The sequence below is a fragment of the Carex rostrata genome, chromosome 7, assembly GCF_964058835.1.
Source record: "Carex rostrata chromosome 7, lpCarRost1.2, whole genome shotgun sequence".
Taxonomy (NCBI): Eukaryota; Viridiplantae; Streptophyta; class Magnoliopsida; order Poales; family Cyperaceae; genus Carex; species Carex rostrata.
Genome location: NC_135924.1, coordinates 4835053 through 5123410, shown reverse-complemented (window position 1 = coordinate 5123410; position 288358 = coordinate 4835053). Strand labels below are relative to the sequence as shown.

The 288358-nt window shown below is 32.5% G+C and overlaps 15 protein-coding genes, 3 long non-coding RNA genes, 1 other non-coding gene and 4 pseudogenes across 33 annotated transcripts; 13 read left to right on the top strand and 10 right to left on the bottom strand.

Moving 5' to 3' along the window:
* Positions 1 to 5224: 5224 nt before the first annotated feature.
* TTN1 (ARM repeat superfamily protein) lies at positions 5225 to 16508 on the bottom strand. 2 transcript variants are annotated; one of them, XM_078304898.1, is made up of 17 exons: positions 16206 to 16508; positions 15060 to 15604; positions 14788 to 14890; positions 14019 to 14195; positions 13437 to 13634; positions 12667 to 12783; positions 12005 to 12280; positions 11329 to 11544; positions 10736 to 10934; positions 9844 to 10049; positions 9381 to 9605; positions 8332 to 8811; positions 7520 to 7783; positions 6972 to 7016; positions 6574 to 6759; positions 5985 to 6008; positions 5225 to 5613 (listed from the first exon to the last, which is right to left on the bottom strand). In XM_078304898.1, the coding sequence occupies exons 1-17, from the start codon at positions 16425 to 16427 to the stop codon at positions 5344 to 5346; spliced, it is 3753 nt and encodes a 1250-aa protein (XP_078161024.1). In that variant the 5' UTR covers positions 16428 to 16508; the 3' UTR covers positions 5225 to 5343. The 2 variants fall into 2 exon arrangements, with proteins under 2 accessions (XP_078161024.1, XP_078161025.1); XM_078304899.1 differs by lacking the exon at positions 5985 to 6008 and having other exon boundaries at positions 5225 to 5637.
* Positions 16509 to 39251: 22743 nt separating this feature from the next.
* LOC144556398 (thioredoxin-like protein CITRX, chloroplastic) lies at positions 39252 to 42538 on the bottom strand. The gene is made up of 4 exons (XM_078304744.1): positions 42254 to 42538; positions 41593 to 41715; positions 40087 to 40167; positions 39252 to 39554 (listed from the first exon to the last, which is right to left on the bottom strand). The coding sequence occupies exons 1-4, from the start codon at positions 42491 to 42493 to the stop codon at positions 39438 to 39440; spliced, it is 561 nt and encodes a 186-aa protein (XP_078160870.1). The 5' UTR covers positions 42494 to 42538; the 3' UTR covers positions 39252 to 39437.
* Positions 42539 to 49210: 6672 nt separating this feature from the next.
* On the top strand, positions 49211 to 50519 carry LOC144556397 (protein HAIKU1-like). The gene has a single exon (XM_078304743.1). It carries the CDS (start codon positions 49321 to 49323, stop codon positions 50176 to 50178), a length of 858 nt encoding a protein of 285 aa, XP_078160869.1. The 5' UTR covers positions 49211 to 49320; the 3' UTR covers positions 50179 to 50519.
* A 4732-nt stretch (positions 50520 to 55251) lies between these two features.
* Positions 55252 to 58456, top strand: LOC144557054 (jagunal-like protein). Its single transcript, XM_078305605.1, has 6 exons — positions 55252 to 55416; positions 55493 to 55548; positions 55644 to 55767; positions 56134 to 56240; positions 57331 to 57400; positions 58165 to 58456. Exons 1-6 carry the CDS (start codon positions 55326 to 55328, stop codon positions 58239 to 58241), a joined length of 525 nt encoding a protein of 174 aa, XP_078161731.1. The 5' UTR covers positions 55252 to 55325; the 3' UTR covers positions 58242 to 58456.
* Positions 58457 to 59046: 590 nt separating this feature from the next.
* LOC144557089 (21 kDa protein pseudogene) lies at positions 59047 to 59424 on the bottom strand (annotated as a pseudogene).
* A 6893-nt stretch (positions 59425 to 66317) lies between these two features.
* On the bottom strand, positions 66318 to 72796 carry LOC144557088 (AP-2 complex subunit alpha-2-like; annotated as a pseudogene). Its single transcript, XR_013512546.1, has 18 exons — positions 72493 to 72796; positions 72329 to 72410; positions 71919 to 72030; positions 71568 to 71694; positions 71029 to 71091; positions 70863 to 70938; positions 70502 to 70508; positions 70198 to 70405; positions 69401 to 69472; positions 69211 to 69301; positions 68678 to 68842; positions 68418 to 68499; positions 68231 to 68319; positions 68036 to 68141; positions 67874 to 67939; positions 67560 to 67666; positions 67178 to 67282; positions 66318 to 67118 (listed from the first exon to the last, which is right to left on the bottom strand). The product of XR_013512546.1 is annotated as an AP-2 complex subunit alpha-2-like (transcript).
* Positions 72797 to 88640: 15844 nt separating this feature from the next.
* Positions 88641 to 89848, top strand: LOC144557086 (uncharacterized). The gene is made up of 2 exons (XM_078305627.1): positions 88641 to 89210; positions 89342 to 89848. Exons 1-2 carry the CDS (start codon positions 88641 to 88643, stop codon positions 89846 to 89848), a joined length of 1077 nt encoding a protein of 358 aa, XP_078161753.1.
* Positions 89849 to 109487: 19639 nt separating this feature from the next.
* On the top strand, positions 109488 to 120228 carry LOC144556396 (AP-2 complex subunit alpha-1-like). Its single transcript, XM_078304742.1, has 27 exons — positions 109488 to 109907; positions 110536 to 110667; positions 110926 to 111051; positions 111509 to 111571; positions 111662 to 111759; positions 112370 to 112577; positions 112940 to 113011; positions 113104 to 113196; positions 113568 to 113669; positions 113750 to 113847; positions 114026 to 114107; positions 114215 to 114303; positions 114392 to 114497; positions 114593 to 114658; positions 114866 to 114972; positions 115355 to 115459; positions 115548 to 115668; positions 115805 to 115987; positions 116092 to 116466; positions 117492 to 117572; positions 117666 to 117830; positions 118008 to 118094; positions 118185 to 118310; positions 118997 to 119077; positions 119155 to 119226; positions 119327 to 119406; positions 119487 to 120228. The coding sequence occupies exons 1-27, from the start codon at positions 109776 to 109778 to the stop codon at positions 119647 to 119649; spliced, it is 3213 nt and encodes a 1070-aa protein (XP_078160868.1). The 5' UTR covers positions 109488 to 109775; the 3' UTR covers positions 119650 to 120228.
* Positions 120229 to 128760: 8532 nt separating this feature from the next.
* Positions 128761 to 130320, top strand: LOC144556394 (cyclic AMP-responsive element-binding protein). The gene is made up of 2 exons (XM_078304740.1): positions 128761 to 128917; positions 129607 to 130320. The coding sequence occupies exon 2, from the start codon at positions 129613 to 129615 to the stop codon at positions 130048 to 130050; it is 438 nt and encodes a 145-aa protein (XP_078160866.1). The 5' UTR covers positions 128761 to 128917; positions 129607 to 129612; the 3' UTR covers positions 130051 to 130320.
* Positions 130321 to 131253: 933 nt separating this feature from the next.
* Positions 131254 to 189390, bottom strand: LOC144556395 (uncharacterized). Its single transcript, XR_013512368.1, has 2 exons — positions 189352 to 189390; positions 131254 to 131384 (listed from the first exon to the last, which is right to left on the bottom strand). It is a non-coding gene; the product is annotated as an uncharacterized LOC144556395 (long non-coding RNA).
* On the top strand, positions 132352 to 135290 carry LOC144556393 (Plastid-lipid associated protein PAP / fibrillin family protein). Of its 3 annotated transcripts, none has more exons than XM_078304738.1 (9): positions 132352 to 132513; positions 132599 to 132706; positions 132780 to 132914; positions 133017 to 133112; positions 134084 to 134164; positions 134258 to 134344; positions 134427 to 134482; positions 134595 to 134710; positions 135166 to 135290. In XM_078304738.1, the coding sequence occupies exons 1-8, from the start codon at positions 132391 to 132393 to the stop codon at positions 134707 to 134709; spliced, it is 801 nt and encodes a 266-aa protein (XP_078160864.1). In that variant the 5' UTR covers positions 132352 to 132390; the 3' UTR covers position 134710; positions 135166 to 135290. The 3 variants fall into 3 exon arrangements, with proteins under 3 accessions (XP_078160864.1, XP_078160865.1, XP_078160863.1); XM_078304739.1 differs by having other exon boundaries at positions 135169 to 135276; XM_078304737.1 differs by lacking the exon at positions 135166 to 135290 and having other exon boundaries at positions 134595 to 134914.
* LOC144556583 (stress-related protein pseudogene) lies at positions 167404 to 168594 on the bottom strand (annotated as a pseudogene). Its single transcript, XR_013512480.1, has 2 exons — positions 168370 to 168594; positions 167404 to 168072 (listed from the first exon to the last, which is right to left on the bottom strand). The product of XR_013512480.1 is annotated as a stress-related protein pseudogene (transcript).
* On the top strand, positions 171168 to 171299 carry LOC144557683 (small nucleolar RNA snoR77). Its single transcript, XR_013512761.1, has one exon. It is a non-coding gene; the product is annotated as a small nucleolar RNA snoR77 (small nucleolar RNA).
* Positions 174467 to 179246, bottom strand: LOC144556390 (oligomeric golgi complex subunit). Its single transcript, XM_078304736.1, has 11 exons — positions 178714 to 179246; positions 178577 to 178629; positions 178347 to 178494; positions 178152 to 178259; positions 177669 to 177736; positions 177367 to 177490; positions 177007 to 177153; positions 176636 to 176902; positions 175931 to 176215; positions 175698 to 175841; positions 174467 to 175119 (listed from the first exon to the last, which is right to left on the bottom strand). The coding sequence occupies exons 1-11, from the start codon at positions 178936 to 178938 to the stop codon at positions 174622 to 174624; spliced, it is 2067 nt and encodes a 688-aa protein (XP_078160862.1). The 5' UTR covers positions 178939 to 179246; the 3' UTR covers positions 174467 to 174621.
* Positions 182465 to 185155, bottom strand: LOC144556391 (scarecrow-like protein 9 pseudogene; annotated as a pseudogene). Of its 2 annotated transcripts, none has more exons than XR_013512366.1 (2): positions 185043 to 185155; positions 182465 to 184443 (listed from the first exon to the last, which is right to left on the bottom strand). The product of XR_013512366.1 is annotated as a scarecrow-like protein 9 pseudogene, transcript variant X1 (transcript). The 2 variants fall into 2 exon arrangements; XR_013512367.1 differs by having other exon boundaries at positions 182816 to 184443.
* Positions 189391 to 190528: 1138 nt separating the features above from the next.
* LOC144557085 (proline-rich receptor-like protein kinase PERK3) lies at positions 190529 to 191151 on the top strand. The gene is made up of 2 exons (XM_078305626.1): positions 190529 to 190753; positions 190853 to 191151. Exons 1-2 carry the CDS (start codon positions 190540 to 190542, stop codon positions 191149 to 191151), a joined length of 513 nt encoding a protein of 170 aa, XP_078161752.1. The 5' UTR covers positions 190529 to 190539.
* Positions 191152 to 198457: 7306 nt separating this feature from the next.
* LOC144556389 (actin-7-like) lies at positions 198458 to 202026 on the top strand. 2 transcript variants are annotated; one of them, XM_078304734.1, is made up of 5 exons: positions 198458 to 198684; positions 199502 to 199969; positions 200079 to 200368; positions 200627 to 200950; positions 201661 to 202026. In XM_078304734.1, exons 2-5 carry the CDS (start codon positions 199516 to 199518, stop codon positions 201724 to 201726), a joined length of 1134 nt encoding a protein of 377 aa, XP_078160860.1. In that variant the 5' UTR covers positions 198458 to 198684; positions 199502 to 199515; the 3' UTR covers positions 201727 to 202026. The 2 variants fall into 2 exon arrangements, with proteins under 2 accessions (XP_078160860.1, XP_078160861.1); XM_078304735.1 differs by having other exon boundaries at positions 198481 to 198599.
* Positions 202027 to 207219: 5193 nt separating this feature from the next.
* On the top strand, positions 207220 to 210222 carry LOC144557084 (protein neprosin-like). Its single transcript, XM_078305625.1, has 5 exons — positions 207220 to 207333; positions 207432 to 207524; positions 208026 to 208187; positions 209140 to 209286; positions 209848 to 210222. The coding sequence occupies exons 1-5, from the start codon at positions 207220 to 207222 to the stop codon at positions 210220 to 210222; spliced, it is 891 nt and encodes a 296-aa protein (XP_078161751.1).
* Positions 210223 to 213924: 3702 nt separating this feature from the next.
* On the top strand, positions 213925 to 219109 carry LOC144556605 (putative methyltransferase PMT17). 2 transcript variants are annotated; one of them, XM_078304986.1, is made up of 6 exons: positions 213925 to 213989; positions 214696 to 215396; positions 215910 to 216120; positions 217400 to 217697; positions 218067 to 218534; positions 218621 to 219109. In XM_078304986.1, the coding sequence occupies exons 2-6, from the start codon at positions 214701 to 214703 to the stop codon at positions 218844 to 218846; spliced, it is 1899 nt and encodes a 632-aa protein (XP_078161112.1). In that variant the 5' UTR covers positions 213925 to 213989; positions 214696 to 214700; the 3' UTR covers positions 218847 to 219109. The 2 variants fall into 2 exon arrangements, with proteins under 2 accessions (XP_078161112.1, XP_078161111.1); XM_078304985.1 differs by lacking the exon at positions 213925 to 213989 and adding an exon at positions 214118 to 214299.
* Positions 219110 to 249357: 30248 nt separating this feature from the next.
* LOC144556557 (uncharacterized) lies at positions 249358 to 257781 on the bottom strand. 5 transcript variants are annotated; one of them, XM_078304942.1, is made up of 8 exons: positions 257752 to 257781; positions 256759 to 256842; positions 256520 to 256581; positions 253625 to 256314; positions 251575 to 251671; positions 250822 to 250929; positions 250415 to 250598; positions 249358 to 249544 (listed from the first exon to the last, which is right to left on the bottom strand). In XM_078304942.1, exons 4-5 carry the CDS (start codon positions 256247 to 256249, stop codon positions 251657 to 251659), a joined length of 2640 nt encoding a protein of 879 aa, XP_078161068.1. In that variant the 5' UTR covers positions 256250 to 256314; positions 256520 to 256581; positions 256759 to 256842; positions 257752 to 257781; the 3' UTR covers positions 249358 to 249544; positions 250415 to 250598; positions 250822 to 250929; positions 251575 to 251656. The 5 variants fall into 5 exon arrangements, with proteins under 5 accessions (XP_078161068.1, XP_078161069.1, XP_078161070.1 ...); XM_078304943.1 differs by lacking the exon at positions 257752 to 257781 and adding an exon at positions 256952 to 257045; XM_078304944.1 differs by lacking the exon at positions 256520 to 256581.
* On the top strand, positions 252262 to 263833 carry LOC144556559 (uncharacterized). The gene is made up of 3 exons (XR_013512477.1): positions 252262 to 252507; positions 252549 to 252576; positions 262971 to 263833. It is a non-coding gene; the product is annotated as an uncharacterized LOC144556559 (long non-coding RNA).
* Positions 259346 to 267017, bottom strand: LOC144556558 (CDPK-related kinase 3-like). 2 transcript variants are annotated; one of them, XM_078304948.1, is made up of 11 exons: positions 266357 to 267017; positions 265584 to 265714; positions 265156 to 265197; positions 264952 to 265060; positions 264755 to 264833; positions 263840 to 264136; positions 261644 to 261753; positions 260774 to 260881; positions 260611 to 260673; positions 259823 to 259990; positions 259346 to 259678 (listed from the first exon to the last, which is right to left on the bottom strand). In XM_078304948.1, exons 1-11 carry the CDS (start codon positions 266939 to 266941, stop codon positions 259538 to 259540), a joined length of 1833 nt encoding a protein of 610 aa, XP_078161074.1. In that variant the 5' UTR covers positions 266942 to 267017; the 3' UTR covers positions 259346 to 259537. The 2 variants fall into 2 exon arrangements, 1 of the variants encoding a protein (XP_078161074.1); XR_013512476.1 differs by lacking the exon at positions 259346 to 259678 and adding an exon at positions 260077 to 260168 and having other exon boundaries at positions 259865 to 259990; positions 260559 to 260673; positions 266357 to 266987.
* A 9973-nt stretch (positions 267018 to 276990) lies between these two features.
* On the top strand, positions 276991 to 278456 carry LOC144557650 (uncharacterized). The gene is made up of 3 exons (XR_013512734.1): positions 276991 to 277109; positions 277557 to 277636; positions 278413 to 278456. It is a non-coding gene; the product is annotated as an uncharacterized LOC144557650 (long non-coding RNA).
* Positions 278457 to 288358: the final 9902 nt, after the last annotated feature.

Here is a 288358-nt window from a genome sequence, read left to right as displayed (position 1 = left end):
GTATGATTCTATTAGTTCCATGTAGATGGTCATGGAACCAATTGTATTCACACAAGTCTATATCATCTAAAGGCGTTGCAACAAGATCTGTTCTTGTATGGATTTTATCAAGGGAAAGAACAACTAAATTTTGGAAGGTAATGTGATTGGTACAACAGCTGGGGTAGGTAGACTTTGGATTCCATAAGCATTTTATAAAACCAAACAAAAATCATAGTACCATTTGTTATTTGAAAGTCGCCGTCTCAATTACCTGTTTTTGTGTAAATGATGTAGATACGAAAAAGAAATGTAGCTCTTTGAGGAACAGGAATATATACTAGATTGATTACAAAGGGTAGATTTAATAACATATGATATACATATACAGTACCAGAGTACCGACTTTTGAGTTTTGATGATCAAATTCATTTTATTTTCTGGGTTCAAGTAACATAATAATAAAAGCAAAACAATAAAAGAGTAAGGCTTAGGTGCTATGGATAGCGTAATGCCTTTCGTGCTATTGTCTCAAAATCTATCGTATAAACTTCAAACTTCGATGTAAGTAGTAAAATAAATTGATTATATAATGAACTTGTAGAATAATAATTTTTATTATTTAAAAAAAATTACTATTTTTTATGATTTATGAAAAGTGGTAAAAAATAGTTTAAAAATAAAAGAAAATTGACAATATTTTAGACTCAAAACATTCACACAATTCGTAAATATTGAAGAGAGAGAGAGCGCTCTACTTTAAGTCTGATGGATTTCATAACCGTCCGATCTACTTTAAAATTTGTATACACAAAAATTGATACAGATACACAGAAATATTAAAGTGGAGCGCTTCAAGCACATCAGACGGTCTTAGAGCTAGGGGTGTTCATTGGGTCCGATTTATTCAGTTTTGAACTGAACCAAATTAGTTCGGTTCAAACGGCTCGGTTCGGTTTTCTTTTTAAAACCGAATTATAACTTCGGTTCGGTTTGAAAATTTTCAAAACCGAAATAACCGAACCAACCAAACTTTTATATAATATGAATTTGATCCGAACTGCCCCGGTTTATTTCTTAATACTCCGGTTTATTTTTTAATCAATTGCTTTAAATACTTGGTTTATTTCTTAATATACTTCGGTTTATTATAAATCAATTGTTTTAAATAAAAAAATTAATATATTCCGGTTTGAACCGAACAAACCGAAATAAAACTTCGGTTCGGTTGCAATGCTAATTCGGTTCAGTTCGGTTCTATTTTTAAAACTAAATTATAACTTTGGTTTGCCAAGTTCAGTTCGGTTTCAACCGAACAGAACCAATGAACACCTACTCTGCAGTCGGTTCTTAGATGGAATCTGTAGCTTTTGATAGGCTCATGGTCCGGGCTGGCTCTTGATATCTCGGATTAGGGCCCAAAGCCCAAAAGTATTAGATGATAAAGCCCAGCTCATAACGTGACACTTTACATAAAATCGGGCTTACCGTATTTCCAAGTAATTTTGATATTTCAACGATGCAGCAATTAAGTAAATTTTGCATAAACCCCGAATACAGCATTGGTAATTTTGTATATATCTAAAATTCTAAAAACATCACAGAATATAAATTCATAGATATTAGATAAAGCATAAATTAACTTACAAATTCATAGAATATAATATATTAAGATCACAAACAAAATTCATGCAAACCACACAAAAATTCATACAAATTAAGTTTGCAAACTACATTAAGTGCAATTCCATACAAATCAAAATACATCACAATGTTTCAAGATCAAATTGACGGTTGAGTTTACTCATTGGAACTAGGCTATAAATGAGCCTAGTTTGAGCGAGTTATCTCCAACTCGAACTCGGCTCGTTTAATAAACGAGCGAGCCAACTCGAGTTGAGATGATAATAACGAGTTGTAGAGCCAACTCGAACTCAGCTCGTTATCAACTCAAGTTGGCTCACAACTCGTTTAACCAGTGATAGTATTACAACACAAGTTCAAATTCAGCTCGTTATCAACTCGAGTTGGCTCACAACTCGTTTAACCAATGATAGTATTACAACACAAGTTCAAACATATTTTACATGAATCTCAAAGCACAAATAACAATCTAGAGATTCGTATTTGATTATTTTGAGATTTATTGTGACCAATACTATGTAACTTTATGTAACTCGAGTTATAAATGAGCGAGTTGGAGTCAACTCGAACTCAGCTCATTTATTAAACGAGTTGGCCAACTCGAGTTGTAAATGAGCCGAGTTAAACGAACTGTAAATGAGCGAGTTATGAGCGAGTTACGAGTTCAAGCTTTTTTTGCCCAGTCCTAATTGGAACATATATATCTAAGCTGTGAAGATAGACTGATAGAGTAGTGACTTCAATTTGCCATTACTCAAGGTCGGCTAAATTAGCTGTACCTAGTTTCAGTGAAATATCAGTTTTGAAATATTTGGTTGCCAAATGACTAAAATTTGAAGCATTTTAGATAGAAGGTAAAGGAAAAAAGAAAATACAATTACACACACTTACAGAAACTAGAGATGCGTGCCCTCGCGCGCTTTGCTTTGACGGTGAACTGTTTGCGATATTACAAGTTGTAAACAGTTAAACAGAGAAAAAAATGTGTAGAAAGTTGAAACGATGATACAGAGATATAATAAAAGATATATGAGGAGTTGGAAGTATAAATTTACATAACAAAATTGTACATAGGCCTAAAATTCATCAGCTGTGTTTGGATATAGCACGTTATCCCTATGTCGTGGTACTGTCATGCAAAGTTTTTCTATTTACCAATTTTAACAAATTGATTCCAAGTGTTCTTTGCATGAAGACACCGAACAAATTGTTATTTGCAATTAACAAAATATGTCCAACTCTTCTCTCTGTTTTTTTCACCGTGCATAAATGATAAAAATTTGAAATAGATAGTTTGTTTTGTTTGGAGTGTGCGTCATGTTCAGACATCTAACTTGATAATCATTCATATAAAATATGAGCTATATATGCAAAGATATAATTCCCAAAACATTACCACTTTTTCTTTTGTGCTGCAATGTTTAACTTTCAGTTTGTAGTACAATGAAACCAAAACAATAAAAGAAACATATCCATGGCATATTTGAAAGATAGAATTGTACAGATACCTAATTCAATTCACATCTGCCAGTAAATGACATGGTGTTTGAGTCAATGTCATGATGTTCCTATAAAACAATCAGGCAAAATATTGTATGGTAAAGCTCTGATGCCAGTTTGCTGGTTGCGAGATATTGTTCATTTGGTTCTAAACAAATATAAAAAACAGGTTGTGTTACATAGTAAAACAAAATGATGCTACATCAATTAGCGATAGGTGTGGCAACGAGCTGGCTCATCACGAGTTGGGTCTAATTTGAACTCGTTACTAGCTGGCTCGTCCGAGTCACAAGTGAGTTAATTTTAGAGGTCCGAGCTAAAATCTCAGCTAGAAATCGTCACATGCTGGACTGAGCTGGCAAGCTAGGTCTGACTAGATCTTGATTTAAGAAGAAAATAAATTTTACGAACTTTTTGGACCGAACTGGACAGTATAAAATGCACACAAATTCATACAAATTTACAAATTAATGCCTAGCCGAGTTGGCGAGCAAGGTAGACTCCAGTTTGAACTTGTTAATTTTGAACCGAGCTAGTAGCAAGCTGGCTCGTTAACAACTCGGTCCAGCAACAAACAAACTGTTAGCAAACAAGTCAAGTGCGAGTTACAAGCTTTTTTGCCACCGTTAATCAGTGACAAAGAATTCTTAAGCTATTTGAATATCTTGTTTTGGACCTCAAGTCTTTGCCAACTTGTACCAAGCAACCTTTTTATATAAAAATGTCATTTTATCAATTTTCTGGTACCACAATCAAGCATGCATGGAACCTTTATGAAGATCTCTGTATATTAATCCTTACCAAAATCTCCTCCTCTCCTTCGGGTTGATGGAAGTTTCTGATCTCTTCGTGGAGGCATTGTGCCAATATTTCATCAGACTCATCAACCCGTGCAATTTGATCCATTAGTTCCTGATTTTTCAATTCAGATCAATTATGGATAATTGCACCAGTTGAGTGTGATGAAAAATTTGCACGTGCCAAAATTTATGAAGATTGGGTGTGTGTGCGTGTGTGTATTAAATCTTCTCTTCTCTCCTTCAGGTTGATGGAAGTCTCTGTTGATATCTTACTGGAAACGTGCCAATATTTCATCAGACTCAACTGTGCAATTTGATCCATTAGTTCATGACTTTTCAATTCAGATCAAAATTGACACGTGCCAATATTACACCTGTAAGTGAGTACTGTTCCAGAGTGGCCAGTGTGGCTAGAGTGTGAGAGAGAGGCGGAGAGCGTATAACCCTAAGTGCATAAATCAACGGTTCAGATTGTATTAATATTAGCTCGTTACAGGGCTGAGTTGGGCCGAATCGAGCTGAGGCGCTGAGCATATAACTTTAAAAGGCTGTTGGCAATAGGAAATTTTTTTGAAGCTTAATCTGTTTTTTTTAGCTTTCTTAGCCGTTTAATTATGTTGAATACCAGTTTTTTAGTACGGATCAAAATCAACTCTTTTAGCTTTTTTTTGTCCGAATCATAATCCTCTACTAAGGTCTTGAAGCACCTCTACCTCTTCCTTTAGCCTTTAGCTTTCTTAGCTTTTATTCATGGATTAAGACAACCGAACATCGGTTCCTTAGCACTCTTTAAGCTCTTAATTCTTTGTTGCCGAACAGCCTCTAAGTGCATAAATCAACAGTTCAGATTGTATTAAAATTAGCTTGTTATAGGACCGAGCTGGACCGAATCGAGCTGAGACAAACTCAAAATTGGTCTAAACTGGACCGAGCCACCGGCTCGTTGTCAGCTCGTCCAAGGTTCACATGGGGCAAGTTTTTTCGGCCAGCACTAGCGGCAAACTAAAGTAAATGCATTTTTTATTATCCTCGTTCTGAACTAGTTACAAAGAAATTTTGACTGTTAACGATGGTAAAGCATATTTATTATAGTGGGGCAAACTAAAGAATATTTGTAGAATAATGCACAACTGATTTTGAGTGGGGCTAAACCGAAAAAAAAAAATGCATTCTTAATCATATCCATTGTATATTATAAAGTTGCATGAAAACTATGATTTTTCATTAGGGCCAAGCACAAATTTACAAATACACGCAGCTTTTTTTTTTCCTAAATAATTCATGAACTATTCATGTTTTCCTTCACAAAACAATGGTTGCTTGATGTTTTGGCAACAATGCGACATTGCATTTATAGTCCAAAGCACAAAAAAAAACACCAAGATATAAAAACCAGTTAACTAAACAATGTTACATATTTTTAGAATCCTGAATAATTGACTAATGAAGAATACGACCTGTTCTCATCATTTGCATTACTCTTTCTCACCTCAACTTTTTTTCTAACTGAATTATTAGAACTTTTACAAATGGATGCATCCATTCCGACGATCGTGTAAAATTCTAACCTCTTATCCTTTGCCATCTCCAAATCTCCATCCCAAGAAGTCTCTATTATGAGTTGAATCGCTCTTTCCTTGCTGCCATCTTTGCACATTGTTTCACCTATCTCTTCTAGCACAACATAGACCTTATCTGCAGCAATCTTTCGGATCTGTATATATATATATTGGACAAAACAGAATGATTTAAAAACATATTTATATTATATTTGAAACATTTTTTTTTATTTTCTTGTCTTCATTTTCATTGTTTCATAATTCTAATATTTAATTTATGCTCTACATTTTATTTTAGTGAATACATCGTCCATAAAAATGTATTATTATCATATTTTATTTTTTTCATTTTTATAGACTATTTTAATTTTATTTTTGTTTACTATCGTAGTTTACAATTAATTTTATCAGGTTTTCTTATTAGTTTTGCATGATGCATTTTATTATATTAGTGGATTATATTAGTGAAATCTTTAATTTAATCATAATTATAAACATAGACCTTATCTGCTGCAATCTTTCGGATCTGTATATTGGAGGAAACAGAATGATTTAAAAATAAATAAGAACTTGGCGGATACTTTGTGGTTAAATGGTATACTACCATGAAGATTTTATCTATAACACAAAAAAATGAACCACTCATACCATCTTTTTCAGCAATTTTGATTTATACCAAGACTGCTAAATTATTCGGCGGTAGAAATCTGTGTTATTATTTAAAAAAAAAAAAAATCGCTTTCTCATAACTCAGGTTTCAACCACTGAAAAATTCAGCGGTCCTGGTATAAAAATCGAAATTTGCTGAAAAAGATGGTATGGGTGAAATTTTCTTTTTTTGTGTGTTACCGATAAAAAAATAAGCTTGGAAATAGCACACATACAGTACTATTTTCCTGGGGAGGGTAGGTTCTCCAACAGGGTAGCCTTAGGTTAATCTATGGCCAGGAAAGAGTACTTGCACCAGAAAAATATATATATATATATATCAACCTCAGTTAAACCCTAAAAATCACAAATAAGGGGGCCAAAAGGGCGATATGCATTTTGTACACATACTATGCCATCAGTTGATATTCCGTGAATTTTACCTTGGGGTAACGATGGCCAAGAAAGAAGACAAGGGAAGAGAATGCACGCAAGTTAGTTTCTGCTGTATGAGATGAAATGCACTCGAGAATTGAAAGCCCAGTACTCAACTTAGTGAAGTCCTTTGATGCCTTCAACTCAACCGAAAGAGAATCCAAAAGAGTGGTGAATAAGTCCACGGTGTTTCCCTGTTCATGTGTCAACTTTCATTGTAAATAAAAGCTGAAATGTATACTAATTGGAGATTGATTAAGTTTATGTAGGCTTGCTCAAACTCAAGTTCGAAATTCAAAACTTAATTTAGTAGTAATCTATTATAGATCAGGTTATAGTAGATATTATTTCGAACGGTCATTTAGAGTGCATTTCTAAAAGCAATCTAATTTATGAGTAAACTGACCTCCATATTTAAGAAGAACCTTTTACTGAGTAGTACGTCAATAGTCTGCAAGGGGTAAAAAAAAAGGTTAGAAAATGAAGCTCCATAGAAGTGTTCAGAAAATAATAAGCATAAAACTAAAAAGGGCAAAAACGCAACCGTGCTAAAGATTAAACCAAAAATTAGTATCCAATGCAAACTCAAGTTGTGCTATGACACCAGAAACTTGACAGAGGTGTCAGATAAGATGCTTAGGACACATTGACCAAAAATTTCAGAAGGAAGACTGTAGATTATCACATTTATATGTATGATAATTTATCAAAATTATGATATTTCGAATTAAATTGATTTGAAATCATAAGCACAGAAGAAAAATGTATAAAAGGGTAATACCATGCAATCCATTTTATAAGCAAGTGAACGGAACTCTTACAGAAAAGTTTCAGGTGTGGACAGACATCAGAAGAAAGTATACAATATGGAGAATCTTTTGTTTTTTATTGGGTATACTATAGTATACAATATACATCATAACTTTCTTTCACCAGTTTAAAAAGGATACACACCTTGTATGCCGGTACAATAACTCTGTCGCACTTCTTATACTGTTGGAGAAGCCAGACAAAATCATTACTCAAATTATATTCTTTATTCTTTCCTGCATCACCTTCACTAGAGGCTCTTAGATACTCTATCAATGCCTCTAGTGACACCTTTCTTAAAGATTCTTGCAATCCTCCAGTTGAGATCACAAGCCCAGAAAGTACATAGTGGCTGTAGGCGGTAATCAAGAGAAGTTTAACTAACCTTGGATAAGAAACCGTTGATACCTGATAAGAGGTAGTTCACAATAACAATAATTTGCAATCAAAACTTTAAATAATAATACAGTATCATTCCAGGTAACTGATACAAGTCCCTAAATAGAACAAGGACAGATTAGGCTTAAGATGTACCAAATCATAATCCATTAGTAGTTTCTAACTTAAAATTATGAGTGAGGCTATGGTACTATGCATAGCGCAGATTGGTCCATACTATGGATCAATATCTTCATTTTTAAAGTTCAGATAGTCAATCTTAACAGTTCAACACATCCCATATGAAAATGTACTTGCAGACTAAATTTTACATTTTTTTTATTTTTTATTTTTTACTGCTTTTATAGATAAATAGAAAATCACTACTTTTGAATGGTCTAGAATTTTTAGATCAAGTGATTTTCTACCTATCTACAAGTACATTTATCATGTTGAACGGTTCAGATCAAGTGTTTGGACTTTGAAAACGGAGATATTGATCCATAGTACGGACCAATCCGCGCTATGCATAGTACCATAGCCTCACTCCTTAAAATTATTACAGAAAAGAATCTTACACTCCACTCCAGCTCTTGATCATTAGGAAAAATTTCCTCCAAGATGTCCCTATGGGGAATAAAATTGACATGAAGATTTCGGCTGTATAGAATCCTTTTTAAAGTTTTTGCAGCTATATCCCTCATCTTGTCTATTTTCTCAACAGCTTGTTTCAAAATTCCTCCAACAAGTTTATTGGCAATGTCAGAATCAAATAGAGTTTCATCAGAGTCTCTCTTGCAGAGGATGTATGTGCACCTCTCTAAGGCATCCATGGCTGCTTCCCGGACCCACGAGCCGACGTCTCCTCTATTGTCAACTGCATAGTCGTCAAGTGCTTTGAAAAGCGTGACCATGACTTTATCCTTTATAAGCAAGTAAAGAGCGTTGCTGTCAACTTTCCATTCCTCTGTGGAGATGGTTGTTAATGTTTCGCAAACTGAGATTAATCCCTTCACAGCCTGGACACGTGCTTCAGCATCTGGATCATCCGGTTTGTTCTACATTCACAAAAAATGGAAATAATCATATATAATTAAATGAGATAAGATATAAAATTGTCTTTCAGTTCAAACCTAAAAATTTAGAGTGAGGCTATGGTACTATGCATAGCGCATATTGGCCCGTACTATGGATCAATAATTTCATTTTTAAAGTCCAAACAGTTGATCTGAACCACTTAACATGATCTCCATATGAAAATATACTTTTAGATCAAAATTTACATTTTTTTTAGAATTTTTTTACTATTTTTTTAGATAGGTAGAAAATTACTTGATCTAAAGATTCTAGACCATTTAAAAGTACTGACTTTCTACCTATTAAAAAAATTCTAAAAAATATAAAAGTTAGTTTGCTAGTACATTTTCATATAGAGATCACGTTGAATGGTTCAAATCAACTGTTTGGACTTTAAAAATGCAGATATTGATCCTAGTACAGACAAATCTGCTATGCATAGTACCATAGCCTCACTCGGAAATTTATTCTAGTTCAAAGCTAAAGGAAGACAATTCTGTACAAAAAATTTGAAAACCAAGAAAAAGTAAAGTTGTCACTGCATACTTACCTCACCAGTGCAGGAGGTAGATAGCTTTGTAATTACAATATTCCAGGAAACAGCCAAGAATTTGTAGGGTAGTATACCGAGAGCAAGAGCGGCACCTCTTCTTGCTGCTACATTTAAGTCATCTAAGAGCTTAACATAATTTGCAATAATGTCTTGGATGGACTTGTCACTAGAAGAAGCTAGATAGGTCGGGATGAAATGCTTCAATGCATCCACAGCTGCACACTGAGAAGAAATCAGTTAATAATGCTCGTTAGGTTTAGCAACCTGTCCAGAAATATTTTGTATTGGCAACTATGAATGTTGTTCGTCATAGCTATTATAGAGTTTGCATGGCTATTCAAAAAATATTGCACACCCCTGCTCTATTTTATTTAATTACTGAAAGTGAATAATCTATCTGAAGGACTTTGGGGAAAGATGAGTATTCAACTATCAAGTAAATATCCTGGGTTCTACATACCTGAATTTGGGCATTAGGATGCTTGAGATTCTCATTTAATGTGTCTAGTAAACTCTTCTTTATCTTCTCATTTAATGGTATCTTAGAAAGTGACATGCACTCAATGAATCTAGAAACAGCTGCACGCATGATTTCTCCTCCCTTTCCACGATAGAGGCGAGCTTTCTCTATTGCAGGGACAAAGCCTGATAATGCCTTTTGAATATCTGTTAAAAAGTGTACACTATATCAACAAAAACAATATAATGTCCAAGGCATAGCTTATATTGACAACAAACATATTTGACAATAATTACAAAACACACAACATTTCTAAAAATCAAAATATTAAAATTTTGATATGTCCTCTGACATTTAGATAGGCCCATGTATTAGATTTTTTTGTGCAATTTTAATAAAAAATTGATCATCCATATAACAGTTTGAAAAATTAACGCTTCAGTTTTATTGGCATTTGATTCTCAAATTGCAGCAAAGTTGATACATGATCTATCTATATAATAAATAATGCTTCTATAATTTTTTTAGCATTTATTTTGGAAAATTGCAACATCATTGTCATGTTTGTGAAATAACAGTAGTTGTCCGTGTATCCTTTCCAATGTCCAAATCTGTTTCCCTCGCAGTTTGTGGTTTTCTCTATGATTTGTGTTTCTGTATTTTCCAATTAAACTCACCATATTCAATAAATCAACTATGCATTCTGTTCAAGGGGTCAAATCAGAATTAATTAAATTTGATTACCAAAAAAATCTGTAAATTTCCAGTAGGTTGTACTTGTACAGGTCTGGTAATGTTCGAGTCATATTGAAAATCCAATTCCCATTACCTGGTATACAATCAAAGAAAAAGAAGGAAAAAGGAAAACAAACATCTCAGAAATTTTACGAACCGGAAGGAAAAACAAAGCCAAGGTGATGCAAGGTCATAGTAAGTTCTCCAGCTGCTAGAGTGGCACCATGACGAGTGCAAAGGTCTGATGACAGTGTTAAGGGAATAATTTTCTCAAGTACATATCCTGGAAAATAGTCAGGTTCATATTTTGCAAGAGCTGAAATAGCCTCTGCCGCCAGCTCTCTCAGGCCTTTTTCCTGAAAAGGGAAATAACAACTTGAGTAGCTCATATAGAAATGTCATTAGCAAGTGCATGCATAAACTAACTATCTGAAGTCTGGACCAGTTGGTGCCAATAGAGTCTCATTATGCATTTTTCTGCTTCTCTTGTTGTGTTTCATTCAGGTGTTAGGGTTTTGTGCTCACATATTGCACTGCTGCTTTTGTTTTGTTTTATTCAAATTTGTAGATGAGCAGCCTTACTAACCTCTCTGTACACTATATTGCCATTGCTTTGGTAGAAACCAGAAGGTAAGCATTTAAAAATGGAACAGTAACCCTCGGACAGTACAGATTTCAAGAAAGCTGGATACCAAAAGTACCCAGTAGTTTAATCAAACAAGCATGCATATGGGAGAGAGAGAAAAGTACCCAGTGGTTTATCTTACTGCTCAAAAGTTCCTCCACAAAAGGATAGAGGTACACTCTATACTCGGCAATAGAAACCGCCACATTCAGGTAAGAGTTTGACCGTGAAGAAAGTGCAAAGTAATCAGCCAAATTAACAATGTCGATTCCATTAGGAAATTCTCCCTGCCTCCCTACATTCTCTTGAAATGCAGCTGAGGCGGCTCTTCTGCAATTTACCTAAATCACCAGCACCAAACACAAACAGTATAATATTCTTTAGTTGATGTTCACGAGATCCAATTTATTTTTTAAACTCACTCTTGTTTTCCTTGTGATGTCAAGGAGATGGAACCAGTTTTAGGTACAATGCAAACAGAGGGAGATTTGACTATCACAATTGGGTCTGGACAAGAAATAGAAGATGAAGTTTTAGAAGACTTATGAAGTTTAGTCGAGATATTATTTTACTTCATGTTTTAGACTTTACTGTGGAACTTTATGTAGTATATATGATTTTTGGTTATTTAAAAAGTAGTGAACTCTAGGAGTATTATCTTTTTTTTTTGATGTAGAGGCTTTTATATTTCATCAATAGAAATTACTGAGGGATGACCTCACTTTCATCAAAAAAAAAAAAAATGTTGGCGAGATCCAAATAAGAAGAAGTCACCGGAGATAAACTTGTAAAAATAATCACCTCTCGGTCATAACAAGCGACTCTTAGAAGGTGAGGAGCTAGCTGCTCTAAAACTCCTTTCATATCTTTGTTGGAATAAGCTCGACCAAATGCCCAGCACACATATGCAGCTGCATCCCTTACGTGGGACCCAATACTGTGTGGGCCCCTCCTTACATCATAGTGCAATGCCTGAGAAATAACAGGAACTACTTGTGGAAAACTGACAGGAAGTAGCACACCTCTTCGAGCCAGTTCAGCCAATGCCAAGCAGCCTCCATGCCACGACCCATCTCCCTTTTGAATACAGCACATTACATAAGTTTAATGATTAAACTTATCCTCTACATTTATTATAAAAATCTGTACCACCAGGTACCAGTGAATTGCTGGTCATTGATAGTTCCTGGTACAGGGTAATTCTCAGATTACAGGGAGCATCATATCATCAGGTTTGTACTGATATGGAACTGTACTTTTTGCTCATAACCTCATTTAAGGGCCAATATTTCTGAACTGAACACAAAGGAACAAAAAAGGAACTTAACAAATTTACTATTACATCAAGTCAAGTTTTAAAATGACAATACAATACCAAATCCCTCGTAGAACTTGTTATAATTTCTAATACCAAATTATGTATTAATTTTTACAGAAAAAGGAACAAAATCAGAAGTACTGACCTCACCAGTGGAAAAGAGATGCAAAACGGAGGAGAGAACTTCCTCCGAGAGAGATGATGTTAGACGTGCAGTTATCCGGCCAACACCTTTTGCAGCAGACCATCTCACAATTGTATCCTGTAAAAGAATTGTATTGAGGTTTCATATTAAATAAAATTAAAGAGTCTGTTGTTTACCATCAAAGAACAAACTTTGTTATTATATTTGATCTGTGACATAGTGCAAACTATCCTATGCAAAACCACTATTAACTCGATCAAAATATAAGAGCATTCACTTAAGAAACCATTTAGAATAAGAAAACTGCATGAGAAATGTGTTAAATTTCAATTTTATTTGTATCGCTGTATCACTGGTGGCTGCAATATTCTTTGGAAAAAACAATGATGCAAACACTAATATCATACATACAAGCATTTTTTTTGCAACTCTCATGCAATAAGAGTTTTCAGGTAAATTAATAATTGACTCTCTCGCTCCACCTTTTTCCAAATATTAATAATAGATGGAACCATAGGCCTAGCACGGATGGTAATAGGCATTGCTTCTCTATGGAGAGACACAGGTTCAATTACCGCAAAATACATCCAAAAGGAAAAGGATGCTTGGGTCAACATGACTCTTATTTCAAAAAAAAAATGGTTGTTCCAATGAACTAACCAATTATTAGAGAAAGGAAGATAAAGAAATTATGATGGCCTTTTCAAATCAAAGCATGCATATCATGCCTTTCTAGATCTTCAGCACAAAAATATTTTAGCAATACGCACCGAGTCTCTCAGACCAGTTAAAAGCAAGTCAATTATCTCCTCTACTGTTTCTGGTATATTCATATCCTCCTCTTCTTCTTGGAAAGAATTAGCACTCGTAGTTCCATAAATCGGATTATATTGTTGCTCGATATTACAAGAATTCACTTCTCCGGCACCATTTAGTGAAAGATTGGTTTGCAAAGAGCTGCTTTTTGACTGCACAAGAAAAGCTGTTTAGATCACCAGATTGAAGAAAAGAAGAAGTGCACAAATGCCAGATACAAGGAAGTACCTAATCCATATAATAGAGTAATAGCCTTGACTAGGTTCATTTTGATCCAAAGTAACATGGTATCAGATCTATTTTTTAAGTCGAAACTATACTTGCAACAAAGAGCTTAGCATTATGGTAATATAAATCAAGTTCCGCATATTTCCAATCTCCAACTACAATAGATAAAGAAACTCAGTTGCATTAACTAATGTCGGTAGTACCAGACTGGTACATAAAATGAAAAAAGGTTCTTAATAATGTTCCCGGCTTAAAGAACTTGATGTTGATTCCAGTAATTAGTAGAAGAGTTGAGAAAATAAGTGAACCTTGTATTGCCAAGAAGGAGCACGAGGAGGCAAGCAAAGTAGACCGAGACGCTGTGACAGTTTGACCGAAAGTTTTCTAAGCAACGGGCTTTGGTTTGCAATGCTGGACTTCATTAGAAAAGAAATATCACTCCAAATGGTAGAAACCGCATCAAACAGATCTTTTCGAACCCCAACCTGCACCAAAAATGTAAATTATTAACTAACAAAATTTAACCATTCACTCTTAGTGCTGGACATGATATTTCAGTTATGTTGGTAAAAGTATTCTAATGAAAGACACAAAGAAACACAATCTGAAGATGAAATTATAAACAAGAAAGAAAAAAAATGCAAAAAAATGTTAAACATAGCATTTTTGGTGAGAGCTGGAAGAGAAATGCAATAGATTATTATGGTGACTGATACTAATAGACACTGTTGCTGAACACAAATGGCAAAGCATCTTGCCACTGTACCAATGTCAGTACTCTTTCACTATATTTTTTGCACAGTGAAATTTTTAAGCATCACAGCATAAAACAGTACAATTAAAGAGAGATCATTTTTGGCAAGATCCTGTGCAAAATATTATTATAGTGGCCGGTACTAACTACTAACAGACAGTGATGCAAAACCTAAGCAGTAAAGCATCTAGCAACTGCAATACCACTGTTAGTACCTTTTCATTGTATATTTTGCACAGTAAAACTTTTATGCATCGCAAGCCCAAACTATACAATTAAACAATATAACACAGACACAATCACATCAAATTTGATCAATATACCTTGAAAATAGATGCTAAAGCTTCTAACAAACCAATTGACCTGAAGTGGTACTGAAAGTCATCTTTCACAGCTATGAGGACTTCATGCGCCCACTCCATAAAACTGTATCCATATAATGTTAATAACCAAATGCAGATATTAGCAGCAAAACTAGTAAATCATATTGCCAATATACAAGTTTGCTCAAATTGTTGTTTTTCATAAGCCCGTTATGACTTGAAAAAGAAACTATCATGCTAATGATATATGAGAAAAAGTGATTAAGTGGAACCTTTTAAATGCCTTTGCCATATCAGGACGGGTCAACAGCTTAGCAAGAAGCAACCCAGAAAACCTCCTCATGGGACCCGAACTTGCAAGATAATCCTTTGATATCTCCACTATTTTTTCCACCAGAGGAACTACCTCAACAGCCCCCTCCTCATCACCTCCAATACTACTGTCCACTGTTGATATATCAAACGGGATGAGAACAAGTATATACAGCCATAAAAGCACCACACACTTGGTCTCCATTTCTCCAGTACTCTCCTGCCTTAGAGATGTACCTGAAATGGTTTTGTGGCCCTTTTGTAACAGAGAAACTGCCAACTCTAGGTCTGACACCTGGTGTGGGAAGAAACGAACCACGCTTTTGTATCCGCAAACATTGACCAAGGTATAGATTATAATGCATAGGGGCTGGATTATGGCAAGGAGTTGGTCAGTTTGGTCGAGGAGTTCAATGGATCGAGATCGAACTATAGACATTATAGGGGAGATTATAGCCTCTAAGTAAGGCTCGAGTAGTTGACCTTCCTGTTGGTACTTGTCCATCTACAATAGAGAGAAAATCCCTGAAAGTTGCGCTTACCAATAACTTCTAATGAGTTAAAATGTGTTGTCACAGAAGACAAAAGGGGGGATTCATATTGTCTGCAGTAACTCAAAACTGCACAACAAATCCGGACCGTCCGATCCGTATTGGCACGAGTATTAAAGGGGATCCGTGCATTACAGGCATGGATCAGATTGGCCCGGATACTGATTGGACGGTTGAGATTCTAAACCCTAAATCTGAGTTACTGCAGAGGATATGAAAAAAAAAAAAAACTTCTTATACTTTTTTTTTTCTTTTAATTTGGGATTTCATTTCCCTTTTCCATCGTTTTTCTCAACTAGAGTGCATTAGAGAAGAACATAATGTAAATTTCTCTTTGATTCGTGACTGACAGCTGATATGCATTCAGATAGATTCAACACTTGGAAAGTAGATACTGGTAAAAAATATATATTCTGGTTCAAACTCATACATACAGTTATAAACTTATAATATTTTCATAAAGATAGTGAGAAGGCTTGACATTTATTGATTATAGTACCGCTACTTTTCAACCACAGTTACTATTTGGTTAGAAAGGGGAGAGAGAGAGCATACAATCGATCGGATCCTGTTGACATCAGAGAGGTTGGTTACGCCATTTTGAGAGACAATGTCTCCGAGAATTCTCTTCACATCCTCCCATTCCTGCAAGAAGTACCGACGAAGCACGCTCTCCTTCGACTCCTCCAATTCCTCCTCTAGCTTCGGATCCGGCGGTTGGTGATTGCCGGAAGAACCAACGTCGTCGGATCCGACGGCTGTAGATTGGTTCTTCATTGCTGCTGTGGATGGGTTCCAAATCTTTTGCTGAGGCTTACTGTGTTGGAACTTGGAAGAGCACGGCGGAGTGGTGGGATTTGAAGAATTCGGACCCCCCAGGTACCTGAGGTGCAATAAGTAAATCAAGACGGTTATTTTAACTTTACACGAATCTCAAAGAAAACACCCATGGTTTCTGTAGGCACCGGATTGAGTTTTACCCGGATGGAATTAATTTAGACTGTTCATTTATTTAGGGCCTGTTCGGCTCCCTACTGTTCACCGTGGGAAAAAAAATTTGCTCAGAGCTAAGTTTTTATTCCCACGGTGAACAGTAAAATTCAGTTCAAAATTTTTGATTCCCACGCCCATTCCTATTCCCTACTGGGCTGCCGAACGGGCCCTTATATTGCATCTCAGGTATGTGGGGGATACGGACTCGGTTTTTGAAAGGACTCCTAACGACAGTGCGAACTGCGAACGGATCTAAATTTTGTCGGGTACGGATCCCCTAAAGTAACTAAATTTTGAAATTGGATCTGGACTGTTTGATCATAATCGGGACCAACCTGGTCCAATTTAGAAGTCACGGACCCCCTTAATATGCGTGCGTATTCTACTCGGACAGTCCGGATCTAAAGGCAAAGTTTGAGTTACTTTAGAGGATTTAAATTCAATTTTGTTACCTGATCACTTTTAAAAGATTTTGGAGTCCGAAATTTATTTATCATTTTTTTTAAAAGAAAGCTAAAATATCATCAAAACCAGTGTTCTAAATAGCGCGCGTTTTTGGACCCTAAACGCTAAGCTATGCATAATAACGCGCTATTTGAGCTACGGACGCTATAGCGGTAATAGCGGTCCGCTATAGCGCATAGTGTATAGCGCAAATAGCGCCCGCTATGCAACATTTACTGTTTTTTTTTTTCAATTTATATGAGCTTTAAAATAAATAAATGGTGAAGATATTGTTTAATTTTGATGAATATTATATTATATCAAATTCAGGTTCGCTATAATATTTTGTTCATTTTGCTCTTGGTTTTTTTTTAACTGATGATAAATCAAATAAATAATTGCTAAATTATGGAAATTTTAGGGACTAACAAGAATTTCTTCAAGGATCATCTGTTTATTTTACTAGAAGTATGATTTTTTTTTCTTTTCAATTTCTAGGTTATTTTGAAATTTAAATAGAAAAAAAGATAAATTATGTTATGATGTTGAAGATATTTTAAATAGAAAAAGATCGATAGTTTATGATATTAGTATTACTATAGATATTTTGAGTCGCAATTTGGACTTGTATTGATTCAATATGAATATTATAATTTTTTAATCAATTTGATATTATTTATTGTTCTATGAGACTAAATAATGTTGATATTTAGTACAAATATATAATATAATTTTTATAAAAATAAAAAAACGCTATTTGGGATAGCTTTCGCTATAGCGTCGCTATTCGCTATAGCTTTTTTTGGAGGCTCTCCGTTATGACGCGATAAACGCTATTTAGAACCTTGATCAAAACTGAACACAAAATATAGAAAACATCCGGCCGATCAAAGTATGATCCACGAATGGTAATTGAGTTGCTAATCTAAATAGTGTCTTTCTTAAATAAAAGGGAGAATTTTTATTGGGCCACGTAAACTTTTAAAATAATCAGTTTTTTTTTTATTAAAATCATCGGGATACTTAATGTTCTCATAAAAACTTAATTTTCTTTTTGTTTATCCCTTTTTATTAATTTAATAGCTAATTTTTCAATCTCGATTTTAAAAATCTTTAACAAAAATATTTCTATTTTGAAAATTTGACAGTTTTTTTTTATTATTATTATTACCTTCTACATTCACAAGTTATTTCGAACTCGTGCGTTTAAAAGATACTAATTTTTTTATAACCAGGGAGGGACAAGAATATAACGTATCAAATTTGAATAATTAATCAGATTCAAATTCATTAGCTAATTTGATACTAGATAAAAAAAAATGATGTTCTAATTTCTAATTTTCAATTATCTGACTTCTAAGTTCTAATATTCTGACTTCTAATCCTAATTACCAATTAGGATTAAAAAAAATATCATAATTTTAACTCAAATTTAATATTAGTTACAAGCAAAAAGTCTAGAGGGCAAATAAAAGTCCAGAAAAAGACAATGTCGATATGAACCTATAAATTTATATAAAATTTTAAAATTTAGAGAGAAGCAGTTGACCTCCGGCCCTTAACTGAGCTGGATCCGCTCCTCAACCAGGGTCAGAGCCACTCAGCCACATGTGGTTAGAGGTGGCATTTCCACATTATGTTTATATTTTAATAATTTTCTCAGAAAATTTATTAAAAAGTACGGCAGGATCATATTTATTTTTTGTAATGAAGAATGCTTGAAATCTATAAACTAGTGAAAAAAGAGCTAACCGACTGTGTAATTAAAGTCAAGAGCAAAGTCACGGATTCTCTTAGGTTTATGTCTCTTTCTCCTGAAATTTTTATTTATATCATATTTAAAAAAAATTCAAAAAATCACATTTTTTTTAGAAATTTCAAAAATACTAGGATTGCTAATTCAATCTGTAGCTCCATTTTTAGAGGGTCACATATTGAATTGGAGGCCCCTAAAAATCTAAAAATGCATTGTAATATATATATATATATATAGAGTTAGGCTGGGGTGCTATGGATAGCATAGTGGCCTCTATGCTACGGCTCAATATTCGAGTTTTTAAAATCCAAACGGTCGATCCGAACCGTTCATCTTATTCTCCATATTAATATCTGCTTGGAGACCAAATTTTACATTTTTCTGAATTTTTTTACTATTTATTAAGTATTTTACAAAATTGTTGATCCAACGGTGGCTGCACAAAACAGTAAAACCGTTGGATTAGCGATTTTCAAAGTGGCTTAATAAATAGTAAAAAAATTCAGAAAATTATAAAATTTGGTCTCCAAGCAGATCTTAATATGGAGAATAAGATGAACGGTTCGGATCGACCGTTTGGATTTTGAAAACTCGAATATTGAGCCGTAGCATAGAGGCCACTATGCTATCCATAGCACCCCAGCCTAACTCTCTCTCTCTCTCTATATATATATATATAGGAGGGATCAGATGACACTCTTTTTTTGTGACATTGGATGACACCGCGCATTTTCAAAGTCCAAATAGTCGATCCAAACCGTTCAAATTGATGGATATGTTAAAATGTGCTTGCATATCAAATTTTAAATTTTTCTGAATTTTTGTACTATTTATTAAGATGGGTACAAAAATTCAACGGTCTGAATATAGCGATTTTGTTAAATACTTAATAAATAGTAAAAAAAATTCAAAAAAATGTAAAATTTGATCTGCAAGCACATTTTAACATATTCATCAAGTTGAACGGTTTGGATCGACTGTTTGGACTTTGAAAACTTTGAAAATGAACGATGTTATTCGATGTCACCAAAAAAGAGTGTCATCCGATCCCTCCTCATATATATATATATTATTATTTTTTTGAGAGAATCAACCGAGGTCAAGCCTCTGTTTTGCATTAACCAAAGCTGATTACATTTTTTTGGGTTTCTGAGTAGAAACCCGATTTACAAAAATGAAAGACAGATAAGCAAATAAAACATAAAACATAAAATTTGAATCATAAAAGTAATGATAACTATCAAAATTTTTAAACCTAAATTATACTGAGTTTACTTGAATTGTATTTCTCCCTAACTATTATTTCTATCTTGATCTTTCGCTGTAGATGCCGGTTGAATATATGGGCTTTGGTTCAGGGCCCAGTATTCACTGAAATTAAAGGCCAGGTTCGTGCATATTTTAATTATTGGAGTAAAGTCGACATGTCTAATTTTTGTACCTCTATTTTTAAAACTTTAATATATAACTTAAAATTAAAACTTAAATATCAAACCAAAAATATTAGATAAGATTGACATCATTTTTCTATGTATATATAAATGATTATGAGATTTAACTTTATTTCAATTGTTATCAAGAGTTTGCAAAAATATATTGATCTGAATAAATTCTGGCTATTGATTTATATAAAACTAAAATTGAAATGTGATAATTTTTTATATGCATGTAAAGAAAACAAAACATATCACATTTAACGGTTTTATTTTGATATACAAATTTTAAAAATTTTGTCCTTAAAAAAAAAAAACAGAGACATGTTGAATACAAAATAATAAAGATATTTGAACTCTCTCCTCTTTATTTATTGATAATATTATAACAATGAGTCAAGCATACAAGCACATTGCCAATAAAAAAAATTATTCAATAAATGCTCAATGATAACCTCTTAACAATTCATAAATGCTCATAATCGCTAGAAGAAGAGAGCCATACGTATCGGTTTGTTAGAAAACATGTCTAGATGTCTTTGTATCCATGAAAAAGCCAAGCGTGAGAAGAAGAGAGCCATACGTAGCCAAAGACAACTTGCCGGAAATTTTGCAAAATCACCAACTATAGTTGGGTTTATTCGGTTTCCGGCAAATCATCCTTGGCTACATTCGACTCGCTACTCTTCACGCATGGCAATCTATAGCTTTTGTTTTCTTCTTCTTCGTTCTTCTTATTTTTGCATAAGTTGATGATATATCTGTGGTAAGGTGGTGTGATCTAGTAGGTAGTGGAAGAAAGAATAGTATAGAGATCCTCTAATATATATATATGGTTACGTTCTTTCTTATATAATAATTTCTTTATATATATATATATATATAGGTTTGTTAGGTCAGATGGAATTTCTCTTTCTTTTTTAAATTTATTTTAACCTTTAGTTCCATGCAGGCCATTAAATGCTTAGCCTAACATAATTAATTATTTTTTGGAACATTTGATAGACAAGTACAGATATGATGATCATTTTATCCTTGGCCAACATATGATAGACAACACACACACACACATATATCATCATGTAGGGAAGGACAGTGACTACTCAGTGAGCTGTGAGGTGAGTGTATATATATATATGAAATAATGGAAGCTGGTTAGTCAACAATTGCAACCGTTACATGCATTTAAGCCGCATTAATTAATTATTTGCTAATAAATCCAAAGGAAATAGCGGCGGTGCGCTACTAATTAATTAACTTCACTATACCTGGCTACTTTACAACGACCCTAAAATAATCTAAATATTCTCGTGCTGCAAATTTGCTTAGGGATATGCATTTAGGTTTTTGCGGAGCCTCCAATTTAATGCAAAATATATATGTGCCATAGAGAGATACTTCTTTACACAAATTTTGCATCATGCAAAATGAAAAGGTTGAGGCGCCAACTACATGTACATTGTTTTCTTTCATCATAGTTTATCCATGATCAAACTCTATTTAGAAAATGGAAGGTAAGGCATGCAGTGATCAACAATTGCAGTTGTTAAAGTTAAATGCATTTAGGCCGCATTATTTGCTAATAAATAAAAATGAAATAGCGGCGTAACCAATTGAAATGTGGAATTATTGGTGTTCATGGGCTCATGCAAAATATTTAAAATTGGTGAACGCCAACCTTTTTTAAATGAAAAAAACCGGTTGAATATATGGGCTTTGGTTCAGGGCCCAGTATTCACTGAAATTAAAGGCCAGGTTCGTGCATATTTTAATTATTGGAGTAAAGTTGATATGTCTAATTTTTGTACCTCTATTTTTAAAACTTTAATATATAACTTAAAATTAAAACTCAAATATCAAACCAAAAATATTAGATAAGATTGACATCATTTTTCTATGTATATATAAATGATTATGAGATTTAACTTTATTTCAATTGTTATCGAGAGCTTGCAAAAATATATTGATCTGAATAAATTCTGGCTATTGATTTTTCAGTTATTGATTTATATAAAACTAAAATTGAAATGTGATAATTTTTTATATGCATGTAAAGAAAACAAAACATATCACATTTAACGGTTTTATTTTGATATACAAATTTTAAAAATTTTGTCCTTAAAAAATTAAAAAAACAGAGACATGTTGAATACAAAATAATAAAGATATTTGAACTCTCTCCTCTTTATTTATTGATAATATTATAACAATGAGTCAAACATACAAACACATTGCCAATCAAAAAATAATTATTCGATAAATGCTCAATGATAACCTCATAACAATTCATTATAAATGCTCATAATCGCTAGGGTACGTTTGGATGCACTAGAGAATAGCTAGAATAGCTACTGTTGAGAATAGTAAGTTAAGAATAGCTAGAATAGTTACTATTTAAGAATAGCGCTAACTCAAATCTATTCAGAATGTTGTTTGGATTGAACATTTAGAATAGCGAGAACATCGATTGAACATTTGAAAGAATACGTTTGTTATTCCAACTTTTTGTAGGAATAGAGAGAACAACGAGAACAGTGTTATTCTCAATGTTCCTGAGTATGTTTGAATGGATCGGAACAATACTATTCTCGCTGTTCTCGCTACATCCAAGAAGAGAGCCATAGGTATCGATTTGTTAGAAAACATGTCTAGATGTCTTTGTATCCATGAAAAAGCCAAGCATGAGAAGAAGAGAGCTATACGTAGCCAAAGACAACTTGCCGGCAATTTCGCAAAATCACCAACTATAGTTGGGTTTATTCGGTTTCCGGCAAGTCATCCTTGGCTACATTCGACTCGCTACCTCTTCACGCATGGCAATCTATAGCTTTTGTTTTCTTCTTCTTCGATCTTCTTATTTGCATAAGTTTGTGTGATCTAGTAGGTACTACTGCATGTAGGCTATAGTGGAAGAAAAAATAATATAAAGATCTTCTAATATATATATGGTTCTTTCTTATATAATAATTTATTTATATATAGCTAGGTAGGTTTGTTAGGTCAGATGGAATTTCTCTTTCTTTTTTAAATTTATTTTAAGCTTTAGTTCCATGCAGGCCATTAAATGCTTAGCCTAACATAATTAATTATTTTTTGGAACATATGATAGACAAGTACAGATATGATGATCATTTTATCCTTGGCCAACGTAAGATTGACAACACACACATATATATTTATATATATGATCATGTAGGGAAGGACAGTAACTCAGTGAGCTGTGAGGTGAGTGTATATATAATTATATATATATGAAATAATGGAAGCTGGTTAGTCAACAATTGCAACCGTTACATGCATTTAAGCTGAATTAATTAATTATTTGCTAATAAATCCAAAGGAAATAGCGGTGCTGCGCTACTAACTTCACTATACCTGGCTACTTTATTACAATAACGTACGACGACCCTAAAATAATCTAAATATTCTCGTGCTGCAAATTTGCTTAGGGATATGTATTTTTAGTTATATTATTACTCCAACACTTGTATTATTACAAATTTAGTAGAAAAACAAATGCATGGTTACACATTCATTCTCTCAACCATCATGAATTTACAACAAATTTAACTAGTTATTTAATTAAAACTTAAAAGTTCGAACTTTGTACTGATTCAATATAAATATTCTAATTAATGCCTTAATCAATTGTGTGTTATTTATTATTTTATGAGACTTTAGATAATGTTAACAATTAGTAGAAATAAAACATATATTTTTTAAAATAAAAAACGCTATTAAGGATAGCTTTCGCTATAGCTATGCTATTCGTTGTAGCCTTTCCGCTATGATGCGATAATCACTACTTAAAACCTTGATAAATTCAAATATATTGGGACCGAGACTATATCGACTAGTCAAATATATTAAAATAATCTGATACGCCATGTGTCAAATATATTAAAATAATTTGATACGCCGTGTACATGACATGTCAGATGCATATCGGAAGCGTATCAGTATCCAATACATATCTGATACGGAACCATGTATAAAGTATAGAGATAACATAGATTAGAAGTAAGAGAAGAAAAAAAAAGTAAAGTGATCGAAATATGGATGTAAGTTGGGGGTTATTAGACTTCAAGAAATTATTTTTATAGCGATATTTCTTTTTCAAATAACATTTTTTTTTCAAAACATCAATCAAGGAATGTAATTTGTCAAATTACCAATCTAATAATTAAGAACGCTCACCTAAAAAAAACTTTTTTTTTCTTTTTTTTTAGAGAGAAATAGGAGTCAATAAGCTTCTTCTTTTTGCATAAAATTCATTTTTAATATGTAATATTGTAGAACATTGCCTTGGTCACTCTATTAGAATATAGTGATTAGCATAATTAACTATACTAAACCCTAAACCTTAAACCCTTAACGTGGGGAAAGGTCAAAATTTCTCAAATAATTTGCGAGAAGTGGTCCAAACATTTATGACATATCGCCAAATTTAGAATATTGTCTTGGACCTGCACAATTATTGAACGGTCTAAATTAAAAATATTGTCGAATCATGCTTATACTAATTAATCTAGCATCAGAGGAATCGAAGAAAATTAGTCATGCATGTCGTTATTAGTTCTGTCACGAAATGTTATAGATGTGTTTCGAATGTCTTGATGGGACTCGCGTATTGTGTGACGTGTCTTCATTCGATTGAAAATGAAACGTCGCAGCATATCAATTGTCTTTGTCACGTCACGTGAAAATTTCTCAATATTACTTTTTTATTATAATTTATTTTTATAGTATTTTTAATTATTTATAAAAAAAACTTGAATAAATAATTAAACGTGAGCGATCACGTCATGCAACATCATAACGCAACTGGCGACTATTTGTGATGTGATTATTTGTCTAGCATAATTGTCCTCTATAATTTTAAACACGTTAAGATCCTATTCGGCCGCATTACTATTTCCATGAGAAAAAAAATTTCCACAGAAACAGTAAAATACAGTTTAAATTTTCATTTTTTCTATGCCCACATTCATTCTCATTGACGCGCCGAACAGGACCTAAAAGTGTCACATATGTCTTCCCTTTTGTTGGGTTTTTTGGATCCATCCGTACATCTAACCATGCCTTTTGTTTTTCTAATGATAAAGCTGTTTTGAATTGCAAGGATGGTCCAAACATTTATGACATATTGCCAAATTTATAATATTGTCTTGGACCACAATTATTAAACGGCCCAAATTAAAAATATTGTCGAATTAAAAGTATTGTCGAATAAAAAATATTGTGGAATCATTTTTCTACTTATTAATCTAGCATTAGAGGTAGCGAAGAAAATTAGTCACGTTATTACTAGTTATGTCACAGTACGTTACGGATACATTTCAGAATATCTTAATCTAATTTGCATGTTATGTAACGTGTCTTTATTCGATCGAAAATAACGCCACATAAACTCTCTTTCATACCATGTGATAATTTCTCAACATTATTTCTTTACTATTTCTTTATTTTTTTAGTATTTTCTGTTATTATTTATTATGAACTAACTTGAAATTTGAATAAATAATTAAACATAGACAATCATATCATGCTTCATCATAACTACTTGTGACATGATCATTTATAATTTTATATGACATGATTGTTTCCTACAATTTAATTCTCAAGAATATCACAGATGACAGTTGTCTCCACTTTTGTCGGTTTTTTTGTGGATCCGGCGGTGCATCTAACCGTATTTCCGTTTGTTTTTTCTAATGATAAAGCTGTTTTGAATCACTACAAGGATGACTTCAGAGTAGTGAATACAGATTGAATTTGACATATTTATATTTAAGGAAAATAGAAAACTGGACACTATAAACAGTAACAAGCGTCTTGAAAAAATTTAAATGCTATGAACAATTAATAATTATTGTCTCTGCCTGCTTGTTTTATGTAATTCTGTGAAGACTCAAAGGGTGTAATTAGTTAAGATATTCCAATAATTATTGTGATGCCTTAATCAGCAAATTGACTTCTTTAATTAAATTATTAATCTGTCCAATTTTCAAGTAATGTATATCGCAAATTATTGTCAAAGATGCATAGGTAGATAGAATAGAATAGTATGCATGGTTGAAAGATCTCGCAAAAAGTAGCATGGATGTTATTCCTTTCTCTTTTTAGTAATTAAATAAATTAAGAACAACAATTTTTAAGGCGGCCGGAAAATATGGATTTGAAAAGTCAAGACATATTCACTTAGGTTCTTTTATATAAGCTGAGCAATCTACGAGAAAAGTTTTTTTTTTTTTTTTTTTTTTTTTGGGGGGGGGGGGGCGGGGGGAACCTATCAAATGCCATCCTCAACCAAATTATTTTTTTTTGTCGTAGCACAATTATTAAAATATTTAAATGATTATGTATATAGTGGAAATGCCCTAAAGCATCAATTCTCTTTTTTCATTATTATATCAATACAAGTACTTCTATTTTTTCAGAGTAGATATATTTTTTTTTTTCTAAATAAGTATTTTTAGAGTAGATATATTATTTTCTAAATAAGTATTTTTAGAGGGGCAATATTGAGCAATTGAATATCTAAAATATTTTCGTGAAATTTGTTGGAGTTATTAATTGGTTAGAAGAGTATATTAGAGTCCAGCTAATGACATAACGTTATAATTTCAATCTAAGTTATAACAAGTCAGTTTTTATAATTTCAAAGTTCAAATAGTCGATCCGAACCACTCAATATGATATCCATATTAAAATGCGCTTGGAGACCAAATTTTATATTATTTATATTATTTTTATTAGTTTTTTAAATATGTACAAAATTACTGATTTAGATAATTCAGAATTATAAAAGAATAGTGATTTTGTACCTATCTTAAAATTATTGTTTTCAACATGATATTTATATTGTTGGATTGGATCAAATAGAGTAAATAATTAAATATTGACAAAACTGCAAACCAACCCAATAATAATTTTTATTAGACCAAAATCTCTCAAATTCTGTAGGCGTCGCCACAACTTTCTGAGAGAGCAGTCGTTCATTATTATTTAAATGCTCAAAGTAAATTCGTTGTTATTGGACTAAACTTTAATTATACGATCGAACTCAGCCGCAATTCTATACATGTTTAATATATTAGTCTTATAAGTCTACATTAATTAATCAAATATGTTAATTCGATGCATGGTTTAGAGCTATCTAGCTATAGATGGAATATTATTCTGGCTACATATGGATAATAAAACAATAAAAGTATAATTCCTTATATTTGTAATAAAATTACTGTATACATAATAATGTCGACACTTTGATCTCATCTTTGAAATTAAGCTCATGCTCATCAAAATTGTAAGTTAGATTATTTGTTCCAACACACACATATATGCATGCATGCACTTGATGAAGATATACATGTCGACCTAACTCTTCACACTAGTGGAAAAACTGGAATTAGGATCAATTATTTACGGACATTAGGATCATAATTTAATTGATCTTGATCTGGGTGATACTAATACTAAACTAATTTGGATCGGTTAAACAACCGATCCTAAAAGTTTGAATTAGAATCATTTGTTTCAAAAAACCGATCCTAATAGTACTAATTAGGATCAGTTATTTAAAACAACTGATCCTAATTCGAGTTTCTGCCGAAAAAAAAGAACTAGGATCAGTTATTTGAAACAACCGATCCTAATTCTTTTTTTTTTTTTTTTTTTTTGTAGAACCAACATTAAAAAAAAGAATTAAGATCGGTTGTTTCAAAAAACCGAACCTAATAGTACTATTAGGATCGGTTATTTGAAACAATCAATCTTAATTTTTTTTTTCAGAACCAACATTTTGTGAATCTAGATTATAATGCATTACATATTATAACAAGAAATTTAAATCTAAAAAATTCAATTAACAAACATACAAGTGACTGATTGAGCTATGTCTTCAATTAACACACATTTATGCAATATACACATTTATGCAATTAACGTAAAGCACAACAATAAAAAAAACAATAATTACCTCTTTTGCAATCACATCACTTGAGATTAGAAAAGACCCGAAAAAGAAAAACAAAAACAAAGGAAACAATTAGATGGAAAAACATTTTTCAATGAAAAATACAAAAAAAAATGTGTTTTAAAGTACAATAATGAGAAAATTAGATAAAGCTAATACCGTGATAGTTGATCGGCCAGATGATTAAGTAACTTGAGCGAGATGTCCTCAAGACTAGGATCAGTTATTATAAAGAACCGATCCTAATTCCTTCTTTTTTGCAGAACTAACATTTTTTTTTGCAAAATTAGGATCAGTTAATTTGAAAAATCCGATCCTAATAGTATTAGGACTGGTTATTATCAAAGGTTTAAAAAGCGTTTATCACATCATAGCGGCATGGTTAAAAAAATGGCGCTATTGCCATATAGTGCGGCTATAGCGCGAAATAGCGCGCTATAGCGCTGATAGCGCCATAGCTTTTATGGTCTGAAATCGCTATAGCGTCGCTATCGCGCGCTATTTAGAACCTTGGTTATTATAAAGAACCGATCCTAATTCCCTTTTTTTGTTGCAGAACTAATATTTTTTTTGCAGAATTAGGATCGGTTCTTTGTAAAAACCGATCCTAATAGTATTAGGATCGGTTATTATAAAGAACCAATCCTAATAGTGCATACATTAGGATCGATTCTTTATATAACCGATTCTAATAGTATTAGGATCGGTTTTTTCGAAGAACCGAACCTAATGTATGCATTATTAGGATCGGTTCTTTATAATAACCGATCCTAACTATTAGGATCGGTTTTTACATCCTAATTAGCATAGTATTAAAATCGGTTCACTTAAAAAGCCGATCTGAATAGTTTTTAGGATCGATTTTTTTGAAAAAACCGATCTAGATAGATATTAGTATCGGTTGTTTCATATAGCTGATCCAGATAGACCGATACTAGTTCCAGTTTTTCCACTAGTGTCATGGCACAAAATTCAGAACATGATTTCCCATTATTTTGTCGGCATCTAATTATTCTCCACTATTGACTAATTATATTCCTTTTTTTCTTCTTTTATTTTGACCAAAAAATCTTGATTATATTCTTACAACAAGTTGTCTGTTGTCCGGTGTACGTAGGGCTGCAACCGAATTGAACCGAATCGAATCGAACTTACTCCAGTTTGAATTTGGTTTGAATTAATTTCGAACTAAGTTTGATTTGAATTAACTTCGAATCAAATTTTTTACGAACTCAATTTCGAATCTTTTACGAACTTTTTTACGACAAGGAAGAGTGGACATAGTTGCCGATCGAAAGCGAGAGGTGAAAGTCATTTACAGTTTTAGAACTGCGAGCGAGGATTACGACTTACGAGTTATGACTTATGGATGGGCGACCTTATGTTTTAACTTTTAAGTCATCAGCGAACATAAATCATCAGTGAAAATCAACAGTTCACGTTACTTTGAGATTCGAACCAGAATAGTTCGCGAACCTATTTCGAACGAACCAGGTCCAGTTTGAATGTGGTTTCAATTAATTTCGAACTATTTCGAATCAAAAATTTTACAAACTTTTTTGAATTAAACTCGAATCGAATCACGAACTACAAATTTTTTGTGCAACCCTAGTCCGGTGTTAACCCAAAAAAAAAAAAATCAGTGGCTAATTAATGTTTTAATGCATGCATGCACAAGTAAAGGCACCTGTACATGTCTGAGACAATAGTATCTTAATTCCATAAATAGAATGTTCTTCCAAATGGTGTATGCATGCATGAATGGTGGCCTTATTATCAAGATATTCCTGCATCAAATTAAAAAAAGTTAATAATAATAAAAGAAATTAAGGAAATTAAAAAGGAACCTAAACTCCTGAAGTAAACCTTATATATAGAGAGGTTTAACAGAGAGTATGAAAGAGAGAAAGGAGAAGAAAGATATCATATAAAGGGATGAAAATCTGCTGTTACTCTCTCCTTCTCTCTTTTCTCTCTGTAACTCTAACATAGAAATGCAGCGGATTTGAACTCCATATATATATAGTCAAGATGCCTTGCTTGAAGTGAGGAGAGGGAAACACAGCCAAGAATGACTTGCCGACAAGCTAACGAAAGATCGCCATGTAGATAGTCATCTTATTTGTGGCTAAGTTGGCGGGTTGTTCTTGGCTACGTTTCCCTCTCCTCTTCTCATGTAAGGCATGGTTTGATTTTCATAACTATATATGTAAACACTTGCATGTATATATAGATTCGATCATATTATTTGAGGCTTGCTCTCGATCGATCTCTGGCTTTCATTTTCGAGTTCAAAAGATGGGGCCATAAAAAGTTATCCAGTTTTAGACCATTTAGATGTAATACTTGGCCGGATTCTGTTTAGAAATAGATCAGAAATCTGTCTGGTGCAATATAAATTATTGATTTAATTATACGGACTGGTGAAATTTACCAGCTGCCAGTTTAATTTATATAAGTACAGAAGTTGCATTATGTTTAATTAAACTTGGTTGCCAATCCAAAGCCTAAACCCAGCTTAGAAATTTGTATTTTATGGATCTGATATTCATATTATTGAAGAATAAAGATCTTTGCCTCAGATATTACTCATCATTGGCAACTTAGGCAACAAATAATATAACATCCAAATGTATATATAGCTGTCACACTGATTAGGTATCTAGCTGAATATTAGCAACAGTTAGTAAATATTGTAATTAAGACATAATTAAGATACAGATTACAATCTTTGTAGATTAGAAAACAGCCTAATGGCTAGTAGAATTTTAACCTATAAATAATCACATAAAGACATTGTAAAAGACACACAAGCAATCAGCAATAAAACATTATTTTCATCATTCTCCTTTCCACTCTAAATTCAATACGTATGTTAACTGGAAAGAATGAAAATGCTAGATTCTGTGATGGGTGAACTTGTACATATATAATTATATATCATGCATCCTAGATCTAAACTGAAGGAACAAAACTTGCATATTCTATGATTGAACTGACCATATCATATAATTAAGATCGATGGTGAACTGGTACATTACATGATTAGTACTTTGTCAAAACAACAAATAGCTATTTCTTGCTAAGTTTCTATATTTATATATTATGTATCTATCATCGAATTTACAAGTTTAATTACACGCTCATATATATATACCATTAAAGAATTTTGATAATAAGTCGTGGTTAATATATATCTCAGCTATTGTAAACTTGTAGTTAAATAAAGCCTTAATTAATTAATTTCAGTCACTATGGATATGCACTTGTCAATGCATTTAACAAATTAATTAAGTTCACATGTATAATTTCTCTTTAAATTTAGAAGCAAATCAGACCAAATATTTTTATAATTTCTGTTTAACTGAGAAGTAAAGACATAATAGTTTATTTCATTGTTGAATAAAGAGAAATTATAAAAATACAAATATTGTTGGATGAAAATATTTGGTCTGATTTGCTTTTATTTTTGAACCCTAGGAAAGCACGGGCAATATACTAGTTGGATCTTTATACATGTGAACACAAACTATGCTTTGTAACAATACTATACAAAATAAGAAAGTAAATTAACATGTTTGCTCACTAAATATTGATTACCTTCTTATTTAACGAAAAAGTAAAGACAAAATAGTTCATTTCATTGTTGAATAAAGAGAAATTATAAAAAATACAAATATTGTTAAAGAAGAAAATATTTAGTCTGATTTGCTTCTATTTTTTGTATTTTATATTTGAATTTTGAACCCGTAGGCGAAGCATGGACAAAATACTAGTTGGATCTTTATACATGTCAACACAAATTATGCTTGCAACAATACCTACAATTACTATGTTAAAAAGGGAAAAAATCTTGATTAAGTATTTTATCCTTAATTTATAATCTAATTATTTTAACAAATAAGAATAGAGTATAAATAAAATCCTTCATGAATATAAGGATAATGTATAGTTAAGGGTATATATATCGACCTAACTCTTCATGACACAAAACTCAGAATATTTTCCATGACTTGTCGGCATCATATTCTCCACTATTGACTAATTATATTCTAGTTTTTATTTTGACCAAAACTCTTTAGTGTTGTTCAAATTTGAGTGGTGTTAACCCAAAAAATAAATATAAAGCTTGACCAACGCGTTTTTCAGACAATCGGATCTTCCATAAATGGAAATTTTCTTGCAAATGGTTGCCTGGCCGGTGGCCTTATCATCATATCATCAACAGGATATATACCATAAAATTATAAAAATAATACAAGAAGGAAAAGAGGAACACCTGAGGTAACCTTATATATAGAGAGAGGGGTAATAGAGGTTGTATGAACTCGTGCATTTGTGTGTGTTTGTAAGGAAGAGAGAAAGAAGGCGAAAGAGAGAATCACGGTGTCGTGCTTGAAGCGAGGAGAGGGGAACACAGCCAAGAATGACTTGCCGATATGCTAACGAAAGATCGTCGTATAGGTATCTTATTTGGGGCTTAGTTGGCGGGTTGTTCTTGGCTATGTTTCGTTCTCCTCCTCTCATGCAAGGCATGGTTTGATTTTGATATATATGTTAACATTTGTATATATAGTCGCATTTTATTTGTTGTGTTCATTATTGAAGGATGATTTACGATTTTAATGTGCAAATATGTTTTTTTATTAAAGGATTTTGTACACTGCAGCATCTTTTTTTGTCCTATTTTTTTAGAATTGTACAAATGTGTGTCTCTGTATAAATAGAGAGCCGAGACTTACACCATTGCACTAAGTCTGTACTTCTAATTAATGTGCAAATATGTTATTTGTTAATTTGTCGTCCCACTTCAATGGAAGATTTATTCACAAAATGGCTCGAGATTTTTGGTAAAAAGAAAAGCAGATTTGATCATGCCACATTAATTAGAAATAATTTTTTTTTTATTTTCTTAATCAGCAAGAAGAAATAGTTTTGTTTGGCAAAATTTGGAGGGAGAGATTTGGCCTTGTGATAATTACTGTGAAAATTGAAGGCATTTTGATGGGAGTTTAATTCAGGTGAAGAAATCCTATTTTATTGGTATATATATAACCATAAAACATATAAAAAAAACACGAGGTTGTTTTTGAAACTCATTTTACAAATTCTCTCTATATACTTTTTAATTGATGCTATTAGTTTCTTCTTTTTTTTCCTTATAATGTGAAGTATATATATGTTCTTTAAATGTTGCTTAACTCTCTAGAGGTGATGATTCTTTTTTTAAATTAAATCTTATAATGCATTTTGATGTTAAGGATCTCCCAGATCTCATTCTGTTGGAAGAAGCAAGATGTCCAGAACCGACTCCAGCTTTGGACCTTCTGGTGCAGGGTTCTGGGGATGGCAACCCCCCATCTCCAATGTCTGGCGACGAGGAGGATGAGGACTTATTAGATTTGTAGCACTTAGTTTTATGCCTATTATGTTGTTTTTGTGTTTTCTTATGATATTGCCTACTTTTGTTTTAAACAGCTGTACAGACTTGCCTTATTTGATTTTGGTATCAATTTTAGGTACTGGATCAGATATGCAATAATTTCTGATTTCAAATGAAATCGGTGATAAATACCACTATTTTTCAAAAAAAATGTTGCTCAACTCTTATTTTTAATTCTAGGCACAAGAAAAAATGAAGCGTATTCGAGAGGAAAAAAAGAAACAATATCTGGCGCCTGATTTATTCTATAATTGATGCCTTCATGAGATACTAGAGATTTAATTTTCTTAACATTATATTATCATTTTGTGTACTAGAAATGGACCTCAAATAAGATTTTCTATTTATTGATGGATTTTAGTTATCACAATATATAGCTAGCATTGTAATATACAAATTGATGTAAAAATAATGGAATGTACCGGAGCTCTTTAATAAAAAAAATTAATTGTATATGTATTTAAAATATTGATGTTGAAGTTGAACCATATGTCATTGATAAAATTCTTATTGATATTAATAAATAGATGATGGTTCGTAAAAGGTCAAATTAAAATACTTAATTATCTAGTTATGTCCCAAAGTATGCACTCTCATATACACAAAGTACCACAAAAAATTATGTTAACTGAGATGTATTTTTCATAAATCCTTTAATGTTTCATTTCTTATATACATATTATCAGACAATAAAATTTAGAAAAGCACATATTTTGTATACCTTATGTATTCTTATATGTTTAAAGAAAAAAAGAGTACATATAATTTTTAAATCAAATACATTATTTTTCTAATAAAAAAATAAAATACGAAATAAAGTTATATTAAAATAATATTTATCAAAGATGATCATAGAAATATATAACCTATTTTTTATTTAGGAAAAATTGACACATTTTAAATTTTGCATGCAAGTCATTTGTTTGCTCAAAATATCCATACCCTATTTCGATAAAAATATCAGACAATTTGTCACGTGGCAGTCAGTCATTTGTTTGCTCCACCTCGTGTCTGTTTTGGATTATGCATCTCATAATTGGTCGGGTTCGGAAGGGCATTTATTTCTAGACCCGGTCTACCACGATGAAGTGTACCAATTGGCTTAATATTTGTTGATATAATGGCCAAGTTATCACATTTATTTTATTTTATCTATTTTTTAAAATTGCACAGTCAAATAAGCTCAATGATATAACATAAAAAGAGTGAGGCTATGTTACTTTGCAATATGCGGGATCGTTTTGTGTATTGGATTTATATTTTGATTTTCAAAGTTTATATAGTCAATTCGAACCGCTCAACATTATTATCATATGAAAATATACTTGAAGACCAAATTTTATATTTTAAAAAAAAATTTACTATTTTTTAAGACAATTAGAAAATCACTTGATCTAAAAATTATGGACCAAGAAAGTAGTGATTTTCTACCTACCAAAAAAAATAGTAAACAAAAAAGTTAAAAATTGCTGGATTATTTAAATTAAATTGTATGGGATGGACAAAAAGTTAAAAATTGTTGGATTATTTAAATTTAAATAATCACTTCATTTTTTATTTTTTATCTGGTAGTTTTTTTTTTTTTGGTTAGTTGTTGGACTTAATTTGTTTCTCAATATATAATAGATATACTATCTAAACCGCTCAATATGATTTCTATATTAAAATGTGTTTTGAGATCAAATTTTATATTTTTAGAAATGTTTTACTATTTTCTAGATAGGTATAAAATCATTGTTTTTGAAAGGTCCATAATTTATGAAAAAACAATGATTTTGTGTCTATCTGAAAAAATAGTGAAAAATATTTCATAAAATATAAAATTGTATCTCCAAGCACATTTTAGTATGGAGATTATGTTGAGCGGTTCGAATTAGTTGTTTAGATTTTAAAAACAAGTATAAAAATATGAAATACAAATGAGACGTGAAATATACGAGATATTTAATTCTTTTTTGTATATGATACAATAATAATTCTATGTAAGTTTTACCATTCATCATGCAACTTCAATGTCCAATGGTCTATGTGTGGGGTCCGGAGCCCCTAAAGTAATCCAATATTTGAGTTTTGGATCGGGATCGTCCGATTCGAATCTATTGCTCGAGATTGTTTCGCGATTTACATTCATCTTTTGAAATGTGTGCGCTCCACTTCGGATAGATTATCATGGATTCAAATCGGATGGTCCCGATTTAAACCCTAAAGTTTGGGTTACTTCACTGGATTTGAATTCCTGTGGGATGGTATTCACTGACATACCAAATTCATGAGTTAGCTCATTTTACAATTGAAGTAGGTTTATTTTATGAGGAGGGTTCAAATGCTTTCATTTTTTGTGTCTCTACTATGTCTCTATTTTTTAAAACTTTAATAACTCAAAATTTAAAGCTTAAAAGTCAAAATAAAACCGTTAGATGTGATCTATATTATTTTCTCTATGTGCTCATAAAAAATTATCACATTTCAATTTTGTTTTTATGTGAATCAATAAGTTCAAAAATCAACGTCTAGAAATCATCCACATTAGTGCATTTTTTATAAGCTCTTGATGACAATCAAAATAAAATTTAAATGCCATAATTTTTTGCACGTGCATAAATAAAATGATGTAGATCATATCCAACGATTTTATTTTAACTTTTAAGTTTTAAATTTTGAATTATTAAAGTTTTAAAAAATATAAGCATGGTGGAGACACAAAAAAATGAAGGCATTTGAATCCTCCTCTTATTTTATATAGAAACATGAGAAGATGCTACCCTGCTTATATAAGCAAATTATAACTTTAACTGGAATGCAATTGCAACTGATATAATCTCATCAGATTGACAGTACTGTGAATTTAATAAAGATAATGGAATGCAAGAAGACTAACCTCACTTCAGATTCAGAAGAGGTCACAGTCGCAATGGCCTTCTAAGAGAGCAAAAACGCCAGCCCAATTTAGTAGTTCTTTTAAAACATAGGCCCAACTGTGGACTTTAGTCTAAGTTACAGATAAAAATAAAATGGGTAAGCAGAACATAACATAATAACATTGCTAAAAAAATTATATCGTCAGAATGTTGAGAGGAGAGTTAAAATGTCTTTATTTTTTGTGTTTTCACTATATTTTTATTTTTAAAATATTAATAATTTAAAATTTAAATCATAAATGTTAAAATAAACCGTTAAATATGGTATATATTATTTTCTCTCTGTTCATAAAAAAATATCAAATTTTAGTTTTGTTTTTATGTGAATCAATAAGTTGAAAGTTCAATATTTATAAATCATCCACATTAGTACGTTTCTACAAGCTCTTGATGACAACCAAAACAAAATTAAAATGTCATAATTTTTTACAAATGCATAGATAAAATTACGTAGATCATATCCAATAGTTTTATTTTGACATTTAAATTTTAAATGTTGAGTTATTAAAGATTTTAAAAATAAAAGCATAGTGAAAGCACAAAAAATGGAGGCATTTGAACACTCCTCCAAAAAAATTATAAAATATTGAAGCTTCACCATAGTGTATTAATAATACCTGGGTCGGGTATACCCTACCCTGCCCGCCCGTGCCCGCTGCCCGGGGTACCCGTGCCCGAGCCCAGGTATGGGTCGGGTACGCGGGTACGCAGGTAGGGGCAAAAACCGGACCGGACGGGGTTTTTTGGACCCATACCCGACTATACCCTACCCGACCATACCCGTACCCGACCTTATCCGTACCCGACTTTACCCTACCCGGGTACCCGTCTACCCTTACCCGTACCCGTACCCGTACCCTTATACCCGACCCAAATTCAAACCCCAAATTCAAATTTCCTCCCAAACCCTTAATTTCTATTTTTAAAAATCTGTTTTTTATTTTCTGTTTTGAAAATTCTGTTTTTATTTCTGTTTTTTAATTTCTGTTTTTAAATTTCTGTTTTTATTTCTGTTTTTTCATTTCTGTTTTTAAATTTATGTTATTAAAATTCTATTTTTATTTCTGTTTTTTAATTTCTGTTTTTAAAATTCTGTTTTTATTTCTGTTTTTTATTTCTGTTTTTTAATTTCTGTTTTTATTTCTGTTTTTAAATTTCTGTTTTTTAATTTCTGTGTTTTAATTTCTTGTTTTTTAATTTCTGTTTTTAAAATTCAGTTTTTAATTTCTGTTTATTAATTTCTGTTTTTAAAATTCTGTTTTAATTTATGTTTTTTATTTATATTTTATTGTTTTAAAGTAAAAAAAAACACATAACAAAAACAGAAAAAAAAAATATCAGGAAAGAAAATGGAAAAAAATGAAAAAAAAACGAAAAAAAAAACCAGAAAAAAAAACAGCAAAAAAAAAAAATACCCGTACCCGCCCTACCCGTCAAAGGTACACGGGTACGGGTATAGGACGGGTAGGGTATGGTTTTTGAAAAAAATACCCGACATACCCGTACCCGTATACCCTAGTACCCATCATACCCGTACCCGAGACATACCCGTACCCGTGCCCGGGTATACCCGGGGTACCCGTACCCGCCCGACCATTAATACACTACTTCACCATGTGCACACTACAGAAATAAGTTCTAGTCTTATAACCCCTTCTTTCATAACTAAGGGGAGTAGATTGGGTGACTGGGAGCTTCGATCCCCAGTGTCAGTTAGAGCAACAATTAGGATATGGCTGATGCTGCCTTCAATCTTCATAGTTTTGCTAGAGAAGATGCTTGGTTTACATGCTCCGTTTTGTTGGGTTTTTTGTTTGGTATAGCTTGGTTGATGGTGGGTTTGAGTTTTTGCAAAAGAACAGGGACTGGAATGGAAAAAAAACGCAAGGAGCATTGCAGCAACCAGAGCTCTAATGGTTTTATGTTGGTGAGAAATTTAGATTATTATTGGGTATAACAAGAACCTAAACCGTTGATCTTTATTGAGATTCGCGCATGAAAAAATATTTCATTGAGATTCGTGCATTGAAAAATTTGTTCCAGCTGGTTTATTTCTGTATATTAAGGAAAAACTTGTGATATGGATTTATACTTTTACTTTTAAAGTTCAAATAGTTTATCTGAATTATTTTTTACATGATTTATTTTTATATGAAAATGTATTTAAAAACCAAATTTTATATTGTTTTAGATTATTTTAGTAAAAATAAGTAGAAAATCAAAATCTAAAATTTTTGGACTGTATCTAAAGTGATAGTAAAAAGATCGACTATTTAAAATTTAAAAACATAACATAGATATTATCTCATATCACGGATCAAACTTAGTTTTCATTTTTTTTAAAACCCAACATTTAATCTAGTGGTTAAAATTGATGTCTTTCACTTTAAAAATTGCATGTTTAAAACTCAGGATGAATAATTTGATATAAACATTTTAAGATAAGAAACTTGTCTCATATCTTAATTTTAAAAAAATAATTAGATAACTATGCATTAATTCATGATTCATGCTTTCATTCATTATTGGCCATATACTAGTTCAATTTTTTTTTTCTATTTTAATTTAAAAAATTATCATGAATTAATCACTTGTTATGGGATGCTTAATTCAAATTTTCATCTTCCCCCACAATATAATAGATAAATAAATAACATAAAGAAGGGAAACTTTTAACCTCTATAACAGTACAAGAACAAACCTCATGGTTCTAAAATCTTAATATATGATCAAAATTTGAAATTAATTAATCTACAAAATTAAAACTAACACTTTCCTACATCAAAAACATAATAATACAAAACTCAGAATTCTCTTCGTTTTTACATCTCATTGTCAATTATATCGTGGATCAAGACTGAAGGAATAAGCCCTTCTGTTCTAATCGCATTTTTCTTCGGGTTTGGGCTAATAAAATACAATGTCGGCAAGCCCCGAACCTGGAATTTAAACAAAAATATCCAATTTATATATACTACTAATTCACATATCATACTTTGGTACCTTATACAATCACCATTGCCATGTTCTAAAATCGATCATACAAATAAATTAAGGCTATGGTAAAATGCATATTATGATTGATCTATACTATGAATCCATATTTTAATTTTCAAAGTTCAAACCGTCGATCCAAACCGTTGAACATGATCTCCATATGAAAATGTACTTGGAGACCAAATTTTACAATTTAAAAAAAAAAAATACCATTTTTTCAGATAGTAAAAAATCACTAGTTTCGAATGGTCAAATTTGTTTAGAACAAAAGATTTTCTACATATCTAAATAAATAGTAAAAAGACTAAAAAATATAAAATTTAATCAGCAAGTACATGTTTATATGGATAATTAGGACTTCAAAATCGGAGATATGAGTCCATAGCACAAAAAAGCTATGTAATATGCATATTACCGTAGCCTCACTTGAATTAATATTAATATAATTTTACTATTTTAGTAATAAAATATTACCTGCATATCTCTTGCAAATTCATACTCTTCGTCAGTATCAACCTTTACAACTATAGCACGATCCTCATATTCTACCGCAAGCTGAAATTATAAGTAGTACCCAACTTATACAAGTAATGTACCGGTATATAGAAAAATGTACCAGTAAATCGTGAATTTTACTGGTATATAGTAAAAGTACCAAATACCAGATTTTGCATTGGTATTTTGCCCATTGTTGCTCATAATTACCTTCTTTACTTAATGTGCACAATATTGTATACTAAGTAAATTTATCCGAAAAACAGTCGCAACAATTTTTTTAAGAAAAGTACTCAAATAAATATACCTACAGTTTCTTACATGACCCTAAAAATGGTCATAATATAAACAAGAAATACGTCACATGACCCTCCAAAAACAGCAAATAACAAAAAAAGTAGACCAACTGTGCTGCTTTAAGTGAACTCAAAACACTCTTTTCTTCTTCTCTTACGTAAATACAGACAGTGTGGAAGAAGGGTAATTTGGTCATAGTTGTGAGTAAATACGGAAGACAAAAAAGAAGGGTAGTTTGGTCAGTGTGAAACTTTTTTATTGTTTTTTTAGATATGTGGAAAATCACTAGATATAAAGATTCTAGACCATCCAAAAAAGTAGTTATTACTACCGATCTAAAAAAATAGTAAAAAAAATCTAAAAAATGTAAAATTTGGCCTCCAAGTTCACTATGCATTTCTTATGTAAAATGTACCACCGCAAGCTAAAGTTATACAAATACCCAAAATATATAAGTAATGTACCCACAATTTGCTTCTATTTAGCACAAAGTCATGTATGTACCAGAAAACAGTCACATCAAAATGCACAATATTGTATACCAGAAAACAGTCATATCATGAATGTACCAGAAAATAAAATATTTCCCATTGTGCCTTATAATCACCTTCTTTACTTTATGTGCACAATATTGTATACTAAGTAAATTTATCCAGAGAAGAGTGGCATCAAAATTGGGGATAGATTCTGGTAGTTTCTAATTAGCACCTTTGTTAAAATAGGATTTTTTTTTTTTTTTTAAGAAAAGCACTCGAAAAAATGCACATAGATTTCTTATATGACCCTAAAAACGGCCATAATATATACAAGAAATGCCTCACATGACTCTCCAAAAACAGCAAATAACAAAATTAGACTAACTGTGATACTTAGAAGGGTAATTTGGGCATAGTTGTGACTTGTGAGTAAATACGGAAATCAAGTACTTGGAGGCCAAATTATATTTTTTAGAATTTTTTTACTATTTATTTTAGATAGGTAGAAAACCACTGGATCGAAAGATTCTAGACCATACAAAAGTAGTTACTACTACCGATCTAAACAAATAGTAAAATAAATCTAAAACATGTAATATTTGGAGACACAAATTCATATAATAGACAATAATTCATATATTTTTTACCATACATTTTATCAACTATGATTTGTAAGCTTATGTAAGTTGAGAAGATATATATATATATATACCATTTCAAGCTCTTGTGCCATATGCACGCAGGGACCACACCACGTGGCATAGAAACCAATAATCAAAGGCAGCTTTCTGTCCGCTTTTACCAATTTATGTACTTGTTTTGCCGTCACCTTTTTCTACTCAAAATTATAAAAAAATGAAAGGAAAGAAAAACAATTCTTAATTTCTGTACACATTTGCTAAATTCTACAATTTTAATTGATCATTAACACTATTTTATCCATGAAATAAAATATGGTAAGGAGATATGAAGGAATTTCATGTATACCCCTAAACTTCAAAATTAAGTATTATCCCCTCTAACTTTGAAATTACATACTTCCCCCTCTAAACTTCAAAAAGTCTCATATTTACCCATTTTATTGTCTTCTATATTATAACTCATTTTAAATCTATAAAATACCCATTTACCATTGATTAAAAGCATAAAAAATATGTAGCATGCTTAAGATGTAGGTCTTAGAGGGGAAAATACCTAATTTTGAAATTTAGAAGAGCAGATGCTCAATTTCTATGTTTTTGAGGGGTATACATGAAATTTCTCCTTCCTTTAATAAATGGGTACTTTGAAATTAATATAAAAACAGGGACTAAAATGCAAACCAAAATGTCCCAAAAGAGGAGAGAAATGGTTTTGTTTCAAGGTCTACTCACCACAACATAATCATCTCCCAAGTACCTACGAGGAATGGGTCCTTTGATCTGACCGGAGACGACTCTCGCTCTGCTCAAGTTGGGGATTGAAATGGAGAGGAAGGGGCTATTCACGCTGCTCAAGTTGCGAGCTTCCGAGAGAGGGAGAGAGGAGGAGAGAGAAGAAGAAGGCAACTTTCTTCTGGGGTTAGAGAGAGAGAAAGAGAGAGGGAGAGAGGTTTGGATAGAAGCAGCAGCCATCGCCTGTGACAAGACAAGGTTTTGTATTTGTGATAAAGAGAACGAGAGAGAGAGGGTTAACGGAGGATAAGGATTTTAACAGCGGAATTTTGACTAAAGCAGCGAAGATGTGAGAGTAATCTTTTATTTGGACCGTTATGCCCGTGATTAGGGGTGGCAACGAATTGAACCGAACCGAACTTATCCTAGGTTTGAGTTTGGTTTGAATTAATTTCGAACCGAACCTGGATTGATTCGTTTCGAACCAAATCCATTTCAAATCGAATTAATTGCGAACTACACATTTTTCGAATCGAACCCGAATCGAATCACGAACTAAATTATTTTTTAGCAGCCCTAGTTATACCGATAGTTTATACATTAATTTTTTCTCGCGGGACAAAATTCACATGGCTTATTTTTACCGGTATGAAATATGAAATGAGTGTTTTTAAGTTGAAAAATTGTTCATGAAAAAAAACATCAGAGACGGCTTTCCTGGTATGAACTATGAGAGACGACCGAAGAGAGAGGAGAGACAGTCATCTAGGCCGGAGAGAGGAGTGACAGTCGGAGAGACAACCAGTTGCCGAGAGCGTCGGCTAGATTTTAGAGCTAGAGGGAGAGTGAGTTAGGGAGAGGTGGAGAGAGAACTAGGTTATTGAGATTTGAGAGCGAGAGAGTGTCGGCTAAGTTAAATTATGACTCTCTATCTTGGATTTTAATTTCATCAAGTAAATGGACGGCCGATGTTATTATGAGATTTGAACCATAAAAGTAACCGAATCCATTTCGATCGAACCAGGCTAGGTTTGAGTTTGGTTTGAATTAATTTCGAACCGAACCTGGTTTGGTTCGTTTCAATTCGAACCTATTTCAAATCGAATTAAACTCGAATCAAACTTGAATCAAACCCGAATCGAATCACGAACTACGAATTTTTTTGCCAGCCCTACCTGTGATTCAAAAGGAAAATCAAATAAAACAGCACTGCATTAATGGACTATCACACAGACGTATCGAAACGAATCGAATTTACTCGAGTTTGAATTTGCCTTGAATTAATTTCGAACTAAGTTTAGTTTGAATTAATTTCGAACCGATTTTTTTATATTCTCTCAAGAATCAGTTCTATCAAACGTGTTAGCATTTCTATTTTTTATATTTTATTTCAAAAATCAGTTTAATAATAGTTTCACCAATATACCATGTATATTTTTGAACCGTTACAATCTATACATATTACATATAATGTAGTAGCATAAAAATAACAATCAATTGTTCTTAAAAAAATATTTTAACAACAAAAATTTGAATAGAGTTACATTATTATTATACTAACAATAGAACTAAAAACTTAAAAAATAGAAAATTCATTTAAATTAAGCATAGTAATAATATTATTCTCATATCATATTAAGATCTTCATTTTCATTCACCGCTTTATTAGCTTGAGGGGCTTGTGTTTTTTCGATTCTTTAAATTTTAAAATGACAATTGATCCAACAAGTCATGTTGTCTTTTCTCTTTCATCAAAAGACACACCCTGTGTGTCATAATATTTATCACCTCTATTACATTATAAAATCGCGTATTTTTCTAACTTTGAACCACAAATAGATAATACGTATCTGTCAACCGAGAAAAATGCTCTAACACTATTGAGTAGATCTTCTCGAGTTTTATACTTAAAACTGCCTATGTTTTTCAGCCTCTTGTTCGAATGTAATTGCCGACTAATCAATATCCATCTACTAAACAAAATAATACGTAAATAAATAAAGTAAAATATCAGATGGCCTCTTAAAATATTGTAGATTTTTTTTTCTTATTCTTTAAATCTTTAAAAATAGAAATTCCCTCCACACTGAGAAGGTTATGTACCCTTTAAAATAAAATTGATAAGTATATTAAATTATCTTTGATTTGAGAATTGAACAGCAATTGCATAATTGAAGAAGAGAAAAAAATATCACACAACTCAAAGCACTAAAATTGCCGTTATTGTTCTAAAAAGGAACGCCCACCAAAATGAGCATTTAATAAAAAAGTTACCGTTACTGTTTTCAGATTTGACTGCGAATATTCACTCATTAATCATTATCAATTCCTGTTACCAATTATATATATGGTGATAGTGTGAAACTGGATCGCTGTTATTTGACGCGATCAGATTAGATCCGAGCTGTTCATTATATTTAGTACAAATTTAAAAACGGTGCCGTAAATCTAATTGTCAGAATTCTTAACTGGTTCAGCTGAGATTTAATATGACCGCCAAAAGAAAAAACAAAGAAGGAAAATTTAGTCAATCATTCTAGAATTTGTGCGTTTGTCCTTACAGAAAAGGTGCACCACAGCACCAGTATACACGGTAATTAAAATACTTATATAATCTGATTTGGATGATATGATTGCCCTCAATTATATTTTTTAAACAGATTTACTCAGAAGTGATTTGAATTGAAATAAATAACTCAGATTCAAAGAAAAATTCAGTAACGCACAAAAAATTTTTTTAATTTTTCTTACAATTGTAAAAAATCCAGCTTAAGAGATATTAATCCAGATTATTTGTCGCAGTCTATCTAATAAATTCAATTATATAGCATCTCATCTATATTAAAAAAATAACAATATTTCTAATTTTTCAATAAAATAAAATAAAAATTCAAACCAGAGAATTATTTTCCTCCGGTTTAGATAGATCTGAAAATAAGTTGAAAATGGATGCAAATTTTGAAATTTTTTTGGATATTAATAAAAATTTCGGAAATTTGTGGCATTTGGATAGTTGTACATCTTTGAAGGATAAAATGTATTGAGAATTGGTATTGTGGATTCTTCATTTTTTAAACTTAAATTTTGGAATTAAGCTAAAGAATCAGAGGCGTACTTCTATTAAACTTCTATTGATTTTGTCTTTTGCAGGTTTGAATTCAGATACCAGTCCAAGTTAGATTTGAACCGTTCAGTGTGAGTTTGGACGAACATTAGCAAAATTTTCTAAATTACAAATAGATCCGAATTCTTTTTAGGAGCATCATTGTTTTTTTTGTTTTTTTTTTCTCTTTTTGAGGGAAAAGCCCTAGGTGCATATACGACATTATTTTAAAGAAGAGAATATGTTGTTTTAAGGTGTTCATCGGTTCAGCTAGTTTTCAACCGAACTGAACTAGATAAACCATTCGGTTTTAAAAATGAAATTGAATCGAATCGATTTAGTATTGCAACTGAACCGAATTAAAGTTTTATTTCGATTTATTCGGTTTGTTCGATTCAAACTGAAATATATTAATTTTTTTTATTTAAAGCAATTGATTTATAAAAACCAGTATATTAAAAAATAAACTGGCATATTAAGAAATAAAGTTGGATATTAAGAAATGACCGAAGTATTTAAAACAATTGATTAAGAAATAAACCGGGGTATTAAGAAATAAATCAGAGAGGTTCGGACCAAATTCATAATATATAAAAGTTCGGTCAGTTCGGTTATTTCGGTTTTGAAAATTTTCAAACCAAACCGAAACCGGATCCAATGAACACCCCTAGTTTTAACATATTTTTTCTCATCTAACCATTCAAATTTTTTTATGTGCAAATTTCGACGAATATTAAGGGTTGGATGACAAATGACAGCAAATTTTAATCTTTGTTTTAATTATATAGTTTGTGTGTTGCATGAGGCAAAAAATGCTACGTCGAAATCTTTATCCGTAGTTGCAAAATGTTGTAAAGTTTTTAAAAAGCGCAGGTTTGGAGTTTTACAGCGCACTAACCATATATATTACTGTTTTAATTACATATTTACATAGTTCGTGCGCTGCATGAAGTCAAAACTTTTCTGTTAATATCATTACCCCATGCCTCAGGCCCTCAGTAATCAGCTATATAACACAAGATAAATATCATATTTAAAATACTTCTATATAAATCCAAAATTATATAACACAAGATAGTATTGTTTCTTCACTATTTGCTTTTCTTTACCTTACAATAAGAGTCTGATATCTTTCTTTTAAACATAATTTTACTTAGATTTAAATTATATAAAAAAAATTCAATAATTTCTTCTATAATTCCATGCACAAATAATTTTTATCATAATTTATTTAATCTTACAAAAAAATAAAAATCTATAGAAAATCTCGTATGAAAATAAAATATTATAATTAATCTTTATCTAAAAGTTACAATGAACAACAATATAAAAAATTTGTAAATAGGTGATAGATAAAAAACAAACTCCAATTTCAAAGGAAAAATATATTACTTTCTTCACATCAATTTAAATTTGACCTCTATGATTTTGATTTTTTTTTCTCTTCAGAAAACCTCTTAATCATTTTTTTTTTGTCTCTCCAATAATTTTCTTTTTTTTTCCAGTAACAATCAATAATACCTTCTAAAATGGTTAAGGTGATCTCTCCAAAATGCTTAATGAAGACAATATTGTAATAGGCAAGGTTTCTTTCCCTTTTTTTTTAGTTTCTTTTTTCTGTTTTACTATTGAAAAAATTAGCAAATGAAAAAAATATACCATCCTATACTTGTAAAATAAAAGTTTTAGTTTAATTTTTCTATACTTGATAAAAAAAAATGAAAATGTTGGGGTGGCTAAGCCACGCCTTGATAAGCTTACCATCCGGCCTCTGCCCCTGGTAATCAGTATTCAGTGGTTATCATGTGTTCCAGCAAAAAAAATAGTAGTTATCATGTAGTAACTAAATTCTTCTAGCTGGACCCCACAAACCTCTAACTCCGGATTAGCCAATGATATTTCACAGCCTCATCTCGTGGGCCTCCGTTCGTCTCTCTCATATACTATGTATCTAAATATGTAACAGGTCTCTGCTTGACTGAAATTTAACTCGCAACATATAAATCTATATAATCTTTACGTGAAGTACACGAATTCAATCCCTCTTGCACTCAAATCGTGGCTCCACCTCCACTCTACCAGTCTACCGACACATTGGATATATCGGTGTTCTACGGGGCTTCGGATCCGCTGCGGCACCTACCGTGTAAAATGAGGTATGTATTGTACTGTTCGTTTTAATCTAACATGAATTTCAAAGCGAGCTTCTCTATAATTCAAATAGGCAATCAAATGATTTTTGTTTGTCGAGTTATTATATCTCTTGCGAGGGGTATGTATCATCTCACATACAACATAAGTGGAGTCCACAATTTTACGGTCCAGATTTACTTTCAGTCAGATCAAACTCAATATGGTGCCTACTTAGAAATAAGGGTTAAAAGATTTTAGAAATAAGTTTTAAGATTGGTGCTAGGTTAAAAGAACGATATGGATTTAGTAATTGAACGTGCAGTACTGGAGGTGATTCGAATTTTCTTGCTGGTTGTGGTACTTACCCATTCTATAACAGGCGGCAGAGTAGTTAGACACTTGTCGAATTAAATTTGAATCATTTTATCATATGATATGATCGCTAATTTTGATTGATGAAATAACTCCATTAATAAAATTGTTTTATCACTTTTTATACTCAAAATCATCAATTGAACCCAATCAGATTCAATTCTTACTTTATTTGTCTCTTCACTTTTATATCTTTGCTCAAATATTCTCTCAAATTACAATTGAATTATTTGTTCATTTTCACAACCCCTATAACTCCTCTCACTATTAGATGAGGCTCTTCTTTTCATACAACCCTTGCTAGGACTTTTGATTGTCTTGATTGAGGGTACATTAGTATGTTTTCATGGTAAGTATTATGGTAGTCAATTCATGTTAATGTTTTAATTTAATTTAGATTTGTGCATATTATTGGTTGGAAATTTCAATTAATAGTGAGTTTTGAAAAGAAATTGCCAACATATTAGGTTGAAGATCAAATGGTAGTTTTGAATCTGATATCAAGAAGATACTAGTATTTAGTTTGTTTCATGACGAAAAAACAAGATGAGAGAAGACTTCGAAGGTGAGATCATTAGATGAAGAAACAAAAACATAAAGAAAAATTAAATTGGATATATTTGATCCCATCAATTATAGCTCTGTCAATTAAATAATAGTGCTTCATACAATAAATTTGGATGCTCATCTGCTGCTCTCTGTTCTATAAATACGACAAAAAAAATATGAACTTAAAAACTATGAATACTAAGGCTGTGCTCCATAAAAGAGGAGAACCTCTCTTTATTAAAGGAAATGAATGAGAACAAAGTTGAATTCCGCACAATTATGGTTTGTTCATACCATTTGCGTGCTTTAGAAGAAGGTAATCAGAGAGGGACAAAAAAAAATGCGCTACTGTAGCAAGGAAAATACACTATACAAAATTTTCTAAATTCGTACCTCCAAATCAGAATATAGATTTCAATGTAATAAGGAGAATCAGCGGTGTTGTCTTCCTTTCTCTTCCTCTCTGCACTGACGTTGTAGAGGACAACATAAGTGATAAAAATTTCAAAATTAGAGAAAAAGATGTGAAAAAATGTGAAATAATTTTTTATTCTTACTTTTTTTTTTAAAGTTCGTACCAACATATTAAACATGCAGACCGTTGAATCAGCATCAGAATCGAAGTCAATTCGGTCTCTTTTTTTTTTTAATTCGTACCAAGTACCAACATGTAACGAACGGATGAGATCTAAATTCAAACGATGCGTTAATGCAGTTCCATATTGGTTGTAGAGCAACCCGTACATGCTTAGTCACATGGCAATTTCACAGAGAATTAGATCTGATCTGCCGTGTCTCCCTTTTCATCTTTCCTCACCTCTTGAGTCCACGCCATGATTCCTTTCTCCCTCTTTCCCTCCGATCTCTCTTCACTACTGCTCCTCTTCCCTGCTTGAGACCACTTTTCTCCATGGACCCTTCTAGAAATCCTCCCAACCACTACCCCAATTCGAACCACAACCCGCATCTAGGCGTTAATAAGCTCAGCAAACCGATCCGCAAATCCCCACTGCCTCCGCCTTCCTTCCAACCCGCAACCCGACCCGCTCAGCCTCAGCCTCAGGTTTACAACATCAGCAAAAACGATTTTCGTGACATCGTGCAACAGCTTACCGGTACTCCCTCTCGTGACCCGATCCCGTCATACCCACCTCCTCCTCCCACCAATCCGCATCCGCCACCTCTGCCGCCTCACCAAAGACCACAGAGCCAGCCTAGCCAACGGTTACAGAAGATCCGTCCTCCACCTCTCACCCCAATAGCGCGTCCACCACCTCCTCCTCCTTACCAAAACCCTAACCCTAACCCTAATCTGACCTTTCCCTCTCCAGTCACGGCTTACATGCGGTATCTAGAAAGTTCACTACTTGACACGTCACGGCATCCATCTCAACAAGGAGGATTGCTTCCGTATCCAGTTGGCCCACCACCGCACGGTCCAGTGATGGGTGCACTGCCTATGCCGCAATTCCCTTCTCCCCGAATGCCTCCTTCTCCTGCTTTCATACAATCTCCAAGTGCATTTCTTAATTTGGTTTCCCCTAAATCTCCTTATCCTCTACTATCACCTCCTGGGTCTCAGTACCCGACTCCATTATCTCCAAACTTTGCACTTTCACCTGGTATTTTGGGGCCTGCTCCTGGCCATTCGCAGTTTCCATCACCTGGTTCACTGTCGCCGGGCTTTTTCTTCCCAAGTTCACCCTCAGGTCTTCTTTCTCCTTCGGCTTTCTTTCCAATTCAGAGCCCAAGATGGAGAAATGGTTGAATTATGCCAGAATTTTAAATTTCTTTTGGTTGGGGTGCTTGGAATTTGCTGAAGATAGCAAAAAGATTGGATTTTTGAAGAATAAAGGAGGGCTGTTCTTCAAAAAAAAAAAAAAACAAGGAAAAGAGGTTGTGAGGTGGAGGGAACAATCAGGTAGGTTTTAGTCTGCAATTTGTTACTTCATTTTGTGAATTCTAGTGTACTTGACTTTGATTAGTGCAAATCTTTCGGTAGATAGCCATGATTTGTATGTAAACTATATAAGTGGAAATCTGGAAAAGACAAACCTTGTAATTCATTCAGTTCTAATGATCCAAAAATGGAAACACTAATTCTAGTTAGTTTCTTTTTCGGGTCTTTACCTTGTCATGTTAGTTAAATTTGCATGAGATTGTGTGAATTAGTGAGGAATGGAAATTCAGAAATTGCCATTTTGTCTAAACAATCAGTTTAAAATCTTTTAGGAATTGTTTTTTATTTCTTGTGTGCTTGACAATTTGACATCATTACCACTATATTGCTTTTTGTTGACATCTTACAGGAAAAGCAGGGGACTTACCATAAAAATAGAATAATGCTTTTTGTTGAACTCTTATGTTGATGAGGAAATAAATTATTGTTATTGAATTTTTTTTTCTTCATTCAAAATAAATATAGTACAGCATAAATTAGAATATCAGGTGGGGTGGTGAACTTTTTAATGGCCTACTTGTTAATTTGCATGGTTGTCAGTTATTCTGATTTATGATAATTGATAGATAATGTATTTAGATTCTTTGAAATTTGTTGTTTGGTCTGCAGTTAGTCAAGTTGGGTTGGGATGTGGAAATGAGGTTAAAGTTGAAATTTTCAACACTACTACTACTTCCTTCACTTTTTTCAATTGTCTACTGAGAGTTTAAGCTTAGGAATGTAAAATTGTGGTTTTGAACAGTGAAATATGTTGCAAAAAATTAAAATGAATTTTGTCCAAATTGACAGAATATAATGCTTTAGATCTCTGATAGATTGATTAGTAGTAGTACTCTGTGTAGTGCTATGAGATGTTGTCTGGTCTCTTTGGCAAAAATGCTTTTCTAAGGAGTTTGTTTTTATGGAGCAGGTTTTATTTCTATTGTAAGTAATTCTCCTGCTGAAATAAAATAAGCAACTGTACAAGTTTTCCGTATCCTCTTTAGTATTAGATCTGGACCGTTCGATCAAAACCCAGGCCAATCCAGTCTGAGTTGGAACACAGTGCCACTTTAATATTCGTGCGGATTCTGATCTTATGTTAGCTTAGGGGGTATGAATTCAAATATTGGTGAATGTACTTTGTTGTTATTATAAGTTGTATAGAATATTTTCTTTGGAATAATCTAGCCAATAAAATTGTTGTAATTTTTCATGATAAATGTTATATTTTTCATGTAGTCATAAGAGGCGTCTATGAATTTCCAGCACATCATATTGATGAGACCACAAGTATTTGATTTGTAAATGTCCTGTGAAATGAAATTTCTTAGAATTAGGCACTGAATTTATTCAATGTTAAAACGTGTTGAAACAGTCCAATTGAAAAGGCTGAAGTGTCTTTTGTTTAGTTTTTTAATTGCCAGCTTATGGATAGTAATGAAGAATTTCTAAGCTAATGATCAATTATTCGCCAGGAATATGTTACATCAAATTAAATTTAAAAAAAATGTTGCAGTTCAAAATTATAAGCCTTGTTGGTCTTCATTAGGTATATAAAATAATACAATCAATGAATTTCGGCTAAAGGTTTTATACAGAGTACTAATATTGGATATGAATTTCGTAACCGGCTCGTTTATTTACCGAGCGAGTTGGACCGAGCTGACTTTAGGGCTCCAAGTTGAAATTTCAGCTTGTAATTGTCACGAGCCAGCTGGACCTTGTTTTAAGAAGAAAATAAATTATATAAATTATTTTGGACCGAGTTGGATGGAGTTAGATATCATAAAATACACACAAATTCATATAAATTCATACAAATTCACAATTTCACATCTAGCCAAGCTAAACCCTATCTTGAACTAGTTTAATTTGAACCGACCCACTAATGAGCTGGCTTGTTAACAGCTCAGTCTAGTAAGATGCAAGTCACGATTGAATCACGAGTTACAAGTTTTTTTGCCACTCCTGATCCATATGTCAAAACTGTTTTGATTCTATAATTTGTGGGCTGTATGAAGCCAAAACTATTCTGTTGAAATCTTTACCAATGAATTTCCAATCAGAACCAACAACTTTGCCCTTTTTAACAAAAACCAAGAAATTAGTATCACTGATAGGCACCTGAAAAGGATAGAGGAATGGATGACGCAAACAGCTTGTGACTAAAATACTATAATGCTGTCAAAGAGTTTGTTTGATTTGATTATTTTTTTGCTAGCCGTTTGAAAAGGATTTAAAAAAGTCGATTAGCACTAGCTTGAGATCTTCCTTCCACGATCTTCAATCTATTTATTTAATTATTTTATGCCTATATTTTATTATGATGATGTAATAATATGAGTAGAATTAAAGTTTTCAAGCTCATCAAACTCTTTTATAAACTTAATTTCAAAAAGTATCCGAATAACTCCACGCAACAAATTCAAATATTAAAACCGATTTACTTCATAAGTATTGTGTTTACATTTAAAATTTATAAATTAATTTATTATAAAGTCAAACAGTCAAAATGAAAATTCAAATCAATTCAATCCAATCATAATTTGAATTTGGTATATCGAATTCAGTCCAATCATAATTCCAGACATATAATAATAGTAATATTATTAAAATAACAATAATAATTATTATTATCATTATAATAATAATTTTAATAGAAATTGTAATACTGTATCGAAATATGAGTTATTCACAAGGTTCTAAATAGCGTTTATCGCGTCATAGCGGGGAGTCTCCAAAAAAAACTATAGCGAATAGCGACGCTATAGCGAAAGCTATTCCAAATAGCGTTTTTTATTTTTATAAAAATTATATTATATATTTGTACTAAATATCAACATTATTTAGTCTCATAGAACAATAAATAATATCAAATTGATTAAAAAATTATAATATTCATATTGAACCAATACAAAGTCCAAATTGCGACTCAAAATATTAATATCATAAACTATCGATCTTTTTCTATTTAAAATATCTTCAACATCATAACATAATTTATCTTTTTTCTATTTAAATTTCAAAATAACCTAGAAATTGAAAAGAAAAGAAAAATTCACATTTCTAGTAAAATAAACAGATGATCCTTGAAGAAATTCTTGTTAGTCCCTAAAATTTCCATAATTTAGCAATTATTTATTTGATTTATTATCAGTTAAAAAAAAATCAAGAGCAAAATGAAAAAATTATTATAGCGGACCTGAATTTGATATAATGTAATATTCATCAAAATTAAACAATATCTTCACCATTTATTTATTTTAAATCTCATATAAATTGAAAAAAAAAAAACAGCAAATGTTGCATATCGCGCGCTATTTGCGCTACACGCTATATGCTATAGCGGACCGCTATTACCGCTATAGCGTCTGTAGCGCAAATAGCGTGTTTTAATGCCATAGCATAGCGTTTGGTCTCCAAAAACGCTATAGCGGCGCTATAGCGCACTATTTAGAACACTGGTTATTCATATTGAAAATAAATGAGTGAAAATAAATTCCACATTCATACAATATAAAACTGCGGTCATAAAATGACCAGATCACTATAAAAATCACTAATTGTAAACTAATTATTCGAATGGACAGGTTGGTGAATTAATTTGCACGCTGTGCAACAATATCTTATCTTAATGATCCAAGATGATTTTAGAGTTTAGAATTAGACCGTTCATTATCCGAGAAGATTTTGTTTCTTAATCTAAGAAGAAATTAGTTAACGAGAAAAGTCTACTTATATTATACCAGCTGAAAGGCAACTTCGAGAAAGAATTCTATGATCCAACACATATTTAGAATTTAGACCGTTCATGATCTAAATTAATTGGTCTAGAATGAATTTGATATATATTAAATGGTCGTTTTCTTTTTCTTTATATGTAGGCAACTAGGCACTCAAGTACTCAACCCTTTACTTTAAAGTTTAGTTGAAAATTTTAGAATTAATATTTGTAGAAATTTAATTCTAAAACTTTACAGTAAAGAATAATGTTATTACCATTGGTCCCTTGTAAAAATTAGTGGTCAAAGTAAATACGAGAAAACTATTTAATTAGTAAATCAGGTGATAATTAGTCTTTGATTTAATGGTAAAGAAAATGTTCGATGTTTATGGTTGAAACTCTCTCCCTCCCACACACCTCTCTCTCTTCCGAACTTTCTCAAATCATATCTTTGCTTGCGTTTTCGGACGCAGTCTCTCTCAATCTGTGCATCACCTCCATTTAGAGTTGGATACAATAAGTAAGAACCCATTAATTTACAATTTTGTTTTTTGTTTGTGCATAATTTTCTAAATAGTAAAATGTTATAGGTATTATAAAAAATAATTTCTATTCACAGTAAGAAAATGTTATATAATTGATTTCCCATCCTATAGCGGAAAAGTCTGGTTCCGTCACTGCCTCCATTGGTGTGTGGCTACGTGCTTTATCTCTCTTCGTCATGTCGGGTTCCTCTAGATCATCTTTCTCATTTACTCTTAACATTTATGTGCTGCAAGATGCTGTGATTTGCTGGTTTCGTTCAAGATGATTTCTCGTTTCATTCAAAATTCACTTTTGGGGAAGATAGGCTCAATAATTCAAGTTTGATTGCTAAGGATCAAATGTTAAAAACTAGGTCAGTAGGTATTTGCTTGATTATTTGCTAAATTTGGTGGGCTAATCTCGGTGCAGAAAAGAAGCTGAGGCCCGGTTATAGATTTGACCTTTTCCAAAGTTGGGCCTTTTCTCATCAGTACGGGCCGAATTGGAGTTGATTATATTCTATTGGACTAAACGGGCTTCGAAGTAAAGCACCCTGTCGCTAAATCGTATTCGGCCTAAATTTGCACTGGATCCGACCCAATTACGACTTCTTCTCGCCTTCAAGCACAGAATTCAACTTAAACAAAAAAAAAAAAAAAAATCCGATCTACTCTTCCCTCTTCCTCACGGGACCAATAGAGAATTCCAAAAGATCTATCTACCTATGGCTTCATTGCAGCAAAGAAGACCCGCCTCAGGCCGTCCCTCAGGAACCGATGGTTCCGATTTCTCCTATCGTATGGTCGTTGATTCAAGTAAGTAACCGATTTAATTTAAAATTCTTAAACTTTTTGTGTATTTATGATTTGATTCTAACTTGTATAATTTTAGGATACCAGAAGGTTGCCAAGGGAAAACGACGTCTTGGGTTTCTTATTTTTGGCCAGGCAAGCTAAATTTTTTATTTTTTTATTTATGTGTGAAATTCTTATTGATAGAATCATTGAACCATGAATTGATCAATACTTAATTATAAATGCAGGTTGTTAGCCAAATAATTGCTTTAGCAATTTTGTTCATAACATCTTCAGAAGAGAAGGAATTTGACAGATTTGCAATGTTATCAATTAGCACTGGGTTCTTATCTATCTTACTTGGAGAAATAGGTAAAATTTCTTAATGTGATACAACTTTGTTTTAATTAGCACTTCAGCTTAAGACTTGATCCTTGATATCAGTGGCTGATTGAAGTTAAGTGAATAGGGGTCAACTGACCTCCCATTTATTTTCAATTTTTTTTATTATTATACTTGATTTTTTTATATAGTTTGGAGTAAAATACTAAGAGTAGCGTAAAATTGACCCCCATACACAACATGAAAATTTTATATGATTGACCCCCATTCACGTCTGACCTCCACAGTTTGAAAGTCTGGCTCCGTCCCTGCTTGATATGGTAGAGCAATGAATTGCATAATTATGTAAAGCTGCTACTATGGATTTAAAGATTTTTTTTTTTTTAATAATCATAGGTCGGAGACGCAGTAAATCGGCCTTGCTGAGATTATACACGTCCATATCAACTATTTCTGTGCTGTGGTCCGTTGCACGCATCATGAATAGTCCTATATATTTCAAGGTTTGTAAGTCAATACCCAATTGTCGCATTTATACATTACAACTCTCATAAATTTGCTTTGCCTCCTCACTGCTCCAAAAAAATTTCACATACAAGAGAACTGAGATGGTTACTAAAAACTATAAGATCATTTTTGAGCTTTCTTCGGTGATTATAGGGAATGAAGGATGAGTGTTTTTAGATCAGATTTTTGTTGAACCTTTTCAAATTACAAATAAGATTTAAGGTTTTGAACATAAATTTTGGGTCTTTTCATATTTGAGTTGGGTACAGTACTGGCCGCCATCGGGTTACTGACACCTGTATTTAGTCTGCATAGTGTATTTTTATGTCCTTTTCAAAACTACAATATAAAATAATTGAGGGTTACTGTTGACCTGCTAATGCAAGGCAACTGGCCAGTAATTGCTTAAGGTGCAATATCATATGTACCCTACAATTTTTCAATTTCACCTTTATGCTATACAGTTTATGGGAGGGAGGAGATGATATAGCTTTGTTAGATAAGTTTTTATGCTTTTGATAAGTCCTTCAAAACCAGAATTTTTGTGGATAATCTTGCAAAACCTCCAAAATACTGGAGATGTTTTAGCACTATTCCATAAATAAGATATTAACTCTTTTGTGGTGTACAAGCACTGTATTTACCTTATATATTATAATGTATAAATAATACTGATATGAGTTACCTAATAGTAGGGGTACTGATATAGGGGCCTTTATGATAGATTATTTGGTGGCTTTTCAGGGGTATCCATGATATTATATTCTGCATGAATATACAATATAATTTGTAGTTTACAGGGGTACACATTTTTCTCAATGATGATTTGTCAACATCCCCTCGCTTCCTTTTAACAAAGCTAACTATTGCTGTTGTTTCCAGGGGTACACATTTTTCTCAATGATGATTTATATTTGATTGTTGGTATCAGTAAAGCATGGCTGCTAGGATCCATTGACAATTGACACTGGTTTTAGTTAGAGGGGGTGGCTTTTTTATGAGTGCATGTAATGCTGTTCTGATAGAAGGCAGTAAATAAAATATGTGCGCGTGCTTGTGTTCTGAAATATGGTTTATTAAATATAGGTTATGCAACAACAAAGCTTGAATGGGCTAACAACATTTGAACTTGCAGAGGGTGGGCGTGTTATATTGAGTAAGTTCCCTGTATATTATCCTTATCAAATTCATTTATTCTATTTGAGTGTTGCTAGGGTACTATGCATAGTGCGGATTGGTTTGTACTATGAATCGATATCTCTGTTTTCAAAGTTTAAACGGTCGATTTGAACCGTTAAACATCCTCTCCATATGAAAATCTACTTGTAGATCAAATTTTACATTTTCTACAATTTTTTTAGACAGGTAGAAAATATCACTTAATCTAAAGCTTCAAGACCATTCAAAAGTATAGATTTTCTACCTATCTAAAAAAATAGTAAAAGTATTCTGAAAAATGTAAAATTTAGTCTATAAGTACATTTTCATACGGAGATTATGTTGAACGGTTCATATCTACTATTTGGACTTTGAAATCAAAGATATTGATCCATAGTACGGACCAATCCGTGCTATGTGTAGTACCATAGCCTCACTCATTCTATATAGATGTCAGTGTTCGGTCTCAGGATGCTAGTGAGACACTTACCAGGTATTGTACCAGTAGAAATTTAAGCCAAAATAAAACAATTCTGTCAACTTCTTTTGATTATTAGTTCTGTTGGTTATTATATTTGGTACTTTCCAAAGTTTACTTTAACTAGATATCTAAGTTCACTGGGAATTTCAATTGCTGAAATCCTTCTGGGGAAAATATCAGTTTTGTACCAAACCAGTACAATTACAGACTTGAATCAACCGATATAATTAATTTATACATTAATGTTAGCTATTTGATTTTATTTTTCATTGGTTTAACAGGTGTTATCTTGCAAGTTTTTGTTGTTGTAACAAGCCTCGGTCTTGTACAGAATATGTCTCCTAAGAGAGACTCTTGAGGGGTTTAAGCTTCTTAGTTTCTCTTCAGTACTAGCCTTTCGGAGAATGTTTAAATGAGACCTTTTGTAGGTTTTTTAAGGATGGAGTGTCGTGTTCTTGCTTTTGTGTATCAGATTTGTGTTACTTATGTATTTTTACATTAAGAAGACTAAAAACTTGAAAGAAAAAAAACCAATTTGAAAATGGGCAAATTTATATATTTTCTTAGACATAATGTTTAATTTTTGTTTTGTTTTGTTTGTTTTTATCCTCAATTCTATTGAAAATAACAACAATATCTCTTATTTCAATAGAATAGTGAAATTATTGTTGAAATCTATATTCTTGCACTTAGAAGTATTAGTCGAATGCATGCATTTAAAACTGTTGGTTGAATGCATGTTTCTTTAGATTAGTATCCAAACAAGCTGCGTTCAGATTCCAGGAATAGAATTTTTATTCTTTATAAAATTCAGGATAGATATTACAAAAACTCTGCATCTGAAGCATTTTAATTACCCGCGAAAATCAATTACAAAATAAAAAAAATGCATCGGTTGTAGCTGATACTGTTCATAGGAAAGAATAATAATTGCAAGCTATACAACCGATACTGTTCATAGAAAACAATAATAATTGCAAGCTATGTATCATTGCACGTAGAACAAAAATCATATAAATGCATACAACAATAGGAACTTGTTTGGTTCCTTAAAATTGATTGCACAAAGCACAGCAAGAAAATGGTTTGTCATTTCCTTGATAACAACATAAACAATGTATTAACAAAACAAACACCATTATGGCAGTTTGTGGATATATAATCTAGGAAGAAAGACCATTTATTAGATCCAATGCATTGCAAGTAAGCTGTGCCACATTCAACACATGGCTTCTCACTTCCATCCTGACATCTACTCCACTTGCTGTAAACCCATCCATGCATGTGTTATCGTCGGTTATTGCGGCGCTAACCCATGTCTGAACACTATTAATTTGGTATCCTCTTGATTTACCTCCTAAATGACTCATGGTCTCAGTAGACTGTCTCAATTCATCTATGGCATCTCCTAGAGTGTCCATGCAATTGTGCAGTGCTTCTCTGTCATGTGGGTCCATGCCGCGAGTTGTAGACATCTGAGTCATGGCAGTTGTGGTTGATCGAGCACTAGCAAGACTTACTGATAAAGCGGTGCTTGCCATATTCAAGGAGCTTGTTTGGATTGTGCCGGCGTAAGCTGAGAGAGATTTGACGCAAAGAGCGGGGTAAGGGGTGGTGTTACATGATGTTTTGATGAATTCGGTGTTTGTTTCGGTTTGCGGGAGCATTCGTGCTCCATGACATGTTGTAAAGAGAAGGAGAATGAAGAATAGTATTATTAGAGTATTTGGCATGGTCATATATATAATTTCTTTATATATTTTTTGTGTTGTTTTGAAGTGATGGAGAGCATCTTATATAGATGGAGAAGAGAGGAGGATAAATAATTAGAAGCATGATTTGCTTGGTTGTTGTGGTTATCCAAAAAGGGATGCTGTACTGGTGCATTGTATTGAAAGCGATCATCATTTGGTCTTTTAGAATTGTACAGTGTCATGTCTTTTTCGCCCTTTTGGTTTTTCAGCCTTTATTTGCTTTTAATTTTAAAAGTGAACGGCATATAATGTGTCCAATCCTTTCATCCATTATTTATTTGTTTGTCTAGCTTATTTGAAGAAAATGTGTTCAGTGAACATTATTAATTAGCTCACATGTTTAGTTTCTTATACATAACAAATGAGCCTGATTGTATAAATGGCGTATTTAATTAAGAGGTATATATATCCAATGCTCATCGAAAGCAGAGGTTTGATTAGCATTGGAGCCATCCTATCAGCTTTAAAATTCGTGCGCACAAATATAGCACAGGACCGGTACAATTTTAAAGCATATCAGACGGCTCTTATGTTCATCGGTCCCAAATTTACTTTTGCTGGACAACGGACACAAACTTTTCTCTAAAGTGTCCTTAAATCCGAATTCATATCCCTGAGATATCTTAAATTTGAGCTGATCTGTGAAAAATTCGAACCGTTCAGTCTCCTAGCATGGAATTTGAAGCAATCAGAATGCACATGACGATTAAAGCAACATCATGCGTTCCACCTCGAGCTCGTATTAGTTCGGATTCTGATCAGACAACCGTGATACAAACATTGTTACCTCTGAGGAATATGGAAACCCCCCCCCCCCCCCCCCCCCCCCCAACTTCATAAAATTTTTTGGTCCGGTATAGAGATAAACTGAATAGTGTTGTGTGATTGGGACTAATTTATGAGTTTTTTCATTTTATCAATTGAACTTGCCATTTATGAGTATATATATGACTTTGTGGAGTTCAAATTTATAAAAGCTGTTAAGATGTCATTAACATGCATTCATCCGAATATCTGTATATTTGTTCTGATTACTATTATTGAATAAATCTAAGGGAATCTCTGATGTCAGTGCATGTGTTTGTTAATTCCATGATTATATAATGGGACCAGATAAGGCGACGCTATTGCTTCCCATGCAAAATCTGAAATAGAGAGCGCAACCACTTTGCCTGTACAAACTTCTATTTATTTATTTTGTTAGAATATTAATATGATATATTATTTGCAAAACATATTCATACTATTTACAAATTACCAATGTTAACCATTGCAAATATAAATATTCTTAAACGGTGAACTTTTACCTGTTGGTTGCTACACCTAGTGTTGTAAAAAACATGCATTTAAACTGATTAATTGGCCAATTAATTGTTGGCGGTGATCAAACCGTTATAAATTTTTCTTACTAATCGACTAATTATTTTCGAATAATCGTCTGAAAATATCTTATCTGTCCAACGAACGCATACCGTCATTTACCACACTGGCTCCACCAGCTCTGCAGTTTTTAATTTGTGCTAACAAAAAAATCCTATATAATTAAGGGGCATGGCGGCTGAAATTCGCATCCTCTGAGATATCTCTGTTTTTTTTTGGAAAATCTCAACCGTTCAAATACATTTTGCACGAAGCTCAAAGCACAAATAAGAGGCATGAATGGCGGCTGGGGCAGTGCCAACTTGCCGTAGTGTCACCGTCTAATCCAGCACAAGTGGGAAGCCACTGGCGGGGTAAAGATTTTAACAGAGCAGTTTTGACTTCGCAGTGCACAGGCTATAGAATCAAAACAGCACTGCATATGATTTGTTCGCTGCATGAAGTCAAAACTAATCTGTTAAAATCTTTACCCCCACTGGCGTTCTGTCCCTCTCCGATTACGTGTTATATTAACAACACACACATTGTTCAAATTTTGGAAATGCATTTTAATTAGCCGAATTCATTCTCTCCAGTAGCAAATTAAATGCACATCATTTATTAGATGCTACAGCTAGATATTTTGGAGATATGATTTGAAGCCCTGGACCCCATGCATATATATACATGCACAGCAAAATATCATAAATTCTCAAGCCAAAGCAGGTTTCAGGTTTTGCATGAATCAGGTAAATTTGAGTCATACACTTAGAGGTACAAACGGGTTGGATATTATCCATCCGTATTTGAAAATTTGATATGGATATCTGATATCTGAATATCTGTAATATAGATATAATTTTAAATTTTAGTTATTCATATCCGAATGGCAGATATATAATATAGTTTAATATATATTATAAACAAATTTATATTATTTACAATTATAAAAAACAAATATCCATATTTATTTAATATCCAATTTTTGTCCATCTAATATCCGATCTATATCCGAAAAATAAAAGTGGATACATACGTATATGGTTTTACCACTTATCCAATCAGTTTGCACCCCTACATATACTTATTTAATTTTTTTTTGTGTTAAATTCAGTACATATATACATTAACAATTACAAACAAAATTCAGCAAAAATACATTTAAAGTGTGTTTGAGATTGTTTGTTCTTGTTTTTAATTAGTCAATTTAGATTTCATTATGATTATAAGTTTGTAACATCATCAAAAGTTGCAGATAAATTCTTGCTTATGTCTTTTGCATGCATGCATATAATTTTTTTAGTGATAAATTAAACAAGTACAATGGTTATCACGTACAAATTTAGCTAAAATGTATTTGAAGTTCGTTTTAATTAGTGTGTATGTTCACGTTTTTAATCAATTTTTCATTAATTATTTGTGATCATAAAATATGACAAATTAACTTTGAATTATGTTTTTATATATATAATGTGCATAATTTTCTCGATGCTAAATGAAACAAATATAACAAATAATACACGTAAACTTTAGCTATAATGTATTTTTAGTGCATTTGGGTGTGTAAGTTCATGGTTATAATAAATTTAGGCTTTATTATTTATTCTAAGATCATAGAAACTGACAATTAAATTAATAAACCCCCTATATGTAATTTTTTATTAACAGGAATGAACTCGCGCACTCAGAGGCTAAAGGCTGTTGTACTCAAGTGATTCAAAGAACAAGTTACAGGTTGAAACTTTTTTTTATAATAAATTATACTATCAGTCTCGACTCTCTCATAAAATAAAATTACAAAACAACTTGTTGATAGGGAATATTCTCTAAGGTTAGAATCTGCCCGTAGTCATTAATTAGAACGGTTGGAATTCTAGCATTTAATATACTGATAAGAGAATAGAGAATTAAAGATGCTATATAAGGCTTAATTAAACCTGAGAACAATATACCAAACAAATTAAATAAATAGAGATGCAAGAGTGCGGCTGTCAATTGTCAAATATCTATCTTTTTCATCATGATGGAGCTATCTATTAGATATCATTATTTTGCCATCTTAATTGAGATCATTGATAGAAAAGTAGATATCATACTAATACATCAAGCTGGTCATGTATTAGTGATTTATAATTAAGTATATTACAGTACCTAACTATGTCTAGTGAGTTTCAACTGATATTAATACCTGAGTTTTAGCATTCTCGGTCTCTTCCTCTGCCAACAATCAACATGAAAACCTCTTTACTTGACTCTTGAAACTGAGTTTCCATCCGAACAGCAACAAACCGTTCAACAAAGGTTATTGGCAGATCTGCACTGCAGCCAAAAAAAAAAAAAAAAAAACCAAAAGTACAAAAAAGAAAGAAAGAAAGAAAAAAAAAATCACTGCCATTTAGCTTCTCTGTCTTAGATATTATGAAACCTATGATCCCAACACCAATTTCATACCTGCCAGACCGAGATTCTTAGTTTTGGTATTTATCTGCATAATTCAAGGGTTGACTGTACCTTTGTAAGGTTTAATCGTAGAAATTGGGCCCCAAGGTTATGATTGTCGGGTGAGAGAGAGGCAAAGGCTTAGTTTAACTTGCAACTGATGGGTACATATTAAAAATTCAGATTTACCTTTTCATTTTTGAACCGAGTTCTGATATTGCCAAGCCCCTTATCAACCCGAAGCCTTTCCTGCTCTTTGTTCTGACAATTCCTTAGATCACTGATGAACACTGATGGCCCTCGCATACCTGAGAGAGCCATTTTCACTGTCGGATCAAATCCAACGGGTCAGATCCGTGTCTTGCCACAATAGATCTAGCGCTGAGAAACTCCCCTTCCGACCCAGCTGGAAAATTGCAACCTCCACGAATCGAAGCTGATATATATGTAGGTGCTTCTGAAAACACAGCGCTGTTTAGAACAATAAAATGACAAGTGGAGTCAGGTATATGTGACCCATATGTCAGTGAGATTGGTGTGTAGTGTGTACATTAAATACGGTGCCAGGATTGTTTGGTATTTGTGAGAAAGAGAATTAGTGAAACACAGCGTTGTTTGAGTTAATAACTGACAAGTGGGGTCGGATATGAATGTACAAACTAAATCTAAGCATCGATCCTTACTGATGTTCAGACTAGATCCGAATGTGGGGCCTAAGGTGGCGCATGTCGTTTGGATCTCGCCAAACTAATTTAAAAAAGAAAAATTAATCCTGAATTTTGGTGTTTGGAACGCAAAATAACAAGGTCCGATAAATCTGAACCAAATCTGATATTTTTAGAAACCTAAATTTTTGTTTTTAGAACACAATATACCGAGGTTCGATAAATCTGAACCAATTTTGATATTTCTAGAAGCTAAATTTTAGTGTTTGAAACACAAATAACTAGGTCCGATAAATCTTAACCAAGACTGGTATTTTTAAAACCTAAACTTTGGTGTTCAGAGCGCAATATACCGAGGTCCAGTAAATTTGAACCAAGTCTGACATTTTTAAAACTTAAAATTTGGTATTTGGAAATCAAAATAAATAGTTCCGATAAACCCGAACTAATTAAGTCTGATATTTTCAAAAAAGAATTTTTTTTTTTGGAATACCTAGGTCCATTAAATCGAACGAAGTCAGTATTTTTAAAACTTAAATTTTGGTGTTTTGAACGCCAATTAACCAGGTCCAGTAAATTTGCATCAAGTATGATATCTTTAGAACCTAAATTTTAGTGTCTAGAACGCAATATACTGAGGTCGGTAAATTTAAACCAAGTCTAATATTTTTAAGACCTAAATTTTAGTGTTTGAGAAGCAATATATAGAGGTTAGATAAATTTGAACTAAGTCTGAAAAATTGAAAATCGAAATTGAGGTTTAGAACGCAAAATAACTAGGTTCGATAAATCTGTACAAAGTTTGGTATTTTTAAAACCCCAATTTACAGTTCTAATAATTTGTAATATTAATTTTTTTTTAAGATTTACGGCAAAGTGCCATAAACAATTGTATTAAGAAGAAAAATAATTACAACCGGTAGTATTAAATTATTAATATAAAATAAATAAATAAATAAAGTAAGGACTTACTATAGAATAGTTGCTCCAGGAGGGATATTGGGATTTGGGAGAGAGAGGAGTTGAAAACCAAAATTTTAAATGAGATTAAACCGACCAACCGAGCTCACACCTTTATTTATAGATTTTTTTTTTTTTTTAAAGCTTGACTGATGCAGTTAAGGAATTTATAGAAATTCTTACCGCTAGCATTGTCAGCGATAGAGATTATAAAAATATTACCGCTGATATTGTTAGCAGTAAGCATAATTCGAATTTTTAAATACTGGGATGTTATGTTTGAATTTTCGTATTTATTTTATGTTAGGGATAAAAGTTTGATTCATATTGTTGAAGACTTGCTTGCCACACTAAATCGCATGCACACAACATAAATTTATCATTCAATCAATCCACTTGGCATTTAGTCGTACATGTAAATCAAACGGGATCCGGGTCCCCTAAAGTAGCTCAAATTTTGAGTTTAATCAACCATCTGATAAATTCGGCTTAAGTGGAATGCACATGTCATGATCATGTCAAAGCACATCTGACGGTCTAGATCTAAACCCAAAATTTGATCGACCACATACACAGTGAATTAAACCAATTAATCCACTGAAATATGAGTCCGCATTCAGTAACACTTGTCAGTTTCATTACATAATAAAATTTTGAGAAGATAGAGTTCAATAAATTTTGTATTTCATTTATAGTTCAAATTTGTGTTTACATTTCTATGTCTATTTCAACTTAAACTAATAATATAGGCCACGGTATTATTAAGCGTAGATAAGAGGATCAGTTAACTGGGCTTGGCCCAATAGTATATTTTAATAATTAAAACACATGTCTGGATGTCCGGTTGTCTTTAGTCCCACAATTCGCAATATTTGGAGGAGAAATAGTATATAACCTAAAGTCTTGTGCTCTGTAGCACGTGGTAAAGCGTCGAAGAGAGGAAATAGTAGGGGATATACCTTCCGTTTGTAGGGTGACGAAATTATATCGGATCGGATAATATTTTTCAGTCCAAAATATAGAAGAAAAAATATATTTTTTTAAATACCACTTTAATGTACATATAAAAAATCAGAACATGTGCAATTAATTCGCAAACGATGACCATCTATTTTAGTTCGTGCACAGTGCAGACGATGACCATCTCAAATTCACAAACAAACAAAAAAGAGCATCACTAAGAAACAAGAACAATATATATGTCAAAATTCTAAATATATAGTTAAAATTTCTCAGCAATATTGACAACCGGCTGTATAATTAGAAGTTAGAAAATTTAATCATGCAATAATATAGATATCCATCAACTAGAAACTTAAAAATATGATAATGCACTCGAGCAGTGTTTTGTCAGATTAAAAAAAGCATAAAAAAATGAAACAACTATTAATCTGACTTCATCATGATTACAAAATTCTTTTTGGAAAAGCAAAAAAAAAAAAATGGCGAAAGGCAGACAGTATAGGGCACCATAGAATTCCATTACAAGTGAAAACTCTACACTGAGCTGAACTGTCTCTAGTTGTGTGTGTCAAGATGTGAATTAGGATTTGTGCTATCTTTGAGATTCTGATATGCATCTCAGTTTGGAATGTTTCTCTCGGGGATATCTTTCTCTAGCTAGCACATCTCTACTTTCTCTCTCTGGAGCATCTATTTTGGAAAATCGGTATTTGGTATTACACAAAATATATAAATTGTATTTGGTAGTAGATATCTTCTATAAGAATATGTTGTAATTCATATATATAAAGTCAGGGTATTGTCTAACTCCGGGTATTGTCTTTGTGGGATAAAAGAAAACTTTGATAATAAACAGTTGACTTGTGATAACATATAAGAATCATTTCACATCATTTATATTTTTTACGGTAATGGAGAACTTCCATAAATAATCTAACTCTCATTGTTTTCTATTGAATTTTAATCATGATACCTGACGTTCAAGGGAATTTCGGCGTCTCAGCCAAAACATCTGCTAAGGCAGAGCCCTTACTGCTGAGTTCAAAGTATTCAAAAGCTCTTTGCGGAATTTCCACATCAATATAACTCTCGTATCTAATAAAAAAAGAATAACACCGTCTAAGTAACACATACCCAAGAGAAATATTACTCACTTTCTGAATATAATCAAGATTTGCTCCTGGAGTTCAGGATCTGGCAGCTGAGTGTGCATCAATATCTTGCCATAGCTTGAAAGCAGAATGGCAATAGTATTGGTTCTGAATGAGATGAAAAAGACACATTATGACAATGCACCATCTGGGTTGTTACAGATTAAACTAAAGATATTAAGCATAAAAAATTATCAATCAAACTTAAAAAATCTTCTTTAGGATTTTCCCAAATCCTTTGCTCCAATCTCATTTTCAAATGAGAATACAAGGATTTCTAATTCCATACAATATCTTAATTATATTCTGTAAAATGATCAATCAAATTTTTTATTCTATAAATTAGTAACTTAACGCGATATGCGAAACTGAATGACAAACTTACGATAGAGTAGGGATCTTGTCATTGAGAAGAAGAAACAACTCTTTCGGACTGCAACCTGGTCTATGAGCCAAAAGATGGCCGTACTCTCCAAGAAGGTACACACTAATCTGTATATTATTTCACCAGTTTGATCAAACAGATTGAAAGGATTTCATATGTAAATATAATACAGAACCACGAACAAGTTAAAACAGAAACTCACAAAATAAACAAGACCTTGCACCAATGCACAGTTGACTACCCATAAGACTGGTATAAAGATAATAGCTTCCAATTTGAGTGGCACAGGTCATACATGAGAAAATACTAAGTACCTTAACCATTGTTTCATGAGGGGCAGGTTTATCCATATATTCTCTAGCTTTTGATGCCGCATATGACTGTTAAGGCAATTGTAAGAGACACAATTTAGCAAGGATATTAAAAGAGCTTGGAATTACATTAATAAGAAAAAAAAAAAGGTTAAACATAAGGACCTGCAAATCCCCGTTGTTAGTAACAAACTGGACTACACGGTACCAAATATCATCGCTGACAAAATCACCGACTTTGTCTATAAGCTGAAGGATGACATCAACATACCTGCATATGTATAAATAATAGTAGCACATTTGGTTTATATCATATGGATCAACAGTTTTAAGTATAATTGTGTGCAACATTTTTCCTACCATGAAAGATCTGGGGCAAATTACTCCGCCAAGATTGCAGCTTTAAGTGACAGTTCTTCACGCATGGTAAACTCTGCTGTGTTGAGATACTGAGGAGCCCAAAGGAAATATAGACAACAACCAAAAAGTTTTAGTGAACTCAGAACAAAAAGAAAAAGAAAAAGAAAAAGAGTTGCATTAGTTTTACCTGCAACAACTCCTCAACAATATCCTTCGCATTAGTGACATCACACATTCCATATAAAAGTTCAAGAGCATGCCTTCTAATACTGTAATTGCATTTATAATTAACATACAGAATGGCAAATGTATAAATTGGACAAGATGACTATCTCTTAACCAAACAAAAATGTGTTGGTAATCTGCATATGCAATCAAAAATTTTCAATTTTCCATATACAAATTTCGAAGATGCTAACCTCGTAAGGATTAAGTTTACATAAGTACCTGATATCTGAATCTTTGAAGGACATGATGATTTGAGCTTGATGATTTTTACTAATATCTTGCACATCTGTAACCAATAGCATCCTTGTCATGTTTTCCTGCATATCATACATCAAATTAGACTAGATAATTCATCATCTCCTTCTCAGCATCAAGATGCATAACCTATATGAAACCAAGATATGACGGGATAATTCATATTCTCAATACCATATAAAATAAATTGTGAATTATAAAGTGCAGGAAAGTGGAAGATAAGAAACTGAAAAAAAAAAAAAAAAAGAGCAAAGGAATTTGAAGTGGATAGTAACATACTTGTAATTATACAAGTATGTTACTCTACCGTTGTGATAATTAAGTTTATCAAACTAACAACTACAAGGGGACCATCTTAGAAAACAATAAAAAATGCACACGCAAAACTAAATAGTCAGAAAAATATATGAACTCATATGAGTGCAAAAAAAAAAAAATGCAAATACCCACAGTAAGCTAATTGTATTAGTAAAACTTGATGTGCATTTAGCACTCACCAAAGCAAGGGCTTCGAAAAGAACAATGTGAGGCATTATTTTTGTTAACATTCTTGACAATGCCGGTGCCCATCAATATGCGTTGCAAAACCTGTAATACAACAGAAGGAAAAAAGATAAAAAAAAAAAAAGGCATTCACTAATAATGGTCAACTTAAGTTCTATAACTTATTTCAAGTAAAATAGGTACCTCAAACAGAGCTCTCCTTGCACTAGGGTCCTCAATTGTTGAAAAATACTGAAGAGCCCTCATTGTCTTAACCTGTATACATTTTTAAACGGAAACTTATCTGAGAGACTTTAAAGCTTATGTAATAGTTATATTGTCAAGGATTTGTCTGTCACAAGACCAATGTAAAGCAATAATGCACTGTTAATGAAAATCCATCTTTTTTGTAATTTCTCTATTCAATTTTAGCTATCTTGATGTTTATTCAGGATTTTTCAATACCGCCTATATTTATGTTATTTTCTTTTCTTTCTGTTAGTTTTTTTTTTTAACGAATAAAGCCTATGGAAGAGGGCAAGAACTAGCACGAACATATAAACACTGGCAGTACACCCTGACTAGTATTATAATTTATACCTAATTATTTCTAAATTTCCATAAGGCACGTTCGGCAAGGGGGAAAAGGGAATAGATTGGAATAGAGGTTCTATTCTAGCCAAACAAGGAATGAACTGAGTGGAAAAGTGGAATTGTGTTTGAACATTGGCAGTCAAATCTCTATTTTTTACAAGTAGGTCCCTCATCTGTTTCTATGTGAGCTAATTTTCTATCCCATGGGGGTGGTGGAATAGAGGAATTGGCATTTTCCAAGAGATGGAATTGGTTCATTTACCCATGCTTTTCCACTCTTCCACCATCAACAGAATACGACTAGCACAAAATAGAAGCATATTCCAAATTCTGCTTTTCCTCTATTATTTCACTATTCCACATATTGCCAAACAGACCAATAGAAAAAAACTTAAAGAATGAATAACCTGGAGCCAAGGAGATGGGATTCCATAGTCAGTGTACTCGGGTGGGACATCTTGGTTTCTCACAAGCCGCTCTAGTATTCTTACACATTTTGGCAAGCAATTCCAGTACACATCAGAGTTATTCGAGACCAAGGAGATAAATAGGCTCATTACAGCTGTCAACACCCCGAGGTCACGTTTGTCAAGAAGCTGTGCCATCCTGTCAGCCCTGATAAATATAAAAGCAAATAAGTCCTTGGTTGGACACTCACTCTCTCTCTATAACTACAAAGCAGCACTTTACTTTGAACAACTAACATATAACCATGGATCTTAGATCAGAATGAGGTTCTTCCAAAGCTTAGTCCTGCTTTCAATCTACTCCTCTCCTAGGGGTGGATCTATGTATAGCCCAGGGGGTGCTTAGCGACCTCCATAATTTTAAATTTTTTAATCATTTAGACTGAAATTTAATTTAATTTTTAAGTTTTTATATAGTTCAACCCCCTCATGAATTGCAAAATGTGTGCTTGTAGCCTAGTGGTTACAATTTCATTTACCGTTTCAGCCCCCCTATCTAAATTTTCTAGTTCCGCCCCCTACTCTCTTCCTCTAAGGTATACCTGGTTATTACATAAGAAAACAAGCTTCTCTTTTGTGAACAAGGAGCAGAAGAAGACAAAGACCAGGGTTCTTTCGGTAAAGTCGAAGAAGACAAAAAACAGCTTTCTTTCTGACAACCGCCCTACAGCTACTTGAGATCTGTCATAAACAAAGAAGGCAATAAATTACTTCGGCAAAATAAGGATATAATATATGAAAGTCTGACTTCAAAAGGCTTTTTTTTCTTACAAGAAGTCTTTGGACATCATGGGCTAGTGGTTCAGAGAACTCTTTTCCACCAATATTTACTACCTACAGACAACAACATTATAAAAAGAAAAGAAAAATAATAATACTTGTTTGTAAGTTCAAGCCCACTTATGCTAATGTACATTTAATAACCGAAGTAGTCACTTGCTTTGTTCTTTTTCATATCGAAAGCAGCCATTTGCATAACATTCGCATCACACATGCAGTGAATACATTATTATTTATAACTTGAAATCACATATAGTAAATTACTTTTTTATTAAAACTGAAGTAGTCACTCGTTGTTCTTTCTTACATCAGAAGCAGCGACCAACAATAAGTCAATAACTAATATTAGATTCACTAAATGCATTCCAACACCAACATAACTTAAGGAAAATTGAAAGCTTAGAACAGATCAATTTCTAATATGGTTATCAAATAGTGGAAACTGGAAATAACAAATTCCCCTGAAAATTTATTACTGCGTTTTAGCTTCATTTAGTATTCTCAGATAATTAAATGGAGCAGGTAATAACCATTGTCAGACTCAAAGCACTGGAAAGTCTCATTGCGTCCAATAATGTCATTCCTGGCAGTATTTATTACCATCCTCAGGAAGTCATGGTTCTCGTTTAATAGGCATGAAATTACTATATATCCAACCTATGCAACACATATAAAAATAACTATTACTTCATGTACAACATTCCATTATGTACTAACAAAAAAGACATCAAAAGTGGAACCAAAAATAAAAGGAAGCAGTAGTGTGCCAGAACAGTTAACGGCATGTGTTAACATTCAAATAACATTTTCTGAGTGGTAAATACTTTCCTATTCCATTTTTTATTGCTTTAATTTCTAACAGCACAAGGAAATATATGTACCTGCTTCTCTGGATATTTTGGTGCAGATATGAATGAAACGGCCTCTGCATGACCAAAATTGACATCATAACCTAGCATGTATATCTTTGGAAATGAATCCCTATTCAACACACTGCATGAAAAGAAGAAGAATAGCCAAAAATTATTATCCTTGAAATTACTACCATTGACGGAATAATACTGAATGTATTACTTTTGCATTTCCACAGTTATCCTTGTAGAATATGGAACGAGCAAAATCAATTTCATATTTCAATCAACAGTTGCAAGAGCTACACCGATATCATATCAGTCAATTGGTCAACCCACTATGCGAAATTCAGCTAATTAACCTAAAAATCCTCAAAAAGACGATCAAAGCAGTAATTAACCTAAAAATCCTCAAAAGGACGATCAAAGCAGTAATTAACCTTTTTATTTTTTGAAGCGGGTCTAATATTGCCAAGCCCCATATCAACCCGAAGCCTCTCCTGGTCTTTGTTCTGACAATTCCTTACAGCCCTCGCATGGCTGAGAGAGCCATTTTCACTGTCGGATCCGATCCAACGGGTCAGATCCGTGTCTTCCTTCCGACCCAACTGTAAGCAAATTCTCCTCTTGAGGGATATAAACGCATCTGTAAGTAACTGGAGAGGGGAGAGAAGCTTGGAGGAGTGGGGAGTGGGGAGCGGGGTTTTAGGGAAACAGGTTGTCTTGCCTTGGCTAGTTGGCTGGCTGACACAGAGAACCAGAGAGAGAATGAGAGAAAGAGAAGAGACCTCTGACCGTGGGACCAAATCATCAGTGATTCTGTCTAACGAGTACTGTACAGTGCCGGTTGCCCGGTTCAATATAGATGTGTCCGGATGCCGATTTTTTAGTCCCACTATTACTATCATTTTAGACAGAGAGGGTGTATAAGCTAAAGATTTATATGTCGCCCCATGCAACAAAACAGAGAGTGATATAGGAGATGTAGGAAATAGGCATATTTAGATTTGGATTCGGATTTGGATCTATGGTTAGTTTAATGTGTTACTAAATATATCCTAGCACGGGTCGGATATCCTTTTTCAGCGCTATATAACCCACACCATATGTTAATAACCCAATCAAGTTAAAATTCAAGAAAATATATTTTTTTAAAAATCCTGATAAATGTGTTGAGACTCGCTACTATCACAAAAGGTTCTTTGTATTTTTCCCATACTTTTAAATTATAGAAACCATCAAGAGAACAATAATGTTTTTGCAAAATACAAATTATGGCCTTCCGATGGAGATCAAACGAATAGAAGCATGAGAGCAATACATTAAGGTTCTCTTCAACAAATTATTGTTCACGTGAGAAAAAAAAGTTCACTCAGATCAAATTTTTTTTTTCCACGGTGAACAGTAAAAATTAGTTCAAATTTTTTTATTTCTATTCTCATTCTTATTCTTTAGCAAACTGCCGAACAAGGCCTAATTTCATGAACTTTTTTTTTACCTATTTTATTCTGCTTGAACTTAATTGGCCCGAACTTTTTATAGTTAGCATTTTTTAAAATAAAAATTTAAAGTCCGTAACACAACACACTTAAAAAAATTGAGTGTCCCTCAGGTTTACTAAATTTCAAATTTTCAAATTTTGATTTTTCTGAAATAATAACAATAAAAATATAAGTGCAATTGGCTTAACAATTTCCATAGCTAAAATATATTAAAAATATATATATATATCTAGCCCAAAATTAAGGTACTCCTCAGAATACTTAATCCATTATATCAAAATAAAAATATATGTATGCATAAGCAGCATAACTATAATAAAACCAAATTAATATACTATACTCTACATAAAAAAATGTTCATCTTATGTATAATAAACAATGTTTTAATAGAACTAATTTAATTACCTGCCGAATAAATTAATTAATTATACGTAAACAACTTTAGCTGGAAGTTAATATATATTTTAAATTATCACACAGTCTTCATGAAATATTCAAATTATATACGCTATTGGTGCCATACTATAGATTTTTACATTTATAGAACAATTAATAAATGGTATGGTCTTTACTCTTTACAAACGTAGGAAATATATAAGCTTTTGTCACTATATGGTAATAGAAAATAATGCTAATTTAAGTTGTCAGGTCATATAATAATAATAGTATATGATTCAATTACACTACTCCAACAAAAAAAAATTATTTGATTTTTTGTGGTTTATGCAAATTTCTTTAAATAAATTTATTAATTTACTTACTCTGTCCTTAAGATACATATTATCCTACCTGGAGTGAAAATGACACAGCACAACTGGCTCTATCACAAGAACGGGACAATTATGGTACAGAATGACAAGTCACGTGTGTTAATTACGTGCCGTGATCATTTGTGTACCGTAACCATCTTTTAAAACTTTGGCACGGCACGTCACGTCATGTGGAAAATTTAATCACGGTATGTCACGTGGTCACGTGAATTATGTATAATTAAGGTCATTAAATATTGATCAAATGGTGAATCTTGAATAAACTAATTTAAATTAGGATCAAATAGTTATGCAAGTCACGCGAGGCATGTTTGATCACGGTACGTTTGAAAATATAAACGAGCAATTACATAATTAGTAGGAATATCGATATTATCTCTCCCTTGTGGAGATACTGTGGAAATATTTTGTGTTTGAAAATAAAAATTATTAAGTTCAAAACTAAGAAAACGGATTTATATTGGGGATAAAGTAATAAAGGATGGATTTTGAAAATCTAGTCATGAATAAATATACTGTTGGCATTTTGAAAAAAATGGATTGTGAAATTATTGTAGGACTTTTAGGTTTGATCAATCCATGGTATTCTTTCAAACTTTAATCAGAGTTTTTATCTCCAATATTTCTATTTTAAAATATTTTAAACTTCAACTATTATCCCTTAGTTCAATGAGTTTTATTTCGAAACGTAAAATTTTATCAAACATTCTATCTTAAATAATAAGAATAAAAAAAATGTTAATATATAGAGTCCGTTGTTCAATTGTAAGCTCAATACAATTAAAATTTTTCAAGCTATTAAAGAAACACAATTTGTCTAAAAATTATCTCAGATTCACAAAAAGATAATAAATAATTAATTAAACCGTTTGGAAACTTAAATATAAACGGCACATGTAATACAAAATAGCTCGTAGCTCAGACCTCAGGATGATTGCAAGTGGACCCCATCTATCAGTTTTACTTCTAATGTGCATACACCTGGACTAGACCAGAGTTTGAGAATAAAATATTAAATATGACCTTTTCATATAAAATCGGAAAAATGCTCACAAAACATCTTTTTAAATAAATAGCAGTATCACATATGACTGAATTTAATTTTAAAATTCTAATATTACCACTACTTTTAGAAAGATTCAAAATTTGACACAAACCCAGACTGAGTTTGCGCATCAAAATTGGTGTATATTTTTTTCCATTCTGTTATGTTTCTGTGTGTTTGGTACTCTCTATTTTCCCGCGCATACTTGGTTTGCACACGTGCCAAGAATGATGCGCATACTTGATCTGCGTTGGTGTCAAGTTTTGAAATTTCTGAAAAGTGATGATAATGTCAGAAGAGTGAGTCTATGGTACTATGCATATCACGGGTTGTTATCGTGCTATGGCTCTATATTTAAGTTTTCAAATCCTAACGGTCAATCCGAACCGTTCATCTTGTTCTCCATATTAATATGTATTTGGAGACCAAATTTTACATTTTTTGAAAATTTTTTTACTATTTTTTAAGATATTTAGAAAATCACTTGATCTGAAAATTCTGGACCATCCAAAAACAGTGATTTTCAATAAATCTAAAAAAATAGTAAAAAAATTCAAAAAATGTAAAATTTGGTCTCCAAACACATATTAATATGGAGAACAAGATGAACGGTTCGGATCGACTGTTAGGATTTGAAAACTCGAATATAGAGCCGTAGCACGGTGCCAAATCGTAATATGCATAGTACCATAGACTCACTCATGTCAGAATCTTAAAATTTCATAGTAACTAAAAAGATTTCAGCACAGATAATTTTTATTTGCATTTGTATTCCTGAAAAAAAAATAAGATCAACAATACATTCTCCATAATTAAATATTTCACATAGTATCTTACACTATATTAATTTCGTTATTTTACTAATTGATTTGCTAATCAATTGGTAAAACTGCAAAGAAGCTGCAAGGGTAAAATAGTCATTTTGTAGTCTGCTTTATGATTCTATCCGTACCTGAGCTCATTCGGGTGCTGCCATCATAAACTGCTCGTCTGCACCTGACATTTTTATATAATTTACGGATTTACCACTTACGATGGTGGCGCCAGGAATTCGTATCCTCTGCATTAACTCAAAAAGGAATTTTTGAGTTAATAAATCTCAATCGTCCAATATGCTTTGAGATTCGTGCGAACTAGATCTTCACTAGCTGAAGCCGAATTAGCTCCGTTTAAAATCAGACGGTTGGTATTCATTAACTCGAAAGGTATGTTAATGCAGAGGATATGCATTCGTGGCCCAGTTGGTCTGTTAATGAAGGGCTATTTGATAGATAACATCTAAGCAACCTGTTTACTAATATATCAATTATGTACTAAATGCAAGTCCCTTTTTATGATATTTGCTTTAAAATACCAATTTTTTAAGGAAAAAAATATTAAATTAATTTCGTCGGTAAATTATTTAATGACGATATACAAATTTTAAAATATTTAGTTTTGAATATTTGATAACGAAGAATACTGCAAGTGAAATATTATTTGATCCGTTTGCAGCTCTAATATACCGAGGTCCAATAAATCTGAACCAAGTCTCGTACTTTTAAAACCTAAATTTTGATGTTTGAAACACAAATAACTTGGTCCGGTAAATCTAAACTAAGGTTGGTATTTTTAAAACCTAAATTTTTGTGTTTAGAACGCAATATATATACCGAGGTTCGGTAAATTTTAATCAAGTATATATGGTATTTTTATAACTTAAATTACATATTTGAAACACAAAATAACTAGTTCAGATAAATCTGAACCATATAAGTATGGTATTTTTAAAACCTAAATTTTTGTGTTAGGAATACCAAGGTCCGGTAAATCTGAACCAAGTATGGTATTTTTAAAACCTAAATTTTGGTGTTTGGAACACCAAATAACTTTGAACCAAGTATGATATTTTTTAAATCTAAAATTTTTAGTTTGTAACGCAATATACCGAGGTTTGGTAAATATGAATCAAGTCTGGTATTTTAAAACCTTAATTTTGGTGTTTGGGACACAATATACCGAGGTCTGATAATGTTGAGCCAAGTCTGGAAATTTTAAAACTTAAATTTTGATGTTTAGAACGCAAAATAATTAGGTCCGATAATTAAATACCATACTTGGTATTTTTAAAACCTAATTTTAATTTCTAAATCCTTAATCTACAAGATTTCTAATAATTTATAGAACAATTTAGAAATCAAAGGCCATCTAATAATTAAGTTCGATGACCACTTGCGCCAGCTGGCCCGATTGCAGTTAATTATATAATCCCAGCAACATTTTTGCTAATATATTTATGCACCGAATGGCAAATGCAAGTCCGTTCTTTACTTCTTTATGATATTTGCTTTAATATACCAATTTTTTAAAGAAAAAAATTTAAATTAATTTCTCCGTGCAATTATTTAATGACGATATAGAAATTTTAATAATATTTAGTTTTGTATTTTTGGTCATTAATATTAGTAGTCTAATAAATCATACGATGATAATTTTTACGACATAACTGGAATTATTAGGGATGCATGTAAATGGATTGGATATTATCCGATTTCGTCCGGATCCGAATCCAAAAAATTACTTAAATTGTAAAATCTGTATCCGTATCCATATTTGTGTCCAGAAAAATATAATGGATAAGGATACGTTAAGATTTTTAACTATTCATAATTATCTATATCCGACCGTTTAAACTATTAAACCACAAGAAATGTACTCTATGTTCTTAAATTAATTTATTAAATTACATATTCATACTAATAATTTATTAAAATGTATATACATATATCAAAAATATTTTGATGAATAATATAACACTATGATGTAATTAGTGATTAATATTTTGATAATATGATATATGCTCTGTAACCAACAAACTTATTACGAAAAATATTAGATCTAACTTATGAATGAAAAAAAAAATATTTATATGTTATTTTTTATTAGAATGTACATTAGTAATTTATTTTTAATTATTTGAATTAAATCCATATCTTATTCGTATCCATCCGATATTCGATCCCTATACGTAGCGTTTAATCCGTATTCGTATCTGTATCCAAATTTTTTTGACGGATAAGAATATAGTTTGCCCACTATCCAATCCGTATCCTACCGTTTACACCCCTAGGAATTATATAAACCGTCTGATTTAATATGTTGAACACTTTGACGATGAGATCAAATCCGTACTCTAATTCTTTAACAGCTATTGCACGTACGGACCTGGTTCGTCCTTCTATACTGTAATTCTTTAACAGCTTTTGTATATGACCGTACTCTACCCTCCGCTGCGAATTCAGATCCTCCCCAGTACCATAATAGGGAATCTTTTACAATTTGTAGATCCGAACCGTTCATTTTATCCTGGCACTAACCTCGAAGCCAAATAATATTGACCCCAAAGTTAGTCCGAATCTCAAAGCGGATAGAAATTAATCTCAAACCGTAAAGTGAGGAGAATCTTTTACAGTACTCGGAGGATTCCGCTGCATGGTTGCATAAACTTTTTGAATACAGGAAATTAATACAAAGAATTCTACCTGCGTGCCACACTGGATCAAATACACAAACATTTTGTCATATAGCTCCATTATACCTACATAACTTTAGGTCTCCCGGTTTGAAATTCATTATTGTTCATGTAAAATCTTGCAAAGAATGGTTTCTCTTCGTCGACTTTTATCTGGATTTGGTACGTAGCCGTCACGTCATTTTTATTATACGGTTTTGCATTTCTTCCATTTTACAAATTATCACTTCGATTAATTGCTACGCTTTTCAGTCTCTCTTTTTTTTTCTTTTTTTTTTTCAAATTCTGTAAATTTTAATTATCTTGTTTTTCCAGGAAATGGTGTTTCCCTTCTCTTACTTGTTACTCCACTGTAAGTATATGATTTCAATTAAATGTGCTTGCATGTTGCATGTGTGTTGCTTCTTATATCGCTAGCTGATCAGTATTTAGCTTGTTCTTTTGTGTTGTTGCTATTTGAAAACCGAAATCCCATAAAGATTGAGATTTGAGGAGAAATTGTATTCAATTAGATTAATAGATATTGTTCTTTGTTGTGTTGTTGCTATTTGTAAACCGAAATTCAATAAAGGTTGAGATTTGAGGTGAAAATGTATTCAGTTAGATTGTATTCTTGTAGATCTAATCATGTATGCTTCTATTATTTACTACCCTTTTATTACAGTTTTTAATCACCTTTTTGTTACAACTGATCAATTCACTTATTTATAAAACAGTTGGAAATTTTGGAGAATTTTCAAGAGAGGAGCTCTTGAGGAGAACTTCTCCCCACTTCCTTATTTGGCAACTTTGCTGAATTGCACCGCCTGGGTAGTCTATGAGTTACCGACCATAAAAGGCAACACCTTGATTTTGATATTCAACAGCATTGGAATTTTGCTGGAGTTACTATACGTCTCTATTGCTTTTTCATTTTCCATCGGGCGTCAGAAGGTATATATGCTTTCTATTAATTGTTTAAAAAATTGTAGATTAATTCCATTTTTTTTTAGAAAATGAAAAAAAATAATTTAGTTCATTTAGGTACAATTTAATTTATGTCTTAGGGTTTAGTACTGTAATTATATTTAATTTAGTTACATTAAGTTAATTTTCATTTATATATTTAGTCACATTTAAATTAGATTAATTTAGCAATATTAAGTTTAAGCTTAGTTAATTTTAGTAAATATTAAGGTTTTTTTTTGTTAATTTAATTAAGATTGCTTTAATTTAAGGGTTTAGTTATTTAATTTCTATTTAATTAGTTACATTTAGTTGATTAGTTATAAGTTGTATTCAAAATCAAGGAAAGTAAGCATCAATAGGCCAGTATGAGGGAGTAGTATTTGAAGACCCTCTCTCTCTGTTTTTTTTTTTCAAAGCTAGACAGTGGCTGCCTAGTTCTTGCATGAATGCAAGTTTTACAGCTATGTTACATCAGGTTATACACCAATTCAATACATCTGTTACATCAAGTGCATCTAACCCTATATGCTAGCAGTATTTACACCACAACAAAGCCTCATGTTTTATCCTTTCTGCCAAATGGTCTGGTTGTATTCTTTTGTCTTCGAATATTACGGCATTCCTTGCCATGCCATATAGACCAGCAGGCACACATTATCAGTGATGGCCCTCTCTGTTTCCACCAGTCTGGACTTCCTGAAGAGCCCTTAATCGATCAATATGTACCGAACATCCTCCAGAGTTGGCTCCTGTCTGAGCACTCTATAGCTAGCCCAGTCTATCTGTCAAGGTGTTCCAAACCCTGACTGCATTTTGGCATCTGAAAATTAAGTGTAGTTTCCATTGTACAGTCTCGGCACATCACACACTCCATTTGGCAGTGGAAGTTTCTCGTAGCCATTTGGTCATGTGTGAGTATTCTCTCTTTCAACAGTAGGAATACTAATTGCACTACTGTGATACAAGATTGCTATTAAGTACGAATACCCTCACTGTAGGCGGAGACTTGTATTTCCATACCTTTACGTGTCCGCTTTTGATCATCCCCCTCCTAATATCGTCTGTATATATGGACTTAGCCGCGTACCTTCCAGTTGTGTCCCACCGTGCCATTCTATTTGGTCATGGCCTCGTGTGAAGGTTATGCTTCGACGTGTCTCCTCATGATATGGGGCAATTATGTTAGCTATAACTGCCGCATTCCTGAGTGAAATTATCGGGTTTGGAGGCCTCCGAGCCTGGCCCAGTATCATCGCCCCAAGCATCATGCCAGAAGGACACCTCGTGACCGTCTCCTATTTCCCAGCACGTGGACTAGTTGAAGAACTGCCTCATCTGTTGTAATTTCCTCCAGAAGAAGGACCCCGATACCAGCCAGACTTTGGGTCCCACTTGCGTTTCATGTATGGCTTTGAGATCTGTGATGACCAGTGTCCAAAGGCTGGATGGCTGTGAGTAAACCGCCACCACCAGCTCAATATCAGTGCCCTGTTATGCGTGAATAGCTCCGGTACACCCATGCCACCCCATTCCGTTGACAAACACAATTCCCTCCAATTTAATTAGTAATGAAATACCTCTAATATCTGAGCCATTTTTCCCCTATAAGAACTGACGTCGGATCTTGTTCAGCCTATCAATGACCCATTTGGGCAAGATGAAGCAAGTCATATAGTATATGGGAATGGAAGATAATTCCGACTTTATGAGTTGCAACAGGCCTCCCCTGGACAGTAGCCTTCTCTTCCAGCCTTGCAACCTCTTGTCCAGCTTTTCAATGAGCGGAATGAACAAAAGTTTTTCCGGGGCCCTTCATCGTGAGGGGCATTCCCAAGTACATGACTGGTAGCTGAGTCTGCCAACAGCTTAGTATCTGGCCGGTCAACACCTGTTGGTCCTGGTTTATGTTGAAGCTTACTAAGCAGCAGTTGGCTTACCCATTTAATTAATCCATTGCTTGGCGAAACCCCTACTGTCATAATCCGCATTAGAAATGTCCAATGTACCGAGTCAAAAGCTTTGGTGAAATCTATTTTTGCAAATATTGCCGGTTTGGATGTTGTTGAAATATGGTGCAGCACCTCTCAAGTCGCAATGAAGCTTTCAGCTATATGCCGATCTTTAAAAAAAGCTGTTTGCTTTGTTGAGGTTAGCATTGGTAGCCAGCTCCTTAGGCGGTTTGCCAAGACCTTTGACAGGAGTTTTGGAATTAGATTTATGATAGAGATCGGCCTATAATCCGAAACGCCCCATGCCGCCTCTGATTTTGGTAGCATCACTATATTGCCATGTTTAGAACCTGAAGATTAAGATCAGGTTTTGGATCTCCTGTTTGATTTTTTGGTCACAACGAATTAGTGGTTTTAGACAACTATCTCTATTAGTCTGTTATGCTGACCTGTTGTGGTTTCCAGCTTATATGCTGATGTTTTGTGTTTTAGCAGGGCTTTTAGCTTAAGTGCAGTAGAAACCTGAACTATGGTTGTAAATTAACTGTTTTTTCTTAAATTAAAATGGTCTTAGGCCTTTTAAATCAAAAAAAAAAAGAAAATGAATTTTTTACTTCAAATTTTTAGATTTATGATGTGGCATATTTATATTTATTATGCCACATATTATGCAAATAAAATAAAATATATAATTAATATTTGGAAGGTTTATTTTATGATGAAAAGATTTTTCCGTTGTTTGAATTCTAACCAAAAAAAACTTCTTGAATTATCTACATAACATAATCAAATAAAATCTTTTTTTTATTTTATTGAACTTAAATGAAACAAAAACCTATTGATTAGTGGAATATTAAATTGGAATAAAAAGTCAACTATTTCATATTCATATCTTTCCTTGTCTTTTTTTTTACGTAATTTTTGACTTTATATTTACTTTGTTGTTAAGATCATTTTCTCGAGGGGTAATGAAAAGAATTATATGACGGATTAGTAATTATGCCTAGATCGTGTATAAATGGGAATTTTATAGATAAGACCTTTTCAATTGTAGCCAATATATTGTTGGGAATAATTCCAACAACTTCAGGAGAAAAAAAGGCATTTACCTATTACAGAGATGGTGTGATTTGATTCTTTTTTCTTGTTTTTTTAGCCTGTAGTTAAGTCTTACAAGAAATTAAGTCTTACAAGAAAAACGTATTGCGGGATAGAAAAAACCTAATAATGAAAAAAAAACTTACGCTTGGTGAAGGTAAAGTTTGTGAGGGTAAAACAATAAATCCCTTCTGTCGTGTATCCTCGATTGATGCAATCTCAGATGCTTTAATTATCCATTTGAGCATTGAGCAAAAGATTAAACCCATAGGTTTCTTCGTATTGCGGGTCAACCCTACTCTACTTAATACCCTATTAAGTATAGGGAAAAAGCACTACACTTAGAAATCAACAAAACAAAAACTTTGTTCGAAATAACCCTTTTCCTTATAAGTATCGGGACTAAAAAGAATGGTCGGGACAACAAACATCCATTTCGTTCGTACTTTGGATACCCATAAAACCATAAAAGATCGTTGAAGTAACTAATTCCCAGAAACAGAAAGCGTTAATAACAAAGAAATTATTGGAGTTACCTCTTTCATTTCATCGACTATTAATATGTATTCATTTCATCTACTACTAAATATGCAGTAGTAATATGAAGAGTTGGTGTTAAGAAAAAACCTCTGATGAGAAGGTTGACTAGAGATTTCTAGTAAAAATACTAGCTTCTTTCAGTTCATAATAAGATGAGAATAGTTAGATTTTAATTCTAAAGATTTTTTCTTCAGTATTATGTACAGAAGGTAGGAGCCGTATGAAATGAAAATATCATGTACGGTTCTGGAACGGAGACCTTTTCAATAGAATGAACGACCGTAACGAATGTTGGCTCAATCCGAGGGAAATTATGCAGAAGCTTTACAGAATTATTATGAAGCTACGCGACCAGAAATGGATCCTTATGACCGAAGTTATATACTCTATAACATAGGCCTTATACATCCAAGCAATTCCTCTCAAGTCTGATGGAAAGAGCGAGAGAGGCGGCAGCGGCAACATTCTCTTCCGTACAAAGAGAGACACCCGATTCAAGTTCTGAACTAAAAATCCTCTCTTAACCACTCTATATCAATCTCTGTTCTTTCTATTTTTCTGTAGAGAGAGAGAGAGTAGAGAGAGAGACAGAGAGGCGTGACAATTAATTAAAAGGATACAGATCCCTTTTAATGAGCCGTATGTATATATAGAGGATACAGACCCAATCACGATTTATCCAAAAGAATAGGCGCCTCTTAACAGAAATTATTTATATAATTAATTAATTTGGATATGTAGTCTATTTTCTTATTGAATTCTTAGTGGGTCTGAATTCAGAACTTGCCTTATTGAGTATTTTCTTATTTACATGATATTGCCATATTTGATTGTGTTCCCAAGAGATCAATATAGGGGTGCAAACGGATCGGATAGTGCTCAACCCATATCCGTATCCGTATTTTTTTTTCGGATACGGATAAGGATACGGATCGGATAGTAATCAGATACGGATACAGATCGGATATTAAACGGATACAGATACGGATCGGATATTTTCGGATATGAATATAGATACGGATATAATTTGGATTTCTAATTCAAAATATATATCTAATTAACTTGTTACACCATTACAAAATATATATCTGATTAACTAAAATTCACCAACATAAATATAACTTTAATTAAAAATATCAACACAAAAGATCATAAGAGAAAAACAAACTTCACACGCACAAAAACGCAACAAAAGTAATTTCAATTACCTTACAATGAAAACATGTTGTACATTGCATCTGCCAATTAACTCAGGTTGTCGAGACTGAATTTCATTTTTTTCTGAAACCAAATAGGCAACTACAAGCCTCTTCCCAGCCGTCAGTATCACCATATGGAGTAGAATGTAGTTTAGCACCTTTACGTACAATAAATGCATACCACATAAACCCATACAGCAAACAAAGCCACAACGTGCCAATACAGATAATGCCCCAAAACTTTAATTCCTCCAGTAACTCTCCCCAAAATACCTCCTCTATCCAGTACTCCCCTTGTGACTTCACCAATACAAATGTTGTACTTTGTCGCATTGCTACTGCAACAACTGTTTTTCCATGCTTCAACTTGATTGTGATTGTATTAGTCGCTCGTTTCCATGTGTTTCTACTCTTAAATAAGAGAAGTCTATGGTTGATAGCAACTACTATCGATGAATTGGTTCGCAATGCAATGGCGTGTGTTGCTGGTGTCAACATATTTGTACTAATTTCAGACAAAACGACCTCTTTTATCATTCTGTTTACTGAATCCAGCTTGAATATTTTCTTTGTTGTTGGCTGTAAAGGATAGAAAATTTGTTCTTTGAAAATAGCAAATAACATCTCTAGTTATATATCAAAACAATTGGCACAATTATATTTTGACTAGTACTTATTTTTGTTAGCAAATTCAAAAATCAAGACCTTACCTGCATAGTAATGATGTAGCCTTCACTAGTATGCACGATCCCACCGAGTCCTTGATCACCTGGAATTTTGAATTCTGAAATTACTCTCCATCTGCCTTCTTCGGGTCCGACCTTCAACACGACTCCTCTCCGGGCACTGCTAACAAACACCTCCCCGCTCTCCAAATCCACTGCAACCCCACTAGGGTCACCATTCAACTCCGGCATAAGTACTTCAAATATTTTCGTGTATGATTTCAAATCATAAACCACGACAGATGAACGATTTGAGAAGGCGACAATCAATCTTTGACGTATGTGATCAACAGCAACCGCAGTGACCGAGACTCCACTTCTGTTGGAAGAAGGTTCAGAGAGGAGGCACTTCACCGTGCCAGTAGCTTCAGGGATGGCATAAACAGAAGGATCCAAGGTGGATCCAACAACAAAGTGTTGTGAAATTGGGTCCCACGCTAGACTGGAGAATTGAAGCAATGTCGAAGAATTGATGCTGATGCTGATGCTATGGCGTGCGAAGCATGGAGTAGGGTTCAAGAGGACAAAGAGAGAAATAAACAATAAAAAAGACATTGTGCAGTTTTGGTTTAGGGTCATGGAAGAAGACATGGAAAATTTCAAAGTTTAATGGTGTATTTATACAATTTTCGTTGGACTTAATTTTGGAAGTTCAAAATAAAGAATTTTAATGCTATTTCGGAGATTTGTTAAAATAAGATTTCCTTTACTTTAAATTGGGTTTAATTTTGAACGAATGCTAATCATGTTGTATATGTTACTTTTTTTAGAAACGGCTGAATTTAAATTTGTATTTTTGTTTGTAAAGAGGATGGAAAGAGCAGCCTTGAAGAGAGATTTTTTTTTTCCCTTTTATTTAGATAATACTTCTAAATATATTTGCTTTAAAAAGGGAGCTATTAAAATAATACAGAGACTATTCTGAATTTTCCAAATTAGCAAACGCAATTATATCACCGAACATTAATTACTTGGGACCATTAGTGCATGTTTGATTGTATGTCAAAGTTATTATTAATTAAAACATTAAAACAAGAAGTTAATAGAATAAATGGAGGTATTCTTGGAAACCGAAATGTAGAGGATTGAGCATACTCATTTAATAATGGAAGTTAAAAAAGAAAATAATAACCCACATTTCCGATGAACAATGACATAAATTAATAAGCCCAAAATTGGAAGTAAGTGGTTGCTGCACGGGCGGAGCTAACAATTGAGCAGCACAGTACTTCTTTCTTGTCTGAGCTTTTAATGGTTGATCTTTTGTTCACTAAATAACCATACTCTATGTGCAAAATGTCAGTTTCTAACCCCTTGTGCCGATTTTATATATATATATATACACAGAGAGAGATAGGCTAATGTGCTTTCGGTAGCATATGGACCGAAATACACACGGTCCAAATTTGAAATTTCAAAATCAAAACGGTTGATCCGAACCGTTCATCTTATTCTCCATATTAATATGTGCTTGGAGACCAAATTTTACAATTTTCTCAATTTTTTTTCTATTTATTAAGTCACTTTGAAAATCGCTAATCAAACGGTTTTACTGTTTTGTGCAGCCACCGTTGGATCAACAATTTTGTAAAATACTTAATAAATAGTAAAAAATTCAGAAAAATGTAAAATTTGGTCTCCAGGCAGATATTAATATGGAGAAGAAGATGAACGGTTCGGATTAACCGTTTAGATTTTGAAATTTCAAATTTGGACCGTGTGTATTTCGGCCCATATGCTACCGAAAGCATATTAGCCTATCTCTCTCTCTCTCTCTCTCTCTATATATATATATATATAGAGTTAGGCTGGGGTGCTATGGATAGCATAGTGGCCTCCCGTGCTACGGCTCAATATTGAAGTTTTCAAAATCCAAATGGTCGATCCGAACCGTTCATCTTATTCTCCATATTAATATCTGCTTGGAGACCAAATTTTATAATTTTTTGAATTTTTTTACTATTTATTAAGCCACTTTGAAAATCGCTAATCCAACGGTTTTACTGTTTTGTGCAGCCACCGTTGGATCAACAATTTTGTAAAATACTTAATAAATAGTAAAAAAATTCAAAAAATTATAAAATTTGGTCTCCATGCAGATATTAATATGGAGAATAAGATGAACGGTTCGGATCGACCGTTTGGATTTTGAAAACTTCAATATTGAGCCGTAGCACGGGAGGCCACTATGCTATCCATAGCACCCCAGCCTAACTCTATATATATATATATATAGAGAGAGAGAGAGAGAGAGAGAGATAGGCTAATATGCTTTCGGTAGCATATGGGCCGAAATACACACGGTCCAAATTTGAAATTTCAAAATCTAAACGGTTAATCCGAACCGTTCATCTTCTTCTCCATATTAATATCTGCCTGGAGACCAAATTTTACATTTTTCTGAATTTTTTTACTATTTATTAAGTATTTTACAAAATTGTTGATCCAACGGTGGCTGCACAAAACAGTAAAACCGTTTGATTAGCGATTTTCAAAGTGACTTAATAAATAGAAAAAAAATTGAGAAAATTGTAAAATTTGGTCTCCAAGCACATATTAATATGGAGAATAAGATGAACGGTTCGGATCAACCGTTTGGATTTTGAAATTTCAAATTTGGACCGTGTGTATTTCGGTCCATATGCTACCGAAAGCACATTAGCCTATCTCTCTCTGTGTATATATATATATATAAAATCGGCACAAGGGGTTAGAAACTGACATTTTGCACATAGAGTATGGTTATTTAGTGAACAAAAGATCAACCATTAAAAGCTCAGACAAGAAAGAAGTACTGTGCTGCTCAATTGTTAGCTCCGCCCGTGCAGCAACCACTTACTTCCAATTTTGGGCTTATTAATTTATGTCATTGTTCATCGGAAATGTGGGTTATTATTTTCTTTTTTAACTTCCATTATTAAATGAGTATGCTCAATCCTCTACATTTCGGTTTCCAAGAATACCTCCATTTATTCTATTAACTTCTTGTTTTAATGTTTTAATTAATAATAACTTTGACATACAATCAAACATGCACTAATGGTCCCAAGTAATTAATGTTCGGTGATATAATTGCGTTTGCTAATTTGGAAAATTCAGAATAGTCTCTGTATTATTTTAATAGCTCCCTTTTTAAAGCAAATATATTTAGAAGTATTATCTAAATAAAAGGGAAAAAAAAAATCTCTCTTCAAGGCTGCTCTTTCCATCCTCTTTACAAACAAAAATACAAATTTAAATTCAGCCGTTTCTAAAAAAAGTAACATATACAACATGATTAGCATTCGTTCAAAATTAAACCCAATTTAAAGTAAAGGAAATCTTATTTTAACAAATCTCCGAAATAGCATTAAAATTCTTTATTTTGAACTTCCAAAATTAAGTCCAACGAAAATTGTATAAATACACCATTAAACTTTGAAATTTTCCATGTCTTCTTCCATGACCCTAAACCAAAACTGCACAATGTCTTTTTTATTGTTTATTTCTCTCTTTGTCCTCTTGAACCCTACTCCATGCTTCGCACGCCATAGCATCAGCATCAGCATCAATTCTTCGACATTGCTTCAATTCTCCAGTCTAGCGTGGGACCCAATTTCACAACACTTTGTTGTTGGATCCACCTTGGATCCTTCTGTTTATGCCATCCCTGAAGCTACTGGCACGGTGAAGTGCCTCCTCTCTGAACCTTCTTCCAACAGAAGTGGAGTCTCGGTCACTGCGGTTGCTGTTGATCACATACGTCAAAGATTGATTGTCGCCTTCTCAAATCGTTCATCTGTCGTGGTTTATGATTTGAAATCATACACGAAAATATTTGAAGTACTTATGCCGGAGTTGAATGGTGACCCTAGTGGGGTTGCAGTGGATTTGGAGAGCGGGGAGGTGTTTGTTAGCAGTGCCCGGAGAGGAGTCGTGTTGAAGGTCGGACCCGAAGAAGGCAGATGGAGAGTAATTTCAGAATTCAAAATTCCAGGTGATCAAGGACTCGGTGGGATCGTGCATACTAGTGAAGGCTACATCATTACTATGCAGGTAAGGTCTTGATTTTTGAATTTGCTAACAAAAATAAGTACTAGTCAAAATATAATTGTGCCAATTGTTTTGATATATAACTAGAGATGTTATTTGCTATTTTCAAAGAACAAATTTTCTATCCTTTACAGCCAACAACAAAGAAAATATTCAAGCTGGATTCAGTAAACAGAATGATAAAAGAGGTCGTTTTGTCTGAAATTAGTACAAATATGTTGACACCAGCAACACACGCCATTGCATTGCGAACCAATTCATCGATAGTAGTTGCTATCAACCATAGACTTCTCTTATTTAAGAGTAGAAACACATGGAAACGAGCGACTAATACAATCACAATCAAGTTGAAGCATGGAAAAACAGTTGTTGCAGTAGCAATGCGACAAAGTACAACATTTGTATTGGTGAAGTCACAAGGGGAGTACTGGATAGAGGAGGTATTTTGGGGAGAGTTACTGGAGGAATTAAAGTTTTGGGGCATTATCTGTATTGGCACGTTGTGGCTTTGTTTGCTGTATGGGTTTATGTGGTATGCATTTATTGTACGTAAAGGTGCTAAACTACATTCTACTCCATATGGTGATACTGACGGCTGGGAAGAGGCTTGTAGTTGCCTATTTGGTTTCAGAAAAAAATGAAATTCAGTCTCGACAACCTGAGTTAATTGGCAGATGCAATGTACAACATGTTTTCATTGTAAGGTAATTGAAATTACTTTTGTTGCGTTTTTGTGCGTGTGAAGTTTGTTTTTCTCTTATGATCTTTTGTGTTGATATTTTTAATTAAAGTTATATTTATGTTGGTGAATTTTAGTTAATCAGATATATATTTTGTAATGGTGTAACAAGTTAATTAGATATATATTTTGAATTAGAAATCCAAATTATATCCGTATCTGTATTCATATCCGAAAATATCCGATCCGTATCTGTATCCGTTTAATATCCGATCTGTATCCGTATCTGATTACTATCCGATCCGTATCCTTATCCGTATCCGAAAAAAAAATACGGATACGGATATGGGTTGAGCACTATCCGATCCGTTTGCACCCCTATATTGATCTCTTGGGAACACAATCAAATATGGCAATATCATGTAAATAAGAAAATACTCAATAAGGCAAGTTCTGAATTCAGACCCACTAAGAATTCAATAAGAAAATAGACTACATATCCAAATTAATTAATTATATAAATAATTTCTGTTAAGAGGCGCCTATTCTTTTGGATAAATCGTGATTGGGTCTGTATCCTCTATATATACATACGGCTCATTAAAAGGGATCTGTATCCTTTTAATTAATTGTCACGCCTCTCTGTCTCTCTCTCTACTCTCTCTCTCTCTACAGAAAAATAGAAAGAACAGAGATTGATATAGAGTGGTTAAGAGAGGATTTTTAGTTCAGAACTTGAATCGGGTGTCTCTCTTTGTACGGAAGAGAATGTTGCCGCTGCCGCCTCTCTCGCTCTTTCCATCAGACTTGAGAGGAATTGCTTGGAAAGGAAAGGCTTCCGGTGATCAACGGTGATTGTGCATCCCTGGAAGACCATGGCTACAGATCAAGATAACTTTAAATTTCAAATTAGGATTCACTAGATGATCGTGACATATCTAGAGTTTACAGGAAAATTTTGGGGAAAAAATATTTTAGTAGTCGTAATTTTTTTGCGATTATTGCACATTAGTATACACATGCATTTAGATTTTTGTTTTGTAAGAATAAACTCAGTTTTTGTGTATTTAACCACTTTAAAAAATACATAAAACAACACAAAATATGAATGAGCTAGTCAACTTGAGTTGGAATGGCAAAAACGAGTTGCAAAGTCAATTCGAGTTTAGCTCATTACAAAGGCGAGTTGGCTCACAACTCGTTTATAACTTGATTAATCCAAGTCCATAAGATTGACAATTCAAGTTTATCTCATTACTAACTCATGAAATTACTTATAACTCGTTTATAGTTCATTACTAATTCGTTTATAGCTGAAATCCGAGATTTATTGTGGTAAATTTTGTGTAACACTGTAACTCGAGTTGTTAATGAGCGAGTTAGGAGTATGCTCAAACTCAGCTCATTAGTTAAATAAGCGAATCAACTCGAATTGACACAGTTCTAAGTTATAATTGATCATGTTTAAACGAGCATTTATCGAACGAATTATAAGCGAGTTACAAGTTTTAGTATTTTCATACAACCCTATTCTAACTTATTCCATGGTAACTTTAACCTACACCAAAAGAATATCTTATTTCATCTTAGCTTGAAATAAACATCTTATTATATCAATCAATTATGAACTAATGGAACTCCCAAGTAATTAATTAATGTTAGGTGATATAATTGCTTATTACTTTGCTAATTTGGAAAATTCAGAATAGTCTCTTTATTTTTTTGAGTGTCGGCGGCGAAAGGCCGCCGAAAGGTTTTTAGATTAATAAAAAGTTTTTTACAAGGGCCAAAATGAATAGTCTCTTTATTATCTTTATTAGCTTTTTTTTCTTTTAAGCAAAGATAGTATGGTCTAAAAAAAAAAAAAAAAAAAACCATCTTGCCTCGAGACTGCTCTTTCCACACATCATCTTTGCAAAAAAAAAAAATTACAAATTTCAATTCAACTGTTTCTAAAAAAAAAGTAACATATACAACATGATTAGCATTCGTTCAAAATTAAAATAAACCTAATTTAAAGTAAAGGAAATCTTATTTTAACCAATCTCCGAAATAGCATTAATATTCTTCATTTCGAAGTTCCAAAATCAAATCCAACGAAAATTGTATAAATATTATACACCATTAAGCTTTGAAATTTTCCATGCCTTTTGATTTCCTCCTGAAAAACAAATGAAAATATTTAATTAGAAATTATAACTATCAAATAAAGACTAATATAATTAGCTATGAAGATATTATCTTACCAATATCTCAGAATTTGATTTCCTTATTTTGCACGAGACCCGTGACAAGGTTGATTTGTTTGATCATAACTGCAAATTTAAATATATGACATGTTTGGTTAAAAGTTTGAGGCAATGACAAAACATATATATAGCTAACGGTGAGAATTGAAGGCAAGTTTTGTGTTTTTGGTTCCCCAAATTTGTGTGATAAGGCATGGATTTTTGGCCGGATGTGAGTTATTGTATTATGTGGTGTTTTGTTGTGAAGCAAGGCAACCTGGAGTTTTTTGCATGATCAACATGCACATGTCATCATTCTTGTCAGCCGCTGACAAGCTTTAAAAAAAAAAAAAATCTAACATATTGCTGGGTTTTCTCCCAACCTTAGGGCGTGTTCGGCCGAATCACTATTCACGTGGGAAAAAAAAAATTCAGTTGAACTGAATTTTTTTTTTCCCACGGGAACAATGATTTTCAGTTCAATTTCCGTGCCCATTTCCATTTGTCGGCCGAACAGGCCCTTAGTCGGCCCAATTGCCCAAATCCCAGCACGAAAAGGTCAAATACCTTACCTGATTTGAATACTCAGTTGCTCACGGTTTGTGTGACGGTAGGCCCTGCCATAGGAGTATACCAATTATCATATAAAATTAGAATCTAATAATATCCGTTTGGCCATAAGCAGAAAAATATAAAAAAAATATTTGAAGTTACATTTCTACAGTTATATATCTCATGTTAAAGAAGTCTCAATTAATGTATGATGTTTCTACCCGATATGAAGATATATAGAAATTCCAATTTTATGACTGAGCTATGTATCATTGATCATCTTATTCATGTTTTGTGCTTATATTATATAAGATGTCTTGCAACAACTATGATTATTCAATAAACTTAAAACAATCATTGTTTTAATCAAATATAAAAATTTAAGACTTAAATATTATAGGAAATTAAAGTACAAAAAAGGAGGATATGTAATCATTCTAAATTAACTGTGTTTACTCTTAATCATTAAACCATATCAAGAGCACTTGTCATAATTCTGATGAACATGTGCTCGAGTGGATGATGCACATTCATATATCAGTGACCTTTTTGTGGTCAATTAATGCTGGAAATGTGATGCACAAATGCTATATATATTGACACTTGCATCTAGGTTTTATATATGGTGGGTTTTTTCTTTTAATTATTTAATTGGTTCATTTCAAACATTGATCGGCTCTTTCAGGTTCTCTTTGTTTCCAGCTTTTCTTTTAATAACCAGATTTTCAATGTCTGACCTTATTTGGGGTACGTAGGAGTTCAGAATAATGGATCTCGGTAAAGGCCATGGGATTTTTAATTTTAGCCCCTGTATTTCTTTTAGGTTGATTTAGAATAATTCTGAGTTCTTACATACATCTAATTTTATTAGAGGAGGGTTCAAATGCCTCCATGTTTTTGTGCCTCCATCATGCCTCCATCTCTCTCTATCATTTTCAAAGTTCAAACAGTCAATCCGAACCGCTCAACCTAACCTCCATACTAAAATATTTTTGGAGACCAAATTTTATATTTTTAGAAATTTTTTTACTATTTTTTTAGATAGGTACAAAATCAGTAAATCTGAACCATCTAAAAACAGTATTTTTGTACCTATCTAAAAAAATAGTAAAAAAATTCCTAAAAATATAAAATTTGGTCTCCAAACATATTTTAGTATGGAAGTTAGGTTGAACGGTTCGGATCGACTGTTTGAACTTTGAAAATGATGGAGAGAGATGGAGGCATGATGGAGGCACAAAAACATGGAGGCATTTGAACCCTCCTCATTTTATTATAGTATATCTATCTACTTCTTATATATGTTACATATTTAAAAAATTAAAAATTGTAAAATGTGTCTGTAATCATTTAAAATTTGGACTCCTATATCAAATTTGAAGGGGATCAAGTATTCGGCAGAAGAGCTTCGGAGATTCCAGGAAAAAAAGCCCATCCCTTGCAATGGCATATACTTTCCACAGCGATATCCTGATAAGCAATGTTGTATCTAGACATCCGATCGAGTCCCAACTCTCTATCTGCAAGCTTCGCAAAAGACTAAACTCCCCTTTGGGTAAGGCCAGCCCAGTATATCCAATCATCTAACAATATATTTATTAATTAATTGACAAAAATAATATTTTGCATACATCAGTTATAACCTAAGAATTAGATGAAATTAAAGTGTTAGGATGAATTTATACATTAATTAATTGTATGTCTTAGAAAGATCATATATGCAACAAATACAACATTTGATAGAAATTCGGCGCATTGCAAATAAACCGCGCGCAGTAATGAATAATGATGACATGTGCATGTTGATCATGCAAAAACTCCAGTTTGCCTTGCTTCACAACAAAACACCACAGGTGACCCCACATAATACAATAACTCACATCCGGCCAAAAACCCATGTCTTATCACACAAATTTGGGGAACCAAAAACACAAAACTTGCCTTCAATTCTCACCGTTAGCTATATATGTGTTTTCTCATTGCCTCAAACTTTTAATCAAACATATCATATCTTTAAATTTGCAGTTATGATCAAACAAATCAACCTTGTCACGAGTCTCGTGCAAAATAAGGAAATCAAATTCTGAGATATTGGTAAGATAATATCTTCCTAGCTAATTATATTAGTCTTTATTTGATAGTTCTAATTTCTAATTAAATATTTTCATTTGTTTTTCAGGAGGAAATCAAATATAGATAATTTTTTAAAAAGATAAAAATATTAAGCAAATCGACCTCCGTTAGCAAGGAACAAGTCTAGAATAGATTTCACTTGATTTTTTTTTTTTTTTTTAAGGTCAATTTCGTTTGAATTTTTAAAAATCTTAATTATTCCAAAAGAATTTTTCCCAAAACATAAAAAAAATATTTCAATAATTATCACAATACAAAATCATATGTGTATATAAATAATTTTAATTATATGAGTTAAACTTGTGATTCATTGGAATATTTTGCAGATACAATTTGTAATATCATGTGTTTCTCCACTCCATAAAATTGTGCTTATATCTCATAATTTATACATTTGGTTTTCATCAAAAGAAAAAAAATGTAAATAACATTTCTAATATATATGTTAAAATGTAAATAACATTTCTAATATATATGTTAAAATGTAAATAACATTTGTAATATCTATGTTATAATTTTTTTTATTTATAATTACATTTTTAATTCTGATTGATTTGTTGGTTTTCTTTTTCTTTTTTTAAAAGAGAGAGAATTAAACTTATACGGTTCATTGGAATTTTGTGTAAATATCATAATTTGTAGTGAATAAATTCATTCTCATCTCTCATTGGTTATACATATGTTTTTCATTACGATCAAGTAAAATTAAAATTTATTTATTTACATTTTACAAAGATAAATGTGAACTAAAAAATAAAACTAAATCTATAAGCAAAGAAAAATAAATAAATGAAACCCCAAATTAGAGTAGAACTAGGGTGTTCTTAAGCTCACCAAAGTGTTTGGTGAGCTTAACTCCAAAACTCATCAAATCGGTTTCAAATGATGAATCCAAACCATTGGAACCTGCCTACCTTATGAGTGATGCGTCTACATGTGAAAATTTTAAACATTCGAATTAATTTAGTATAAAGTCAATCGGTCAAAATTAGAAGGTTAATAAATTAATTTTAGTGCATTTATTTTTTGAACGTTTTTTGACTGCTTGACTTTATACTAAATTAATTTGAATGTTTAAAATTTTCACATGCAGACACATCACTTGTAAGTTAGGTGGATTTCAACGGTTCGGATTCGTCATTTGAAACCGATTTGATGGATTTTGAAGTTAAGCTCACCAAACACTTTGGTGAGCTTAAGAACACCCTAGTTCTACTCCCCAAATTATTATATTTAATGAAATTTAAAATTAAAATTAAATCTCTAGTAAAATAACAATCTAGCTAGTGGATTTATGAGTCGGCATTCTAATTTGTCGTTGCGAGTATAAAATTAAATTTGACATATTTTTGTTAGAAAAAAATGGTGCATAAAAATAGACATTATCATTAAAATTCAAGTACGTTATTATAGTACTTGTTAAATTAATGTTTCTTAAACATAGCAAACATTAATATACTGACATTAAAAGATGAATAAAATTTTGTTTTAACCATTCTAATTTGATTTTATCCGAACCCGATAATTTGGACAATACTCCTAATTTCAAAAAGCCCAGAAGGGACAATTTATACAAAGGGGTGGGGATATATCCACACGGCCATGTAGCACTCATGCCACGTTGGCTTTTTACTTTTTCTTTTAAAGTTTTGCAATTTAAATATTGAACTTTTAAATCTTCCAATATTATAAATAAGTTAAAAATAAATTCAAAAAATTATTAAATTTAACGGATGCTACAATATATAAATCAAACAAATATCATATTACATATAATTGTAATTTTTCTGTCAATTTTGTTTTCACAATGCGTTCTTAGTATATTTCAAATTGTCAATTTAATTTGTTTTCACAATGCGTTCTTAGTATATTTCAAATTATATATTTCATACAACAATATTAGCAGTACTCGATAACTCTAAATTAGAACAAAAATAACAATAACAATAAGAATAACAATATTTATAAATGAATTCCGGATGGACGTGAGTTGAAAACAGATATGGATTATCCAGTTCAGATATGATTATATTAATTACCTGTGGACCCACCTTCATTTAATTTGTGGCGTTAGGGGTGAAAATGAAGCTGATTTGGAGCCGCTAATGCTGATATCAAATTTTTATGTGACTTTCAGTGAGCGGATACAATTACGGATATGAAACATATGTTAAAATGCAAAATTAAATCTATCTTAAATGGATACGGATACAAAACAGATAATCTATGAATACAAATTTGAATATAGACACGAAACGAATAATTATCCAATAATTAAGTTATATAACTTTAAAATATCAAAATTAGGGGTGGATCTAAGGATTAGTCAAAGGTGGCTAAGTCATCCTATGATTTTAAAATTTTAATTATGTGTAGAAATTTAATTGAATTTTATGTTTTCAAACTTTTTATATAGTCTAGTCACTCTCAATAATTAACATATGTTTAAAAGTATCATAGTAGTTAAAGCTTTATTTTATGGTTGAAAGGTCTTGAGTTTAAATCTTATTTACTACAATTGTATATTTTAATTTTCGACCACCACTATTCAAATTTTCTAGTTCTGCCTCTAATAAAAATAAATATATAATTTAAGTTGATAATTTGTGAAAATAATAAAAATCCATCCGAATTCAGATAAATTTGTTTGTTGTCCGTTAGGAGAGGATAACCCAACCCATTGTTTTTATGTACGAAACTCGTATTTATTCCACCGACGTACTTCAATGTCCGCTTTCTGCTTAGATTAATATATAAAGCAGATTACATTTAGTGGTTCGGTTTGTGTTTCCTTTGTGGGAGTAAAATCTATTTATATATCCGGATTCCGGACACACTCTTCATCCATTTTGGACGGATCTAAAACTCTACCCCGGAGCCCCCACAGGCCCACAGGGAAAGGCCCAAATATATCCCTCGCAAATTGTGAACTTATATTAACCTGGCAAAGGCCCAAATGGCCGAATCCGAACAGTCTTCACTCTTCATGACAATCCGAAAGGAATTTTTTTTTTTTTTTTTTTACAAATTACTAACTTAAATTATTTATTTATTTTTAATATTTGAATTTTGTTTATTTTTTAAATTATCTTCTCTCTTTCTCTCTCCTTCAGATGGACACAAAATAGAAGGAGATTGGAATTCATATACTAGATCCCTCCTCTTTCAACAAATGACACAGCGTATGTTTGTGTCGATTACTGAGAAATTTAGGTTCATGAATCAAGATGGTGAGCATAATTATTTAATTAGTTGCGGTACAAAAAAGTTAGTACCACAGTTTGAAACTGCGTAACTGATTTTGTAAATACTTTTTGAGTGAGTCTATGGTACTATGCATATCACGGGTTGGTCCGTGCTACAGCTCAATATTTGAGTTTTCAAAATTCTAATGGTCGATCCGAACTGTTCATCTTGTTCTCCATATTAATATTTGTTTGGAGACCAAATTTTTTTACTATTTTTTTAGATATTTAGAAAATCACTTGATCTGAAAATTCTAGACCATCCAAAAACAGTGATTTTCAATAAATCTATAAAAAATAGTAAAAAAGTTTCAAAAAATGTAAAATTTGATCTCCAAACACATATTAATATGGAGAATAAGTTGAACGGTTCAGATTGACCGTTAGGATTTTAAAAAATAAAATATTGAGCCGTAGCACAGACCAAATCGTAATATGCATAGTACCATAGACTCACTCGTACTTTTTTATCATCAATGGAATTCACAGTTTGGAGCTGTACTTCAAAAAAAAAAAAGCTGCGGAACTGATAGGACCGCAGTTTACAATCATGATAAAAATAGGTTCAATTGATTTTTTTTTTCTTTTGAGGTAAAATAAAATAAAATTTCGGGCTTAGCAGTTAGCACCCTTCCCAGTTCCCCTCTACCTACTTTCACCTCCTATTATTTGAATCACTTGAGTAGCCTTTAGACTGTGCTTCAGTAATTATAGAAGAGAGGAAGGGGAGGGGAAGGGAGGGGAGGGGCTGGAAAGGGAGGGGATATTTTTAGTAAGTTACTTGCTCCAATAAAGTTCACGGAGGAAGGGGAGAGGTTAGCTGTTATTTTTTAACTTTATTTATATTTTATTTATAATTACTAGTTTGCCCTCTAGTTGGTTTCAGACAGTAAAAAGCTTCAGAGGCGGAAAGAGGGCAAAGTTGGTCAATTTTGCTGGTGGGCCCATTTTCCCATTAGCTACACCCCGATTTGGGGGTGACGTTTTTTGGCCCTGAGGAGTAAACTATCCATCCGCTCTGTCTTTCCTTTCCTTCCGATATTAATTTCTGGAGCAGGTTAACGTGCCAAAATCCCTCACCCTCCCCTCCGTTCCCCCCAATTGGAGCACACCCTTAGCCGTCGTGTGAGTTCTTTCCCCTTAAAAAAAGTTACGTATATGAAATTTATTTATCAGTTTTTATGATCTTAGAATAAATAATAAAGCCTAAATTTATTATAAACATGAACATACACAGACCCAAATGCACTAATAAAATAAATGCATCGAGAAAATTATGCACATTATATATTAAAGAAGAAAATTCAAAGTTTATTCGTCATATTTTATGATCTTAGAATCACAAATAAGACAAAATTGATTGAAAACGTGAACATACACACTAAAACGCGCTTCAAATACATTTTAGCTAAAATTTGTACATAATAATTATTTTACTTGTTTAATTTATCCCTAAAAAATTATATGCATGCAAAAGACATATATAAGCAATAATTTATGCAAGTTTTGATGGTGTACTACAATCATGATCAACTCTAAATTGACTAATTAAAAACATGAACAAACAATCTCAAACACACTTTAAATGTATTCTTGATTAATTTTGTACGTAATTATTATTGTATGTACTGAATTAGTGAATTTAGCACAAATAATTTTAAATAGGAAAAAAATTTGGTGTACCCATCAAAACTTTCAAAGTAGCCGATTTCTTCATTAAAATATGTTAATATCCAATATATCTGTAAAAATTTAACATTATTTCTTTTATCCTTTTTATTCAGTGTATATGTTATTTAGTTAATTTAAAAGTTACATTGTCAAATATATCCCTTTCAAATGGAGATGTCCCTTAAAAGATGAGAGCACCATCAATCTTAATGATTAACAACTGAGTTGATCTGTAATCGTGATACCTTAAACAAAAAGGATTAGAAGAATAATTAAATCAGCATCCGCCTCTTGACTGGTAAAATCCTGATCCGTTAACCTAATCTATGCTGTTCTTTTAGTTCTCCGTCTCTCTATCTGAATCATAATTGGTACAAGATGTCAATCAATTTTCTCTAATTTATGTTAGTTGTTCTAGTAACAAAATTATTTACAACACTAAGAAACACGTGCAATTTGGTTTCCAAAGTGTTAAATGATTTTTTATAATAGAGTATGCTTCATTTTTTTCATTTTGAGATTAGCAGAAATATGAAAGATCTCAGGTTGCTTATATCACATTTAAGGACTAACAAATTAAGTGCAGCTTCTCTACTCTCAGCAAGTTCTACGTCTCTATTTTTTTTTTAATTTGAGGCATTGTCTCCGTTGACCTAATTTATGAAGTGTAAGAGAGAATAAAATACAGGAAGGATTTATAATTCTAAGTATTTAGTGGTCCTTCAGCATTACTACAAAGAACACATTTACTATCGAATGCCTTTTGACATAGATGGTGTTTGTAATTAGGGACAGTGCTGTAATTACTTGAAATCTTTTATCAATTGTTGAGTCTAATCAACCGATGCATTGATAGCCCCTTCCATTTGTCATCGGCTCATTTGGTTCAACAATTGATAAAGACATACACCATCCCATCGGTTGAGATAATCAACTGATGGTGTTGATGGGTCCATCTTTATTAACTGTTTGCCTAAACTCTATACTCAAAATAATCAAATGCAGATTACCACTCCAAGAGGAGATTTTATTCAAAGGTTGACAGAGTACAAAATGCATGTAATGAGCAACAACAACATGTTAGCCGAACATTTTTATTAGAGAGAATTGGTTCCATGCCACTTCAAAATGCTGAATTTAGAAAAATGTCACTCCAAAATTTTGATTTTGTTAAATGTCGCCCCAAATCTCATTTGTTAAGGAAAATGCTACAACTAACAAATTATTATACATTTGTAATAAAAAATAAACAGAATATGTTGTATTTTGAGTAATATTTTCGTATATTCCAAAAATACCCTCAGTGACCTGTTTTCAATTTTTTTCTCTGATCCCTTCTTCTCCGACTTGTCTCACTCTCTCTCTCTGCACTACCCGTCGCCAACCCCTCTCCTTCTCCCCGTTTCTCTGCCTTCCCTCTCCAATCCCTATCTCCTTCTCCTCACATCTCTCATGATAGTCGGCACAAGCTCACGCACCAACTCAGACGAAATATCCTGAGATGTCGCTGACTTGTTGTGCGGAGATCAATTAGAGCTATTCAGGACACCATTTCTTTCATTTATTGATTTGTTTAAATCGTGTATATATAGGAAAATAGTCTCTGGAGTCAATTTAGACAATTATCTAACAAATTCTGAGTTTTACCTAAGCTTTGGCATTTCGCCATTTTTGTATCCGTTATGAGATTCTAATTAAATTGGTTCGATTCTTGAGTTTGTTTGTTCAATTATCTTGTCTCTGATTGCACTATAGAATGCTCCTCTTTATCAAATAGGAAACATGTAATTAAGAAAAAAAAATTCCCTTTTCATTTTAGTTGCAACACAAATAGGGCAGATATGTTTTCACCGTGATAAGCATTGGTTTTTATTATTCCCAACATCAAAAGAAATTTTCATCAAGGCTATTTCGGTAACTTCAGTTATACCGTAAATTGTTGATTTAAAATTATACATTAATATGGTATTTGTGGCATTTTCCTTAATAAATGAGATTTGGGGTGGCATTTAACAAAACCGAAATTTTGAGGTGGCATTTTTCTAATTTAAGCATTTTGGGGTGGCATGGAATTAATTCCCCCCTTTTTATTAATATCCAACTTTAAATATAAATATTCACTTATATCCAGGTTTTTAGATTTTCTTTAAAAATATCCAAACTTTAATATTCTTTTGCGGTTTGGGAATTTTTTTTAAAAGGACCAATGAGATAAATTCAAAGTTTTAGATATATATCATTTTATTTTATAGTTATTTTTTACCGAAAACTTTGAAAGTTTAATCGCCGATAACCATAAATTATTTTTTATTATAAAGAAGTCCAATTACATTTATTTTATTTTATTTTGTGGTTATTTTTCAACGAAGACCCTATGGGGCCGTTCGGCAACAAAGGATTAAGCCTCCTTAAGGCTTAATCCGCTTCCTTTAGCTTCCTTAGCCGCTTAATCCTACCGAACACTGGTTCTTTAGTGCAGATTAAGAACACCTCCTTTAGCTTCCTTTTGCCCGGATCTTAATCCTCTGCCCGGACTTTAAGGCACCCATACCCCTTCCTTTAGCTTCCTTAGCAAAACCCATGGATTAAGACAACCGAACATCGGATCCTTAGCGCTCCTTAAGCTCTTAATGCTTCACTCTTAATCCTTTGTTGCCGAACGACCCCTATAAGTTTAATCACCGATAGCCCTAAATTAATTTTTATTAAAAAAAAATCCAATTACATTTATTTTATTTTATTTTGTGGTTATTTTTCACCGAGAATTCTAGAAGTTCAATTATATTTATCTAATAAATATTTCCATACATTCAGTATTTTTCTCAACTCAATAAGGCCAAACTTAAAATGTCTTTTTTTCCCTATGTTTGTTTGTTATTTCCAAAGGTTTCAATAGCATTTATCGCGTCATAGCGGACTGGTTAAAAAAACAACGCTATTCTCAAATAGCGCCGCTATAGCACGCTATAGCGCTGATAGCGGCATAACTTTTATGGTCTGAAAATGCTATAGCGCCTCTATAATGCACTATTTAGAACCTTAGTTATTTCAGAATCAAGATAATAATGAGACATTAGCATATTAGACTTCAAACTTATCTACATCAGTACCTATCCTGCAAAAGATACATAGAACTGTTGAACCATAAAAAAATGAGATTTAGAAACAAATAAAAAGGCTGAAAAATAAAAAGAAATGGAGGTGACCATTATCCTATAAATGGAGAAAGAATGATAGAGCAAATAGACAAAAAAAAAAAGGAAACAATGGAGAGCAACATTCAATTAATGAATGGAGAAGAAATCTAGAAAATAAAAGAGTAAAGGTGCTGTATAGGCCGAAGAAAAAAAAAAGGAGAAATGAAATAAAAATAATTGATATGGGCTAATCAAATAGATATAAAAATAATCAGATTTGAAGAAAACAAATAAAAAATATGATGCACATGATGCACCAAATAAAAAATATGCAAACACCAGTTGTTTAACATAAAAAACGAATCATAATTTATTTATTTTGAAGGTTAATAATATTCAATTCTTCGTTCAAAAAAAATATTCTTAAAAATAAAGTTTCAATCCAAACTATTTATTACACAAAACTACTTCCTCCAAACAAGAATACATCAAACAGACCTTGATCAAGGTATGATGAGCTTCAATTTCAAAGAAAACAATATCGGGCCATATTTTATTAAATTAAGTATTTTTCTTTTTCATTTTTAACCCTATCAACAGAAAATAAAGGGTGGCAATCATAATTCCATTTCATAAAAAAATTACACGAAAGACCTTAAAATTAGTTTGTATTATGTACCTGTCCCTGTCCCTACTACCTATACTATTACATAATCTACCCTACAATTTTAAAAGAACTATATAATCTTTAAATTTCGATGGGCAAACTTCAGTACCATGGCAAGATAAATCATCTCAATTAGCATCCCAAAACATAACCCATATCAAGCAATTAATTAAAGTCGCAGGATATGAAAATTGTTAGATTTGTGTCATGATTCCATTTCATAAAAAAATTACACGAAAGACCTTAAAATTAGTTTGTATTCTGTACCTGTCCCTGTCCCTACCACCCATACTATTACATAATCTACCCTACAATTTTAAAAGAACTATATAATCTTTAAATTTCGATGGGCAAACTTCAGTACCATGGCAAGATAAATCATCTCAATTAGCATCCCAAAACATAACCCATATCAAGCAATTAATTAAAGTCGTAGGATATGAAAATTGTTAGATTTGTATTCTAAAAGTTATCATTTGTTGATTATCTTTTATATATGTTATATTTATGAATTGAATGTGATTTACATTTTGTTCCATGAGTTTTATATTTATATTTAAAAGTGTTCAAGTAGATGCACTTGGTCTTGAACTGCAGGACTTTAAGTAAATAAATATACAACACTAAAATGTTCACAGGTCTTGCATATTAGCAGGAACACTAATATGACATATAAGACTGTCGTGTTGATTAAAAGTACGTTGTAGTTCTGCAAACGTTGATAAAAGATTATCATTTAATAACACGAATATATGAAATGCTTCATATATTGAACAGACCTAATAGATGAAACATTATATGGATTGTGTTAGTGTCATTAATATTTTCATCGTGTCTCTGATTTCAAGATTGAGACATATATTGTTTTCACATGAGGAATGTACAACGTAATTATTATTAAAAGCTACTTGCAAGAAGTGGTGATAAAAATAATAGTTCTTTATATGTAACTTGTGCGGGAAAATGATATATGTCAATAGCATCATTGCCACTCATTAATAATGAGAAATGATATTTTGGGCCCCTTGGTAAAGTAGAATTATAAATGGATCCAATATAACTGAAGTGCAGTTATAATTTTATAATTTGCTTAATAGAGATCAAGAAATGATTATAATACAAAGATGACACAGCCCTACTTTGTATATTAATCAGAATATCATAAGGCAAGAAATGGACACAAGTAATGACAAATGTTACGTTACTGTAAGGATCGCGTTTCGTAAAAGGATTACTAAACGTCTATGTTATTTGGGTAGCTGTAATGTATAGCTAGAATACCGCTTACAGTTTATGAAATTAAATATTTTATTTCATTGCCAACATAATATAGATCCTCAATATAGGTCACACCAACTGAACGGGAAACAAGAAATAAATATTATGTCACATGATGTGACTGACTAGCAGGGAAATAAATATATATTGTAATGTGCATATTATGAGAATAATATTCTTTGCACATATCATAATATGTGAATATTATGAAATATAAATTTATTTCAAGCCCAAGCCCAAGCCCAAGCCCAAAACATATTTTAGCAAATTGAGAAGAGAATAAGCCCAAACAAATATTGATTATGACCATTAAATTCGGATTACAAAATGGACAGATTTTAAGGCAACTTTGAATGAGCATTTGAAGGGGCAAACATTAACCAATCCAGGCGTATGATCTATGAATTCTGTAGCCCTTCGAATCTAGAATCCAACGGTGAAAGTTTCAAGTCGTTTGGAATTCCCTACAGAAAGTTATGATAGTTTTAGTAACGAAAGGTCAGAAGTTGATGTGCTGTTTCGAATTCTGTTCATGTTTTAATACGAATTTAAAGAGTCTAATTATATTTTTAATGGCTGTAAATAATAGAACTAAATATATACATCAGGTATGGCTTATCTCTCTCTCAAGTGAGTTTAGAGTTTTTCCTCCAAAACATTTTGCTAAAATATATATCGATTGATTATACAATCGATTAATAGACGGGTGAAAAGCTAGACGCGGAAGAGAGTTCGCTAGCACGAACTCGACACCGTTCTTGTTTCGGATTCAAGGTGAACCTCAGAGGAATCAAGCTACATTAAATATCATAGGTATGATATAAAATTCCCTCTTGTAGGAATATGTATATGATTACAACATGGATAAATTAGCAATAATAGAATGATCTTAGATGTTATCGGATTAATTTTTTTTTATTTTATCCGATTCGCATCATGAAATCCTTCAATATATTGAAACCTTCTTTCAGAGCACGTCTTCCAACTATGTTTTTTAAAATAAACCTGTGAAATACAAAACATAGCCTAATAATTATGTAACAACCACCCAGATTATTAAATCATATAAATGAAATGACTTAATTAAACTTAACAAAAAAACAAAGACATCATACCAAAGCGGGTAATGTTAGTTTCCTCCAAAGTCTTATTTATTCAAATTTATTTTGTAGTTCAAAATCATACCAATATATGTGTATAAATAACTTCAATTATATGAGTTAAACTTGTGGTCATTAAAATATTGTGCAAATAACACAATTTGTACATGTCATTACATGCGTTTTTCATCACGGTACTATCAAGCAAAATCAAACTTAATTTTATTTACATTTTAAAACGAAAAACATGAATTAAAAAGCAAAAATCAATATATAAGCAGAGGAAAATAAATAAATGAAACCCCAAGTTCTTAACCCCAAATAATTATAATTAATATAATTTAAATTATAGTAACATAACAAACAAATAAATAAATAATTAAGCAATTATAATCTCATTTCTTATAAAAAAAAAAAGGTATACAAAAGCATACTCCAAGATTTAGAATGGTCCAAGTTATAACTAAATTGGCAATGGTTGTCATATATTCATGTTGAGTATTATATTTTTGGGAAACATAAGAAACAAATGACTCATTCATTAATTGATTTAAAAATTTAAACAATTTAGATTTTTCAGTTTGCATATTGGCAATGCACAACGACATCTACAGTTCATTTTTTTTTTTGTCTCAAAATATAATGATAAATCCTCGTGTATTGCTGGAATACATATACAAAGAAGCACAAATTAATTTATGACAAAAAAAATATATATTATTTTATCATTTTATTTAATTAATAATCTACATCTTTTAAAATAAAGGGATATAAATTTATAAAGGTGATAAAAAATTATATTTTTTATATTATGTGATATTAGCCACATAAATATATATTTAATACACACATACTCTTTTGTTATAATTTGGATTAAATTATACATGTTATCAATTTATTCGTTAATTTCTGTTATTTATTTCGTTATTTGTTATCTTAATGGGTAAAGATAGAATATGAGTAAGTTAATTTTTAATGGATAAGGATAGAGTATGGGTAAGACTAATTTTAAGTATGTATGGATCTGAAAATGTCTCCACCCGATATGTTTGTACCGTATCCATTGGCACTCGTACTTTGAATTTAAAATTTTAAAAGTTATTAAGATGTCATTAACATGCATTTAGCTGAATATTAGACCAACTGAGTTTTACAAAATCATACCAACTTAATTTAGGTAAGATTATGACTAACAGTCTGACTTTTACAAACATATAGGTCGTGGGATCTGTATCCTCTTAGGAACAATTGAAACGAACGGCTCAGATTTATTCTCAGTCCGTGCTTACTCGGGATGGCACAGGGGAGCAATATATTTGTGCTTTGAGATGAGTCCGAAAGGATATATAAAAAAGCTGCAATGTCCAGCCAAGCTTGGGTTAATCCAGCACAAGTGGGAACCCACTGGGCACTAGGAATTCGTATCCTCTGAGATATCTCAAACTTTGCGTGACTTTATGGAAAATCCCAGCCGTTTAAATGCGTTATGCACTAATCTCAAAGCACACATAATAGTGACCCCTACATCACCCCCGAATAGGCACTGGACACGTCGGTCGCGCAAAAGTTGAGATATCTCAGAGGATACGCACTCGGGCACTAGCGTTCTGTCCCTCTGTAGCAGCAAAATTTGAAAATTCCTTTTAAACATGTCGTTTCAATTTGAGCCATAATTAAGTTCAAAAGCATTACCCGACTTAATCCTCTGTAGCAGCTAATTGTGTGCAAACTGCACATCACTATTATGATTTTTTTTATTTATTTAAATCGAACCAATTTTAATTATTTAACAGAATAACTGCTATTAATTGGTTTTTATAAAAAAAAAAAACAGCTAGGATCGGTGGAGAAAAAAAATTATAATTTGATTTTACGAGATCTGCAATTAGCCATTTCTGCATATTTCTTCCCCCACCTAAGATTGGTGGAGCTATTTTTTTTATAAAAACCAAATTAATAATGCTTGTTATGTTAAAATTATTAAAATTGATTCTATTTAAAAGAAAAATCCATTAATTGGCGGAAAGTTATTTAATATCCAATTTGTTAGAGACTTTTTTTTTGTTTTTTTCAAAAATAGAAGGATCGCAATATTTTTTGTATTTACCTAGAAGTAACTTTTAAACTGGGATCAATAACTCAGAATCTAACTATTTTTTTTTTCTAATAACACATAAAGATATATATTAATTTTACTTACAGCCGTAAAAAATCCAGCCTAAAAAATATTGATCCGAGTTATTTATCGCAATCTTCCTAATAAATCAAATTATATAGTATTCCATCTATTTTCAAAGAAATATATTAAATATTTCTAATATTTCAATAAAAAATAAAAAATAATAATATTTTTTGTTTTGTAAAAAAAATTGAAAACCGGCAATTTTATCACCGGTGCTAGAATCCGGTTATTTTTTCATCGGTTTTGACCGGCTTCAAACCGACAACTTTATTTTCGGAAAGTTAGCTAGAAATCGGGAAAATAATACCGGCTTGGGCAGATTTCAAATTCTAGCTCAAAGGGAGTAGTTTTTGAAATTAAATTTTTTTTTTATATTAATAAAAAAATCGGAATATTTTCTATAGATCGTTCGCCTAACATGCATGTAGGATTATGGATCAAAGTCTAGTTTATAACTCCTATACTTTGTAAAGTTACATCTCAAAATTCATTGGTGACTTCTAACCATAGTCCATAACAAATAATAAGCACGTTAGGAAAAAAAATAATTTAATTGTACAAATGAGAGGTAAAAAAATATCATATGAAATATAATATAAAATTTCAATTATAATTTAATTGAGGTTATGTACACGATGCATCAAATAAAAAAAATATGCAAATAACCAGTTTTTTAACATGAAAAACGAATAATAATTTATCTTTTTTTTAAGGTTAATAATAATTTAATTCTTCGTTTAAAAAAAATCTGAAAAATAGAAAGAAAGAAAAGCCCAAAATATTGAGGAAAAATGAAGAAAATGTTCCTTCAATTCTAAAAAATTCCAAAAAAATTTCTAAAAGTTCTTAATAAACCCCAAAAGATTTTAGAAAACACTTGAAGCCTAATAAATTTAAGAAAATATCTGAAATCCAGAAAATTTCCAGGAATGCATGGAGACTTAAAATTTATCTGAAATGTCCCAAAATGCCAGAAAAGTTTCCAGATATATACGTAAAACCCCAAAAGTATTATTATTATTGTTGTACAATCTACAATGTACGATACCAGCATATCATCGTAGTCATAATAAATATAATAATTATTATTATTTAATTACTATATTTTATTTTTATCAGTAATATCGCCATTTTTAATTATTATCAGTAATAATTGTAAAGTTATTATTATTATTCTTGTAGAATCTACCTTTTCGTTATCCTAACTGATATTGCAAACTAAAGACTGCATTATTTGAATAGGGGTAACACTTTAACACAGTAGTTTTAGCTTCACGCAGCGCACAAAACATGTGCAATCCTGTTTTGATTCTATAGTTCTCGCACTGTATGAAGTCAAAACTGCTTTATTAAAATCTTTCCCTTTTGAATAGTATTATTCTATTTGACAAACGGGGGCGACCGTAATATTTTCATATAATTAATTAATTTTGACCAAAACCAGCGAAAAACTGGTTCGAGAAGAACAGCGCGGAGAAAAAGAGGAAAAAACAAAACTGAAGCTGCGATCAGCCACTATTTTCATCTGGGATCTTCTTCTCCGATTAGAATCTTCCATTTCCAATCGCACCTCCATATCAGCTTCGATTCGTGGAGGTTGAAATTTTCCAGCTGGGTCGGAAGGGGAGTTTCTCAGCGCTAGATCTATTGTGGCAAGACACGGATCTGACCCGTTGGATCGGATCCGACAGTGAAAATGGCTCTCTCAGGTATGCGAGGGCTGTCAGTGTTCATCAGTGATGTAAGGAATTGTCAGAACAAAGAGCAGGAGAGGCTTCGGGTTGATAAGGAGCTTGGCAATATCAGAACCCGCTTCAAAAATGAAAAGGTTAATTACTGCTTTAATCGTCCTTTTGAGGATTTTTAGGTTAATTAGCTGAATTTCGCGTAGTGGGTTGACCAATTGACTGATGTGGGTGTAGCTCTTGCAACTGTTGATTGAATATGAAATTGATTTTGCTTGTTCCATATTCTACAAGGATAACTATGGAAATGCAAAAGTAATAAATTCAGTATTATTCGGTCAATGGTAGTAATTTCAAGGATAATAATTTTTCGGTATTCCTGTTCTTTTCATGCAGTGTGTTGAATAGGGATTGATTTCCAAAGATAGGTTCATTATTTGTTAAGGTTAGAAGACATGATTTACTAAAGATTAGGGGAAAAGAAGTTAAGGTCATTATTGGAATTTTTGTTTATTTTTTCTTGTGGATTGCATGATTTATCTTACTTATTATTTCTAAAGCTTTTGGCCCAATTTAAGTGAGAATTTTTTTAGAAATGTGAGAGAAAGCTGCAGAGTCTATCAAGAATAATGCCATGAAATCTGGTAGTTTTTAGAAAAGATAATATGACAATGGATTGTCATAAGATGACCTTTGATTTTTAAATTTTTTTGTTATTACTGATTTAGAAATACAATATAAATACTGACATAAGCTAACTCTTTCTGACAGGGCTTGTCACCTTATGAGAAGAAAAAGTATGTTTGGAAAATGCTTTACATATACATGCTAGGTTATGATGTCGATTTTGGTCATGCAGAGGCCGTTTCTTTAATATCTGCACCAAAATATCCGGAGAAACAGGTACATATATTTCATTGTGCTGTTAGAAATTAAAGCGATAAAAAAATGGAATAGGAAAGTATTTACCACTCAGAAAATGGTAGTTGAAATTTTTTTTTTGGTTATTCCTGTTATGCTGCAGTTAGCACATGTCGTTAACTGTTCTGGCACGTTACTGCTGTCCTTTTATTTTTTGGTTCCGCTTTTTGTTGTTTTCTTTGTTAGACATAATGCAATGCTGTACATAAAGTAATAGCCATTTTCACATGTGTTGCATAGGTTGGATATATAGTAACTTCATGCCTATTAAACGAGAACCATGACTTCCTGAGGATGGTAATAAATACTGTCAGGAATGACATTATCGGGCGCAATGAGACTTTCCAGTGCTTAGCTCTGACAATGGTTAGTACATGTTCCATTTAATTATCCGAGAATACTAAATGAAGATAAAACACAGTAATAAATTTTCAGGGAAATTTGTTATTTCCACTGTTTGATAACCATATTAGAAATTGATCTGTTCTAAGGTTTCAATTTTCCTTAAATTATGTTGGTCTTCAATGCATTTAGTGAATCTAATATTAGTTACTGTTGGTCACTACTTCTGACTTAAAATGGAACAACAAGTGACTAATTCGGTTTTAAAAATAGTACTTTAGTATATGTGGTTTGAAGTTATAAAGAATAATGTATTTACTGCATGTGTGATACTAATGTTAGTTATGCAATTGACCGCTTCTGATATGAAAAAGAACAAAACAACTGACTACTCCGGTTATTAAATGTACATTAGCATAAGTGGGCTTGAAGTTACAAACAAGTATTATTAAATTTCTTTTTATTATGCTGTTCTCTGTAGGTAGGAAATATTGGTGGAAAAGAATTCTCTGAATCACTAGCCCCTGATGTCCAAAGACTTCTTGTAAGTAAAAAAGCCTTTTGAAGTCAGACTTCCATATATTATATCCTTATTTTGCCGAAGTAATTTATTGCCTTCTTTTTTTCATGACAGATCTCAAGTAGCTGTAGGCCAGTTGTCAGAAAGAAAGCTGCTCTCTGTCTTCTTCGACTTTACAGAAAGAACCCTGATGTTGTTAATGTTGATGGATGGTATGTATAACACTATTCTATTTTAGGTGGCTAATTTAACTTCAATCACTAGTTGGTAACATACCAATAGAAAGAAAAATGTATCTTAAAAAGTACTCCTGAAAAAAAAGAGCTGCGAGTAAGATTTCCTATCCTTCTTCACAAAAGAGAAGCATGTTTTCTTATGTAATAACCAGGTACACCTTAGAGGGAGAGAGCAGGGGCAGAACTAGAAAATTTAGATAGAGGGGGCTGAAATGTAAAATGCATAATCTGTGAAAATACATATTGTGGTCACTGGAATTTGAACCCAAGTCTCCACAACCACTAGGCTACAAGCACACATTTCGCAAATCATATACATGGTTAAAAATAAAAACTAAATTAAATTTCAATAAACATGATTTAATTTTTTTGAAATTATGGAGGTGGCTAAGCACCTCCTTCCTGGGCTATATGTAGATCCACCCCTAGGAGAGGGGTAGAATGAAATCAGGACCAAGCTTTGGGAGAACCTCATCATTATTGTCTAAGATCCATGGTTTTATGTTAAGTGAAGTGCTACTTTGTAGTGAGAGAGAGAGGCATGGCTACAAAATTGTGCACTTATTTTTGCTTTTATATTTATCAGGGCTGACAGGATGGCTCAGCTTCTTGATGAACGTGACCTCGGTGTGTTGACAGCTGTAATGAGCCTATTTGTCTCCTTGGTCTCGAATAACTCTGATGTGTACTGGAATTGCTTGCCAAAATGTGTAAGAATACTAGAGCGGCTTGCAAGAAACCAAGATGTCCCACCTGAGTATACTTATTATGGAATCCCATCTCCTTGGCTCCAGGTTATTCATTCTTTATTATTTTTTTTTTATTGAAATTCAGAAATAATTAGGTATATTACTAGACAGGGTATATTGCCACTGTTTATGTATGTTCATGCTAGTTCTTGTCCTCTTCCAAAGGCTTTCTTTCTTAAAAAATAACAGAAAGAAAAAAAAATAACATAAATATAGGCGGTATTGAAAAATCCTGAATAAACACCAAGATAGCTAAAATTGGAATGGGAAATCACAACAAGATGGATTTTCATTAAAAGTGCATTATTGCTTTACGGTGGTTTTGTGACAGATAAATCCTTGACAATATAACTATTACATAAGCTTGGAAGTCTCTCAGATAAGTTACCATTTAAATATGTATACAGGTTAAGACAATGAGGGCTCTTCAGTATTTTCCAACAATTGAGGACCCTAGTGCAAGGAGAGCTCTGTTTGAGGTACCTATTTTACTTGAAATTAGTTGTAGAACTTAAGTTGTCCATTATTAATGAATGCCTTTTTTATTTTATTTTCTTCTTTTGTATTACAGGTTTTACAACGTGTATTGATGGGCACCGACGTTGTCAAGAATGTTAACAAAAATAATGCCTCACATGCTGTTCTTTTCGAAGCCCTTGCTTTGGTGAGTGCTAAATGCACATCAAGTTTTACTAATACAATTAACTTATTGTGGGTATTTGCATTTTTTTTTGCACTCGCCTGAGTTCAACTATTTTTCTGACTATTTAGTTTTGCGTATGCATTTTTTATTGTTTTCTAAGATGGACCCCTTGTAGTTATTAGTTTGATAAACTTAATTAATACAGTGGTAGAGTAACATACTTGTATAATTACAATCATGCTATTTGAACCAACAGTTACTATCCACTTAAAATTCCTTTGCTTTTTTGTTCAGTTCCTTAACTTCCATTTTCCTGCACTTTAAAATACGTAATTTATTTTATATGGTATTGAGAATATGAATTGTCTCACTGTATCTTGGTTTCCATATAGGTTATGCATCTTGATGCTGAGAAGGAGATGATGACTCAGTGTGTGGCGCTACTTGGGAAGTTTATTGCAGTTCGTGAACCAAATATCCGCTACCTTGGCCTTGTATGTTTTCATTTTTTAACATTAAATTTGGAAATTTATATGTGTGATGTTTTTAGTCTAATTTGATGTATGATATGCAGGAAAACATGACAAGGATGCTATTGGTTACAGATGTGCAAGATATTATTAAAAAGCATCAAGCTCAAATCATCACTTCTTTGAAAGATCCAGATATCAGGTACTTTTTTAAACTTAATCCTTACGAGGTTACCATGTTTGAGATTTGTATATAAAAAATTGCAAATTTTTGATTGCATATGCAGATTACCAACACATTTTTGTTTGGTTAAGTGATAGTCATCTTGTCCAATTTATACATTTGCCATTCTGTATGTTAATTATAAATGCAATTACAGTATTAGAAGGCGTGCTCTTGATCTTTTATATGGAATGTGTGATGTCACTAATGCGAAGGATATTGTTGAGGAGTTGTTGCAGGTAAAACTAATGCAACTCTTTTTCTTACTATTATTATAATTATTGTTTATGTTCTGAGTTCACTAAAACTCTGTGGTTGTTGTCTATATTTCCTTTGGGCTTCTCAGTATCTCAACACAGCAGAGTTTACCATGCGTGAAGAACTGTCACTTAAAGCTGCAATCTTGGCAGAGAAATTTGCCCCAGATCTTTCATGGTAGGAAAAATGCTGCACACAATTATACTTGAACTGTTGATCCGTATGATCTAAACCAAATGTGCTATTGTTATTTATGCATATGCAGGTATGTTGATGTCATCCTTCAGCTTATAGACAAAGCCGGTGATTTTGTCAGCGATGATATTTGGTACCGTGTAGTCCAGTTTGTTACTAACAACGAGGATTTGCAGGTCCTAGTCTTAAATTTAACCTTTTTTTTACTAATGCAATTCCAAGCTCTTTTAATATCCTTGCTAAATTGTGTCTCTTACTATTGCCTTAACAGTCATACGCGGCATCAAAAGCTAGAGAATATATGGATAAACCTGCCCCTCATGAAACAATGGTTAAGGTACTTAATATTCTCTCATGTATGACCTGTGCCACTCAAACTGAAAGCTGTTATCTTTATACCAGTCTTATGGGTAGTCAACTGTGCATTGGTGCAAGGTCTTGTTTATTTTGTGAGTTTGTGTTTTAACTTGTATGTGGTTATGTATTATATTTACATATGAAATCCTTTCAATCTGTTTGATCGAACTGGTGAAATAATATACAGATTAGTGCATACCTTCTTGGAGAGTACGGCCATCTTTTGGCTCATAGACCAGGTTGCAGTCCGAAAGAGTTGTTTCTTCTTCTCAATGACAAGATCCCTACTGTATCGTAAGTTTGTCATTAAGTTTCGCATATGGCATTAAGTTACTAAGTAATAGAATAAAAAAATTGATTGATCATTTTACAGAATATAATTAAGATATTGTATGAAAGTAGAAATCCTTGTATTCTCATTTGAAAATGAGAGTGGAGCAAAGGATTTGGGATTTGGGATTTGGGAGAATCCTAAAGAAGGATTTGTTAATCTGTTTTTTTTTCCCATTTTTTCTTACCTTATAATATAAAAACAATTAATAAAATTGTCTAATCTACAAGAATGGAAATTTTTTATGCTTAATATCTTTTGTTTAATCTGTATCTAAATGTCTGTTTAATCTGTTTACAACCCAGATGGTGCATTGTCATAATTTGTCTTTTTCATCTCATTTAGGACCAATACTATTGCCATTCTGCTTTCAAGCTATGCCAAGATATTGATGCACACTCAGCCGCCGGATCCTGAACTCCAGGAGCAAATCTTGATTATATTCAGAAAGTGAGTAATATTTCTCTGGCGTATGTGTTACTTGGTGCATCTCTTGGTGTACTGAGAAAAGTTATATTCTTTTTTTTTTTTTAATTAGATACGAGAGTTATATTGATGTGGAAATTCAGCAAAGAGCTGTTGAATACTTTGAACTCAGCAGTAAGGGCCCTGCCTTAGCTGATGTTTTGGCTGAGATGCCGAAATTCCCCGAACGTCAGGTATCAAGATTTAAATTCAATAGAAAACAATGAGAGTTAGATTATTTATGGAAGTTCTAGATTTCTGTAAAAAAAAATGATATGAAGAGATTCTTATATGTTATCACAAGTCAACTGTTTACCTTGTGAAATCTAGTCTGCGTTGCTGAAAAAAGCTGAAGATGCTGAGGTGGACACAGCAGAGCAAAGTGCGATAAAACTCAGAAATCAACAGCAAAGTTCCACTGCCATAGTTGTTTCTTCAGATCCACGCTCAGCAAATGGATCTGCACCCATCACCCCTCAACTTAGCCTCGTCAGAATACCTAGTCAAACTGTGGTTTGTTCCCTATCTCTCCATTAGTAATGAAGAACCATATTGTTAGGTTTTTTTTACCCTTTGTATATTTATTGTGCGCTTGTTTTTCATATTCTGATATGTAGGAAGAAGTTGAGCACGAAGTAACTGTAGAGAATGGTTTAGCAGTGATAACAGAGAGCAAAGATGAACCGCTACCAGTTCAACCTGAACCTGAACCTGCACCGATTCAACCTGAACCAGTAGTAGTACCAATTAATGCTGAACCTGTGCCGGCAAAGCCTCCTCCCTCAGCAGGAGATTTGCTTGTGGATCTATTGGGGCCTCTTATGATAGAGGGTCCACCAGCTCCTCCAGGCCCACAAGTTCCTCCTTCAGGCCCAGCAGCTCCTGTTGCAGCTGTACCGGAACAAAACCTAAACCAGGGCTTGGATTTGGGTCAAGAATTGGCAGGTGCTTTGGCTATCACTACTCTGGAGGATCAAACAAACTCAGTTCAGGTAAGTTTCCTACGTCAACAGCTTTCTTTTTATTGTCTTGTGTGATTGGGTAATATATTTTGGTCAAACTGAGAAGATTTATGACAATATTTAGAGTAGAACTAGGGTGTTCTTAAGTTCACCAAACCCCTTGGTGAACTCAAGTCTAAAACCCGTCAAATCGGCTTCAAATGACGAATCCGAACCGTTGAAATCCGCCTACCTTACGAGTGATGCGCCTACATGTGAAAATTTTAAACATTCGAATTAATTTCGTATAAAGTCAATCGGTCAAAATTAGAAGGTTAATAAATTAATTTTAATGCATTCATTTTTTGAATGTTTTTTGACTGATTGACTTTATACGAATTTAATTCGAATGTTTAAAATTTTCACATGTAGATGCATCACTCGTAAGGTAGGCTGGTTTCAACAGTTCGGATTCGTCATTTAAAGCCGATTTGATGGGTTTTAGACTTGAGTTCACCAAGGGGCTTGGTGAACTTAAGAACACCCTAGTTCTACTCCAATATTTAGATAGAATTGAAACTGAAAAATAGCAATTATTATCAAAAGCTTTCTTTTATTCCACAAAGACAATACCCTGAGTTTATATATATGAATTACAACATATTCTTATAGAGGATATCTACTACCAAATACAATTTATATATTCTGTGTAATACCAAATACAGACTTTCCAAAATAGATGCACCAGAGAGAGAAAGTAGAGATGTACTAGCTAGAGAAATATATCCCTGAGAGAAACATTCCAAACTGAGATACATATCAGAATCTCAAAGATAGCACAAATCCTAATTCACATCTTGACACACACAACTAGAGACAGTTCAGTGTAGTTTTGACTTGTAATGGAATTCTATGGTGCCCTAAAATATCTGCCTTTCGCCATTTTTTTTCAAAAGAATTTTGTATTCATGTTGAATTCATATTTATAGTTGTTTCATTTATCATATTTTTCAGTTTCTAGTTGATGGATGTCTATATTATTACATGATCAAATTTTCTTACCTCTAATTATACAGCCGGTTGTCAATATTGCTGAGAAATTTCATCTGCTTTGCCTGAAAGACAGTGGAGTATTATACGAGGACCCATATGTTCAGGTTTCCCTCTGAAAAGTCTCTGTATCATTATAATATCTCAGTTTTTTTTTTTTTTTTTCTGGTTAATGTTATATACTCTTCCTACTTTGGCAGATTGGTGTGAAGGCTGAATGGCGGGCCCATCATGGGCGCCTTATTCTCTTCTTTGGCAACAAAAATACAGCACCTCTTGGATCAGTGCGGGCTCTAATATTGCCTCCGGCCCATTTAAAAATGGAACCCTCTTCTGTTCCTGATACTATTCCTCCTAGGGCTCAGGTCAGTGACGGGTGCCTTTTCATCTTTGCACTCTTTTTCCATTTTCTTGGGTTTTTATGGCTGAAGTTTGGTATAAAAACAGAAGCGTGTGATATTCAATGGATTGGTTTTCTATTCTATGTAGACTATTTTCATTTATTTTTTAATCATACCATAATACTTTTTGCATTCTGTCAGGTGCAATGTCCAATTGAAGTTATCAACCTTCGAGCGAGCAGAGATGTTGCTGTCCTAGATTTCTCCTATAATTTTGGAGCTACAGCTGTGTGTTTCTTTTCCTTTTTTTACTCTAAATAATTGATTTGGCAGTTGAGTGACAACTAACAGTAAATGTTACGTGTTTGTTTAATGAAGGTTAATGCCAAGCTTCGGTTGCCGGCAGTGTTGAACAAGTTCATGCAACCAATTGCACTGACACCTGAAGAGTTCTTCCCACAATGGAAAGCTGTTGCTGGGCCCCCTTTGAAGCTTCAAGAAGTGGTATAAATAATTTTGTGTTTCTCTAAAAATTTAGTGGTATAAATAAGTGCAAACAACAACAATAATTTTAATGCAGTAGTCCTAGCAATACCACTGACAATAAAATAAGGTCTTTTGCATCTCTCAGAAAGTTCAACACTGAGCAGAGTCAAGATTACCATTTATACATCCAGAACAAAGTCAACACTGCTTTCTAAATTGCTGCCGGCAGCATTTCAGCCGGAGGTGCTGCCGGGGCTTTTTTTATTTTCTGATGTCCAAACAACAAATCCAAACCGTTAGATGTTTAATCTATATTATAATCTACTTGGAGACCAAATTTTACATTTTTTGGAATTTTTTTTCTATTTATTAAGCTGGTTTGAAAACCGCTGATTTCAATGCTGCAGAAATTTACTGAAATCAGCGGTTTTCAAACCAGCTTAATAAATAGTAAAAAAATTCCAAAAAATGTAAAATTTGGTCTCCAAGTAGATTATAATATAGATTAAACATCTAACGGTTTGGATTTGTTGTTTGGACATCAGAAAATAAAAAATATGGTGCCAGCACCTCCGGCTAAAATGCTGCCGGCAGCAAATTAGCCGGACCCCTATTATCCATGTAGCAAAAGTCAATACTGCTTTCTAAGTTACTAGAAAAATTAAATAACATTTAATGTTGATTTGTTGCTGTTTACTGAGCAGGTTAGAGGCGTAAAACCTATGACCCTTCCTGAAATGGCTAACTTGTTTATGAGCCTTCACTTGGCGGTTACTCCAGGGCTAGTATGTTACTTTAACTTTCTTAAATTCCTTCGTTATTTTCTCCAATTCAGTTACTGAAATTTTCTTCCACTGGCCAGGATACAAATCCAAATAACTTGGTTGCTTGTGGTACCTTCTACTCGGAAAGCACCCGGGCTTTGCTTTGCTTGGTAAGATAAAATTATTTATATTGTGTTTTCTAGAATAAAATTTTCTATTTTCATTGATCTCCACATGTTAACTCCTTGTTGATGTATTATCTTTCGATAGGTACGGGTTGAAACAGACCCATCAGACAGAACACAGCTACGCATGACACTTGCCTCAGGCGATCCTGCATTAACATTCGAGTATATCTCTATGGCCTTCTTTATAATTACTTTCTTAGTAGGTTTCAACAGTTGTAGCTTATGAAAGATATACTTGTTAGGTTGAAAGAATTCATTAAAGAGCACTTGATCAACATTCCATTGGCTATGCAATCATCCTCTCCAGTGGCTCGTCCTGTGGGACCCGCTCCAGTTCAGCCACAATCTCCACAGACTCCGGGTAGTTATAACGATCCCGGTGCCATGCTCGCTGGCCTTCTATGATATTTAAACAAGCCGGTTACATCCTAGATATATTATACAGCACATTTCAAACAAGATGCTACAATTAACTTACCTGGTAAGAACAATGTTGCATTTGTCGAAAGGGTTTCATGGAAGAAGAGGATGGCAGTGTAAAGACAATTTTGTAAAGAGGCCCTTTCATAGTACAAAATGCCGGAATGTTGTTTGATTCTTTGGGGCCATTTGTTGTAAGGCCCCTTGTAATAGAGGTATTGTCAGTCAGTGTGTGCATGCTTGCTTTCTCTTTTATTCTCAGTTTTACCATAAGGGTTGTTACTTTGTGGGTCCGGTAGAAGGTTAGCTTTTTGTGTGATTATTTTTGTTTTGCTGGTTCAACCATTGTAAAAGCTTTATTTTGTGTTGCACCATTGTTTGTATTGATAAGTGGTAGGAGATACATAGGGCAATGAGTTATTTTGTACATCTGAGTGAACCTCTAAACCTTGTGCATGCTAATTGGGCATATCCTAGCCTCTTGATCATAAGCTTTGAATTTGTATATTTATGATTTACAGGATTTCTGAATGATCAAAGCTGTTTCCAACGATTTAATATCAATAATGGTATATAGTTTACGAGTCATATACAAAATTACATATCACAATCTACAGGCCTTAAGGAAAATAAAGATAGAAACAGTTGTATATAGTTTGGTTGTTTTATAATCTTCGTAATATTTAATGTTTTTGCTCCTTGCAAATATTATTTTGAAAGGTTCTACGTAGAAGCATAATGCCCTTTGAGTGCTGAGATTTGTTTGAAAGACGAGATTGGATTTGTTTTATAAGCTCTGAAATATAACTGGTCCCAAGTAACCAAGCAAAAAATAATAATAATGCATTCACAGACGGATTGGTCATGGAAATTAGCTGTAATCATATGTCATTTTATGGGCGAGTTTGAAGTATTATTAAAAAGACAATTCAAGTATACATCCAACATTAATAATATATCCATTTGAACTTAAAAATATTATAGATATGTTTTTATTTATTTTAGATAGAGTGTGTATCAAATTTGAGTTAATTTAGAATTTAATTGATCATCTAACATAAAGTTATAACTCCACGGTGAAAAGTATTACATTGTTCAATGAAAAGCTAAAAGACTTGATACTAGTGCTATCTAAGAAATAAAATGAAACGTACATGTAAAAATCATAATAGATTGATAAAAATGAGTTCGAATGTTTGTTGACTTCCACATAAAGGGCAACTGTAATAAATAAAATGCTAAAAAAATTCAAAAAGAAAAGGAAACAGAAAAAGGAAAAGAAGATTCACAGTGTATGAAAACCTTTATTGTGCATATGCATTATGCAACTTACAAATTCGTGTTTTTAAAGCTTCTAAAATTTCGACGATGCCCCATATCTCAGATAGCATCAACAACAAATCTCAATTTCATAAAATTCACATAACAGCTACCAGTATAAAGTATGAACCGGTCAAACTATAGAAGTTAGAAAAAGGAACAAAATAACGAGCTGCTTAATGGGCCTTCCAAATATCGTCAAAATTTAGCCCATTTGTCAAAATTCAGCCCATCTGGTATCATTGCATATATGATTGTCACATTAATAATTATAAATGGGCCGACCTATATTAGATCATATTTTCGTTGACCGTCATAAGGTGGGACAAAATTTCAAAATAAGGTATAATTATTTATATTTTCTTATTCTTGCATCCGAATTTTGTAGAAGTTATATACTATGGTACCAAGTTACTTAGTCTAATTTCTAATTACAAATGGTTTTCTATTATCGGAAATATCAAATAATAATTATTTTTGCAATTATTCTAATATAATTAATATAGATTACACATCTAATTAAGGAATTAAAAATTTGAATGCAACTGATTTTATGAATAATTATAAATGAGTATGTCTCATGTGAAAGTTCACTTTATAAAATTCAATTTTTTAGAACTCGTTTAATTAGTGATTTTATTCATTGTACACTAATAATTATTCTTTTTCTTCATGAATTTCTTAAAAAAAATTGCCATTTCCCTAATTTTTATTACAATTTTACTATTTTTCAAATATTCTAATTAAGAAAATTTTGTTTCATTTAAATAATGTTAATAACTATTAACAATAAATTAGTATTGAGCATCTCAATCCCCTAAACTTTTGAGATTTCTATTCCAGTTTTAGAAATACACCATAGTTTCTTAGAAATTATTCAACAAAATTTCTTATTAAGAAACTGTTTCTAATTGTCACACTGGCCAAACGATTTGCTCAAATTATTTCTAATCGCCATGAGATCTATTTAGAAACTCTAAAATTATTCTTTCAAGAATGTGAAAGTTTAGAAATTTTATAGGTTTCAATTTCTATGCAGTGGTTGACAGTTATTAAGAAATTCATTTTAATTGCTGGAATGAAGATTTTCTTAGTGTCAAGCATTTTGAAAAGAAAATTATCTGTTTACCATAGTTCTCACTATATAACTGAACAGCAATTCTTACACATTCTCATGTATATAAATTTCCGTAAATTAAATTATGCATTTTCATACCCGTAAATCCAATCCAATATAATCAATAACAACTGAACAAGTCCGAGCGAGCTTCAGCAGGGGTTCACAAAAATGCATGTGATTGTTAGAACTGTTTTGGTTTGGTTCCAATTTCCAAATAAGTGAATAACTGACGCGTTAGCGGGTATGATTAAAAAGAAACAGATAGATACTCATACCCGTTACCGCGTTGTGTTTGAAACCCGTGCGCCGATACCGGATAAGACACCTCTATTGACCGTTGGATGATGATCGAAGCGCCAGCAGCAACGGACCTGTGATTAAACGACACGGCATGGTAAACGAGGTGAGTGGGGACTGAGTCAACTTTCTCTAAAGTAGAACACAAACTTAGTGTTTACATTAGCACCGTTCGATCAGAATCCTGGTATGTGGAATGCACGGGTAACATTTAATATTCTTTCCAACGCAGATCGGACGGCCAACATATAAACAAAAAATTTCTGTTACCTCAGGTGGAATTCGTGGGGACTAGGATACCAAAACGTTGTATGGAGACAAACTGGTGGGCCTCCACCATCGTTTCCCACGTTATTTTGGTCTCTCTACATTTATTAATTAAAAATTGATCACGTGATTGGTGTCCGCTGACGCTTCTGTTACACGCAACTCGGATTAACCGTGGCTCAAACTCTCACGTCAAATCGTATGCAGTTTCATTGGTCTCTAGTGGAGCCCACATGTAATGACCGGTTATATCTTTCGAAGAGGCACGTTGAACACAGAGGATCCGACAGTGATTTTGTCTTTCTCCACTGGGATTTAGCCGGCTTCATTTCTAGACGAGTGACGTGTCTCGGCTCAGCTGAGCCGATCAATGATTATCGACTGAGCCGATCAATGATTATCGACTGATCCGCTTAATTAAGCGCGCCGCGCCGAGCGGCATCTAGATGGCTTGAAAATCCGGCTCACCTGCCGTTGGATTCGTGTTGTCGAACAACATGTTTCAACTTTTTAAGGGAATTGTCGGTTGATTTTGGTTATCGTGTCGAGAATTGAGGAATAGAGAATATTAATATTATGCGTATTCCTCTTTTTGTCGAAAATAAATGTCTAACTATATCTATCCAGGATAGTTCTGTACAGTGAACGCCGAATTTGGGTAAAGATTTTAACGAAGCAATTTTAGCTTCAGGCAGCGTATTGACATGTGCATTTCTGTTTTAATTCTACAGTCAGTGAGCTGCATGAAGCTGAAATTGCTCTGTTAAAATCTTTACCCTTCAAATTTGCGAGTCGCTATGAAGAAATGCATCTTATCCAATCACGTGCAATCGTTTCTTTTATGGTAGCAGCAGCTACAGGATTCAATGTATGTATGGTCTCTGTGGTAAATTATACGCCAGGTTTAATATAAAAATTTCCATATATATCATTTAATGATTTTAATAATAACATATCTCTGAAACATTAAATATCACGTTTATTCTTCTAAATTTAAAAAAAAAATACTCCGATGTTTATCCAATTTAAGGACGAAATACGCAATTTTGAGATTTTAGAAGGATGTAATTAAAGTTCTTCCGTTACAATATAGTTTGTACCTTTTATCCGGTATCATGGTTTTATTTTATTTTTCTTTGAATAAGCATAACAAGAAAAAATAAAACTTAGTAGATTATATTTTATTTTTCTAAACAGATGGCAGGATAACAATGTTCGTGAGAACTATGTTTCTTTCTTCTTATTTTTCTCTTCTTCTTTTTTGTCATTTGTTTTTCTCTTCAGAAAATATTAATTTTAGTTTTCACCAAAAATATCTATACAAATGCTATTCTCGTCCATTGACAAAAGCAGGGCAGATCTGTGTATAGCTCAGAGATGCTTAGTCACCCTATAATTTAAAAAAAAATATATATGTATTGAATTTTAATTCAATTATTTTTGTTAAAAAGTTTATAATGTCAGCTCCCTCGTAAATTATCTCATGTGTGTTAGTAGTTTAGTTATACAACTTGTTATTATGGAGACTTGAGTTCAAATTTTGCAGATCATACTCTCTCTATCTAAATTTTCTAATTTCGTCATAGAATAAAATATACAAAAGATTATCAACCAAGTCAATTAAAATTTTAATATAACTATTTTTTGTTTAATAAAATACAATTCCTTTAACCTTTCCAAATAAATCAACTTAAGTCTCTAAAATTTATATTAGTACAAAATGAATCTTGAACCTTTCGCGACAAATTAAATATTCGTTACACTTTGAAGAAAGATTGCATGAATCATTATATCGTTTCTATTTTTTTCGTTTGGATCATGACAGTTGAACCTTTCAACATACTTAGTCAATTCTAAAATTCTTTCCAAATATATATAAAATATTTTTTTTAAATAAACATCTCTCAAAACATCTAATAACTTAATAAGTGTGCAATCTTTAGAGACATTTGAATATTTCTTTATCAGACGGCTCACGAAAAATATGATAGTGAGATATCGGAACTAATATGACAGATCAATGTATAATTGGCCCATTGAGAAAATTGCTGATTCACATGAGTAATTTTCTTTTGTCCAATGAATTAGGGTAAATTTCGCTTGTTATTTGTCACGAATTGGTCACTCAAGTTTGATTTGTTCTTTTTGAGTTACTCAACTTTGTTATTTGTCCCAATCAAGTCCCTCTATACTTTTACATCCAAAATTTTAACGGAATATGCTAATTCCGTTAGTATTTTGGATGAAATACGCTAATTCCGTTAATTTTTTTGGATGGAATGAGTATATTATATTACTTTTTTGGATGGAATAAGAATATTCCGTTAAAAATTTGGATGAAAAAGTATAAAGAGACTTGATTGGAACAAATAACAAAGTTGAGTGACTCAAAAGAGGCAAATCAAACTTGAATGACTAATTTGTGACAAATAACAAAGTTTAGTGACCTACAGCAAAATTTACCCAATGAATTATATATAGCTAGCGTTATATCAATTATATAAAGCGTCTCCTGCTATTATTATGAAAATCTATTAGATATATTTAAACTATTGAAGCCAATCTATTATACGAGTAATGCATTTACATGCAAATTTTATAAATTTTTTATTTTTTTTTGTATAAAATCAGGCAGTAAAAAAAATAATGATTTATAAGTTAATTTTAATGTATTTAATTTTCAACATTTTTTTACTGTTTGACTTTATACTAAATGAATTTGAAATTTTATAATTTTTATACGTAAACATATCAGTTGTGCAGTAGATCGGTTTCAATTGTTTGGATTCGTTGATTAAAATATATCACATAACTTTTCAAGTGCAAGTGCAATACTATCGATAGCACGCCAACCAAACTCATAATAACTCTAGTGATTAGTGAAGTCTAATAATTGATAGTTTTTCTAATATAAGAAAGAGAAGGAATTAAAGTGTGACTGCTTAATTAATTAATGGACTGTATATATATTTTGCTCTAATGAGTCGAATTATTGACATGTGGTTATTACAATTTAAATAAACCGCTAAAATTTAAATTAAAAATAGCAACTTCCGAATAAGGTACAAATATTCGCTTGCCTCTTAGCAATTAATTAACAGTCTTTTAACAAAAAGAAGTTTACTTTTCAGAGGCATCCCAATGATTAAACGGTAGATCACCTACTATAGAATTTGGACTTCTTTTCATCCAAATCCAAATCCAATTCAATTTTATCTTATGCTTTCGCATGATGATGTGAAAGAATTAGATAACCCAATTCAATAGTTAGCAACTAATTTTATTTTAGTTATTGTTTAATATATTATTGACCGCTAACCAACTGTCAATCTTTTTCTAAGAATTAGATAACCCATTATACTTTTCAAGGGTTAATGCACTGCATCCTCCGACTCGGTGTGAAAAAAGGCATGGCGGAACCGGGGTTTAGTGTGGAAAAAATGGCACGGCGGAGCCGGCTCCGTCACATAACGGCATGGCATGTGTTACTATTCCGTGTCGTGACTCGCGTGTCGCGTGCCGTGATCACCCCTTGATATTTTGATCACGGTACGCGAAAGATCCGGTCATGACACGGCACATAATCACGTGAGTCACGTGTAATTAGGACCGTTAGGTCTTAATCAAATGGTGAATCTTGAAGAAACTAACTTAAATTATGCAAAAATAGTTAAACGTGAGAAACGTGACCAGTCATGTTTGGACACGGCATGCGAGTCACGACGTAACTCGCGTGCCGTGACCACCCCTTAACATTTTGGTCACGGCATGGCACGGCATAGGTCACTGTTCACTTGGGCACGGTAAGGCACGACATGAGGTCAAAGTCACGGCGTGTTAGTCACGACACGGCACATTTTTTCCACACTACCGGGGTTGCCACAAAATGATACGACACAGTTGGTTATGTATCGTGATTCGCATATTCCGTACTGTTACCATTCACGTGTCATGACCATCTTTTAAAATTTTGGCGCGGTACGGCACGTCATGTGAAAGATTTAGCCACAACACATCACTTGGTTACACGAGTCACGTGTAATTAAAACCATTAAATATTAATTAAATAGTAAATTTTGAATAAACTAATCTAAATTATGATTAAATAGTCATGTAAGTCACATTTAGTTACGGCACGTTTAGACATGGCGTGGCCATTCACGTGCCGTAATTACCTCTTGATATTTTGACCACGACAACGCATATCATGTAAAAAATTAACTTAATTACGGCACAACACGACACGACACATTTTTTCCATCCTATCTCGGACCCATTTGCATCAGTGTAACTGGAACTACAAATTTTGACATATATTTTTCTTTAGCAAATTTAACCTCATTCATTAGTGTATTTAAATTTGTCAATATTTTTTTTTAGCAATGCCATCAATACCCGGAATAAATTTTAGATCGTTGAGTGACTGATCTTAACATTTTTTTTCGTTCATTTTGTTATGTGGGAGATAAGCTTAAACACCGATTTTTTTTTTTTAATTACAACTCTAAAATTTTAAAATTATGACATTATCACCGTATTTAGAAAAACACGCCAGAGCCGCATACTGGGTATGCGTATCATTTTGGCACGATCAAATTGGTGTTTTTTCTTTTCAATTATCTTTCTGTTGTGTTCTGAATTATACATTTTTTATTAAGTTTCTTTTGTCCAGTTTTCTTTCTACGAACTAAAAAATATGATCAAAACTATAACCTAAAAAATTTAATCAAAACTAACATAAAAATTTTATGTTTAAAAAGAAATTAACAAAATGGTATGCAGATTCATTATGCGCACACACAAAAATAGTGTACAGACTGAGTCTGCGTTGGTATTAATTTTTGAAATAAAAAAAAAACGATGGTAATGTCAGACTTTTAAAATTTCAGAGTGAAAATTAAAAAATTTTCGGGCGTAAACATAACCGACCAAATTTAAGTAAGGATTGATTAATTTTCAAAAAATTAAAATTTTCAATGAAATGTCCAATTTTAGGACAGCTACCACCTCCGCTCTCTTTGCTCTCAATTAAAATTTCAATTCTGAAACAAATTACCTGCGTCGGTAGTTACTGTTACACACCTGTTTTTCTCCTCTTTTTTCTTTCTTCTAATAAAAACGTTACGAAACACGTTCCAAAAAAGAAGTGTGATAGTCAGATTCAATATTCAGAGGTGGTCGTTATACGTCTAAAATTAGAGAAGTGATAATATATCCCCTGTATGTCGGATCTGAAAATTTTGTTTGTGAGATAAAACAATATAAAAAAGTCAATAACAAGAAGAGGAATTGAATCGTCTGCCTCCAGGGGATTGAATCGTCTGCCGATTGAATCGTTTACCCTCTAAATTCTAAACTCTAAATTCTAAACCTCTAAATTTTAAACTCGGTCCCACCTTGCAGTGACTGAGAAGGCAGGTGATCTGCTTCCACAAGAAGAAACAATTATAGTACAACTGTCACTGTAGAGAGATTTCTTAGTCAAAATACGGAACGTATGATATTATATTTAAATAAATAATAATTGTACCCTTATACAATTAAAATAATACGACTTTTCTGAGCTTTCTTGACTTCCACCTACTTTTGCCCTAACTCCGAATTAAAAGCATGTTAAGCCGATCTCAAGCCGAGCCGAGCCGATTACGAAACCCACTTGCATCTTCTCCGTACTTGCGTATAATTTTCCTAGAACAGTTTCCTTCCGACGGGATAGCGAGTCTAACCACCTTTGACACTGACATTGGGTCCCATATCACCTTATCCTTTGGTCTACGAGGACCTGGCTTATCTAATATTTAGTAATTCCCAGGGGACCAGGACCAAGGCGAGCTCGTTCTAACGACTTTTTGGACTTACATTGGGCCCCAGATAGCCTTATCAAATGGTCTACAAGGACCTGGTGTATTTAACCTTTAGTGATTACCGGGTGACAAGGACTGAGGCGGGCTCGTTCTAACTTCTTTCTGAAACTGACATTGGGTCACAGATTGCCTTATCCAATGGTCTACGAGGACCTGGTTTATTTAACCTTTAGTGATTCCCAGGGGACCAAGACTGAGGTGACTTCGTTCTATAAATAAACCACCCCACTAGACCAATTTCGTTGTTCAAAATTTTACTAGCACGCGGCGAAAAAGAGTTTTCAGGGAAGTCTCTTTTTAGAGAGAGAAAAGAGAGGTGTAGGAAGAGAGAAGAGTCGGATCTAGCTCGATTTCTCTCTTTTTGGCTTTATCCTGAGATTTTTGAGTAAGTTCTCTATCATCTCCCTTTAATTAGCTAAGTCTGAGTGCGATTCACGTGATTTATCTAAATTTTTTAACATTAATTTCAATTGTATGGGTTTGAATTGCTTATTTTGAGAGGATTTTTTATTCTTCGCGGTTTGAAACGGTAATAAGCTAATAATTTGTTCGAACGCCGTGTCTTATCTCGAGTTTTGGCTTGGATCTGTTATTATCGCCTTGTCTTTTCTGATTTTTAATCAATTGGAGCAGTTTTGGCGGCTTGCTCGTTTTGTTTTTTCAAATTTTCTTCGTTTTTCTTTTGAACCGTTACGATTTTTAGGATCTGAAATCCATTAGGAAAAACGAAACAAGAGAGAGAAAGGAGAAAAATAAATATGAAAGGAACAATTTTATTGCTCATTTTTCCGTGAATAAAATTATAAAACAACAATTATCTAACTAGGAACCCGCCTCTCTTTCTAGCTAGAACTCTAATCACCTGCGGTAATGGTTGATGTAGCGATCCGTGTATCTATTCCCTGATCCTAGGCCCCAGGGCCAATTACACCTCTAAATCAATGTGTGCCCACTACACGGATCTCTGCACAGCCAGTGCCGCATCAAATCCAGCTTCAACTCTTCAGCATCAGTCCACATCCACAAAAATCAATCTGATATCTAAAGCAAAGCGTCGGTTTTTTGGGCTTGCAGAAAGCAATGGAGCTATTCGGTAAGCCTGTGATCGTCTCTGAGCATAACCATGCAATCTTCCTGTCCAGCATCCTCTGCCCAGATGGGCCCACCCCGACCCACAAGTGTGACTATCGGTGCCAGAATGAGCACATCTTCGGCAACATGTACCGGTGCCGGCTCACTGGCCTCACCCACATTTGTGACAAGAACTGTGACCAGCGAATCCTGTATGACAACCATAGCTCTCTCTGTAGGGTCAGTGGCCAGGTGTTCCCTCTTTCTCCATTGGAGGCGCAAGCAGTGAGAGGTGTCAGGAGGAAGATAGAGACTGAGAGGGTCGAGGGATCTGAAGGAGGTGGCTGCGGGTTTAAGAGGAGGAGGAGAGAGTCACCGTTCGAGAGGTCTTATGGGGTTGTTGCACCAATCCCGAGTCAAGCCGGGGATGGAATGGATATGAGCTGATTAGATGATCATGTGGCCTATTAGTTGGGATATTGACTGCTGTCTACTACTAGTAGTACTGTTTTTTTCTTTCTTCATTTTCTTTTCTTTCTTTTTATTTTGCCCTGTTGTCTGAAACTGTCTACTTGGCAACTGTGACTACGGTGAATAAGTTCCCTTAAGTTGGGATATTAGATATGTCTTGACATTTAGAGACTAAGTAATGAGTAATTGAGTAATGACGGACTTATGTTCCGAGCGGTTAATTGGAAATGTTATCTTGTTTCTTAATCTTTCTATCTTATCTTCTTTTTTTTTTCCCCCTTTCCTTTCTAGTTTTGTATGGAATAATGCATCTGTGCTGCTTGTATAGTTGTAATTTCTTGTTTGCTGGTTTATTTCTTTCAGGGGCAGTTGATTAATTTATGAAAAATTTACTTTATTTTACTGATTTGTCTTTGTAAATGCAAAGAGGCACTTCTAACAGTTTGAATTAGCAGGTGTGCTGATGAAGTGAAATTGTAGTATGGTTTGTTTTTATAGAACTCTTCTGTTATGTTTGTTTGACCATATTTCAGGTTACTTGTGGATGATTCGTACTGACATTGTTTATTTTTTTGTTTTTTTGTTTCTTCTTAATTTAGTTGTTTTGCAGGATAAATTCCGCCACCAAGTCTTTTGTATATTTTAATTTCTTTTTTAATGTTTGTTCAACTTGGAAGATTGCAAACCTAATTGGTTCAATTTCTTTTTGTGCAGGTAGATGGTGTTGCTCGGTTTATCATTGGACGGTGAAGTCATGGCGTTTGCTATCTTAAAGTAATGAGGTTAGTGTCCTCTCAAAAATATGTTACTTACAATTGACATGTAAATATGACTGTATTGGCTGGTTTTACTAGTACTGGTATCAGTGTTAGGACTTGCCAGTTTGGTACAATATAATGCCTCTTTTGAAATTGAAATCGGCCTAAAGAACAAAAAAGATGGGGTGACTAAAAGAAATTATATTTGAAAATTCTTCAATATAAAATTTGAACATAATTTATTTGTTTTGATTTTGTTACTATTTGACAGAAGCTCTGAACCAATGAGAAGGGAGAACTTGGTGCCAAATAAATGATTGGCAACATTTGTAAAATCCCGAAATGTTGGGGTCATCACGAGTAAAAGAGGCAAGATAAGGGTGAACTAAGTACCCAGTAAAGAATGATAGAAGAATCAGTGTTGACCAAGTCAACATGAGCAAACATGATTTGACCAAGTCAAACTGAAGCAAGCTAGATTGATTAGGACTCTTAACAATAGTTAGTTAGATTAATTAGTTTGTTATAGATTGTTATACTTGTAAACCGTGACTATTAAAGATGGAATCAATGAAATGCAATTCAATTATTCTATCTCTGTCCTAATATATCTTGCTAAATAAAAGCTACAAATTTCCTATTTACAGTAAACTCGAGTTATTCTGCAATGGTTAATATTTTTTGAATTAGTTTGTTACCATTTGGGTATCAAAAGTTGGGTTTCAGTATGGAATCCAATAAATATGTAGTCTTTAATCTCTCACATCTTAAATTATCTCTAGTTGTATTTCATGAAATTCTAAAAAGGAAAAAAAATGAATAAACAATTGTGCATTGTTGGAATATTCAGATGCTTATCTGAGTAGTACTTGCGCGTGCATTTCAATTAAGTGTTCATTTTTATATTGACAGTTGTCAAAACATGTTTTCAGTTGGTCAAAACTATATATAACCGCTGTTAATAATTTTGTTTTAATTGAAATAGATAAGTATGCATCAATATCATCTGCCGACATCATAGTTAAATAGAAACGCTATCCTCTGCGGAGGTTTTCCGTGCGGTGGTTTTGATCTGGTACATTCATTTTGGATCGGACGGGCTGGATTAAGGGTTCACCAAATGTTGAGTTTTTTTAAAATTCGGACAAGATTTAATCTGATCTGTCCGATTCTAAACAAACGGATCAGATCAAAACCACCGCACAGCACCGCACGAAAACCTCCGCAGAGGATACTTTTCCAGTTAAATACGCATATGATGCATGAAAAGTTGAGTAGTAATGTTTACGGGATGACTTTGTAGATGCTGTAAGGCCTGCTATTTGTCGGGCATTTATGGCGTTGCGTGATACCACGAAAGTAAAGGTTTGAATTGCTCGCTTTCACGAAAGTTTAAGGTCCAATAACAAATAGATGGATTATCAAATTACAGAAGATGACAAATACTCCCTGGGCTGGTTTTTTCTCAACTCGGCCCGGCCCAAATGGAACGAAAAATTGTCGACCATGTGCGGTACAGTGGTACCGGAACTGGAACTGAAGTAGCTGCGTAGCCAAAATGGAGCGAACCTTCTCTCTCCTCCACCCAATCCCAGTGCTATCGCGCCTCTCACCCCACCGTCGTCTCCTCCACAAATTGACACCACCCAGAGCCACCATCTCAGCCGTTGCTCCTCCTCCGGTACTCTCTCTCTCTCTCTCTCTCTATCTGTTCCCTCGGTACTGTTTTCTGCATTTACTAACCTCTCCACGCTCTCTTGGCGCAGGCCAAGGAACTAGAGAGCAAGAAACACAACCTACTCCAGGCGATCCAAGAGACGCAGCGTGGCCTTGTCGCAACTCCGGATCAGCGCTCTGCCATTGAGGAAGCGCTTGTATGTAATCAATCCTCCCTTTCATGGAGCATTAAGCTTGTATCATATATTCATATACCTTTTGGTTTCACAGGTTGAAGTGGAAGAATATGGAGCAGGATCGACAATTAATCTTGAGAAACTGGATGGGACATGGCGGTTGAACTATACTTCAGCAGGGGATGTTGTGGTTCTCTTTGAGGCTGCATCAAGACTTCCTTTTCTTCAGGTTTTGTAATTGTTCTTCAATTGTTGATTTATTTGCAATACAAACAAACCCTGCAATTTGGGTTTTTTGTGTTTAATGCAATTTGTTCGGTTTTTTTATCAGATCGGACAGATTTACCAGAAATTTGAGTGTAAAGATAAGACCAACGGAGGCATTGTGCGAAATGTAGTGCGATGGAGCATTGAGCCCTTCTTGGAGGTAAAATTGTAGTAAAATACTAATATATATATATAGTAAGGAAAATTCATATATTGGTCCGAGAACTTTAACCAAAGACTGAAATTGGAACTCAACTCCTGTTTTGACCAAGTTGGTTCTCAAACTTTATAAACAATGTCAACTTGTTCCTTGTCTGTACACCAAATTCTGAGACGACCACAGCATGGGCCTGATGTGGGCTTATGGGCCACTTCAAACAACCATGTGAGATACAGTTCGAGAGGCAAAGGAAGAGGGAGAAGAGGGTGGGAGTTGGCAATTAGTATCTTGCATTTTTATTTGGATGCTCAAGAGTGCTTGGAACTTTTGTTTAACAGTATATTCTCAACTCCATGCCAACTATCTAGGTCTCCTTTTAATTATCAACTGAAGGAGCTATCTGAAGGGATAGACAAGTAGAGAAATTATCTGTTTGCCCTCGAAAATCAACCGATTAGAAGACCGAACATTTCTCTTATACTTACTAATATTTTAATTTTTTAATAAAGGGTAAAATGGGTCTTTTTATAGATTTAGAATGAGTTTTAAAAGAAAATGCAATAGATTGGGTAAATTTGTGAGTTTTTGAAATTTTGAAGGGTAAATATGACGTTACGAACATTAGAGGGGGGAATACATAATTTCAGTTGTTTTTTTAGAGATATACATGAAATTCTCCCTTCTTTTTATTGCTTGATTGCAAAAAAAGAAAAAAAAAAACGGGGTTGCTAATCTACCCCTGTACTATAATAAAGAAAGTTTCAGGACCTACTTTGAAATAAGAGTTCAGGTTCCAATTTAGTTATTTGATTCATGTACCAATACTTCAGTTTACCCTATGTAATGGGCTTACTAACTGATCCAAATGCTTGTAATTTCAACTTCAATTGCAAAAACAAAGCAATAGTCCTGCTGATATGAACTTGTTGGATTTAGCTATTTATCGTTAATTATTTTAGTGATTTGTATAGGAGCAAGAAGGTGCTACATTGTTGGTCTCTGCAAGGTTTTCTGTTTTATCAAAGCGCAACATCTTCCTTCAGTTTGAAGAGGTACATTAATTAAATGTGAAATCCTATTTCTTTTTCCGATGTTGTAGAATTTTTGTTGTTCGTTTAATATATAAGTCATTTTATAATTAACAGGCTGCTCTGGAAAATATAAAAATAAGTGATGAGCTGCAAGCACTGATAGCACCTGCAATCCTTCCTCGCACTTTCTTAAGTTTACAGGTATATCGTTGAAACATTTAAGAGAACCAATATTATGATGTGAGTTTCATTTTATTAATGGATTTTAAAATTTTGAATGCAGATATTACAATTTCTCAGAACTTTTCGGGCTCAAGTACCTCTCAATGGTCCAAATAGGTACATTAATTATATGCATGGTTTAATTGGAGCTAAGAATTTCTTGCTCCATTCATTCTTAATTTTTTTTTTCTTTTCAATTGGAAAGATTTGAAACCAAGTTGATTTGCAGGGGATCCCCTGGAGGGTTATATTATCTCTCCTATCTGGATCGAGATATGCTTTTGGGTCGTGCAGTAGGAGGCGGTGGGGTCTTCATTTTCACAAGAGCACAACCTCTCACATGAGGTTTTATTTATTCTTATTTTGTTAATAATTAAATTTTCATTTTTCCTTTATGCCCTAGAAATCCATCATTAGTGGATGCTGGCTATTTCCCTATTTACATTTGTCAATAGAGAGCCATTTTTTTTTCTTTTCAGAAATGGTTATGTGCATATATGTTTTTGATATTTTACTCATGGTTATGATATGTTTTTTTTTTCTTGTGCCATTTTGATCTGGTTTTCCTACAGGTTTATTTAATTGAATTTGTTTTGCTCTTTTTCTTAATTTTTTCTTACTTGTTGCTGAGTTGAAACATGGTATGATAAAAAAAACATAGAAAATACCGAAAGCCTTTCCAAAAATGTGGAGAAAACAATCATCTTTCCTTTTTTGGAGGAAATAATTATCTTGCTCTAACCTTAAACTAGACTTCTTTAACAAGCATGTATTAGCTAAAAATTGAATTTAATTTCCAGCAGGCAATTCTCCCAACAAAACGACTATTTGTTTCATAACCTACCCGAGAGTAACTACTGAGTAAGTTGACGCGTGAGCGGATCTACAGCTAATCCTTAGAGAATGTTCGGCCACTTCTATAATTTTAAAATTTTAATTATACAATACCAAAAATACAAATTGAATGCGAATATTAATTTAAAAAATATCATTGTTTAAAATCTTATGTTCTATCATTTGACTCCATAGGCAAATTTATGTAGATTGAATGGGTCAATTGATCCTCATTTTTCTTTCGATATTTTTATATTTATGCATGATTTTTTATATAATTTATAGTAAAATGCGGTGAGTGCTCTAAAATTAATCCTCATTCTCATCTTATTATTTTTTATATAATTAACCCTTTAAGTTTGAAAGCCCAGCTTCCCCCATGTTTGACTTTATTTATTTTTAGTTGGAAATTAAGAAAAGAGTTTATCATTCCAACTAGATTAACAAGAAAAATTAGGAAAAATTATCAAGTTTAGAAGACAATCTGATAGCACTTATTATAGAGTGCTTACCTACATATAGATAAAATAACAGTGTATAATTTTTTTTTAAAGTTTATATGATTTAGTCTCCTCAAAATATTAAATGTGTATGTGTAGCTTAGTGGTAAGAATTTCACTTTGTGGTTGTAGAAATTTGAATTAAAATTCTACTCACTACATTTAATATTTTATGAGAAAAACCGAATTATATATATTTTTATAAAAAAATTCAATCCAATTAAATTTTAATATATGTGACTATATAATATTAGAAATCACAAAGGTGGTTAAGCAGAATTTTTTTTTTAGAAACCATAAATATTTTTTTTTTTTACCAAACCAACTTGATTGTTTTGTTTTTCACAAAAATTATAAGAACTGAGATGCCATTTTAGTTCCGCTTTTTTTTGGAGACCAAATTGTTATTTCGGCCCCAGCAGTTTTTATAGATTTCGAGAAAAAAAATATGTTGAAAAATTATAAAAATATCTGGGACCAAATTGCCATTTCGGTCGCTCAAAAAAAAAAAGAGGGACCGAAATACCATTTCGGTCCTTATGGTTTTTATAAAAAAAAAGTAATCATGTTGGTTTCATAAAAATCTTTTTTTTTAATTATAGTTTATTAAAAAAATCGGTTAAGCACCTCCCAAATAGTTCTCTTGAGTCGACATATTATTTGTGATCCATCTCTACTTCATGATTTGATATAAACTTGGTAAATTCATGTCTCAATCGAGATGTCACCTGTCATAGTATATCTGCTTCTTTTCTTGCTTGAAGTAATGTACTTCATTAAGTTGATGGATGACCTTGCAAGAAAAAAAAATGACTCTTTATCATTTTTGTTTTTAGTATGGTGGCGTGATATAGTAATATAGAGTCCTTTTGTTGCTCTTTTTTCAAGGAAAATGTATTCAGGTACAGAAAAGCTATGTTGCATGGATACGGATACGGGTATCGTATCGGATACGATACGGATACGGTGATACGACAATTTTTAAAAATCTCGGATACGATACGCCTACTATACATATTAATATTAATTATATTATTAATTCAATATTTATATTATATAAATTAAATATCAAAAATCTTCAATAAGGTATTTTATGGCCGCTATATATAATATGTTACAATGTAAGAACAATAAAATTAAGTTGCTGCAGTGGTTGAGCCGTTGAGGTGTATCTCCGTTTACCCTCAGGACATGGGTTCGATTCCAGCTATTACCTAAAGTGAAGTATCGGAGTAACATAGCAGAAAAGAAACACTTCAAAAACTATTTTATTTTGCTATTACCTGTTTTGCTTGTTTTAATGCTGTTAATTCCATGGAATGAAGTATGATTGGTTTTGTGCTTCAATTGTGTTACACATTTTAATTTTTATTTTCAATTGTGTTACACATTTTTATTTTATTTTCAATTTTTGTTTTTAGTAGGAATGAGTCTGATCTCTTGGGACACGTGGGCGGACTTTGTTGTTCAACATGATTTTCATATTCTGGAAACTAAAATTTATATTTTTGATAAAAAAATTACTAATTTTTTTAAATAGGTACAAAATCACTGTTTTTATGATTTTGGACCATCCAAAACAGTGATTTTGTAAGTATTTAAAACAATAGTAAAAACTTTAATAAAATATAAAATTTGATCTCCAAGCACATTTTAATGTGGAGATCAGGTTGAGCGATTCAGATCGACCGTTCGAATTTCGAAGATAGAAATAACAATGTGGAATATAATTGGAGCACAACCAATGGTGCATTTTAACCTTGCTCTTCATTTTACTGTGGAGATGAGCGATTTGGATGGACTGTTCGAAATTAAAAAAAAAACAAAAAGAATGATGTAGAGTACCATTGAAGCGCAAAACCAACCGTGCATTTTAACAATAGTTTCAGTATTGAGAAGTGGACAGGTTCTGGACAGACTTGCAGGTACAACATAACATTACACCTGTAGGGGAATCTAACATACTCATATTGTGGATTTAAACCGGATTGCCAATGACAAAGACACACAGGAGGCGGTGGGATGTCATCTGGACATCAGGTACATGAGCACTCTAGAGGAGAGAGAAATAGAAGGTTTTTCTCCAACAAGCAAAAAACAGCGGGTCATCTCATCAATAATACATCATTAGAGATTGAGAGGTGGTTAGACAATAGTTAACAGTGTTAGTGAGGGAATAGTGTTGGATTTATTGCCAACCTCGTTGGATTTAATGCCAACATTGAGCATATATGTAATCTAATTATGCATTGTTTACTGTCATATATGGTTGTCAATTAAAGTGATCAAATAAAGAAATAGACAATCAATATATTCATTAGGATGTGGTCCACAAATGTGTAGAATAATTTAGGCAAAAATCAAATCATTGATGGACTGATTCTGAGATTTGCAATTAAGGAAACAGATTTTTCAGCAGCTGCACGGATTTTGATGCGACTGCATGGTTTTTGATGCAATAGCACAAAATACCTTTTTTAAGTTGGCATAAGGCCAGAAAATATGTTTAGGGTTAGGGTTTGGCAATATGCCAACTCCTCCTCTCTATAAATAGGTTGGTCCCCAAAGCACAAGAATATACGAAAAGTTGCAGAATTTTCTAGCCGTCATCTAGTCAATTCTGTAGCCTTCTCTACTTCTCCCCATTAAAGAATAGAGAGGTGAGATAATTAAGGAATTGTGAACACGATCTCACAAGGGCAGTCTTGTAGCTTTGGAAGGCTTTATCCTACCACTAAGAAGTCCGCCGACGCTTCAACCTCTACATCGGCTCGAAGTTTTTCTTGCCGCTGTCTTACAAGTTCATCAACCGCTTTTGAGAGAAGCTTTGCATAAACACGCTAATGGAGTCAGAAAAATACAGTTCTGTGTGCCTTCTCTTCTTCTTCCACCATCAAAGAATAGAGAAGAGAAATCCATTAGGAAATTTATGGAGGATTTCTCAAGGACCACACCTTGCTGTCTTGGAAGACTTATTCCTCGACCCGACGACAAAAGGCGAGAAAGACTTCTTGCCATTGAAGACTTGTCTCGTGCTCACGGAGACGATTTGCTCTACAAGGCTTTGGTTATTCCATGACAAACGACATAGAATCAGGTATTATGTTCCACACTAAAGAATTATATTTTGGGTCTCTTTGGCATAGGACGGTCCTTAGGTTAAGGTGGGGAACTGTTTCTCCTTCCCCGGGGTGTAAGTGTTTGACCCCTAGATGAGATGTAATTGTTTGATCACTAGATAAGGCGTAATTGTTTGGCCTTTTATGATTCCCCAACAAATAGAATTGGCACTAAGTTTCTCCATTAAAGTGGGAGAACTTTATGCTACAAAAAACTTTTGTAATTACTCTTTTTTATTAATATATCTATTGCGGACTTTGTTGGCAACTATACAAAAAAAGACTCCGAATCCTCTGCCCCCCTGGGTGCAGGAATTTCCTACCCCCTCAGTCATTACGTGTGGGGTTGGTTACTTTTAATTTTTGAACTGGAGGTCCACCTCGGATCCACACGTAGTGACTCTGGGGGCAGAAAATTCGGTTCCAAAAAAATAGTTTCAGTATTTTCTTTAATAATGGAAGTAGATTTCTTCCATTTTAGGTGGGCAAGTGGTGGCACTATTGAAGTGAGCACTGAGCAGTAGAACTCAAAAGTGCGCCAATAATGCCAATTTCATCAAAATGCCAATTTAAAATTTGGCATCAATTTGGATTTTGTCAACTAACTGCAGACAATTTTATGTAAGCTGATGCTACCGTTCAACAGATCCGATCAATTAATTAAGTTTGTTTATCCAAGTAACGAAAGCGACCTAACCTGAAATTTGCATTTAATTGGTCAAAATTGCAACAGGATCAAGCAAATAAAATTTGGATCAAGTTGATTGGATCCTTTGTTAAAGACTTCTAACAATATAAACTTCCAATCACGCACGCATGAAAATGAATATAATGTAAACAAAGGTGTCATATTTTTGGGCAGTTTGTGCAAGTTGATAGTTATTGTCTGCAATAAGTGATTGTGCTAATTGAAAAAATTATGCATTTTTAACTGAATAGCTAGTAAAACTCTTTCCTTTTTATACTAATTCTCAATAATGCAACAAAGCATACTTATTTTAATCAAAATGCACACTTAACCTAAACACACACACACACTTAAGTGTTTTTCAAGAAATAAATAGAAATTGTTGAAACACATTAACTGAATATGAACTTAATGCACTCAGAGCATCTCCATTCCAGCAATTGAAATTGATTTCAAAATAACTATTAATTGCCTTTTAGAAATCAAAGACTCTAAATTTTCTAAACCTTCACATTCTTAAAATTAATTTTAGAGTTTCTATTAAATCACGTCAGCAATAAATTATAAATGAAATTAATTTGAGCGATATTTTTAGTCAACATGGCGTTTAAAAATAGTTTCTTAATAAAAAACTGAGATACATCTTTAAAATTAGAATAAGACCGTCACATCAGATTAGAAATTCGTAATTTCACAAATGGAGATGCTCTAATATCATTTAATAATAGTAACTATTTTTGCCGTGGGGGTAATTAATAGCTCATATAGCCCCATACACATCTCAAGTGATTTAGTACGTAGTTTGCTTTCAGAAAGTCATAATCAAATTTTTATAGGAACATGTTCCTTTAATTTGATCTTATGCATATAATGAAAGTAAAAAATAACAATTAAATATTAATATTTGTTACTTGACATAGCTAATATTTGCTATATAACTTTATTATATTGTCACTATTTAACCAACAACAAAACAAAAAAAAACAAAAAAGGGAAACACAATATGAAAACAAAACAAAAAACAAATGAAGAATAATTAAAGTGTAGTCTAATTAACTAATTAGCTAACAAACTGAATTGGTTGATCTTAGCAATCCAAGAGCAGCTGTGAGCTGATCAGAGAGATCCTTTACATGTAACCGATACATGCGTGCCTGTTCCACAGCCTCCGCCTCGAGCTCCCCCATCTCATAGCAAAGCCGCTCTTCGGCCTCCTCAACAAAATGGAGACGTGTAAGCGTGCGATTGAGCTCTGTTTTTAGCACCACCTCCCTCTCTTTAATATCTCTTAGTTGCTTCTCAAGTTCTATGTTTCTTTTCATTAGCTCCTCCATGTATGGTGTATCTCTCTCTCTCTCTGTGTTTGGGTTTTTATAGGAATGAAGAAAGGAATACGTAGGTGCTGAGGAAATCAGGTGGACTCCATCTTTGAAGGAAACAATTACTGTTTAATAAATCTCCTAGTTGACCTTTGGAGTCCACAAAGGTTAATTAGAAGGCCCAGTACAGTGATAGTTCTGTCAGTAATTGACCACACCAGAGGATACTGGTACATGGTCAGGAGAGGAAAGAGGTTTTACCTTACCCATGACAGAATATATGACTGTTTTAAAATTTTAATCAGACCAAAAACCAGAAATTAAGTCGGGATCCTTTTTCTACGGCTCTGCGTGTCTTGGAAGCTAGGAAAGATTTGATAAAAGCAGACCTGGCCGCATCAACTCTAAAGTCGTAGTGGTTGCGCAGCAGGCAGCATCTAAATGCAATCTTTGTGAACTTATCTCGCTGCTTCCGCTAACTAAACAAGCTCAATTTCTCAAGAAAGCTCCAAAATAATTAGATTCAAAATTCCAATCGATCGTCTCAGGAAAATGATTCATTTTTTTTTTTTTAAATGTTGATAGTGACCGTCAAGTATAACATTTTATTAAATAAAAATAAAATTACATCTATTATTATACATTACAATGTCATTCAAAAAAAATATCAATAATAAATCTAAATGACATCAATATCTAGCAACACAACCGCTAACAACACAATATCTAACAAATAAGTTTCAAGCGATCGTCAATCTCCTCTCTCACCTTTTACCAGCTAGGGGCAGAGCCACCCTCATAGAATGGAACTCAATTAACCCATATTTATTTTTAAATTTTGTATATTTATACCCTATTTTCTATATAATTAAGAGCAAAATTCTATGTATAGTGTGAAATTGACCTTTACTCGCAGTACGAATTTTTTATATAGTGCCATAGTATCTAAAGTCTGGATCTGCTCCAGCTGATATCAACAACACAAATTAAGGTGGAGAAGCATTTCACGAGAGAGACCGAACTATATAATTTTTTTAAGAAAAATAAAAATTAAATTAAATTTTAATATATATAATTATAACTTTTCAAATCATGAAGTTCGCTAAGCAGCTCCTGAGTGACATACTATTTGTGATATCTCTACTTCATGATTTCTCATAAACTTGGTGAATTTATGTCTTAAACGAGATGTCACTTGTCATAGTATTTCCTTTCCTTTTCTTGCTTGAAGTAATGTATTTCATTAAGTCGATTGATGCCCTTACAAGAAAAAATAGACTCAATCGCGGCCATTTTTATTAAAACCTTGCTCCCACATTTGGATTTTTTTTTTTAAATTGCCCCGACCACCTGGCTCACGGGCGGCCCACCTCTCCTAGCATACCGCCTGGGGTCCGGGCGGTCCTTTTTTTTTTTTTTTTTTTCTAGAGATCTTAATATTTTGATTTAAATAATTTTGTGAATAATTTTTTTTTATAGTTTACAGTGTATGCCAAAAAATAAGACATTTGATATATTTATGAAGTGATGTCGTAACTCTTTATAACTTTGATTTAATTTGTTAGTTGGATATCATAAGTCTAAAGATAACACTAAGGACTTGGCCTTGATTCTTGTCAACATATACCATTTGCTTATTGTCAACATATACCCTTTTTTTAGAGAATGATTGGATTATTTGATTATTGTCAACATATACCATTTGCTTGGAGATAGGCAAACGAACACAATAAATAGTAAATGCATTTAAAATAATTATATGAATAATTATTGAATAATCTCTTACGCTTTTGACTAAACAAAATATCGATCGTTGTACGTCTACCGTTGAACGAAAGCTTAAACTGAATTTTTGAGGCACCAAACGATATTTTTTTGTCTTCCGAGTGATATTTGGATCTGTCTCGTTCCCCCCTTTCCGAAAAGTGGTCATACGCATAAATCCGACTTTCATAGCCAAAGTTATGGTTGTTTAAAGTTTTTTCAAAAGTCAAATTTTGGAAATTCATAACTAATTGTAGAAAAATCCAAATAAATTGAAATTTACGTCAATTTTGTGTATTTTTGAATGCTCTACATTTTGGTATAATAACTTTTGCAGTTTGGTCCCTATATCAGTCCAGACTTGCTGATTTACCAGAAGAGGTCAAATTTGATGTTTTTAGTGCATTGCACTATACCAGTGGCCTTTGCTTAGTGCTTGGCTGCTGAGTTTGAACTTGGTATCATACTAGATGTCAGTATAGGGTGCATTGTGCATGGACAGATATGTAATTTGAGATTTTAATATATTTTAGTAGGTCTAAATTATTGTTTTGGTACCAAAAATAAAAAGAACAAGATCAACAAGCTGTCAGAGGCCAAGTCCTTAATTAGTGTTATCTTTAGACTTGTGATATCTAACTAACAAATCAAATCAAAGTTATAAAGAGTTACGACATCACTTCATAAATATATCAAATGTCTTATTTTTTGGCATACACTCTAAACAAGAAAATTTTTTCTTCACAAAATTATTTAAATCAAAATATTAAGATCTCTCTGAAAAAAAAGGACCAGCTGGACCCCAAGCGGTCTGGTCCTTAGTGGACCGCTCCTGACCCGGGCGATCTGCTAGGAGGGGTGGGCTGCCCGTGAGCCAGGCGGTCGGGGAAATTTATAAGAAATCCGAATGCGGAGGCAGATTTGTAAATTTTTTTTTTTTAGGGTTTTAATAAAAATGGCCGTATCAATCGTATCATTTTTGTTTTTAGTTTTATTGTAGCGTGACACAGAGCCTTTTTGTTGCTCTTCTTTGAAGGAAAATCTATTCATGTACAGAGAAAAGAAACACTGAAAAAACTATTTTATTTTACTATACTCGTTTTGCTTGTTTTAATGCAATTTAATTCCTTTGAAAGGTTCTAGTTAGGGGTGGTAATGAGGTGGACTCAGCTCGTAATTGGTTTGTCACAGTAAATGAGTGAGTCGAGTAAGCTGAGATTAAGAGGCTGAGTTAGAATCTTAGTTCATAATCAGACCGAGTCAGCAACAAATTGGACTGAGCTGGTTTATTTAGCTCGCTGAGCTTTATTTGAACTACTATTATACAAATTAAAAAAAATTAGATAACGAAGCTCCTCAAACAAAGCATCAGATATTCATTACCAAGTACAGTTAATATATAGAATGAAACAATCCCATCAAACATAACAATTAGTAGAATGACAAAAAAATGTATAAATATTGAATAAAATACAATAAATCTTAAACACTAACCTTGTATCCAATGGATCAGATCAAATCATAAAATTTGACTCCTGAATGAGCTAGATCTAGCTCAAACTCGTTTAATTTGGACTAAGCTAGTAACGAGCTAGCTCATTAATAGTTCAGACCAGTAACAATCGAGTTCAGGGGCGGACCCAGGATTTGTGTGTGTGTGTGTGATAAGCTGAAATTGTATCTATTGAAACCTAGGGTTTGTTATGTAAATTAAACCAAGTTTTGATTAAATTAGGTTTAATTAATTAGGTTAGAAATGTCCAAAAGTTCAAGTTACTGCCTTAGTTATGTTTGTTTTACAGGTAATCAAATGTTTGGAGCTTAACAAAGCAAAACGGGTGAGTTAGCACGAAGATTGGGGCTTCTGCCAACATTCATTGCGGCCCGGAATGGATCCATTGCGGTCCGCAACCAAGCAAGCCAGAACCAAAGCAAGCCAGAGCATTTCTGCACATCCATTGCGGCCCGCAATGACTTCTCAGCACAGCATCTTCATTCCAGCACTTTCATTGCGGTCTGCAACCAAATCAATTGCGGTCCGCAATGACCTCCAGATTTTTTCTGCGCAGTATGTTAACTGCCTCCACTCATTGCGGCCCGCAATGGATCTATTGCGGCCCGCAATAAGGCGGTTCAGAGCCCGAATTTGCTATTTTTAGGGAGTTATTTTTAGGTTTTGCTAGGGGTATAAAAGGGGGACCTGTAGAACAGATTGAGTACGTTTTTTAGGCAGAATTTCTAGGGTTTCAACAAGGAAGAGCAAGGAAAAGCTAGAAGAGAGAAGAAGGAAGAAGAGATCATTGATCAATCGGTTTTATTATTTTCTTTCCTTTGGAACTCTTTTATTCTTTTGATTTGATTTGTATCTTAGCCATGGCTGGCTAATGGCTTTTCTAAGGTTGATTAGGGTTGTACTTGAAACTTTTGTTATGATTTAGTTGGTTTTATTTTATATATTCTTGTTCTTTGTTATGATCTATTCTTTATTTTAATTGATTGTGAGGACTTAATCGAAATCACATGAAACCCTAGGATTTGGTATTTGCAATTGAGAAATTGAATATTAGGTCCAGACCATAAGGAATAGGGTATTTGATAGGCTAAGTACCGAGAGGTGACGCTTGTCTTATACAGGCTTTACCTAATAGTTTAGAAAATTGTGCCAAGTACCGAGAGGTGAAAGATAGTTTTCTAGATTTATTGGGACAGTAAGAACTTAATGACTTTAGATTAGAGTAGCCAAGTACCGAGATGTGACGTTTATTCTAATTTAAAGATGGTATTAATATAGAGATATCCCTTTGTACCTACAACACCCAACTGTGCCTTCATAACTAAAAGAACAAATTTAATAAACCAATTAGTCATAACACTAGTGGATAGGAACCCTAAGAAACCCTAATTTCTCATACTTGTTAAAAACTCAGATTTTGCCTTAAGACTTTAGTTTAATTTAATTTAATCGCAATCAAACCAACCAATTGAACAAACAAAAACCTCTTTACTTTCTTTTACTTTCTTTTATAGCTTATCGGATTTAAACTCATTAACTAATTTGATACTCGATAAAAAAATAATATTTTGACTTATATTTTCTAATACTCTGACTTATAATTTTTGATCCTATAATTTATAATTAATATTGCCAATCATAATTCAAAAAAATTATTTTGATTTTAACACTAAATTTAACTCGAATTACAAATCAAACATCCAGAGAGGAGCAAAGTTGATCGGTACTAATAGATCACTACTAAAACGAAATCTATGGAGCGGCTGCCCCCCCTCCCTTTTGCTACAGTAGATCCGCCTCTAATTGAGTTGTTAGCGATCGATTCACATGCTGATTCCAAGTGGTCTACAAACTATGAGTTTTTTTACCTGCCCTAGTTGTAGTTGTGCTATTTAATTCTCCATGCTAAAAATGTTAATCAAATTGATCGCATAAATATATAGGTGTTGCAACCAAAAAATATTTATGCAGTAGATAACAGTGTTTTTAAATAGAGCCTTCCCAAAGAAAAAATAATAATAAATTCAGGTATATTCTTTAGTAATGGAAGTAGATATTATTTTATTTTCATGGGAATAGGTGCGCAAGTGGTGACACTATTTATTGAAGTAAGTACTAAAGGTGTGCTCCACAATAGAGAGGAAAAACTCTCATTAAAGAGAAAAGAAGGAACAGCGACGGAGTAGTCTATTCTCCGCATAGTAAATTTACACCTCAAATTAGAGGGTACAAATTTCGTCAAAACAAAGCTTGGCGTTCTCCTCTCTTCCCCTCCGCATAGTATCACGTACTCTCTGTTTTCTCTTCAATTTTCTCCTTCTGGAGCAGGGGCAGATCCTCAGCCAAATACGGTCTGGCAATGACTTAACCTCTACACAGTGTTTTAATTTTCTCTTTCCTTTCCTTAGCGTACCCTCTTCTGAAGCACATTCTAAGTAGAAACCCAAAGTGCAGCACGGAGCATAATCAAGATCTTTTCATTTTGCTTCAATAGCTCAAAAGTTACAATAATTTAATCAAAATGCCTATATTTTGCAAACAGAACTAACAATAGTATGCCATTTTAAAATTTGACTTCAATTTGGATTTTGTCAACTAAGTGTAGACCATTTACGTAAGCCGATGCTACGGTTCAACAGATCCACCCAATTAAGTTTGTTTATCCAACTAACGAAAGCGACCTAACCCTAATTTGCATGTAATTGGTCAAAATTAATTGCAACTGGATTAAGCAAACAGATTTGGGATCAAGTGGATTGGATTGGATCCTTTGTTAAAGATTTTAGCTAATAATATAAACTTCCAATCACGCACGCATGAAAATGAATATAATGTAAAAAAAAGTTGCCATATTTTTGGGCAGTTTGTGCAACTAGATAATTATTATCTGCAATTTTATTTATGTTTGTTGTCTGGAATATTATTGTTCATGCTTTTTTTGAAGAGAGAACAATTCCTTTAGGTTTTTAGAAATATAGAAGTCTTCAAGTTTTATTTTTATAACTTCTATCGTGAACAACAAAATATATCATGGATTACTGGTTATTCAAAAGCGTTTTGCGTTCATATCCCTGCGTTATTTTTTTCCCCTAACTTGAAATAAGAAATTAATAGTCTATTATTTATTTTGATTCAATGAAATTTTCATTTTAGCCTTAAAGTATTTTCCGTTTTGGCTTAAAGGTATAGTCCATATTTTATAATTCTCACTCTAATTTGATTTCTAAACCCCAAAATGTATTTAATTAGCTGGCATTCTAAAACCCTTCTATTATGCTAAATGCTTAATATGGTTTCTATATGCCATGATATAGGAAATTTTTTATCTATAAAAATGATTAAATTGAAATGTAAGAAAATAGAAAGAGTGTCTTGTTTCCAATAAATATAAAAAGATTGAATTTATTGATTCATATACAAAATTATGGATATGACTCAATGGTTCCTATCCAGGTTCTTTTTTAATTTTTTAAAACTCAGCACCGGTTTAGAAAAATGAGGATATGGCTGCCAAAAATAATCTGGTGAGATTTGGATTGCATTCATTGAGTCCGATCCAACTTTAATATTTCCTTTTACTTTTTTTTTTTTAATTTTGCAGAAATAATGGAATTGTCTATCACAGAAGATCAAACAAGTGGCAGCTGCCATCTCCTTTTCTATCGAATTTTAAAAAAAATATGGATCAGACTCATTGAATCCGATCTACTTCTGACCGAATGAAATGTGACTCCCTTATTGTAAATTTTTATCGTTTAAAAAAAAACCTGAATAGAAACTATTGAGTCTGATCTTTCTATATTTATTGAAAACGAGACACACTTTCTATTTTCAATTTTTTATAGTCTCAATTTAATAATTTCTATAGAATTTTTTTTCCCATGATATAATTAATTGAAAGAATGAGAAAATTACTCAAAACTTCGACTTCGCAGCCAGAACCACTGGCCTCCTTTTCTCTGTTTTTCTGACCTCCTTAACACGCTTGGGTCCGATATTTCTCGAATTCAGATCCAGTAATGCAATACCTGACTGAGTATAATGAGATCTGACACGAATTTCAAAATAAACTCCCCTGTATTTACAAATAGATACAGTATTATCTTTTGCTCATCTATAAGTATTATTGTCTTATGTCCGATATCTGAGAGGAAACAGACTCATTCTCCATCTTTCAGAGTTTATCATTGCTCTTTATTATTTTAATAATAATGATAAATACTGAAATTCAAATTTATTATCTTTTTTTATTAAAAGTCTCGTACACCTCAACATCTTTTATATTTTATATGTTAGTTTTTTTAGAAATAAATTTGTATTATTTTAAAGAGACAAGAACTCGTACCACTTCACAAATTAAGTTGACGGTTCACTTATCATCTTTTTAAAAATATAATATTTAATTAATCATGTTAGACATGATTCTTATTGAACTGAATTGTAAATTCTTTACATCTTTGCTCTTCCCATCAATCACAAGTTCCCATGTAATTAATTGATGAACAACTAAATATATACAAACACCAAGATACAAATTAAGGCCCTGTTCGGCAGTCTGCTAAGGAATAGAAATAAAAAATTTTGAACTAATTTTTACTTTTCATCGTGGAAAAAAAAATTTAGTCCGAGTAAATTTTTTTCCCCCACGTAAACAGTAATCTGCCGAACATGGCCTAAAAGAAAATGATAGAAAAGAGAACAGAAAAAAAAAGTAACATAAAAGATTAGAAAAGAACTGCTTCCACCTCACTAATCAATAAGCCATATACAAATGGTATAATTAAAGCATAGTCAAATTAACTAACAAATTGAATTGGTTGATCTGAGCAACCCAAGAGCAGCTGTGAGCTGATCTGAGAGCTCCTTTACATGTAACCGATACATGCGAGCTTGTTCCACGGCCTCCGCCTCGAGCTCCCCCATCTGATAGCAAAGCCGCTCCTCGGCCTCCTCGACAAAATGGAGACGCGTAAGCGTGCGATCGAGCTCTGTTTTTAGCATCACCTCCCTCTCTTTAATATCTCTTAGTTGCTTCTCAAGTTCTATGTTTCTTCTCATTAGCTCCTCCATGTATGATGTATCTCTCTCTCTCTGTGCTAGTTCTGAATATATTACTACTTTTGGTTTGCTTATAAGGAAATGAAATGTAGGTGTTGACTCCTGAGTTTGGGTTTTTATAGGAATTAATGAAGAAAGGAATACGTAGGTGCTGAGGTGAGGGGGACTCCATGTCTCCATCTTTGAAGGAAACAATTAATGTTTAATTAATCTCCTAGTTGACTAGTGGAGCCCACTAAGGTAAGAAGGCCCAGTACAGTGACAGTTCTGTCAGTAATTGACCACACCAGATGGTATAATCAAAAGCCATATACAGTAATACAGTAACCGATACAGTAATACAGATGGTACAATAAAAGCGTAGTCTAATTAACTAACTAACAAACTGAATTGGTTGATATATCTGAGCAACCCAAGAGCAGCTGTGAGCTGATCAGATTGGTTGATAGACAACAAATTGATTTTTAAAATTTACCAAATTTAATGTAATATATATCTACATAAAAATTTTGTTAGCATAAACTATATTATTAACAATAACATAACATATGCATTGAACATGGAATATGTACGTAGTTATTTATGTCCAGCATTTTTAATATCCATAATCACAAATCAAATTATTCGGAAGTACACAAGATCAAATTTAACCGCGAAGTTGTTTTAACCGATTAACTGCGGTTAATTAAGGATATAATCCGGACGGGATAATTAGACCCGTCCGGTGGGACGGGTTTACACAACCCGTTCTACTCAGTTTTCGACAAAATCCAAAAGTTATGCTGTATTTCGATATTTTATTTATTTATTTTCTATTAATAAAAAATTCGGAAGCCGCAAGTGCCAAGTGGTGGCACTATTGAAGTAAATCTTTTCATTTGCTTCAACACCTCAAAAGTTGCAATAATTTAATCAAAAAAACTAACAAGACAAGAGTATGCCATTTTAAAATCTGGCTTCAATTTGGATTTTGTCAACTAACTGTACACCATTAATACGTAAGCCGATGCTATGGTTCAAGAGATCCGATCAATTAAGTTTGTTTATCCAAGTCACGAAAGCGACCTAACCCTAATTTTAATTTGCATGTAATTGGTCAAAATTAATTGCAACTGGATTAAACAAACAGATTTAATTAATTTGAATCAAGTGGATTAATTGGATCCATTGTTAAAGACTTCAGCTAATTAACAATATAAAATTCCAATCACGCAAGCATGAAAATGAATATAATTACAAAAAAATGATCTTATTTTTGGGCGGTTTGGGCGAGAAATGCCTTCAAGTTTTTAGAAATATGTTAAAAATTTTTTTTTAGAAATATAGAAGTCTTCAAGTTTCATTTTTATAACTTCTATATATTGTTCGTTTTTTTTTCCTTACCACCCTAATAAATCAGAATTCAGATTCCATCACGAACTCGGACTCAGTCCGTGCACGGATCCCAATAGTTAATCATGTTAAATCAAAATTAAATATGTATTTCTTAAAAAAAAAAAAAAAAAAAAAAAAAAAAAAAAAAAAACTCATACCGCTATACTAAGTTCACAATTCACTTACCATTATTTTAAAAATATAATATTTAGTTAATCATGTTAGATATGATTCTTACTGAAATTCATTACATTGATGAACCAACTAAATATATACAAAAACCAAGACACAAATTAAAAGAAAAGGATAGAAAAAAGAGAGAACAAATTATGAAAAGAAAGAAAGGACAAAGAAAAAAAAGTAACATAAAAGATTAAAAAATAACTACTTCCACCTTGCTAAGAACAACCATAGATGCTACAATTTAAAGCTTAGTCTAATTAATAAGTAACTAACAAACTGAATTGGTTGATCTGAGCAACCCAAGAGCAGCTGTGAGCTGATCTGAGAGCTCTTTTACATGTAACCGATACATGCGAGCCTGTTCGACGGCCTCCGCCTCGAGCTCCCCCATTTGATAGCAAAGCCGCTCCTCAGCCTCCTCCACAAAATGGAGATGCGTAAGCGTGCGATCGAGCTCTGTCTTTAGCACCACCTCCCTCTCTTTGAAATCTCTCAGTTGCTTCTCAAGTTCTATGTTTCTTCTCATTAGCTCCTCCATGTATGATGCATCTCTTTCTTTCTTTTTGTGTGCCTAGTTCTGATTATATATATGATTGGAAATGAAATGTAGGTGTTGACTCCTGAGTTTGGGGTTATATAGGAATGAAGAAAGGAATACGTTGGTGCTGAGGTGAGGGGGACTCTAAGGAAACAATAGGCCCAGTACAGTGACAGTTATGTCAGTAATTGACCACACCAGAGGATCTACTTTTCTTTTCTTTTTTTCTTGAGAGCGAATCAGAAACAGAATTCTCGCAAGACGAACAATTGAAAGCAGGAAAGAGTTAAGAGAGTCCGGATCTAGGGGTAGGGGGGTGGGGGTGGGGTGGAATTCTTATCCTCTGAGATATCTCAAACTTTGCGTGACTTTATGGGAAATGCCAACCGTTTAAATACGTTCTACACGACTCTCAAAGCACATATAATACTGACCCCCTACATCACTTCCGAATAGGCACCAGACACGTCGGTTATGCAAAAGTTGAGATATCTCAGAGGATAGGGGGGGTGTTCGGCAAGGTTAGTAGGATTAAGTTTTAAGCTCTGCTAAGAAAGATGTGTTCGACAATAAAAAGTTAAGAAAGTAGATATTAAGCTTTCTTAAAGAGACTTATGTGCTTAAGTCATGTAGAATGACTTCTTAAAAGTTTAGGCAAGCTTAAAAATATGAGCAAAATTAAGGAATAGGGTTGTAAACAGTCGGATACAAATCGGATAGTGGTTTTACCGTATTCATATCCGTTATAATTTTTCGGATACGGATACGGATCAGATATTGGACAGATACGGATATTTTTCATAATTAGCTTGTTGGTTATAAAATATTTATTATATTATTAAAATATTAGTCACTAATTATGTCATAGTGTTATATTGTTCATCAAAATATATATGTATATGCAATTTAATAAATTATTGGTACAATATGTAATTTAATAAATCAATTTAAGAATATATAATACATTTGTTGTGGTTTAAAAGCGTAAACGGTTGGATACGGATAGATAAAAGTCTTACCGTGTCCTTATCCGTTATAATTTTTTGGATATAGATACGGATACGGATAGTCTCTGATACGAATACGGATCGGATAATTTAGGTAATTTTTCAGATTTGGATTTGGATAAAATCGGATAATATCCGATCTGTTTACACCCCTAAAAAGAAAGCTTAAGAAAGTGAATTTAAGCTTTACAAAAGAACAAGTGTTTGGCACACTTAAGACTCCTTAGTTTTTTAAGGAACTCTAAGGAGGTCTAAGAAAGATGTGCCGAACACTACCTATGGAATAAGGAGTCCCTTTAATGTTCGTGCTAAATCAGATCGGACAGTCGTGATCTACACTCAAAATTTGAGTTAACTCGGATGGTATGAATTTAATAGAGTTAGCTACTTAGCTTAGGGTAGTGTTGACTAAGTTAAAGATTTGTGTTTTAACTAGTCAAATATGCTAAATCGAATTTAAATTGTTAGAATTAGTTACTGTTAAACTGTTAGATTGTTGCATAACAGATGTACACTATTATAAATAGATGAATATAATCATATTGCAATAGAATGAAATCATTCTATTATTCTCTCTCTCGTTACAGAATTTCCTCGTCAGTGTGAAAAGGGGAGGTTTAGTCGTGGAAAATTCTGCTGAACTTTTTTTCATCCAAATATTTCAGTGTCGTTATGGTCAATTTGTAATGTTTCTCGTTTCATACTTCTCCGAAAAGGACCAATTTGACGCGCTTATTGAGTAGCCGATTAAGAGGCAGAATTTGATCCAATACTCTAGGATCATCTCCACTTCCTCCCATATATGTTATGGGTTGTTGAGTTAGTTCCAGGACAACCCGTGTAGTAGGATGCCAACATTTCAAATAGTTTAATTGGTGCTTTTGATTTTTAAAACATATATATATGACTTCGTTATTTTTATGGAAGCAGCTAACAGCCTCCTAACTCCAGTCTCTCAAAAATCTCCGGATATTTTCAACTAATTCTGTAAACATCAATACTAAATCCTGTAAACATCAATACTAAATCCTGTAAACTAATTCAACAAATTCTGTAAACATAAAAACACATGAAAGCTGTTAAAAACGAGTGAAAGCTGTTAAAAACGCGTGACAGCTGTTGGGGACCACCTTCTGTGAACATACACATAATATCCTGTAAACATACACATATTATCCTGTAAACATACACATATTATCCTATAAACATACACATATAATTATGTAAACATACATATTGTACTTGAAATTATAGCAGTTGAAATTATGGCAGTTGTAGCAGTTAAAAACGTGTCAGAATTAAGCTAAAAAGGGAAGGCTTTTATACATGGAGATTTTTGGGGGACTGTAGCCCGGGGGACATTACCATTTCTCATAATAGCCAATTTACTATATTTTTTTTGTTACAGGCTAGATACACTGATATACCTTTTCCATCACTGTATCTATGCTAAACCTGATAATAAAATTTTCTTTCTTCTTCATCGTTGTTGTCTTGTTCCTCAATGGTAAAATGAAAATAATCTACGGTATAATATGGCTCTCATTTTCTCTTCAATTTTCTCTCTGTTGTCAACCTGACTTTTTTTTAATTTAATCCTCTTCATCCTTTCTCTTGAACCAATCTTGAGTATTGCGTGGCTGCAAGCATGTAGCTTTCTCTTTCAAATATCGTAAGTAATATTTGTATTTAGTAAAATATAATTTGTAAACCAAAGAATTTTGAGTTTATTTGATGTAATAGATTATTAGGATTATTCGTTATTCACTCGTTACCGTTTTGTTACCTGCTAATTTTAACGGATATGGATAGCATAAGATGGGGTAAGACCAATTCTTAATTGGCACGGATAAAATATAAGATCAATTTTTAGTGGATATGGATAGCATAAGATGGGGTAAGACCAATTCTTAATTGGCACGGATAAAATATAAGTAAGATCAATTTTTTAGTGGATATGGATATGAAAATGTTTACACCGGTACACCCATATCTGTATATCCATTGACACTCTAATGGTGGCGTGATATAGTCTTTTTGTTGCTCTTCTTTCAAGGAAAATCTATTCAGGTACAAAAAACAAACACTGCAGAAAACTATTTTATTTTACTATACTCGGTTTGCTTGTTTTAATGCAGTTTAATTCTTTGGAAAGGTTGGAGTTGTGCTATTTCTGGTAATTGCATCGATTATAATCCTTTTTTTACAGCTTTTGTGTAACTAGAAATGATAAAATTTTTATATGATATATGAAAAGGTTAATAGATTGATCGCAAAAATAGGTGGCATCCATGCATAACAGTGTTTTTAATGGAACCTTCTCAAATAAAAAAGAGGCAAATGCTTCTGTGCATACAAGGACCTATTTGTAAAATGAACATATTTTTATTTTCAAAGTTCAAACAGTCGATCCGAACTGTTCAACTTGTTCTCCATATTAATATGTGCTTGGAGACCAAATTTTACATTTTTCTGAATTTTTTTACTATTTATTAAGATGGGTACAAAATTCAATGGTCTGAATTTGATATTTTTTGTACTCATCTTAATAAATAGTAAAAAATTTCAGAAAAATGTAAAATTTGGTCTCCAAGCACATATTAATATGGAGAACAAGTTGAACGGTTCGGATCGACTGTTTGAACTTTGAAAATAAAAATATGTTCATTTTACAAATAGGTCCTTGTATGCACAGAAGCATCACTCTAAAAAAGAATATTAGTTTCAGTATATTATTTAATAGGGAACGACTAATAGTACCCCCATATCAGTCCCCTAAACGTCCCCTGCACTAAAAGACAAACAACTTTCGACAGGGGACCACTAACTGACTCCAACATCTGATATGGGGGTATTTATACTCTGTGTTAATAGTCAAAACGTATATTATTCATACATACGAATGTATAGTATTCATACTTATTATCAGAACAATTCGTCATATATAAACACAAGCTGGAGGGGACCAGTAATGACCAGGGGTACCGTTGACGTCTTGTGACAGCCTGGATTGGGGACCGCAACCGTCTGAAAGCAACATTTGACAAGATTGGGGACCACTACAGCGAATCTATATATTATTCATATCTAACTAAAGAATTATTCATATCTAAACAAATGAAGTATTCATACATGTTTGAAATAATTTATACAATTCAAAATTCAAAGTTAAAGACCCTTCTTCTTGAACACCTCTTCTAAGAAATATTCATATCTAACAACATGAATGCATATTTAACAAATGAAGTATTCATATCTAACTAATGAAGTATTCATACATGTTTGAAATAATTTATACAATTCAAAGTCAGGCCCTTTTTCTTGAACACCTCTTCTAAGAAATATTCATATCTAATAACATGAATTTGAACACCTCTTCTAAGAAATATTCATATCTAATAACATGAATGCATATCTATCAAACGAAGTATTCATATCTAATAAATGAAGTATTAATACATGTTCAAAATAATTTATACAATTCAACATTCAAAAATCAGATTCATCTCTCTCACCTCACATCTTCCAAGAAGTATTCATATCTAACTAATAAAATATTCATATGTTCCACTGTGACAACCTTTGCTGGGCTAGCATGGACCCCCTCAAATGGTGCACCACGCTCTCCCCGCGGAATCTCGAGGTGCACCACAATTCATAATAGAACTAAAAAAAAAAAAAATCTGTCAACATACTGAGTATGCTGACGGGTTAGTAAAACATTCAAAAAAAAATATTAAAAAAATCATGATCAATACACATACCCAGTCTGCGCACCTATTGGGATCCTTGCGCAGACTGAGTCCGAGTTCATGGTGGAATCTGAATTCGGAATTAATGGGTGGTATTCATTTAATTCTAATTTATTAGAAATCAGGGTGGTAAGTAAAAAAATTTCGGATATATTGTCAACAACAAAATATATCATGAATTAATTACTGGTTATTCAAAAGCGTTTTGCGTTCATATCCATGCGTTATAATTAATTTTCCCTAACTTGAAATAAGAAATTAATAGTCTATTATTTATTTTGATTCAATGAAATTTTCATTTTAGTCAAAAAGTATTTTCCGTTTTGTCTGAAGGTATAGTCCATATTCTATAATTCTAAAACCCTTCTATTATGCTAAATGCTTAATATGGTTTCTATATGCCATGATATAGGAAATTTTTTATCCATAAAAATGATTAAATTGAAATGTAAAAAAATAGAAAGAGTGTCTCATTTCCAATAAATATAAAAAGATTGAATTCATTGATTCATATACAAAATTATGGATATGACTCAATGGTTCCTATCCAGGTTCTTTTTAATTTTTTTTAAAATTCAGCGCTGGTTTAGAAAGATGAGGATATGGCTGTCACAAATAATCTGGTGAGATTTGGATCGGATTTATTGTGTCCGATCCAACTTTAATATTTCCTTTTACTTTTTTAAATTAATTTCGTAGAAATAATGGAATTGGCTATCACAGAAGATCAAACAAGTGGAGCTGCCATCTCCTTTTCTACCGAATTTTAAGAAAATTATAGATCAGACTCATTGAATCCGATCTACTTCTGACCGAATGAAATGTGACTCCCTTATTGTAAATTTTTATTGTTTAAAAAAAAAAAACTGAATAGGAACTATTGAGTCTGATCTTTCTATATTTATTGGAAACGAGACACTATTTCTATTTTCAATTTTTTATAGTCTCAATTTAATAATTTCTATATAATTCTTTTTCCCATGATACAATTAATTGAAAGAATGAGAAAATTACTCAAAACGTCGACTTCGCAGCCAGAACCTCTGGCCTCCTTTTCTCTGTTTTTTCTGACCTCCTTAACACGCTTGGGTCCGATATTTCTCGAATTCAGATCCAGCAATGCAATACCTGACTGAGTATAATGAGATCTGACACGAATTTCAAAATAAACTCCCCTGTATTTACAAATAGATACAGTATTATCTTTTGCTCATCTATAAGTATTATTGTCTTATGTCCGATATCTGAGAGGAAACAGACTCATTCTCCATCTTTCAGAGTTTATCATTGCTCTTTATTATTTTAATAATAATGATAAATACTGAAATTCAAATTTATTATTATTTTTTTATTAAAAGTCTCGTACACCTCAACATCTTTTATATTTTATATGTTAGTTTTTTTAGAAATAAATTTGTATTATTTTAAAGAGACGAAAACTCGTACCACTTCACAAATTAAGTTGACAGTTCACTTATCATCTTTTTAAAAATATAATATATAATTAATCATGTTAGACATGATTCTTATTGAACTGAATTGTAAATTCTTTACATCTTTGCTCTTCCCATCAATCACAAGTTCCCATGTAATTAATTGATGAACAACTAAATATATACAAACACCAAGATACAAATTAAGGCCCTGTTCGGCAGTCTGCTAAGGAATAGAAATAAAAAATTTTGAACTAATTTTTACTGTTCATCGTGGAAAAAAAAATTTAGTCTGAATAAATTTTTTTCCCCCACGTAAACAGTAATCTGCCGAACATGGCCTAAAAGAAAATGATAGAAAAGAGAACAGAAAAAAAAAGTAACATAAAAGATTAGAAAAGAACTGCTTCCACCTCACTAATCAATAAGCCATATACAAATGGTATAATTAAAGCATAGTCAAATTAACTAACAAATTGAATTGGTTGATCTGAGCAACCCAAGAGCAGCTGTGAGCTGATCTGAGAGCTCCTTTACATGTAACCGATACATGCGAGCTTGTTCCACGGCCTCCGCCTCGAGCTCCCCCATCTGATAGCAAAGCTGCTCCTCGGCCTCCTCAACAAAATGGAGACGCGTAAGCGTGCGATCGAGCTCTGTTTTTAGCATCACCTCCCTCTCTTTAATATCTCTTAGTTGTTTCTCAAGTTCTATGTTTCTTCTCATTAGCTCCTCCATGTATGATGTATCTCTCTCTCTCTGTGCTAGTTCTGAATATATTACTACTTTTGGTTTGCTTATAAGGAAATGAAATGTAGGTGTTGACTCCTGAGTTTGGGTTTTTATAGGAATTAATGAAGAAAGGAATACGTAGGTGCTGAGGTGAGGGGGACTCCATGTCTCCATCTTTGAAGGAAACAATTAATGTTTAATTAATCTCAAAGTTGACTAGTGGAGCCCACTAAGGTAAGAAGGCCCAGTACAGTGACAGTTCTGTCAGTAATTGACCACACCAGATGGTATAATCAAAAGCCATATACAGTAATACAGTAACCGATACAGTAATACAGATGGTACAATCAAAGCGAAGTCTAATTAACTAACTAACAAACTGAATTGGTTGATATATCTGAGCAACCCAAGAGCAGCTGTGACTGTGAGCTGATCAGATTGGTTGATAGACAACAAATTGATTTTTAAAATTTACCAAATTTAATGTAATATATATCTACATAAAAATTTTGTTAGCATAAACTATATTATTAACAATAACATAACATATGCATTGAACATGGAATATGTACGTAGTTATTTATGTCCAGCATTTTTAATATCCATAATCACAAATCAAATTATTCGGAAGTACACAAGATCAAATTTAACCGCGAAGTCGTTTTAACCGATTAACTGCGGTTAATTAAGGATATAATCCGGACGGGATAATTAGATCCGTCCGGTGGGACGGGTTTACACAACCCGTTCTACTTAGTTTTCGACAAAATCCAAAAGTTATGCTGTATTTCGATATTTTATTTATTTATTTTCTATTAATAAAAAATTCGGAAGCCGCAAGTGCCAAGTGGTGGCACTATTGAAGTAAATCTTTTCATTTGCTTCAACACCTCAAAAGTTGCAATAATTTAATCAAAGAAACTAACAAGACAAGAGTATGTCATTTTAAAATCTGGCTTCAATTTGGATTTTGTCAACTAACTGTACACCATTAATACGTAAGCCGATGCTATGGTTCAAGAGATCCGATCAATTAAGTTTGTTTATCCAAGTCACGAAAGCGACCTAACCCTAATTTTAATTTGCATGTAATTGGTCAAAATTAATTGCAACTGGATTAAACAAACAGATTTAATTAATTTGAATCAAGTGGATTAATTGGATCCATTGTTAAAGACTTCAGCTAACAATATAAAATTCCAATCACGCAAGCATGAAAATGAATATAATTACAAAAAAATGATCTTATTTTTGGGCGGTTTGGGCGAGAACAATGCCTTCAAGTTTTTAGAAATATGTTAAAAAAAAGTTTTTAGAAATATAGAAGTCTTCAAGTTTCATTTTTATAACTTCTATATATTGTTCGTTTTTTTTTCCTTACCACCCTAATAAATCAGAATTCAGATTCCATCACGAACTCGGACTCAGTCCGTGCACGGATCCCAATAGTTAATCATGTTAAATCAAAATTAAATATGTATTTCTTAAAAAAAAAAAAAAAAAAAAAAAAAAAAAAAAAAAAAAAACTCATACCGCTATACTAAGTTCACAATTCACTTACCATTATTTTAAAAATATAATATTTAGTTAATCATGTTAGATATGATTCTTACTGAAATTCATTACATTGATGAACCAACTAAATATATACAAAAACCAAGACACAAATTAAAAGAAAAGGATAGAAAAAAGAGAGAACAAATTATGAAAAGAAAGAAAGGACAAAGAAAAAAAAGTAACATAAAAGATTAAAAAATAACTACTTCCACCTTGCTAAGAACAACCATAGATGCTACAATTTAAAGCTTAGTCTAATTAATAAGTAACTAACAAACTGAATTGGTTGATCTGAGCAACCCAAGAGCAGCTGTGAGCTGATCTGAGAGCTCTTTTACATGTAACCGATACATGCGAGCCTGTTCGACGGCCTCCGCCTCGAGCTCCCCCATTTGATAGCAAAGCCGCTCCTCAGCCTCCTCCACAAAATGGAGATGCGTAAGCGTGCGATCGAGCTCTGTCTTTAGCACCACCTCCCTCTCTTTGAAATCTCTCAGTTGCTTCTCAAGTTCTATGTTTCTTCTCATTAGCTCCTCCATGTATGATGTATCTCTTTCTTTCTTTTTGTGTGCCTAGTTCTGATTATATATATGATTGGAAATGAAATGTAGGTGTTGACTCCTGAGTTTGGGGTTATATAGGAATGAAGAAAGGAATACGTTGGTGCTGAGGTGAGGGGGACTCTAAGGAAACAATAGGCCCAGTACAGTGACAGTTATGTCAGTAATTGACCACACCAGAGGATCTACTTTTCTTTTCTTTTTTTCTTGAGAGCGAATCAGAAACAGAATTCTCGCAAGACGAACAATTGAAAGCAGGAAAGAGTTAAGAGAGTCCGGATCTAGGGGTAGGGGGGTGGGGGTGGGGTGGAATTCTTATCCTCTGAGATATCTCAAACTTTGCGTGACTTTATGGGAAATGCCAACCGTTTAAATACGTTCTACACGACTCTCAAAGCACATATAATACTGACCCCCTACATCACTTCCGAATAGGCACCAGACACGTCGGTTATGCAAAAGTTGAGATATCTCAGAGGATAGAGGGGGGGGGGGGGGGGGGGGGGGGGGGGGGTTCGGCAAGGTTAGTAGGATTAAGTTTTAAGCTCTGCTAAGAAAGATGTGTTCGACAATAAAAAGTTAAGAAAGTAGATATTAAGCTTTCTTAAAGAGACTTATGTGCTTAAGTCATGTAGAATGACTTCTTAAAAGTTTAGGCAAGCTTAAAAATATGAGCAAAATTAAGGAATAGGGATGTAAACAGTCGGATACAAATCGGATAGTGGTTTTACCGTATTCATATCCGTTATAATTTTTCGGATACGGATACGGATCAAATATTGGACAGATACGGATATTTTTCATAATTAGCTTGTTGGTTATAAAACATTTATTATATTATTAAAATATTAGTCACTAATTATGTCATAGTGTTATATTGTTCATCAAAATATATATGTATATGCAATTTAATAAATTATTGGTACAATATGTAATTTAATAAATCAATTTAAGAATATATAATACATTTGTTGTGGTTTAAAAGCGTAAACGGTTGGATACGGATAGATAAAAGTCTTACCGTGTCCTTATCCGTTATAATTTTTCGGATATAGATACGGATACGGATAGTCTCTGATACGAATACGAATCGGATAATTTAGGTAATTTTTCAGATTTGGATTTGGATAAAATCGGATAATATCCGATCTGTTTACACCCCTAAAAAGAAAGCTTAAGAAAGTGAATTTAAGCTTTACAAAAGAACAAGTGTTTGGCACACTTAAGACTCCTTAGTTTTTTAAGGAACTCTAAGGAGGTCTAAGAAAGATGTGCCGAACACTACCTATGGAATAAGGAGTCCCTTTAATGTTCGTGCTAAATCAGATCGGACAGTCGTGATCTACACTCAAAATTTGAGTTAACTCGGATGGTATGAATTTAATAGAGTTAGCTACTTAGCTTAGGGTAGTGTTGACTAAGTTAAAGATTTGTGTTTTAACTAGTCAAATATGCTAAATCGAATTTAAATTGTTAGAATTAGTTACTGTTAAACTGTTAGATTGTTGCATAACAGATGTACACTATTATAAATAGATGAATATAATCATATTGCAATAGAATGAAATCATTCTATTATTCTCTCTCTCGTTACAGAATTTCCTCGTCAGTGTGAAAAGCGGAGGCTTAGTCGTGGAAAATTCTGCTGAACTTTTTTCATCCAAATATTTCAGTGTCGTTATGGTCAATTTGTAATGTTTCTCGTTTCATACCTCTCCGAAAAGGACCAATTTGACGCGCTTATTGAGTAGCCGATTAAGAGGCAGAATTTGATCCAATACTCTAGCTAGGATCATCTCCACTTCCTCCCATATATGTTATGGGTTGTTGAGTTAGTTCCAGCACAACCCGTGTAGTAGGATGCCAACACTTCTAATAGTTTGGTGCTTTTGATTTTTAAAACATATATATATGACTTGGTTATTTTTATAGCCAATTTGACGCGCTTTCAATTCAATCCGAGATTTTTATTTTTACCCAAAAAAATATATTTTTCATTAAAAATAACCACAGTTCGGCGGTATTTTTAAAAATATCCAACCCGCGGAAAAAATCTTTGGCCCGGGATTTTTTTATTCCACCCCGTGGAAAAAATCTGCGGCCCGGAAATTTTAATATTTTTTATTTTTTATTTTTTTGGAGATTGAAATTTAGATTAGTTTGAATTGTTAAGTTGGAGGTTTGTATGAACTGTTAAGTCAGAGTGCTTCTGAATTCAAATTTGCACCTCTGGTTAACATAGCAAAATATCTTTAAAAATCATGAAAATTGACGGACATGCAGTCTTGACATCGTAGAACAAGACTGTGAAGTTTCACACAAAATCTCAAAACAGATCGTGAGATATCATCTCTCAAAAATTGTCCGAACTGCTGAAGGAGTGCTTCTGAGCGCAACTTTGCACCTCTGGTTAACATATCAAAGCATCTTCAAAAATCATGAAAATTGACCGACATACAGTCTTGACATCGTAGAACAAGTTTGTGAAGTTGCACACAAAATATCAAAACAGATCGCGAGATATTATCTCTAAAAAATTATCCGAACTGCTGAAGGAGTGCTTCTGAGCCCAACTTTGCACCTCTGATTAACATACCAAAACATCTTCAAAAATCATGAAAATTGACCGAATTAAGTTCACGGTTCACTTATCATCTTTTTAAAAATATAATATTTAATTAATCATATTAGACATGATTCTTACTGAACTTAATGAACTGAATTGTAAATTCTTTACATCTTTGTTCCCATCAATCACAAATTCCCGTGTAATTAATTGATGAACAACTAAATATATACAAACACCAAGATACAAATTAAAAGAAAAGGATAGAAAAGAGAAAATAAATTCTGAAAAAAAAAAAAAAGTAACATAAAAGATTAGAAAAGAACTGCTTCCACCTTACTAATAATTAATAAATAAGCCATATACAAATGGTATAATTAAAGCATAGTCAAATTAACTAACTACAAATTGAATTGGTTGATCTGAGCAACCCAAGAGCAGCTGTGAGCTGATCTGAGAGCTCCTTTACATGTAACCGATACATGCGAGCTTGTTCCACGGCCTCCGCCTCAAGCTCCCCCAACTGATAGCAAAGCCGCTCCTCGGCCTCCTCAACAAAATGGAGACGCGTAAGCGTGCGATCGAGCTCTGTTTTTAGCATCACCTCCCTCTCTTTAATATCTCTTAGTTGCTTCTCAAGTTCTATGTTTCTTCTCATTAGCTCCTCCATGTATGATGTATCTCTCTCTCTCTGTGCTAGTTCTGAATATATTACTACTTTTGGTTTGCTTATAAGGAAATGAAATGTAGGTGTTAACTCCTGAGTTTGGGTTTTTATAGGAATTAATGAAGAAAGGAATACGTAGGTGCTGAGGTGAGGGGGACTCCATCTTTGAAGGAAACAATTAATGTTTAATTAATCTCCTAGTTGACTAGTGGAGCCCACTTGCTACGTTCTTGAATCAGAATCACAAATACAATCAAATTATTCGGAAAAACTGGTTGGAATGTAAAATTGATGGATGATTTTTTAACTAGATCGAATTTGCTGTACACAAGATCGATGTATCCTTTTCCTGAGACAATCGATTAGAATTTTGAATCTTTCTTGGAAAAATCAACTCTTGACAAAATTGCACATAGATGCTGGCCGACGCGCTACCACTACTATTTGTCTACCTTTTACTTTTCAATGCCTTACAAGAATAAGGTTCGGTGCGCTTTTGTTGAACCCTTTTCTTCAAGACACGCAGTGTCAAAGAAAAAAAAGATCCGGACTTAATTTCTGGTTTGATAAAAATTTAGAAGAGTCATGGGTCAAACCTCTTTCCTCTCTTGTTCATACACCGCACATGTGCAAAGGGGAGTGGGAATTGTCCGATAGATATCAAAGAAAAAAAATACCCGGACTTTCGGTTTTGATAAAAATTTAGAACAGTCGTGGATCAAATTAAACTCTCCTGTTCATACACCACACGTGTGTGGAGGGGAGTGGGATTGATACAATTCGTGTCAAAATTTGTGTATGCTGACTGAAAATTACGTTAAAAAACAATAGAGTTAAATAAATTTTCTACTTCACACTTAAGCCTATTCATGAAATATGTAAATAAATATGGAGTAATAATAACTCAAGTTAAATCACATCTTCAACCAACCAATTAACTTATTTCACACTTGCTTCGTATGTAGAGCCCAGCGTTATAGACAAAGATTTATTTTTCGATTTCTCTCTAATTCAAACAGCTAATTTAAGCTATAAATATACAACATAAGAAATAAGATGAAATAAGTTACTTTATCCTAATCGGATTAGTATTAATCAAGAGGAGGGATCCACTTACCCGTTTCTTAGTGATAATGGAATACACTATACATTTTCAAAGTTCAAACCGTTCAACATGATGGATATATTAAAATGTATTTTTTGATCAAATTTGACATTTTTTTGAATTTTTTTTACTATTTATTAAGATGGATGCAAAAATTCAATGGTCTGAAAGCAATGATTTTGCAAAATACTTAATAAATAGTAAAAAAATTCAAACAAAACATAAAATTTGATTTGCAAGCACATTTTAATATATCCATCATGTTGAACGATTTGGATCGACTGTTTGGACTTTGAAAAATTTGAAAATGTAAACTGTAATCGGGTGTCATAAAAAACGTTGTAAGTGGATCCTTCCTCAATAATCAAACGTGATAATAGCTTATATGAAATTTTTTTAATAATTAACAAATTCACCGTATTTTGGCTGAAAAGAAGCCGGTTTAACGGACCGGGTTTCCTAAGTCAACGAAGCTGTGACTTTTTGATGTGGTTTTTTTTCTCACCTTACCTCAATTTCGTCTCTTATTTGAATATTAAATTATGGATGGATCTCCCGAGATGTATATTTCAAAACAGAATAATCAAAAGATTTGAAATTATGTTTTTTCATGATAAATTTGCTAACATTTAATTTCTGGGTTTCTGATCTAAAGACCATCTAATCTTACTTCTAATTTATTTTTGTCGAATATTCCAAAATTTAAATTTTTATAATCCAACAATTTATAAAAAAAATTCATACTAGAATCTTTATTTCCAAATCCCTAGATATTTTACATGTTGGACTGTTTTAGCTGGATTTGGGCTTCTTTAGAATATTAGGTCAAGGTAAGGTTGATTGGGCCTGGACCTTATAGATACATTTTGATCTTTTTTTTTCTTTTTTTTTTTTGGCAAGCTGGGTTCACGATTCCTTTATTATTAATTAATTTTATCATCGACAATTTTAGAGTATGATAATTGTTCAGATGCTAAGCAAACGCAAAGTACAAGTTTTTCGGTACTTGGCATTTAAGGTTCGTAATTTGAAATTCGAACTTGTTCAATGTGATCGATGCATTGGAGATCAAACTTTATATTTTCACCAATCTAAAAATATTTCAGACTGTTCAATATATACAGAGCTACAGTACATTGTAATGTATAAGCTCTTTTTTATTTGGACTATAAATTGTTGGATACAAAGTCCAAACAGCCGATCCAAATTGAAATATTCGTTGATTATTATATTTGTCTTCAATTTTCTGTCTAGAATCCAATCAAGTCGATTTCTGTACCAGTTTTACTGGTACAACCACTAATTGAAATACTCATTGATTATTATATTTGTCTCCAATTTAATCAAGTCGATTTATGTACCAGTTTTACCGGTACAACCACTTTTGCAATACTCATTGATTATTATAGTTGTCTTCAATTTTCTGTCTAGAATCCAATAAAGTCAATTTTTGTACCAGTTTTACTGGTACAACCAGTTTTACTGCTACAACCAGTTTTGCAGTCCCCTACAGTAGATTCTCCTATCCATTTCCTCTGAGTGAATCTCTTCTGCTAGAAAACCAGGCATGCTTAATGTGGTAACCTAAAATATGCTAATTTTATATACATTACAACATATTACATTTAATCCATAGGAAGTCTTTTATTTCATGTGCCTTGCAATTGAAATACAGTAATGGGACAGCCATTTCTGAACCTTGGAAACATAACCCATTTCTCCAACCTCCACCTGATTATCAAAAATTAATCAAAATAATGAAACATAATTAAAAGAGAGCTAAATACTAATGGTAACTTAATATATGAGCTTTAGATATGGTGTGTTCCTTTATTAAAAATATAGAATATCAGAACAAAACAAAAGATTAATCTCCTCAATACAGGAAAGACAAACTAAATTGTGCAGAAGATTTTTTTTTTTTCCTTAAAAAAGAAAGCTAAAAAAAAAATGTACCTATAAATAATAACAGGTCTATGGAGGAAAATCAGCATCATCACCTTTGGTAAATTCATACCCAAGCATGTTCTTCCTCCTGCCCCAAATACCAAAAAGCTGTACAGCTTTGGGTCTTCCTATTTTCCCTTTTTAAGGAGAAAGTGAAGTTTATGTTTAGTGTCTAATTTAAAATGCATAAGACTTGCTGCTCCAATGAATCAATACACTTAATTATGAGAAAAACTTACATCAAACCTTGAAGGACTGAACTCAGTTGGATTATTACAAATTGTTGACAATCCATCCTTTCTTAGTATGAAATTCTGCAATAAAACTTGGTAGCTCAAACCCAGGTTCTATCTCTGTCTTTTTGCAAAAAGTTCCATTGATCCTCACCCTATTTTCTGTTGCTAATTGTTGGCTTCTTTTTTTTAATAGGGAAGATTTGTACCTGAACAATCTCAACGGCTCGATATCAGAGATAGAATTCCCCTCTATTGAAGAACTTCAGCCCGTACCAGATTATACTTTTCTATCTTGAATTATTGCTTGTATGCTCTCTCCCTTGTGTCATTCATTCATTCACAAATTGTGTCCCAGTCATCTCACCCACAATATTCAAAACTATTTTGTTTTTGGATAGAGGCTAATACACTTACCATATCAGACAATATTAGTATGCAAAGTTGAAAGATAAAATGGAGAGGAGGATAAAAAGAAGAAGAAACATACAAAAGCAAGAATGATTTTGGAATCAACCTAAAATTGCATGCAATTATCGTCTCAACAACATAAAACATAAAACATAAATAATATAATTCATCCTAATTATCAATAAGAGTTATCAACAAGATTTATCAATAAATCCTTGTTGAGACTCTTATTTGGTCTTCTAAATCCTGCTGCAACTAAATCGACTGGTTTTTCTCGTTGGATCCTGAGTAACTTGTCAATAGTGGCATCAAGTTGCATTGTTCGTTTATCCATACGATCAATCAATTGAGCTAAGCGCTTTTCAAATGAGGACTCCAGTAGAGCAAAGTGTTCATCAATATCACTAATTATTCTCATTTGCTTCTGGATCCAATCATTTTCCACGGCAAAAACCCTAATGATAATCTCAGTTGGTACCAATGGCAGGAAAGTGGCAACCTTATATCCCTCCTCAGCACCGATGCAAACTAAACAGTTGTACATGTAAGACAAATTGACTACAGTGGGAAGAACAACATGCGCCACTTGGGGCACAAATGGGAGATGATTAAGAGCACGCCATGCGGCGACAACATATTTCTCAGCCTTTGGTTCATACTTGGTATAGAGGTCCTTTGCCACTGGCTCAATATGAGAGATTGCATTGTTGACTATTCCAACTGTCAAGCCGACCACACCAGCCGCACCAGCACGGTGCACCTCTTCAACAACTGAACAAGCCATGTGTGTTGCTTCCTTCATGAGACTGGGTATGTGCTTCTCTATTTCCTCGACAAACTTGGACACCTAAGAATTGCCACGAATAAAGAAGGTTAAGCTCAAGAATAATATTGGCCACGACAGATACTGTCAGTGTACCCTCGCGGATACTCCCGTTGCTAATAGAAAAAGCACATTTCTATCGGTATATCCTAGATAGTCATTTTTTACCCTCGCGGATACTATCCCATTCTTGTAGTTCACAAATATTGTATGAGACCATTATATAACATTTCCCTTAATTGATTTCAATTCAGAACTAAAACATTAATTGGCTCTATACAAAAATTAACTTAAACATGACAAATATAAAAGAGAATTCACCATTTGATCAAGGAATCTGAGGATGTGGAGGGGCACGTGGTGGAACTTGTCATAGACCGGACGCGCAATGGCCTTAACGTTTTCCTCAACAGTCACGACTCCCGGCTTGAGAGGGCCCATCCGCTCCTTGGCATATGCATATAATGTGGCCACACATACGAGCATGTATGTAGCTGCACCGTGCACAAATTTAATATACCTTAGCCTCTCCTCCTCACCCTTCATGTACAAATTCATAATTAAAGATGAGAAAATAAGTGTGAATGAGCAATTAATTCTTTATTTAACTAATTACAATAGTAAAAAAACCTATCGTCTGATTATTTACTACCAAAAAATATTATTCAAAGAGTGCTTATACGAATAAAAAGGACAACCGTACTTTGAAAAATAAAAAGTATAATTTAAGACTACACCGTGATAAGAGGGAAAAACTGCCGGGTTCGGATCTCCTAAAGTAATCTAAATTTTTAGTTTAGACGGGGGCAGTATTATTTGAAGGGTCCGAGATCTTTAAGATTCGTGTTAGAGCATCTTAGACGATCTGAATCAAAACTCAAAAATTGAGTTACTTCATGGGATCAGAATTCAAAATTGCCCTTGTACAGAAAATTGAGAGAGATCAGGACATCGATTTGTCACAAAATAATTGAAATTCACAATTCTATTTTCAAAAATTCCTATTAATAAAAATTTTCATTGCCGACCAAGCCCTTAGGTTCATGAAAATTTAACCGTATTTCGGCTGAAAAGAAGCCGGTTTAACGGACCGGGTTTCCTTAGTCAACGAAACTGGGACTTTTTGATGCGGTTTTTTTCATGCCTTACCTCAATTTTCTCTCTTATTCAAATATGAAATTATGGATGGATCTCCCAAGACCGAGAACATGTGAGAAGATATATATTTCAAAACAAAATAATCAAAATATTTGGATCGACATGCAGATAGCAGTTGTGAAAGCGAACCATCAACCATGAGAGCTCTCCTTTGAAATTATTCTTTTGGGTAAATTTCGCTGGAGGTCACTAAACTTTGTTATTTGTCACGAATTGGTCACTCAACTTTGATTTGTCCCTTTTGAGTCACTCAACTTTGTTATTTGTTCCAATCAAGTCACTCAACGTTTTCCATCCAAATTTTTAACGGAATATTCCTATTCCGTCCAAAAAATTAACGGAATATACCCATTCCTTCTAAAATTTTAACGGAATTAGCATATTCCATCCAAAAAACTAACGGAATTAGCATATTCCGTTAAAAATTTGGATGGAAAACGTTGAGTGACTTGATTGGAACAAATAACAAAGTTGAGTGACTCAAAAGGGACAAATCAAAGTTGAGTGACCAATTCGTGACAAATAACAAAGTTTAGTGACCTCCAGCGAAATTTACCCTATTCTTTTTCATGATAAATTTGCTATCCTTCAAAATTTCTTTTTTTTATAATCCAACAATTTTCAAAAAATTCTTTACCCTATAATCGTCATTTCCAATTCCCTAGATTTTTTACATGTTGAATGGTTTATGAGAACTATTTTTTTTCTTTTTTGGATGAGCAATGAAAGGTTCGTTCTTACTTCTAATACAGGCTTAATTAGGGGGAATTTCATGTATGTCCCTCAAAAACCTCCAAATTATGTAATTTTGCCCTCTAAAATTTACAATATACTATTTATCTCTCTGAATTTACAAAATTCACAAATTTACTCAATTTACTATCTTTTCTATTAAAAGCCATTTTAAATTAATATATTACTCATGTACTCTTTACTAAAAAAGTGTTAATCACGTGTCGCATAGATAAAATGTTATAAGGACGCGTTATCATTTTATAGACTTTTTATAGATTATAATGTAATTCGAGGGAGGCTTTAGTAAATGGATTATACTAAAAAAAAATGATATAATGTGACTGATGTGTTATAAGTCTAAATTTAATTTTTCTGGTACACCAAAAAATCATTTTTCCTAAAAAGAATTATATATTATTACCTTCAAGCCTAAATTTAGTGACGGTAATTTCCAAGAAAACAAAATACGGTTCCGTAATATTTGCCATTTCCTGAACCACTGAAGAGTCTGTATCCCACATGTATCTGATATGCAATTTATATAAACGGACCGTCAAGATTAATTCTAGTCGGGGTCAAACTAAATCTGATACTTACCAAAATTTTATGAGTCCGCTTTGAGATTCGTGTCAGGTTAAAAAAAATGGTCCACAACATTATGGTAAATAACGGTATTCGGTTGTTGGACGGACATGGTAATGTCAAACAATTAATCAGAATGAATCGAAAATAAACAGCCTATTAAATCAGAAAAATCTGTGACAGTTTAATTACCGCTAACGACTAATCGATCTAAACGTAAGTTTTTTACAACACTGGTTCACAGTATCCTCTCCAATTTATGTAAAAATTCTCTTCGTTTTACGGTTTGTGATTTACTCTCAGCCGCTTTAAGTTTCGGACTATCAGGGAGACAGTATTTTGGGGCTTTGAGATTCGTACAAAGTTAAAAGAACGGTCCGGATCTACTCATTCACTACTGGGGTCTATAAGTCGGTGACGGCGGAGGGTATATTTGTCATTTCATATCTTTTCTGTGCTTCCAAACCTAGGGTTCTTCTCTATATTTATGCAAGCGGCCCCTCTTCTATTTTTGCGGCGTTCTCCTCTCTCGCGTTCCATCTCTCCATTTGCATTGTTTTCGTTTTCTTTCTTCAATTTGTTTGTAAATTAGTTTGATGGCTTGAATTAATCTCATCTCAGTGTGAGAAAACGAGTAATTTTTCAGGCAGCCTCTTTATCTTTTTTCAATGACAAAGGAGGTGTTATTTTGCTCGGAGATAAATTGCTTCTGTTCTTCAGGTCAGCTGAGGGGAAATTTTCTCGTTGAGGCTAACCTAGTAATACCTAAGCACAATTTCAACAAATTCAAATGAATTTCTTATCAATTTTTCTTAATTTTTGGTATTTTTTTGACATTATGACGGGAGGATTTCTTGAGGGTGAGAAACCTCCAACCTGATTGGAGCAAACCATTTGTTTTGTTTGTAAATTCCAAGGTAAACGTCAGAAATCAAGCTTTCATATGTCGATGGTTCTTCCTTGTAAAGCTTTCAGCTTTTCTAGTTAGTTCCTCCATTAGAAAGCGGTCTCATATTCCATTGCCTTGGGGACTTTGCTTCTTTAGCAGTGCCTCTTTGGACTGGCCATGAGTCAATCAATTTTTGATAATTTATTGTATTAATCAATGACGGGATGATCTCTTAATGGCGAGAGATCTCCTACCTTAATTGGAGCAAATAAAAAAATAGGTGTTTGTATAGTTCAAGGTAAACGTCAAAGAAAGAGCCTTTAGGCGTTGAAGGTTCTCTGTACCGAGTTCCTCCGTTGAAGGTGGTCTCATATTCCATTGCCTTGGGGACTTTGCTTCTTTAGCAGTGCCTCTTTGGACTGGCCATGACACATACATTCTTATACATTCATCCCTTTTTTAAATGTTACTCGCCTTAATTTTTGTTTCAGTTGCTTTCTGTCATTGAATTAATTGAATACCAGTTTATTGGCAGGTCCTGAGATGACGGAGTTCACACTTGGAATTTGTCTCTTAATCTGATAAGAAGAGAACTGGAATTGTTTGTTCCTGAAGAGTGCTTTTGACAACCTCTTTATCTTTGTTTAGAATTGTAGAAAGTGCTGTTGAATTGTTTAAAATTGTAGGAAGTGTTGTAAAAACAAGTTGCGTTTTTTGCTATAATTCTGTCTTGGCCAAAAATCAATAAAAGCCAATGAAATGGATGAATTTACAGCAAAATATGAAAATTGGGACGTGTTTTAGATCTAAACTTTAATCAAGTGACAAGTAAAATTAATGCTTATCAATTATTATTGCTTATATTATCTTAATAATGGTTGTCAGAAAAGTCCTCTTAATATAATATATGAATGTGATTAAGTAGAATGCACGGCAGCAAAAATCCCTTGTGCCACTAAGATGTATTTGATACTGTAGGGTGATATTTTTAAATTTGTACAAGTCTACAAGATGTATTATGAAATAAAAACATAATATGAACCAAAGCAATGTGTTTCATTAATAGCTTAATTTGTAAATAAAAGTTCATATACGGTAGGAGTGCAAACGGATCGGATATTATCCGTTCGGATCCGATTTTTTGCGGATACGGATATTCGGATACGGATAATTTGCGGATACGGATACGGATATTACTTGTGCGGATACGGATACGGATATGGTTTTAATTTTTGAAAGCGGATACGGATACGGATAATATCCGTATCCGTAACTTTTAATTAAACGGATATCCGTCATCCGGTAAAAAAAATTTCAAAATCAAACCTTTTGAATTCTCTTTTCTCCGCGACGGTTCAAATTTCTTATTTCATTGGGATTTGGAGCGGAGGCTATATTGATTATTATGCCGCTTTGTCTCCCTTCTATGCGTAATATCTTTTTAATCTAAAAGAAATAATTAATGATACTTTTTGTCAAAATAAGACAAATTAATATATAGAAGCCTCATTCTCCCCTCTTCTTATTTCACACACAATTGAGACTAATTAAGACTTCCAAAAAAAATATGGCAGCTGCTGCACCTTCTCTAATGATCACAGGTGCATATGAATCAATTTAATGTCTCAACTCTCAAGCCTTTGTTATTTTATTTTGCATCTCTATTTTAGCAGATTCGATCATCATATTTTAGCAGATTCAACATATATAATTCTAAAATAGTCAGGAATTAACTAACCTTTAGTCATGTATATAATTGAAATAAAGTTAATTATCTAATCTTTTTCAGATTAATAGAAAAAAGTCAGAATATAAATTTTAACAATTTTATATATCTTATTCAAACCATCTTTTCTTAATTCAATTTCTTAAATGATATATTTCTGATTCGATTCTTTTGAAAATCAAATATTAATTTCAATTATTATTTTAATTTCAGATTGTGCAGCATCAATTTTTTATTCTATAGAGAAAACAAAAGAAGAAGATGGAGATGATAATAGCTTAACAAAATATTATTAAACTATCTCCTTTTATTTTAGAATTATATATGTTTAGAGAGAATATTTTTTGTGTTGGTATATTTTGATTTGAATTATAGTTATGTTGATGAATTTTAATTAATTGGATATGGTCGGTGAATTGATGAATTTTAATTATGGCTATATATATTTTGTAATGGCATAACATATGTATTTTGAATTAAGAATCCGAATTATATCCGTATCCGTATCCGTTTAATATCCGATCCGTATCCGTATCCGTTTAATATCCGATCCGTATCCGATTAATATCCGATCCGTATCCGTATCCGAAAAAAAAATACGGATACGGATATGGTTTTAGCACTATCTGATCCGTATCCGATCCGTTTGCACCCCTTGATATACCAGGAAAATAGGTGTTTTTATTTTCATTATTTGTGAAAGTGTATTTTTACTAATATTATGTCTTAATCCGTTATAATTAGTAAGAACCTTTGAATGGAGCTTTTCTTAATTGCTTGTAACCTGATACAAGAAATTCTGCAATTTAGACCTCATATACGGATGCCTTCCTCGCACGACATATTAGACAAAACGCCACAGTAAATATTCTAGTCTTGTAATAGAAATAAAAAATAAAAATATCATTAGCATAACAATTCATACCAAAGGAACCAACACCCTGTACCGATAAGGAGATGGTACAGTTGATCAGTTGCTGATACAGAACAGCTCGACTTCTATAAAGTATTTCTTCAGTGCTGCAAGGAATAGTTTTTGACAGGATTTCAGTGGTGCTCGAGAAATCGGGAGAGGTCCGATGCGTATAGGACCAAATTCAGTCCAATGTCATGTCAAAGCCGTTCAATCCACATTAAAATTGTACTGATCAAATACACATGAATCTTGATGCAGATCGAAAGGATCGGATTGGACATCAAACTGCCACCCACTCAGTACTTAAGAACTGAAGAGGATATAGCCAAACGAATGGATATGTAAATTGCTGAAATTATCTTATATCATCTAAATTACAGTAACAAGATACACAGCAACTGCTCTGGCTGTCTGGCAAAAATAGATGTATATTTAAACAATATGATATCTTATAAATTGCCTTCCTATATATAAGAATCACCTCAGAATCCCATTGGAAAAAAATATGAAAAGGAAAAATACAAGAGCGAAAAAACAAAAAACAAAAAATAAAGAAAAAAATTAATATTAAATGGCAAGCATTGTGCGAATGTCGTGAGGAGAATGCTTGACCAATGACCTAGCATCAGCATACCCATTATTTGGATCCATAACAGCTGCATATACAATATCATACACTCCAGCCAAAGTTCTTGCCAGATGGGAAGACGCGTCAGATCGCAGCCTCGGGGTTTGCAACTGCTCAAACTCTGGAAGTGACCCTTCAGTTACCAGTCCAAAGAATGCTCTAAGGCTCTCTGATAGTGCATGTGATGAAGTCTCGGGAATACCTGACAGTGGGGTACCACCCTCTTTCTGTTGTTCTTTTATGATGGTTATCTTGTCAGAGAGACCACACCGAGTTAACATGCCATCGGCTTCTTTCTGTACAAGGAGGTTTATGTGATTCTCTATCATGGACCGGAGGTTGTTCACATAACCTGACGCTGCCGGATGGGATACAAGTGGTTCCTCCATTGCTGAGAGACAGTTGATGAGGTATATTTTGGATGATGTCTCAGCACTCTGCAATCAGAAGGGGGAAAAAACAATCTCAATGGATTAGTTTGATTTAAATTTCACTTCTATAAAAGAAAATAGAGTGAGGCTATGGTACTATGCATAGTGCAGATTGGTCCGTACTACGGATCAATATTTTCGTCATAGTGCAGATTGGTCCATAATGTACCAGTACCAAGCAATATGGTAAAGCTTGAATTCAATGACCTCCACATGAAAATGTACTTGAAGACTAAATTTTACATTTTTCAGAATTTGTTTACTATTTTTTTAGATACGTAGAAAATCACTACTTTTGAATGGTCTAGAATCTTTAAATCAAGTTATTTTTAACTATCTAAAAAGATGGTAAAAACATTCTAAAAAATGTAAAATTTAGTCTGCAAATACATTTTCATATGGAGATCATGTTGCATGGTTCAGATTGATTATTTGGACTTCGAAAATGGAGATATTGATCTGTCGTATAGATCAATATGCGCCATGAATAGTATCATAGCCTCACTCAAGGAAATAACTAAAGCATGATGCAACCATGGTAATATTGTAAAAAATGTTTTGATTATTAATGCTGGAAAAGTAACCTGGGCTGAAGCAGACAAGTTCTTTGAAAGAATAGCATCTACAGAGGATAATGAATCTCTCCCGCTTGAGCTGTATTCAGAACTAGCTCTTCTTCTTGAAATCGCTCCTTTCAATCTATGTGCTTCCGCTGCTTTCTCACACATCTGCCATTCAATGAAAAATTTACAATATCAATTAATAAGTCCTCCGCATTAGGGGGGTGGGGGGGGGATTGAGTGTGTGTGAGAGAGACCTGAACAATGGGATCAAGGAGAGAGGAAATGACAGGGAGGAAAGGAGGTTTTGGAGCGGAAGGAGGAAGCATGATTGAATTGTAGCTTTGGATCAGCTCCACCACTACTGATATTGCCTCCCGTACCGCTGCTGGAGGTGATAAGTCGGCTGGTACAAGAGGAGGGTACCTCTGCAACTTCTCTCCCCTGCTCTTCACTATGTTAAAAAACGTCTGCTGTGCTGCATCCTTCAATAAATTTATTGTGTTGCATAGTGCTGTGTCTTTTCCCAGCAACTCTGATATCTACAATACAGTTGCAATGAGAATATATCAGTTAATGTCAAGCTTTACCATATTGCTTGGTACTGGTACATTATGGTACAGTGAAATCTGGTCATTACCAACAACAGTAGTGTCTTTCATTGTGGAAATGATGTTTAATCCTTGATTCAAACATACAAAATAAACTAAAACAATACAATAAGACCAAGGAACAACTAAAAAAGAAAAAAAATAACAAAAATACAGAAGTACAGAAATAAATTAAAAAACAAAAAGATAAGAAAAATGATCTAATGAGACTGAACATCATTGGTGCTACCGAACCTATATATAACAGACAAATGTGGTTGATTAATAACTCAACCACATCAACTTTGCAATGATGAAACCTTTATTGTTCCAACAAATAAAAGATTTCAAGTAAAACAAAAAAAAACTCACTGTAAAGCTGTAAAACTCCAAGGTATTAGTGAGCTTGTAGGAGACTAGAAAGCTAGGTTGAGATTGCAACACTTGCTCCACTCTAACTTTGAAAGGCCGACAAGCCCCTTCGAATATTCTATCAAGCACAAAGGTTATGTCCCCCTCTGTTTTTTGCATAGCATCAGTCTCTTTAATTCCCGAAAGGCGTCTAGCTGCAGGCCCCGAATCAGCTGTAGCATCAGGATTTAGCAACACCAGTATCAGTTCCCTTTCTGACGCCAACGCCTTCAGTGCATGTAAGGAATATAAAATACAAGTCACAACAGAATATTGGTGAAATATCAAAAAGAATGAGACGATAATGAACGCTAATTTTACAAATTATATACCTGATGCAGCCAACCGAGCATATCTCCGACGTAGCGAAGTGGGTCATGAGCATGCACTTCAATAGGTCTTGGAAGGCCTCCAGGCCCACCTCTTGTCAGAGCACTAATAAATCGCCTAAATAAGGCATTATGCCTCATATTTGCAACCTACACAAGTTATGTAACAAAATTTCCCAAAAAATATCATGAGATGGTATTATATCAGCAAATGGCTTGATTCTTAGTGGTAAACCATTGATACAATGACCAAAAGATCACGGGTTCAAAACTCAATAGACACAATCATTGACATGGACTTCTAAAAAAATTATTTGATCAGAAAATGAAAGAAATATTGTGTTATTACGGATAACTTTGTACCTCTTCTGCACAGTATTTAAAGAGGACAGGCCTTTCCTTGAGGCAACGAATGGCCTTCTTAAGAAGCTCACCAACCTCAGGGTTATCAGTATCACCTAATTTTTTGCATTCAGCTTGAACCCACCTGATATAAGACAAATTAGTACTTGGGTTAATATACAAATAAAAATGAGTGAGGCTATCGCACTATGCATAGCACAAATTGGTCCGTACTATGGATAATATCTCCATTTTAGAATTTTTTACTATTTTTTTAAATAGGTAGAAAATCACTAAATAATAAATTAATGCAATTGACTTACCTGCATAAGCGTTCATAGGCCCCTTCTTGGTATACAGACATCAAATCCATAAGTTCCAAGCCAGCTCTCTGTTTCATAAGTTAAACAAAAACATACATGAGAAAGGTATTCATTTATCGGATAGGGCAATTTAATAGATTTAGAAAAACCTTAACACAATTTGTTGCTTATATAAAATTAATATCAAGAGACTTAACCTAAATAAACACTAGTAAGTTTTTGGATCTAAGTTAAATTGTTACATATTTTCATTTAAAGACTAATCTCTTACTGAACATTATTACATAAACATGATAAATTTTCATAAAAGAGGTGAACTTGTTAGCAACATGAGCTTTCTATGCATTTCATGTATCCACAAACTGCCAACAAATGTGATAGTTAAATGGTCTTATCTGAACACCGACTACAATGCAATTTCAGAATATTTCTACTTTTGAAAAATGACACACAAAAGGTATATTTATCACTGAATTTCAGTACCTGGTGATGTGTCCTTAATAAAACCTTGCAGTTGGCATGAATCTCCTGAACGTGCGCCAGTGCTTTAAAGAATTTCTCATTGAGCTCTTCATCCCTCAAAGCATTAATCTAGAAAATCAAAAGAATTACTTCGTATTAAATAAATCTCAAATAAGAGTATTCAAGGATCTTTTTTGGACTTGAAAAAATTCACACCTCTTCATTCGACAGCTGGTAGTCACGAAGGAAACACGAAACTATTTCTTGTCTCTGAGTAATTATCTCTAGTTCTTGCTGAAGCCTCTCAGTGGTACTAATTATATCCCCCGTACTCGAACTACAACTGCTCAGCACTTTATCAATCCTGAAAAGTTATTCAAAGAAAGTTTAAACAAGAGCATTGATTCAAGTGAGAGCAAGAGAGTCAGAGAGATGGTGGCACTTACTGGTCACAGCATTGCGTTAGCACGTTTACCTCCTTCTCAACTCTATCCAGCGCCTAAAGTAAAACGAAGTCAATCATCGAAGCAACCAATTTCAATTCAAAAAAAATGAAAAATGCAGGGAAAAGGTTGAAACGAACCAACTGAGCAGGAAGAGAGGCATCGAGGAAGTGATCATTGATTGTGAGGCCGCGTTGTTCGATGGATGACTTGAGGTTGCGGCGTGCCTGAGGGGTGTTCTCCGCGTAAAAAGTGGAGAGAGTGGCAAGAGAAGCAAGGACGTCGGGGTTGTCGGTGGTGCGTGTGTCTAGAACCTTCTTCAGCTTCCTCGCCACTCCCGGCGCCAGTGTGCTCGCCGTTGACATGGTTGAAGTGCGTGATCCGACTCGAGTTTGGTTCTCTCAGTCTCCCTCCTCTGCTGGATCTGGTTTGTGCTAACTCTGGATCTGCGATCTGACAGACCGGAGTCAGCGAAGGAGGGGAGAGACGAAGCGCGCGCGAGTTAAATGGGCCGGGCATATAGAGATCAACTTGGGCCTAATACAAGCCCAATTAGACCCATTTTGAATGTTTAGTCTTTTTCTCGTCAAAAAGGTTGTACGATCAGAATTAGGGGTCCCTAGATGGAATTCACATCCTCTCCAATACCTGATAAGGGAATCTTTTACAATTACTAGATCTGAACCGTTCTTTTTAACTTGGCACGAATCTCAAAGCCCAAAAATACTGCCCCTATTGCAGCCCGAATACCAAACCGGTTGAAATTGAATCTGATACCGTAAAGTGAGGCTGATCCTCTGCAATACCTGAGAGGATACGAATTCCCCTAGACGTGGGATCGTGCAAAGTGGAAGAATTTGAATTTGTATCCTCTGCGTTAATCTTTAGAGTTAATAGATTTGAACCTTACAATTTATTTTAAGATTCGTACGGATTAGATTTGTACAAATATTAAAGACCCTCCTATGTCATAAGTGAGGACCGGATGGGCTCTATTTACAATGAGATGTTTAATATGCATTAATCCAAAAAATACTCTTTTGAGTTAGTGCAAACGATGCAGACTCGAAGAATTTGGGCATGATAGAATGGATAAAAGAGATCGACAAAGACAATAGAGGGAGACTATGGTACATTGCAATGTGCGGATCGATTTGTGTATTAGATTTATATTTTCGTTTTTAAAGTTTAAATAATCAATCTGAACCGTTCAACATTATTATCATATAAAAATATACTTGAGAATCAAATTTTATATATTTTTTTTAAATTTTTTACTATTTTTTAGGTAGGTGGAAAATCACTTCTCTTGAATGGTCCTGAATTTTTTGATCAAGTGATTTTGTAATTGTTTAAAAAAATAGTAAAAAAAAACCGAATTTTTTATTAATATCCAAATTTTATATTAAATTTAAAAAAATATCCGAATCGGTTGGTTTTTCGAAATCTACCCATTCCGGAAAAAAATTTTCTGGAATTAAACTCTAAATCCGGAAATTTTTTTTCCGGAAACTCGGTTCTAACTCCGGAAATTTTTTTTCCGGATTTAGGATTTTTTTTTTTTTTTAGGAAATTTTTTTTTCCGAAAATATTTTTTTTAGGAAATTTTTTTTTTCAGTTTTTATTTATAATTTATTTATTTTTTGTATTGAAGTATTACAAATATTTAATATATTTTTTAAAAAATAGATGGAATACTATATAATTTGATTTATTCGAAAGACTGCTACAAATAATCCGGATCAACATTTTTCATGCCGGATTTTTTACGGCCGTAAAAAAAATTAATATAATATAATATATGTATATGTTTATATAATATAATATATGTATATGTATATATAATATAATATATGTATATGTATATATAATATAATATATGTGTATATAATATAATATAATATATGTATATATATGTATATATAATATAATATATGTATATATATGTATATATAATATAATATATATGAAAATGAACATATAAAATATGAGGTATGATGAGGTATAAAAAATATGAGGTATTGGAACTCTCGTTTAGTGCCTCAAAAATTCAGTTTAAGTTTTCGTTTCAACGGTAGGCATTCAACGATCTGTTTGGACTTTGAAAACTTTGAAAATACCAATCGTTGAATGCCTACCGTTGAACGAAAACTTAAACTGAATTTTTGAGGCACTAACCGAGGGTTCCAATACCTCATATTTTTTATACCACATCATACCTCATATTTTATATCTTCATTTTCATATATATTATATTATATATACATATATATACATATACATATATTATATTATATTATATATACATATACATATACATATATTATATTATATTATTTTTTTTTACGACCGTAAAAAATCCGGCATGAAAAATGTTGATCCGGATTATTTGTAGCAGTCTTTCGAATAAATCAAATTATATAGTATTTCATCTATTTTTTAAAAAATATATTAAATATTTGTAATCCTTCAATGCAAAAAATAAATAAATTATAAATAAAAACTGAAAAAAAAAAATCCTAAATCCGGAAAAAAATTTCCGGATTTAGCAAAAAAAAAAAAAAGAAAGAAATCCTAAATCCGGAAAAAAAATTTCCGGAGTTAGAACCGAGTTTCCGGAAATTTTTTTTCCGGATTTAGAGTTTAATTCCGGAAAATTTTTTTCCGGAATGGGTAGATTTCGAAAAAACCAACCGATTCGGATATTTTTTTAAATTTAATATAAAATTTGGATATTAATAAAAAATTCGGAAAAAAAAATTCAAAAAATATAAAATTTGATTTTCAAATATTTTCATACGATAATAATGTTGAACGGTTCGGATTGATTATTTGGATTCTGAAAACAGAGATACAAATTCAATGTACGGATTAATCTACACATTGCCATGTATCATAGCCTCGTTCAAGATAACAAGTCTCAAATTAACATATCCATTTTTTCATATCAATTACATGAATGTGATAAACTTATACATCCATCTTTTTTAACTTCTCTAAACATTACCAACTAATCACATTTTAAATATCCCACCTAATTCCCTAATTATTCTAAACATCATTATTATACTCCTAGATTACTACATAAATTTAATCCCAACCTGCAAATAATAAAAGGAAAAACTGCAAGAAGAAAAATAAAAACAATATTTGTAGAGTGGTTTAATTCAATTGTCCTGTATTTTGATACATAAATGAGTATTTTTTTTGCTAGAGAAGTAAATTAAAATTTCTAAGTCTATGTAAACTAACTAGAAGGTGACCTCCAAACTTATTCTATTTTAGATTTCCACAATGAAATAGCATATAATATGTTACCCTTCCAACTAGGGGTACAAACGGGTCGGATATTATCCGTCCGAATCCGGATCTGTATCCGAATTTTTGCCGATTCGGATATTCGGATACGGATAGTTGCGAATTCGGATACAGATACGGATTTTTTTTATGCGGATTCAGATATGGATACGGGTTGAGTTTCGAAATCGAATACAGATACGGATACGGATAATTATCCGGATCCAGATATTTTAATTTTTCGGATATCCGGATATGTTAAGACTTGAGAGAATTTTTTTTGTGTCTATTTATCTTTTGTATTAGAATATCTTTAAAGAGGATCTTTTGTGTTGGTATTTTTAATTAAAGTTATATTTATGTTGGTGAATTTTAATTAATTAGATATATATTTTGTAATGGTGTAACAAGTTAATTAAATATATATTTTGAATTAGAAATCCGAATTATATCTGTATCTGTATTCGTATCCGAAAATATCCGATCCATATCTGTATCTGTTTAATATCTGATCCGTATCTGTATCTGATTACTATCCGACCCGTATCCGTATCCGAAAAAAAAATACGGATACAAATATGGGTTGAGCACTATCCGATCCGTTTGCACCCCTACTTCCAACCCATAAGGAACCAATTACAATCTTCTTCACTAAAAAATGACTCGTTATAACCATTTCTAACCATTCCATGGCATTCTTTCACTACACTTGGATCTATCGGAAGCTGTTCAAAGCCAGTATGCAAATTTCGCATGTGCCATTGCTTGTAGGTCTCCGGTCTTATGACCAGATCTAATCCTTCGCATGCTATCAGATTAATAATAGAAGGACCCAACAAATTTCTTTCCATTAGTTGCCTATGCTTGTTATCTCGTGGGACCAATGCGTCATGCATGTCGAAAAACTTGGAGAAGTTCAACAAAACCTTTCTAAACCGTGTGATGAAGAAGGGACTGAAGGATACGTTAAATATTCCTTGAATGAGAATCTTCGGTTTGGCCTCTTGAATCAGACCGAGGAGTATATTCCTAGAATTATTCTTGTCTAGTAAAGGTCCATCCATCACTTTACCAAACCTATACAAACTATTAATTATAAGCACTTCATCATCATTGATACTAAGATCATCAATACATATGGACTCCCACTGTGAGGTGATCCCTTGATACTCAAAAGGAACTCCAAAACTTCGAGCATAATCTTCCAACCTCTTTCCTGTCTTATCGATTCTTTCCGCAGGGTGAAAGCCCGGCTGAGGCAAATCTACCCCAGTAATTCGGAGTTTCGGGGGCCCACCTTCTCTTTTTGCAAGTGATTGGATTAGAGATGGCCATTGGAATCCAAAAGCAATGCCAAAATCAACTATATGGATTTTTGATGCATTACCTATGGCATTGAGAATACTCTCATTAGCAAAATGATATGAAACTCTCAAAATGGGAGATACCCTCGTGCGCATATGATATACCTTTAGATAGTCGATGGTACGTACTTGCCTTGTGACATATTGACGATAGACCGCACTTCCTGTACCAGCCAAGCGTGCCTCTAGCCCATCAACAAGAATACATGCAAGCCTTTGAATCCCATCTCCAATAGGAGATGCTTCCTTCCTTATTTGTTGTATAAGTTCACTAGCAATTTTGTTATCATTCATAGATATCGCCTCTGCGCAGGAAATGAGGCGTGCTCTGAGATTGATAGGGTCGTGTTGTTTTTTATTCTCATTATATGAGTTTGCTTCAAGCTCCTTGATTTATCTTAGGCTAGCTATTTCTTTTCTTGCACAGTTTTCCCCATGGTATAGTAATACTTTATCAAACATCTCATCTCTAATTGTTTCCTCACAGGAGATCATGGGTATTTTGCAATTTCGCCCCTCCAAAAGCTCCAAGTCTGCATCATTTGTATTCTTTTTACCCTTAGCCTTATTTAGCAAATCACTTTCTTTCTCTTCCCCATATTTGATCTCTAGTGAGTTGCTATCACATTTCTTCATTGGATTAAGTGAGAGATTGCTCACTTGCAAATTAATCGATAATCTATTTTGATTTGGAAGGAACTTCAATCCTTCTTCTACACCTCTTTGAAATTCAGTAGCCAGCAATTTTTCTATACGCGGGTGTTGTTCCAAACTCTCACTAAAGGTCAGACCTACTTGATCTTTTAAATCAGAAGTTGTAAAATCAGGATTTACCTTTGATTGTTTTGATACCAATTGATTATCTTGTGGAGGTGGATACTTCTGTCCAAGGATATCATAAAAGGGTTTCTCAACGTTCCTAAGAGCTGCCTCTTGATAACCATTAATCTTTTCATCCATTTCTTCCTCCAATAAATACCGGCTTATGTAGTCTAGTGTTGGATCTAAAAGTATATCATACTTCTCATGTTGGTTCAGAGAAAGGTTGTTGTATGAATCTTTATCAAGGATAATTTGTGAGAAGTTTGTGTGATTACAATTATCAATGGAACCGTGTAATTCATTCGAGTTGAAAAACCATGTGTTGTTCTCTTTCGGCAACGCCATGTTACTTGCAACTTGTAAAATTTGATTGATAGAAAATTTGATCTAGAAATTTCATAAATGAATCCAATTAGTGAAGTGAAACTGTTGAATAACATTATTCTATGATTTTTCTTTTCTTTTCAATTTCACCATTAATAGTTAGCTATTTAGGATTAGTTTAGTAATAAAGTATAAAAAGCATTAAAAAGAACTGAAATAATCTAGCTATTAGTTAGATCATATATCTTATATCATTAGCAAAACACACAAGTAACAAATCAACAAAATATTTTAATTAAAAAATATCAATGCCAATTACTGGTAAGTTCCTTATTTTTAATGCATTAATAGTGTCCTGCATTAACTTTCAGAAAAGAAAATGAAAGTTCTATAAATAAAACAAGAAAAATGAAAACTTGGTTTTGTTTCTAAAGTCCAGAGAAAGAAAAAATAGATTTACTTATTATAAAATTAGGTAATAATTCTTTCGTTGAATTGTATCATTAAAAGAAGAAAAAAGGGTGCCAAACTAATTTTAATAGTTTTCCTTTCGCTCTAATTTTAACGATGATCAATGAAGTCGGTGGAGTTTTGAGGCCACTTTTGTCTGAAAAAATTGAAAAAAAAAAAAAAAAGTTCGGAGAGAGAATTTTTCAGCATACCTCAAAAGAGCATCACCAATTAGGTAGAACCTAGATGCTTGAGGAAGAAGGTCTCTAGATATTATACTGAGAAGTTTGGAATTTTTCTAGTGAGAGAGAGATGATCACATATAACAACCGATCTTAGTAGTTATGTTGCTTTCTTGACCGTCAACATAGTGAATTTTCTACCTGGTTTGGTTCATGGATCTATCATCTCAACAGTTGCCTGATTAATTTGTTGGCTCTCTACTAAGCTCAAACCCTTACATTTTGAGTGACACAAAAGAATAAATTAAATAACAAGTTAAGATTTTTACAAATTCTTTAATAATAAAATCTTTCCAGCACATTATTAATCCGAATTTTTTATTAATAGAAATAAAATAAAATAAATATCGAAATTCGAGAGCACTGTTGATTATTTTCGAAAAATAGGTAGGATGAGTTGTGTTAACCCGTCTCACCGGACGGGTCTAATTAACCCATCCCGGTTCCCTCCTTAATCACTTAGCTTAATCAAATTCATTCGCGCAAAAAAAGAAAAAAAGAAAACCCGGACGATACTACACAACCCGTCTCGGATCAAAAAAAAAAAAAAAAATTGTCGGACGGGTTAAGTAAGCCCGTCCGCCGTCCAGGATCAAAAACAAAAAAGAAAAAAAAAAAAAGAGAAAATACGGACGGGTTAAGTAACCCCGTCCAGAATTTCAAAGATTTTTATATTATATTATTATATTATATTATATTATTATATTATATTATATTATGATTTTATATATATTATATTATTATATTAATATACTTATATATATATATTATATTATGAATAGAACTAGTTTAGTTGTGTTTAAGTTCACCAAAGTGTTTGGTGAGCTTAACTCCAAAACTTATTAAATCGGTTTCAAATGACGAATCCAAACCGTTAGAACCTGCCTATCTTGCGAGTGATGCATCTACATGTGAAAATTTTAAACGTTCGAATTAATTTAGTATAAAGTCAAGCGGTAAAAAAACGTTCAAAAAATAAATGCACTAACGGTAAAGATTAATTTTAGTGCATTTATTTTTTGAACGTTTTTTTACCGCTTGACTTTATACTAAATTAATTCGAACGTTTAAAATTTTCACATGTAGATGCATCACTCGCAAGATAGGCAGGTTCTAACGGTTTGGATTCGTCATTTGAAACCGATTTAATAAGTTTTGGAGTTAAGCTCATCAAACACTTTGGTGAACTTAAGCACAACTAAACTAGTTCTATTCATAATATAATATATATATATAAGTATATTAATATAATAATATAATATATATAAAATCATAATATAATATAATATAATAATATAATATAAAAATCTTTGAAATTCTGGACGGGGTTACTTAACCCGTCCGGATTTTCTCTTTTTTTTTTTTCTTTTTTTTTTTGATCCGGGACGGGTTGTGTAGTACCGTCCGGGTATTTTTTTTTCTTTTTTTGCGCGAATGAATTTGATTAAGCTAAGTGATTAAGGAGGGAACCGGGACGGGTTAATTAGACCCGTCCGGTGGGACGGGTTAACACAACCCATCCTACCTATTTTTCGAAAATAATTTGCTCTCGAATTTCGATATTTTTTTTATTTTATTTCTATTAATAAAAAATTCGGCATTATTAATACCGATCAATAATTATCCTACATAATATATAATAAAATATGTTATATTAAAGTCTGTTTTTGCAATTTTGTTCCAATCAGTTTTATTAACAGATTAGTATTTACTTTATACAGAGCACGAGTCAAATGCAATGGTGATTTGACTCTATTGATTCTGCGCTGCATGAAGTAAAAGTTACTCTGTCAACATATTTACCTGTATCTTTCCCTCGCGCACCGTCCTCTCTCCGCCTTCCCCACTCTATCCTTCATGCGGTCATGCCCAGTTATTCTTCTCTCTGCATTTTTCTCCATTGAAAAACCTGATGTCATTGCTTTTGGTGCTTTGATGGCAGTGCTGTGCGCAACAGGGTGCATAGAGGAGGCATCTGATGTGTTTGATCTAATGCTTGAGAGAGGGGTGCAGCCGACTGAGAGAACCTGCACGTGCATCTTGAAGGCTTACAGTGTGTTTGATATTATCCGAATACGGACGGATCCCTATCTGAAAATTAGATATATGGATATTCGATATATTCGAATATCCTCGCGTATACAGTTACATATATGATTTTAAATTTTAATTATTTGTATCGGAAAAGTAGATATATATCATATAATTTAATATATATTATAAAAATGTTTATGATATTCACTATTATAAAAACGAAATTCATATCCGTTTAATATCTGATCCGTCTGTATCTGTATCCGAAAAATAAAAGCGAATACGCAGGGACGGATCCAAAATTGTTGTCAGGGAGGGGCAAAAAAAATAATGAATCGGGTTTAAATAGTTAATCGGGTTCAAACTCATTAGCTAATCGGATATTATATAAAAAAAAACAATGCTCTGACGTCTAATTTCCCAATTACCAATTATAATTCAAAAAAATTATTATAATTTTAATTCTAAATTTAACATTAATTACAAATCAAAAGTTCAGAGGGAAGCAAATAAAATTCCAAAGGACTGGAGCCCCTATGGATACGAATATGGTTTTACCACTATCTGATCTGTAACCGATCCATTTGCACCCCTACTTGTACTCCCCAGAAGGGGTAAAAAAGGAAACAATGAAAGGTACAAAAAATTGGGGAATTTTTGGTTTCCGATAGCTAAATTAGATACTGATCTGTGCATTAGCAAACTGTACAATTATCTATGTATATACAATATGGGCTAATTAGTTATGAATATATCAATCAGGTACTGAAACAAGCTGAAGAGGAGGCTTCCAGGTGGAAGCCTAATTCAGTTACATACAATGTGTACATCTCTGGGCTATGCCAGGCTGGAATGCTTTCCGAGGCATTTCATCAGGTGGATACTATGCGTAAAAAGGGGCTACAACCCACAATAGAAAATTAATTTGAATATACTCTTTGACTACTTGTGCGGTTGTGCCATGACCCAAGTATAATTTATAAGGCAAAATGAACCTGTTAGGGTTTTGAAGCCGCTAACTGATATGGTTAAGAAAGGAATTAAACCTGACATTTGTAGCTTTACATACAACTTTGGCACACGGCCTATGCAAAGCTGGTAAATTTGAACTGGCCAAGTTTATTATCACTAGACCTGAATACTGTATAACATGAAATGTACAAAGTAGGGGACTTGAAGCACCTAAAGCTTCTTTATTTGCGCATGCTTGACAGAAATGCGTATCCTAACAAGTTCACCGTGGGGATAATGATCGATTGTTTATGTAAAGATCGAGGATAATTTCTTAGAAGCTATGAACTATGCCATTGGGTTCTTTAGGGATAAATTATTTGGTTTCGGGGTTGCTTGAAAGATCGGTTGCACATATAAGGTCAGTTAACAGATGTACTATGTCTGCTCGTTGAAATGTCTAAGAGAGGTTTTGTTTTAAACCCTCCCCTGTTTAATTCTTTAATTAAGGCTCTTTGGTGAAAAGGATATTGTAAAGGAAAGGAGTTTGATAGAATGATTAGAGAGTGAGTCTATGGTACTATGCATATCACGGGTTATTACCGTGCTACGGCTCTATATTTGAGTTTTCAAATCCTAACGGTCGATCCGAACCGTTCATCTTGTTCTCCATATTAATATGTGTTTGGAGACCAAATTTTACATTTTTTGAAATTTTTTTACTATTTTTTTAGATATTTAGAAAATCACTTGATCTGAAAATTCTGGACCATCCAAAAACAGTGATTTTTAATAAATCTAAAAAAATAGTAAAAAAATTTCAAAAAATGTAAAATTTGGTCTCCAAACACATATTAATATGGAGAACAGGATGAACGGTTCGGATCGACCATTAGGATTTGAAAACTCAAATATAGAGCCGTAGCACGGTGCCAAATCGTAATATGCATAGTACTATAGACTCACTCATGATTAGAATCTCCCTTGTTTTTAATTTTATGCTTGGAATAATATGAGCATTTTGTAAAACAGAAAGCTTTTGCCATTTGTTCTAGGAATGCATAAGGTCATGTTTGGTTGTGAGTAAATTTAAGGAGGATTAAAGTTGTTTATTCCATCTTACCGCCACCAAAGGAACTGTCACACCCCGAAATTCCCAACAGTGACAGCACTTACCGTAAATATACAGTTTCATGTATATTTACAAGGCATTTACGATTTAATTTGAAATATAAACAATAACAGCCATTAGATGTCATCTCAGTAGTAAAAGTTTTAAAATGTCTGGTAAAACTAAAATATACAAGATGTATCTCAAAATAATACTAACCATAGGGTACAACTTAGAGAACTGTACAACAAAATAATATACAATCTCTCTAGTCAGTAAACAAAAGAAAAGTTACTATGGTATCATAACTGCATATACATAAAGGCTCAGTACTCGCGTGTGCCTCTCCAAGATCAGCCATATTGAACCCTGTAAAACCCAAAAAGGGAAGCGGGTGAGAGATAATAATTACACCTGGTTTGGCAGCTTAAATCATGGTTTAAATTTAATTCGCTTGGAGTAGAGACAAATTTTAAAATGAATCTACAAGCAGAGTAAGTGTGGAATAAGTTATTTCATCCGGGCATTTCTTCATTTGATTCTATGTTTTTTCAAAATCAAAGAAAAATAATTGATTTTCTTCCTTAATATTTTCTTTGTTATGTAAATCTAGCCTTATCTGAGGACAATATATACAAGCAGGGACCAAGTAAAAAAAAAAGTTACTATAGCGCAGACTAAATTTAATAAATTTAATAAAAGTAATATTTAACAAAATATATTTTAAAACGAGAAATATTTGTTGATTTAATAAAAAAAATTCCTTAATAATTATTTTAAAATGTGTATTTGATAAGTTAACGAAAAAAAAAAAACTTACCCATACACGTCTTATCGAATACAATATGACTGATTTTCCAAAAAAAAGTTCTATGTTAAATGATGAGAAACTATTTAGAATGGCCTTTGCTTTAGTATTTCAAATTTGTTCAGATTCCAGACAATATGACTGATTTTCCAAATTTTTTTTCTTGCTAATTTATTTTGTCACAGTATTTTAATAGTTTATTTCAAGATAGCAACCTTTAGTACGTTTTGCTGACATGTATATATGGCATAATTAATTTAAATTTCATGTATTTTCTTCATAAATTTACATATAGTTCTAGAAACCAGTTGGTCAAAATTTATAATTGGATCACAGATTCAGTTTTATAATACTTCTCTTATAAGTTTCAACTTTTTTTTTTTTTTTAAGGTCAATTTTTTATTTATTTGATTTGGACAATCCCTTGCACTCTACAGGTTATCTGCTAGTGTTCAGGCAAATCAAGCCCACACAAAATTTTTAAAATTTGGCACATCAGCCCTTGCAACCTCCTTTGTTTACAGGAAAAAATCAGTAACTTAATTTTTCTTTTTTCAAAAAACATGCCGATGAGTGGTCGAACTGACAACACAGCGAATCAGGCGTATAATACTCAGAGTTCAGATTCTTCTACTCAGTCATCAGGTTTTACCAGTAGAACCCTCTCAACACCTTCTCCAAAATCTAACCAGAAACGAAAGAAACGCATGTCAGATGTTATTTTATTGTGCATTGGTTTGGGCTCTGGCGAGAAAGTTCGAAACCTCCCATCTCCAAGTAAACAACCTCTCTTATATCTTTTCTTAATTTTGTAGTCGTGTTCGTATTATTACTGTTAAGGTAGAACAATTCTTAATATTCTTTTTTTAATTTCAGTGTTAGATGCAGTTTTGAACAAAAAGGCGTCGCTTGAGGTAATTTCTGGTAATGTTAGATTTATTTGGGATGAGATACTGAGAGCCACCGGCTGGTTTGCAATGGATCTGATTGTTGGAGAAGGCGGTTCTAGTATTGTCTATAGAGGAAAGCTCGATAACAGCGAAGATGTCGCTGTCAAGCGTGCTAAAAAGGTTAATCTCATCATGAAATTCACTTTTCTCTCTCTTTTATTTTCATTTAATACTGCAATATTGATTTTTGGGTCTCATTTAATAAAACAAGACAACTATATATAACTTGTACCTTTCCAATTTTAGAATGCCGATGATGAGCATCTCACTGACGAGTCGTTTCGGACAGAGATTGCAACTCTTCAGCAGATAAGCCACATAAATTTGGTGGGGTTTATGGCTATTTGCTCTTTGAAGATGAGATGATAATTGTGCTTGAATGGGTGCCTAATGGCAACCACAGACAGCACCTCGACAGTACGTTTTTCTCTTATTTTTGCGCCAATTAATTTTTGACACAACCAGAAATATCCTTCTGTTCATTGAAATGACATGCATCGATCACAGGTCAGTACGGAAAAGTTCTCGAGTTCGCCAATCGTTTGGACATCATAATTGACGTTGCTCATGCTACTACTTATCTACATACTTACTGCGGTAATATTGCAAATTCTTTATGGTTTTGCTAATGTTTATCTACTGTTATTACAAATTACACTATTTTTGGTGCTTGAGACATTCACCATCAATATTTTGAAAAAAAAAAGCTGAAAAAAAAAATACTGTCAGTTTTGATTAACAGTATATCAGTACTCTGGTATCCATACAGAAATTTGGAGGAAAAAAATCATGCACCAAGATTTTGTTATCAGTTGAACTACTAAATTATGATCACAAGCAGGAAATCAGTACGCGCATTCAATTCGGTCAAGAAAAGAAATGCCGGTCATTTTACTATGTAATTCTTATTTTGTTTGTAGATACTGTCTGTTTTGATTAACAGTAGATCAGTACTCTGGTATCCATACAGAAATTTGGAGGAAAAAATAAATGCGTCAAGTTTTCATTATATGAACTACTACATTATCAGTTTCATACCTTTTCATTTGACAATGTAATTTTTTATTTTGTTTGTAGATGAGCCGTTAATCCACCGAGACATAAAATCCTCGAATATTCTCCTTACAAGTACACTTCATGGTAAGATTGCTGATTTTGGGCTTGCCAAGCTCAGTTCAACCGATGCTGGCGACGCTGTTTTTCAATCCATGGTAAAAGGAACTCATGGCTATGTCGATCCTGAGTATTTCAAGACTAACCAAGTGACGGATAAGAGCGATGTTTACTCGTATGGAGTTGTTTTAGTAGAAGTCATAACCGGAAAACGTCCCACTGAACGCATCAGTGATTGTTCTGGGCTCGATTGGGTTAGCTTTCTCGATCTCATAAATGCTATATATCTCAACAAATTCCGTAATAAATTATTTTATGAGACTATTGTCATATATGCAGGCAATGACTGAATTCCTCAAACGAACCAATATGTGCTATGTATAGTACCATAGCCTCACTCTCAAAGAAATGAGTGAGGCTGTGGTACCATACATGGTGCGGATTGGTCCATACTACATATTAATATTTTTGTTTTCAAAATCCCAAGAATAATTAGCTGATGATAAAACTAGATTCTGTATAATCATAATTAACAATGAAGATGGGGTGCACTGAATAGTATGGGTCAAAATAAAAAAAATACTTTATCAATTAGTATTTTACAAATGCTTATATATATTTTTTATTTGATTGATATTAGATTTACTAAAATTAAATTAATAGTGGATTTTACTAATTTACCTTTTTGTTTGATAGAGAGAAGCCCGTAGGCAGTTTAACTAATTAATTACTTTGGACATTCATGTTTATATATTTAACAAGTTTAGATCTTTGGTTTTACAAATAAATATAACATTTTTTTTTAAAAACATTTAAATATAACATTTAAAAACGAAGTGATTTTGTTATTAAATACATAAAAATTTAAAAACCGAGTCTCTTTCTTTCTCTTAAAAATATTATTTTCCCACAAAAAGAAAAAGAAGAGATCAAGAGAGAGAGAGATCTTGACCCATCATATCCATCCCCTGGTCCCGGGAATTCGTATCCTCTGAGATATCTCAAACTTTGAGCGACTTTATGGAAAATCCCAACCGTTTAAATACGTTATGCACAAATCTCTAAGCACACATAATACTGACCCCCTACATCATCCCCGAATAGGCACCGGACACGTCGGTCACGCAAAAGTTGAGATATCTCAGAGGATACGCACTCTGGTCCCGGGGCATGTAGCATTTTTGGAATTCGTATCCTCTGCATTAACTCAAAAAGGAATCTTTTGAGTTAATACATATGGACCGTCTGATAAGCTTTAAGATTCGTGTGAATTAAATCCGCACTAATATTGATGACCACTATATTTTAGGAGGGCGCCGGATGGGCTCCGTTTATAATCAGATGGTCGATATTGATTAACTCAAAAGATGCTCTTTTGAGTTAATGCAGACGATGCGGACTCGCATTTTGCAGTTGGGGGGAATTCGTATCCTCTGAGATATCTCAAACTTTGCGTGACTTAATGAAAAATCTCAACCGTTTAAATACGTTCTGCACGAATCTCAAAGCACACATAATACTGACCCCTACATCACCCCCGAATAGGCACCGGACACGTCGGTCACGCAAAAGGTGAGATATCTCAGAGGATACGCACTCTGGGGGGTGTTTAAAGATATTGACAGAGTAATTTTTACTTCATAAAACGCACAAACAATAGAACCAAAACAACACCTACACCGCAAATGATTTGCTCGCTGCATAAAGCAAAATATACTCTGTCAAATATTTACCCATTTTTTTATGAGAATAGTTTAGTGTCGTACCAGGAAGCCTTCGGTGGAAAGGAAAAGCTCTTTAAGCAACTCAAGTGGGGGACTGGAGAGGCTTTTGCGGAAAGCTAAATTAATACAGGAAGAAAGTCGCTTTCAAATTTAGAATATCTGGCAAGCAAACTGTAAAAGGCTGCCATATGCAGCCCACAAGCCCAAACGCATCAATATCATCTATCGCTTCTCTGTTTTCTCTTGTGTGAGCTGGCCTTTTCTAATGCAAATTCAAATTGAGAAATTTAGAAAGAAAAAAAAAAATGTGGGCTAGCTAGAGTGGGCGGCGGAGCCGGTTCTATCACGGAACGACACGGTGTGCATGTCAGTTACATACTGTGATTATTTGCATGATGTGACTATCTTTTGAAATATTGTCACGACAAGTTACGTGATCACGCGAGTCACATGTAACTAGAACCATTAGATATTGATTAAATAGTTAATCTTAAATAAACTAACTTAAATTATGATCAAATGGTCATGTTTGGTCACAATACATTTGAGCACAGCGTGACTATTCGTATGCCATGACCACCCCTTAATATTTTGATCAGAACACAGCACGACACGTAAAAAATTAACTTGATCACGACACAACAATGACACGAGACCAAAGTTACAACGTGTTTATGATACAACACAACACGGCACGACACTTTTTTTTCCACTCTAGTGCTAGCAGTTAGCTTCAATTACAAAACCAGTTTGGTTCATAGACATACATGAAATTGTCCAAGAGAAAAACCAGTCTGGTTCATAGACATTATTAAAACCCAGTTCTAATATTGGATCTTATAATTATGAGTTATATAACTTTTACCTTTCTATTAAAATAATTTTTAAGGATGATATTTAGCCTAAATCTGGCTCAGTTAACAAAGGTAGAAGTTTTTGTTTGCTAGTGAACTTGACTTATTGAGTACGGATAAATAATAAAAAAAGCAGAAGATAACAAAAAAAAAAAATTAAACAGGTGTCAATTCTAAGCATTAAATATTAAATCATAAGTTGTTTAATATAAATTTATTAACAATCGTCAACTATTAACTTTCAAAGTGTCAATCACATGTTAACATTAAGTATCAACTGAACTTGATAAAATTTAGACTAAAAAATCCAAGCAAAAATTTATCAAGTTTTTCTGCGGCATTGCCATAGAAAATCTCGAACAAGTTTGTATGAGATTAAATTATGGATCAATTAGCACACTGCACACCTTGTAAAAGTTTCATTTGTATAACCCTACTTAGATGGGGAGAGGGGGGTTTCCGATGGGCATCGGACCAAATCCGGTTAGATGGGGGGTTTAAACCGTCAGATCTGCTTTAGGATTCGTGTGTACGGATTTTAAAGCAGACGCGAAATTGCGAGTGCGAATCCTAAAGCAGATCTGACGGTTTAAACCCCCCATCGAACCGGATTTGGTCCGATGCCCATCGGACACCCCCCTCTCCCACTTAGATGATCTTTAGGGCCCAACTAAGATATCTGTGTCAATAATTTCAGTTCGTAATTTTAGCAACCTTTGCCTTTCAAAAAAAGGGGAAAAGAAATAAAACTGTAGCAACCTAAAAGCCTAAAGGCCTAAAAGCAAAATAATAGTGAGGCTATGGTAATTATATGCATGATGCAGATTAGTCTGTACTATGAATAAATATTTTTATTTTTATAGTCTAAACAATTGACATGAACCGTTTAACGTGGTCTCTATATGAAAATTTACTTGTTGGCCAATTTTACATTTTTTTAAAAAAATTTATCTACAATTTTATTAAATATGTAGAAAATCACTACTTTTGAACGGTCGAGAATATTTTGATCTAGTAATTTTCTATCTCTCTAAAAAAAAGAGTAAATTTTGACTATATTTTCATATGGAGATCATATTCAATAGTTATGATTAACTGTTTAAAATTTGAAAAAAGAAATATTCATTCATAGTATGAAACTATGAACCAATACGCGCTATGCATAGTATCGTAGCCTTGCTCAAAATAACATGTAAATGAGGCACCTTAATCTCTAAATTGATGTTTTCAAACATCTAAACTAAGGTAACATAACTCGCGAATATATATATATATATATATATACTAGTATCATACCCGTGCGTTGCAACGGGGATATATTATAAGAAACAAATATATCAATGAAAATAATAATTATCTAAAAATTAAGACACATGTTAATAGAAAAATTATATGATTTTGTATTAATTAACTTTAATCGTGATCTCTAATAACAATTTGATGATGTGATGATTATTTATTTTTAAGTACCAATAATATCAAATAATAGCTCGATTCGAATCTAATATCAAATATCATACAACAATTCAATATCGACATATAATATGATATAAAAAAACATAAATAAAAAAGTATTATCATGTGTATGTATAGGATATATATATATACACATATATTATAAGATAAATATATACTTACACACATTCCAATTTTGTATTCTTCTTCTTCTTCTTTGTTTCTAATTTAGAATACACACACACGCACATTGATATATTATATATTGAAAATAGATTTTAAATTGTCCACATCAATATGTATAGAAACAAAGAAAGAGAAATAAGGAAATAAAAAAAAATTGATTTCCATTATGATCCGTATAGAAACGAAGAAGAAGTAAGGAAACAAAGAAATGAGAAAATGGAAGGTGGAGTCTTCTCAATTGAAGAGGAGAAATATAGAAACAAAGAAATAAGGAAATGAATAAATATATCGCTAAATTTCAGAATTTGTTCAATTTTAATTGTAACATATCATGTGGCAGCACATGTGGTGAGTATACTTTTAACTAAATTTAGACTTTTATACATAAAATAGATGCATTTAATCAAAAGAAGACAAATTATGTAATTGGAGGCTGAGATCAAATCCAAAGTTTCATCTTTCAATCGTAGCAATTGGCAGATCGGACACCCAATGTGCTTAATAATAGAATGGAGATATATATATATAGAGAGAGAGAGAGAGAGATAGGCTACGGTGAGTTGTGAAGTAAAGTGACTATTTTACTTCACGCTCATATTTTGCGATTTTAAAGTTCAAAACGTCGATCCAAACCGTTCATCTTGTTCTCCATATTGAAATGTGCTTGGAGACCAAATTTTACATTTTTTGGAATTTTGTTACTATTTATTAAGCAATTTTGAAAGTCGCTGATCTGACGGTCTAGAAAATTTTACTGTTTTTACTATTCACAGCAAAACAGCAATTTTCAAAAATGCTTAATAAATAGTAAAACAATTCCAAAAAATATAAAATTTGGTCTCCAAGCACATTTCAATATGGATTAAATATCTAACGGTTCGGATCGGTCGTTTGGACTTTCAAAATAAAAATACGGCGTGAAGTAGAAACGCATTTTACTTCGCAACTCACCGTAGCCCATCTCTCTCTCTCTCTCTCTATATATATATATATTTTTTTTTTTTTTTTTTATTTTTTTTTTTTACGTTTTCAAACTAAACACCAAATGAAATGCAAAAAAAAATTAAACAACTGTCAATTCTAAGCATCAATTCTTGTTAAATATTAAATCATAAGTTGTTTAATATAAATTTATTAACAATCATCAACTATTAAATTTCAAAGTGTCAATCACATATTAACAAGTATTAACTAAACTTGTGTAAAATGTTAATTATCTGTTCACTTTAGACTCAAAAATCCAAGCAAAATTTTATCAAGTTTTTCTGCGGCATTGCCATAGAAGATCTCCAACAAGTTTGTATGAGCTAAAATTATGGATCAATTAGAACACTTTGTAAAAGTTTCACTTGTATAACCCTACTTAGACGATCTTTAAGGCCCCAGCTGAGATATCTGTGTCAATAATTTCGGTTCATAATTTTAGCAACCTTTGCCTTTCAAAAAAAGGGGAAAAGAAATGAAACTGTAGCAACCTAAAAGCCTAAAAGCCTAAAAGCAAAAATAATAGTGAGGCTATGGTAATAATCAAATGTTTAAATAGCGTTTATCGCGTCATAGCGGACTGGTTAAAAAAACAGCGCTATGCTCAAATAGTATCGCTATAGCGCTGATAGCACCATAGCTTTTATGGTCCGAAAACGCTATAGCGCACTATTTAGAACCTTGGGTAATATGCATGATGCAGATTGGTCTGTATTATGAATAAATATTTTCATTTTTATAGTCTAAACAGTTGATATGAACTGTTCAACGTGATCTCTATATGAAAATTTACTTATAAACCAATTTTACATTTTTGTAAAATTTATCTACAATTTTATTAAATATGTAGAAAATCACTACTTTTGAACGGTTGAGAATATTTTGATCCAGTAATTTCCTATCTATCAAAAAGTAAAAAAAAAGAAGGTAAAATTTGACTATATTTTCATACAGAGATCATGTTCATTGGTTATAATTAACTGTTTAAAATTTAAAAATAGAAATATTGATTCATAGTATGAACCAATACGCGATATCGTAGCCTTGCTCAAATAAAATGTAAATGAGGCACCTCAATCTCTAATTTGATGTTTCCAAACATCCAAACAAGTTTTCTCATAAACCCATTACACAGACAACCTAGCTGAAACTGCCATAGAAAATCAAAAGGAAAACTAGAAGTACAAAAATGGTTATAATTTCTAAAGCAAGAATAACTTTCCAGAAGGGCATCAGACTCTTTAGTCTTTACAACCCAATTACATAGCATGCTGAGATGTTCTCATTTCAGCCATGAAATCTATAATAAAAGCGCGTTGCTTCTAGTGCACTTGCCCACTAGAACAAAAAAAAAAAGGTGCTTTCTTTCTCTTTGCTCTGTTTATATCCCATCCAAGCTTTCTTCTCTCTATCTCAATTCATCTCAAAGCAAGAATACCAAGGTGATATTTATTATTTTTTTCTTTTTTAGTTTCTTTTTTTCTAACAAGTTCATGCTATTTACTTAGTGCTCTAGTTTATCTATTTGGGAAATTCTTGACATTTGAGGAGAAAAAAGGTCGTTTGCAGTGTAAATTAACTAATAAATAGGTGGTAAAATTCTTGTGATTTCACCAAAGTGTACCTGAATTGCAAATTGGTACCTCAATTTTGATGCGAAGGTTCTGTGCAATGGAGTAATCAACCAATCAAAAAATGTCCATGTTACTTTCTTTGATTGCTATATTGCACAAAATCTTGATTACATTTATTAGTCCTGAGAAATTGGGAAGAATAGAAAGGAATTGGGAGGCAAATGGAGGGGTAAGAAGTTGCATGAAAGGGGCAAAAAGGGAAAAAATATTCCATTATTTTCTCACTGTAAGAAAAACAAAAAGACTTGATTGGAACAAATTAAAAGTAAATGTCTTTAGCCAAATTAAAATTTAGTGACCAACTTGTGATTTGGTACCGATGCACCACAGAAACATGGGCTGTCAGATCAAAATCAGACAATTCAAATCATATTAGAAAATACATGTAAAAATTAAAGTGTAATAAGGACCATGTGATTTTGATTGGACATCTCACAAGAACTCATCTATTGGTAACCTCTCATAAATTTAGAGAAGGAAATAAGGAAATATAACAATTATTAATCAATATTGAATTTGTATCGAGGTACCACCATAAATTAAATTTCATGATCTTGTACAAAAGTTTATTAAGTGTTCATTCTCTCTGTCTTGTGCTAAACTTTTGATCTTACACTATTTGAAGGTTATCTTCATACAATGGCCGAATCCGAGGATATCCAGCCTCTTGTCTGTGACAACGGAACGGGAATGGTAAAAGCCGGTTTTGCGGGGGACGATGCACCACGAGCTGTATTTCCAAGTATTGTGGGCCGGCCTCGTCATACTGGGGTCATGGTTGGAATGGGTCAAAAGGATGCATATGTTGGCGATGAGGCCCAATCTAAGAGGGGTATTTTAACATTGAAATATCCGATCGAACATGGAATTGTTAGCAATTGGGATGACATGGAGAAAATCTGGCACCATACATTTTTCAACGAGTTGCGTGTGGCACCTGAAGAGCATCCAGTGCTGCTCACTGAGGCGCCTTTAAACCCTAAAGCAAACAGAGAGAAGATGACTCAGATCATGTTTGAAACATTTAATGTCCCGGCTATGTATGTTGCCATTCAGGCTGTTCTCTCCCTTTATGCTAGTGGCCGTACCACTGGTACGTGAAAGTGTTAAGTAATTGAATATTCTATTGCTTACATATATAGGTAGCTATTGCCTTCAATATATTATATTGAAATGTACACCTTTTTCTCATATGAATATAGGAATTGTGCTTGACTCTGGAGATGGTGTCAGCCACACAGTACCAATTTATGAGGGCTATGCACTTCCCCATGCAATCCTACGTCTTGACCTTGCCGGCCGAGACCTGACTGATGCCCTTATGAAGATTTTGACTGAGAGGGGTTATTCTTTCACTACCACTGCGGAGCGTGAAATCGTAAGAGACATCAAAGAGAAGCTTGCGTATGTGGCACTTGATTTTGAACAAGAGCTCGAGACTGCCAAGACCAGCTCATCCATTGATCAGAACTATGAGCTACCTGATGGCCAGGTTGGTACAATGCCAAGTAGTCAAATCAAACATTTTTACGAGGCTGGTGACGATAATTTACTAGTTATGATACCTAACAAAGAATATTTATAGCATTATCTCTTGTTATTTAAGAGATTGAGTGCTGGGTGTGGAACAGAACATACCAAAACATACTGTCATTGTTTTTTTTTTTTTTTAATATTTATTTGGTTTTGCATAAATATAGACACTGATAAATTGGTAATCCTGGAATGCTAAACAATGGTAACTTTACAGGTGATCACAATTGGGGCAGAGCGGTTCAGGTGCCCAGAGGTACTGTTCCAGCCATCCCTAGTCGGGATGGAAGCTCCGGGCATACACGAGACCACGTTCCAATCTATCATGAAATGTGATGTGGATATCAGAAAGGACCTGTACGGCAACATTGTTCTGAGTGGTGGGTCCACAATGTTTCCTGGCATAGGTGAGAGGATGAACAAGGAGATCACTGCCCTTGCTCCTAGTAGCATGAGGGTTAAGGTGGTGGCACCTCCGGAGAGGAAGTATAGTGTTTGGATTGGTGGATCTATTCTGGCTTCCTTGAGCACATTCCAACAGGTAAAACCTAAAGTAGCAGTAACATAATTTTTACTGCTTTTCCCTAATTACTTGCAAAGTGACCTAAGCATGGTTAGGGTAACTAAATATGTAAGTGAGGCTATGGTACTTTGCAAAGCGCAGATCGGCCCGTACTATGGATTCATATATCTTTTTTTTAAGTTGAAACTGTCGAGCTGAACCACTCAACATGATCTCCATGAAAATGTAGTTGAAGACTGGATTGTACGTTTTTTCTTTTAGAATTTTTTTACTATTTTTTTAGATAGGTTGAAAATCGCTACTTTTGGATGGTCCAGAATTTTTAAATTAGGTGATTTTCTACTTATTTTAGAATATAGTAAAAAAAATCTAAAAAAATATAAAATTTGATCTCCAAGTAGTTGAACAGTTCGGATCGACTGTAGGACTTTGAAAACAAAAACATGGATCCATTGTACGTATCGATGTGCGCTTTGCAAAGTACCATAGCCTCACTCCTAAATTCATTGGCCTTTATGTTTACAAAATGCTAGGAAGTGCAAAACAAAAACAAAAAGAAAGATGCTGATAAGTGATAACATATTTGTGCGGCTTTTGAACATGAGCTTATAACATGGCACCGGATCAACTAATCAAAGTGTGGAAAATCTAAATATGTTCCCCCATGTATTTAGTGCTTTGGATCTCTTGTAGCTGCTAAACAATTTTTATTTTTGTTTCATATGCAGATGTGGATATCTAGAGCAGAGTATGACGAGTCGGGACCCTCTATCGTCCATAGGAAGTGTTTCTAGACAACTACTCTACTTCCATTGTGTTATATTATATATCATTCATGTCTAATATTTAATAGGTATTTGTTGAGATGAGAGAGTGATGCTTGTTTGCTTGCTTGTTTGTTTGTTTGTTTGTTTGATTGAGTAGTTCAAACTAGGCGCCATTCCTTCGTCAATCTTGTTTATCGCCTGTTCTGTAATATTAAGTACTTAGCAGGCTTTCTTGTGTGAAGTTAATTTCATTTGTTAGCTTTTAAAAATGATTCTTTTCCCTTTTCTGATATAACATAAATATATTGTTATTGATTGAGGAGATTCTGAGTTTTTGTTTAATGCAAAATTCTTGCTTCTCACCTATTTATTATTATTTTTTTTTTGCTAGAAATCTTTCTTTAAGCTTTTGTTGATTTGATATTTCCACATTTCAGTAGTAACTACTTAATTATTTTGTCACACTGACTTAAATAAGTGAGCTTCAATTAGCATGGCACCTTCTCTTCTAATGCATATTTTTCACATCTACCATAATTTTTCATTTACTTAAAAGAGAAGACATTCTGCAAACCTTCTCTTCAAATGTTATGTTTTCTATAATGTAGATAGGTTGTACATTGAATTTGATAGAAGTTGGGAATCATTGGTTATTGACCAAGTGTTTATAAAATCAAATCATTAATTTTTCAAACTTCTCAATATATGACCAATCGATGTTTATATTGCACAAAATTTGATACATAACCAATCTGAATTATAAAAAAGATATAAATAATTTAGTTATTTTATTTTGTTAACTATTTGATTAATTGTTGGAGTTGTCAAATAAATTTATTGTTAATATAAATCCATCTCATTAAAAAGTTACATGAAGACTAAAACAATGTTGAACAGGACATCAAATTGTCCACATAATTGTCATACCCAACCACAATTAACTCCTCTAAATAGAAAAAAAAATTAATCCCCAAAACTAATTCTCAACCTCAAAAAGCACATTTTGAGATTAGCAAGACAATGAGAAAGAAGAAAATAAGAGCATAACCATGATGTTTGTGTCGTGTGCGATGAAAGGCTTACACAAAAGGGGAGGGGTGCTAGAGAGGTAGGCGGTTGAGATTAGACGGAGGCGGCCTTGCTATCAATGAATAGATAATTTGATATGATTATACTAACTTCTGACAAAGTACTTTCATCATACAGATAATATATACATTCAATTACAAAAACATCTAACACAAATTATTTGGGTAGTGGAAGACATTAATTCACCAGCGAACCTGCTTACAAATATAGATTATTCAATTAATATGAGAAGATAACTTGTTGTCAGAATATACTAATAGCAAATATAAAAAGCAGAGGCCATATATAAGTAGAAAATCCACAGATACCTCTTACTTTATATGTAGATATAGTCGCTTCTTTGAAAAGCAAAGAAGTTGATTTAGTCTAGAAACGGAGAGCACTAATTTTCGGTTTATTGTGTGCATAGCTATCAATACATTTCTAATTTGAAAGTGTACTAATCAAATGTGGAAAATATGATAATATCTTCTTCAGAGTTTCTCATATTTTCCTATTTGTTAAATTAAATAGCAATCTTAACTTAAATATGTATAATTAACATATAATAACTTATTTCTCTAAAAAACATATAATAACTTTTTAAACTCAAAATTACCATTATTTTCTGAGGCACAAAGCACTAAAAGTCTAGAAATTATATTAAAAAAGATGAAATGCTGGAAGTTGCTTGCTTCATATCTTGTCCTATATATACTGGTACTAATATATCCAATACCAATATCTATACTAAGTCTCAAATGGGTTTCTTTATTTCCTCTACATTTTTTTTTGTTAAAATTAACCTACTTAATATCAGATTGTTATGACACACTTCTGACCTGACAATATAAGTGGAAAATTAAGATAAGTCAAATATATAACCTGTAATTATTCGTCAAGCTTATAACTTCCACTATCCCCCATCTCAAAACCTTGTAATTAACCAGTACTGTTACCTGAATTATGTAACCCCAAACCACCGGAAACTCATCTAAACATATAGAACATCACAAAACTAGAACCACATAATTAATATATAGAAATACTGTACTAAAAGTACAGAGATTATAAGCTTTGATGCAACACAATTAGTCTCATTAATTAATTCCTCAAGGCTCTTCAATAGCTTTTCCTTTTTCACTAGGCTCTGCTGTCAAAGTGTGGCAATCAGTGCACTTATTGTGGTTCTTCAGTAATATATCCATGCATGACACATGGAAACGTTGTGTGAACTTGCACTCGGGAAGCGCACGTATGCATTCGTCGGTTTGGAATTCAGAAAGACAGATAGTACAATTGTTTCCTTTAATTACTGCACTAGCATCCGGTGCCGGTGCCAGTGCCACTACCCTTCTCGCATTGATGGGGCCCGGTGGTGGGACTTTCTTTGATTGATTGCTGGGAATATCCTGCGAAAGATAGATTATCAAACCAACAATTGTAGCGGTGATGGTTATTATTAGCATGATGAGTGCGAGAATGAACAAGATGCCGTTGTCATCGACATGATACAAGTTTACTTGCACAGGCACAGGTGCAGCCGTCAGTGCAGGGGCGGTCGGTGCGGTGACTGTGCCGGTGTTATTTGGGGATGATAGAGAAGGTGCCATTGGGGTCTGTTTAGGTTGTCAATGGTTGCTTGGTGTTTGGTTGTGAAGAGGAGAAGGGGCTTCTTATAGTAGAGAGTAGTGTGAAATGGGAAAGAACTGGTGTTTTGATTTACAAGGAACTTAGGAAATTTTGGGTGAAAATTTTAAAAGAGCAGTTTTGGCGTCATGCAGCGAACGAATCATATGCAGCGTTTTTTTCATTCTATAATCCGTGTACTGCATGAAGTTAAAACTGCTCTGTTAAAAATTTCACTGGAAATTTTAATATGCCTAATACAGGACTACAGGAGTAATGCTTCATTGATTGGAAATTTCCAATTATGTCATTTCTTTGTCCGTTCGGTTTTCACAAATAACATGATTTTAAGTGGATTGCTGACTTTAAATTAACACAGCAAAATGATAGCAAACACTGCTCCAAATATCAAACTTGTATAAATATAATTAAGAAATTACTAAATGGGAATGCAAATTAAATATATCTTGTAGTCAAATTTAAGTACACTAAGAGCTATTTAAAAATGGAAATGCCACTAGTAGACTGTTCACGAGTTACAACTTACAACAATGTAGAAATAGAGTACCTACTTCTTTAAAAGCATATGATCAAATTTTTCTGTTTTTTCCTCAATAGTGATCAATTTTGGGGTTCCGATGTAGACGTCTAACAGCCCCTGTATAATTTTGGAGTATTTGTGTGCAGAGATATTAAATTTTTTCCAATTTGAAATGCACTACATCAGAATTTTGAAAAAAATTCTTTCTCAGAATTCACTCATATAACGCCCCTAAAATTTCCCCAGAAAATGTTAATTATGTGTTGACATATTAAGTATTATTTTTATGTAATTAGAATTTTATGTTCATCATGATCGCTATAGTTATATTTCATTAGAGTTTATGTTCACCAGAAATTAAGCAAAATTTTAGACAATAATCGATCGGTCGAAAGCAAAAAAATAAAATTACAAAGAACTATTTTCTGCTTTATTTTATCATTACATTAAGAAAAAGTTCTTTCTTATGTTCTCTTTGCTTTCTACATGGATATTTCTTCCCCTCCAAAATTGGAATTTGTTGTTGACAAATAATCATTATTTGATGTTGCAAGCAAAATTAAATTTGATTGTTGGATTTGTCCACAACAATCCTAAGAATTGAAATCTAAATTGTACAAATTCTTTTTTGTATTAGATTTTCGAATAACTATGTAGTACACAGGGATGGAACCAAACTTTCGAACTATGGGGATCAAACACACAATGAGGTCAATTATATAAAATTTTCCTATAGGAAATGGGGTCAATTTTACAATACTATATATGACATTTTACTCTAAATCATATAGGAAATATACCTAAATACAAAATTTTCAAAAAAAATGGAGATCAGTTGACCCTCATTCCCTTCATTTAGGTCCGTCTCTGACTGTACAAATTCTTTTTTGAAGATTTTGGAGAGGATTGAGCGTCCAACTGGACATTCCGCCAATAACAAAGGGCACGATGGGACATGGTCTGGACGGCAGGCACGTGGACACTTTGAGATGAATGGGACAAGATTAGAGTGTTCTTAGTTTTGTTTGGCATGCCTATTTAATTTTGTATGTATAGTACAATCTTTAAAATCAAACGCTGATCAGATGAAAAAAAATCTGAGTTGACTCCAAAATCAATTCATTCTGTATATTTAAACCTAATCCGATTTGATTATTTTGAAAAGTTAAAACTTAATTTGAATATATAATCTGAACTTGACCTGACCTAGTTATATTATCATCTCTATATATAGTAATATCTATCACATTCGAAGAACAAAACAAAGTTGAGGAGATGACACTGATGGCCCACCTGCTGCCATACCAGTACTGGACCTAGTTCCGATAGTAACCTGACATTATGGATATTAGCAATTTTTGAAGGATCGAACTGCAAATGTGTCATAAATCTGAAAAAAAAAAATTTGTCAGTAACAATTATTAAAATCAGACGTACGGGAATAGAAAGAGTGCATCATTTTTAATAATTTTAATAAATTATGGATCGGACTCAATAATTCAGATCCATATTTTTTTTTTGGATCCGGACTTTCCAATTAGAGGAGAATCAAGCTCTGATCCGCAGATGATTCTAGAAAGACATAATATTTGGATATGGACCATTGAGTCAGATTCAGATATTTTGGATCAGACTCAACGAGTCAGATCTTTTCATATTTGTTGGAAACAATGCACTCTTTCTATTTCCGTACGTCAGGATTTAATAATTTCTATGGATAAAAGATTTTCTAAAGATAATTGACTTTTTTTTTATATAGAAAATAAGACACAAGTACAAAACTCTTGAAAAAAAATAAAATAAAGATCAATTGTTCTCCACACCTTCAACATGGCCCTGCTACTAAATCAAATGCTGATTCTTTGATATGATGTAATTTTTCCATTGGTTAAATAGAAACAGGGCAAAAATAATGTTTTCTGCAATTTGAGAAGTGCATTATTCAATTTATATATATGTGCTTCATAAATGCGGAAGATTTGTATTAAAAAAATATATATACTAAGATATAGTCAGAATGAAATTAATAATATACTAAGATATAGTCAGAATTAAATTTATAAATGCAAGGAGGAAGGTATCACAGCTGATGACCCACCTGTCATGCTAGCATTGGATCTAGTTACGACAGTAACCAGACATTATGGAGATTGACAATTTTTTAAGGACTGAAAAACAAAAGTGTCATAAATCTGACAATTTTTCTCAGCACTCTATCTTTCTAGATAATGCATAATAACTAGTATATAAAAGGCTATTTGTCCTTACAAGCAGTTATCAACATGGCTTATAAGCAAATTCTAACATTGATTTTGATATGCTTCTCTGTTTTGTACTATAATTGTATTGAAGGTACAAAATTTGTAGAAGTTGAAGGCGAACAAGCTGAAGCCAAGGTATGTAAAATATTTAATTTTGAATTGGAAAACTTAAGTTGTACAAAATGTGTACATTTACTTGTGTAATACTGATTATTTAATCGTTTATTTCACAGGAAGGAAGATCTATTGAAACCCATCACCCGGGAATTATTTCAAGTTTGTTTTCCGATGTTATTAATGACAATCCATCAAATGTCAACATACATGTAAATACTTTAAATTTTCAAATTTATGTATTTTGCATCGTTTAATTAAGGAGCAGCGAGGGTTCCAATATCTCGTGCCTTCCATACCTCATCGTATACCTTATATTTTATATCTTTATTTTTAAAGTCTAAAGTGTTAGTCTGAACCGCTCAACATAATATTCAAATTAAAATACGCATGGAAATGAAATTTTATTATTTTTGAAAAAAAAAAGTTACTATTATTTAAGATAGGTACAATATCACTGTTTTTGTACTGTTCAGAAATAGTGATTTTCTTCCTATCTAAAAAAATAGTAAAAATATTTCAAAAATTTCATTCCAAGTATATTTTAGTATGAATATATCATGTTGAACATTTGAATCGACAATTTGAACTTTAAAAACAAAAATATAAAATATAAAGTATAATAAGATATGAAAAACATAAGATATTGAAACCCTTTATACAAATAAAGTGACTCATAAAAAGGTTTTTTTGTGTTGAATTTTTAATTAAAGTATGCTGGCTTCACTACTCCAAGCCCCATGTTAACGGGTACACGAGCTAGAATATCAGCATGGGGAATACCAGATGTCAATTACAACTCAGACAGTGGAGTTTTCATAGCTGTTTGGAACAAAAATTCTGGAAATTATTATGGTATGGCTGCTGGATTTCATGTACGTATTTTATTAATTAATTTCTCTCCAATTCAGTAGCATATGATTTTCTATTACTATAAGAGGTTTTTAGGTGCTTTTTATAAAAGAGTCTGATAATTGCTCCTCAAATAAATTTTTGAGCGCACTCTTTAAATAGGGTTGCAAACGGATAGGATATTATCTGACAATATCCGAGTCCGTATTGAAAAATTAGATACGGATATCCGTTATCTAAATATCCGTGTGGATACATATACAAATATGGTTTTAAATTTTAATTCCGTATCTGAATAGTAGATATATATAATATCTACTAGGGTAAAAAGTGACTATCTCTGAGGGTATATCAATAGAAAGATGTTGTTTCTATTAGCGACGATAGTATTCGCGAGGGTATATCGACAGTATCGATTGCAAATATTGTCCAATTCTTGTAGTTATGAGAGATTTTAGTTAGAAATAATCTGATTTCTATATGCAAAGGTTGATTTAATAAATTAGAAAATCATATGATAATAATCTAATTTTAGATAGAAATAATCTGGTTTAATTCTATATGCAAAGGTTGAATTAATATATTAGAGCATCTTTTCTCCTGGTTTCTTAATACTTGCTTTATTAACAAAGAAAAATAAATGAAAATCCAATTGAATCCTTTTTTAACATATATATATATATATATATATCAGCTGCATTCTATGAGGTACGCTAAACTAAATAATGTGTGAGCGAGCTTGTATGATTGATGTTTGATTTTGTATATTTGATGAATATATTAACAAAATCATAATATATATATAAATTTACTCAGGTATATCCAAAATTATATTCTGGCGGCACCGATTTGCGACTTTTTGCTGCATGGGTTGTACGTATACACATCAAAACTATACCGTATAAATTTTCAAAAATAATATTATATTACAAAACACTTATGCATAGGAACCTACTAATTTTCTATTCTATACAGACAACAGATGACAACACTTGCTATAGCACTACCTGCCAAGGCTTTGTTGTTTCAAATGTTTCTGGAGCACCAGTTCCAGGAGGAAAGGTTGCACCACTCTCCACATATAATGGGAAAGATTATTTTGTTACACTGAGCATAAAGAAGGTTCTATATTTATTTATTTTGTTAAAAGATGTCTCTTGCTTTAGTAGGGGTGTTAATGACACTCTTTTATCCGATCTGTATCGTATATGAAAATATGGATAAAAGTAACATTTTATTTTCGTTAGCTTATCTTGTACGGGTAAAGATCTTTATATTATCTTATCCTTTATCGTATATGATAATCTATAAAAATAAAATTATATATATAGAAATATATTTGTATGAAGATGATACATGAAACAATAAAATTTTATATTTTATTAAAATTTCATAATATAAATTAGTTGTATTCATTATTTTTTTTTCTTGTTTTGAAAAATATTTTATCAGAAACACAAATCAAGATGCCAATGGCGTTTTTTTAATCCGTACCGTATTCCAAAAAAGAGTAAGGGTAAATATATTTTTTTCATTATCATAACAGATACGGATATGAAAATGTCTCCTCCTAACCCGTATCGTACCCGTTGACACCCATACTTGCTTTACATTACTTATTTAATTAAATAAGTAGCTCTTTTCTCAATTGTGCTATTTTCTTAATATAATATAATTTTGCAGGATCAGAAAACACAAGACTGGTCTCTATACCGCGATGATAATAACAATCCCATTTTGATCGGGTGGTGGCCAAAAGCTCTTTTTAACAACACATTTGACTATGCAACTAAGATTGTATGGACAGGCGGTGTTACGTATCACAAAAATGAAACAAGTCCTGCTATGGGTAGCGGACATGTTGCTTGTGAAGGAGCAAACAAGGCAGCATATATCAGCAATATTAAGGTTTTTAATGAATTCGGTCAAATAGCAGAACCAGATGTAATATATGATATTACAGACAGAAACGATTGCTTCACAACAAGTGATTTTAAAAAATCTTCTGGAAAAGGTTATAATTTCTTTTATGGGGGACCTGCTGTATGTAAGAATTGATAAGCTTATAATTAATTTCTTTTAGAGTTGTGATCATAGATGAGAATCTCTGTCTTTGAAAATTTATATTTTTCGAGTTGTGATTATATGGATATTGTGAGGGAACCGGATCACCAACTCTTCAGTGGGCTGGAAATTTCTGTCCCTAAAATTATTGACATATGGATTTAGATGGATTTTGACATTTAAATATTATTAAATATAGTTTTGTCTCAAAATTTATTATGGATTCACGTGTCAGTGACTTTAGAGATATATATAAATTCTGCCTACAGAAGAGCAGAAGATTCAGTTCCTATTGTGGCCACCCCAATGAACCCAAATCTTTTAGTTTGCCCATGTTTGTTTTGGCTTAAAATGATCCTAATTTAGCGATTAATGCACTTTAATTAAGTAAAGGTGCAGGGACGGATATGAGCTTTTTCAACAAATTTTAAGGGTATGGATAAGAAAAAATTATCATTACTTTACTAGATAAGGATACAGATATGAGCTTTTTCATATCCGTTACACTATAAGTTAATTGATAAATATAAAATTATATATGATCATTTTTTTAATTTTTACGTTTAATTATATATTGTTATTATTACGATGAAATTGGTTTATACAAATATTATATATAATTTTTTTCATTAAGTAATTTATGCAAAATTGATTTATTAAACATTTTATAGTTTCTTCATTAGTAATGTATGACTAATATAAAATATTTATATTATTACTAGTTAATTTATTTTTTTAAATAATGATTTAATAATTATAATTGTTTATATTTTATGATATTATGCACATGATGTGTTTAATGTATTATTTGTGTGTTATATTTTTAGATTAAATTATATAATTAGGTATCAATTTAATTGATATTTTTTTATATTTGTTCATCTATCAATTTCTTTTAACAAATTAGGATAGGTAAGAATAAGACTAATTATAAATAAATTTGAATATAAATGGTTCCAAATTATGTTTCTGCATCCAATCCATACCGTATTCATTGACACCCCTACATTATCTAAATGGTTCCAAATTATGTTCCTTATACATGCTCCACCAAATTAATTAGTTTCGAACCATGTACGTCATGTTACAATATATATAGAAAAAAGGAGAAAATATATTAAACAATTCCTGACAGATTTGTGCAAGTAATAAATAGAAAAAGAAATTTATAATAACAATGGAAGATGAAATTCTAGTAGTTTGCACCATATATTATTTATACATAGTTCAAAATAATTTGTTTGTTAATTTCATTGATCTTCATTGACATCAGATTTTAATAAACAAAGACAATATTAAATTTCAGGATCTTCAAGTTTCGAACTTGCTTAAATTGGAAAACATTAATGTAAGCAATTATGGAAATCAAATCATTAATAAATTATCACAATATTAATAATATTATGAAAAGGAGGAGGGTTCCAATACATCATGCTTTTCATATCTTATATCTCATATTGTATATCTTCATTTTCAAAGTCCAAACCGTCGATCAGAACCGCTCAACATGATATCAATACTAAAATAAACTTGGGATGAAATTTTATCATTTTAAAAAAAAAATTACTATTTTTAGCTAGTTACATAAATCATTGTTTTTGAACGGTCCAAAAATAGTGATTTTGTATCTATCTTAAAAAATAGTAAAAAAATTTCAAAAATTATAAAATTTCATCCCCAAACATATTTTAGTATGAATATCATGTTGAGCGGTTTGCATCGACGGTTTGAACTTTGAAAACAAAGATATAAAATATGAGATATAATGAGATATGAAAGACATAAAGTATTGGAACTCTCTCTGTGAAAAGATATGATAATAGAAAAAAATATATATATATAAAAAGGGTTAAAATTGTTCATACATTTAAAAAAAAAAAAATTGTGTTAATATAAGACTTGTTGTGTTAATATGTCTACCCTAATTTCATGAAGAATTTGCGGAAAGATTATTTAGTAGGATTTTAACGCTCGTTGAGCGGTTTGCATCGACGGTTTGAACTTTGAAAACAAAGATATAAAATATGAGATATAATGAGATATGAAAGACATAAAGTATTGGAACTCTCTCTATGAAAATATATGATAATAGAAAAAAATTATATATAAAAAGGGTTAAAATTGTTCATACATTTTTTTTTTTAAATATTGTGTTAATATAAGACTTGTTGTGTTAATATGTCTACCCTAATTTCATGAAGAATTTGCGGAAAGATTATTTAGTAGGATTTTAACGCTCGTCTTACTGAACTAATAATTGGCAGTGTATGCATGGTTCTCTTTCTATCTGCTTCTAAATACTGGGCCTATGTAGGCCCATATATAATTAGATATCATCAAATATATTATATGCCTTCATGGTTTTAGGTATTGGCCCAGTTAAAACAGGAAAGTTATTATTGTAAATGAATAGGGTCAAATTATCAAAAGTGTTTAAAAAAAAATTAAAAAGTGCACAAATATTTTTCAGAAAAATGCGTATGTCCTAAAGATTGTGTAAAGTCAAACGCTTGTTCATCATAATTGCATGGTAATTAGTTCAAAAGGACTGTAATGTCTAACATATCATTGTCAAATATATAAAAGAATTATAATAACTTTTTTCAGACTTGATTTTAATAAAAGGTTAAAAAAGAAATATTTTCTTCTATTACTTTCACTCTCTGTGTTTACTGTTTTCGTCCGTTTAAACAAAAAGAGCAAGAAAAATAAATATGTAGTGTGAGAGTACAAATTCATATTTCATTTTCATTAAATCTTCTAAACTACTCTCATACCTTATTTCTCATCTCGTTTCACGACCGGATTCACTTCTTCAACACCCGCTGCACTCTAACGACGATCAAATTTACTCACCATCGCGCTCCAATCGATATATTAATCACCTTTTGCCATCTCGCTTCATTATTGAATCTGCTTTTTCGACCGCCACTACACTCTAACAATGACCAGATCTATTCACCATCGCGCTCCAACCAAGATAGAGATTCAATGATCCAGATTCCGATAATACCACATTCTCAATTTCGATCGGCTCTGATCACTCCCCTCTTCGTCATTCTCTTTCCCGTTCGGAAAGGTAGAACCCAGAGGAGAATTAGGGTTTAGGGTTTGAATTAAGATTGAAGAGTAAAGTTTCAAACTAATCGATCTTTTGTGGACTGTGCATATATTTTTCCTTTTAGCACCACATTCTTTTTCAAAAGAATAGAGTTTTATTTAGTAGGTGAAATGTTTACTAATTATATATTAATGAAAAAATTACAAAATGAGAAACTATAAAAAAAAAAATCATTGGACCTACATGTCGGCAACAATGTCTTGCTCCGTACTATTGTTGGTCGGTTGTTGAAAAACCCAACTCGATCAACATAAAAAAATTATTTTTCTTTATCAAATTACTATTGATCAACATTAAAAGTTTTCGATTTAAACTTAACAGTTCGAGGTTTGAAGTACGCAATTTGCTCGAATTAAAAATAGCAAAAACGAGATAATAGGTAGAATTATGATCTTCTGTGAACATGACAGCGTGAATTATACGTAAAGGGTCACTCAACACTGTACAATCTTACCCGCTACACAGATAGGATGCAATGCTATATATACAAACAATCAAAACGGTTTTAAGTCTGTCAAACTCCGATAATCCCTCTTTTCCCTCGAATTGAAAATATAATAAAAGAAAACTCGAAAACAAAAGCAGCTCAAATATTATAATCACCTTTTTTTTTACCTCTTGGCGAAAACAGAGATACCAGGTACTTACACAAGATTTGTTTTTCCTTTATAATATATAATATATAAATTTAAAAAGTACACATCCATGTGATAGACGACAATGGTCTAAGCTTTACCATTTCGGTTCTCTTTTTTCGCCATTAAATTATTCTCTGTCGGCCAGTGGGCCCCATTTGCTGTGCTCTATTGTGGGTTTTCTTAACTTTCATATGTAATACCTAACCATTAATTAGAGGAATGGGTTTTGTTCTCAAATGGATTTCTGAGAGCGACATGTGATTGTCACTGACCTAGTACTTGATATTTCTTGATCTTGTTAAATCTCTAAAGGTATCTCTGTTTTTTTTCTCTAAAGGTTTGCATTTTGGGTTTTATTGATCTTTGCCCATTTTTGCATTTTCTTTGTTTTCATCCAAATGGCCACTAAATTTGACTATTTTGTGTGGTTTGTAGGGTATGATTTGGTTGATTTACTGTACTTGTTTTTATAAATTTTATGATTTGAAACAACTGAGGGTCTAAGAAGCTTTTCTCTCATGTTCATTGATTAGCTGTCTGCTATTATCAGAGACTACAGTGATAAACATTTATTATTTCCTTCACAAATTTCACGCGATCTACCCCCCTACCCCTCTATTTCAAAATATCTGAAGCATTAACTTCTTTGATTCAGGTTTCAGATCTTCTTTTCTATTTAACTTACTTCTATCTACTTCTCATTTTCAGGTAAAATGCCGAAAGACTACCCGAATTCGCCGAAAACACACCAATTGATTGAATCAAAGAAGCATCGAATAACATACATTCTAGCTGTATCAGGTCTCTGTCTAATTTTCTATATACTAGGTGCATGGCAAAACACCACCTTGCCGAAATCGGATTCGACCCAAACCATTTCAAAAGTTGAGTGTGAATCCAGACCTGTCACCACCGACCCTGTAGTACCATCTTTCTCACCCGCTAAAGGAACCCTAGATTTCGAGGCGCACCACCAGCTCAGCATAAATGAAACTGCTGCCTCAATCGAGAAATTCCCGGCATGTGCTTTAAATTTTAGTGAGTATACACCTTGCCAAGACCAGACCCGGGGCCGTAAATTTGAGAGAAACATGCTGGTGTACCGGGAGCGGCACTGTCCTGGTAAAGACCAACTGATAAGGTGCTTGATACCGGCACCTCCAAATTATAAGACCCCATTTAAGTGGCCTCAGTGCAGGGATTATGCCTGGTACGATAACATACCACACAAGGAGTTGAGTATTGAGAAGGCGGTACAAAATTGGATCCAGGTTGAAGGTGACCGGTTCAGGTTTCCTGGCGGTGGGACCATGTTCCCGCGTGGGGCCGATGCTTATATTGATGACATGAACGAGCTTATACCATTGACTGATGGTAGTATTAGAACTGCCGTCGATACTGGTTGTGGGGTAATTATTATTTTATTTTTTTTAAATTAAACTTTTGTGTTTACATGCAAAATCTTAGTTTTTATCTGCTGCATTTGAATTTTTAGCCATATACACAGAGAATGTAGAAACATTATAAAAAATAAAACGGTATAGATGACAAGAGATGGGCTAAGGTGCTTTACAAAGCACAGGCTCTCTTGTGCTTTATGCCCTTATCTCCGTTTCAAAAGTTCAAATAGTTGATCTGAACTGCTCAACATGATCTCCATATTAAAATGTTCTAGGAGACCAAATTTTACATATTTTGGAAATTTTTTACTATATTTTTAGAATTTTTGAAAATCACTTTTTGTCAGAAAATTATTGACCATCAGAAAACAATAATCTTCAAAAATTCTAAAAAAATAGTAAAATCAGTTCCAAAAAATGAAAAATTTGGTCTCCAAACACATTTTAATATGGAGATCATTTTTTAATTCTAGTTTTTTTGGGGAGAATTTTCTTTCATAAATCTTTATATTAATATTGTAGGTTGCTAGTTGGGGAGCTTATTTACTAAAAAGGAATGTTGTAACAATGTCATTTGCACCAAGAGACACACACGAGGCACAAGTACAATTTGCACTGGAGAGAGGTGTACCAGCAATGATTGGTATAATGGCTACACAACGTTTGCCATACCCGGCTCGGGCTTTTGATCTTGCTCACTGCTCGAGGTGTCTAATTCCTTGGTTCAAATATGGTATAACAACCCTTGTTTATCTCGCACATACTTATAATAGATCCTTCAATTTAATTCTCTCTCTATATATTAGTTGTCAAATGGTGCTTTACGAAGTAAAATGCAATGGTACTTTGTGCTGAAATCTTGATTTTTGAAATTCGAATAATTGATCATGGCTGCTTGATGTGATCTACACATTGAAATCTCGTTAGAAATCAAATTTAATACACTTAGATTCTTTTATTTTTCTTACAGATGGGAAGAAAACTTTTGTTGTTGGGTAATCAAAATATTTTAGACTGATGAATTTCTTCTTATCTAAAATAATGGTAAATTAAAATAAAATATAGTTTTCGACAAGGTTTCAATACGCAAATTGCATTAAGTGCCTCGGATTAATTGTTTGAATTCTAAAAATCAAGATCTGATCGCGAAGTACCAGTGCATTTTTAATTCATGAAGCACCGTAACTCAACTTTTCTCTATCTATACCTATATATGCACGTAAAAAAAATTTAAGTGCATATTGTTTTTTTCAAGTATGTATCTGTTAAAAGAAGAAAAAAGTCATGTTAGATTTTTAAAAATAAAATATTATATATTTATGCATAAAAATACAAAATATACATATATAAAAGACATCATATTGTAGATTTTTTCAAAAATTATGTTTTATCTTATGTGTGTCATACGGGACATTATACTTCATGCGGCGTAGATTAACTGGTATACCTATTTTGTCCAATAACAGGTATTGTGACATTAACTTGAGCTCAATTTAATATTTTCTTGGTGTTCTAAAAGTTTTTCTCAACCAAAGAGTTTTACCCCATCATTCAATTCGTAAATAACTTATATAAATTCTTCATAGCCCCTCTGATGTAGGTCACATCATTTACTCATATTTCACATGATTTATTTTAACATTGTTTATTACTTTATTTCAAATTCAAATTGCATAACAAATATGACATATTGTGAACAATCAGGCCTAGAAAAACACATTAATTATAACATTCAGAGCAGTGTCTTATCACTTGTTGAAAATAAAAGTTGAGTAATTTCAGGTGAAATTTACCCCTTTACCCTTCTGTTTATTTTGCTATCTAAATGTATAAATTACAGATCGGCATAGTTCCACCCTAGTAGTACCAAATAAGATGAAAAGGCTCTAAATGCTCTCTCAAGTCAACCTTTGGCAAAACAATTACACTTAACCCTAATCAATATTTTTTATTTTTTTTTTTTAAAAACTTGGCTGTGGAAACCTAATCAATATTTTATTTTGTGAAAACAGATGGATTGTACTTGATTGAGGTGGACAGGATCCTTCGTCCAGGAGGATACTGGGTGCTGTCGGGCCCACCGATCCACTGGAAAAAGTATTACCAGGGATGGGAGAGAACAAAGGAGGATTTGAAGGAGGAGCAGGATAGCATAGAGGACGTGGCGAATCGGCTTTGCTGGAAAAAGGTAGTCGAAAAGGAGGATCTTGCCGTGTGGCAAAAACCGTACAACCATGTGGAGTGCGTCAGAAACCGGAAAACCATCAAGACCCCACATATTTGCAAGAGTGATAATGCCGATGCCGCTTGGTATGTGTGTTATTTTTAAATGCTGGAATTCTTTTTTAATTGAATTTTTAGTGTTTCTTCGGTTGCTAATGAAGTTGAAAAGCACCAAATATGTCCTTAAATAATTCCTGTAAAATTTACCCGAATTGTCACTTCTTTCTCTCAAATTTACCAACAAAAAACAATGAGAGAACCTTGATTTACTAAATTTTTGATGAATATGGCAAAAGAGAGTTTATAGTTCATGCTTGTAAACTTGAATATGATGTATTTAATGCGGCATGACATTATGATAGAGAGATGCATGATACTTGCATAGTTTTTGGTGGAAATAATGTTTAAATTTTCACATGAAGATATTTTAAATTATACAAATGCGTGTCATAACAGGTACACCAAAATGGAAGCATGCATCACCCCGTTACCAGAAGTAAATGATGAAGATGAGGTGGCTGGAGGCACAGTTCCCAAATGGCCTGAGCGGGCCTTTGCAGTTCCACCAAGAATCTCTCGTGGGACCATCCCTGGCATAGATTCCAAGAAATTCGAAGAAGACAACAAGATGTGGATTGACCGCATATCACACTACAAAAAGATGATACCGCCTCTGCCTCAAGGCCGGTACCGCAACGTCATGGACATGAATGCAAACCTCGGTGGCTTTGCTGCAGCTGTGGATAAGTTCAATGTGTGGGTTATGAACGTGGTCCCCGCACACTCTGACAAGAACACGCTAGGTGTCATTTTTGAGAGAGGGTTCATAGGCACGTACCAGGATTGGTGCGAGGCATTCTCGACATACCCTAGAACCTATGACTTGATTCACGCTGATAATGTGTTCAGCATTTATCAAGACAGGTACGTATTTCGAATCTTAAATGCACACAAATTTAATTTTTATTTTATTCGAGCTGGGAACATTTGATAATTTCAAATCAATGCAGGTGTGACATAAGCTACATACTGTTAGAGATGGATAGGATATTGCGTCCCGAAGGAACAGTTTTAATTCGTGACACAGTAGATGTCTTAACAAAAGTTCAGACGATAACAAACGGGATGAGGTGGAAGAGTCAGATCATGGACCACGAGTCGGGTCCGTTCAACCCGGAGAAAATTCTGGTTGCGGTCAAGTCTTATTGGACCGCTGACGCCCCTGCAAAGCACTAGTAGTAACATATTTCCACTAGAAATTTTTGTTTCTCTTTTCCTTTTAGGCATAATATGCTGTTTATGTAATTGTTAGTTTCTTAATTAAGACAATTTTATTTATATATTTAAGTAATCTCTCTAAATTCTTTATCCCCATGTAGTGTTAGGATTGTATAAGCTGGTATCCTGATGGGGTTGATGTTTTGCTAAAATTGTACTGATACAGAAACTGTATTATTTTCTTTTACTATTTATTTAAGCTAGTTGAATCTTTGTTAAAATTGCACTGATACATAAACATTGTATTTTTATTTTTTTTATAAATACTATTTATTTAAGATAGTTGAATCTTTGGATTCCAGGAGGCATGAGGAGATGGGTTTTGGTGCCATGATGCCTAGTGGGCCCTGCCATTTTGTCTCTATTCGTTGATGAATCTCTCTGTTTTGTGTTCAGAGTGGGATAAGGACATAAGGTAGCTTTAATATTAATTCACCAGTATTAAATATTCTGACATTGATCGTCCTTTACTGTTTCTATAGTGCGCTCTGGGCAGGTCGGTGAAAAAAAAAATCGTATATCAAAAAAAAAAAACTGTGACTAACTAAATCGCGATTTGATCATGACATTTGATGTGATTATAATAATGGAATAGTCTTAGAAATTTTTTCATAAACCATAATTAATTAAATTAATTTTAACAAAGCAGCATTATTAATTATTTTTTATTTTTTTTACAAAAACCATTAGGACCGAATTTCAATTCGGTCTCCAAATTTGACTTTTTTGGAGATTCGGTCTCCACATTTTTCTCTGTTTTGGCTTTGCATGAACACCTTGTATTTCTGTGATTATGTTTTCCCCCTGTTTCTGTCAGAGACAGCCCCCTGTTTCAAAATAAAGGGAGATCAAATTTTCAATTCGGTCCAGAAAAAAGTAAAATGTAGAGACCGAATTGGAGATTCGGTCCTTATGATTTTTGTAAAAAACAATAATCATGCTGTTTTGCTAAAATTAATTGAATTAATTATAGTTTATAAAAAAAAATTCTATATCACTTATAGTCACACCATGGACCTTTTTTAAAAAAAAAAAAATAGAATCAAATTTAAAAGTTTCAACGAAGCAAAGCAAGTATATTGAATTTTGTTTTTATGAAAACAGCTTTACCAATCCTGTGGATTGATGGTGGCGGTTTACAATGCTGACAGTAAGTATGGTGGAGCAATTAAATGCATTTACATTCCCACCGATCCACATAATTAGTGAAGCTATTTTTTTAAAAATAAAATCTAGCGTGTTTGTTTCGTTCAAATATTTAAATTTAATGCTATTTAAAAAAAAAATCCCACACCATGAGGTTAACTGATCACATTTAATTATATATTTATGATTATAAGTTACTTCATATAAAAATGCTAAAAAATAAGAAAATTTGTAAAATATTAAATTAAGATAGAGATACAATGTTAGACAAATTGATTACGTGATGTCACGTGTCATTTTTGATTGAAATGAGATACGTCACAGAGTACACAAATCACGTTACATGCTCGACACATGACGTGCCATGAGAAATTGACACATGACGTGCCATGAGGAATTAATAACGACGTGACTAATTTTTTTTATTGGAGTAGGGTCCAGGTCGAATTGTATTATTTTTTAAAAGAAAAAAAAAGTAAGACTGTATTATTTTTTCAAACCATAAGATTGATACTAATAAAACAAATCTATACATCAAGAGCTCTAATTTTAAATTGAATCTGTTTAGTTTATTGATAACAACGTAACTAATTTTCTTCACTAGAGCAGGATCTGATCTTATTATCTATATTTTTAAAGAAAAAAAAAATAAGACTATATTATTTTTTCAACCGTAAGGTTGATACTAATAAAACAAGAGGAGGGTTCAAATGCCTCAATTTTTGGTGCCTCCACCATGCCTCCACTTTTTAAAACTTTAATAACTCAAAATTTAAAATTTAAAAGTCAAAATAAAACCCTTAGATGTGAACTATGTTATTTTCTCTATGTGCTTATAAAAAATCATCATATTTTAATTTTGTTTTTATGTGAATCAATAAGTTCAAAAATCAACGTCTAGAAATTATCCACATTAATGTGTTTTTTACAAGCTCTTGATGACAATCAAAATAAAATTGAAATGTCATAATTTTTTACACGTGCATAAATAAAATGACGTAGATCATATCCAACGGTTTTATTTTGACTTTTAAATTTTAAATTTTAAATTATTAAAAATTTTAAAAATAGAGACATGATGGAGGCACAAAAAAATGGAGAACCCTACTCATAAAACAAATATATACAACAAGGGTTCTCGGAATTTTAAATTGGATCGATTCTATAATACAATCTGTAGTGGTTCACTTATCCATTAGTTAAAATTTTGAAATGGAATGAGAACCAACCGGTACACTATGCAAACAATCACAGTCAAACCCCAGATGATGGTTACTTGCTACACAAATTATTGCTGGTATCCGCCTCACAAGATCCAGTGTTCATTTTAGACAAATATTTGCCTAAACTGGCCCAATTTCTGTTCTCTTGTACTGCCTAAAGAGGCCTGAAATTAATAACTTGTGTACCGGGCCTTGCACCTACATTTTTGGGTACACAAAATTAAAATCTATATATCAGGCTCAATGACCGTATCCGTTTCCGGTACTAAATCTCATTTTATTTTATTTTTTTTATATAAAAATTAAAATTCAAGTCATCTAACTATGTAATATTCACAAAAAAGATTTCATCCAAACCTATAACTTTTCACACATATAACATTATTTTTGTGACTAGACTAAAACTAGATTGGTTCTTGGTACTAAACCTCATGTTAGATATCCATTTTGATCACATCTCCAATCCCCTCCTCTCTCTTCTTGGATGTAGCGAGAATAGCGAGAATAGTGCTGTTCCGATCCATCCAAACATACTTAGGAATAGCGAGAATAGTGTTGTTCTCGCTGTTCTCGTTATTCCTACAAAAAGTTGGAATAGCAAACGTACTCTCTCAAATGTTCAATCGTTGTTATCGCTATTCTAAATATTCAATCCAAACAACATTCCGAATAGCTCCGAATAGTGCTATTCTTAAATAGTAGCTATTCTAGCTATTCTTAATCTACTATTCTCAACAGTAGCTATTTTCTAGTGCATCCAAACGTATCAATGATCAAGTTTGGGAGCAGACCCTAAAGGAACCGGAAAAAAAAATGATTCCTTCTGTAAGATCGCAATATGAATACTATCCATCTAATATTCTATATTATTTCCACACATTACCAACGACATTTCTCAAGTTTGGCAGGTGAAGGGGCCACCAAGGGTGCAAATCTTTGTGTGGTTGTTGTTGGAAGACAAAATTGTTACAGAGGATAACTTGGTCAGCAAAGGATGGATACTGGTAAATAATTGTGTAATGTGTAAAAGGAAAGCAAAATCAGCCAACCACCTCTTTCACCAGTGTCATATTGCACAAAAAGTAAAGAGAGAGATCATGAATGTAATACCAGAACTCAGACAGTGTCACAATCTCAGGGCAACGCACTATAGCTGGTGCCTTCTATACTCTCATATGCTTTGTTATATGGCGAGAAAGATGCAGAAGAATTTTCAAGGAGGAAAATATAATGTTGTTATGTATGTGGGCTTGATTCTAGGAGTATGTGGGGGTGGCAGGGGGGCGGCAGCCCCTTGTGAGCGGTGTCTGAGGCTACGAAGCCCGGAGAATTTTATTTTCAGAGAAGTCAATTGCATGAAAATCCTTTAACCGACGGTCCAGATTAGTCAAATTACCCATTAAGATATGCGGTCCAGATTAATCCGTTTTTCGCACCCTTTCAGTGGGTTTTGTATTTTATATATGCATTAAATCTCTCTGTAATTTGTTGTAACTGACTTTGAAAATAGTGGATTTTGTTTGGTGAGCAGTCGTGGGTTTTCTTCCCCTAGAGAGTTTTCCACGTAAAATCTGTATGTTCTGTTTGTGATTTTTTTTTTCAATTTTTCTTCTTTCTGTGTTGTATGATTGCTCTCTGGTATTCAAATTCTCAACAAATGTCACTCATACTGACAGAGATAGCTGCAGAATGTAGAAGCTGGTTTTCATATTTCAAGCAGTAAAGGCAGCAAAATGGAAAAGAGATCCCCAAACAATAGGCATAAGATTAATTGCCTCTGTTATTTAACTTATCTGTACTTCTAGGATTACTTGTTTTTCATTCTTAAATTAATTTTCTATTTTTTTTTTAAACTTGACACATCTTGTGTCCATTTAATGGAATCTGAAGACTGAAGACTAGACTTTCACATTTCTTCTTAAAAAAAATATTCTATATTATTTTTATATAATTTCAAAAAATAAACAATTATGTCTGTGAGTACCGAGATTTTTCATTTTAGCTGATTCGAGCGAAGAAGAGATGATCAAATCAAATTTGATCCCGATATTTGATCTAGACTGTTTAATATGTGTTGAGATTTACTCATCCGATTTAAATTTACAGAACAATTTATAATTTAAATTTTTTATATAAATCTCAACACGGATCGAATGACTCAAATCAGAAATCATACCGAATTTTTTATGATTCCATTTGGATATATCCCCGCTCCCATTATTTAAAATGTAATTAATACTTACGTGTAAAACATTGTGTAATAATCAAGTTTTAATTAACTGGAAATTATTGATACATTGGTACATTTTTGTGAAATCAAGTTTTAACTCAATTCTTTTGCAAAAAAAAAAAAAATTCATGAAATGAATATTCAAATGATTAAATGCAAATGCCTTTATTGACATATATCTCTATGACTGCTGCTAAGTGCGAATTTGAAATTATATTTGTCTAACCCTAATTTGAGACGTGTTTGACCAAATAAAAAAATATATCTTTTATTGTTCCGTACATAACTGAGAAAAATATTATTCCGTACACAATTGAGAAAATTCTGTGAAAGATAAGCTTTTGCTATTTAATAGGTTAGAAGAATATGGCAATATTTACTTTTTCAAGAGTATATTCTAAGGTACATCCTAATAATATTCTTGTCATTTTTAGTGGAATTTTTGTGCTTCACATTTTTTAATTGATTTGAAACTTTCTTTGCAACTTTAGAATAATCTACATGCGTCATCCAAAAATTCTATGATTTTATTGCCGAAATTTTTATTTATAGCATAATAAAAAATTAACCAAAACATCCTTGTTTGATGGGAATTTGAATTTTATTCATACCGCTAAATTATTTAGTGGTCCCAAAGAATGAAACATCTAATTGGCCATGCAGTCTCAGCCTAGGAGCCTCCAAATAAAATAATGATCTTTTTTTTTTTTTTTGACACAGAGAACAAGTAAGGTTTAATAGGTTTTTGTCTTTTAGTTTTTTTTTTCTCAACCCAAACAGACCTGACTTCAACTCAACTAGATGATTTTTATTGTTATGTTAATTAAAATTTTGTAAAAAAAAAAAAAAAAAAAAAAAACGAATCGCTATTTCATTTGAAGGACCTAGACTGGAGCCGCAGGGTCAATTGACGCTCTCAATCTTTGGAGCCGCTAAATGGTTTGGCAGCTTGGGTGAATTTTGAATTCTTATCAAAGTAGAGTGTTTTGGTTTATTTTTTTTGTGAATATGGTAGAAATAAAAATTTCGAATTTTATTGTTTGGTCCTTGAAATGTTATTAATTTATGCAAAATTAAAATTGTCGTAATTAGTTAAAAAGATAAGAAAAAATATTTTAGCATCCATATAAATATATATGATGTCAGCTTATCTAATTTGTAGTGTGACATCAAGAGGGAATTTTTGTGCCAATATTATATGGAGAAGTTTTCATCAAATTTGGAACCGAAATAAATACAGAAAATAAATACTTAAATTTTAAAAAAAAAATCCACCTCAAAACAAGTGAAATTAAGAATGTCACATGACAACTTCCATATTTAGCATCTTTGCCGTTGTAACGAAGAAATGGTGTGTTCTAAATTAGACCGTTTGATCTGAATCAGAACCAATCCGAGCTACTCACGAGAGTGCTTTAAGATTCGTTCAAAATATAAAGTACGAGCCAGATTCAAACTCACCATCTAAAGTCATTTTGATACTCATATTGGAGAATTTTTTTTTTAGCTATAGAAAATATTAAAAAGAAAGAGTACTGCTAAATTTTTATATATAGAATCGGTAAAATTTCTACCGATCTTTCGTAAAAATTCCACCGATTCAAAATATTTGTTTTCTTTTTGCACATGTATGCATGCATTCAGATTTTCTGTGGTTCCGTTATTTATGAGTCTATGATAAACCCACAAAAAAAATTATATATATGATTAAATCTGCAAAAAAATTTCTAATATTTCTTTCCATAAAAATTCAGCGGTACTATTTATGTTTTTCTATCTTCTTTTTTGATATTTTCTATAAATAAAAAATTATCCTCAAATTGACTGTTGGGTCCCGGTCGGTGTAAATTTCAATTTCTTTTCTTAGTGGATTCACTTTTATTTGTAAGAAATTTCTTTGAGCTCCTTTTGATTTAAGAAGAATTTGAGCATAAATGATGATGATGATGTCTGCCAATAATACCTCACTAAATCAAGGAAAAAAATTGGATTAATTGGGTAACTTTTTAATAAAGGGTATTAGACTAATGGAAAGATATAGACCTATATTTTATTTGTAGGGTTGCAATTGGCGTGAATTGAACGGTCGAATGGACACGCCTATTTATTCTAATTAAAGCTAGAATTTAGAAGGATTTGGTTTATAATAAATTGACTTGTAGTCTACACAAAAAGAACTTTAGGTTCAAAGTCCTTATATTTTAGGGAGCTGATATTCATACAGTATTTTTTTTTAGTTTTTTTACAAATTATTATTTTCAGACCATTGAATTTTGTACTCATCTCAGTAAATAATAAATTAATTAAAAAAATATAATATTGTAAGTAGCATAAATTTATTGTGGAAGTATCACCACCCTGCATTTTATAGTCAAAGTCAATGAAAATATGATATCATCTCTTTATGTTTGTTTTCAATAATTTCTTGCTTTCTTTAGAAATATTTTTATAAAGCGGATCCTATAAAAATAAAACAAAAACAGCAAAATATTTACCTACTATTTAAAAGGAATCACTAAAAATAATTTGATTTTTTAGGCTCCATTTTGATACTATTAATTTTTTGTCGGATTATAACTAGCTGGAAGAAAAAATATATATATATAAAGATAGAAGGATAACTTTTATAATCACTCTCACAAGTCACAACCAATAATAATTATTCTCTTATCCAATTTTTTTGTATCTAATCAAACATAATATTCAAAATTAAAATTATAGAACATCATGAGACAAAATTTTGCTAAAGAGCAAGGCCCTTTAACATGATCTCAATTCTCATCCTTTTTTTTGTTTATTTTCTAAATCGATTTTTTTTTAAATAAAATAAAATGAATCACGGGTCACTATTTGCAGCCATGACCCATGGTAACGGTCACTGTTTCCAGTTTCCACTATAAAAAAAAAAAAAAAAAAAATGGAAGTTGGTGAAATATTTTTGGGGTGATTGGTGGCAAAGTGGCAATCACGACCCAAATTTAGGGTCGAATTTGAAAATGGAGCGTTATTTCTAGTGGCGCCAAGAGAGAACTCGTTCTTTTTGTTGTTACCGTTGGAATAAAAATATTAGATATTGAGAGAGCTAATTTAGTTTTAAACAATCTACAATCAACAGAGAACAAAATTATGTGACTGAATCTGATGTGCTGCATGAAACCAAATTAGCTTTGTCAGTACTTTTGCCAGTTGTCAAGACAAATTCTATACAAAGTATTTGTGAATTGGTGAATTTTATAAATAACTTTTTGAAAAAATTTATAATTTTTTTGAATAATTTGGTATTACGTGGACGTAATAGGTCCTAATTAACAAAAATAACTTTTTAATCTCATGATTTTTTTTTAAAATTACGTGTCAGAGGAAAGTGGGCTAGATAGTAAATAGCGATTTTTTTTTCAAAATTAACCAAATGTTTCTTGGAGACTTTATATTATTTAAATTAATTATATTAGAAAATTTCAGTCAATCCTTATTCACACAAATATATCTCCTTTAAAACATATTCGAAATTAATATTTTAAGTCATCAAATATTTGTAATCATTAATTATTATCATAATTAATAGTGTAAATAAAAATATTAAACTTTTTACTGATAATCTTTAATCAATATTTAGAACTTTTATATATTTTTTATGTTATATTTATTCTATTTCATATTTGATAGTCCTTATCTTAAGGGGAGTGCTATTTTAAGGTCAACAATTGTAATATTGAGAGCTAAGAGAAAGTTTTCTCTCTGAATATCTATTTTACCCTTAGACTCATCTCTTTTACATCTATCTCATTAATTGAGATTAATAAAGAAAATGATTAATAAGGAAGTTACATGAGCTGTTCCTTCAATTGATAGTTTTTTTTAGTGAAATTGTTTCGTTGGTTTCTTTCCTTTATTATTTCATTTTAGAATGAAATCTTTTGCTAATCTCAGTTAATGGAAACAAGATCTTGTTGATTTTTTTTATATGTCATTTAATAAAAATTCTAATAATAATTATTTCAAATTTAATTTTGAATTAGCGTCAGGATTCATAGAAAATAAATGTATTGTTACTTTTTTCTTTATTTGCAAATTACTGACATTTTCATTTAGAATAATCTGATCATTTATTATTATAAAAAATATATATCATATATAAGGATATTGTGTAGAGTGTACACGGATTGGATACAAATGGATAGTAATCGAATTGTATGTGTATCCGTTATAATTTATCTGATATAGAGCAAAATAATTTCATTCTCAAATAACCCGATTTTGTACTCCCGCCGGCACTCGTTGAGTAGATAAAGCATTCAACTGGCATGTTTTCTTAGTCTTGTTGTAGTATTCAGCGTAGGTAATTAAGTTTAGGCGACCAAAAGAATTTCATTTTCAAAAAGATAATAAAAGAAATAAATAAAAAAGAACCAACAAAAGGATATCACTCAAAATAAATTTTAATTGGCCGTGGAACTTCCTTATTAACCATTTCCTTTATAAACTTTCTTAATTAATGAGACAGATGTAAGAGAGAGGAGTTAAAGGGTAAAGTTGGTATTTAGAGAGAAAATTTTCTCTCAGCTCTCAATATTACAATTGTTGACCTCAAAATAGCACTCCCCTATCTTAATTTTAAAATTGTATTATTTTTATAATAAAGTGAAAGATAACTATTCTAGAAAAAGTTTTAGAAGAACTGAATAATTTAACAAATTAAAAAGAACGAGATATCATGCTCATAACTCATAAGATATGAATCCCATATGATTTACCATTTTATTAAACAAATTCAACGGCTATAAAAAAATTAAATCCATCAAAAATTACCTGAATGATATATATTACGAGAACTATACAAGTGCCTCATATATCAACTATTTTAATTGCACTGTATTTTTTATTTTATTTTATTTGAACATAAATTCAATCTGGCCGGACTTATTAGCCAAGTCATAATTGGCCTCACATATAATTCGTCAAGTCGTTTTCTGCTAGGTTTTTATAAACCTTCATTTGTTGTTGAATAAAAAAAAAAATAGAGAGAATTATGTCTTCTCTCAAAATTTTAATCTCAATTATTTTATATTTGAGGGTGTTTTATAATTAGTCTTCCTTGACACGAAATGTGATTTTGTGGCAGCAATTTACTTCTTCAATGTTTGACCATTTCTGTTTTAAATTTCTGTTAAAGTATTCTCTGGGTAAATATTTTAACAGAGTAATTTTGGTTTCATGCAGCGCACAAACATGTGCAGCCCTGTTTTGATTCTATAGTCAGTGCGCTGCATGGAGGCAAATCTACTCTGTTAATATCTTTACCCTATTCTATGCTCTGTTCCTGTTAAGCCATAGAATATGGATTGAATTGTGCAAAACGCCAAAACCTGTTCAATTTGAATGTTTCCAATTAGAAGTCAACTTAGTAAATTAAATGTTCTGCACCGTTCGATTAGATCTGACGGCTGAAATAGATTGACCGAACCAGCCGTGTTAGCCGGGTATTAAATATGGAATAATTAAATATTCCCGAGTAATTAGCGCCCCAAATAAAAAAATTGCAAATTATAACAAAATCTAGTCATATTAATTGTCTAAATTGTTTACCTAACAATATTTCAATCTAATTTATAATACAGTTGATTTTTTTGTGCATTAATTATTTTGTTCTCGGTGTAATATATATTTTTTTCCATGTGTGTTATGCATTACACTTCCACACGAAAAAATAAAAAAATAGGAAAATAAAAGATAAAATATTTATTATTTAGGAAATAATATTTTTTCTTGGTTCTCAATCACTGAAAAGATATGACTTTTTAAGTTTCTATATTTAATATTTTCATCATGCCCCCCACAAATCTGGAAAATTATCCTGAGACCAAAAAAAAAAAAAAATCAATAACTATTATTCACATTTTGACGAACATAGATATAAATAAATTGAAGAACCTAAACATATTCTATTAAATTATAGATGAGATAAAAACATCCATACACTAAAAAACACACTAATAATTAACCAAATTTATAAAAAGAAAACAGCTAACAATTGCTGCTCTTTACATTTCTTTTTCGTCATAATCAATAACTCATCAACCAATTAAAACATTTAAAAAAAAATCAAGCACCAAAGCATCCCACAAAATATGGCACATGATGGTGTGATCCATGGTGATGCCTTTCTCCGGAAGCTTCGGCAATCTCGCGATCGATTATCGCCTCGATCTGTTTAAATTGGTCCACTGGACATGGGATAACAATTGCACCTTTCTGTTCAAAGCCAAATTCTTTCTCTGCCTCAGCTAACATCGCCATGAACATAGGGTGCTTAAAGTGATCCACCGGCACAACAAACCGTTTCTTTTCTTCCCCCTCCATACCGACCCGAACCGTTACAAACCCTTTTGGCGGCATTGAGCGGCGGTTAAAACTGTTAAAGCTAATCAATTGATGATGATGATGGGAATGGGAAGAAGATTCTTCTTTCATGGAAAAAAAAATACTAGAAAAGCTGTAGAAAATTGGGAAAAAGAAAGAAAGAAGGAAACTTTGAGCGCTTTTTTTTAGGATGAGTTAGAGAGAGAAAGGCCAAGGATCAGAGCTGGAAATGGTGAGGCGAAAAATGGTGAGAGAAGATTCACAAAGAGAGAGGGGCACGTTGGACATGATTTTTTTGATAAGATGAGATGAGATGAGAGATGAACAAAGGGATTGGGAAAAGAGAGGTTGGTGGGTTTATATAGCTCCCTTATCGGACTTTGGATGTAATATTCCTTCGGATCTTATTTCCTTGTGCGTTGCTTTGAAGGTAAGCAAGGAGATAATAACGCTTTGAATCGGCTATTTATTGTCACCTGGAAGTTTACGTCTGTTTACCAAACTCAGTAGCGTGCTTGTAAATAAATACATGTGAAAAATTGGGTAAATATATCAACAGACTAGTCTTTACTTCGTGCAGCGCACTAACCATTTGCAGCGCTGCTTTCATTCTATAGACCGTGCGCTGCACGAAGTCAAAACTACTCTGTTCAAATATTTACCCGAAAAATTGATACGTATAATATGACGACACCTTGCGGCTTTCCAGAAGAGACTGGGTTCAGACTTTAGGGTAAAATTTTTAACAGAGTAGTTTTGACTTCATACAAGGTACAAACCATTTGCAACGCTGTTTTGATTCTACAGTATGTGCGCTGCATGAAACCAAAACTACTCTGTTTTTATCACAGCGGTGTTACGCAGGCGTTGACTACACCAGATCAATCAAAAATAATCGGTCCCACATGTCAGTGAGCGTAGATTAGGTTAAACAGCAAAACTACACGGTCTACACCGCGTTCTGGAGGTAGCGTGCATCATCACGCTGATGCACAGGTGGGACCCTTTTCATTTAACACGTGGCTGACTCTCTATGCCACGTAATTGCCTCTCACAAGAGTTTTGGCCGCAGGGGGTTAAGGTTTTAACAGAGTAGTTTTGGCGTTATGCAGCGCAGGCACTATACAACCAATATAGCATTGCATATGATGATATGATCCGTGCATTGCAAGAAGCCAAAACTGCTCCATTAAAATCTTTACCCGGCCTTAGGCTAATTTTACTTTTTAAAAATAATTTTCGACTAATTTCATAACATCCTTGATTTATACAATTCATTTTAATTTTAGTTATAAATTTGGAACTGCAATCATTAAAAAATCTTTAATTACGCCTAACCAGAAATATATAATTTGGCACTGTAGTCATTAGGAAATTGGATTGTAATTATTAGGAATCTTTATGTTTAATTCGAAATAAATAAAGAGGAGGGATCCAATTACACCTTTTTTGGTGACACTAAATTACACTCTCGATTTTCAAAGTTTTCAAAGTTCAAATAGTCGATCCAAACCGTTCAGCATAATGGATGTATTAAAATGTGCTTGCAGATCAAATTTTACATTTTTTGGATTTTTTTTACTATTTATTAAGTGTTTAACAAAATTGCTATATTCAAACCATTGAATTTTTGTACCCATTTTAAAGATAGAGAGAGAGAATAGCTAATATCAAAACGTTTGTTCTTAGGTCGTGAAACAAATGTTTTGGTTTTTATAATTTAAAGTCCAAACAGTCGATCTAAACTGTTCAACATTCAATCTATATTAAAATGTGCTTGGAGACCAAATGTTACATTTTTTAAAACTTTCTTACTATTTATTAAGCCAGTTTTAAAAGAGGAGGGTTCAAATGCCTCCATGTTTTTGTGCCTCCATCATGCCTCTATCTCTCTCCATCATTTTCAAAGTTCAAACAGTCGATCCGAACCGCTCAACCTAACCTCCATACTAAAATATGTTTGGAGACCAAATTTTATATTTTTAGGAATTTTTTTACTATTTTTTTAGATAGGTACAAAATCAGTAAATCTGAACCATCTAAAAGCAGTATTTTTGTACCTATCTAAAAAAATTCCTAAAAATATAAAATTTGGTCTCCAAACATATTTTAGTATGGAGGTTAGGTTGAGCGGTTCGGATCGACTGTTTGAACTTTGAAAATGATGGAGAGAGATGGAGGCATGATGGAGGCACAAAAACATGGAGGCATTTGAACCCTCCTCATTTTAAAATCATTGTTTGAACTGATTTAGAAAACTTTCATTGTTTATTAAAATCAGTAATTATAAAACTGACTTAATAAATAGTAAACAAATTCAAAAAATATATAAAATTTGATCTCCAAGCCAATTCAAAAAACTGACTTGATAAATAGTAAACAAATTCAAAAAATATAAAAAAAATTTAATATAGAGATGATCGCATCTAATTTTTTGGATTGACTTTTTGAATTTTGAAAATTGAAAAACCAATTAATTGCACCACTGCTCGGAACAAATATTTTGATATTATTCAATCTCTCTCTCCCTCTCTCATATATATATAGTAAGGCTACCATGTTTTGCAAATTAAAATGGGTGTTTTAATTTGCGCTCATATCTCTGGTTTCAAAGTTCAAAACGTCGATTCGAACCGTTCAAGTTGATATCCATATTAAATTGTGCTTGGAGACCAAATTTTATATTTTTTTTGAAATTTTTTTACTATTTTTGTAGAATTTTTCAAAATCAGTGTTTTTCAGAAAATTATGGACCATCAAAAACAGTGATTTTCAAAAATTCTAAAAAAAATAGTAAAAATTTTCTAAAAAATATATAATTTGGTCTCCAAGCACAATTTAATATGGATATCAACTTGAACGACTCAGATCGACGTTTTAAATTTTGAAACTAGAGATATGAGCGCAAATTAAAATACTCACTTTAATTTGCAAAGCATGGTAGTCTTACTATATATATATAATTAAAAATAGTAAAATGTCATTTTTTTAATAATTTTTTTGTGTGAAGTTACGAGAGGTATGTAACCCTCGTCTTTATATATATATATATATATATATATAATACGCCCATTTCATTTGCATGAAATCATCAGTTTTAATTACAAGTACCCATGGTCACATATCATGCAACTACACAGGTATGCCCAATTGTAAAACAAAACAAAATATAAAAGCTCTACGCTTAATGTTCCACCAAAATACAGTAATTGCAAACTTAGTCCCTAAAATTAAGTCACTGAAAGGGCTAAGGTAAGTACTAGAGCCAACCACGGAATCAATACACAAAAGGTACGTTGCTTCATCTTTTATGCAGTTGGAAATCCAGCATCCCCACCATCTGTCAGCATTAAAATTGGCTGAGCTGCGGCTCCACCTGGAACAGCTGCTGTTTGAAATCTATATATGTTTGAAATCTAGAGACGTTCAAATGACAGATCTCTAAACTTACAACAACAAAAAAAACAAAAGCAAAAAACACGTATCACGTTATCCGTATCCAGATAACATTATTGAAGGGAGGGGGTCAAGGAAGAGATAAAATATTGTACCTGGGCTTTAACAAAAAAAAATTGTTAAAAAAAAAGGTTTTGTGGGTCCCGTATGTCATGAAAAAGCACGTCATGAATTAATTGAGAAAAATGAAAATGCATGTCATGATAACTGTTTAAGTGATGAATATTTAAAATCGGCAGCTTTGTTTGTTGGGCACTTGGTCGGTGCCAAAAGGTACGGGATTCATCACAAAGCAAAATAAAAATGACAAGAAATATATATATCTACCTGTTTAATAATTACAAATATATCTTGCTCTAATAACCGACCTGATCATGTGCATTAAAAACAAAATACTATATCTATCACAATATATATACTGGATATATTGTTTCCTCATGAACAGTAGATAAGTAGATAAGAAATATTGATTCGCTTCCATAAAAAAAATCACATTTTTCTTTTATTTATTTTATTAAAAGCGATGATATCATTAGAATTTTGATTTATTTAATGACATCCTTGTACCAGTTTGTCCAATCTAATATTTATTCAACAAGACATGTACAGATAATATATATATTTTGTCATTAGCTTATCGGATACAATAAGAGTAGAAAAAAAAATGTTAACTTAAACAAGTACAAATATGAAAATGCTCCATCGATACTATGAAATCATCTATATCCTAAAAATTTATTAGATATTAATTACAGCTGTATAGAAATTACGGACCTTAAAATTTCTAAACCCTTCAATTTCAGAAATTACGTTTTCAAATTTAAAAAACTTTATATATTCCTATAATTAAATTAACAATCACAACATCATACTAAAAATATATATAATTTATGAGATAAAAATGCTCTTATATATCATTTATTAATTCTATATAAATGGTTAGTAAAAAAAATGTAAAATTAACCATTAACAACTGCCTGCCTGAGGCTACCCTACCCGGGTAACTGCCTGCTGCCTGAGGCTACCCCAGATCTGATAAAATGAGAATCCGGGTCAAATTTTGTTGCGTGAACCTGACCATACCCGTTACCCGTTACCCGTAACCCGTTAGCATCTTAAAAAGAACGGCTCTAGCTCTACGTGTTGGCACGAGAAAGGTAAAGAGAGAGGGTATGAATGTGATCTGTGCAACCTAACCTACCAAGGCTAAGTGTTGATTACCGTTGCTTTAACCTTAAATAATTAAGTATTCAATTAATTAGAATAATAGACCGACAACCTTACAAACATATTCATTCTTGGTTAAATATGGACAGACCTCCTAAGTCAAATGATACAATTTATTTTTTAAAGGTTTGCCAGCTTGACATGAGGTGTGAAGAAAATTATATATGTTACTATTTATTTCCTTTCTGTAGTTTTCACCTCTAGTCAAAGATGTATACAGTATACAATAAATTATAACAAGAGGTTGGTTATTATCAAAATATTTGTTTCCGAATCATGGTGCAACTAGTTGGTTTTTCGATTTTTAAAGTTCAAAATAGTCCATTTAAACCGTTAGATGTGATATGTATATTAAAATGTGCTTGAAGACCAAATTATTTTTTATTTTATTTTTATTTTTTTTATTATTTATTAAGTCAGTTTTAAAATCACTGATTTTAATAAACAATATTTTTTTTTCTTTAATTATTAAAAACAATGATTTTAAAACTGACTAAATATATAGTAAAAAAAAGTTTCAAAAAATATAAATTTTGGTTTTCAAGCACATTTTAGTATAGATTAAATGTTGAACATTTTGAATTGACTGTTTGTATTTTAAAAATGTAAAAGCCAAAGCGTTTGCTTCAAGGTCTAGGAACAAATATTTTGATATTATCCACTCACATTATAACAATTTATTTTTAAAGGTTTGCCAACTTGACATGAGGTATGGAGAAAATTAAGTTACTATTAATTTACTTTATGTAGTTTTCAACTCTAGTAAAAAATTATATGAGAAATGTTATGGTACCCTGAGCCACCAAATTCGAGTCCGTCTCCGAAATGGTTTAACTGAGTTTAACTGTTTGCTAATAACGGTAATTTATTAATTTTCCATTAATTAACGCATCGCTATTTTAACGCATCGTTGTTTTAATTTGATTATTTTAAACGTTAGCTTTGCGTGTTTTTGTACTGTGTTTTAATTTCGTTGACAGTTTGTTAAGAGCAGTTGTAATCACCAATCCCCGAGCTAGTCCCCCAGCTTGTTAACGGTCCTATAATCATTTGCTAACTACTTAAGTACTTTAACTAGTTAAACTAGTTATAAGTACTTTAAAGTACTTTAGTGTACTTTAAAGTACAAGTTATAATGATTAGCTCTGGGATTGGTTCTAATTTTAATGATAAGCACAAATTTTAATGATGGAAATTAACTGCTTTTGATATTTAATAACTAAAAGAAGAGTCTTTTTTTTCTGTTTTGCTTCGTTTCTTCTCTCTCTATTTTCTTCCTCTTCATGCTTTCCATCGTTGATCAATGTTTCAAACCTTACAGCATAGTAAGTTTGAGTATTTTTTACTGAATACTTTTATTCCTCACTTTTGTTTGTTAATTGATGTTTAAATTATGAAGTGAATAGATTTATATGGTTTGTACGTTAGCTTTGAATGCTTCTAATTTGTTATAGTTAATGGTTTTAAAAGGGAGTATTAGTTAACTTTTAATGGTATTTACGTTAGCTTTCAATGCTTCTAATTTGTTATAGTGAATGATCTAAATACGAGATTATGAGTTAGTTTTCAATGTTATGTAGTTTAGCTTTTAATGTTTCTAAATTCTTATAGATAATTGTTTACACAGGGTCGATAATGAGTTAGATTTACATGGTTTATGTGATAAAATTTTTTTAATATGTGCTCGAAGCATTCAAAGTAGTAGTTTCATTGTTATTTAATAGAGGTTTGCTTGGTTACAAATTGTAATTGTTGTGAAAAGTTGTAATTTTGACAACTTAAAATAATTGATGAGTCTGGTAAGAATGGCTGTTTCAAAGTAGTAGTTTTATTGTTATTTAATAGAGGTTTGCATGCTTAAAAATTGTCATTGTTGGAAAAAGTTGTAATTTTGACAACTTAAATAATTGATGAGTCTGGTAAGAATAATTATTTCGAAGTACTAGTTTCATTGTTATTTAATAAATGTTTTCATGCTTAGAAATTCAGAGCTGTAATCATTTTAGAATGTATGGAAAAAAATTGTGCTGGGGGACGCACTCGGAGAATGGTACAAATTTAGAGCTGTTAATTTGTGCTCGGAAACGCATTCGAGGATTGGTTGAAATTTAGAGCTATCAACATTCTAGAATGTTTAAGAAAAATTTGCGCTCGGGGACGAATTCGGGGATTCGTCTTTTTAAAAAAAAAATTAAAGTTTAGCTCATTTACAATGAAAGTTAAACACTATAACATAGTTGATTAAACGCTTTCGTTTACATGTTTAAATTATATGATTGTTTCGCTGCAATTGGCGCTACTTTTGTTAACTTTTTGAAAATAGTATTTTTCGCTTCATGCAGCGAAAGGCTATACAATAAAGAAATATTTTTACCGTTATTGCGCTGTATGAAGTAAAACCTGCTCGGTTTGTCACCGACATTCTAGAAGGCTGGAGGACGCACGCGAATATTTTATTTCGGGTACAATTATCAGCTTCCAAAATATATATATAAGAAATAAATTAAGTCTATTTGTAATTTGTTAGGTCGTCGGTCTAAATTTTGATAAGACAAAATAGCAGTTGGAAAAATTCTTAAAAGAGACGCTTAATTAGGCACTCAGAAGGAATATTTAACCATAATTTCATAAAAAAAGAAATACTTCAATATTTTTTTTCAGTATAGTGGTTAAAATGCTTACTAATTATTTTGTTGATAAAAAAAATATATTATAACGAGTCAAGACTCTAATTTTTGAATCAACTCATTTATTCTCATGAAATTCTTAAAAAATCTCTAACCTATTCTAATATTCTATTTCTACTTATATTCACTCTTCATTGGTCTATTACTTTAATTGTCATCTCTCCACGATCGAATTCGCTCTTATTCAACTGCCGCGCACTCTGACAAAAGGATCTGAGTGGAGCGGTTCGATGGACATTGAACCAAATTTGGTCTAATATCCAGTCAAATCTGTCTAATTCATATCAAAATTTGTATGCACTGATCCACACTAATTTTAAAATTATTAAATAAAATGTGCAGAGATTGAATGGGAGGAGATTAGGCTAGAGCGCAATTAATTATTTGCACAAATATTAATGCGAATCGAACGGTTTTTATCTGACATCGAATCGAATCGAACTTTTGGTTCAGTGTCTATCTATCGAACCGCATTCAATGCTTTAATTTAATACCAAACGAAATGGGAGACAACTGGATTATTCTTAGGTACAATTTTTGTCTTCCTTAAATCACATTTTATTGACAGAATGGGAAAAGCGTTGTGTTGTGTTAGGAGCAAGCCAGAAGAACATGGGTACCATAATGGCCCAGTATCAGTATCAGTATCAGTATCAGTATCAGTATCAGTAGAGTTAGAAAAATGACACGGCAGAGCTAGTTCTGTTACAGAACGATATGATTTTGGTACATAACAGTATAATACGCATACAGTTATGTGTTGTGATTCACGTATTCTATGCCGTAATTATCTTTTGAAAATTTAACACGGTATGATACGTGGTCATGCGAAATCTTGATCAAATACATGGTGAGCATTGAATAAATTAATCTAAATTATGAAAACAAAATAGTTCAACGACAATCAATTACATTTGATCACAGCGTGACTATTCACATACTGTAACTATCTCTCAACATTTTAATCACATCACAACATATTAACCACAATATAGCACATTTTTCTATAAATATGAACCCATTAGAAGAAGACAAGTCTGACCCACGGAGCATATATTCTACCTAGAATTATAAAAAATGTAGTATTCCTTTCATTTGACCTTGGATTTGTTGAAATGATAATTGACCATTAAATTCAAATTCAAGGTTACTTGTAAACTTGAAAAGACCTTTCTTCTTGGAGAAGTGATCAGATAATGTCACCAAGTAACCACCAATGGTTGTGCTCTGTTTTGCATGTGGAACCCTCAAGAGGTTTCTTTGGGAGTCAAAAATGTAAGGTGGAGTATTCTAGTAAGCTAGGCTGTTAGATTGTTATTTTTGTTGTTTGCAATTATTATTTTTCTTTTACAAAAGTTGAGTTCTCAATCTTTATTTTTAAGATAAAGATTCATAAGTAGTTATTTGAAATAACTTTTTAAGATAAAACAAGTGATAAATTTCTTCATATTTTTTAAATATTAATAATGAATTGTTTATTCAAATTTCGACCCAAAAATCAATTATCTTTTGTTTGTAATTATTTTTCAAATGTTTTGAATTTGTGGATGTATTATGTGCTACCTGTAGAGCTGGCAAAAAAGCTTGTAGCTCATGATTCAATTGAGTTTGATTCGAAAAAAAAATCGCAATTAACTCGTTTGATTAAAGTACGTTCTAAAATGAATCAAACTAGCTCGGTTTGAAATTAGTTCAAACTCGAATTGGTTCGGTTCAAAATTGGTCTGGCTTAGTCTGAAACTTCCAATTCTTTCGATTCTCCTCCGATTTGCCTCACTTCGAACTATTAACGAGCAAAATCAAACTAGTTCGAATAGCACCGAATTGAACTCAAACTCTTCTTTTCGAGACCCTGCTTCAATTTCGAACCATCTCGGTTCGAAATTGATTCGAACTGAATTAAGCTCGATTTGGTTCGATTCGGTTGTAGCCCTAGCTGCCTAATAGGCTACTAATAATGTGAATAACTCTGTGCCTTTCATTTTTGCTTGATCCGTTCAAATATGAATAGTCAAGGTAATTGTGGGAAGACTATTGACTCCGTAAAATAAGAAAAGAAAAAAAAAAACAAAATATGAATAGTCAAGGTAATTGTGGGAAGACTATTGACTCCGTAAAATAAGAAAAGAAAAAAAAAAAAGCAATTTTGATAATAAAACAGAGGTTCCAAAAGTCGCTTGGATGTCAATTGTTTGCCAAGAGAAGTTTGCGGCCTAAACCAATACAAATCATGACAGCCCATCTTTTATGGAATCCTGAAGTTGGTGAGTTCGAGAAAGCCAAGTTAACAAAAATGTAAACACTAATAAGGAGAACACCCCCCCCCCCCTGAACCCGTATCCTCTCAGGTATTGCACAATTATTGCAGAGGATCACTTACTTTACGGTTTGAGATTAAATCTCAACCGGCTTGCGATTCGGGTCACTGTAGGGGGCCCCATTTTTGGGCTTTGAGATTCGTGCCAAGTTAAAAAGTACGGTTCAGATCTAGTAATTGTAAAAGATTCCCTTATCAGGTATTGGAGAGGATGTGAATTCCCCCCCCCCCCCCCCCCCCCCTTTTGGACTGATAATTGACTTATGAAAATATTGAAAAATATTGGATTCTAATAAGGAGAGATTCAATTACATTCTTTTTTTGGTAACACCGGATTACACTCTATATTTTAAAGTTCAAACAGTCGATTCAAACCGTTCAACATGATGGATATGTTAAAATGTGCTTGCATATCAAATTTTATATTTTTTTTAAATTTTTTACTATTTATTAAGATGGGTACAAAAATTCAATGGTCTGAATATAACGATTTTGTTAAATACTTAATAAATAGTAAAAAAATTCCAAAAAAAATGTAAAATTTGATCTGCAGGGACATTTTAACATATCCATTATGTTGAACGGTTTGGATCGACTATTTGAACTTTAAAAACTTTAAAAATCGAGAGTGTAATTCGGTGTCACCAAAAAAAAATGTAATTGAATCCCTCCTCTATTTATTAAAGAGATATTCACTTACACCATTTTAGTATAATATATCTTGAAACTATATCAATACTACAAATCTAATTTTAATCAACAGTCATATTTCATTGCAAGATAAAATAACTTTTTGACAAATTGAGTTGAAGCGCTTCTCCATTTACTGGAGATTTTTAATGTGATAAAATTGCAAACCCAGAGAAATCTCTCACGTAATTTCTTAGTAACTACACTTCAAAAAAGACTAAAGTGTAAATAAAATTCCAAATACAATTTGTTTGTTTGTATGTTCTCTTTCCATTTTATATATTTTTTAAAATAATTTCAATGCTTTCATGGCATGAAAATATATTGATTTCAAATCATTATCTCACGGTGGTAAATGTAAATGTGAACTGCTAGATTTTGTATTAACCAATATACCAAATATTTCTGATGCACTGTAACATTTTATCTCTAAATAACTTCAAAAGTTTTTGATGTAATAAATGTGTTCATTTTTTTTTATTTAAGTCAAAAGTGAAATTGTAAATGTAAATGTAAATGTAAACAACAAATTTCTCTCAAAAAAATTAAACATCATATAATATAATTAAAACACTTTACTCCAATAAATATAACTGATACGGTTAAACAACAAAATCTGAATCTAATAGCTCTTAAACAATAGGATTTAAAACCAAATAAATAGACAATTTGTTCTGAATCCCCCTCATTGCTCACTTGATCATGCTCTTGCTATTTCTTCTCCTTGGCCAGATGTCGCAAGCACTGAAATGGGTCAAATAAGCAAACTTTGTTATAACGAACTTGATAAAAAAATATTCAGATAATTTTTAAAAGGAAAATAAGTTGCAAGGGTAATCCTCAATTGTTGTTTACTTATGTAAAATTGACATCAATTTAAACTTAATTTAACATCTCATTAAACACTAAGGGCATGTTCGGACAGCACATTGCGTGCAGTTTTATTATTATTTTTTTTTTTTTGAGAGAGAAAACGGGGATCTAGTCCCTATTTACAGCTAGGGGTGTTCAAACGATTAGTTCGGCTTAAATATAATTAAAATAATTAAATTAAACTTTTTTACAGTTTTTAATTTAAAATCGAACCGAACAAACCAAAGTAAATTTTGGTTTGTTCAGTTCAAACCGAAGTAAAGCTATTGGTACTAATATTAACGAAAAGAATATGTTGTCATACACAACAATTGAAGTTCGGTTTGGTTCAGTCCGGCCCAGTTTAATTTAATGAAATCATTATAACACCAATAAAATTAGAGTCCGACCAATATAAACCGATCAGTTCGGTTTAGTTGGTTTTGAGAATTCTAAACCGAACAAATCCATTTAAACCAAAATTATTCAATATTTCAACCGATCTGGTTCATTTAAACTGAAAAGCCAAGCCATTTAAACCAAAATATTCTAATTCGGTTAAAAACCAAACAAACTGAACCGTTTGAAGACCACTATTGACAATACATTGTGCAGTTAAACGGGAATTTTTACAATTGCAACTATACTGAAACATCAAGATTATGTAATATAGCAATTCAATTTTGGACAATTCTTGTCTTAGGCGAACAATTCTATAGTTAGCTGAGTTTGATTATCTTCCCAAATTACTCTTCAATTTACTTCTTTCGTTTCTCAAATTACTACTCAATTAAGCTTTACTTGCAATTGCAAATGCAAGAGATGCGGATTGCTTCGTGCAAAAACATGTGGCAAAAAAAAAAAAAAAAAGAATTTCTTCATATTTAAATATTAAGAATGAATTATTTATCAAATTTCGAACCAAAATTATTTTGAAATGTTTTGAATTTGTGGATGTAGTATGTGCCGCCTAATAGGCTACTAATTAATAATGTGAATAACTTTGTGCCTTTCATTTTTGCTTGATCCGTTCAAATATGAATAGTCAAAGTAATTTTGGGAAGACTATTGACTCCGTAAAATAAGAAAGAAAGAAAGAAAAAAAAAAACAATTTATATAATAAAACAGAGGTTCCAAAAGTCGCTTGGATGTCAATAAAAATCATTACAGCCCATTTTTCATGCAACCTGGACTTGATGAACTTAATTTTGTTTAAATAATTTATGAACGTTTTCCACACTTTAAATATATATTTATCTATTTAATGCACATCTGTCTATTGTTCTTAAGTTCACCAAGTTTCTTGGTGAACTCAAATCTAGACCCCATCAAATCGGCTTTAAATGACGAATTTGAACTGTTAAAATCCGCCTACCTTACAAGTGATGCGTCTACATTAAAAATTTTAAACATTCAAATTAATTTAGTATAAAGTCAAGCGGTCAAAAAATGTTCAAAAAATGGATGCATTAAAATTAATTTATTAACCTTCTAATTTTGACCGATTGACTTTATACTAAATTAATTCGAATATTTAAAAATTTCACTTTAAACGCATCACTCGTAAGGTGGGCAGGTTTCAATAGTTCGGATTCATCATTTGAAGCCGAATTGACGGGTTTCTAGACTTGAGTTCACCAAAGGACTTGGTGAACTTAAGAACACCCTAGTTCTACTCTATACATGTATATAGAGTACGGCTAGGTCATAATGTTATAATTTCAGTCTAAATTATAACGAGTTAATTTTTGCGATTTCAAAATCTGAATAGTCGATTTGAACCGCTCAACATGATCTCCATATTAAAAATGGACTTGGAGATCAAATTTTATATTTTTTTTCAAAAAAAAAAATAGATGGGTATAAAATCACTGTTTAATGCACATCTTCATGTATTGTTCTCTGATGACCCACCTTTTTTTTTTGTGAGAAGGTATCGGGTAAGATTGTTATGAGCAGTGCTATTGTTGTTTGTATAGTTCACATTAATAGCATGAACTAACCTCTAGAACATGATTTCTTAATTATATAACATTGTGTTGAGCTCTACAGTGTGCATCTAAATCAATTCAACAAATATTGTGTTTGTAGAAAAAATTATATTTGTTTAAACAATTATTTTTTCAAAAGCCATGTTCAATTCTATATCTAAAAGGTTTTAAAAAAATCTCAAAAATTATGAATTAGTTAGCTATTTTTTAAGATATTTGAGAAAATCAACATTGTGATGTGATCAGAAACAAAATAAGTAAAAATTAATTTAAGGGATCTTATAATTATTCTCAGGTTTTTTCAATTTACAAATAATACCATCAAAACTTAATTTCCAATGTTTGAGTTTATAAGAGAAAGAAAATAAGAAAATGATTTTCGACAGTATTTAAGAAGAAGAACAGAGAATAAAAAATAGAAACTCAATTTTTTAGAGCAAACGAGAAAGAGACTCGGTCAGATCATTGATAAGAGTAAATAGGAAAAAGAAAAAGTATTTGTTTCTTTTCACGTGGTTCTGCACAATTCTCGCCAAATTTCTTTCTTTTGGCGTTAATTTTCCAATAGGATTTCGAAGGAGAAAAGTAATGCAATTTTTTTTTCATTTCTTTTGGCGTTAACTTTTGCTTCTTATCAGATACATGATACTAATTATGATTTTATTTCTTGTTTTACGTGAAGTCAACACTTTCCGACCAGAGTGCAAATAAATATGGCATATAATATTTCTTAAATTGTTGATAATTCGAAATTAACTTTCTCATGTAGTAAGTAATTGTTCCAAAAAAATTGCAAATAAGTTAAAAAAGAGAAAGGCTCGACCTTCACTTACATTTTTTTTTTTCTAATTCAATACAATATATATCTCCGAAGCATCTGACCTACTAATTGCACCTTTTTGGATTAGACCTTTCAATTATTTATTCTCTTTTTCCTATGTGTATATATTAATGTTATTTGCAAATGCAAAATGCAAAAAATGCGGGTTGTTTCGTGCAAAAACATGTGACAAATAAATGTGGCAACAAGATTGGTCTGGCTCGGTTGGAAATTGTTGTGGCTTTTTTCTTAAATCTCCAACTCTTCAGATTCTCCTCAATTCGAACTACTAACGAATCAAATCAATTGCATCGAATCGAACTCGAATTCTTCTTTTCAGTTTGAAATCCTGTTTCAATTTCGAATTATGTCGGTTCAAAATTAGTTCGAACCGCTCGAACTGGATTGAGTTTGATTCTTTTGCAGCCATAGCTGCCTAATAGGCTACTAATAATGTGAATAACTCTGTGCCTTTCATTTTTGCTTGATGCGTTCAAATATGAATAGTCAATGTAATTGTGGGAAGACTATTGACTCGGTAAAAAAAAAAGAAAGGAAAAGCAATTTTGATAATAAAACAGAGGTTCCAGAAGTCGCTTGGATGTCAATAGTTTGCCAAGAGAAGTTTGCGGCCTAAGCCAATAGAAATCATGACAACCCATCTTTTATGGAGTCCTGAACTTGGCGAGTTAGAAGAAAGCTAAGTAATTAACAAAAATGTAAACACTAATAAGGAGAACCCCCGTTTTTTTGGACTGATAATTGACTTATGAACTTATTCTTAAAAATAAAAATTATGAACGTTTTACCCACTTTAAATATTTATTTATTTGACAAAAATCAGTATGTAGCACAATCGCTAACAGTTCATTCGTTATTGGCTTGGACCAAATTAAACGAGTTTGATATGGGCTTAACTCGCTTACGAGCTGACCTATTTGTATGAATTTGTGTGAATTTTATATTGTCCAACTCTGTCCAACTCGATCCGAAAAATTTGTAAATATTTTTTTTCTTTAAAACAAGGTCTAGTCAATAGAGACTCGGTCCGATTATAGGCTAAGGTTTGAGTTCGCCCTCCTAATCTCAGCTCGATCCAGCTTGCTTGGTTATTAAGCAAGATGATTACGAGCCAGACCTAGCTCGACCCGAAACAGCTCGTTGCCACATATAATGCACATCTATCTGTTGTGTTAATATATACATGTTATTTATCAATGCAGTCAACGCTATTCAATTAATATATACTCTTTTTTTATTAAATTGTTGATATTTTTGGTATCACAACAGCAAATGTTTTGTGTTATGTATCGCTTGGTGTTAGTTACAAAATGTATCAAAACCTTTGTAATTATTTATGAAGTACGAAACTTTTGTGCATATCATGTCTGTATATTAAATTTCTTAATGCATCGTAACAATTAAATTGTTTCGTTTGAAGAAGCAGATTAAATTGTTTGAAGAATCACCTTTTTTTTTTTTCTTTTTCTTTTTTTAAGAGAAGGCATCGGGTAAGATTGTTATGATCATTGATCAGTGCATGAACTAACCTCTACAACATGATTTCTTAATTATATAACATTGTGTTGAGCTCTACTGTGTGCATCTATATATTAACTCAACAAATATTGTGTATGTTGAAAAAAATATACCTTTTTGTACAATTATTTTTCAAAAGCCATGTTCAATTCTAAAAGGTTTTAAAAAAAAATCTCAAAAACTATGCATTAGTTAGTTATTTCTTAAAAATATTTGAGAAAACCAAATAAATATGGTATACCATATTTATTAAAGAGAGATCCACTTAGACCATTTTAATATGATACATGTTAACACTATATCAATATCACAATCTAATTTTAATCAACCATCATATTTCATTGCAAGATAAAATAACTTTTCAATAAATTGAGTTGAAATGCTTCTATATTTATTGGAGGTATCTAGTGTAATAAAATCCACAATCTATTGATAAATCTATCACGTAATTTTTTAGTTATATATATGCTGAACTTTTGTATTTTACGAGTTCAAAAAAGAATAGTGTTAATAAAATTTCACATACAATTTGTTTGTATATATGTTTTCTTTTCATTTTATGTATCTTCTATCATCATTTCAGTCCATGGCATGGAAATAGATTGATTTCAAATCGTTATATCAAAGTGGCAAATGTGAGCTGCTAGATTCTGTATATAACTAATAAATCAAATGTTTGTGATGCAATGTAACATGTTTGATCCAAATAACTTCAAAAGTTTTTGATGTAATAAATGTGCTCATATATTTATCTTAATCTCTAAACATAAAAAAAAAAAAAAAAAAAGTGATCTCTTAAACAAGATTTAGAGCTGACCTCTTCCCAAGATTAAAACATAACATCAATTTTTCAACAATCAAATTAACAACAATATACCAGCCAGACATATTAGTTCGACAAAATCCATGAGACAAACTAAAACTAAATAAATACAAGTCCTAAATTAAAGTCAAAAGTGAAATTGTAAACTAAACTTAAACAACAAATTTCTCTCAAAAAAATTAAACAACATATAATATAGTTAAAACACTTTACTCCAATAAAATATAACTGATACGATTAAACAACAAAATCTGAATCTAATAGCCCTTAAACAATAAGATTTAAAACCAAATAAATAGACAATTTGTTCTGAATCCCCCTCATTGCTCACTTGATCATCCTCTTGCTATTTCTTCTCCTTGGCCAGATCTCGCAAGCACTAAAATGGGTCAAATAAGCAAACTTTGTTGTAATGAACTTAATCAGAATTATTTAGTTAATTTTTAAAAGGAAAATAAGTTGCAAGTGTAATCCTCAATTGTTGTTTACTTGTGTAAAATTCTTGTCTTAGGCAAACAATTATATAGTTAGCTGAGTTTGATTATCTTCCCAAATTACTCTTCAATTTACTTCTTTCGTTTCTCAAATTACTACTCAATTAAGCTTCATGCCATTAAGGTCGTAACATTACTCATTTCTGAACCCAAAAGAGAACAAGAAATTAAGAAGAAAACAAATATCCAGAAGGACCGAAATTTTTTTAGTTAGCACCTCAAGGTCATTAGCAGCTCTTATTAGTGAAAAAAATATATGCGGGTTGCTTCGTGCAAAAACATGTGGCAAAAAAATGAATTTCTTCATATTTAAATATTAACAATGAATTATTTATCAAATTTCGAACCAAAAATTATTTTGAAATGTTTTGAATTAGTGGATGTAGTATGTGCCGCCTAATAGACTACTAATAATGTGAATAACTTTGTGCCTTTCATTTTTGCTTGATCCGTTCAAATATGAATAGTCAAGGTAATTTTGGGAAGACTATTGACTCCGTAAAATAAGAAAGAAAGAAAGAAAAAAAAAAATTTTGATAATAAAACAGAGGTTCCAAAAGTCGCTTGGATGTCAGTAAAAATCATTACAGCCCATTTTTCATGCAACCTGGACTTGATGAACTTAATTTTTTTTAAATAATTTATGAACGTTTTCCACACTTCAAATATATATATTTATTTATTTATTGCATTTCTGTCTATTGTTATAATATATACATGTATATAGAGTACGGCTAATATCATAACATTATAATTTCAGCATAAGTAATAACGAATCAGTTTTTACGATTTCAAAGTTTGAACAGTCAAATTTTATATATTTTTTTAGATATGTACAAAATCACTATTTAATGCACATCTTCATGTATTGCTCTCTGATGACCCACTTTTTTTTTTTTTTTTGTGAGAAGGTATCGGGTAAGATTGTTATGAGCAGTGCTATTGTTGTTTGTATAGTTCACATTCATAGCATGAACTAACCTCTAGATCATGATTTCTTAATTATATATATAACATTGTGTTGAGCACTACTGTGTGCATCTAAATCAATTTAACAAATATTGTTTTTTGTAGAAAAAAATTTATATTTGTTTGTACCATTATTTTTCAAGTCATGTTCAATTCTAAAATATTTAGAAAAAAACTAAAAAGTTATGTATTAGTTAGTAATTTCTTAGGATATTTGAGAAAACCAACACTTTGATTTGATGGGAAACAAAATAAAAAAAAATTCCTTCTTAGAGATCTTATAATTATTCTCAAGTTTTTTTCAATTTACAAATAATATCATCAAAATTTAATTTCTATTTTTTGAATTTGTAATAGAAAGAAAACAAAAAAAATATTTTCTACAATGGATAGGAAGAATATTGGATGAGGAGAAATAGAAAATCAAAACGTTAAAGCAAACGAGAAATTGACTCGATCAAATCATTAACCGAAGTATTTGAGAAAAAAGAAAGGTTTTTGCGCCTTTTCACGCAATTCCGTATGATTTTTGTTAAATATCTTGTTGATTTTCCAGCGAGATTTCAAAAAAAAAAGTTGTACATGTTCTTTTAATTTCTTTCGTCGCTTCTGTTTATGATATGTCTCTAGATCATGATTTCTTAATTATATATATAACATTGTGTTGAGCACTACTGTGTGCATCTAAATCAATTTAACAAATATTGTTATTTATAGAAAAAAATTTATATTTGTTTGTACCATTATTTTTCAAGTTATGTTCAATTCTAAAATATTTAGAAAAAAAACTAAAAAATTATGTATTAGTTAGTAATTTCTTAGGATATTTGAGAAAACCAACACTTTGATTTGATGGGAAACAAAATAAGAAAAAAAAAATTCTCAGAGATCTTATAATTATTCTCAAGTTTTTTTCAATTTACAAATAATATCATCAAAATTTAATTTCTAATTTTTGAATTTGTAATAGAAAGAAAACAAAAAAAAATGATTTTCTACAATGGATAGGAAGAAGATTGGATGAGGAGAAATAGAAACTCAAAACGTCAAAACAAACGATAAATCGACTCGATCAAATCGTTAACCGAAGTATTTGAGAAAAAAGAAAGGTTTTTGCGCCTTTTCACACAATTTTGTATGATTTTTGTTAAATACCTTTCTTTTGGTGTTGATTTTCCAGCGAGATTTCAAAAAAGAGAAGTTGTGCATGTTCTTTTAATTTCTTTCAGCGCCTCTGCTTATGATCAGATACATGATGCCAATTCTAATTTTATTTCTTGTTTTACGTGAATTCAACCCTTTCCAATTAGAATGGAAATAAATATGACATATCATATTTCTTAAATTGTTGATAATTCGAAATTAACTTAAAAGTAAATCATTATGCAAAAAGGTCTGATGTACTAAATCACTGTTCCAACAATTTATTATGAGTCATTACAAATAAGTTAAAATGAAAGACTCGACCTTAACTTATATATACCTTCTTCTTTTTTTTAATAAAAATATATAAATACCTCCGGAGCATCTGACTTACTAATTGCAACTTTTGGAATAGACCTTTCAATTATTTATTCTCTTTTTGCTCTGTGTATATACGCTCAAGGTCATTAACAGTTCTTATTAGTGAAAAAAGAATATTGCTTATAAAGGTTTCAAGGTTTCTTGCAAGGGCAAACGCAAGAGACGCCGGTTGCTTCGTGCAAAAACATGTGGCAAAAACGATTAAATTATAAACAAAAATGAAAATGAAAACTATATTCGCCTCCAAAAGCATAAAAAGCACTTGGTCTCGAATTATGGAGTAAGCTGAGGATGAAAGGTTCATCTCCTACAAAATAGAGAAAAAAAAAAAGTATCCCTCAATTATTTTTTTTGTCAAGCTTTTAAATAAAAATAATAATAAGCAAATGTAACATTATACAATAGTCAAGTATATATTTTGCAGGGCCGAGTGTGCATTATGCAATGATAAAGTTTTCATTTCAAGATGATCTAATAAATGCATGTGGAAGTTATAGTGAAGTGTACATTCTGTTAGAAAAAATTGTGTAGAGAATATTTGAGGTGCAGAGTTACGGGATTAATTATACGGCCACAAGTTAAAAATATTCGCATGCTGGTACCTAATTGACTATGATTCATATTCAGGCCATTTGGGTAATTGAGGCTTATAAGGATCTACTAAAGTAAATGAAGCAAAGTCTAGAATAGGAATGAGGCTACGGTACTATGTATAGCGCACACCAGTACATACTATGGATTATATTTTCGTTTTCAAGGTCCAAACAGTCAATACGGAGCGCTCAACATGATCTCTATGTGAAAATATACTTGGAGACCAAATTTTATATGATTCGGATTTTTTTTACTATTTTTTTAGATAGGTAGAAAAAATCACTTGATCTAAAAAATTAGTAGAAGCTTTCTAAACAATATAAAATTTAGTCACCAAGTACATTTTCATATGAAAATCATGTTGAGTGGTTCCGATTGACGGTTTGAACTTCGAAAACGAATATACGAAGTCATAGTACAGACCGATATGCGCTATGCATAGTACCGTAGCCTCACTCACTCCTAGAAAAGTCTATCTAATAAATGGGGCTCAACAGGGCCCTTGCAATCAAAGTTAAACTCAATGTATTATAACAAGAGACGATTGAATCAGGAGGAAAATAAACAAAGAAGTACAACTGACATTGGCTAATTCTTCAATTTTGGTGACCTGATTGCCCTCTTGTTCGAAACGCCTCCAACTGGTACGGGCTAATTGTAGCTGCACAAAACTCCTTGAAATCTATTTTTCAGTACGATAGAGGTTCCAGCTGACATGAGAGCAAATGAACTTGCATATTAGTTCTATAATTTTCATGTCTCCAAAGCTGCAAATAGTTTCACACAATTAAAAATAATAAACTAAATTTATCAGCAACTGACATCCTACCCTTTTATCCAAAATTACTGTGAATCCTTTATGTCAGGTCTAGAGGCACTACATTCTTTGTTACTTTCTAGTTATGAGAGTTTCTTTGGCCCCAAAGTTTACTAGAATAATAAGATACTAAATATTAAGGGAGACGCGCGAGCATATAAAGCAACACTAACCGATCTGAAATTATCAAGGGAGACACAGCCGTCTTTACTTGGTTCAAGTAGATCATACTGCGATCTAATGTAGATAACCTCGTCCTCAGTTATAGCTTTTGACAAAGCCTATAATTAAACAAACTAAAATATCAGAACATAAATTGCAAATAAAGATTGACAATTTAGGTAATGCCAAGTATACACCCTCTTAATGAAGTGTTTGTAGATAATTTAAATAGAGAACATATTTGATGAACCTAGAATAATTCAATGGAAGAACATTTAACCAAGTTCTCAACTAAGGATTTTCATGAGAAACAAGCTTTCTCTGCAAGATGAGAAAAGAAAAGGATAATTATAGTAAAATATACAAATTGACTCCTACTTTTTTGTGTCAATTTTGGTCTTGGCCAAGTTTTTAGTATAACCATGAGACTATGGACCCATATCCTAATCATAACTTAAGTGAAAGTCATTTTTTTTTCATTGATAGATACGTTACCAATGTGACTCATTTTACATAACTATTAGCTATGATTTTCATCAGTTTTCATGAAATAAGTAACGGCCAAGACCTAATAAATATGGATAGGTAAGTAGACCTAATTAATATGGATAGGTAAGTAAAAAGAACCAAAAGTTCCAATTATCCATTCTACAGATGCAACTTCTTTTATTAGTTAATTTTGAATCCAATATCATGTTTCGTTTGATACAAAATATTACAAAAAAATTCAATAAATAATAGTACCAATAGAAAATGTCAAATACCTTTAATGCAGCACGCTTGAAAGGAGTAGCACGGATAACTTGTATATAAAAATATCCAACAGAAATTGTCTCTGCTGATCTCTCAACCAAGGATGAGCTGTTATTGCATGAAAATTAATAAAAATATTTCTCGCATTAACACAATAGAGTAATTCAAATCAATGGTCCCCAAGAACTTAAGAAAGTTCCTTTCTGGTCCTAAACTAAAATTGATAGAGAGGCAAGGATATCACATTTCCTTTTAATGCAATAAAAGTGTCAAAAAGTTACACAATAATACGATAGATGTGAAAACAAAAGCATTTAATAGTTGATACCGAAGGGTAGAAGTAAAGGTGCTCTGGACTGAGTACCCTGCTATACCAATTATTACGAGTACCAATAAATGGAATTGAGAGAACAACCCAAAGAAACCCTCATCAACTAGCATCTGGTTCTCCTTGTGAATTACACAAATGGTCCTCAAAGTATCACTATTTTTTCCATTTGGTCCTTAAAAATACCATTTTAATCCCTGAAGTTTTCAATATGTGCCAAATTAATCATGACTTCAACATCCATTGAAAATGACATTTTCATCAATCTTACTGTGTCATATTCACATTACAATACCATAAAAAATCAATATTCATAAGGTGGATACATACTAAAATTATTATTTATATCATTATGTATCTATCTAGTTTTTCGACTAGAATGACCCATTTGACAGTAATGAAACTTTTCTAAGGACCAATATTTTACTTTTGAAAAAGGTGATATGAAAAGTGAAAAAGTTAAAAAGGACTCAATTGACAGGTGATGCTAGCACATGACCCATTTTACTTTTGTAATTTGTTCCTTTTGCATATTGCACGTCTCTATAATTTACTGACAAGTATTCCAGTAGTACTAATTCAATGTTTATTCCTTTATTTTCCCAATATCCAACTGGTGGCACCAGAACTGAAACCAAACAGTAACCCCAAGGCTAGTAGTCACTGCCAAAACAGTTACCGTAAGGTAACGTACAAATTCAACCAATTTGTCTATGTTCCCAACTTAGGCCCAGTTAAGCTATTATTATTTAACACCTCAAATATTATCCACAAATAAATTCAGTTCGGAGTAATTTTACAACAGACCATGGCAGCATGCTAACAAAATAACCAACAACTACTTGAAGCAAATTCTATTATTACTACAACTTATTCCAAAACAGAAAAATAATTTGAGAAGGAAAATTCACTGAGAGTATATGTCAACAAATTTACCCTGTACATGCACAAAAAGACCTGACAAAGTACAGTTTGATATGTTACTCTGCCAAAATAGCTCAAATTATACCATAATCCACACATAAAATATATATCAACACCAAAATACTAAATGAACCACGCAAGGTATGGGTCTCAATTTTACCCTTTTCATGCACGAAAGGACCTGACAAAGTACAGTTGATATCTACTATACCAATGGCTTAATTAGAGCCTAATTCACTTGTAAAATCTATATCAACACCAAAATACTAAATGAACTTAATTAGAGACTAATTCACTTGTAAAATCTATATCAACACCAAAATACTAAATGAACCACACAAGGTATGGGAATTAATTTCATCCTTTTCATGCACAAAAGGACCTGGCAAAGTACAGTTGATATCTTCTATACCAATGGCTCAGTTAGACCCTAATTCACTTATAAAATCTATATCAACACCAGAATACTCAAAGAACCACACTAGGTATGGGTATGTTGTTTGATAATGCATTGCTGATGAAAAAATAAGTTTCTTTTTATTTCTTACTTCTAATTGTTTTCTCTTATTTCCAACAATGATGCACCTACTAAATCAAAGTAAATTTCTCAAGGAGGGTAATTACACTGATGAATTGTAAATAGTAAACCAAAATGTAAAAAGCTGTTGACAAATTAAACAACAATCTTGTAATAGAAAAATCAATTTACATATTGGTGCAAGAATTTTCTCTTTGTTTTGTTAGCATCAAAGAATGATTTTCTACCAAAAAAAACCTAGAAAAATCTCATGAAGTTCAAAAGTTCACACCTTTTGCAGATTAGGTATATGTAACTGCCCGCCTTTATGAAATTGGTTTCTGAATTGTTCTAACATCTTAGAGTACGCCAATGTTCCCGTCTTGTACCCTCTTTCTTCCATGATTGTTAAAAGTTTAGACCCAAATTCCTCGTGATTTTCACTCAATAATCCCTCAAAGATAATTTTCCAAGCAATTTCATCACAATTATAACCTTTCGTTAACAGGCCACAAAAGACGGAGATACCCTCCTTTAACTGTCCTGTTTCACACAGCAAAGAAATAACTCTTTTATACGACTCTAGCATCGGCATATATCCATATTTTCCCATCAAATTTACATATTCCACAGCTTCTGTAACCTTTTTCAACCTGCACAAACAATCTACCAGAGAGGTATATATATCTTCGCTAGGAACTTGATTATCTGTTTCTTTCTCTAATTTAGAAACCAAATATTTTGCCTCTTCAATTCGATCAACTTTGCACAAACATGAAACTAAAATTTCATAAGCTGAGATATTCAGTCTGACTCCAAGCTTAGCCATCACCTCAAGTAATTCCTCTATAGTCTCCAAATCAACAATTTTCCAAACATCAACATCTGCTTTAATTACAGAATTACCAGCCTCCTTTCTCCTAACCAGATGTCTAATTAAAGATCCATAAGTCTCAGCATTTGGCTCAATTGAGTCATTAATCATACTTGCAAAAGTAGAGAGTGTTTTACTTGTCAAACCCCAAGTTTCATACCCATTAATCAACGTATTATATGTTACCAAATTAGGAAATACACCATTTGCCCTCATCTGGGTTAACAATTTCTCAGCAGCCTCCATTCTTCCTTCAAAACAACAAGACCGTACAAAAACTGTATAGATACATGTGTCTGGTGCAATACCCAATTCAAGCATTTCACCAAACAACTTCTCTGCATCACTAGTACGCCTGTCTCTAACCAACTCATCTATCAATATTGTATATGAGAGCACATCTGGTTGAACCCCTTTATTTGACATGTCATTTAAAACCCTAATGGCCTCATTTACCCTCTTTTCCCTACAAAGACCGTCCAAAATTGAATTATAGGTATACAAATCTGGCATAATGCCACCCAAAACCATTTTCTCAAGCCACCTAAAGGATAATTCAGTTTTTTCTGACTTGCATAGACCATCGATTAGGGCAGTATAAATCACTTTATTTCCTTTAATACCCTTCTCCAAAAGGGATCCAAAAAGAGAGATGGCCTCCTCTACTCGTTCATGTTTGCACAGTGCATTTATTAATATTGACCAAGTCCAATCATTTGGGACCAAACCGATAGATTCCATCAAAACTAATAGCCTAAAAGCAGACTCTATCGAACCATGTTCGCATTGGCCTTGGATCAAGGTACTAAATGTAACAACATTCGGTGTTAAACCAACCTGCACCATCTTATTATATAAAGCCATTGCTTTATCTACCTTCCTCTCTCTACAAAACCCACAAATCAACTCACTGTAGGTGCGGCTATTGGGTTTACACAAATCTGTCAATTCCATTTTTCTGAGTAACCGCATTGCCAAATCAAGATTACCCTTCTTGCAATACCCATCAATCAATGCATTGTATGTAACCACGTTTGGTACCAAACCATTCTTGTACATATCACCAAGCAGAATTCTAGCATCATCAACACTCCCGACCTTGCAAAATCCATGAATTAATATGGTATAAACCTGCACATCACGGTCAATTTTATCATCTCTCATGCTGGAGAAAATTGAAACTGCCTGTTTGACCCGACCAGTATCACAAAGGCCCTGAAGTAAAACAGTATAGCTAAACATATTCCTTAGACATCCCATGTACGGCATTAGCACAAACACCTTACATGCATTATCCAATTTGTCATCTTTACAGTAACCCATAATAAATGAGGTGTAGGTATGTGTATCAGGCAACAAATTGGCTTGCAAAAGAAAACCCAAGTATAATTTTGCATCACTTAGAAGACCATCTTTGCAATGTGCATTGATCATGATGTTGTAAGTGTGCAAATTGGGCTTTCCAAAGATCTCACCTATATTCAATTTATCAAAGAGGTCCCTCATTTCTTTGAGCATTGAAAAACGTGAAAGTGCCATCAGAAGAGTGTTGGTGCACCTGATTGATGGTCTGAATTGAGATTCTTTTTGGATAGAGATCATGAAGGACAGGAGCAGTAACAAATCTTCTTTTGAATTAGATACGGAGGCAATGGTTGAAGTCAAGATATAGCGCACTAGGAAGAAATACTGTGACTTTGCAAGAGATTGGAGGAGGGCGAGACGGTAGTGGAGAGAGAGGAGAGAAGGGAAATGGAGAGAAAGGTAGTGGAAGAAGGAAAGAGAGATTTGAGGGGAGAGAGAAGGAGAGAGGAAGAGGGAGGAGAGGTGAGAGGGAGAGGGAGATTGGATTAGGGTTTGAGTGATGAGAGAAGGAAGAGAGGGGTCTTTGGACCAAGTCTGAGAGCGGGAAAGGAGAGAGAGGAGAGGGCAAACAATACAAGTCTGAGAGGAAGAGGTGGTGAGAGTTAGGGTTTGAAGGAAGGAGAGAGGAAGGCGGATGCACATGATCGATATCGGATGGAGGAGAAGTCTTCTTTGCATGGTTGAAATTCTCTGATCGGATCACTGTGAGTGGTTTGGCAAGAAACTTTTCCACCAGCAAATTCCTGTGAAAAACTAGAGATTTGGCGAGAGTTCAATGTTTGAATGAGTACTGGTATTTTTTTCATATGCTCGACCTTCTCTGGTACTGATCCAATTTAGTTAAGTAGAGAAGCATTATATTTTTTTTGGATGTTGCTTCTTGAATGCACAATAAGCAAAAAATAAATAAAATTATTGATCGTAATTAATGAATTTTGTACAATTTACCTTCTCTTCTGACTTCTGGTAAAACTGTCTAAGAAGGATATTTTTACTTTCAGTTGCTACAACTGGTTCCCTAAAATGCATTTCTAATAACTTCACAAGCTTAATTTTTACCAACCATGTACCAGTTTGATATGGTCTAACAACAAGGAAGCAGGTAAGATGCAACCAAACCCCTATAATTTCTAATCTGATTTTGAGATAACATGATTAGACGATTTTAATAAGAATGACAAAAATACCTTAGGACTCGAAGAGGCAGCTAGGCACAGAAGAGTAACTTGAAAGAGTAGACAGGAGAAATACTATTGCAGATATTCTTTTTGCTGAAAAATATGAGGTCAACATTGAATAGGGTAAATAACATACAATTTACATGCTTGCTATTGTTATTATTAATCTAACTTCTGTTTTAAATAGGAATGAGATAGATACCTAAGTGTATGTGGAGAGAACGACTATAGATTCCCAAAATGCAGGAAAAGGAAGAGACTTTCAAGAAGCAGCTGATGCACACATATCCTATGAGCTGTACAAAGTAGGAAAAAACTCAAAAATAAGACCTTAATACAATCAATTAGAGGGAAAAAAAAATGAAAACAAAACAATCACGTTAAAAACTTAATACAATCAATTAGAGAACTGCAAAAAATTAGGTACTTTTCAGATGAGACAAGTATTAAGAAAAGTAGAGGGATAATTGTGCAAATATGAAAATAGAAGGAATTTGAGTAAATTAAAGAAAAACTCAGAAATTAATCAAATGATGACATATAATAACAAAGTGAAATTAATCAAACACTTGCATATATACTTACAAATTCATAGTATTATATATAATATTCACAATTTCTAAAATTCATGATGACATAACTTCCTTTCTTGGACTGAAAGAGCAACTTCAAAATTTATCCAAAACACAATAATTAGAAAATAAACATTTTATAATATAATTCAGTAAAATTATTCTCAGTCCCTGATTGCATGTTGGACGAGATATGAAATCCCCTTTTGGTACTAGAACGCTTTAGCATTGTACTAGAAACCATGGATTAGAAGAAGTACAGGTTCAATTTCTATTCTCAACTATGCTAAGAAATTTGAACCATCTGCAAATCCAAAGTATCAGAAAGAAGAACAAGTTGGGTCATCTCCATTTTCTCTTTACTCAGACCCACAACCCGTTAACCCATAAGAGAGAACGAGGGAGAGGGAGGAAGGAAGGGGGCGCTTACCAATAATGGAGAGGAGCAGGGAAAGGAGCGCCTCTAGGAATCGAAGATCGGACCGAGACTATGAGAGAGAGAGAGAGACGGTGAAAGACCGATGAAGAGGCGCTCAGTCTTCAATCGGAGAAAAACCGGCTATATTATCCGTCCGATCTGCATTAAAATGCGTGTATATTTGTTTAAAAATCCGTGCGCGTTTGTTTCAATTTCCGTACTCCGCTCTCTCCAGCTATGAATTCAGAGTTTGATAACCTCAAATATCTGCATTAAAATGCGTGCGTTTTTGCTTTAAAATCCATACGTGTTTGTTTCAATTTCCGTGCGCATAGATCTTAATGCAAATCGGACGGTGTTGATGCTTATTGGACTCTAAATAGATCTACTCCGTTCTCTCCAGCTATGAATTCAGAGTTTGATAGGTTCAATTACCATCTGATCTGCATTAAAATGCATATGCTTCGTCTTAAAATCTGGGTATGTTTGCTTCATTTTTTTACGCATAGATCTTAATATATCAAAATATTGTGTAAAAAGAACTTCACCATTTTTTCAGGAGATGACTTAGTATATTTTTTTCTTATAATACCACAAAAATAGTCATGCAAAGCTCTTGTAAATATAAAAATCGCGAGCCTACCATTTTTATCGAGGACTAGTAATTTTGTATTATGACAACGGTATGTTGTAAATAGAGTATAGCTACTATAATATAATATAATATAATATTGTTGTCATATGACTCTAATTTTAAAATTTTGTTGAATAGATTTTAAATGATTAATTTAAACTGTTCAAATCAATTTACTTTTATTAGTGATCTGTTTACATGCAAAAAAAATATTATTTCGAATTGTTTTAGTATAAAATCAAATGGTAGAAAATGTTGAATAATTAATGCATTAAAATTAACTTAAAAACTCTCACATTTGATCGCTTGACTTGATACTAAATAAATTTGAAAAATTAAAATTTTAGTATGTAAACACACAACTAATAAAATAAATCGATTTGAATGATTTGAATTCAAAGAGAGAGAGTCAAGCATATAAAATAATACTTCAAAGACAATTCATGATAAATAACAAATAACGTGAATACATACAAATACAGTGCACTTTATCTGATAGATTGCGAACTTCTTCCCCTCCTTCCATGTTAAACAAAAAATAGGATAATGGTCCCTTCGGACTTCTTTTTCTTTTCTTTAAAATTAATTCGATAGATTTTAAAATTAATATGAAACTTTGATATCATACTAACCCGACTCTAGATTATATGTTCAAAACAATAAACCTCCGAAGCATCTGTAAGGCATGACTCTCACTAATAACACCTTTCTTGCATAAACATTCCCATTTTTATTCATTTTTTTATGCGTGTATATATGCTCTTAGTAATAGTAGTGAAAATTTAAATAGCAATAGCTCTGCTGGAACAAAAGAATTGCAGTACGGTTGCCAAGTAATAAAGTTAACTTGCAAGTGCAAATAAGAGAGATGCGGGTTGCTACGTGAAAAAACATGTAACAAAAAAAGATTAAATTATAAACAAAAATGAAAATGAAAACTATATTTCCCCCAAAAGCATAAAAGAAAAAAAAAAAAAAAAAAACAACTTGAAACATCTTTTCAAAAACCAACTTCTGCACTTTAACATCTCCCCTTTTACATGCACTCTCTACAAAATAAAGGAATAAAAGAAAAGAAACAATATGACAGCTATCTAAAATTGCACAAATTAACTTGGAAAAAGAAATAAAAAATGATAGCAAAAAAAAGCACTAGGTGTTGTTTCATTGGTGCCGTCTCGCATTGCTATTCCGTATTGTTACACCATGTAAAAATTTGGTGTATCCTAAGAAACTTAGCTTTCCATCGGACGGTCTTATCCAGTCTCGAATTATGGAGTAAGCTGAGGATGAAAGGTTCATCTCCTACAAAATAGAGAGAAAAAAAAGTTAAAATCTTATTGTTTCTATGAACTATGGTACCAGAGAGGTGGTACCAGCCTAAAAACAATGTAATGGTTTCTTAATTGAGTCAGAAGCAGGAAAAAGAAACAAAGAAGTAGAACTGACATTGGCTAATTCTTCAATTTTGATGACCCGGTTGCCCTCTAGCTCGAAATACCCAAAAGCGGTGGTTGCAATATTTTCCCAGTCTTGCAATGCCTCCAACTGGTACGGGCTAATAGTAGCTGCACAAAACTCCTCGAAATCCATTTTTCGGTACGATAGTGGTTCCAGCTGACATGAGAGCAAATGAACCTGCATATTATTTTCACATAATACAAAAATAATAAACTAAAACCACATTCTTTCTGGCCATATACCTCTTATAGTCCAAAATACTGTGAATCCATAATGTCGGGTTTAGAGTGGCACTAGATTCTTTGGCCCCAAAGTTTACTAGAATAATAAGATACTAAAGAGTATGGATAGTATAACATCAGTGTTATTTAAGCCTATATAACACCAACTCTAAAACTTATCGAATCGATTTCAAACGGTGCATCCAAACCGGTCTATTTCATTAATTGTTCGTTTACATACAAATTTATAAATTTTTGAATTTATTTAGTATCAAGTCAAGCGGTCAAATGAGTGAGTTTTTAAGTTAATTTTAATACATTCATTTTTCAACATTTTTACCGCTTGATTTGATACTAAAATAACTCGAAAATATAAAAAATTTGCATGTGAACGCATCACTCATAAAGTAAATTGGTTTGAACGGTTTGGATTAATCGTTTGAAGTCTATTTAATCAATTTTGAAGTTAGTGTTATATGACACCAATGTCATACTAGCCAGACTCGATACTAAATATTACCAGATATATATATATATAGTAATGACATCATATACCGCATTCAAAATTTCATGTACTCTGGACTCTTTCATGGCATCTGTAGCATTTCTCAAAAGAGCCTGAAATAATTTCATAAAAGAAGTTTCATAAGAACAGACAAATTGATGAGAAATACGCATCGATAAATGCACACAATATTAAAAATAAAGCAACACTAACCGATCTGAAATTATCAAGGGAGACACGGCCATCTTTACTTGGTTCAAGTAGATCATACTGCGATCTAATGTAGATAACCTCGTCCTCAGTTATAGCTTTTGACAAAGCCTAGAATTAAACAAAATACAATATAAGGAAAGCATTTAACCAAGTTCTCAAATCTCAACTAAAGACTTTAATGAGAGACAAGCTTTCTTCGCAAGATGAGAAAAGTAAAAGAAAATAATAGTAAAATATACAAATTGACTCCTTGTTTTTACCGAGTCCGGATCCTCTGAAGTAACTCAAATTTTAAGTTTAGATCCGAACCGTCCTATCAGAATCCAGGCCAATCCGGCCCGAGGTGGAATGTACGGGTCCCCTTTAATATTCATGACAAAGCAGATCTGATGGTCCGGATCTAAACTCAAAATTTGTGTTACTTTAGGTAATATGAATTTGTTTTACCATGTTTCCCTTCAAGTCACTCAAATATCCTCTTCCATACTTCTCTTTATAAATTTTCAAATTTATAAATCATGGAGTATAACCATGGAGTATGGACCCACCTCCTAATCATCACTGAAGTAGTTTACCAATGTGACTCATCATTTTGCACAACTATTAGCTATGATTCTTAGCAGTTTTCAATGAAATAAGTAATGGCCAAGACCTAATTAATATGGATAGGTAAGTGAAAAAACGAAAATGGAAAGGATTATTTGTGTAAACAACTCAAAAAATAAAATATAAGCACAAGTTCCAAGTATCCATTCTACGGATGCAACTTCTTATGTTAGTTAATTTTAAATCAAATATCCTCTATAGTTTGATACAAAATATTAAAAAAAAAAACAATAAATAGTGGTACAAATAGAAAATGACAAATACCTTTAATGCAGCACGCTTGAAAGGAGTAGCACGGAGATATGCCTTGACTAACTTGTATGTAAAAATATCCAATGGAACTTGCCTTTGCTGATCTCTCAACCAAGGATGAGCTGTCATTGCATGAAAATTAATTAAAATATTGCCCAATTGAAAAAAATTCAAATTACAGAGCATATAAAAGGACAATAAATAATTCACATCAATGGTCCCCCAGAACTTAAGGAAGTTCCTTTCTGGTCCTAAACTAAAATTGATAGAGAGGCAACGATGTCACATTTCCTTTTAATGCAATAAAATGCCAACAAGTTACAACGAAAGATGCAAAAACAAAAGCAATTAATAGTTAATAAAATGCCAACAAGTTACAATGAAAGATGCAAAAACAAAAACAATTAATAGTTAATACTGACGGGCAGAAGTAAAGGAGCTCTGTACCGAGTACCCTGCTATACTAATTATTATCAATACCAATAAATGGAATTGAGAGAACAACCCAAATAAACCCTCATCAACTAGTATCTGGTTCTCCTTGTAAATTACTATTTTTCCATTTGTTCCATAAAAATACCATTTTAATCCCTAAAGTTTTCAATATGTGCCAAATTGAGGGTAAAGATTTTACAGAATAGTTTTTTCTTCATACAGCGCACCAACTATAGAATCAAAACAGAGCTACATATGGTTCATGCGCTGCATGAAGCCAAAACTGCTCTGTTAAAATCTTTACTCCAAATTGATCATGACTTTAATGTCCATTGAAAAATGACATTTTCATCAACCTTAGTGTGTCATTTTCATATTAAAATTACATGAAAAACCAATATTCATAATGTGGATACATACTAAAATTATTATTTATGTCATTATGTATCGATTAAATGCCCAGCAGCACCTATTGTCCATAAATTGACTAAAAAATTAACTAAAAATAGTATTTACGCGTACTGCACCATCATATGGATGCTAACATGGATATCTATCTAGTTCTTCGACTGGTGATAACAAGGACCCACTTGACAGTAATGAAACTTTTTAAGGACCAATATTTTACTTTTGAACCTTTGCAGAACGAAAAGTGAGAAAGGTGATACGAAAAGTGAAAAAGTGAAAATGGACCCATTTGACAAGTGATACTAACAAATTACCAATTTTACTTTTGTTCCATTTGCATGTTACATGTCTCTATAATTTACTGACAAGTATTCTAGTAGTACTAATTCAATGTTTATTTTCCTTTATTTTCCAAATATCCAAAAACTGCCACCAGAACTAAAAACCAAACAGCAACTCTAAGGCTAGTAGTCACTGCCAAAACAGTTACCATAAGGTAAACTACAAATTCAACCAAATATGTCTATTTTCCAATTTAGCCCAGTTAAGCAATTATTATTTAACACCCCAATTATTATCCACAAATAAATTCAGTTCGGAGTAATTTACTGACAAGCTATTCCAAACAGATAAATAAATTCAGAAGGAAAATTCACTGAGAGTGTATGTCAAAAGTTTTACCATGTACATGAACAGAAGGATCTGACAAAGTACAATTTGATATGTTACTGTACCAATGGCTCAAATTAGACCCTAATCCATATATAATATCTATATCAACCCCAAAATACTAAATGAACCACGCAAGGTATGGGTCTCAATTTTACCCTGTACATGCACAAAAGGACCTGACAAAGTACAGTTTGATATGTTACTGTACCAATGGCTCAAATTAGACCCTAATCCATATATAAAATCTATATCAACACCAAAATACTAAATGAACCACGCAAGGTATGGGTCTCAATTTTACCCTGTACATGCACAAAAGGATCCAAGAAAGTACAGGTGATAAGTACTATACCAATGGTTCACTTAGACCCTAATCCACATATAAAATCTATATCAACACCAAAATACTAAATGAACCACGCAAGGTATGGGTCTCAATTTTACCCTGTACATGCACAAAAGGATCCAAGAAAGTACAGGTGATAAGTACTATACCAATGGTTCACTTAGACCCTAATCCACATATAAATCTATATCAACACCAAAAATACTAAATGAACCACGCAGCGCGTGGGTATCTTGTTCGACAATGCATTGCACTGAACCAGTGTGAACTAATAAAAAAAGAAAAGTGAAATTACTCATCTAAAATCATATAAGAAGAACAAATAAAAAAAAGAAAAGTGAAATTACTCAGAGCCTGTGCTGCTGTCATTCTCTTCCGGTAATCCTTATTCAGGAACCGCCTGACAAAATCCTTTGCCTCAGGTGATATGGACGGCCAGGGGGAGTCATCGTAGTTGGGGTCAGCCCGCAGAACAGAGCGGAATATTCCAGATTCAGTACGGGCCCAGAAAGGCCTGCTGCCACACAACAGAATGTAAGTGATCACACCTATACTCCACATATCTGCCTCACTGCTGTACGACCGGTGCAGTACCTCAGGTGCCACATAGTAGGCACTTCCTACTATGTCATTCAACCTTTCATCTGACACAGAACAAATGAAACATATATATAAATTGTTCGATAATATATTTTCTTTATGCGTGCAATCATAAAATGTTTTCTTTTTCTTTTTTCTGTCCATTCTCTCTTAGCCCCACAAAAGCTTCTATGCATTGCTGTCACCTATGCACCGCATGCTGTGTAGGCACAATTCTAGAGACAACAGGCTAATTGGTTAAAATCCGCCTATATAGTTCCAAAAATATCATGACTTGTACTGCCTATTATGCCTTTTTTGGTAGAAAGCTTAATTGCATAGTATGTCAAAAAAACTATTACAATATGTAACCAGTTCTGGTAAGGTCAAACATCAACTTATAAGCAAATTGATGTCTGGTGAGGTCAGTTTAGGAATCCAATATGATAATGTAAATTAATTGCAATTGCATATATTTTTTAATTTCAAACTGGATGACCTGCTAACTTCTCAATGATGTTTACACCAAAACAATTGAACTAACCACCAGTGTAAATTTTCACAATGGGTCAAATATAATTAACTTTAATGTTGACAGTATGAACAGTCAAATATCATATTTATTATAACAAATAAAAGTCAAATCTGATAAGTTACCCATGACCAAGACCAATTCAATATACCTGGTCTTACAAAGTCGGATAGACCGAAATCAATGATCTTCAATGCTGAATTTTCATCTCTACTACTGAATAAGAAGTTCTGTTTGAAAGTTCAAACATCAATTTCAGAAAAATAATGCAATAAAATAAAATAATAAATGGTGAACATAGCCATTAATTTGAAAGGAAACTAAAGAAAGCTTTAGGCAAAATCAAACCTCAGGTTTTAAATCACGATGTACAACACCTTGAAGGTGGCAAAAGGAAACAACGTTCAAGATTTGTACAACTATTGTTTTAGCATCCTCCTCTGTGTATCGCCCACCTCTTAAATGTAGCACAAAAAAAGCATATTTTAGAAATTTGTTTATATAAAAGAGATCCATATATGTTAAGGGAATAGAAAGGTTCTCAATTAATACCTAGACAAGATTCTGTCTAATAACTCCCCACCTTCACATAATCTGATAAATAACAAAAAAAATCAAATTAGATAAAAATGAAATTTCATGGTATGTTACTTGGCAAGGTTTCCATAATTGGCCGGAAATACAGGAATCAGTATAGAATGCAATATTCTTCGGTATCATTTGTTGTTGGAAGTATCAATGGTTAAGCATTAATTAACCTAAGAAATAGCCTCAATTTGCTTTGTACAAGAAATACATCAAACAACATGGACAAAATTTAAAACTTCAAGCTGCTACACGAAGTACTACAAATGCTACGAAATTCCATACACCCCCACTGTTATTTCAAATACCAACAAATAACAGGTTATTAGAATACATCAGGAAGAAGAAAAGCAGATTCATCCCAAATTAAAGAAACAATAATAAAGAAAACATACTCCATGACTATGTAGACATTTTCAGAATCTTCACATGCATCATGAAACTTTACCGTATGTGTGTGACCTGATAAAGCTTTTAGCATCTTTACCTCCCTTCTTACATCTTCAATTGCTATAGCAGATGTCATCTGCAACACATCAAATAATTAGAGAAAAAAAATTTGAAATAATTTGTAATATTTTGACAATCATTTCTCAAAAAAAAAAAAAAAAAAAAAAACCATTATCAGTGTGTTCACTGTAAGGCATGGTCATAGCAGCAAAGCCAAGTTCTAGAAATTAGACTCAGAGATATATCTCGGACGAAATTCAAAGTGAACCGCAAACACATTGAGACAACAGGGATTTATTTTTATTAGTTCAACATCAAAGAGGGACTAAAACTTGAACTGTAAAAATCAATTTAACTATTTTGTCAGTAATGTCCAAGTTTTATGTCAGAATTTAACAAATCCAGCTTCCGTTTCTTATTTGAGATGTAATTTGGCTTTGATTTAGACAATTCAGCTAGCATTTCAGTTACAGCAAATGTACTGTAATTCCATGTCGGTCTAGAAATAAATCGTCATTTTGTTAATTTTATCTGATCAGATAAGATTTAAGATGAGAAAGAGAGAGAAAAAAAAGAAAAAAAGAAATAGGCCAAACTGCCAAAGCATGGCTGAACAGATAATTCCAAAAATAGGGATCATAAATTCTGGAAACAAACAAAAGAAACAAAAAAAAAAACAGATCATAACAACCCCCACAAGAACACTTCTTTTCAGTACCTTGGTTTTGGGAATGATCTTCACTGCCACGAGTTGTCCCTTCATCTCTCCCTTCTTCGCACGCGCGATGCTCGTGTGACCGAAATGCCCCCGTCCTACCTCCTTCCCTAGCTCATACTTTGCTCCGAAGTTCTTCCCGAATCCGAAGGTCTTGTCCAGCCCATCCAATGAAGCATCGCCATTGCTGTTTTCACTGACAGGGAAGGGCACAACCGGTACCTGGTTGTCAGGGGTTGGAGGAGCTCTCTTAGCGAGGGAAGCCTTGATGTGTTTTGCGGGGGATGGAGGAGGGAAGGGGCGGCGGAAGAAACGACGAGGAGTGGAAGGACGCGCAGGCGAGGGTGCTATACCGGGAGGAAGGGGGCTGAGCCAAGGACTAGGGGCGGTGGAGGCGGTGGAGGGACGGGAAGGGGTAGCGGGTTTAGATGCTGGTCGGGGAGATCGGCCGTGGTGGCGATGAGGGGACTGGGGACGCTGGTGGTTGTTGTAGCTTGCGGTGGGGCTAGAGGCGGAGGTGGTGGTGGTGGTGGTGTAGGTGTGGTCGGCGTCGGAAACTGGGATGCTCCTGGCGTAGCACTGGCCCATGTGGGAATGTGGAGCGAGGTCAAGGGGTCTCTGAGAGAGAAGAGAGCGGTTTTATAGGGAGAGAGTTACATAAGCTTGACATTACAGCATCGGAGAAATTTTTAGATTATAGATCATCATCTAAAGTAACTTAAAATTTGAGTTTAGATCCAAACCGTCAGATCTGTTTGGACAGGAATATTAAAGGTATAGATCTAAACTAAAAATTTAAGTTACTTGATAGGATATGGACCACGACAATGTAATGAAAGTTTCACAACGTAACGCGATGAGGGGTCCCAGTGCCAGAGAGCCAGCACTGTACGTGTGTCGTGTGAACTCTGAGAAGCGAGAAGGGTAACTTACATTATATTATATTTCTATTAGTTGAATCGATCAAATGGCATTTATTACGAGTGCGTATCCTCTGAGATATCTCAACTTTTAGTGACTGACATGTCCGGTGCCTATTCGGTCATAAAGCAGGGTGCAGTATTATTTGTGCTTTAAGATTCGTGTAAAACGTATTTCAACGAGCGTGATTTTCCATGATGTCATGAAAAGTTTGAGATACCTCAGAGGATTCGAATTCATTTATGAGTGGCTGACACTTGTGAGCAACAGTGGTTTAATATTGAGTGGTTATTACCGTTGGTACAAGAATAACACTTTTTTACAAAAAAAAATAAAAATAATTTATTGATTGGTTATTCTAAGAAAATGAACAGTGGTAACTTTTTTAGTAGGAAAATGAACAGTGGTAACTTTTTTAATAGGAAAATGAACAGGAGCCGGATTTTATGAAAAGGCGAATGGGTCGAATTTGAATTGGATTTTAGTTCCAAGTTTAATTTAAATATAAATTCGAGCTGAAAATTAATTTGAGCTATAGAGTTCAAATTCGAATTGAGCTCGAACTCTGCACAAGATTTTATTATTAAATATAAAAAATTATGTATGAAGCCATTTATAGTGAAAAGTTGAACGCGTTTAACAGAAATGAATTAGATTTCGAGTTGAAGTTCGAATATTCAACCAAAAATTTAGTCTAAGCGAATAGATCAAGTCAATCTCAAAAGAATCACAACTACGAATTTTTCTTATATTATTTTTTTCTTTGCTCCAACGTTAGGAAGGAGTATGAGAGAAAAGGAGCATGAGAAAGCACTACAATAATAATCTTAGAGTGAGTCTGTGGTACTATGCATATCACGGGTTATTACCGTGCTACGGCTCTATATTCGAGTTTTTAAACTCTAACGGTCGATCCGAACCGTTCATCTTGTTCTCCATATTAATATGTGTTTGGAGACCAAATTTTACATTTTTTTAATTTTTTTTACTATTTTTTTAGATATTTAGAAAATCACTTGATCTAAAAATTCTGAACCATCCAAAAACAGTGATTTTCAATAAATCTAAAAAAATAGTAAAAAAATTTCAAAAAATGTAAAATTTGGTCTCCAAACACATATTAATATGGAGAACAAGATGAATGGTTCGGATCGACTGTTAGAATTTGAAAACTCGAATATAGAGCCGTAGCACAGTGCCAAATCGTAATATGCATAGTACCATAGACTCACTCATAATCTTATATTTAGAAAAATAGTAAATTATTGAAATCTAGTTTTTTTTTTTAAATATATGTGTTCAACTAATATATTTATTTTTAAGTTTATGTATTCATATTTTTATGTATATTACTATTTCAAAATATATATATATATATATATATATATATATATATATATATATATATATATATATATATTATTGTTGTAATTTACCGTTAATGGAAAAATTACATGGTGGTCCATGGAATTGTGCATCTCAGTGGAGTCGACAAATGCAACCATACAAATTTGTTGCATGTACTCATAAATTATTACTCCTCTCCATTTCAGTCTAGATACCATTTCCATTTCGGTCTAGATTTAATGTGTTTTAAGATTGTATGATCTGTTTTAAAATTTGTGCATGCGAAAATTGAAACATACTACATAAATTTTAAAACAGAGTGCATGTATTTTAAAGCGAATCAGATAATATCTGAACCCATCGAATTAGAGTATATTTTTCTTTCTTTTTTGAATAATAAAAGGTATTGGTATTTATTTGCTTTTAAACACATCTTACAAATTTTTTACTTACGTCCATACTACAAGCAAAAAGAAAAATCTTATACAAATAAAATATGAGGGCCTTTTTGTAAATTAAGATAGCATTTAATAATGCTTGAAGAAAACGATAGAAAGTACACAACTTTTCCAGTTGTTGTGATTTGCGCTTTTCCATATTTTTGCAAAGTTAGCAATTAACGAATTTTGCATAATTTTTTTTTGATAAAAGTGGACTAGGCCACCAGTTTCATTAGAAACTAGAATGTCTTACAAAAGGTGACTAAAAGTCACTAACCAAAATATGAACAAAAATTAGAAATCAGGGATTCCTCAAGTTGTGGAGCAGCAAGAGGAATATCTAAAGTGTCAGAATTAAAGTGAGGGAATAAGCTACAGTTTGCTTAGGACTAACAACAGACAAGTCAAAATTATGACAAACTAAATGCCATGATTATTAAGATGCTACTGAAGAACTGGCATGAGAGGAGCTGGGGTCATTAGGGTCGACTGAATGATGGATTGCTGCATCTATGGCATCAAATTCCGCCCGATCTCGGAGGTATTGAGATAGGTCTGAACCCTCTAACCCAAGAACGGGTTCTTCCTCGGAATCCCAGCTGTACTCGTCCTCCTCTCCCGTGTTGGTCTCCGACAGAATTATAATGTCTGACTGAGACAAGAATGAAGTGTCCACTGGTAAAACTAAAGTTAATTTAAAGAATGAATCATCAGAATTGATTTTACACCAAAAGGTAGTTAGAGATATGATTTGAGAACCTAAGGAAGCTAATGTAGGTATGGTTGTATTGTTAAAACATACGTTGTTCCTAGCTAACTATACGAATTTTGCATAATTAATTTGTAGCTTGAGCCACATCTACGAAGCTTTGTACCAAATTCAGATTCGTACCGAACAATAAATACCAGAATATTAAAATGTTTGTGGGTCAACCATTTTTAGTTAAAACTGAAAAATCACGTTTATTATAATTAATTAAGATGATATTTTTTATGTGAAAAATAAACAAATTTAAAAATAACGTCTATTGAGAATTAAAAAAATAAAACAACAAGAACCTTCCAAAAAAATAAAATTTTAATTACGCAATAATACAACAATTTGCACGTTTACTAGTAAAAAAAAATATATTAAGAGCAAGGTCTCCGACAACGAATTTTAGTTGAAACTGAAAATCATCTAATATATATAATTAATCAAGATAATATTTTATTATATATAAAAATTGAGAATTAAAATAAAACCGAACCCTTTCAAAAGAAAAAAAAAAGTTTAGTAGAAACTAGTGTTGTAAATGGTATGCGGTTATCGGAAGGATAGTATTTAATAATGACGACCTTTTTGTAAATAATTAAGATTAATTGGCTCTAATCAGAAATAAAAGATGAGGACCTTTTTGTAAATTAAGATAGCATTTAATAATGCTTAAATAACACGATATAAAGTACACAAGTAACACAACTTTTCCAGTTGTTGTGATTTGCGTTTTTCCATATTTTTGCAAAGTTAGCAATTAACGAATTTTGCATAATTAATATGTAGCTTGAGCCACATCTACGAAGCTTCGTACCAAATTAAGATTCGTACCGAACAATAAATACCAGAATATTAAAATGTTTGTGGGTCAACAGTTTTTAGTTAAAACTGAAAAATCACGCTTATTATAATTAATTAAGATAATATTTTTTACGTAAAAATAAACAAATTTGAAAATAACGTCTACTGAGAATTAAAAAATAAAAGAAAAAGAACCTTCCAAAAAAAAAATTTAATTACGCAATAATACAACAATTTCCATGTTTACCTAGTAAATAAAATATTGAGATCAAGTCTCGGACAACGAATTTTAGTTGAAACTGAAAATCATCTAATATATATAATTAATCAAGATAATATTTTTATGATATATAAAAATTGAGAATTAAAATAAAACCGAACCCTTTCGAAAGAAAAAAAATAAAGTTTAGTAGAAACCAGTGTTGTAAATTGTAAATAACGGTATGCGGTTATCGGACGGATTGGGTACCGTTGAGCGATTAATCGGAAATAATCGAGAATAATCGGTTATAATCAGAAACAATCGACTGATTAATCGGAAATTCCGTAACAATTTGATTACCGTCAACAACTAATCGGCCGATTAATCGGCCTAAATAGGCGTTTTTACAACACTTGTAGAATTTTTTTTTTAAAGAGTTAAAAGTTAAAACCAACAATTTGCGAGGAAGTCATGACATGGACGCAATTAATTAGAGGAAGAAGAAAATTAAACAGAACTGGATAAGACTGTGTAGATTTAAAATTTAAAATTTGGAATTTGTCAAACTGACTTGTGACAATAAGAGAAGTCTTGCACCAAATACTTTGAAAAGGGAGCAAACAATTCAACTTTGATAAGTCCAATCTAGTGTTTGCAATGTAAATGACTTAATTTATATTTAGTACGACACAAGAATAAAATAACGAAAATATTAATATTTTCTAGCTAAAATTTTCAAAACAATTATTTGATTACTTGATACTCTTTATATAGCTTAAGTCATAAATTTTTAATTAATTGTCATTTTTTTCTGTTCGGGATTAAGAATTTAAGTAGCATTAAGAAATTGATGTTCGGTTGTCTTAATCCTTAGGTTAAAGTTAAGAAAACTAAAGGAATGGGCAAAGGACTAGAAATCCGAACAGAGAATTAAGATCTGGACAAAAAAAAAAGCTAAATGAGGTGATCTTAATCCGCGTTAAAAACAGGTGTTTGATAGGATTAAACGGCTAAGAAAGCGAATTAAGCCTTAAAAAATTGTTAGAAATATAAATTAAAGGTTAGAAAACAATAATTATAAAGGTTAGAAAGCAATATTGCATATAATAAGATGACATATTCAATTAATTAATTTAATTATATATTGTTTCTTCAAGTAGTCAAATTGTTGTTAGCATGCCATAGTTGAATAAAATGGGAATATAATAAAATTGCTTCAAGAATATAATTAATTCTTTCTTGTAGGCCATGTCAGCTTTATAATAATAAAAGTTGTTAATGAAGTAACCACAGAATATTGATTTAAATTAAAGTTTCAGTGTCTTGCACGGTTAATTCGTTTAAACTTTTAATTTAAAAAAAAAAACAGAATTTCATGTATAGCCTTCAAAATTCTTGAAATTATGATTTTTTTCTTCTAAAATTCATATTATTATTATTATTATTATTATTATTATTATTATTATTATTATTATTATTATTATTATTTATTCTTCTAAATTTAAAAACTCCAAATACCCAATTGGTTTTCTTTCCCATCAAAATTAGTTCTACACTTATAAATCCTCAATTCTTGAAATGTGTATAATAATAATTTGAATAGCAATTTAGGTGTGTTAATTAGGGAAATTAAAAACCAGAATGATTTTTAAAATAATTAATTAAGTGTGTTGGTTAATAGGGAATGCATTTATATATTACAATAGTTTTGAAAAAAAATGGAGTTAGTTTAAAAGAACAAAATATATTACTTTATTCATTCCTTCCATTATACTATCCTTACACTATACAGTCATATTTTTAAATATATCCTAAGTGTTTACAAGAATTATAATTTAGTTAAAATTAAATAGTTCAAAGTTAAAAATAGACAATATACAGTCATATATTTAAATAAAGAGGAGGGATCAAGTTACAACAATTTTTGAGTTACAACAATTTTTGAGTTACAATAAGCATTTTCTATATTTTCAAAGTCCAAATCGTCGATCCAAACCGTTAGATGTGATCGCTACAATAAAATGTACTTGGAGACCAAATTTTACATTTTTTGAAAATTTTTTTTACTATTTACTAAGATGGGTACAAAAACTAGTCAAATTCAGACTATTGAATTTCGTACCCATCTTAATAACTAGTCAAATGCTTATTATAACTTGTTGTAACTCAAAAATTGTTGTAACTTGATCCCTCCTCTTAAATAAATATATGTTAAAAGAAATCGAGTACTGAATGGTAACCAATATAGTGTATGAAAATATGATATGGTTGTTAAAAAACTAGCAAATACAATGAAAGGTAAAAGGTAAAAAGTAAAATATATATACTGATTTTCATAATTTATTTTCTTTTACGTGGTCAACTAATTAATAAGAAGAAGGTCAAGATGTTCATAACTTCATATACAGGTCATCGTCGATAATGAAATAACAGCGTAATCAGTAATTACCAGCAAGACTCATTAATTATAGTGTTGGAATAAGCAGATCAGTCACAGCTTAATTACCTAGCTTTATTATGTTGCACCCTTGTATGGGGATTGAATCGTCTGCTCCCTGGAGGCAGGAAATTCCTGCCCCCAGAGTCACTGTTGGTGGACCCCCTAAACCCTAAACCCTAAATCCTAAACCCGGCCCCACCCTGCAGTGACTGAGGGGGCAGAATTTTCCTGCACCCCGGGGGCAGGTGATCTGCTTCCCCCTTGTATGTGCATTTGTTAAACAAATCAATCAATACAAACATATATATATATATATTTGGTAATAGTATATTCTTATTATTTGAACGAGGAGTAATCCACTTACACTTTTTTTTTTTCTGGTGACATTGAATTACACTCTATATTTTTAAAGTTTTCAAAGTCTAAACAATCGATCCAAATCGTTTAACATGATGATATATTAAAATGTGCTTGCAGATCAAAATTTACATTTTTTTATTTTGTTTACTATTTATTAAGTATTTTACAAAATCGTTGTTTTCATACCATTGAATTTGGTACTCATCTTAATAAATAGTAAAAAAAAATATAAAATTTGATCTGCAAGTACATTTTAATATACCAATCATGCTGAACGGTTTGGATCGACTGTTTGGACTTTGTAAATGTAGGGTGTAATCCGGTATCACCAAAAAATGGTGTAAGTGGATTCCTCCTTGAATTATATATTTGTTCTAATAATCTCAATTAATGTACATATATAGTTTATATATTAAGGTTATATATTATGTTGCACCCCTATATATGTGCATTTATTTGTTAATCAATACCAACGTATATTTTTACTATTTGATAATTATTTATTTTAACAATCTTTAATTATTAACACGATGTACAAATATTGTATATATTAATGTTACAAAAAAAATGATCAATTTAATATATATGTTTAACCGTTCATTAAAGAAGAACATGTATCTATATTCAGGTAAGAACAAAATAAACCAATAAACGTTGTCAGACCCAAAATTGCATGAAATTACATTTCTCATAAGTCTCAGCTTTTCAAAATCAAGTGCAATTAATAATAGATGTTCCACTGTTTTCCAGTCAAAATACAAGGACAGATGACTTAATATCCATCGTATATAATAAAAGTATTTCTATATCAAAGAAAAGAAGATTCCACAAATAAGTCATCAGAGAATGATCTGATTAACATTTGATTACATAATTTTTATGTGATAAGTAATAGTTTCTGAGTTAAGATTTGGACTGTCTAATTGAGATCCACACTAATATTAAAGAGCCATGTACATTATAGGTGTGAGCCATATTGATTCGAATTATGTTGTATCGTTCAGAATGTGATTAGGAAGGCAACAACATGATTTTCTTTTATTCTTTTTTCTACCATTGAAGCAAATTAAAGATATGAATAAGTTTGGATGCACTCTAGAATAGTTAGAATAGCTACTATTTGAGAATATTAGATGAGAATAGTGATTTTTGGAAGAGTGTGTGAATAGTGTTAATGTGATGCTATTCGGAATAGCGAAAATGTTGTTTGGATTGAACATTTAGAATAGCAATGGAGGGATTGAACATTTAGAGAGAGAGCACCAAATGCTATTCCGACTTTTTGTAGGAATAGCGAAACAGCGCTATTCAGCCTGTTTCGAATAGCAAGTGAGTATGTTTAGATGGATCAGATTTAGAATAGCGCTATTCTCAGTATATCCAAATGTATCCATAATGGTTAAGAACTAGCTTTTGTTAAAGATACATGCCCTCTTATGTGGAAGATTATGGATTCAAATAATATTAATTAATGATTAAAATTTATTAAATTGTGAAATGGAGACATGGACAATTAATACACCTCCACTTGGGGATTATTTATTACAAAGAAAAGTCGTTCAGACCAAAATTAGATTTGATTAGTCAAGTGGTAAAACCCCTAAATTCCTTTTTATTAATAATAAAAAAATTCAAAGTAAATAGAGTCGTCAAATTAAGTTCTCAAGGGATACTTAAATTTACAATTATTTGTAGTCTTTTACGAAAGCCCGTACTTATGCATATATTTTTATTTTCTTTTTTGCTTGCTCACAAGAATAATTATATCAATCCCCTCACCTCTGTCCCCCTATTTATCCCCCCACTTTCTCTCTCTAAATTAACTTCCTTAACTACCTTTTATCCCCCATTAATTCCACTACGAATTTCCATTTATCCCCGCATTAATTACTGTTATCCCCACATTAATTACTATCATTTAATAACAATTCCCGCATTAATTATAATGTCCTTTTAATAACAATCATCACATTAATTATATTGTCCTCTAATAACAATCCCCGCATTAATTATAATGTCCTTTAATAACAATCCCCGCTAACAATTATTTATCTGTTTATTGATGTTCAATAAAGTATTCTGACAAGTATTTATCCTTATATCTCAGAAGTATTTATCATTGTCCCTGACATGATAATACTTTGATTTGATTAAGCATTACTTATTGACAAGTTCAAGAACAAAGTTCAAGAAAATATTTATTATTGTTCTGACAAATATTTATCATTATATCTGAGAAATATTTATCATTGTCTTTGACGTACATATGTTTTACTAAAAATTGCAATTATGTCTGAGAAGTATTTATCCATGTAACGTAAAGTATTTATCATTATGCTTGAGAAGTATTTATCGTTGTCTTTGATATACATATATTTTACTGAAAATTGCAATTTAAAGTTGATAAAAATTGATAACAACCAATTATTAAAAAAAAATAACGTTATATGGTTTAAATTATTTATATGAAAAATATACAACAAACTTCCGTTGGGCCGATTATTATATATGAATTCATATAAAACCATAACATATTTCAATTCATGCAACATATATACATATTGTCTTTTGTACACATGCAATCCCATGTGATCCAACACATAACATATACTCCTCAAGATCCAATACAATTGTTTGTATAAAAGTTATGTCCTTATTACTTAATAACCATGTGATCAAGGTTTGGCCCAAAATTCGTGAAGTTGAGCTCATGTTGCCAAAATACTTGGTTATGATCAAGTTTGGACCGAAATTTCATACATACTTAGTTGTATTAGATCCGACATATCAAAAAAGGAGTGTGCATGTGATCTATGACATGATGCATCTTTGTTAAAGGTCTCTAACAAAATTGCATCTCCAATGGAAAAATACAAGGATCAACATAAAGAAAATATTTATTATTGTTCTGACAAGTATTTATCATAATGTCTAAGAAGTATTTATCATTGTCTCTGACATAATAATACATTGATTTGATTAAACATTACTTATTAACAAGTTGAAGAACAAAGTTCAAGAAAAATATTTATCATTGATTCTGAGAAGTGTTTATCGTTGTCTTTGACATACATATATGTTTTTGTAACGTAGTGGAAACCGTAAAATTTTAAAATAATAAGTTTCGAAATAATAAACTGAACATGAATTCTTTTAAATTATAATATGATATTTTGAGATATATTGAATTTTAACATTTAAAAGATATCAAGGATTATTATGTAAAAATTTCTATTTTTTTTTTTATTATTTTATCAATTCTTGAAACTAGAGGGACCAAATTGCAAAAATCCAAATATTAATCAAAACCCTTCTTTCTTCTCTTCTCTTCCGTTTGATTCCGTGTGCATGTGTGTGTGCTTTGTGGATGTGGTAGGTGGCCGAACCAAGAGAGAAAGAGAAAGAGAGGGAGAATTAAGGGAAATTGCTCGGAGATTCGAGAATCGAGCTGAACGAACGTCTGATTTTCTCTTTTAGCTTTCTAATTGGTAAATCTCTTGACTTGATCCTTTCGAAACCTAGTTCTCGATTCATTGTGATATTGGTTTTAAACTTGAAATTAGGTGTTATGATTCGATCGTGTTTCGAAACTTTAAAACCTAAACCCTAACTTCTTTAATTTGAGTTTCTAATGATTAAGGTTTGCATTAAAATTGGTAATGTTAATTTAGTTGTCAATTGAATGAATCAGGTTAGTATAGGTATGGTTAAGAGTTGATTAATCTAAACCCCAACCTATCTGATTGACCATCGATCGAAATGGATCTGGTTTTAAGCCAATTTAGGGTTTCTGATATTGAACTTGAAATTAGAAGTTAGCATTTGTCCAATTAAATGTTTTAACCCTAGATTCAAATCGTATTTAACCTAAACTAAATTGGACATATAAATTGGATATTTAAACAAGGATTAAACCAATTGAATATGGAAAATAGGTGGAGGTTCAATAAGACAAGGGAATTCAGAATCCTTCGAGACGTCTGATCCGTAGACGAACATAACGTGATTCGAACAGGTGCGGGGGTTCACGGAATTTATTTTGAGGTTTATTTACGAATTAAATAGATCGTTTTAAATAGCATGTTGAATGTCTGATTGCTTGCATCATTGAATTATTGCATAACTGACTAAATGAATCGATTGAACTGTGTTAATCTGTTAACCTTGCATATTGGTATGGTTATATCGATTGTTTGTTCCTTGGTTCTGATATGGATTGAAACCACAGTACTGAATTGTTATATATATTGTTTGTTACTGCAAAATCTGGGTCGCTCCTAGACTTTGATTCAGGAACCATATGCGCATTTGGGGAATGACCCCACTGATTCCAGTACCGGTTGGAAAGGGGAACTGTTATTACTGTGATCGTAAGATTACTGAACTGTGGTTTACTGATTACTGTTTATTGTTTACGGAATACTGAATTACTGAATACTGTTTTCCCGGTTATATTGATATAGATGTTTGATTGAGAACCAGAATGAATAGAACGGTTAAGCTGGAAGAGATAGATTCAGATATCTATCCTTTAAACCGGAATGGTTTAAATGTATTTAAGTCCAAACATCTTATGTGTTTTCGATTGAAACTCTCTTTAAAGAGGTTAAATGTAGAAATTCATTTGAATTTCATTTCTTTGATATTGCATTCATGATTCGTAACTGTTTGATCGTATATAATTCTGAAATAGGTTTCTTATAAATTCAGTAGCCCAACGGAAATTCCGCACTGGGAAAAACTGCGAATAAGTTTTTCTCACCCCTTTTTTTTCCATTATGGAATTTTCAGGACCGAAGGAATAAGACGTCGGGATCGAGCAGTGAGGAGCCAAGAGGGTATAGGTATATATGCCTTAGTCTGAGATCATTTTGTACTTGTTATAGTACTCTGATCCTGTTTTGTTGTTTATAAGTCCATATTTACCAGACTTGTGTAAATTATTTCCGTTTCTTTTGAATTTATGTTTATATAAGTTTGTGTTTATGCTTTCTTTTATATATATATGATTGTTATGCATGTATGTTGCTTAATTGGAAAATTGGGGAAAGGATTTTTAAAAGGGTTGGATGGCCGGCGTGGAGGGCCTATACTCCACGGTACCCGAGAATCAATTAAATGGGAAATGGGTTATTTTAAATCAGAGTGTGTATTATTTATCAATTATTCAGGAATCTTTTAAAGTAGATTAATAGTATGGTTTGGGATGAAAAATCCATTCATCTCATCGTTCTTGCCTAGTGAATATATTAAACCTATATATTCACGGCATAACTGCACAACCCCTGGTTCCGGGGTGTGACAGTTTTACTGAAAATTACAATTATGTCTGAGAAGTATTTATCTATGTAACATAAAATATTTATCTATGTAACATAAAACATTTATCATTATGTCTGAAAAGTATTTATTATTGATGTTTTACTGAAAGTTGCAATTATGTCTGAGAAGTTTTTATCCATGTTGTTCGCTTACAAAGGTATGCTACAAAGTCTCAGGTACAACAAGTTGTACCAGTTTAAACCTTGAATCTACTCTCGTCTAAGGTTGCAAGTGCACAACCCTATCCGTATAGCATAATAAGGTATCGATCCTCAGGGACGGTTTAATTCGATTCTAAATTTCTACAAATCCGAGTTAAGTACTAGAAGTGTGAAAGGTTTGGTTTGAATTCGTTTCAATTTCTCAATTCAATAACAAAAGATTGCAAAAGAAAGTAAATGTTTGTTTCAGTCAAGTTTAAAAGGATGTTTCCAGGGTTTCAGATTTCATCCTCAGCTTTGCCTCTCTGGACCTTCACTCGACTCGCATCATCTCTGATGCGACCCTAGTGATGCGACCCACATGGTCTCCCATGCGACTCGCATGGCCATCGAGTGAATGCAGCATTTCACCTGTTTCTGAGTTATTCGATTGTGCAAGGTTCTACTGACCCTACCCACGATTCCTGAGCCTCAACTCTCGTTTATTAGCACCAGTAACCTAGTAGGGAATTGCAATTTCACCTTCTTAGATCTACAACTTTCAACTCTCGTTTATTTGTATTCAATCTAAGTCAATTGATCGGTTTGCTAAAGGTATCCACTATCTCTCAATAAATGGAAATCTCACCTTTCGGTTCAATTGATCTATCTTTTCAGATTTCTAATCTACCTCAAGTGCTTGATTAAATTGCAAGAAAGATCTAGATCAAGATATTAGAAGAGATGAAAGATTCATTCAACAATAGTCAACAAAATGCAATCACACAATCTCAATCAAGCTTTAAAAGGAAGATACACAATCAATTGATCACAAGAACAACTCAAATTCAAGTGAAATACACATAATCAAAGCTTTAGACTACATCAACCCTAGAAACAAAGAAGGATCTACTCAAACAACATCATAAAAGAAGAGAGAAGAGATAGGATCATGATAGAACCAATTGAAGCAATCTTGCAAGGATCTTCCCTCCTTTCTCTCTTTCTTGATCAACACTCCAATTCTTGAGGCTTTGAATCTTCAAATTTCGGAACTCTCTCTCTGGTGACCGAGGCGGGCTATTTATAGACTTTTCAAAACATTTGCTTCAATTCTGGGCCCTTATTGGGCCTTTGCTGTCTGCTCTGGAAGCTCGCGATGCGACCCGCATCACCACTGAAGCGACCCGCATCAGAGTGTGATGAATGCGCCTCGCATGCAGTGGTGCTGCGACCTGCTGGTGCGGCTCTGAGTGGTTGATGCGCCTCGCGTCAATCCTGATGAGGGTCGCATCAAGGTCTCTTAACTTCAGTAATTTGCTTGATTTCACCAATTTTCCTGCAAGATAAGAATGAAAGCACAGCAGTACCAATTCTACGCATAATCATTATAATAGATGTTATTTAATGGCTCTAGATTCATGGTTTGGTACCGAAATTGGTCAAAACAATAGGTCGGATATAGCAATATCACATGTAACATAAAATATTTATCCATGTAGCATAAAGTATTTATCATTATATTTGATAAGTATTTATCATTGGGTGAGGGGATTGTTTATTTAATGGTCCCTAGTTGTGCGGGGACAATCAAAAAAAAAATTTTGTGCGGGGATAACTAATAAGTATTTATGAGAGGAATGTTTATTTAATGGTCCTCAGTTGTGCGGGGACAATTAAAAAAAAAAAGAAATTTTGTGCGGGGACAATTGATGGATTGATTTGTTCAGTCAAAAATAGAGATCATTGCATAGGGATTAATACTTTAAAAATCCAGCATAAATACTTTGATGCTTCAAGTTAAATACTAACAATTTCTGCGGAGTATTAATTATTGAGCGGTCCCCCCAAGATATTTTTGGCAGTTTGTGCGGGGATTGTTATCAGGATCCTGCTCAAAAATAAAGTGTGTTACTCCAGAAGTCTTTTGGTGTGAACAAATGCATACCTTGTGATGCCATATACAACTCAAATTTAACTATTTAAAACATTTTGAACCATCTACTTGTGCATTTATGAATTGCTTCTAAAATAGATATTTTTTTTAATAACCTATTAGATATTGGAGAAAACCCAAAAGTAATATTTGATTGATGATATTAACACAATAATTTTTTTTATTAACACAACAACTTCAAATTTTATATTTTTTATGGACAAAATTATCCTTACTTAAATTATCTCAAGATGTCATATCTTTTGTAGGATATGTACTTTCTTTATATTAATGGTCATTGATTATTTATTTTATTTTCATAATTAAAAACATCTACTAAAATCTTTAAAAACTTATTTCGAATATTTATTTTCAAATCTGAAAATTACAACAACAAAAATATAAGAATCATTTATTGTATATAAAAAATAGAGAACAACAAATTAAGCCTTCTTTTCACTGATTTTAATTAACTTAGTCGAATCTGTAACATTGAAAATTTTATTTTTTGGATAACAAATTTTATATTGTTGAGTTTCAGAAGGAAAAAAAAACACAAACTACATTCAAAATATATTATCATAATTCATACTGACACAGGCTAGCATAGTTGTTTGATGGAATGATTTTCCCATATGTAAATAATATATTTTATTTATTATTTGTTTGTTCTTTGAAAATGAAATGTTTTAGGGGGGGGGGGGGGGGGGGGGGGTTAGCTACATAAATAAAACAAATAACAATTAGTCATTAATATGAAGAAATAAACATGTAGTTAATTGATGAGCTATTCGTATACAATTTGGCGTTTTTCTTAATTATTTACTTCCACATTTTTTTATTCCATAATTTTTTATCATTATCTGCTCACATATTTGGTTCATTTAAATAAACATGTTTTATGTGATTATTTATTTTGATTGAAATCAATCTAAATATTTCACATATGATATTATTTCATTATTGGTCTTGATTTTTAGAGACAATATTAAAATATAATATTAAATTGCATAACAATATAATATATGACTATATTAAAATAAATAGTGAAATTTAGTTTTATATTTCTTATGCCAACTAAATATATTCAAACAAAAGAGAACCGAAATACATATTTAATGAAAGTTAAAATCATTTATGTACATCCAAAGATGCATGAGATCTTTTTTTTTTATTGTTGTTCTTCCAAATTAGATGAAAATCTCATATATATAGTAACTAATAATAGCCCTTGTACTAGAAGATTGTACAATCACTGGGAACCAAAATGGCATTTGAAAGAAATCTATACAGAGGGCAAAATTGTCCATAAAATTTGAATATTTGAAATTATTGTGTTAAAATAAAAATTTATTGTGCTAATATCAGCACCCATAATATTTGTCCTTTTCTTTTTCTTTATTTTATATAAGTCTGAAAAACGCCAAACAAAAAATGACATACAGTAAGCAATAATTTAAGATATGATACAATTTTATAAATATTTTTCTTAAGATTTTATATTATATAAGACATTTTTGAAATTTCTTTGGATCGGAGAAGGCATCTGCCTCCCTCTAATTATATCCACTGTTAAAATCTAAACAAATTTCAACGACAAATAGAACTTTTATTTCTTTTACATCTTTTATCAAAATCTCAAATAGAGTTGTCAGCAGTAAGGGAAAAAAAAATGACATTTCACTATCTTGTTTTCATTAGATATCATTACACTTGTATCCATCAATTATGCATCTTAAATTCTTAATGTTATACGGATACAAAGTTTAATCGTAATTATTGTTTACACGCTAATTGAAATTAAAAACCATCAATTATGGATCTCAATCTCAATTGCGACCACATTTTTTCTATAGAGATTTTTTATGACTTCTAATATATAAAATTAAGATGTATAAAAGATAGGAAGAAGGAGATTATTAATTAGGAAGGAAATAACAAACGAGTGATGCTTCTATGGACATAAGGACCTATTTGTAAAATGAACACCCTTTTTATTTTCAAAGTTCAAACAGTCGATCCGAACCGTTCATCTTGTTCTCCATATTAATATGTGCTTGGAGACCAAATTTTACATTTTTATGAATTTATTTACTATTTATTAAGATGGGTACAAAAAATATCAAATTCAGACCATTGAATTTTGTACCCATCTTAATAAATAGTAAAAAAATTCAGAAAAATGTAAAATTTGGTCTTCAAGCACATATTAATATGGATAACAAGATGAACGGTTCGGATCGACTGTTTGAACTTTGAAAATAAAAATATGTTAATTTTACAAATAGGTCCTTATGTCCATAGAAGCCTTTGCCATAACAAAATATTACGTTATACTTGTCTTTTTACCATTTGAAACTAATTAAGGATATAATGGTCATTTTCCTAAGTAAATAGTATTACTTAATTAATTAATTAAATTCATTGAACTGTGAAAAGAAAAGAAGATTCCACAAATAAGTCATTAGAGAATTTCGACCACATTTTTTTTTCTATGGGAAATTTCCATGACTTTGAATATATAAAAGATGTGGTATGGTAGAGGAATTCGTATCCTCTGCATTAACTCAAATTTTGAGTTAAGATTTGAACCGTCTGATTGAGATCTGTACTAATATTAAAGGACCCTATGTATTATTATAGGTGTGGATCAAATTGGTCTGAATTTTAATCGTACCAATCATAATGTGATTAGGAAGGCAACAACATGATTTTCTTTTATTCCTTTTTCTACCATTGAAGCAAATTAAAGATATAATGGTTAAGAACTAGCTTTTGTCAAAGATACATGCCTTCTTATGTGCAAGATTATGGATTCAAATTTGTTTCAAATAAGAGAGAATATATGGTCATTTTTCTTAGTAAATAATATTAATTAATGATTAAAATTCATTAAGTTGTGAAATGGAGACATGGACAATTAATACACTCCACTTGGGGATTATTTATTACAAAGAAAAGTCGTTCAGACCAAAATTAGCATTGATTAGTCAAATGGTAAAACCACTAAATTTATTTTTATTAATAAAAAAATTAGTTTCACAGTAAATAGCTAGAGTCATCAAATTAAGTTCGCAACGGACACTTAAATGAGGAGGGATCCACTTACATTATTTTTTGGTGACACCGGATTACACCCTATATTTTTAAAATTCAAACAGTCGATCCAAACCGTTCAACATAATGGATATGTTAAAATGTGCTTGCAGATCAAATTTTACATTTTTTTTAATTTTTTTTACTATTTATTGAGATGGGTACAAAAATTCAATGGTCTGAATATAGCGATTTTGTTAAATACTTAATAAATAGTAAAAAAAATAAAAAAACATAAAATTTGATATACAAGCACATTTTAATATATCCATTATGTTGAACGGTTTGGATCGACTATTTGAACTTTGACAACTTTGAAAATGGAGAGTGTAATTAGGTGTCACCAAAAAAAAGGTGTAATTGGACCCCCCCCCCCCCCCCCCCCCCCCCCCCCTCCACTTAAATTTACAATTATTTGTAGTCCCTGTGAATTTAAAGAATTGCAAAAAAAAAAGGTTATACTTATGATAATACGGCCATCTTTTGGGGTCTGAATCCCCTAAAGTAACTTATTTTTTGGATTTTGGATTGGGACTATTCAATTAGAATCCATCGCTCGGGATCATCTTGAGATTCGAATCTGTCACTTGACATATACTGCAGAATAGATTGTCGCAGATTTGAATCGGACAGTCACGAGCTAAAACAATTTTTGAGTTACTTCACTGAATCAGAATTCCAACTTCTTTACCAAAGTCCGTACTTCTAAAACATTTTTTTTTTTTGCTTGTTCAAGAATAAAATGTGTTACTCCAAAAATCTTTTGTGTGAACAAATGCATATCTTGTGATGCCATATACAACTCAAATTTTAACTATTTAAGGCATTTTGCACCATCTACTTAATGTATTTATGAATTGCTTCTAAAATAGATATTTTTTAATATCCTATTAGACAGTGGGAAATACCAAACAATAATAAAAAAAGAGTAATTATTTTTGTACCCGCACTACAGTACCGTGCTACAGTACCCGGCTTAAAAAAAATGTGTTATGGTCCCCACTAATTATTATTCTAAAAATATATTATATAGTCTCAACTAATTATTATTCTAAAATTCCAACAGTACTCTTTCTCTATGGTCTCCACTAATTATATGGTTCCCCTTTCAAAGTCCTGGCACTAATTTCGCGTCAACTTTTCTCTAACAAAAATAGTTGATCTCATAAAAATAAATACTTCAGTGCATAGATATAAATATTTTTTATGTCTAAATATTAATACTTTCTGTGTCATATGTAAAAAATACTTAGATATTTATGCCTTCATAGATATAAATACTTAGAAGATAAGATATTAGCACTTAAAAAAGTAACATGTTAATACTTTGATGCGTAACTTGTTATGATAATATCTTTTCGAGTTCCCCAATCATTCCCGCGTCAACTTTCCTCTAATAAACATAGTTGACCTCATAGGTATAAATACTTCAGTGTATAAGTATAAATACTTTCAATATTTAGATATTAATACTTTCAGTGTCATATGTAAAAAATACTTGCAATTGTAGGTATAAATACTTGTACAGCGAGGTATAAACACTTGCATGACAACGAGCCTGAAAGTACGTCATCATGGATCTCATTTGAAAGAGAAAATTGCATAAATATTAATACTTTAAAAAAAAAATTAAATTGTGGAGTTTTTGTAGTTCCCATAGGAAGTTATATTTATACATTTAATTTTCGGTGGTCACCGGGTACTGTAGCGCGGGTATTGTTATCTTGGCGCTACATAATCCACACAATAAATAATTGTTCACATGATAAGTATAAATACTTTTGTACATATGTATAAATACTTCCGTTCATAGGTATTAATGCTTTAGAAAAAAAAAATTGAATTGTGCAGTTTTTGCAATCCCCACAAGAAGTTATATTTTAACATTTTAATTTTCGGTGGTCCCCCCTGCGGGTACAGTGCGGGTACTATTATCAGCTCCCTTATTTTTATCCCCCATTCATCTTCCACCTTATCCAGTACTATTCTAACAAACCAATAATGACAAAATCTGTTGTCATTTCCCCTCCACTGTTTCAAAGTTAGAAAAATATGAAAATCCAAAAATAACTATCACAATTATTTTGTCTACCTCCTCTCTTTCTCTCTCCTTCCTGTCATCATGACGTAAATTTACAATTTATTTTTGGTTACAAAACCTTAAAAAAACAGTTGTAATTAATGACACATGACACATCGCGTGTTCATGTGAGGTTGTAATTAACACGTAAAATTACATAAAAAACTTGGTCCATTGACTTTTGAATTTGACATTCATTGTACCGTTTTCATTGAATATATATACCAAGGAAAAAACCTTGACCTGACTTGCAAAATATTCCATATATGAATTTAAACTTGATTCAATATGATATGTGACAATGTTTGTAAAATAATGTGATCCCATCTAACTCGATACAGTCTCAAATCTGAAATGTCCAAATTAAATAATTCATAACTCAACTCTCGATGGAGAAGTTTTATATTTGAGTGGTGGGGAGAAACAGAGGGTAATATTAATGGTCGTGTATTTTTGAAAGCACCTTCAATTCTATATATATGCTTCAATTTGCAAGAGAGATCGACTTTGCGAGAATTAAAGAAAGCTTCAACTACAATTAGAGCAAGAGAAATGACGACAGTACATATTTGACAAACTCGGTCGAGTCGGCTGATTTGGACCGGAATAGGATCAGACTGAGCTGATTTTGGACCGATTTAAGCGGAGAGCGAGTTTTAAAGGTAAAACCGGGTTGAACCATGTTGAATCGATCGAGTCGACCGAGTTTGCATCGATTTCAGATCGGGTCAAACACTTGATACATGAACTATTCATACTTGTATGACGAGGTATGCATAATTGATATTAATACTTTGAAACATCATCCAGTACTATATGAAAAAAAAATAATAGAATTTGTTAAATACAAACACTTGATACATGAACTATTCACACTTGCAAGACAAAATATTAATATTTGATAAGTTGATATTAATACTTTCAGACATCATCAAGCACCGTTAAAAAAAAATTAAAATTTCATAGAATCTGCTCGATACAAACACTTGACATATGAACTATTTACACTTATATGATAAGATATAAATACTTGACGAGATATGAATACTTGCATAACGAGGTGTGAATACTTAGTTGATGAGGTATGAATACTTGTATCACGAGATATGAATACTTGCGCGACAAACAACCCGAAAGTATGTCATCGTGGTTCTCATTTGAAATAGAAAATTACGTAAAAGACGTTCGTGATTTTAGATTCGCAAAATTCCTCACAGATCGTTAGAAATATTGGCGAGATTGAACAGAGAAAAATAATCCACCTCTAAAAACACTTGACATATGAACTATTTACACTTGCATGATGATGCATAAATACTTGCAATACTTAATATTAATATTTTCATATGTCATCCTTTGTCATATGGAAAAAAATGATAAAATATGTCAGGTACAAACACTTCAGACATGATTTATATATACATGCATTATGAGATATGAATACTTGAACGAGGAGGTATGAATACTTGCTCGACAAGATATGAATACTTACATGACAAGGTATTAACGACGATGTATGAATACTTGCATGACGAGGTATGAATACTTGCAGGACGGACAATCCGAAAGTACGTCATCATGGATCTCATTTGAAAGAGAAAATTACTGATATCTCAATATTATGTCTAATTTATAGCCCTAATTTATACTTAAACCTGTGTTTTAAAGCCTATAAATGTGGACTTTTTACTTATATTTCGAAGAAATGTGGTACTGCTATGTTTTGTTTGGTATTTTGCAGGAAAAAGGGCGAAAAACTGGATCTGACAATTTTTCATACGGCCTGTATGACATACCCTACGGGCCGTACAGGATCTGCCCAACCACACAGAAGATTCCACAACAGAGGCACATAGTCTCCAAGACAAAACACAGCCCTACGGGCCGTATGGGGTCCCCTACGGGCCGTAGGGTGCTAAATCGAAAAAATCCAGCAGGATCTGAAATCAGCTGAAATCAAGGAGGCCGAAAAGGAAGCCTCTGCACACGCGATCCAGGGCATTAAATGAGATATTTCCTCACCAAAAAAAGGGGGGATACACAACTGGAACTTGGACAAGCTTTCTTGGAGCAAAAGACAAGAGGAGGAGAAGAAGAAGAGAAGTAAAAAAACGCGAGTTTGCAACGGATCTTCGGATTTCTCCACTGTTTTGTCATGAACTC

Coding starts and splice junctions, on each gene's coding strand:
- LOC144556390 (XM_078304736.1), bottom strand. CDS start 178,938: ATGTCAACGGCGAGCACACTGGCGCCGGGAGTGGCGAGGAAGCTGAAG. Junction 177,154..177,366: donor TTAAATACTGTGCAGAAGAG/GTACAAAGTTAT, acceptor TAACTTGTGTAG/GTTGCAAATATGAGGCATAA. Junction 176,216..176,635: donor TGGAGTTTTACAGCTTTACA/GTGAGTTTTTTT, acceptor ACTGTATTGTAG/ATATCAGAGTTGCTGGGAAA.
- LOC144556558 (XM_078304948.1), bottom strand. CDS start 266,941: ATGGGCCAGTGCTACGCCAGGAGCATCCCAGTTTCCGACGCCGACCAC. Junction 265,198..265,583: donor AATGTCTACATAGTCATGGA/GTATGTTTTCTT, acceptor GTTATTTATCAG/ATTATGTGAAGGTGGGGAGT. Junction 259,991..260,610: donor TACATGAAATTTTGAATGCG/GTATATGATGTC, acceptor CTCTCATGTCAG/CTGGAACCACTATCGTACCG.
- LOC144556398 (XM_078304744.1), bottom strand. CDS start 42,493: ATGGCTGCTGCTTCTATCCAAACCTCTCTCCCTCTCTCTTTCTCTCTC. Junction 40,168..41,592: donor TGGCACAAGAGCTTGAAATG/GTATATATATAT, acceptor TTATAATTTCAG/CTTGCGGTAGAATATGAGGA. Junction 39,555..40,086: donor AATTTGCAAGAGATATGCAG/GTAATATTTTAT, acceptor TTTAAATTCCAG/GTTCGGGGCTTGCCGACATT.
- LOC144556396 (XM_078304742.1), top strand. CDS start 109,776: ATGGCTCTCTCAGGTATGCGAGGGCTGTCAGTGTTCATCAGTGATGTA. Junction 111,052..111,508: donor AGTGCTTAGCTCTGACAATG/GTTAGTACATGT, acceptor TGTTCTCTGTAG/GTAGGAAATATTGGTGGAAA. Junction 118,095..118,184: donor ATAATTTTGGAGCTACAGCT/GTGTGTTTCTTT, acceptor TGTTTAATGAAG/GTTAATGCCAAGCTTCGGTT.
- LOC144556394 (XM_078304740.1), top strand. CDS start 129,613: ATGGAGCTATTCGGTAAGCCTGTGATCGTCTCTGAGCATAACCATGCA.
- LOC144556397 (XM_078304743.1), top strand. CDS start 49,321: ATGGACCCTTCTAGAAATCCTCCCAACCACTACCCCAATTCGAACCAC.
- LOC144557086 (XM_078305627.1), top strand. CDS start 88,641: ATGTCTTTTTTATTGTTTATTTCTCTCTTTGTCCTCTTGAACCCTACT. Junction 89,211..89,341: donor GCTACATCATTACTATGCAG/GTAAGGTCTTGA, acceptor TATCCTTTACAG/CCAACAACAAAGAAAATATT.
- LOC144556389 (XM_078304734.1), top strand. CDS start 199,516: ATGGCCGAATCCGAGGATATCCAGCCTCTTGTCTGTGACAACGGAACG. Junction 199,970..200,078: donor TGCTAGTGGCCGTACCACTG/GTACGTGAAAGT, acceptor ATATGAATATAG/GAATTGTGCTTGACTCTGGA. Junction 200,951..201,660: donor CCTTGAGCACATTCCAACAG/GTAAAACCTAAA, acceptor TTTCATATGCAG/ATGTGGATATCTAGAGCAGA.
- LOC144556605 (XM_078304986.1), top strand. CDS start 214,701: ATGCCGAAAGACTACCCGAATTCGCCGAAAACACACCAATTGATTGAA. Junction 217,698..218,066: donor GATAATGCCGATGCCGCTTG/GTATGTGTGTTA, acceptor GTGTCATAACAG/GTACACCAAAATGGAAGCAT. Junction 218,535..218,620: donor TTCAGCATTTATCAAGACAG/GTACGTATTTCG, acceptor AAATCAATGCAG/GTGTGACATAAGCTACATAC.
- LOC144557085 (XM_078305626.1), top strand. CDS start 190,540: ATGCCGATGAGTGGTCGAACTGACAACACAGCGAATCAGGCGTATAAT. Junction 190,754..190,852: donor TCGAAACCTCCCATCTCCAA/GTAAACAACCTC, acceptor TTTTAATTTCAG/TGTTAGATGCAGTTTTGAAC.
- LOC144556393 (XM_078304738.1), top strand. CDS start 132,391: ATGGAGCGAACCTTCTCTCTCCTCCACCCAATCCCAGTGCTATCGCGC. Junction 134,165..134,257: donor TCTTCCTTCAGTTTGAAGAG/GTACATTAATTA, acceptor TATAATTAACAG/GCTGCTCTGGAAAATATAAA. Junction 134,345..134,426: donor GCACTTTCTTAAGTTTACAG/GTATATCGTTGA, acceptor TTTTGAATGCAG/ATATTACAATTTCTCAGAAC.
- LOC144557054 (XM_078305605.1), top strand. CDS start 55,326: ATGGCTTCATTGCAGCAAAGAAGACCCGCCTCAGGCCGTCCCTCAGGA. Junction 55,549..55,643: donor GGTTTCTTATTTTTGGCCAG/GCAAGCTAAATT, acceptor TTATAAATGCAG/GTTGTTAGCCAAATAATTGC. Junction 57,401..58,164: donor GGGTGGGCGTGTTATATTGA/GTAAGTTCCCTG, acceptor TTGGTTTAACAG/GTGTTATCTTGCAAGTTTTT.
- LOC144557084 (XM_078305625.1), top strand. CDS start 207,220: ATGGCTTATAAGCAAATTCTAACATTGATTTTGATATGCTTCTCTGTT. Junction 207,525..208,025: donor CATCAAATGTCAACATACAT/GTAAATACTTTA, acceptor TTTTAATTAAAG/TATGCTGGCTTCACTACTCC. Junction 208,188..209,139: donor GTATGGCTGCTGGATTTCAT/GTACGTATTTTA, acceptor TATTCTATACAG/ACAACAGATGACAACACTTG.
- TTN1 (XM_078304898.1), bottom strand. CDS start 16,427: ATGAAGAACCAATCTACAGCCGTCGGATCCGACGACGTTGGTTCTTCC. Junction 8,812..9,380: donor CTACCTCCTGCACTGGTGAG/GTAAGTATGCAG, acceptor TTGTGAATGTAG/AACAAACCGGATGATCCAGA. Junction 6,760..6,971: donor GGTTCTTCTTAAATATGGAG/GTCAGTTTACTC, acceptor ACACATGAACAG/GGAAACACCGTGGACTTATT.
- LOC144556557 (XM_078304942.1), bottom strand. CDS start 256,249: ATGCAAAGAAGACTTCTCCTCCATCCGATATCGATCATGTGCATCCGC.